The sequence below is a fragment of the Lathamus discolor genome, chromosome 3, assembly GCF_037157495.1.
Source record: "Lathamus discolor isolate bLatDis1 chromosome 3, bLatDis1.hap1, whole genome shotgun sequence".
Taxonomy (NCBI): domain Eukaryota; kingdom Metazoa; phylum Chordata; class Aves; order Psittaciformes; family Psittacidae; genus Lathamus; species Lathamus discolor.
In genome coordinates, this window is record NC_088886.1 from 38,730,214 (window position 1) to 38,989,227 (window position 259,014).

Sequence of the window (259,014 nt, forward strand, 5' to 3'; positions counted from 1 at the left end):
GCTTCGTTATGAATATAGGCATCTCTTGTCACTAATGTATGCTGCAATTTTCAATTCACAGTGTCTTTCCAGGCTAAGTTCAACGACCTAAAACTGAGAAGGGAGTGCTCATTGGCTTCTGTGTAGGCAGTACAGTTCAGTGCTGCTGTTTTCTGTTGTTAGTGTTGTTTACTAGGTGGATCCGCTTTATAGCTACAAGGCATGAGCATCGGTTCTAGGTCCATGGTTGTAGTTTTAGGTCCATTGCTAACTGGTTTTTGATGCCTTGTAGTCTTGGGAAGGCAGTCTTAGGTATGAGTAACCAGTTAGTGGGTTGCTGTATGTTCTCCAGACTTTTAACTGTGTTCAGTAGTCTTAATATTTTTCTCTTGTTGGTATGTTGTCACAGTGCCAATAATGTATCAGCTCATGAAAGAGGAAAGCTTAGGTGTTCCCGTCCCACTAATGATAGTATTACTTATTACAAAAAGAATTTTTGGAAAGTATTAGGAAAGAAAAAAGAAAGGTATGGTTTGGCCTACAGTTTTTGCAGCTTTAATGCCACCACTTCAACAACTAGTGTGTAATTGAGTCTTGGAAGCTGAAGCCATCTTCAATTGCAAAAAGTGAGATTGTTGGCTTTTTTATGGTACTGAGTGCTTGTGTCAGTGGAGTGTAAGCTTACTTGATCTGTGTGCAGATCTGGATAATTGTCTGCTGGATTGTTAGAGCTGGTCTCAGTTGCGAGTGCCTAATACCGCTTTCTTTGTGTGTAAAGCGACGTGTTTTCATGTATGAAGCAAGTTAACATGACATACTGGAAGGAACAAGGAATGGTTAAGGCAAGGAGTTTCCTAAGTTGCTATTGAACCTGTCGTGCAGCAGTATTAGTCTTCGATTGGAGACATCAGCTGTGATGGAAGTAGCTTTCCTTTTCATGGTTGGTTGCTTAAAGCTTAAGGTAATCTGTGGTAGTACAGAGGATGTTGTCTTTAGCTGTATTCTTAAATTCACTTTTATTTTTCTGCTCTGAATCACCAGGTTACAGCAGGAATGTAAACTTTAGTGTTGTGTAGCCATTTCTGAGGAGCAGAAATGTTAGGGAAGCCAGCTTTTTCTTGATGTTTTTTCCTGCTTATGCTTCTGTTGAATCTAAAACTTCTGCCTTGTGCTTGTTTTCCTAGGTAGTTTTAGATTAAAACAAGAATGATTTGGTGTTACGCTTTAGCATTTAGCTTTGTTCTCTCTCTTTTTGTTTAAAGTTGTTATCCCTGATGGCCCTGTGGGAATTGCGTGAAGTTATGCTGAATGTGAATTTGGTGGTATTGTTTGTTACTGAAGTTATTAGAGAGTCTGGTTATTACTGAATTATTGAAGCTGGTTCAGTGGTTCGTAACGTTTTGGCCTTGATCCAGGCAGTTAAGGTTAATTAATCATATGCAGTGCTTTTTTTTGCAGTGAGAATACCAATTAGTTGTTTCTTGGTGGTGTGTGAAGGATCAGTGGAACTGAACTTAACCTGTGAACTTGAATCTTTCCAGCTAGCCTGTTCCAAATCAGAATGTCACTTGTGCATATTACATGGTGTCTAAAATACATCATGTCAAGAGAAATCGTGCACTTCTACCCATTATTTTCTGGAGAAATGGGTATTGCTCTGAGATTCTGAGTGAATCTGCATGAAACTGATCTTAAAAATGTTGAAGTCTGACATTCAGACTTGCTTTTTCTTTTAAACAGGATGTAAACATTTTTCTGTACTTTTTACAAGATTACAGTTATATAATTTGTACACGTTATTAACTTCAACTCTTTTTTCCCTTGCAACCGACTATACAGCGACCAGCTACATTTACCAAAGCCTGGGTGATGTGGAGTGGTACATAAAGATGAAGCTGTCGTCATGGCAACAGTGAGTGAAGTATCGAAAATCCCCAAGGAGAAGCCAGTGCTCTGAGAATAGGTCACTGGAATCGGGGGACTAACAGGTTGGCCGCTGGTGAACCATTTGGAAGAACTCCTGTATCTTGTTATAAGCTTTTTTCTTTGCTGTCCAGGTTTTTAGAATATTAGCTTAATTTTTTTTTTAATCTGAAGCTAACACTTAGGCTATAGCTAGTTTCTCACACACAACCCAGAACTGAAACTATCAGTTAGGCTGCTGTACTTTTCTTTTCACTTGTAGTCTAGCTTCTCTGTTAACTGAAGCTCTTAACCTGCACATGAATTTTGAGTAGTTTGAGTAGGCTTGCTTTTTCTCCTACACAGTTTTGGGTTCTCAGTTCTACTTTCTGGCTCTGTATAATTGCAGTTTGAATTCATGCCTTCACATGGATACGGAAGACTTGAATTTGTAAAGCCATTTTTATATAAATTACGATGTAAGCAGTCCCTTACATGTATGTGTTTGCAGAACTGGGAATGGCATTGGAATTGTCTTTCTGTAAGACCTGTAGTGAACTGAGTTGCTGCTAGGTGGTATTTCTAATGCTGAGAAGTAAGAAAAAGCTTAAAGTGTTTTGGACAAGCATATTTCCTTTTGGATCTTTCACGAGCGTATGTCATGTAGTATTGCATGTAAAAATATTTTTGTGCATGGAGAAAAGCTCGTATTATGAAAATCCTGCTTTTTAAACAATTGTGTCCTGAAACATCTGTGTTCTGAACAAAGTGCAACTGTTGTTTAACATGTAGAATGTAGTTTGAAGTTGATTTCATTTAACTTAAATGTGCCTTAAAGCTGTAGAAAGTCCCTGTGAGACTGGAACCAAATATGACTCCTGTCATTGTGTAATCTCACAAATGTTGGTTTGAGATGCTCAGTCAGCTGTTCTTCTGTTGCAGCAAACAGATTCATGCAGTTGGGTTGGAAGTAGCCTGTGTTAATCATACACACTACTTGATGGTCTTCAAATTGTTCTATAAATCTGCAGTGCCTGTATTTACAATGTTGGAGACAAATACAGAACTTGGTTTCTTCTGTGTTACTGGCTGGCATAAGAGAGGATCTGGTCTTTAAAATGAGATGCTGCTGTTACACTGTACTTGTCAGAAGTACTCTGCATTATGAATGAAACTACATGTAAGGCACATTTCCTCTAAAGCATTAGGCATTCCAAAGACACCAAATCTTAATATTACATCAAATGAAGCTGTAGCTGTGTTGAACTTAGGTCTCCTTTGTCAGGTATATGTAATTGGTTTATTGTTGCAAACACATTATAATGTGTGTTAATCTTTTGAGTTGTTACACAATCTCTAAATCCCGATAAAGTTTGCAACTTCAAGTGTTAGACTGACTGGCTCTGTGAGCTCTCTGTTGGAAAGTCTTGCCTGGAGCTTTAGTGCTGATCTGTAAGAACAGATTCAAAGCAAGAATATATAATACTACTTGGCTACAGAGGGCTTGAAGCTTGTATCTTACATATAAGCTTAAAAATTATTTTTCTCTGCTTTGCTGCTTAGACCTAACATGATCGCTACTTGGACTGAGAACAAAGTGCAGCAAATGTAGTAGCAAAATTCCTCTTTTTTTTTTTTTCAATAGTTAAGTTTTCCAAGGGGAAATCTCTGAAACTTCCAACTTCTAAATAATTACGTGTACCAACACTTCAGGACTTTATGGCAAAAGTACTCAGTTGGTAAATCTTAATACAGTGGGGAGCCTGATTTTGCTGATAATAAGGAGCAAAATAAAGTCTTCCGCAGATTTTTATTTTTGTGTAAGTTGATAAAAAGCTGCATTTGTTTGAAATACTGCCTGTATAAACAAGTGATTTTCATGGCTTCCTTACATCTGTAGGTACTTAGGACTTATGTGTCGTGACCAGCTAACATGGGACAACAGAGTCAGCACACTTCTGAGTGTCAGAATTCTAAGTTTCTTACTGCTTTGTTGTTGAACATGTCTAACCAAAGTTATGAACTGTTTGTGCAGTAAGGCTCAGTCTTTCCTGTTGCTCTTCAAGCTACCTGACTGTGTTTTCATAATACTGACTTTCTTACGTAGATTTCAGAGAATGCAAAGACACATGGAAGATACGCTCTGGCAGGTTATTGGATAATTCTGTGCAGTCATGTTGTCCCAGTGCTGTTGGTTTTTGCGTTTCTGTTTGTTGGTTTGGATTTAAGACTGGAAGCCATAGCTGCCCTAGCTGTTTCATGCAAGATTCATTCTGCCTCTGGTGAAGTGTTATGTTAGCAAGATAAGCTGAGCCTGGACAGATAAACTTGCTCTGGATGATGCCTTGCAGATCCTGTTAATGCCAGTGATCTCTTGGTAAAATTGTGTAAAGCAACATTGGAAGAAATGTTACTATAAAACCGAGTTAGTTGAAATCAATTGGGAGTGAATCAGAAGAACTTCAGCTTGTTTCTTCTAGTCTCCCACTCTAGGGCTTTGTTGTCAGACAGCACTTGTAGTGCTGGAGTGATCAGGTAAAATTAAAACTTGGTTGAGAGGCTACCATAAAGAAGCTTTAAAGGTTACTCTTTGCCAGGTTATGGAAAGGATCCGCAGAAGCAAACAAACAAAAACCCCTGTATTCTGAGTGGGTTATATTTAGAGTAGCTGAAATCACAGACTTTGCAAACTTGGGTTGATGAGCCAGAGTAACGCTTAACCAAAGAAGTTACTTTCATGTAATTTAGCAAAATACCTGGTTGGTTTTGGGTGGGTTTTTTTTTTTTTAGGAGACAGGATCAGCAAGGCTTATACTTGCATGGTAGGTTCTTCCTGGCACCAGGAAAATGCAGCAGTTCACATCAGACCCCTTGGGAAGAGTAGACAGAGCTCACATTTCAGGTGCATGGCTATACAACATGATGCTTTTGTTAGTGAAGTGACTAGCTTGTTATCCTTTGGCCAATGGTAATGAGCGTCCTTCCAGGTGACTGCAGGAGTCAGCATGAATTGTGGATTCTTGAAGCTGGGGAGCCGTCCAGCTAGGCTTTTAATAAAATGGACCCTTTCTTCCTGGGGTGGAAACCTAGAGGGCTTTGAGTGGGCATTTTTATACTATGTGTGACCTAGCACTGGAGAGAAGTGTGATCCATTTGTGGAACTTAACATTGATTCAAAAAAGACAAGTTAGTAGTGAAACATTGTGTCTGATAAAACAGGCAAAATACACTTTGCTTTTTTTTTAATCCACTTTGAATTTTTTTTCCTTCTTTCGAAGGTAATATGAAATAAATTTATCACCAGTGCTTGGGGTGTGCTAGGTTTATCATGTAAACAAACTGTGATTTATTAGTGTGTAACTAGTCACAAAAACATTCTTCTGCATTGGAAAATGTTTGGAATGTGAGGCATATTACAAATAGAGGGAAAAGCCGGTTTTGTCTCTAGGACAAAGTAGATTAAAATGCATAATGTGGAACATTGAAAGGTCAAGTCTAAGCATGGACAAAGGAAAGAATACAGCATGGAGTGCGACACTTGTGTGTAAAGCATACAATGGTTAAAATATGAAAAAAAAAAAAAGGCTTTGGAGAGTTCAGGTGTTGCATCTGGAAGGAACTGGGACTTAATAGTGCTACACTTTGAAATCTTTGCGAAATGAGCTCTCGGTTTGCAAACACAAGTAGCACAAGTGACATATCTACTGGTTAGTGGGTGCAGCATTCAGAGCCACAGGCAGAGCTGCCACCATTTCAGAGGTTAAATTCCTTTCTTTACTAGGCTTCTTGTAGATCGCAGAAGCAGGGCTGTCTTCTCAGGAGATCGGAATAATCATGTCTGTGTGTAGGGAACTGCAATTTCTAAGTCACAAACTTGCTACTTTTAATGTCAGAAAAACAGCCCAACTTGTAGCTTTTGCTTCCGAGTGCTGCCTAGCAAAGGTAGTTGTATCACGCTCCTTTTTCACCTCTGTCATGAAGAGCAAAGGCTCTTTGAGATCTTCACTGTAAAGTTGACTTTGTTGCAACAGCTGGACCAGAATAGTTGGCATACACAATAGTCAAAGACTTTTTTTATTCTTTTTTTTATTTTGGCCATCTAATCTGTAGGTACTCAAAAGCAGGATCTAAACTTGGACAGCACAAGATTAATGCTTAAACTTGCTTGCAGGAGTTGAAAACAGGTTTCTGTTGCCATTAGTTGGTTGGAAGGGAAAACAGAGATGACACTGGTTTTGGATATGCAAAACAGTTTTGATTTTATTTCTTGCAAACTATAGGACTCCAAGCCCCCTGATACTTGATCAGAACTACATAAACACCAAAAATCAAGTAATCAAAGCAGAAAGAAGGGTACTGAAGGAGTTGGGATTTTGTGTTCATGTCAAGCATCCACATAAGGTGAGTTCTCAAAAATAATATAAATATTTTTCTGCTTTGATGGTCTCGTGAGCTGTGGAGCAGGAAATGCAGGTGTAAAAAAAAAAAAAAAACAAAAAAAAATATTACCTGATTTCTTTTTATTTCTTGGTAGTTACGTTGAATGCTTTTGCCAGAGTGCTTGGCAAATAGTCATTGGCTTTCGTTGAAATTGCTTCCCTGGGAAATAATGAAGGTGGCTGGTTTTGAAAATCATAGAAAAGTAGTAAGATTAAAAATTGCGTGAACATGATTGGCTGACATATGAGATTACATGTAATGACATGACATTACAGTGTGTACTTGGAAAAGGAGGAGACACAGTTGTTTTGGAATACTGTTTGATTATACTGTTGCTTTATATACTAAAACTGAGTTTTGGGTTGTTTTTTTCTTCCCCTTATTCCTCAGATCATTGTTATGTATTTACAAGTCTTAGAATGTGAACGTAACCAAACCCTGGTACAGACAGCCTGGTAAGTTACTTTCTGTTCTTTTCCCAGCCAGGAAAATAGTAGCAGAAAAAACAAGCCTGATGATCCATATGCAAAGCAATGATATGTAAGTTATTACACAAATCTATGCTTTTAAAATATTCTAGTGCTTGTTTCTGCTTACTATTTTCATGGCTTGATTCCAGCATAGTAACGGAGAACTCAATTTAACTTTGTTCTTTTTTCTACTCTTTAATTAAAGGGTAGTCCATGATGGTAAGTCATAGAGCTCTGTCCTCTGCACCTCAGCCCATGACCTGGGGATGGCCTGTTTGGCTGCCCTTCTCTCCAGCCAACCCAGTGCAAGCTCTCATCCGAGATTCACTGAAGTGGTCCATATCCATCGGGCAGCATCTTCTAGTTCTGTCTGGGTGTCAAAAGGATTTGTATATTTGTTTTTAGAAGTAACTGTTAAAAATGTTTCTAAATGTATTTATTGCCTAGCTACTGTATGCTGTAGTGTATTTAAAGGGCACACTGGGTAGAATTCTGCCAGCATTTGTTTAGTTGATTTAGCATTTGGCTAAACTTGAGATAAAAAAGAAAATTGCAGTGCATGCAGCATGTTCACTTAGAAGCCGTACTGGGCATGGTTTTCTGTAGATTCAATACTTACTGACTGCTGTTCCTTTCTTTCCTGTAGCACAGTAATTTAGAAACCGATGGAGGTCTTTGCTGTTTAAATGTCTCTCTTGGCATGTATTGCTTGGTAGTGCCACCATGGTGAAAGAACAGTAGCTTAGTGAAGTGGGAAACCCATTACTAACTTGCAGGCTTTTTTTCCAATACTCAGGGAGCAAATTGGATGCTTTTCTCTGGATGAAGTTAATGTGACTTGAGGCACGTGTAGGATTGAAATGCAATGTTTTATGAACTTTATAGGTTGCATCTAGCCTTTGGAAAATGGTAGGTTAAAAATATACCATGTTTTTGTGCTTGTATTTGAATTTTAAACATACTGATTTTTAAATACAAGAACATGGGTGTTCAAAGCACACAGCTGGACAGATGAAAAGTACTGTATTAGATTGTTAATTCGGTGGACACTTCACAGTGTAACCTACCTAGGAAGTAGCCATGACATACTATTACTTGCATCGGGGTTTCAAAACAATGGCAGTGGTGCACAGTTTGTTACAGAAGTAACAAATGTAAACATCAAATACAGTAATTCAAAAGAAACCAAGTGTTAAATATAATAACAGAAAAAATAATAAAGTCAATTGAGTCTCCAGTATTGATATACTTGTTATCCTCTAAATGAAAAGATATAAACTGAACATCCAGCCTTTCATAATTATTTTGTTTTGTTTTGTTGTAGGAATTACATGAATGACAGCCTTCGAACAAATGTGTTTGTTCGCTTTCAGCCAGAGACTATAGCATGTGCCTGTATTTATCTTGCTGCTAGAGCTCTGCAGGTGAGTCTTCACCTGTCTTTACTTGCAATCAAAGGCAATGCTAACTAATCTGGTTTCAAGAAAATTCATGACAATACTGAAAACAAAAGCTTGGTCTGTAATCTCTATTGTTAAGTTTTTGGTTGTGTTATTTTCAGATTCCGCTACCTACCCGTCCTCACTGGTTCTTGCTCTTTGGCACCACGGAAGAGGAGATTCAGGAGATATGCTTAACAACTCTTAAGCTCTATACCAGAAAGAAGGTAACTTCGAGATGTTTGTTTTTCCTATTGAATAATCAGTTCAGCTTGGGCTGTCTCCTGGCTGTCAAAGCATGTTGGAAAGACTGCACCTGTAAGGGGAGTATTAGAACAAATTATGGTAGTCACATTACTGGACATACGATTAAAAGATAATTGAGCTATTTGTCACAAATGAGATGGAAATATGAATTGCATTAGTTCAGCTTCTTACCACATTGTTACTTCAACAGCCCAATTATGAATTTCTGGATAAAGAGGTAGAAAAGAGAAAAGTGGCACTACAGGAAGCTAAACTAAAGGCAAAAGGTTTAAATCCAGATGGAACTCCAGCCCTCTCAGCGCTGGGTGGCTTTTCTCCTGCATCAAAACCATGTAAGTGTATTTTTTTTTAACAGAAACTTGCGTAATACTATTTGATAGGTCTTTTAAATATGCATCACAGGGTGTTGAGGGGAGAGGGGGAGGAAGGCTTGCTTCTTGAGCTATCAAACAGTTCAGGTATTCTCACAGACAAATTATAAAACAGCTTCAGTACCTTGAAACAGCAGATTGGAGGGGAAAGGGATGTTACACTCCATTCTTCCATGGATGGGAGAGGGATATATTAATAAGCACTGGTAAGATAATTATGAAAATGTCCAGACCCAGGAGTATATTGTACATTACTGTGTTGTGAAGAGACCTGGATTTAATCTGTGAGGAGGGATGTCACAATAGTTTTTCTGGTTCCTTTTGCAGCATCTGTCTCTGAAAATTGCTTTCTCTGCCTTTTTTAGTTCACTTGTCAAGTGTTTAAGTGCAGTGAAGGAAGACAGCTTGTGGTCAGGAAATGGAGAAGGGAAAGTCATGGTGCCACCTTGGCATTAGCGGGAGCACATTGGTGTAATGTGTGTCTTGAACCAGCCAATAAATCTGATATCTATTGATAAAGAACAGTTAGTTTTGTCTTGGCGCTTTTACCTTTTAAAATCCTATTGCTCTGTAAACCACCTATGAAATTTGAAGGCCGCTGTGAGCACTGGTCCAGTGATGGTGTGTAAAGTAGAAGGCACAGGCTCTTGTGTTTACATGGCCTTTTCAGGAGCTTACTCTGAATGTGTTCTGAGAAAGTAGTATTTGTAGCAGTTACTTCTCCTTAAGAGCAGTACACCTGAGTTTCCAGAGATCTTTAAGTTGGGAAGTACAGATTTCTCACTAGACAGCGGGAGCTTCTTATTTCTGTGAAACTGGGACCTAGATTAGAAAAGGTAGAATGAAAGCAGGACCTGTGGTGGGATTCTAGAAGGCTTCTTGCTAGCTGACAGAGTGGGGGAAAGCTGGCAGAATTCTGCATTTCTGTAGTTCTGTATTAAACCTCCAGTCCCTACTGAGTGAGTAAGCTGTGGTTTAAGTCCTGATGCTGCACTTCTGTCTGGCTGTCAGCAAGTATCAGTCTTGCATAGTAGCCCTTCCATTACAAGGTCAGTCCATCTCCAGGCTTCATCAGCTGTCTGTAGACAGATTTACTTCTAAACCAGATAAGCTTTCTGTTTATTATATTTAACTACTGTAAGAATGAAATCTGTTTAGTTTTGCTGTTCAGTCTAAATTCTTCCTATAGTATTGGGAATTAAGTGTCAAGATAACAATTTCTGTATTTGGGGGCTGTAAGGACAGCTCTTCTTTTGTACTACTCAGGCCTTGGTGGATGAAATCTCATGCGCCTGGCTGCTTGGCTTGAAGGTCACAGTGTTCTTCCTCTCCCCACTCTCTGGCAGTTGGCTTTAAATGATGGTTCTCCCCACAAGTGCTGCATTCCAGTGCTCTCTTCTATGAGTGTGCTACAAATGGAAAAATGAAGTGAAATAGTATCTGTTGTGTTCATATTTATGTTTTGTGCAAATATTGGTGAAGGTGTATAAAGGATACTATTTGTTACGACAGAGTCTGTGAAAAAAGTACCTAATCTTGAACTTAAATTTCTTAGCTTCCCCGAGAGAGGAAAAAGCTCAAGACAAGAGTCCAGTATCTCTGAATACCAAAACCCTTAAAAAAGATCCAGAAGAGAGGCAGCAAGCTTCAAAGAGCCCTTACAATGGGTAGGTAGAAATCTCTTCCTGATTAAAAAGAATACTTCTGTAAAAACTGTTTCTTCAACTGAAGTACAGTGAACTACTTCTGAGCTATTTAATGGAAGCAATGAGTACCTCAGCAGTGTAACCCTATTTAATTCCCTCCCTCGCAAGCTTGAGAAAAGAAAGCAAGAGAAGTAGAAGCAGCAGAAGCGCCAGTCGGTCTAGGTCAAGAACAAAGTCACGGTCTCGATCTCACACTCCTAGGCGGCAGTGAGTAGTGTAATTTTGTTTGGTTGGTGGGGGTTGCAGAGAAAAGGGGTAGGGGGTTTAGGAGTTGGTGTCCTTTTTTTGTCATGTTTTGTTCTCTGGGACATTTCAGCAGGGCTCTTCACTTCCAAGAGGTAGGGCCACTCCAGGTGGCTTGTAGATGCCTGGCACAAGTTTCTAAGTGCTGGCCCGCAGAAGTTGGGAGACTTGGGCTTTTTAGGCTCTTGATTCTCAACATGGAACAGTTCCATTGGTAGCTGTACTGTTAATAGTTCAAGCTGTAAAAGGTTTGCTGTAAAATGGAAGCTTCAGACTGTGCTAACTGCACATGTGTCTGTGGTGGAGTGAGGGTAAGGTAGTTTTACCCTGTTCTGTGATCTTCACAAGGAATTTGTTATAAACTAAAACAAGTTTTTTGGAACTTGATCCACCTTGAAGTAGTGAGAAGTGCCATAGGAGTCAGTTTCATGTGTCAAAACTTCCTTCCAAATGAACCAGAGAACATGACTTCTGTCAGTGCTGCAAGATCTGCTGTCTGGGCTCTTCAGTGCACTGCCTGTTTTCTGTGGCCAGGGAAAAGGCAGAATTCTGCAGTGTGATGCAGCAATAGCTACTGGCTTTATATAGGTACTTTTAAAGAATCTTGAGGCTGACTTCCAAATTGGAAGCTGCCAGCTTGGATCTTGAACTATTCGCCTAAGTATTGCTGACTGTCAGATCACTGAAGGAAAAAAGGCAATAACCATTTTCCAGTCTGGCATTGAGAGGAAATTCTTGACAAGGAGGAATGATTGCGAAAAGTGACACATTCTAGGTTTGGGTTTGGTTTGGGGGTTTTTGTTTTCAAAGGCATGTTCTGAGGCAGTCACTGTCATTCATCACTTAATGATCATATTTCTCTCTGTGGGAAAAGTAATTGTCTTCTGTGTGGAAGGCACCTTTTAACTTTGAGCACTTTTCTCTAAGCTACAATAATAGGCGGAGCCTGTCTGGGACATACAGCTCAAGATCGAGAAGCAGGTCCCGCAGCCATAGTGGCAGCCCTCGCCGACACCACAATCACAGCTCACCGCACGTGAAGACCAAACACAGCAGGGAGGAGCTGAAGAGTGCAAATAGACATGGTCACAAAAGGAAAAAGTCCCGTTCACGTTCACAGAGCAAATCCAGGGATCATTCTGACACTGCCAAGAAGCACCGGCACGAGCGGGGACACCATAGAGAGCGGCGTGAGAGATCCCGCTCCTTTGAGAGATCCCACAAGGGCAAACACCACAGTGGTGGCCGGTCAGGACACAGCAGGCATAGGCGCTGAGGTTAGCCCCCACACCCGCTCCTAGCTAAGCCTGTATATAATAACATAGCAGTGGACTCTGAGAACAAAGGAACTGATTAGCGTTTGATTAATTTAAACCCAATATCTAATTTTCTAAAACATAGGCTCTTTTTTTCTTTTTGGGAAAGAAACTGTTACCAGCTTTTGCACATAAAACCTTAGCAGTATCAAATTGGTGGAAAACAAGGATCAGGTTAAATTGTAAGTATTAGAGTTGTGTATTGTTTATTGATACGAGAACTGGAGAATGGATCTCTGTAAAAAAACATACCTTATTTTTATACAAGTCAATTGCAGACACTTATATTTAAGTATAGTTATTTGTTTAAATGATGGTGGATACTTTCTTACACTGGTTTTAGTCTGCATGTGTTAAAAGATTTTTACAAGAAATAAAATATAAAGCTTTTTTTGTACTGCCTGTTAGACATCAAATACATTGACACTACATTCTCTTTTAACTGCCATCACTTGGACCACTGCACATGAATTGGGCATTTGGGGAGTTGATGGGTTTCTATTGCAAATGAAAGACTTGGAAAGCTCTAGAAAGTTGTGTTCTTCCCTGGGGAGGCATTGGAAAGCCGAGTCCACTTCTGCAACAGTTGGAATAAGAGAGCAGGGATATCTGGAAAGTTAAACTGCTCCCCATCTGCTGCATCTGACCCTGCTATGGATGGGCTGCTCATGCCCCAGGCAGGGCCATCTTCCACTAGACCAGGTTGCTCAAAGCCTTGTCCAACCTGGCCTTGAACATGGCTAGGGATGTGGCATCCACGGCTTTTCTGGGTGACTTGTGCCAGTGTCTCACTGTCCTCACAGGGAAGAACTTCTTCCTACCTGGTCTAAATCTACCCTATGTCAGTTTAAAGCCATTCCCTGTTGTCCTCTCACTGAATGTCCTTGTGAGAAGCTTTTCTCCATAACTCTTGTAGGCCCCTTTAGGCAATCTTAAGGTCTCCGCAGGCCCTTCTCTTTCTAGGCTAACAGCCTCAGCTCTCTTGGCTTGTCTCCATAAGAGAGGTGCTTGCAGCAGTGGCTTCCTAGCCCCTCTCCAGCAGGTCTGTATCATTCTTGTGTTTCAGGCCCCAGAACTAGATGCATCACTCACTGCAGGTGCAGTCTCATGAAAGCAGAGTAGAGGGGCAGAATCCCTTGTCTCAGCCTGTTGTCCACACTCCTTTTGATACAGCCCAGGACACAGTTGGCTTTCTGGGATGCAAGTGCACAGTGCAGGGTCATGTTGCACTTCCTGTCAAACAGCACCCATAAGCCCTCCTCAGACTGGGAATGTAGCATAAAAGAAGCTTTGCTCCCCCAAAATGCTGCTCACAATTGCACTGCTCGCTCTGAGGGTGGCCTGGCTGGGTACCTCCTCCTACAGCACAGCAGAGGGCCAAGCCTGAGGGCCAACCACGCTGGTGACATGTCTGGTGCCCTGCGCTGCGGAAGTACCAGTCTTCGGCCACATGTTCTGCAGGTCCCAAACGGGAGAGAAAAAAATTGTGGTTAAGCAAAAGCTTTACTGGAACTGGTGTGTTCTTGTAAGCAGCTGCACAGCGTCCTGTCAGGCCCCATATCTGTTCTCTAGAAATACAAAAAGTATCTTTCTGAAAAGAGGGAAGAAGGAAATGTCTTCCTCTGAGTCTTGGTTACCTCTCGGGTTTTAAAGCCTGCAGTTCACTGTTTCATGCGTTTGCTGCTTTCAGGAAAATACTCTTTGTTGCCATGGAACCTAAAGTAGCTTTTTTCCCTAGATATGAGTACTTTAGGTAGTCTAAGGCAGCAGTAAAAACCCAGTTGTGAAGTAGCAGCACAACTGACTCAGGCTCTGTTGAACATCAGGAGTTTGTGCATCACAGTGAGCCATGAAGAGGACTTGCTCAGCCTCTGTGTTTGTGTTTCTGCATGAATGCTAACAACCCCTCTGTGTGTCCAGCACCCCTCACTCCACAGCTGAAGAGCAGAAGTTAACTTCCATGTAAAGCTGGAACATCTGGTGAGGGTGAATGTCTAGACGCCATCTGCTGCATCTTACCTGGTGGGCTTGCTGTCAGCGAGCAAGAAGTTCAGTGTTTGTTCTTCCATGGGGAAAAAGAGATGCTTTCAGCCAACTTTATGGATGCCTTGACCATGCAACATTTCTGCCAATGACAAATGGTTTTGGTTACTGAAACAACAACAGCAGCAGATCGTTCTCAAAGCCCAAGTATGTCGGGTCAGTGCTGTAAAGAAGTGAAGATGTGCTGGTGGTTGGCGTGAGGAGCAGCACCAGGGTGTTCCATCAGCTGGATCCCCTCAGGCAGTGGTGTGCTCTCTTTAGATACCAGGTGGAGCTGTTCAAAAGGGTCCTGAATGGCTGTAGCTCTGTTCAAATCCCATTGCCTGGAGGACTTGTCATGAAGAAGGCTTCTGGGCAAGCCTCAGCTTAAATACTTCAATACACAGCAGTAGGGTTGCAGCTGGTGACCAGAGCTGCGTCCAGGAGCACAGGGCAGGCATGACTTGGAGCACCCAGGGTCTGACTGTCGCAGCTCCAGCTGGGCTACACCTGAGCAAGAGCCCCTCCTCTTTTGCTTTAACCCCAGGCCATGCTGTGAATTTCTCTATCCGTTTGGCTTGATTAGACCAGGAGAAAGCTGCTCCCTCGCGCTCACAGCACCATCGGTTGCAGTGGGTGGCCCAAGGCAGTGTTGAAGTGAAAATGCCGGCTTGTTCACAGCAGTTGCGCATGTGCAATGCAGGTCATGCTCAGAGGCAGTGTGAGCAGCTGAGGAAGTGAGTGATGTGCCAGGAGGGGTTGGCATCAGGGCCTCGCTCCACTGTGTCACGCCCCGGCGCTGTGTCCAGCGCAGTGACCATCAACAATACCGTGAAGCATCAGCCAAAGCCGATTGTAAGGGAGGTGCTGCATTATTTTGACAATTGGATCTCATATGTCTCTCCCAGGAGAGTGTCCTTAAGTGTTCATTAAGCTCCAGGTCACAAACCACACCATTTGAGAGGGCCGTTTGACCTTTATGCATCTCTGTCACTGTCCAGGAGTCACATGAAGCTGACTTGAGGCTACACTGACATATCCCAGTAGTTGAGAAGTATTCTTTAATGCTTGTTATTTTAAAATTCTTCAGCATCCTCCATGTGCTTGAGTCACGAGTGGAAACGCTTTACCAGCTGAAACCTACCTCTGAAGGATGTGGTGGCTTTGGTAGCCCTGCACTGACACCTGAATGCAGCAGTGGCTCTCCGTGGACCCAGCAGCCCTGTGGGGCGGTGGCAATGACAGGCGTACGTGTTTGAGAAGCGAGCTGGATTCTGAGTGCCTTGCATGGAGCTTTTGTTCCTGACTGAGAGCACTGTCATCCACATGGGCTTCATTCTGCACTGCGGTATGTGACACTCTGCTTAAACCTTTACCCTTCAACGTGGAAATGCTTTTATGGTAAAATCAGATTCTGTAACACCCCACTGCAACGCTGTTTCTAACTGAAATCCTGTGTGCTGGTGGGACTGCAACCACAGAACCACAGGATTGTTTGGGTTGGAAGGGGCCTTAAATCTCACCTAGTTCTAACCCTTATCTATGGGCAGGGACACCTTCCACTAGATCAGGTTGCTCAAAGCCCTGTCCAACCTAGCCTGGGACACTGCCAGGGATGGGGCAGCCACAGCTGCTCTGGGCAACCTGTGCCAGTGCCTCAGCACCCTCACAGGAAGGAATTTCATCCTATTTACTCTAACTCTCCCCTCTGTCAGGTTAAAGCCATCCCTTCTTGTCCTGTCCCTGCATGCCCTTGTAAGAATTCTCTCCAGCTTTCTTGTCAGCCCCTTTAGGTGCTGGAAGGCTAATTGGAATGCAATGACTTTCCCGGCTCTTGCTGTACCTCAGTACAGTACCGGTTTCCCTTTGCCCCATCCCTGTGCTTGTTCTCTCACCAGCACTGACAAAATATCAGGATGCCAAAGAAACCAGTGGCAGAGCGTGCAGGTAACGCGCAATGAAAGATATTTTAGTACTTCCTCTGCATCTTCCCAGTATTTTCAGCAATGTGGTCCCTGGGGCACAGGCGTCACGGCAGGCAGGAAGGTTGCTCAGGCTGCACTGTTGAACCCACATGGCCACAGGCAAATGTTTGCTTAACGCCGACAGAGCAGACACCATCCTTGGCAGATGGCAGCTGAGGCGAAGCAGGAACAGGATCTACGGATCGCCCCAAGCCACAGCCCTGCGCCTCGGATGCATCCAGAAAAACATTGCTCTAACAGCAAACGGCTGTGAAAGCCTTGAGCTGCCCAGTCTGATCGGCAACCCTAGGTAAAAGGAGACCCTGGGAGGCCCCTGGGTAAGCAAAGCAGGAGCTTGACAGGCAGGAGCTCAGGGACGGTGGTGACACCTTCCAGTGTCCACGACCAGGCATGGCATCTTAGTGCCTGCCCTCACTGCAGTGTGCTGCATCACCTGGTGCTGCAGCCACTGTTAGAAATACTGCGACAAAAATAGGGCACTGCCACTGAACTTTGAATATCTGAGACCACTAAGGAGGCCCCACAGGAACCAGGGGGAACTGGTCCAGCTGCCCGGTTCTGGGCTGCGGGGAGTTTGCCTGGGTCGGTCAGAATTGCTTTGCCTCAAAAAATGATTTTGTCAAAATGTTTTGACTGATTTTTCAACGAAATCATGCAAGTGAGTAAACTCAGGCTGTTGTGACTGTCCTTCACTTTCACCTGTGGCACAGACCTCGGAAGGATGTGCATGGACCGAAAGCTTTGGATGGTTTGCGAAGAAAAACACAGTGAACAATGAAAGCATATTCTTGATGGAAGTTGGCCCTGTAAGTACTCGTCAGGGCTTCAGCCTCCCCCAAACCTACAGGTTAGTGGCAGCGGGCGCAGCACAGTGTGCCTTGTGCGTTGCTGTTAATGGCAGCAGAAGGGGCCCTTCTGGGGGAAATCCTTCCATGGTCCCCGCTCCCGCTAGGAAATGTTTGTGAAATCGTGATTTCGCATCAGCCCCCGTCAGGAGCCACCGAGCCCACGGCCCTTCTCCCTGTGCTCGTTGTTGCTCCCCCCTCCAAAGCACAAGCTTGCTGATGGCAAGCTCTTTGGGGCAGGAAATGAACCTGCTACAGCCGCTGCCTGCCCTGCTCTGCCCTCCCCTCTCTGCTGCGGGGCTGATGGGCATCCTCTCAGTGCTCAGGTGTTGTTGCAGAGGAGCGCTGGCAGTTACAGCCCCCTTAGGAAAAAACACTTGTGTAAAGGGAACAGCTCCCCACTCCCATCTCCTGCCTGGCCACAGCCCAGCGGGGCACTGAGAAACGTTAAAATTAGCAGCTCCTGGCCTGAACAAGAGCAGGTTTTATATTCCAGTGGAAGGGAAAGAATTGCACAAATTACCATTTTGTCCCAGGGCAGAGGACTCCTCTTCCCAGGTTTGCTGGAGAGGACCAGGGCTCACACACGCAGCCCGCAGCATGCTCCTGCTTGGCGCTGCTCCCTAAAGCCCCCCCGCCAGCTCGGCCCCCCCAGGCCTGTGCTGCACCCTTCGGCTCCCGGGGCCGCTGCCGGCTGCTCCCGCTGCCGTTCTGGGTTTTATTCTGTAGGTGGAAGTATTGCAAAGCGGACACGAGTATCCCCTTGTGTGCACACACTCCGCGAGCACGCACGCACCCAGATGCACGGGCTCTACTGGAGCCTGGCTTGAGCTGCCGTGCTGCTGAGCACACCGAAACCAGCCAGAGGAGGAGCAGGGAACGAGTGCTCTGCCCCGGAGGCTGAGCTCTGCGGGGGCTGCAGGCAGAGCGGCCCCATCAGAAAGGGTCAAACAGGCAGAAGAGGACCTGGCGTCAGGCTGAGCCACTGATGGTGGGCAGCCCTGGCAGAGGGCATCAAACACCAGACGTGTCAGGTACTGCGGTATCAACCAGGCTAAAGTCAGCGTAAAAGCATCTGTCTGGCACCTGCACCCTGCTCCCTGGGGCCATGCAGGTGTCCCTGTGCAGGGATGTGTGTTACCGAGCACAGAAAGAGACTTTAAGAAACATTAGCAGGTAACTAATATGTTTCCCAAATAATATAAATATCCACTCCCAAACAGTGTCTCAAGCAGCTGGTCACAGCAGGACCACAGGCTTCCCAAGGGGACCAGGGGAACTTCACTGGTCAAGTCACAGTGGCATCAGGGTGCTATTACCAGCAAAGGTTTGTGCTGGAAATGTGGACAGCCTCAGTCAGCAGGTAAGGCAGGGAGCGAGGAGCGGGCATTGTGTGCTCCCCCCAGCACCCAGCCAGCATGGAGCGAGCCACGTTGCCCCCTGAATGCTGGACGAGAACAGTCTAAGTTACATTACCCTTATGCAACCCTGACCTGTGTTCTGAAAGTATCTGGCATTCATTTGGTGCACGTTGCAGAGCATAGCTCACCTTGGATGCACATGCAGGCAGCAGATGAAGTCTGATGGAAATCACAGGCGTGCTGGGATTGGAGCCGGCATTCCCCAGGGTGGGGGATTTCACACTGGCTTGACCAAATAACACCTTTAGTTTTAATGCTTCTGGCAAGAAGAAGGCCAAGGCCAAGTGCCTGGTCCTGCTCCTCCGGGCCCTGTGCGGTAGCTTGAAGCCTCCAGAGTCCCTCGGCTGCAGATGGGGCTGCACAGGGGGCTGTGCAGGGCTGTGTGTGTCTGAGCTCGCCATTACTTCTGTTTCACGATAATCAGTTTGTCATCAAGTTTCAATTTGAAATCACACCGCACACATCGCTGCTTTGCTCAGGCAGCCTCCACAATCACATCGCAAACACAGGCACATAAGCAGCGACCCTTGAGGCTGCTGGAGTCACTGCAGTCAGAATTAATTACTGTGCAAACACAGAGCGATACAATGAGAGGCTGCGTGTGAGATCTGATTAATGTATTAGTACCAAATATCAGAGGAGAACATTGGCTGCTTAAGCCAAGACACGTCCTGTCGCTGCGCTCAGCTCACCCGTGCTGTGCGCCAGCCCGGGGCTCCAGCCCTCCCGCAGCTCCAGGATTTGTCCACACAGCTCCTGCTCGTCCCAGCCAAAAGTTCTTCCCCAGACACCCAGGTGAGACTGGGGGCCCCGGGGGGGAAAGGGGATGAGCTGATGGCAACAAGCATGGAGACTTATGCATAGCACAAGGAGCAAGTCCTTTGGCTTTGATGTTAAAAAAAAACCCAATTCACATGTATAGGCTCTTTGCTGATTACTTGTGAAAGCAAAACACATCTGCAGGAGTGAAGGTAACTGGTGAGCAACAGAAATGGTCTGAACTTGTCAGCTAATGGGAAGATACAATTCATACCCGTTTGAACACTGTGCAGCCTGTGAGCCTGCCCCATGGGCTGTGCCACTTCAGCTATGCCTGGCTTTAAGCCTACTGGGTTTTAATTTTCAGGGTAAAAACACATACAACTGCAATTTCAGCCTTTTCCCCTCAGGTCAAAATTGCTCACTCCCTTAGCCAGCCAGGCGGGCTTGGAGGGAGCCAAATAACCTAAGTGCACTTGCACAGAGGGAGATGAGGGTACAGAGACAGCAGCCTGGCGGGGATGCCAACCTGAGCATCCTGCTTCAAACAGCAGCGTGAAATGCTCCAAAGTGCTGCAAGTGAGTATTGATCAAAGAAATTATATTTACCCACCAACTATTGCACAGCCACTGTGTAAATATCAGAAGGGATTGACCAAGGCGGAATTATTAGACCGATACCAGTGTTCCTTCTGACAGCAGCGACATCCAAGTGAAAAACAACCATGTAAAGAATAATTAAATTCTCCTGTCTCCTGTGCTTTTTTGTGGTCTTACAAACCCCGATGCTGAAGGGTTTCTTTGCTACGGCAGCTGTCTGCGTAAACGGAGCAAAGGCTGCGCCCATTCGCCAAACCAGAGAGTTGATTCAGTTGAGGTAGTGCAGGCAGCCAAATGGCACATTGGTTAAGGAACCAAGAGAAGAAATCAATGGTGAAAGGATCTTAAACCAAGTGAATCCACTTAAGGGCTTACACAGATTTCAATACACCCATTCAGTGAAGCGGTGCATCCTTCTAAAATACCTACGCGGCTCTGGAACCTCAGGTCTTTACTGGTTTCACCAGGGTTCAGGTACCCAAATGCATTTCACAGCCAGTCTTATGCCCCATTTTAAAATGATTTAGAGGCTAAGAAGCTGAATTGTCGCTCAGAGCCTATAGGCTTTTATATGCCACAATACCTCTGAAAAAATCCAAACCCTTACACATCTTACACCATTTGGCGATGTTTCAACATTTACTCTCCCCATGCTGAGAAGACACCTGGCCTGACAGCATATGTGAGGCTGTATATAACTGAAGGAGAACAAACTGGAGGGGAGAGGACTAGAGCTATCACAGGTGTCCCTTCCAAGAGAATAAAATACCTGCTCCCCGGGCAAAGAGCATCCTCCTGCCTCCCTCTGATTCCCTATGGGCACCTCTCTGGGAGCTGGGAGCCCAGCCCCAAGCAAGCACTCACAGTATTTCTTATTTTCATCTGCAGTGATTTCCTAAGTGGGTTGGACACTGCAGGATTATAGCACAGTAGTTTGCCATCAAGGAAACCACAAGCAGCAACAAACAGAGATGTTATCTCTAACATATGGTTCTTATTTGAGGAAATATGTCTGGTTACATTAATTGACACAATACGGCTCAGGGCTGTTTTTTGTTTTATAACTACTTGTGGGCTCCCCTAGCAACAGCAAAGCCAGCAACACAGATACCAGCGCTGAGAACACAACAGCAGGACCCAACACCCTTCCCCTCTGCCCCGTGCATGTCTTCAACAGCCAAGGAAAGTGCTGGCAGCAGATGCTGGCAGGCATTGAGAAGCTGTACTGGGCACCAGGACAGACTCAGAGTAAGATCCCGGAGGCCACAGGTCCCCCTTGCTCGTGTGCAGGGAGTACAGGTGACCAGTGTCCTGTTTTCAAGAGAATGGAGGAAGCTGCTGGGATGTTGAAAGCTCTTCAAAACAAGGGTTGGATACTGAATGCAGAGAGGCGGCTGGAGGGACTGCAGCTGCCTGGGAGTGTTCCCAGCTGGACACGAGCGACTTGAGTCCTCCTTAATGCCTGGCACTGGATGCTTTCAGCAGCCTCAAAGTGTGCCAGTCTGCAGCTGTTGGTACTTGGTGAGCGCCTCTGGCATTGTAGTGTTTCAGGACGAGGAGAACACCAAAATACCTTTCAGGATCTGGGCTGAAAGCAATGCATTCCTTTGCATGTAAGTCCTGACGGCTGGTAAGGGTGAGAGTTTGGCTCCTACACGGATGCCCTCCTGCACAGGTGACTTCACAAGCATCATGGCTACCTTTCAGCAGCATGACATTCCCCAGCATCCCATCTTCCCAGGCCAAAAGCCTGCAGATTATGGCAGGGATGCTCAGTGCTGTGCCAGCAGGGTTACTCACAGGATGTGTCTTGAGATCAGCTGTAGCCTTAAAATGTCCCAGAGCAATTAGTAATATTTGGATACAGGCCTGTAGCACTTCAGTATCTGAAGAGAAAGTGGGAGTTCTGCCCACCACGAATTGGGCAGACCTTTGGGCCTGGCTGGCTGCAGTCGGCGCTTCTTACTCCATGTTTACATACCAAAATAAAATGGCTTGATTTCCCCCAAAGCCAAGCAGTTACAGCTTCCATGGATTTCATTGAGCTCTGTAGTGAATACAGTTCTGAAAACCAGTGACTTCCATGTTGGTACCTAAACAAGGATCTGGGAGTGTAACTCAAACAGGTTTAGTTCATGTGTTGCAACGCAGGGTGGGTTACTAATAAATACTCTGACATTAAGGGAATAATTTCTCACCTGAACCCCTACCCTGGCTCTGCTGCAAGCAGAGATGGGCATAAGAGGTTGGAATGCCCTTCTTGATAATGAGGTTGTCCCAGGAGAGGACAGGGTGACACAGCAACTGGGTGAGTAGGGCTGGCGTGGTTGTAAGTAAAATTATCATTACGTAGAAAAACACGAAACAGAAAAGTGTGTTAATCTGATGCAAGCAATGTAAATGATGTGAGCAAGTCCATGGCAACAAAATGAAAGCAAAGAAACAAGAAAGCACCTTGTGGGCATCCTCATCCCAGGGCAATCCAGGCTCAGTGAATACTGAAATGCTTGTCTTGATGGGGGGACAGAAGCACGGCACTGGTGGCTGTTGCACCTCGCCCAGCATGGAGAGAAGGCAGGTTCCTGTGGCTTCCAGGTTCCTACAGCTTCCAGCATTTCAAATGGAAATTTCTAGTTCCTCGCCCTCCAGCCTGAGTTACATGAAATGAAACGGTGTGGAGTGAGCAAATTTGGAGAGTCTTCTGAGGAAACATCATCTCTCCAGGTGCAGTCTCCTTTCCTCAAGCCCCCAGGGGAGCAACTTGAACGATACAGTGTTCCTCAGATCAAATGCTTCCACATTACTTCTTGCCTCATCCTCATCTACATTTCTGGGACAGTAACATGGACATTCAGCCTATATATTGAATGTTTTCATCTTGTAAGGCTAAAACCAAGTTGCAGACTCCAAGCACATCCTCAACTCAAAGATTTATGAGTTCATCAGGGTAATGAAGGGGGATGGAAAAGCACCAGCACTACACCAGCCAGGAATCCATGTGATCCACATGATTGCAAGGGTTAGCACAACAACTTCATGACGTCTTCTCCAGCCTAATCCCATTTTCTCACCACATTGCACCAGGAGGCTGGTAAACGATGCCAATATACTGGATTGCCCTTTAGGCTCTCCTTTCCACATGTAGAGACTTGTCAGACACAAAGTCAGGTGGAAAGAAGAGAACAAACCCCCTTGTTTTAACTGGGCGATGCTGTTTTCCTAGCCCTGACTCATCTGATTAACCTCACATTCATCCAGCCCTGGGACTGAAAAGCTCATATACGATTGATGAACACCACAGCAAATGAGCTCCCTTTGCACGATGTCCTGGAGGCTGCATAGCTGAAGTGATGGCAGATGAATAAACAGCAGGATGTCCTTTCCATGGCAGAGCCCCTCAGCTGGGAAGCCTTCTGTCATTCCTGGCCTCAGCCTCTGAAAGCGACTGGAGACGAACAGTACAACAGCACACACAGAGGGAGATCAAGCAGGTAAGTCAGCCTCAGTTATGTGGCATGAGAGAGTATCCAGGCCATTGAACAAGGACGCGTGTGTGTGTCTGAGGCATGTTTGAACATTCTTCGTATTGCAGGAGAATTGGGTGCAAATACAAAGTATTTAATGCCACGCTAAATCCTAGGGAACCCTATTTGCAAAGTGACCTGATACCAGATTCCTTCGTTGTGTGGGTTAGCAGGCAATCTGCATCTGCTTGTCACACAGCTTGGCTAAGGTGGAGTAGGGAATGTGCAACAAGAAAGGTGGGAGGCCGGTGTTAGCAATGTGACTGAAGTGTTCTCTGTGTCCGAGTTGCCTACAAGGAGAAGTGAGAGGGTGTGGGAAAGCAGATGTTCAGTTGCTAACTGGGTTGGTCTACACCTTGCTTCATTATGCTTTTGCTGATTACCACAAGGCCAGAAATTAGTTTTCAACCCTAGATGTGTTATTTTAACCAAAGTCCCTAAATCAGACACTGAGGTTGTGCACAGCTAAAGACTTGCGTGAGAAGTGCCAGCCCACCACCAGTGTGTCCTGCTCACACTCTCAAGGCTATGGTGATCATGGGTGTTAAGGTCCAGGAGTTGTTTTCCCTGGCTAAGAGGGATGACCTTTGCCTTTTGGGATCTGTGCTGTAATCTGGTTTCTGTACTCTACGCATCGCCTTAGGACAGCCCCTTCTGTTTCAGAAGCCTGCCAAGGCTTTTGCCTTGCCCTGTTATTTACGGTGCTGGCTTTTAAGTATTTTCTGTAGATTTAATGCTTGTTACATGAAACATGAACTGTGCTGTGCCTGTGGGGAGAGGCTGTTCTGCAAACTTTCTGCATGACCCTCCCCATCCATGGATCCCTATACCTCTCATACTGCAGCTATCGCACAGTCAGTGCGCCCTGCGAGTCAGGCAACACATGCACCAGTTCAGCTCCTTATATGAGGTCCTATGGGCAAAGTACTGCTTCCTTGAAAGATGGATGCACAGCAGGTTTAGTGACATCCTTGCCCAAAGATAGCCAGAGGAGAGTGTTTGCATGAATTTCTACGAATGCAAATTCATAGAAAAGCCTGGTCTTCAAAAGAAACTTTTTATCCTTTGGTTTTATAGCACAGGAATTAAACCCCACCATGCTCCCATGCGTACAGTTTTAGCAGATGAATTACTGCCTCCTTCTAGCTGCTCCCATTACCCTCGAAAGAGGTGCTATTGTTATTTTTAGATGGAATCTACAAAAACAAAACCCAAAAAAGACACCGGCAAATATAACGAAGTTGGCAGCTGCTAATCTAGGAAAGCACTGAGGCAATATTGCTACTTGGTTACACCCGCAGCACCCGTAAATCATCCTCCACATATGACCTCTTTCTGGACACTTCTCAGCTGTTGCTGATGATCCTTTTTTGGGTCTTTTTCCCAAAGCACACATGTGGTTCTTTGTTCAGAACTTTACGATGATTAAAATGACCACTCAGTCCCGGTAACTTAAATCCTGCAGCCAGCACAATGCCTCCCATGCACAGGAAACAGCTGCATAAATGGGCGCTGAAGAGGATTTCCATAAAAGCCAGTGATTCATGAACACTTGTATTGAGTGAGCAGGGTCAGCCTCGGGTTTCTGAAGAGCTTCCTCTGCCGGAGTCAGGCTCCATCGCCCCATCCACTGCTCTGCAGATGGTCCCTGTGGCATTACACGCAGTGTTACCAGAGCAGCAGGAATTTACGCACCACAGCTTTGGGGGATCTACATTTTCTGACGCCAATTAAGTGTTGCTCAGCTGACCTGGACATGGAAAAATGTGATCTCATAAGTCAAGAGAGGGCAACCTGCATGTTAGGAATGCTTTCAGTTGGTTTATTTCCCAGGTACCTGTACAATGACAAGGGCATTTGGGCAGGACAGAGAGCACAACCCTCAGACCAACCCCATCAGCAAAGAAAAACCTGCTGCACTTGCAGCGGATCTTAAGGCTCCTCTCCTAGAGCCTCTGTGGCCACCAGATTTCTTCAGGGACTCTTTCCCCAGAGTTCAAAGCAAGTACTTGTCAGCTGGGTATTATTCATTGTAGTAAAGTGGTGGTAGGCCAAAATAAATCACTTGCCATATCACATAAATTGGGAGATGGAAAATACCATTTAGGTCATGCGGTTCATCAGCTCCTGCCAGCACAGGCCTGCTCCTGACAGTACATTTTCCATCACTTTTTTCCTGTCCATGTTGAATGACTCAAGGACCAGGGCTCCACCACTCCCACAGAGATCTTCCACGGCTGACACAGCTCCATGTGAGGACATTTTCCTCTGTATTGCACTGAAACTTTCCTTTGCTAAATGTCATCCCATTACTCCCATTGTGGACCACCCTGAATTATTCCACCACTTTGCTGATGTTTACCACCCTCAGTTTTTATTCTGTGCCTACCACCAAAGCGTGTGAGTACTTCTGATCTTCAGGTACATCCCACATAAAAGAAGGCGGTGTGGTGCCTGGTGCTTACAGAAGTGGCCACAAAGACATCTTGGGCAAATCATCTTCAGCCTGTGCCTCATACAGACAAACCCAGAAAACATCTAAGTATATGAACTAAAGCCACGAGCATAGTATGGCGATTGCAGAAGAGCTGAAACACTTGGCGTTCCTCATCCACTGATGAGGAAACCGTGGGAATGGTCTTCATCACACATAGAGGTCTGGTGACACTCGTGGGACACAAATTCTGGTTGTATGCAAATTAAATGAACATGTCACTCACATAACCTACTTCCAACTTCCTGTCTTAATTAAACTGCAAATATGTGGGCTTCATTTTGAAGTCTTACCTTTGTAAAACAAAGGTGTGGGTCAGGATGCTTTCAAAACCAGGGGACACTCACGTAGCAGCTGAACGCACTGCCCTGAATGAACAATTAATTTTACATTAAAAACATCAGAAACTTGCCTTCAAATTACTCAGGGGTAAAGCTGCAGGCCCGCATCATGGCAGGTGGTGCAGGACTGAGCAAGGGCTGCAGAGCCTGCAGAAGCCAGAAATACCCAACATCCTCACATACTTTATAAAGCCATGTATTTCCCATTATCCCTCATCAAAGAACTCCACAGACCAGAGTGACTCCAGTATTACAGACCTGCCCTGGAGCTGGCAGCAGATGGGCAGGGACAGCGCAGGGCTTGGGGATGCCTGGCCCGGCAGCACCAGTACCCCACCGCCCTGCATGGGGAGGACTACCAGATGCTCTGGCCAAGAGTTGTGTCCTCCTGAGGGCATGCTGAAATGGCAATTAACTTCTGTGTATATGTGCATTGTTCAGTAACACCTGCCCTGTCCCTGGACTGGGCAGGCAGTGGGCTCTGGAGGGGCTCTACACTGCATCCTCCCCTGAGATCCCACAGCTCACCCTATAGAGGGTGCACCCCACATATACCCTATATACAACTGCACCCTATAGAGACCCCTGTGCGTGTGTGTGGTGTCCACGTAGGAGCTGACAAACCTGCTGGGAAGGATGGAACAAAGGAGGCAGAAGATGGTGACTCGTGGCAGAGTGACAAGGAGAGGAGGAGGGTGGAGAGGTGACCTGTTTACATTAATCCTTTATGACTGTGCTGTCTGTGCTGTGCTAGAATTAGAAGGAAAAGAGAAATAATGACAGCAAGACACAGGATTCCCAATTTCACTGCCCAGCCCCAGATAACCTAGGGTCCTTCACCTTGCAGGTATCAGGGTACAACCACCACCAACTGACCTGCTACAGCAACTTAACCACTTAGGAACTGTTTTGTTTAGCCAACACCTGAGATGCCCACATACAAAATATTTATCCGTAGCCATAGCTGCAGTAAGCAACAACTACACCAACCTTTTAGTGTCTGCAGCAGAGCTGGTGGAGCCTCCACCCCACCTCAGGCATTGCCCCTGGGCAATGCTGGCCCGGGATCTGGGACTGGGGAATCACAGATCAAACAGTGCAATGGGAGGGCTCAGATCTTCCCAGCTCACAGCAAAGCCTGGCATGGGCTAACAAAGCCACGTACCAGTGTCAGCAAACAGTGCTCGCTAGCTTCATTTCTTCCTCACCGAGGACACAGATGGATGGTGACGTGTATCCAAAGTCCATGATCTGTTCATGGCACCAACTGAGATGTCGGGCAAAGAGGAGGAGGCAAAGCACATTTCTTTCCGTGATCCAGCAGGGCACTGCCAGCACCTCTGGAGTTAATCAGTGATGGTCACATTTTCCAAAGCTCTTTTGCAGGGTCTCTCCAGCCTGGGGCAGATGTTGCTGCCTTCAGCACCTCAATCAAATGTGTGAGTTTACTTAAAAAAAAAAACCAACAAACTAAAATACACAGGCATCTGTATTGCCTGGGGCTCACTTAGCACGAAACCTGCCTGTGGTTCCACTAGCCAGGGTTCAGCCAGACAGCGAAGATTTCCCTCCTGACTCAGCGACAAGCAGGGGAGAACACTGACCTCCAAAGCTCCAGACCAAGCCTCTGTCCCACACCCATGGGAGGGGGTCAGGATCTGCACTGTCCCTGCCTGCTGTTTCAAACCGAAGTAAGTACTGAACACCTGCCGTGACTGAAGACGGAAACCTGGGATAAAGCAGCTTCCACAGGCATTCCTGCAAAGTCACCCCCCAGCTCTTGGCTGGTTCCCCTCTTCAGACTCTTCAAACTAGTGGGCTGTTTTGACTAAATACCATACCACTATAATGGAGACATAATTTTGTGCCAGGCCCCCTCACCCCTGCAGATGTGGTCTCACAAGCTGTAATTCTGCAAATCGAAGCTTTGTGCTGAGGTGTCACTTGAGGAGCCCTACCTGTGGCTGTGTCAGGACATCCAGTTTCACTTTAAATGCTGTTTAAGACTAGCCCTGTCCAGGCTAGTCAGTAACCTCAAAGTCCCCTTTGAAACCCTCTGCTCCTTGGAGCACACCTCACATCACCTGCGCTTTTCACCACATCTGAATTTAAACTCTCTCAGGATCTTAGCATGGCATCTTGAATAAATTACAGCCTAAGCAAAGAGATGTACAAAACCTGGTACTAATAACCTATTTATTCCCAATTTTGGTTTTGATTTTGGCTTTATAATGTGTATGAAAAAGGGCTGGGCTTCAGGTTGTCTACATGTCTGTGCTTGTGCCTAGAGCAAGCAGCTTCCAAAGCAGCCCATGAAGGGAACTCTTACAAAGGTATCCCTGCCATGCTTCCTGACCCAACTGCTTAATTATCTTCTTTTGTACTTTGTCCAAAAGTTGTTTGCATCATTTAAGACCTTTTACACTCCACTGACTGCCGCTGGTGAGTCCGCAGCAATCAACTTCTTATTTATACCAAATTGTTCTTTAACTCTTACATCAATGAATTCAGGAGCTTTGAAGCATTTCCAGCTGTAGCCAGCGTACGTACCCCACAGCACTGACACGAGGTGTGCACCTGAAGTGTCTGTTGCCTTTTCCACACTGACCACGTTCAATGCTCTCCATCATGTGCGATGGCCAACTTGGGTTTTTATCACTGAGTCTCACAAGGTATTGTCTTCCAGCCCTGGAAAAGTTTAAGGTTTCCACAAATAAGAAAACAAAAGTGAAACTTTCCAAGGACTAATTGGATTTTACTATAATTACATCACTAATTGAATTCCAAGCTGAATAAAACATATCTTTAATGTTCAGTAGTGTTAAACCAGGATATCCTATCAACTTGAAAAACATTAAATGTCTTTTTGGAAATAGGGGGCCCCCAAAACAAACCATTTCCTGTGAATCTGTGGGTTTGAGAAAGCAGCAAAACTGAGGTTTTATAGGCTAAAATGGCTTTGTGTCATCACTTACATGTTCCTGACATTTAGAGATCAATTAGTTTTTAGAAGATACAAAAATGACACAAGCTTTCAGAGCAATCAGCATGACTCCAGCACTTTACAACCTATTAAAAGAACAAGCACAGGTAACAGGAGAGTATGAATTAGGTGGCACCTGCAGTGTGATTTGGGGCTGCTTTTTTATTCTCTAGTATGTTAGGTTATGACTCACACAAAAATATAATAATTTATTTTTTGAAGAGGCTGGTACAGTGCTCAGACCTGACCAGTGACATTTTCCAGTGCAATCAGCTAAGCTGCACACCTGAAACAGCTTCTGCATTAGCACATCCATTTTATTCATAATTTTGTTTAGCATGTGACAGTGAATAGAGGATAAATGAAACCCCAAGTAGACTGTTTATTCATGACCTGTGGACATGGGATTATGCTGACATTTCAAAAGCAGCAAGATGGTTGTGTAGGGAAAACAAAGATGCTCAGAGGCCTGGAGCACCTCTTCTATGAAGACAGGCTGACACAGCTGTGCTTTCTCAGCCTGGGAAGAGAAGACTCCGGGGAGACCTTAGAGCAGCCTTCCAATACCTAAAAGGGCTGACAAGAAAGCTGAAGAGGGGCTTTTTACAGGAGCCTGTAGGGACAGGACAAGGGGGAATGGCTTTAACCTGCCAAAGGGGAGATTTATACTAGGTATTAGGAATTCTTCCCTGTGAGGGTGGTGAGGCACCGGCACAAGTCACCCAGAAGAACACTGCCCCATCCCTGGCAGTGTTCAAGGCCAGGCTGAACAGGTCTTTGAACAACCTGGTCTAGTGGAAGGCATCCCTGTCCATGCGAGGGGGCTGGAACTGGATTGTCTTTAAAGTCCATTCCAGGCCAAACCATTATAAGATTCTATGACAACAAACCACTTTTTTTCCTCTCTCTTTGCTGTATTCCAGAGCTGCCCTGCACACAGACCAGTACTGCACTGCAAAATGTCACTTGCTACAGCCTGCAGTATGACAAGCACGTGAATATACAGCAGCTCCATGGTGTGATGGGCCAGCAGTGTAAGAAAGACCTGCAATTTACAGTCTATGCTGAGGGTGGTCATGTACAACCCCACAGTAAAAAGGCAAAGACACAGGGCAATCCACACCCTGGTAACATCCAAGTCTCATAAATGACATAAGTTTACAAGATGCTCCTTCCAAGCCCTTCTCCACTTCTAATGGACACCTGAGCCTTTATTCCAGCTTAGCCCTGACTCCCTGCCCTAGCTCCCATCTGTCCTTCAATTCTGCTTTGAATCCTCCAGCCCTTGTGCCAAGCCCCAAGAAGTTTGCTGCTCCAGAGCAAACCCTTGTGTCCCTGCAGAATGCTGCCAGGTATCAAAGGCAGTAAAGGCTTCCCTGCCACAGAAATTCATAGCCATGACTCACTTCTTGGACACAGCAATTTACATCAAGAAGCTCTTTGAAGTATTCTTCAGAGAGATGTGAACTGCTGTTGTACCAGACAAAGCACTGAAGCCTCCTTCAGAGCACAAGAGCTGTGGAGCACACAAAAAGGGCTGTCCCCCAGAAGGTGCAGGGATATGATGTAACACACATTGTAAACACTTTTTATCTTCATATTTTTTTAAAGCAAAATTTTTTAAAAGTTCTAAATACGCTTTTCTGGACTTCTCCATGGGAAGCACGCTGTGAAGGACTGTCCATTTAAACTGGTGTAAAGCAAATCGTAACAGGCTGCTGGGAGTGACATTAGCCAGTTAACCTCAGGGTAACACTGGTTTTTGCCAGCGACTGATGCTGGAACTCTACTTGGTTTTGCCACACTGTTACAACGCAACAGGATCCACTAAGGTAGAACAGAAGGTGCTGCTTTGGGAAGCTGCTCAGTGACTGTCCTTGGGTTTACTGGGAAGAAACACAGTCACATCCTGGCACTGACCTTAATTCACCACACATTCATGGCTCCAGATGGAAAACTGCAAGGAGGGAACGTTCGTTGCGCAGTGGTTTGGAGGATGGAGGGTATCTCTGGAGAGACAAGCAAAAATAATCTGCAGGAACTGGCCAAGCTTGCCTGGAAGATTGTTTTCATTATCTGGGAACAGTCACAGCGCAATGCCAGATGCTCGTAGTTTCCATCACACAAATTGTATTTCCGGTGTTAAAATCTCTTCAGCATTAATCTTTTGCAGTACCCTTTTAATTATCCTATCAAAATTAATTTGTACTTTGCTTCAAGGATGACAAACCCCCACATAAGTGCTAAGCAAATTTGGCTATATTGTTTCACACCATTACAGCTGTGTACGGTGTTTACTCTTTCTTCAGTAGAATACACTTAACCACCTATAGCAATTAAACACAAAATTCAAACATCACATTTTCATCATGTAAATAAGTCCCCATTTTAAATAACTAAAAATAAAGATGTGTGGGTTTTGTCTGAGAAAGGAAATTTCGCCAATGCCTTCTGTTCTTTCTTTTGTATTAAAAAAGCACAGTGCTTCTGCAGCATACTGCAAGCTCTAAAGGAAACTAGTTATAAAACACTGGGAGCCAAATCAAGACTTTAGAGCAAATAATATCTTGCAGCATAACTGTTTCTTTGAATGACAAGAAGTTCTCTCTTTTTTCTTTTCCTGATTAATACATTTTAATAGTATGTGGCACTGGGTCTGGCTCCAGTTTCTATTTTCATATACTTTTAATGCTGCTAAGATACTAAGACACATTTTTCCGAAGTCTAATTTCTTCCCTTGTGGAAAAACTCCATATGCAAGCCACAGGCTGGGATCCCAGATCATACACACCAACTCAGTTAAAGATGCGTTTATAATTTTTAATACATGAGGCACATCACTGCTTTAGTTTGTAATATCCTATTAGGAATGTAAGTTTGACACATATGGCAAGCACTTATATCTATGATACAGATGGCAAGCATTTTGATACATATGGCAAGCAATAAGTTAATCTCCTGTCAAAGGAGCAGCAAGACAACTCCATGTCACCAGACAAGGATTTGACCCTTTCTGTACTAATGTCTGTGGAAAACCCAGAAATTGTATGCAGCTTTCAGTGGAAAAGCAGAGACCCATAATGTAGCATAGACCAACTGCTTTAAATTCGATTCCTGCTTCAGTGGGACAGGCAGCATGCCTGGGGAAAGCCCATGCTCTCCCACCCGAGCACCCCACAGGCTGGATACACACCATTTCTTGTCCAGAGCCATTGATTTGCACCTGGGACATGTGCTTGAAATTACATACCTGGCATGTACTGTAGACTCTGATTCTCATTGACTCCAGTTAGGTTCAGCTTTCCCAGGGCAGCCCATGGAGTCTATGGGCCAGGTGCTTCTAGCGCAGTCCAAGATCTCAGCTTCCCACTCTGCTATGGGTCCTCATCTCCTGAGAGTCCAAGCTATGCACAGGTACTTCATCAGTCTTTCCTGTTGGTTTCTGTTCCACTTTCACAGTGAACCAGAAAGTTCTTGTTGAGATGAAGCCAAGGAACAGCTCTGAGAACTGATGGTGCCAAGGACTGTCCCAGGAGAGGTCCTGTCCTACTGTCCTTGTCCCAGTCTCCTTTTCCCATCCACAAACCCACCAGTGTAATGGCAGCCTGCACCATTTCTGCTTCCTCCAAATAATGCTGTGCTCAGCTATGGTGTGTAGACTCTCTCCAGTTAATAGTATGATGCTGAATGTTTGAAACTGCTCTGGAAATGAAGACTGGTGGATAAAAATAAATGGATAAATTTGGTTTGGATGTTTGTTTGGATGCAAACAGGCAGAGCCTGTTAGTGGGATTAATACTTTATGGAAAGGTTTAGGACTGTACAAGCTACTACTCTTGATCAGGCAAAATATCAGCTCTGTCAAGGAAGAAACAGAAACCTTTGCATCAGGCAAGAACAAGACAACCCATTGCCATGAGATGTTTTCTTGTAACCTTGAGAGGCAAGAGGATGGCTTGCTGCCATCCTGCCTCTGCAGGATGTGGGGTGCAGATGCCAGCCACCCTGCACCCCACAGAGGCAGATTTGTTTCCAGCTTGGAGATATTTTTAAGTATTCCCTTGTGCCATGAGTCCTAGAGTGCAAGGTCCAGCATACAAAAAAAAAAAAAAAACATTCATAAATGACACTAACCTGCAAGATGTATTGCCTCCAGGAAGTTTTATTTCCTGAATATGTGGGGATATAATTAGGTGTCTTCGTGGTATTTTTTGCTGTTGTGTTTCATCCCATTACAAGAAATACTCTCTAAACTTTCCTGGACTATGTGAAATTAATTTGGTTTTAAAAGCTGGTAAAGTTTCCTGACATTTATATATTTTGTTTATTGCTTAGCAGCAGGAATTCTGGGTTACTGTGAGGGAGGGGAAGTAAGGCAAATATTTGTTCCTGACTTAGTCTGGTTCCATGATTTATACACTCCTTCATGCTAGAAACATTATTTCGGTGACTGCTCTCATTATTTTATGTGTTGCTCCTCACTTCGTAACTTCTGACCACAGAGTCATCCTTTGCTATTGTGCTGTTACAGGACATAAACACTGAAGCAGTTGCAGGAGCCCAGATTTGAAGTCTGACCTGTTTGCTCAGCCACAGCAGTACAAGCGAAGGAGCAGCTGGGATACCCTGTAGCTTTTCACACCCATGCTATGGCTTTGTTGTAAGCACAGAGACATTACTGCAACCTGGTGAGCTCAGCCAGCAAAACAGTCCACAGGTAAAGGACCCACCTTTTCTTTGACAGAAATATTCCAGTATTAAACGCCACACTACGATATCTGCTACCTCAGGGCTCACTGTGACTCCTGGTCCATAGCTGCAGAAGGGCATAACATTATGTAACAGCAGTTAGTGGATTTATATAACTTCTCTTGTAAGGCTGGAAAATGCAACCAATGTTCATCTAAAAATGTTATGAAAAATCTACATCATAGAGCTCTGGAGCTCATAATTTTAAGAACTACCTCAATGAAAATCTGTTACTTCAGCACAGGAAGGCTGTGTGTGGACAGTGGAATAACAATTTTCAAGCTTGAAGACACCAGCATCTTTTCTAAACAAGAATCAGCATCACCACTGACCAGAGCAGGGCACCATCCAGCCATACTCCAAACAGACCTTTGGGAGTGCTTCCCATCACCTTTTTCTGTGTTTGTGGGATTGCTGAAAAAATGAATTTCCTGAGGCTTGTGTTTCAGTGGTATTGTTTTCACATCTTTTAACATTCCAAATTTTCATCGTCCTTAAGAAAAATACAAGTATCTGAGCAAAGCCAGCAGGTCCTCTAGACAGCTTCCACTGCTGGCCAGGTATCTTGGTTTGGCTTAAGACTCACTGTTGCCACTGGCCAATTGAGTGTAACTCTGTTTTAGTAAATTGGGCAAGCCTCCACTGAGGATACCCATGGAGGATACAGCCCATCGGCACGTGCTCCAGTTAGAAGACACAGACGGCCTGTTCTGCAACAGAGAAGGCAAGCAGGCCTCATTTACAACAGCCACCAGGATCCTGCTGAATGAAGAAAGCCAAATTGTCAGACTCTGACCTCCACCAGTCTGAGTCTACACTCTCCTGGGGACTGTATTTATGTTTGATTCTAACATGCTCCAATCAACTGGTTCTTGCTACCAGTGTCTTCTGAGATCTGTTCAAGTCCATTCAATCTGCCAGGTCCCTGCAGAGTACATACCCCATCCCTGTGCAGCAGCAGCTACCAGAACAACTTTTATAATACTAATTTTTTGTTGCTTTGGAATTTCTGAATAGAGGATGATTTCAGTGGATGCTGCCTCTGAAATCAGGTAAGGCTGACTGATGACTTCAGTGGGAACAGAAGCTGACTAGGATAGAGCATGTTTTTAAATCAAGCTCCAGAGGGTAAACCTGAAATTGTTGTTTCTTCCACTTATTTTACTGAATAAAATGTATTCCCTGTCATGTCATTAGATTTACCAAAGCTTTTCTAATTTTCTCCAGCATTGAAGATGTGGCCTACTGCTGTCATTTTGTCACATATAGGACTATCTCATCACTCAGAAATAACAAGAAGGTCAAGATTCACGATGCGATTCTAAACATATCTGGGTTTACAAGTGCCCTGTGAAGAAGCAACTCCACAACTCCAAGGGAAGAGCAAGCCCAGTCCCCACACCCAAACAGGAGCAGGCAATTTCAGTTCTCCAACTGCTCATATGCACACTCTGAGAGTCTCCAAAAAGTTCCCCTCTAACTTACCTTCCACAAAGTTTCTGTCCAAGTCAGAGCTGATGGTCTCAGAAGATCAATGGTGGTCTTTCAAGAGAGCAGGGGCACCAGCATCTCTGTGCCTAGGGCTCCCACCCCTGCACCGCTGCCATGTGTCAAGGAGCTCAGCCCCAGCTCCTTCCTCCTGCCTGAGCTGGGTCTAATGTGGTAAGTGTACCTCTGCCCAAGAGACTTGCCAGGCTGATCAGGGCCTGCTTCATCACCTCTCCTTGTCCAATCATTGCTGGGCTGTTGCCAAATCTGGTTACTATCACCAAGCTGGCCCTGTTTGGGCTTATCTGACCAAAACACTTGAGTATCTGGTAACACAGTAAGTGAAATCTCAGACTGACTGCATCACCCCTCGCTGCTTCACTCAGTCCACTCTATGCTCCACACTGTCAAACTGCTCCAATAGCAGAGCTGCCTTGTTCAAAAAGCAGCTACTTCTGCAACCTCTGCACACTAACAAAGATGACCAAACCTTGTCTGGGCTCCAGAACAAACCGTGGTTTCATGTATCAAGGAGCAAAAGATACTGATCCTCCTGTCTAACAGTTTTACAGAGAACTCCAGCCTGTCTACTTTGAAGCTAAAAGTTATGCTTAACATAAAGACACTTTTCTGATTAAAGAGGCGAACATCTTTTGGATGAAACTTGTTAAGTCTTCCACTCTTTGTTAACTAGCACAGCTTGAAGACTTGCACATGTCTCTCCCAATGACTAGTCTACTCAGCATGTGGATTTGCCAGATTTTCAGACTGAATGATACATACTCCACAACTAGCAAGTTTCACTGACCTAAGCATAATTATTTGCAAATATAACACTATTCAATTAAATAATTGCAAAAATCTGATTCTAACCAAACAAATCACATTTTTACACCAGAAACAAGCAGTTAAGTTAAACAGGAGAACACACAAAATAGGAAAATTCTAACAAAGTGGTTTGGGAAAACAGGAATTTAAATTGACCATTAATTTAACTATACCTATTGAAGATGTGTTGCTTTTGGAAAAACAGTATTTTTTCTTTCTTATTTTCCTCATCTTGAAGTGTAGGTAGCATTTAATTACTTTGATATGTGATGGACAAAGAAACATTACTGCAAGAAAAATATATAAAAAATTAACTTAATTTTAACTTGTAGAAATGCATGAATTGCATCGGCTAAGAGCTGACCCTGGGGTCCATAAATAAATGGACATTCGATGCACTGGAATGGTTTCCTATGCGCTACGCATGTGTATGTAGCTGTCAGAGCTAGCTCAGTTGTCGTCTTATAACTGCAGAGATCCTGCTCCTGGGCTCGCTGAGCGAAGCTGCCCTTCCTCTTGGACGATGTTGTGGGGTTAGAGCTGGCAAGCACACACTGCCGCTGCTGTTACGCTTACCAGAGGTGGGTGCCTTCGCAGCTCTTGAAAAACCAAACTGTCCAGAGAGATTGATTTCCTTCCCAGTGCTGAGGCTAGAGCGGCTTTTCTGTCCATAATCAGTGAGTAGGGCAGCAGAGGAGGTTAGGCTGCCCTGAGCCAGGGAACACGGCGATAACGGGAAATTTCCACTGAGTTTTTTTAGTTCCAGTACTTGTTCCCTGGCTTGAGTCAAAGCTGCAGTCAGCTCATAGCGTTCCTCACACTCTCTGCGCACCGTTTCCTGGAGAAGAGTGTTCTGCAAACAGAAACAAACACTGGCTTTACAAAATGCCATTAGTCAAAAGCTGGGCCTATTCATCTCCTTGGGCTTAAGACAAGGGTGGCTGGAGGGTAACGATGCACACAAATCCTTCAACGCTTCCCCATATTTCGGTTTCTCTGAAAGTCACTCAAAGGACATACATCAGCATTTACACACCCTTCATTCCCTCAGGAGACAGTGGAAAATATGAGGCAAGTTATCAGAAGTTACTTCTGATATCCTGCCCGTCCTCCAGCAAGGGGGAAACTGGGAATTCTGCTCTTGGAAAGGAAAAAGCAACAGACAGAGGTCAAGCGTTACTGCGCCACTTTGCTATGGTAAGATGTCCGAGAAGTTATCCTCCTCTGTAGTTTAAATACTTGTGCACCCATTTTTGTGATGCCACTCTTTATTGATTATTATTTCTCATATAATTGGGATGAATGATTTTTAGTCCAGTAGTTTTCACAAACTGTAGACTTTGATTGCCAATACCTAAATGGTAAGTGACTGGTACTGGGCCTTAAGCAGACAATTCAAACTGTTGCAGTATTACAGAAGTCCACAAATTTGTATATTGTGTGGATCTTATTTGTGATGTTAATTTTCCTGAAAAATTAATTTTCCAGCTGAAAAAAAGCAAACAAAGCACAAGGGACAACATCACTAAATTGAGTCATAAAACTCAGAACTACTGAAAGTACTAACACAAAGAGAAAATAAACACTTTTCTGTTCTTCTAAGCAAGCAATTGTTGCTGACACCAGGAGGTTCATGAGAATGAAAGGGAAACAACCACCAAGGCAGTCTCCAGCAGAGAGTGATGATCAAGTCATACAGAGAACACCCTCAGTCATGAGAGAACACCCTCATTGCATGGACACAAACTTTTCTATCTAAACCTCTTCAGTGCTAAGAGGATGAAATGGATGCATAATGAAGATAAGCAGAGCCAGGGAATCTCATGATGAAGGATAACAGTGTGTTCCTTACACTGCTGAAATTCCTGACCAACAGCTGAAGAGCACGTGCCTTTCCAAGAGCCTTTTCCATAGGTACAGGACAGAATGTACCTACATTCACTCTGTATCACTGTAATATCACTAACAGTGTTTCTGAAACTTTTTCAAGGAATAAATAAAAATCAACCCAAGCCCTAAATTAATTTTGAAGAGTTTTATTTTCACTGTTTACTTTTTTCTTTTTTTTTTTCTGCCACTTACTTTGGACATTCCAGTCTAATCTTATCTACAGTCCCTGACTTCACTGTTTTCACATTTCTCATAGAGCAGCGCAGCTCTCTGCTTCCTTCCCATTATATTACAGACATTCAGCAAATGATTGTGGTAAGAATAGCCATCAGTCAAACTTCTCTTCACTTTTGATTCTTTTTCATGCATTCCTGTGTAAGAGAAAGTGTCTTTACTGGTGGGAGGTGGAATAAGTCCTTATCAGCATGCAGGATGCACATACATACTCCCACATTAGACAATTCAGTCTCTGCCCCAGATGCCATTCAGAACTGTGTTGATCATATGAAGGTTTTTCTTACAAATGATTTCCAAAATAAGCAGGATTACTGGGAAGAAAGCTGCTGTTTCCTTCCAAGAATGAAAAATGTCCATGTCTTTTACTTTAAAAACATGAAGAACACTTTATTGTTGACTCATGTTTATGTAGCATGATGTGAGGCTAAAGATTAAGAAATAAATGTCTTGCAGGACCTGAGAAATATATATATATATTTTTTTTTAAATAAACCACTACATTTAATTCAGTAGGCACTTAAAATTTCACATATATTGTGATAAATTATATTTATGAAATTATGATGGACTTGTCTTATAAATAGTTTAACTTCAACGATTTTTAAATCAGCACATTAACAGGGTCTGAAATATAGATACTTTGAATGATTTTAGAAATCACATGTCTAAGTAAAAACAGCAAAGCATTTCCTCAGTCATGCTCCTACCTCTTCTTGAACTTGACTCAGATTGTGAATCAGCTGTGTCCTCTCCTGAGTTAATTTTTCCAGTTCACCTGACTTGTGTTTTATTTCTTTTCTCAGACTACCCAGAAATGATTCATTATTGTTCTTTTCCATCGACAGCTGAAATTCAAGTTCAGTAATTAGTCTTTTAAGGCTCTCAATTTCTTTTTCCTTCTCTTCATCTTTCTCTGCAAGTTTGATCTGGGCATCTTGTAGCTTCTTTTCAAGAATTTCTGTCTCCATCCTTAAGCTGTTGGTAGCATTGGATATTAAACCTGGAATCTGCATTAGATTAAACAAAAATTACATTCAGGGGATAACTTTCAATATGTCGAATTAAGTGTCAGACAAATGTTGATCTCAGGGGATAAAAAAACCCCAGAAATGCAAACATACATGTCCTCAGAGACAAAAACAAAAATTGCTTTGAATTTACATAATACCATCAAAGGATATCAAAGAATCAAATGAATCAAAACTCACTCAGATCAGAGAGATTAAGTAGTATGTCCAAAATCAAACAGAGAAATAGAGGTAAAAGCAGGAAAACTTCATTTCTTTACTGCAAGTATTTCTTCAGGGTTTTAAAATCACAGTCAAATATTTGTAAAGTGAACTACGCCAAACCGTTACTTTCAGCTCCACAAAACACTATGTAACACATTTTAAATAACAATATATTTCATCAAATTTCTTTGATTTTATTTTTCCACAGTTTTCAAGAAATTGTTTGAAACTAAGGTTATAGGTAAAATTTTCAATTTCTATATGCAACTTAAACCCCCCCCCCCAAAAAAAAAAAAAAAAAAAAACCCAAAGAAACATATGCCATGTACAAAGGCTTGGAAAAAATCTTGTTTCATCTAGAAAAAGGACTAAAGAAGGTTTTATTACTTCACATCTAATTTTTTCAATTGTTTATATTATCTACTGCCACAGAACTTTTCTCATGAGTGTTACACACCTTCTTCTGGAGCTCTTCATGATCTCTCTGATATTTTGTGATTAGTTCTTGCTGCTTTTGTCTCTCAATGTCTAGTTCCACTCTTGCTTCTTCCTTGACTTTAAGAATTGCTTCTTTGTGCTGTGCTTCACCTTTAGCCAGATCAATTTCCATCTAGGCAAGAAGTGGTTTTTAACAATTTGTAACAGCTCATCTTGTAGCAACTATCCACACTGCTGTAAATAAAGTGATGTGAAATTTGGCAGACTTTAGATTTTGGGCACTGAAGAAACACATTAAACGACTGCAACATTGGAGCCTGGTGAGGGAAAGCTCCTACTTCCCACTGGCTCACAGCTGCATGGATGGCTCCTGCTTTACAGAGCACCAGGGCTGAGTCACAGCCAGCAGCCCCAGAAGATGTCTCACAAGCCCCATGGTGTCTCAAGTGGTACTAGATGCCTAAATTTAGGCAGCTGAACTTCACGTTAAATCACTATGAAAATGCCACATTACAAAATTGTTAGCTGGTTCTTAACATACAAGATTATTTTGCTGGATGCACTCCCTCTGGAGGTAAAACTCAGCTCATTATTTTCAAATGCAGCACAATGATACATTTCACAGTATCTAACATCCACTGTGCTAAAAATTGGTCATGAAATGTCAAGACCCATTCCCAAACAGTCGGTCTTTAAACAAGCTTAATATTGAAGATGATAACTCTTCCTTATAAAATAATTTTTTATTCTTGCTTTACCATTCAGCCTCCCAGGGACCACACTCAGATGATACATACTCCACATGTACCACCTTGCACTTTAGAGGAGCAGTGCACATCTAAAAAGCATTAGCTAGTACCATGTTCCTATTTTATAACATGTCCCACTTCTAAAACCACTGTAAATACCAGAAATCTAAGGGAAGGAGCATGCTGAGGGATCCCATGGATGATATAGCAGGATGCCTGCCTCTCCGAACATCGCCAACGGCACATGCAGCCGCTGTGCTAGCCCAGTCGCCAAGCCAGGGTTCCAGGAGCAGCAAGGCTCCACAGCACAAGGTCAGCAACAAGCAGCTCCACCTAGGGTCCAGACAGCACCATACTGATGGTATGGTATGTGGGATAAGCTCTGGACCAAAAAGTCAAGAAATAAATGTGAAAGAGTTGCAAATTCTGGGCAAAATCACAGAATTAAATATCCCAGTCCTTAAAGTATCTCACACATTTAATATTATAAATGCAAATTTGAAAATTCAGCCATAATTTCCTGAAAATAAAAGCCGAGATTCTGAAGTAAATACTGAAGGTTATATTTTGAAAAATATTTTTCCTAAATCACTATGTTAATATTTAATTTCTGCAGGCTGAATTCTAATGGACTTATTTGTAACACAAAAAAATATATGAAAGGCACATTAATGCACAACACTAGTCTAATTACTTAGATTTTTTAAAAGCAGAAAAGCCCAGAATAAGCTTAATTACAATTATCTAATTTCACACACTGATTATGAGCAAAAGCATAATAAATTCCCCAAACTCTTTTTTGAGAAAAGAGAAATTGGAAATATTTTAATTATTTTTTTATATAAAAATATACCCAAATTCTGGGCATGGAATAGGCACAAATCCCCCACTAAGGTTTAGCTTAAAATTAGTACATTTGTAAGATCCTAAAAGTATACTATTATTGTTATTGCTATTATTATTGTAGATATATTTTCTACATTATTAGATATGGAAGTTAGGATTCTAATTCTAGAAAACCTAATTTATTAACTCTACTTACTATTATAGAAACAGATCATATGTCGGAAGCTGCTTGATTAAAAAGACTAAAAAAATGAAGGCAGTATAAAAAAACCTGAGCTAATTTTGAAGATTATACAAGCATTTTTCACATTTAGCATTTGAACCTAATAAAGTTGGTAACCTTTAGGAGAAAAAATGGCAGTTGATCTTCAAAGAAAACATAATGCCCACTAATTGCTTTAAAATCACTTACATGCCCCTCATTCCTTAATATTAAAAAACATCCATAAAATGAATGTTTACATCAATATGAAAATCTTTTGTAAAAGAGATTTTGGTTGTTGTTGTTCCATTAAAACAGTTTAAGGTTTATGTGTATTTTAAATGGAAAACTGGAACACTTCATACTGATGCAATGGCAGGATGACCCAAGACAAAGATAACTGTCACTTTGTCACATTTCTAACTCTTTCGTCTGATGAGAACACATCTAGAGCACTTGCTGTTCAATGCATTTCAATGGCTGTAATAACAAAGTTGTAATTGCTCGCTCTTACTAGCAGCAGCCTTTACCTTGTTTTAATGTCAGGTTGAAACAATAGGTTGTGGTTATGCAAAGAGTATGACCTCATTCTAAAATTATATCTTGTGACAGAAAGGTTAAGGAGTTTTAAAAGAAGTGTAACTGATCTTAATTGCTAGTAGTCAAAAAAAATTTCCAGAGACTAAAAAAGCTTTCAGATGCTTATCACATACTTAACAAAAAAAGAAAAAGACAGCAATTTTAGTCATCAATTAGGTAAGGCTTAAATCAGAGAAGTGAGTTATTGTTCAACACTGCTTTCAATTTCTCCTTCACAGTTTGGTTTTTTTTTTTTTGGTTTGGTTTGGTTTTTTGTGGGGTTTTTTATTTATTTTTTGTGATTTTTTAAAAAATTTTCTTGTATTCAATTTGGGTTGGCTTTTTTTTTTTTTTTTTTTTTTTGGTGCTAGTGTGAAAAAATTGCAGATTAAAACACAGTTTACATGCTCACAGCTGTTCATGGCAAACCACTTTCCAAAGCCCACTGGAACAGACTGGCAGCTGGATGCTCCAAACCCATTTACAGTCTCCAGCTCAGAGTTTCACAGCATGACCAGACACTCCAAGAAAAAGCAACCTACCCTGGAGAGCAGATCCAGAGGTCCTTATTCCTGAGATCACTGTTTGGCAGCGGAGCTGCTCAAAGCCCAGTGTAAATGAGGAGCTGTAGCATTGCCACATTCTGACCAGCTGTTCAACTAAGAAACCTATCCAACTAGCACGTACAGTGGGCATATACATATAGTTTTTAAATCAGCTGAAAATATTTTTCCACAGAAGACCCCAAACCCAAGTACATAATAAAAGATGACTAACAAATTATGACCTAACATTGTAGAATGTAATAGTATCAGTTAAAGATGCGACTAGTGGTGGGAAACCTGTCTAAGAAGAAAACCTGTTAACAAGAGATCATGCTTGTGGAGCAGCACAGTGCAATGCATACAGCACCGGCATGGCCACAGAGAGGTGCCCTGAAGGCAGGCGTGCAGCTGAGGTGCGGCCTTATGCCTGAACTGCTTTCTCAACATTGCATCCTACATCCATGGATCAGGATCAGACCCAATCTCTATGGCACTTGTTACACCCTAATCAAGCCAGTTTCCCCTGAATCTGGGGAGTCATCCTGGCTGTATTTTAAGCCCACTTTGCATCTGTAGCCTTTACTTGATTTCTTTCTTTTCTTCATTCCATTAAATAAAGGAAAAATGGGCATTTATAAAGGAGCATGCACATATGGAAGGTGTATCATCCTCCCTCCCACCTTCCCCTTTCTCCTCACTGTGAAAGGAGCCGTTGTCCAATTACTGAAAGAGTCTAGGTGGGAAGGTGTATGAAAATGGCTTTGTAGTCTTTTGTGAGAGTCAATGGATAAAAGAGTAATACTGATCATACTGATCTGACTTGAAGGGAAGGCAAGTAAAAAACCTCAGCAGATTAGTCAGGAGTAGCCTATGTAGCAGAGATGTGACTGCCTCAAAGGAGCCAGTGATGCTAGAGGTTATCAGAAAGACTAGAAGCCTTGCATTCTAGCACTGGGACTTTCACTGTGAAATCCTTTAGCTCTTTGTCATGTGGGCCCCCAACTCAGGTGAATGAATGAGCCAAGTGCCATCTTTCTGCTACCACTTCCCCCTGCCCAATTTCCCAGTCTAACCATGCTCCTCCACCTACCCACTGCGCTCTTTAGCTTCCTCCCCATGCCCCCATCACAGCTGATAGCGCTACCTAACTTCTGCTGAGGCTCCCATGCTGTAATCAACCACACACCCACCAATCCAATACCCATCTACCTCAGAGTTGTTTGCTCAGCCTGTGAGCATGCAGAGCCTGCCAGATCAGGTAGAACAAGGTGCCTCTCAACCACTCGGCAGGGAGACTGCTTGGAAGGGCACACGTACCTCAAAACCCAGGTTGCACCTCTGTGCCCCTGGGCTGACAGCAACACTTGCTCCAGGTACTTCAGATTCCAAGCTAGATGAGATTGGGGCTGTCATTTTCCTCTCTGTACATGTGGGGACTTGTCGAGACACCAGTGGGAACTACAGGTTCATAGCAAAACAGCAACAAAGTTTTTGTTCACAGAGAACTTTGAAAGGGCAAAACTGTCATTTTACTGCTTCACTTGCCTATTGCCACGAATGATAGAATCATTTAAGGGATGGCATCAACACATATCCTGCATAGCAGCTGCCCTAAGTACCAGGCAGGGTTACACACACACCTCTTCCCTTCCTCATCAGCTGTATGGTTAACAACTCCATTGCCTTTTGCTATTTGACAGCTCCTGATAGCTCCACAATTACTGTGCTACCACAGCTTATTTGTTAAGCTCTGCTTTGGTTTGCAAATACATGTTTTCTAACGAAAGGACATTTTTGTTCATCTGTTTATTATTTATTTTATAAATTTGTTTTAAAAATAGCAATACTGCATTTCAGTTCACCTAAGATGCAAGAAGGAAGGCCCTGTGTTCTTTCCATCATGTCAACAATGCCAAACCTTGTTTTATTGGGAACCTTACTTCAGTATTAAATACATCCTTTCCTACACTTCTCTTCCAGGTGTGTCAGGAAACAAATCCAGACACCGATGTGATTCCCATGCACAACTGTGGTTCAGAATTTGTAACCCAGACTGCTCCACACACCTCCTCAGAGCTTCTGCAGGACAACAGCCCATGAGGCTGGGCTTTCCCTCTTGCACCCTCTCCTGCAGAGCACACAGGGAAAGGACAGAGCTGGAAGATCAGAGGGACTGCACTCTTAACACAGACACTTCACAAATACCCTGAAACCTGGGAATTTGCAGATCAGACCTCATCAGACCGGAACATCTGCCAAGTCTGTAAACATACATACTAAACATACTAAATACCTTTCACATTCAGTTCCAATCTATGTAGAAAGATCACCCATTAAAACCTCTTGTACAAAGAATACTATTGACATGCTTGCACTTGTGGAGACAGCTATTTGGCTTCCTGTACTCATTTGTGACAGCTGACTACAACTGGAAAAAAGAAAAAAGAAATCAAAACTGCACATCCAGTATTACCTTCTCCCTCCAGTTATCTTCATTCCGCATCTTCTGTCTTAATGCTACCTGCAGCTGCTCCATTCTGTTCTGATGAGAAATCAGCATTAACTCCCTAGAAACCACAAAAACTCATATGTAAATATGTGCTCTGCACAGATTGGTGGTATGCCATTTTCTTGCAATTAAGTCCTTTGTGGCAAAGGCTTGTCTTTTCCTCTTTGTTTAGTATTCTGTGCAATAAGCCCAGGAACCCTGCCTGGAGCCCAGAGGCACAGCAGTAATCACTACTTAGCATCTGCATAATGCCATCACATGCCTTATGAATTTTACACTTTATAGAAAATGCTATAGTTGATCTTTCTTACACACACACATATTTAAACCTCGAGTAGTTTTAGTATTTCTCAAGTCAAATTTTGAAGGACACTGAAAAACTGCTATGATATTCAGAACAGAAGATGTTGTATTTAACAAACCCAAACTATTACTATCATTAATTATAAAAAAGTGATAGGTTTTGAATGAAAACCACAAAGTGTTTTCTATTGTTAAGAGTTACATTTTGTTATGCTAGACTTGTAGAGCAAAAGCCCGTGAGAGTTTAAATTCTTGTAACTTAGACTATTAGCAATGTACTGACTGGAACAACTCATGTATCTGTGGTTTAAGTAGAAGGGAAATACTCTTAAATTAACATGTAATATCTTTTCATGCAGGTACTGAAGTACAGGGAATGTTCAAACTCTTTAAATATGAAAGTACCTTAATGCCTCTTGGTGTACACCCCTCTCAGAAAATGCTTATCTTCTCCAAAAGCCACTTCATTGTACACAAAACACATAATGTACTGCTATGTCTTAAGCAGGGACAGCACTTTCTCTTTTGCCAACAAAAGACAAGCTAATTTACCAGTAACTGAAAATTTAGTAGCAGGATACTTTCAAATGGTAAAAACAAGTCTGTGGTTATCAGACATAAAACTGGGTATAGAGATCACACTCAAAGCAATTAAAAAATATGGATTTAGGCTCCTAAGTGCAGATGTCTAAAACAAAGGCACTCAAACTAGACACTGTGCCAAGACAATCCTCAGAAGCTCACTGCTTTGTTTTCCACTTCTGAAAAGTAATTACAGGGACTAGATGATCTTTTGAGGTCCCTTCCAACCCTTGGGATTCTGTGATTCTGTGAAATGGCAGCTTCATTGATATCTGAGAACCTTCCAAATATTACTATACTGGTGGGAAGTCTGTACACTTACCAAATATTAGCCCATATCCAATAACCTGGGATATACTAATATTTACAGCATTGTTATGGTTTGCAACTTGCTAATAATGTAAGTTACAGTAATTTAAACTACCTGGGACTCTTGCTCTACAAGCCTTACGTAACAAATAGCAACTAGAACGACTGCAATAAAGGGGTGTTTTGATTAAGCTTAAGCTGAAGCCCTGGACCAAAAAGCAAGGCTTTCCCGTCCTTCACCTCCTCTTTTTTTTTTTTTTTTTTAATTTCTTTTTTTTTTTTCATTCAAGTTTTCTCTATACTGTAATAGTTTTAAAAAATCCTCCTAATGAATTCCAAAATTCCGTATTATTATGGATATGAGGTCAGGGCTGCCAAGGCTTTTAAAGATCAGGAGATGAGAGAGAGCAGAGGCAGGGCAGGACTGCCCAGAGCACACAGGCAAGGCACCACAAGACTGGGAGCAGCAGGTCCCTCCCAGCCTCCCTAGTGCCAGAGCCATCCTTCTCATTCTGCCGCTTCTCCTGCAGCCTGACCGGCATGAACCACTTCAGTACTTTACAGAACCTCTGTCCTTTTGGTAACCGTGAGAGAGGTTCAGGATCTGCCAGAGGAGGAATGCTCTATTTTTAACAGATTTCCAAAAAGAGTCCCAGATTACCCATGGTGACTCCAATCTGATTACCTTTCTTGTTTCAACATCGCTACCTCTTCCTCTGTTTGTCTAAGAAGAGCTTTAACGGCTTCCAGCTCACTTTCTAACCGACCAGTTCTTCTTTTCAGATCTTCTTCTTTCCTATCTTTCTCAGCCATTTCTTCCTGTAAATGTTTGCATACTTGTTGGCAAATTAGAAAAGATTCCTCCTTTTCCTTGAGCTCTTTTGTAAGCCTACAGATAAAATAATAAACTATCAGCATTGTAGTTACTATATTCTTATTTACAGACAGAAACTAAATACAGAAGTAATTTGAACCTGGAAAATAAAATATTAGACAAAAACCTATGTATTCTTTATGAAGCTAAATCTAGGGACTTGAACACAAAAATTGGGGAAAAAGTGTGTAAAAACTGCACTAAAATAATAAAAGTTTTGTTCTCACTGCTCAAAAACGTATGTTATGAAATATAATTTCAGCATTTACCTTGACTCAGAAATTCCATTTTCGTATTTAATTTTTTTCAGTTCATTTTGACAGACATCAAGTTCTGTTGATTTCACCCTAAAACATTAAAAAATATGCATTGTCTAAAGAAATGATAGTCTTTAGTCATGCAGCAACCTGAACATCATTTATTGATGTATGATATAACTTGCATTTTCTATTTCAGTTAAAAGGCAAACAAGAAACAAAAAGTTCTTTCAGTTCTAGCTAACATTTTTAAGGAATTGGAAGTTACACTTCCAAGATAATCTCAGCCTAACCTAGGATCACAGCAAGTTTAATGCTTCAAATAAGGAAGTGAGATCTTGCTTGAAACTCTTATCACCGTTGCTAGATATAAATAAAAATGAACAAACAACAAATGAGTAAGAGGGCTGGAAACTCTGAACATTCCTTGTCACTATGTCATCATTTCACCAATTAATAACCATGGTTAAGCTTCATATTTACATTTAAACAGATATATAATATGTTATTTTATTAAATTGTACCCATATTAAATTGAAATTTTAATATTACATTTGGAAACCCTTTACTGTTTATTTAACTGTGTTCATGAAATCTTTTTCTCATACTCAATATTTCTATTATCGTTAAAATACTTTGTTGCTAAGCATTCCAAATATTTGCAACTTCATTACGGTCAGACCCTCTGACCATAGGGACCAAAACCAGAAAGTACACATCATGAAAGAATGAATCCTTGTTTAAATTTCAGGAAGACACACAAAAAGACCGATGATAGCTGGTCTCAAGATTGGCAGTAGTAGCTCATTAGTCTTGAGTTTAATGTTTGAAACAATAATTTTTATTGTCAGTAGTGAATTATGAAGTCCTGCTGTTTCTGAATTATTTTCCATGCTACAAGCAAGCAACAAGGATTTGAAATACAGGAAAGCATGCAGTCCTGGGTCCTGCAACTTTTAGAGGTGACAACATGGTTCCCACTGAGCACTACTGAGTCTGGATAGGACTCTGGAGGTCATGTGGCCCGATTTTGGGTCCCCAGTGCAGTTCCCAGACTGAAAGGAATGCAGCAACTTCATTGCTTGGCCATTGAAACAGTAACCCAGAACAGTGTGCAACATCACAATAACACCACAAGAAGAGGTGTATCTTTTTTCCTATTTCCTCGGGTTTTGACAGAGGATTCATTTTTGCTCTTCCCTTACTCTGTGGGCAGCAGTAGCAGCATCTAAAATCAGTATGGACTGCTGCAGTCACTACTGCGGGCACTGCTCCTTTCAGGTGGGCTGAAAGCAGAGTAAGTTGAGTTTTCCACTCTATGTGAGTTGAGTGCTCTCTCCTCAGTCATCACACTTCAGTTAGCTCTGACAAGTATTCAATTACTCTCTATTTTTGCTCTATTCATTTAGGCTTTACATACTCTACTTGAAAGTATAGGCACACTATAGTAAAATTACAAATGACAATAGCACACTGGTAAATAGAAAAAAGTCACAGCAAGTTTACCCTGAGGGTGTGGGGGGGTATGAATAAAAAAAGGAAATCATAGTCATTGACTAAATACTAAAATGTCTGATTGGTTTCACTGCACACTTCCCTCCATCCCAAAATTCTAGTGTGAAACATTACTTTCCACACATATTTTTAGGCCTGAAGTTATGAGTATTTCACAAAACATATCCTACAATTTTGTGTTAAATGAAGTGTTGGATTGAGCTTGCTTAACCTTCCTCTTTGCTGCATCATTAAACAGAGCTGGAGGAAGAAAGCCCTGCTTCCAAAGACAGATGTGCTCAGTCAGGTGGTTAGAAATACAGACCATTTAATAGGAAGATAAGCTATCTTCTCTGTTGGTCATAACCTTCTTAAATCATCATGACGAGCAGCGATCTCTGAAAAAAAGTGGTCTGTTACAGCTTTACGTGCTGTGGCAAAACAATTAAGCAAATGGAAATCTTACATTAACAGCTTTTTGTAGTGGTCCATCTCGGCTGTTACTTTCTGCAGCTTCAGTCCAATTGTCTCTACTTGATTTGTTAAATCTGAAAGCAAAAATATGGGTTTCATGCCTGTATTCATATTAAAATAATTCACTTTTATACATAGCGTGCTCTGTTTGCATCTCAGATGTGTGGCTCTTCACTCCCACCCGAAAAAAAGCAAGGCAGTACATCACAGAATTGCCTCTCAACAATGCAGAATGGCCATCTGTGAGAAGTATGGCTTTATGATTTGTAACATCTGGATTGATTTCTCACTGCTTACAAACCGTATAAGCTAGTTGTTTATATTTTCTTAACAGTCACAAATCACTTATCACAAAGGCTGGAATGCCATTGTGCCACTTCAGAACAGTCTTCCAATCTCTATACGTTCACTTGCTTGATAGCAAGAAGCTGGTTTTGTTTGTTTGGGGGTTTTTATCCTGCCAGGAAACATAAAATTCAACTAAAAGTAAATATGAAATGCTTTAAATCACAGGGTTTGTATACGTAATGGTGAGAGTAAAAAGCATACAGGAAGGTGAATCTGAAAATAACCTCTTATTAACCTCTTATGCTACTTCATATAAAACACTGACACTGAATTAATGGTTCTATATATTTTGTCTTCAATTCTTTTAGCTGAGTGTTATCTTTCAGAGCACACCGCCCATCAGTTTCAGTCAACCATTGCCTTTTTTTTTCTGGAATATATCCCAGGTTTTTTTCGTCTGTACAATTAGTTTATCACCCCCCCCCGCTTGCAAAAAAACTTCCAAAGAAAATACTGAGCGAAGACAAAAGCACTGTTACATTTATCACTCCTTGTGCACAGTCTCAGGGCTGTAAATGAAGGAGTGACAAACTTACAATGAAACATTGTAAGAAATCTAGAAGTGGAAGAAAAAAAAATATTTTCCCCCAATATGTGACAGCAAATAAATGAGCTGATTTCCCCTCTGAAGGTAAACAGCTAAAGAGTCCAACCTCTCCATCTTTAAAGCTCTCTGATATGTGCTGTAAAAAGCCAAACCTAACTGTGATTCCTGTTCTTAAAATTATCATTTCTGACATCAGAATTCACTGAATTTTTGTAACTTTTCCTATGTGCCTATTTCAGTAATTTCCAGCAACTGCTGTAATGACGGGTAGTCCCAGAGTGGGATTTCCTGACGTATCACACCTTACCTTTCTAAATCCTACTACATGAAAGATCCCTGTATTTTCAATAAAAGGAAAAGGAAAGCTGTTCATTATCTCACCATACAACAGCAAAAAAAAAAAAAACCAGGAGAGAACTGTATAGGGAACTGTACGCACCACCTGTCAGATCCATTCCCAAAATACCAGCATTTATAAAGAGCTTTTCTAAGATAAAGTTAAAATTTCCTTGGGCTTGACTAAGCCCTTGCAAAAGTCGATGGAAATTAATTATAGAAGCACCATCAATACACCACAACTGAAATCTATTTTTGTACAATATGCCATTGCCACTGCCACATTTCAGCCATAATAATATTAATGCAGTCCTGTATGATTTTTGCAATTGTTAACAGACATCGCCATATCACTAATCTTTTAACATGGAAACATCCTCTACTCAGATTCACATCAGAGTCTACATAATTAAATGAGCACAGAAAAGTGTAAGTAGATATTAAAGGAAAAAAGCATTTTAATAAATAAGAATGGATGCACACAGAGCACTCGCTCATTACAAGCCCTGATCAACAGAAGCGAATGGACCTGGGCACTATAAATGCTCCTGAGGTTATCTGTTCAGGTTTCTTTTACCATGCAGCGATGCTGATAGCACTCTTTACTGGTTACACTGTGAGCTGCCTCAGACTGATGTCATCCAAGTTTATTTTTCCTCTCCTTGAAACAGCTCAACCTACTCCACAGAACACGAGCGACAGACAACGTGATTTTTTAACAGTTTGAAAAGAATATTATTGCTGGGAACAAGTAAAAACTGTGTTTAATCACCATGTATAGCTTATATCAGTATCACTCCGAAAAATACTATGCATGTATATATATATACACACACAGATATAAATCAGTGTAAGAAATCAACAGTGTTCCATGAGAACCAACTATTAGAGGGAAGGTCTAAAATTATTCACATCCAGTCATCATTCTTTGTATTTTTCTAATGCTTTTGCAGGGTATTAACTCACAAAATGTTAACACTGCAAAATGAAAAATGGCAAATGCCAAATTAAAAATGGCAAGTGGTAATTCACATGGAATTTTTCTTGCCCTGGATTTGGAAATCCAAGAGTCCACAATGATACACTGCCCTTGACACCATAACAACAACCTCATCCCCAAAGAAAAAAACCAAAACACAATAAATCAACAAAACCACACACACACCCCCCACATCCCCCCAGTATTCTTGAGATTATGCAAGTAATTTATCTAACACAGAAATACAGGTGAAAGACCCAAGAGAAAAACTCAGACTGTGAAATGCTTTCCAATGGGAAAAGCATCCCCTTCAAGAACAGTGAGCTCTCTCCAGCCTGGAAAGCAGACTTTTTTCTCCTCAAAGGTGCTGCTTCATCATATTCATTCTGTACTCTATTTTCCATTCCAGGGATGATTATATTTGAAGTAGTCTATTTTCTCATGTTGCCATCCAGGTCTCCAAAAATACATCTTTTTATCAACCAAATTAACTGTCTCACCCCAAAGTATAGCAGGTGATGATTTATAAATAAGTCAGTACTATGGCAGAAGAACACAGCAGTGAATGGAGCAGCCAAATGTAAATGAAAATTCAATTTGTTTTGAAAGTGCAATATAAATTTGCTCAAATTGCTTTGCCCCTAAGCAGGATGGGATTTTCAGTCTCTGTTTAAGAGCTAGGACTATCACTGTGTGGCTGATACTCAAAAAAGAAAAAAAAAATCAGATTCAGGATAGCCTACTATTTAAATAAAAACATGACCTGAATCACTGGCCAGACAAAAACACAAGCTTACCTTTATTTCTGCCATTTTTTATGGATGCACCAGTACTTCTGCATTAAGCAGCAGAAGAACACAAGCCCCCCATTTCCCCAGAGGTGAAGAGTAGATTCTGCACAGAGAAAGACAAAAGAACAGCAAAGATCTGTGTGGTTTGACTTGTATGGGCACGCAGTTGGCTGGGGGAGAGCCAAGACCTCTCAGGAAAACCATACCGATGCTGTCAAAAACACCGGTCTTGGCAGCAGCAGACAGAGTAAAACACAGTGCAGCAACAGCCAAGCTAGGAGAGGTTTGAGGTGCAGGAGAAACAGTCAGCTCTAAGGAGGTATTCCTCCAAACATCACCTCCCTGACCACCATGCTCTGTGGCAGTAATCTGATTAACAGCACACACAATTCTGCTGCAAGCTATTTAGCTAAAATTTGGTTCAATATTTTTTCATCAGCTCTCCCCATCCCTCCTTTCTCCATTATATGTTTTTTGTGCAATGAGTTAAGCAATCAATAGCTTTGCAGGCATTAGAAAGGAATTTTCCTGAAAACAATCAAATTGTTTCAGATTCTGCAGTTTTCAGCTTGATGGTAGTGTATGACCACAATAAATGGCAAGGGTAGTTTAACTGCTCGTCAAAACTAGTAGGAACCAGTGGTTTATAGTCTTTCAGTGCCCTCACAGTATTTCAGATTTGTGCCTGGAAGGCCAATCACATTTGCACTCAGTTCCATGGGAAAGAGCCACTGAGCTTCCATGTTTGCTGCTGAACAGAACTCATAAAGATAAATCACTGACAACTTCGGACTATTTAAACCCCATGTTTGTGTGACACTGCTGTTGCCAAAATTTCCTCTTGGCTGTTTTAAAGACTTCTCTGACAAACTCCCACTGTAATCAAAGCCCTGCAGTTGCTATGTTATCAAAGTTCTGTTATCTGTATCAAAAACTGCACAATAGATACTTGACCAAGCTGCAATGTTTCTGCTCAGAACTGGCATCTTCACCTTCTCTATAAATGGGAAGTTGCGGCCAAGTACAAAGGCAACAGCTGAGACTACCTGCAGTTATTTTTGTTTAGCTTCTTCAACTGGCCATTCTTCAGTAATGTATTGTTCTGTACGCTTTTCCAAAGCTAAATAATTCAACCTTAATTTCCTGTCATTCATCCTGACATTGCCTTATGAAGTAAATGGCTCTGAATGCCTCCAGGAAAAGGAGAAACTTTGGCTTCACACACCAAGCAGATGTTAAAACATGTGGGAACAATCTAACATTGACAACAGCAAGTTCTACTTCAATGTGACCATTTTGTTAAAACAGATTAAGACCAAATTACTGTAGATCAGCACTGCAAAAAGGACAGCCCTTTGCCTTTCTTAGCACGGGGAAGACTGCTCCAGAGAAGAATTTTACAGACATCTATTTCTGACAATTAAAAAGTTATTATAGAAGATCTCTGACAATTATTAATAACTGTGGTCTTCTTTCTTCTTCCAAGACATGGAATATGGATGCAAGTTCTGGAATAAAGGAAAAGGAGAGGTATAATGCTTATTTTGGTTCTAGTACTTTGGGTGGTCTCTTTCAGCTCTGTTTCTTCTTTTACTCAATTTGTTTTGAGAAGTTTTCATAATGACTGAGCACTGGACAGGAGTTTTTCATGAAGGAGTAGATGGATTCAATTATATGTCTGGTTTCTGAAAGTCTCTAGAGAGAGTTCCCACCAAAGTCAACAGGAGCTGGTTAGCAGAAAGTCTGAGGGATCAGACCCACACCCACAGAGACTAAATAATACAAATTTCAATGAAGTTTGAAAGACACAGTAAAAATGAGGAAACTAATAAGGAGAATGGTAATACAAATAGGAGCTTATGCTGAAAACTTGCTGAATAAAGAAAAATATAATTAAATGCTTACATAAAAATGTTTTCCAGCAATAAAGTTTGTTGTGAAATATGCAAAACCAAGAAAAAGCACTCACACTCTTTAGTACTGATACTCATTTTAAAGCTTTAAGAAGTACCACATTTTGAAGAATAATCAGTCCAAAAACATCTCAATATTATTCATGTTTAATTTAACTTATCTTTGTGATTCACAATGGATCTTACCATAAACATAACAGCCAACAGAAACCTTCCAGGCAGCACACCTCCTGAGCTCTGCCTCCAAAAAGGGCAAAAGACAGGTAAGGGCAGAGACTGCCTCCCCTGCATTTCTGTGTTTTAGCAGTATCACATTCTCAATAATGTAAGACATTCTCAAAAATGTAAGATGGAGACTACAGGGCACAGCATAGAACACGTACAAAGAAAAGATGTGAAGAACTAAAGAACCAAAATTGGTGACTATTTTCCCTTATTTGGGTGAATTCCTATAAATGCAGCCCACAGTGTCTTCAAAACACCAGGCAGAGAGTCTGCTCAGAAAGGGTTTTTGGGAATTTAGCCACCCAGTCTGCATCCTCTCCAGCTGCCTGGCCAACAGCACGGTGCTGAATGAAGACTCCAGCTCCTGCTTTGAAAATAGCAACAACTGGTAAAGATTTCAGTGTGTGTGTGGGGGAGCACTGTGAACTATATTCACATTGGGTAAGCAACCACTCTGGAAACCATCAACTTCGCAGCTAATTCATAACAGATTCACAATGATATCAGTTCAGAAGCATGCGTGATACAAATGTGTAATTTTCTAATTTTCCTGCAAAACATATAAAAAAAAGCAAGATAGTTTCTGAACATTTTGATCTCATCTAAATAAAAGCTAAGTGGTTTATACACACATAAAAAAAGGAAAATTATTTGCCAGTAGTTAAGACTTTCTAGAGTGGTTAACATGCACAGCTCAAATAGATATTGCCATTGAAGACATGCAGACCCCAGTCATTACTTGAGACCCTTTTGCCTTTGCAGCACCAGCACAACGCTATTTAGGTCAATGCCTGTCATGGTATGAATCTGTTCTGTATCGCTAAGTCTCTGGTCTAAAATGACTGTGCCTACCTAAGAATAAACACATGTCTACAAAGTTTATGTGCTTCCAGTCTCAGAAACAGTTCATTTCTTAGTACCCGGCTGGGGACTGCAAACAAGTGGATTTGCTACTTCGAACCACATCACTACACTACAGCACATAGAAAACAGCACAGGGAGAAAGCAGTAGTTTCATTTTCCCTTTATTTAAGCATGGTTTGAGAAACAACTGGAAAATAGTTTGGTTTAAACAAGAAAAGCTCTGACTCATCATACCAGCCACTGATGAGAAGGAGCTGCTGGGGCAGTCCCCTTCATGCTCTCATTGAGAAGCAGAAAGGCTGTGTAGGCTGCATATGCTGCCCTCCAGTCCCACTGACTAGAAATATCCCGTCTCGAAGCACATTTGCCAGCAGTAGAAAATGACTTGCAGAAGAATGACAGATTAAGTTATTTTTTATTTTATCAAGCTTTACGAAATTCTCATCATGATTCAGCTGGGTACAGATCCACAGAGAGGATGGCTGGAAGGGACCGCTGTGGCTGCACAGTTGGACCTTTTGCCCAGAGCAGCAACTGCTGACAAAACCAGACTAGGCTATCTGTGGTTTTATTCATCTGAGTTTTGCAGACCCCAAAGGCTGGAGACTTCCTCAGTACTTCGAGCAGCCTCTTCCCATGCTGCACCACCTTCGAATGAAAAAGCTTTTCTCAGTGTCCAGCTTGAAGCTCCAAAGCTGTGGCCAGTGTCCCCTGCCTTATTACCACCTGCCACTTGACAGGAGAGTTTGGACCCATCACCTTCCCCTCTTGGCACTTCCAAACTGCTGTTGGGTCCCCTCTCAGCCAGCCAGGACCAGCCTGGCTCTCACCGTGATACAGTTTCCTTTGTCCAATTCATCTCTTTTTAGAAACTATGTTCTTAAAGACTTGGTCCATACACACATGAACCCTGTGGGACACTCCCTGTATTACCCCAGATCAAGAGAATATTTGTCGTGCTGTCAGACTGAAGGAAACCTTTCTGAGGCTGGTAGGTGCAAGAAGCGTCCTTCATTGGGGAAACAGTGAGCAGCAGTTAGGCTCTTTCAGGCACAGGACAGACTGGCTGGAACAGAAACTCAGAGGAGTCATGATACTGCCATAAAGGAACTGAGAGAGAGGGAGAGCTGTGCAAATTCAGCCCAATAATGCTACAGGGATGGGCAGAAAGAAACAGAGAATCCAAGGGGTCAGGAAAATACTGGCAGCACAAACCTGGAAAACAGACTGGAGACTGATATGGTCAGAGTGGAACCCAGCTCCTGTTAAATTTCTCTGGAATTCTGAGAAACAGGAGGTTGTAGGTATTCTTTAAAACCTACTCCTTGTAGGGAGCAACCTATAAGGCTCTGAATATTGGTGATGACCTGTGTCAAAAAGGGTAAAAATATTTTCCTTATAACATTGATGTGAGTCCAAATTCAGATGCACACTTAACAAAGACACCTTCAAGTACATTTATTTACAAAACATAGTAGAGAAGCTGTGGGAAATATGTAATACGTACATGAAAAATTGCCATCAGAGTAGGAATAATTTGCCTCACTGTATATTTCTAAGGAGACCACAGAAATGAACTAAATACGCAAAGTCCTTGCACACACAGCACTATTTATTTATAATATTTCATGTACTATGTTCTCTAACATAAATTAGTTTTTGTATACACAAGTACTTCTTTTTATTTGTGACTCACAAGCACAAGCCTGTCTGGAAGAAGCCCAGGGATGGACTCCAGCCATATAGATTTACGTCTTTTCCGGAGGCCTGACCAGTGCCATCAGGAAGTCCCTAAATCACTAAAGCTGCCAGGAACTGGGAGGATGTGCCAGAAAAAGGAGTGCCTGTCTCTTATCTCCCTCAGCATATGTTGCTGACCACTGCCAGGACTGGGCTTTCTGGACCTCTGGTCTGAGCTAGTATGTTCTTTCATGTTCGCATGTAAAACCACCACAGAAAAAGCAAGGGAAGGAACCAGATTCTAAGTAGCTTTGAGCAATACAAACCTAGAACACCCTCAGTGCCCTCAAATGAACAAGCCAGCAACTGCATACACAATGCAAACATGACAGCAATTTTCCCCAAGACCTTCCAAAGTGTTTAATTAGAGAAACAATACTATCTCAGCAAACCCTACTCCCCTCTCTCCCCCTACTCACCCAGTGGCATGCTTCAAGCACTTCTGCCGTCAGAGGGATTGCTTACATGGTATTTGCTTAGCCATGGCCAGGGTTCACACTGACACAAACAATTTGCTCCTTAAGCCTTAATTTTCTGTACATGTTTCTGCCTTTTTTAACCCAAGCTAATTTGGAAATGTCAGAATAGGACCTACAGACCTGCTTCTCCTCCTATGTATTAAAATGGATTTGAAATACTGTCACTTACCTATTGTCTGGGAAAACTGAAGACAGAAGAATGGAACTTCTGACCTTAGTCTGCCTTGCAGACAGATTACATATTGTATACTTCCTTTAACATCGATTCCTGCTTTTCCCCAAGAAGCAAAGGGGGGGTCTTCTGTAAGTAAAAATCCCAACATCTAGTTGAAGAGAACTATGATGCTGGTCTTTCCATCACATTCATCTGTTTCCTCTTCCACTTTAAGAGACTGCTGAAAAGCACTAATGAGCAATTGCTTCGTCTAACCCATATGTCACATTCTGTTCAAACACCAATACTGCATTCCCCAGCTCTCAGCCTTCAAATTCTTAGTACCGCAGCTGGAACTAATAAAAACATATTTCAGCAGTATTTGTAGTATGAATAGTGGATATTTGAACTGCAGCCTACCTAAAACTACAGGAAACTATTCTCTCTTTGGATTTTCAAAGATTTTCAAAGCAGTCTTTAAAGTGTCATTAAAGCCACTTCATGTCAATGAAAATACTTCTTCTTTCCATGAAGAGTGCTAACATTCCCCACTCAAACTACCCAGCTACTCCTACAGCTGCCTGCATTTTTCAATCATCTTTCATTAGTCTTATTATGTCAGCAGACCACTGCTAAATTTATATTTAGTAACTTAAGTAGCCCACGAAGAAGTAGCATCAAAAGATTTAAAAGACAGATTTCATGTGCATAGCTAGCAATTTAAACCCATACAGAGGTAAAACCTGTAACTATAAATGGGATAAAGGAAAACTGCAATCACTTTGTGAAGAAAAATTATTCTAGATCTGTGATTAAGTGAAAGGATTTGGCTAATAATAAAAATGAAAGCACAGATTATCAGTTCCTCTCTTTTAGGACTGTGGGCTACTGCAGCTCTTCTGCCACTCTCAAACCTAAGAACACAAAGACACTAACACAAGGCATTATTGCCTTTTGTTTGTTCATTTTGTGAGTCTATTTGATTAGACAGTTATTGACCAGACCTTACCCTGCACTGAGCTTTTTATCAAGACCTGCCACCTCTAGCTAACTGGATGATGCATTGTGGGTCTGAAGAGTGGGATGAAACCAGCAATCAAATTCACCTGTCTGGCAAAATGTAACCCACAAAGATCATTTTTGGAAAGACATGAGAAGCAACAGAACAAAGAAAAAAATCGTAGAAATGAATCTTAGGTTCAGCTCTTGCAAATGACTGCTATCATATGAAATATTCAGTAATTTACAATTCTGTGATAAATACACAAAACAAAAATCTTCAAAGTATTGACTTCAGAAAGGAAAATTCAAAACATTTAAATCACACATCCTGATAGGTTTTTATTTTCCTAGAGAACTGAGCTATTTCAGTACCAAAAAGAGGTATTATGTTCAAAGTAGTTTGTAAGGGTAAAAAACAAACCAAACCACACCACACCCCACCCCACCCCATGGCTGACATTCTAGATCTTGCTGATTTCCTGCACATTGACTTTACACGGTGTCAATTCACTACATGGAATTGATTTTCACTAAGATCAGGTAAGGCAATGACAAAAGAAGAGCTGTTAGCTCCTACTGATTTATTTTAATACAATGGCAAACTTATATAACATTTAATGCTTGTTTCATTGAAAAAGTCATGTTTTGTATTTCAAAGAAAAAATTTTTATCATCAGTGTGTTAGCCAGCCTTATGACCCCCATGCAGCAACAAGTTCCCCTTAGAAAGTCTTCTTCAAATGCATATGGATTTATGTTTTACTGATCTATTCATGCAAGGTAGAACAAAAATGCCTGAGTTAGATGTCTTTCTGCCTTGAAATCTCCTTGATATATACATCAAACGTTTTACTGCTTCTTAATAACTGATTTATTATGAAGTAACTGTTATATTTTCTTACTCATAAGTTTAAAAATGCCTCACATAAAACATCAATCTGCTTAGCTGATATTTTAGCTGTTCATTATGATTTCACAGTTCTAATACGCTGTTTTATTTGTGTTTTCTCCACAAAATGTTGGCTATTTCCAGGTCTTATTATGAGCTTAAAAAACAAATCCAACACAAGCAAAATAAGTAAACAGTAAATCAAAACCAAACAGCACAGCATGATAAGCAGCCATCATGGTGACTCTTCTGCTCAAGTATTACATCAACAAGATGCCTGAGAATCCACACAGTCACAGTAACCACTTCATAGACTTCTTGAGGGAAGAAGTAACTCCTTAGAGCACTGCAATTTTACAAACCTCTTTATAAAGATAAAGAAGCAGCCTCCAAAATATTCCCTTTCAGTGGATACAGGAAAAAATAAAACAGAAAACAAAACAAAAGTAAAAAGAGAAAGAGAAAAAAAGAAAAAGATGAAGAAGAAAGAGAAAAACGAGAAAAGGAAAAAGAAGGGAAAAGGGAAAAAATGGAAAAGGGAAAAGGAAAAAGAAAAAGGAAAAAGAAAAAAAGAAAAAGGAAAAAAGAAAAAGGAAAAGAAAAAAAAAGAAAGAGGAGAAAAGAAAAAGGAAAAAGGAAAAAAGAAAAAGAAAACAAAAAGAAGAAAAAAGGAAGAAAAAAGAAAAAGAAAAAAAAAAAGAAGAAAGAAGTAAGAGAAAGAAAAAGAAGAAAAGACATAGATGGCAGCTCTTGGCTGGCCTTCCAATGCCAGCAGTGGAAAAAACTAAAAAAGATGTAAGCATGGATAAAACTTTTCCAGAATATTCTAACATTTTAGGCTTCTTTCAAGAGTCATGTCTTCGCTTTCAGTTATGTCACATCAAAGTGAAAAATACTAATTTAGTTCAATAAATCCCAAATTTTTCCTCTCATCAAAACCGGAACTCTATTGTTGCTCATATTAATGCTGAATTCCAAGGGCAGCGTAACTGCTGAGAGCTGAATCACAAACATCCTCCCCAGATTAACTCGGAGGAGTATTCTGGATGAAAGAAGACATTTTGGAAAGTTAACAGGAAGTTTACATTCCAGCCTTGAGACATGATTCTCACCACCTGTGTTGCCAATTAATGTCTTTGCTTTGTCATTTCCTATAGAAGTCAACAAGCTCAGCAGGTGATAAGCAAGTCTTGTTAATACTATTAGGAAGAAAAGTAAGCAAGTGTTCTTCATGCCCACAGGCAGGATGGAAGAAATAAAGGCAGAAGGAGGCATACCCATTAACTCCAGTACGTTACAGCCCCAGACACCTAGCCATCAGAGAGGGATTCAACCCCATCAACTACAAATACAACTTCTTAAACCACAAACATGGAACAGAAAGTCCATTTTCAGAGAACAGAAGATTGTTTTCAAATTTTTTGCAGCTCAAGATTTAAATGTAAAATCCAATGACTTTTCCAGCCACCCCACCTTTGAGAAAGCCATGGACATTTTCCCTGGAATTTACTCCATTCTTCATGGAGTAAAAAGTGGGCAAAACAGAAAAAGAAAGTGTATTTTTACAATGCATGTGAACAAACTCTTTACTCATTGTTTACAGGAACCTCTGAAGTAAATAGCTTTACAAAACCAAAAAGGGAACTCAACGGGTCATACAGCATAAATGTAACAATACAAGTATCTTATGTAATGATACTACATCACATATTTGAAAACTTTAAAAGATGGTTTTCTTAGGCTCAAGGCCCCCTTGGATCTGTCCTTGATAATTAGCCTGTAATTACTCTTCTAGAGTTCCTGCTCCTTCCTTTGAACTTCACTGTGTTTTTCAGCAGTGAGAACAAGATCCTGAATTAAACGGACTTTAGACTTTCTGTAACAGCAGCAAGTGCCAACATTCCAGTTAGCAAGAATGCCTGTGAACTACCAATGAATTCATAGGCAGTTTCACGTGCCCACATACAGCCACCTCACAAAAAAAAATTAACTCAGTAATGTGCAAGATTATCTGAGCTATACTGAATGTGGCATCTTACAAAAATGAAAATCTACACTTCCAGATATTGTACGAAGTTCGGAACAACAACAGTCTGCACACCAGCACTGCCAATTTAACTCGTGCCACCCACAGGTTTTTATTTCATAGGAAATTAAAAGACTTTTCAACACAAAAAAAAAGTCAAAGTATTCTTCAGAAGGAACTATTTTTGCACTGAGATTATTTTATTTTGACTAATTTTCCCATCTAAAAGAAAAAATGCATGTAAAATTTAATTATATTTTCCTCAAGGCAGGCAGGTGGTAGACCCAGTTTGAAAGTTGCAGAAGCTCAAATTTCTAGAGAAAGGTAAATAATAAATGATCTGATTATGACTTATCACTACTTGTGACTATTCCTACAATGACAGAAGCTAAGATATTCCTGAAAAGAAAGTTTAAAGTCTGGTTATATTGAACATATTAAAAAAGCCAAATATTAGGGCAAAATGAGCATTTTATGTCTACTGCTTCTTCACACAGTGACCAAAACATCACACTACACAACCACGTAAGAAGCACGTACCAAAATGTTGCTGCATGGATTCTGAACAGAGTATCTGTGACAGCTACCTGAGTGACACGGAGATCATTGCAATTATCAGCACTTGTAGAATATCCAGACTGCTGTACAAGTGATCTTTCAGTTGCTCTGCATGGCACAAGACCACAGTAATGACCAAATGAACTTTCTTTCCCTAAATGATACTTTACTAGCAGAGAAAAGAAAGCTTAATCAACCAGAATAAATCATTGCTGCAGGTTTTACTGAGGATCTGCAGTGTTAATGCTGTTTTTGAGACAGTCACGTTGGCTATCTTCGAGTGATACTATCCGCTTGAGCAATTTCTAGTGCACTAAGAGCCTCTCAGCTCCATCTCTAAGGTTACTTCAGCATAAGTAAAGACAGAAAGTGAATGTTGAGAAATGAATTGCATAGAATATTCCAAGGGATATAATTTACAAATTTTGGACTGTGGCATTGTAATAGTCAATCTGGCAGTCACATATGTACACAGATTATTGAGCTAAACCATGAATCCCTCAATGAAGGAGAAACGCTTGCCTTCTGAAAAGAAGTGATGCATTTTTAGCATCTTTTCCAAAAAAGTTTAAAGTAAAACATGAGGAGTCATAGGGAAATTTATGCTCCTGGGACAAGCAATGCAATTTAGTTAAAAAGTGTGACTAAATAATTCCTTCAGTTTTGTCTTTTCTAGCAACATAATCTTGAGCTTATTTGGGATTTTGACTTTTTTATTACTATTTTCTACCCAGACACTTGTCTGGGTAATATACATATATATACACATATATAATGCATACTATATATATGTAATGTTAATATAATATTGAAATTATTTACTTTTCTTGCAGAACAATCATCACAGTAGATAACATTTATGTACTACCAACGTTTTATTTCACGTCTCCTAAAAATTCTCCAAGTGATTTTACATACAAGCCAAACAAAAAGGTAAAGAATTTCACAACTGTCCAACAGTGTGGTCAAGATCGTCTTTAAATTTTCTTTTTAAACAGAATTGATGCACTTCTTTCCATTTATTCAGATCTTCAGAAAGAGATAATGCATCTCATGACTGACAGCTTAACACTTTTAAGGCAATCCTCAAATCTTATCTGCCAGAATTTACTCTGAACAGAGGACTAGGTAAGAAGAGGTAGCTACAATCAGACAATTAACCTACTGAAAAATGCCACGGGCAAGTTTTTGAGACACTGGAACATGTAGCAGCTTCCCAAGAAAAAACAAAAAAGGGAGACAAAAGTGGATGCTGTGAATAGTCCATAGAATAATATTTTCAGAGCAAAATGTAACTGACTTTCTTCCATTTAAAGTTTCTTTTTTTAATAAATACCACAAAAAGGAAGACGTATTAAGTCTGTTTCTTATATGGACACTGCCTGGAAAATTATGTTGAATTATGTACTCATTTCTACCATTCAAACTCATCTCTGCTGGAACTTTCTTAACAGTACTGTTATACAGTGACAGAAATAAAGGCTGTTCTCAGCAACACAGGTTGGTAACTCATTGGATGGTATCTGCAGTCTCACATTTGTCATTACCACTGGTATTGAAGGATCAGTCAAATTCCTTCACCATGACTAGCACTGAGACCTACTGCTTTAAATTTGACATTACATACTGTGTATAAGGCAGAACAGTTATTGCTGTGCCAGTGTGATGACTCAAACCTGTGCTCAGAACATCACAACCTCTATATGTTTTCAAGGTCTTAAAATGTCTCTAGGCCAGCACTGTGAATGCAATGCAGCTCTAAAAAGAAGAGATTCAAGAGATACTAATACAAATAATCCTTTTGTAATGAGTCATTGTCTCAAAAGAGCTCTGAAGATATTAAAATTTCAAGTGCTATCACTGCTCTTACAGTTTCCCAAGAGGACTCCCTAGATTCTTGAGACACACTATCAAGGGCAAATCATTACACAGACTCAAGTTTAATAAATCCATGAGAAAAAGATATTGGCTTAGCCTGAGTGACTTTTCAGTTCTGTTGATGATAGCCAAAAATCCTTCCTGGCCTTCCACCCAAAATGAGAACATTTCTTTTCATTTTAATGTCAGAGCCTTCTCCCTGATGTTTTACATAAGACTGACATTTAACAGCATAACTACATTACCAACATCTTCACTGTTTTCCTCCCTTCCTTCATTTTCCCCCTCCCACTCAGCTACTCGTGTTCCCAGCAGGGTAACAGACTCTTCAGAATGACATACTGCCTGTCTGACTGCACAACACCCACATTTTATTAGGGTCTGTGTTGGGCTCTTGAGTGCTCTCACAGTAACAGCCACAACTTCAGTGAGCTTTTAAAAAAATGTTTTTAATTTCATTTTACTTGGAAGTTTGCTTTAAAAATCAAAATTCTCTTACCTAATGTTTCCTTTTGTAGCTCACGGCATCTACTTTGTAGCTCATTCCCTTGCTGAAGTGAAGTTTGAAGCTGTTGACTTTTCAGCTCAACTGTGTCAGCCACCAACGTCAGATGTTTTACCTTTTCTTGGAGGCATTCATTCTCTCTCTGGGACTTTGCTAATCTTTGATTCAATTTGGGTATTTCTGAGGAGATAAAAAAAACATATAGGCTGTTGTCAAATGGACCTTCTTCACTAATAAGTATTACACCTGATTTTCAACTTCAGGACTTCAGCATGGGTAAGGATTAACACTTCTGCTGAGAACGTAGAGCACCAAAAGAAGTGCTTTGTGCAATACAGATAACTCCTACTTAGCCAAACACATATTATTGAGAAATAATAAAAACTTTATTCTATGCAATAATATGCATTTCTTCTAAGATCTCAATCAAATTAAAATACATATATATAATCCACTTGAAGTGATAGGTGACATAAATACCTGGATTAAAGCCTTCTATCTTCAGAAGATACGCAAACCATTGTCAACACACAAAACCAATTGCAGACTCACTGAAATTAATTTGAGAAGATATCAAGGGGGGTTAGCCTCTGCTAAAGCTCAGTTTGAAACTTCTGGTTCAAATTATGTTTTGGGCACATGTAATACATTTTATTTTCTCATTCCTTAGATGACAACTGCTGTTAAAGTAATCACAAAGTGTATCTTTATTATATGAAATACAGGTTTTGTCTCCATCTTTCATCAACTCTTCAACATGGGAGAGCACAAGACCTAAGGAAGTTTCCTGGGAGGTTTTTACTGCAAGGTAAACAACTAAATTGTGGGTGAAGTGTAGTAGGTCTATATTTTCACGTGTTTTCCTGAGTTCAGTTATTCTCAATGACTGCATTTGAACATCTCCAGAAGTAGTTCCAATTCTTTTCTATGCCTTCTCCAACTACAACCCTAAATGCTCCATTGTCCAAAGAACTTACACAACTTTTATTTACATTAATAATGACAATATTCCAGTCAGATTAAGGCTAATTCTATTGTCAAGTCAGCTATTATGTTTTATATGCTGCCCACACGCAGCATATAAAACTGTCTTTGTGTTACGCAAATATTTTTATTATCTACAGTCTTTCCCAACAACTGCACACTTAAACCGATTTACTGTTAGACTAAATGATGTAAATACCCAAAGATTTTCTTATACTTCTTTCCACTTGCCCTTAATTAACCAAAGTTAAACAGTGTACGCATACAAGACTTTTTGTAAGCTGCCTTCAAACTAACCAAACTGGTCTAGGCATAAGGAGCAGCACCTCATGTAACATTTTTCTCCTCAAAATCTGAATGGAAAAGTTCTGAAAATCTTGTTGCAGAAAGAGTAAGCTACAATACACAAAAATTTATTATGCGTTAATATGTTGTCATATGTTAATAACGAGCAACTAATAAAACAACATAAAAACTTGTAAATGGCATTCACAGGCAAAAGAAAAAAAGAAAATCAAACCCACAAAAAAAGTTACTAAATTGGTTTGATTTAGAAAGCTAGATTTAAGGATTATATAATATTCACAGCATGGCACTAGTCTCAGTAGTATATGCTGAATAGCGCTGGCGATACACAACATGCATGGCACATATAACCCTTAAAGAACCTGAAAGACTGCACTTCTGCTTTTATACAGATACTCTATATATTTGCAGCATTACAACAAGTTAAACAAGGAATATTCCACAAAAGCAGCCCTAAAATGTTATGAATCTCTTTGAACCTGAAAATGCCTGCAGAAACACATGTTCACATTCCCTTCATTAGCTAGAAGTAGGCAGAGAATGAGCACAGGAAGAGAGGAATCCTTAGGGACATACAATACTCTTTCTGTGCTCAGCCTAATTAGGAGATGAAGTCACGAATCAAAATATGCAATATTGACACTGACATTTAAATTAATTGTTCTTACAAAAACTGAATGCTAAAAAAGTGATTTTCTGGCCACACTCATCTTCTGCAGGCAAGAGCCCTGCCTTCTGGGCTCTCTGCTGCCTGGGCTCAGGACGCCCCGACCTCTCTGTACGGACTCAGGCACAGTCTCAATAGGATGTGTGCCTACTCACTCCTGTGGCACAGCTGCCCCACTTCTTCCCAGTCTGAAGAAAGCAATCATTGAAAACATTAAAAATTACTTCTAATTTCACAGGAAGCATAGGCTACTGGGGAGCTATTATTTAAAATGAAGTTACATATTTTCTCAGATACTCTGCTCATGCAGATTTCACATAAGCAGTGAATTTTCACGGGAGTTAACACAGTTTCACCAGCGGAGTGATTTGGGAGATGCACATCACCTACCTTGCCCTTATATTCCTTCTCACAAGGATAGAAAACATGATATCAGCTCACCTACTTCTTCACTATCTTATAACCCTGATAAAACTAATCTCCACAGGAAATAGCAGCTCATCAACTCATACACACTGAAAAACTGTAAGGTACAGAATACATACATGAAAAATACGTCTAAAGGCCATTAAAGCTGCAGAAGTCAGCATAGGAACCAGTTTGGATGTGCTGGACGTTAGAGTTGCTAATTACACTACCACACACTTTTTCAGCAAAACTAATCTCTTAACTGAGGCAGAGCAAAAGTGCTATTTAAGGATGAATCTGAGTTTTCAAGCCTGATTGCCAGCCTGAGGGCTGGGCATGACCTTCAGGAACAAAACATCAGTTGTGACTTGCTCTCAGCTTCTCTTTTGCTGAAGGCTGCCCTTGTGTGAGCAGGAAGCAGTGTGTGGGCCAAGTGAATTATTCTCAGCCCACAGGCTGCTCCATGCCCCTTTCAACCCCACAGACCCCCCTAGATAAAGAGAGCTGTATTTGGGTATTACTTGTTCTTATTCAGAAACAGAAGCAGGGAGAAGTTGCTACATGTTGGGTGCAGGTTTGTTCATATACAGTAGCTCACGTATTCAAGGCAACCCAACGTGTACACCAGTAGGCTGGTCAACAGAAGAGGTGTAGCCTGCCCACGCAGCAGGGTGGCAGTATTGCAGGATCCTCAAGCAGCTCCACAAAACGTGCATCATATGTACATGTGAGCATATGCAAAAAACTGGCAATAGTAAACATAGGGCAAATTAAAACATCTCCAAGTCTTTGTGTTGCAATCACATCTATATACTCATAGTAAGTATATTACTTATGTTTCAAATAATGGAAAGTACTAATATTACTTCAGTTTCAGTCTGACTTGGGTCAGTACCTAACAATAGGTTCAGCACACTAAGACAATAGGAACTGGACTGAGTTCAACGCAGTTCACATGGCGCCACAGCAGCTGATGGGATCTTCCATAGCTTTGTGTCTGGACAAGTTAATGTCAGAATTAGGAACCATCTAATTAATTTTACCTTCTAATTCACTCCGCTACACTCAACTACCAAAAAAGAATTTTATCTGACCCAAAATTACTGCAAGATGATTTACCTGTCAAAGCTTCTTTGCTAACTGTTTTTATTTGTATAAAGATTTCTTCTTTCATGGCAGCCCAGTTCTCCAGATTACTGGAGATGACTTCTTTAATACTGTCTAGTTCACTTCTAATAAAAGGAAACAGTGAAACTGCCTTGTTCAGAGTTGAGCAATGGTGTTCCAGTGTATTTCTGCAAGACAGAAAAATAATACCATACATTTTTAAAATGACAAAATACTATTAGTAAACTTGGGAACTAAGGTAAACTTGACAATTACTTCTATGTTATGTGATAATTTATACTATATTGGTTTACAACAATTTGTTGTATATTGAATATATTTATAATAAGTTTCTCCCTTGTAAATATTAATTTAGAATATATATGTATAAATGAAAACAACTGTACAGACAATTGTACAACCATTTTTTATTGAGAAATCAGAGCAATCATGTTTAAATGATTCTATGTCAAGTTTATGTTGACTCTTTATAAACAATGTGTATAGGAAACACAGTATTTCCAATGCATTGCAAGCAACTGGCACACACTTGCTTTTAAGTGTTAATGCTTTTAAATTTGTGAAAAACTTACCCTGTTGCTAGTAAGATCAGCAGTCAGCAGTGGTATTTTCTGGTTACATTTGCTAACATTACAGCATTTTACTATATTCTGGAAAAGTAAAAAATACTAGGAAGGTTATAAACACTCCTCTCATCACGATATTCTCCCTGCCTGTGCCTGCATCTCCCCTGAAACCTCTTGACTGATTATAAGAGTTCACAGGAAGCACATCAGCATTTCTTTTTGGGTTCTTACCTGAGCACTTGCGATTGTTTATAGGCAGCTTCCTTTTCCTCTTGGAAATACCTCAGATCTTCTTTCACATTTTTTAAATCATCTTGCTTGTTTTTAAGTTCCACTGTGAGGGTTCTTATTCTACAGAATTTATGAAAATAATCAGAAAGTAGTATTTGCACTACTAAACAACCTCTAACTTATGTTTCAGCTTTAAATTAAAAATATGCTGAAAGTCCTTTCAAAAGATCATAATCACATATTTCACACTGAGGTATCAGATCTCCAAATAGAGAGAACTTAATCTTCTGGCCACTGTATGAGCCCCCTGAGCAACTCTTTCAAAATAGTATTCATAATATTTGTAAAATAATGTGGAAATGTATATGTCCAATATCAGCTCACATGCAACGTGATATAAATATCTTAAGAATCCAGTGTTCATTCACAGATGCAACACTGAACTCGTTCATCCTCCAAAAAAAACATAGCCCATTATGAAAATCTCAGTTTAAAGTTCAGCTTTGGTACCCAGCTTTGGGGCTGCGATACCTAAAACGTAGGTACCTCATCCCAGCACGGTGATGAAAACAAGGTACCACAATGAGCTGCACAGGTTCTACACACAACTGCAGGGATGTGTAGGGAAGAGTAATGGAGAGCTCATTTAAGCTGAAGAGGAAATTCCCTCAAGTCAACCAACAGCAAATACTAAATATTTGGTTATGGTTACCATAATTGTTTTCCATTCAGATTGTTTATCTATTTCTTAATTTCAGACATTTGCAAAAGATGGATCCCAATTAGTCACTCTTGTTTCCCTTCATCCTCAGTTTCACACTCATTATCATGGAACCCGTACTTCTGCATTGCTGAATTAGTTAATGGTGCTCTGCAAATACTAATAAAAAATACACATGTAAAATACATTCCTGTACCTTATTTTTACACCAATTGGCATTTAGGCCACTGTTGCCTGACAATGGCATTTTAAAGAGCTAAAGAGAAACTTTCCACACAAAATGTTTCCACCAGATGTTACTTCTATGTACTCAGGCAATGACATTAGCATCAAAAAGATAAAAAATGTCAAATTAGTAAGATTATTTTCCTACATTTTTCTTAAGGAAGATTTAGGGAGAGGGCAGGAAGCTCTGGACTAGAGCTAGGTTTCCATGTTCCCACAACATGCCAGAGAAAACAGATTTATTTTCTGTACTTCCCCCCTTCCTTTCAGAAAAAAAAAACAACCCAACCAAAACACAACAAACCAAAAAAAACCAAACAGATTTCAGGCCTAGAACACTGTTGATCACAAGATGGGGTGGGATGGTCATGATAAATCCTGGCTGGGTGTCTGGATCATGCCAGAGCACCAACTCTCCTCTGTTCCCCTCTCTTTCCTAATGCCCCTCAGGACACCTGCAAGCAATTGTCTTACAGAATAGGATGGAAGGAGACAATGTCACAACACCCTATATAAGTACTTGCCTCAAATAGATTGAAAAGCTTTTTCATGCTTCCTCCTCCTTGGTCTTTCAGTGTGCTTTGTCACAATAGCACATAATGGATTTTTCAGTTATAGTGCAGGTGACAAATTTTAGCATTCTACTTCAAATCTGACACCAAAAAAAATCCTATATTTGGGACCAGGAAAGCAAAGTTTACTGTTATCAGGACTCACAAACACATTGTGTACCCCCCTCCTATTAAAAGTGCAAATTAAAGTTTGTCACTTCAATTACACTTATTTCAATGAGATTACAACATTTCCGGAGTATCTGTAATGGGGAAAAAGTGATCAGAAACAGATCAGATATATGCTCATGGTTATGTACAAGAGCAGTCAACTCAAGATGGACAAGAAGTATAAAGTGGAGAAAAACCATTCTTTCATCACAGCTTGTTTCACAGTCAACAGACAGCCCCTGTCCCAGCCATACACCAGCATCTCACAGGGACGGAGAAAGGACACTACCTCTTGCAGGGGTTTCGCTCTGTCTCCACAGCACTTCCCACCCAGAGAAAGGGGGAACGAAAACAGAAGCCTCATCTGATGAGGCTGACCTGGTGGGGCTTTCCCCATTTATGGGATTTCCCACTCTCACAGCCTCACTCTTGCAGTTGGCAGCCAGACTGCCGGCTCCCCACTCGGCTCAGCCCATTCCCACACCAGCTGTAGCAGAGGCTGCAGTCAGTTGGGTATGATTCCTGCAGTCACCTGGAAGCATGCAGAGATGCAGCCAGCTCAAGGTAAGTGTTCGGTGCATTTCTTAACATCTGAACAATCTTCTCGTTTTAATTGCTTCAAGTTTTGTATATGTATTTTGACAAAAATAGCCCCATGATAAGGGACAGGAGAACCAACCAGTATCTCTTACCACCATCGCCTATCCACAGGAGAGGAGGAGGATAGCAGCCCTAGGAAGCATGGGGAGCTTTCCATCCCTGCACAGCTGTGCATTCGCTGGCCTCCTGTCTGCTCAGGATATGACTCACCTTCGTGCTGGACTCTAAGCCATGGCAACCACAGCTGCCCATGTCAAAGGAGCAGAAGGCTGACCTGCAAGTTTTTCTTTGCCTCTAAAATATACCTTTTGAACTTTTTCATTACAGCAGTGGTTCAGACCTGTTTTTTTTTTTTTCAAGCACAGTTACCATAGTGTAAATAAATACATTTTAAACAGTGTTTTTCAACAACTTGGGACTTATTCCCACAGTTGTAATGAAATAAATGGAACCGTATAGGAGTAATACACAGTTGGATCCAATTCCGTTCCTTTGTTACATGAGCAAAATGAATACCACATAGCACATCACTACCACTTTACAGCACAACTTTTATCTATTAGCTATAGACAGCCACTCTAATACAGTCTTCTGTCCCCAAAAGTACTACAATGATATGTAACTGTTAAAAATGAGTCCCTTTATAAGCTTTCAACACTTACTGCTAACCCACAGCAAGCAGAGTAAATGATCTATCTTGTCTACTGGTGACTCACAAGTAAATAAATATTTGAAGCAGCAAATATTTTACAAAACCAAAGGATGGCACAAGCATTACATCGGCCTTTGCTTCAATTTTAAAAAGCAAAAGAAAATAAGAATGATTTATAGAAAAAAAAAAAGCAGGCCATAATGTTAATGTGCATTAGTTGCTGTTCTCAGATAGATAATTTATAACATACCTACACCAAAATGCAAATTTAAAAAATTAGTAGTCCTGACAAAGAAACATGGATCTGTCCAGCTCTGCCAAAACCCAAACAGAACATCTGATAGTTCAAAAACAAGTTGTTTGGGCTCAACTGACATTATGGGGGAAAAAAATGAAAAAGAAATTTCTGGCATGACCTTTTTTGGAAACTTTACCCCTGACCACCTGTATATTTCTTGGAGGTGGGAGGCAAGAGGGGGGAGAATAAAACCTGTTTGATTGCATTTAGGAGGAGAACCAGATTGGTGTCACTGACTACCAAGAAAATGTCCATTCCCTTAACAGTTATACAAATTAAAATATATTTTTGCAGATGCTACATTCTGCTAACTATACCTTGAGGGAAAAAAAGCAGTAATTTATTATTGAACAATAACAAATCAAAACTCTGGGATCCATGAAAAACTGGATGCTCATTTTCTATTCTTGCTCATTCCAGAATGGGCAGTATTTGAAGATCTTTTGGTTTAAAGGACACTTGCAAATAAGTACAACCAGATTTTCTTCCTCTTTCCATTCCAGAGAACTGATATAATGAGGTTAGCTTGGAAGTACAGCCTCAGAGAGCAAATGGACCTTATCAGTATGTTCTGGTGACTTGCACACAAAGGAACAGGAGAAGGTGGAGAAGGTAAGACGGTTGCACTCAGTCTACTATCATCACCGTAAGAAGGCAGAAAAAAACAAACATGTTATTTTGGTGATATTTAGCACAAAGAAAAAAGTACAATGGGTCATTAAATGCTGGCATTGAGAGAATCATCAGAACATAACTAATCTCGTCCCCTGTCCTACAATTCACATGAACTGTGAAGATTAACATCCTATCTTTGCAGCCAGCATACTTTCCCAGTGAATACAGGAAGAAGCCTGCCCAGAGTGGGACTTGAATTATAACATGTTAATTACTAGTGCTGACAACAAAAAGAATAGCATGAGAAAATAAAAAAGTAGTTGCCAGCAAACAAACATACTAATTGTCCTAAAAGTAATGACAAGAGCAATCACCATGTTTGTTTGAATTTAAGACTCATACACTCATGGAAAACATTGCATTTCACAGGAGTTTAGATCAGAAGAAAGAATCTTTGCAGACTACATGGTACACAGCCCTTTGAGTCCCAGCAGGGCCCACTGTAAGCCTGGATGAGGGAATGCATCCTAAGTTGCCTGGAGCTGGCAGGGTCAGTAGGCACAGTGAAGGCTGGAAAATACTGTCAATGATAAAGGTTTCACTATGGTATTTCCAGCTCCACGAAACTCTAGAACTGGCTCATATCAAGGAGTTGCTCATTTTCACTTCAGCATGTTGCATTCTTTCCAATAGGCAAATCAGTGTGCCTGCCTACAAAGAAGCTGAGCATTCATACATTTGGCATGGAATATGCATAAAATGCATAGTCTGAAATTCATTGAACATAATATCATCCACAAACTTCTGAACTGTCTTTTTTGTATTCTCATTCAGCATAGACTGCTCAAGTTAAGACAAGACTATTTAATAGTTTTCATATGCCACAACAGAATCATTCACTTCTTTGATTGCAGGTTAGCATATGGCCCAATCTGACAGCAAATTAAAGTTATCTCTGACAACCAACCAAGAGGTTCTTTGTGAAGGTCTCTATCAGTCGCATGTAAGTTGACAGTCTTTTAAAATCTTGCATTAATTGTTACCTATCTTTACTATCTTGGCAGAAATAAAAGTTGTATTATGAAGACACCCCAGATAAATTTTGCTCAGCAAAGGTAAATCTCTGGAACAGGTCTGAAAAACAATGATAGAAAGATAACTACCTTGTCACAAGCACTTCAGAATTTATCTTTCAAGGAAGCCAAGATTTCATTTCCCAGAGCCACCAATCCAGCTACCAGTTCATTTGCAGTAACTACAGTTTATGTAATCTGTCATAGCAGTAATACTCAGTACTGTCAGAGCAGCAAAACTCAGGAATAACTTCTTAGAAGCCAGTGGAATTGCACTATTCAGTTTAAAAAAAAAATAAAAATATAGTTATGAGTAATTTGGTAATTCCTTGAAAAATAAATGGTGCCAAGGCAAATTTATAGGCGAGTTTTTACAACAGTACTTCAAACTTGCATCTGCAAATCAAATAGAAGTTATCCAAGGTTTATGTTTGAGTATACTTCCTCAGCAGAGATTTTCTTGGTTTCTATACTTTGCAAGTACAGTAAAGACCAAGTAGAGACTAAACAATTACATGAAGACAATACATTGTGTTTCCTTAACATAATAAAAATAAATTTCCTTTTCTGTGTTTGGGGTTTTTTTCAAACTAGACAAGTGTCTTGCAGATGAAGCCAACTGTTATTACATCTCTGAATGCAAATGTAAACCTAATTTTTCCTCTTAATTCTAAACCAGTCACAATCCGATTAAGCCCATCTTTTCATTACTTCTTTCTTGCCAAACATGAAATCTCTTTTTTCGTATCATTCCTCTGATGAGGGACTCCCTGACCTCTACATCCACAGAGCCCAGTGACCTAGAGCAGCAAATGACCTTTGTACCTCCTATACTCACCTCATTCACTTGCTAGAGAATCCTTCAGAATACAGTCATGGCCAAAAAAGCATATCCCAGATTTTATTCTGGATAGCCACCTTCCCGTTTTGCAGTCTTAAAAACAGAGTCAAGTGCAAAAGGCAGTCAAAAACAAAAGAGAAAATTGGTTTCTTGGTATGAAAGAATTAGCCTGAGTTCACCCTCTGGCCCCGTCCAAGTTTCACTGCTATGTGGCCACACAGTGCTCCAGAACATAAAACCTTGTCCTGTATGCATGTGCACAAAATATATTAACCTTCTTCAATAAATAACCACAAAGCTTTCAAAATTCAAGATAATAAAGCAGAACCCGTGTGGATTTCGGTAAGAAATTTTGGCTGAGTCTGAACTGAACAAGATTGTTTAAGTACTTGCAGTTATGCCCAGAATCATTTTACAGATCAAGCTTACAAATCTCACATTAAATTATAAAGTGGAGGCAAGCAGAAGCATGAAAAATTATTTTATTCTTGCTTTTAACCAGTGGTCACAAAATGGATAGTAACTTACTATACCCAAGCAATTTAAAGTTTTAACTTCAGCATATAGTGTGAACAATTAAATAACCACCCATTAAAGGAAAAAAAAACCCAAAACCCAAAACCCCAAAACAAAGAAATGTGCATCACACCATTTTTCTTATCTCTACCATGCAATAGAGGGTACTAAACACAAATGCAGTTCTCTGACAATTTATTAATACCATAACCAGGTTACAATAAAATATCTTATATGCAACTGTGCTGTCCACAAGGAGTTAAGTTATACAACAACCCACTGATCTCTTCCCCTAGCAAACAAGTAAATACGGCCTTTGCCATTGTACGTGATGTTGTGCAGAGATTCCATGTTGGAACCACACAAGGGTGTAACAGAGGAACTACTCCCTGTAATTGCAGATGGTTTTGAGCACTGAAACTGGAAAACCTCAAGAACTGTAACATATAAACTGTTCATACAATAAGCAGAGAAAGAACTGAAAATACATGCCTAATACAGAAGCCTGCACTGAGGGAGATGAACTACTTTTACATTCCTGAGAAAAGTTAGCCATTCACAGAGGCATGCATACACTTAAACTGGAGCTGGCGTGTCAGCAAACACCTCTCAAGGCCCTTACTGAATTATATGGTACTGTTCCCAGGTGCCAAAAACCAAGGTAACTTTTCAGAACGCAACTTCAAATTTTAATTTTACCTATTAAATATTAAAATATTTTAAATTAAATATACATGAAAATTATCATGGAAGCAAAACTGCAGATTTCATGTTGCCTTTTGCATTTTTCACTGACTGCTGTTTCAAGCGCTTCCAGGTAAGGAATTTCACTTCACTGGATGAAAGTTCATTTTATCAGGAGGTTGGGAGAAGGTTGAGCATTAACTGCAGAGTTTTGCACCTTATGATTCACTCTTCTGAACTGTCTCTGTGAACAAATTTCTCCTGCTTATTAATAGTTAATCTTAGCACTCAATCATGTTAATAGAAAAAAACTTGTCAAAACTAGAACCACCACAATTTTAATACATCAAGATGGGGCTTGAGCTATTGCTCGTCAGTAGCAGAAAGCATGCATTCTATTGGGAAGACCCTGGCTGCAAAACACTTTGCATAAGAATCTAACAGCAAGAGATTATTTCCCAAAGGCAGTGTGCTGATTTGCTTTCTGAGGCTGTGACAAGATGTGTCAGTGATTTATTTTTTTTTAGGTACAGAAAGGCACTGCTGTACAGACGGTGAGCACAGGACCTGGGTCCCACAGGCCCTGTTAGGACTTTTGCAGGCTCTAGACACAAGCCTGAGCCATACCCAATTCATCATGATGACACCAGCAGGGCAAAATACACTTATCAGTTTGCAATTATTAAAAAGAATGTATTAAAACACTCCGACGTTATACAAAAGTCTCCTTTTTCCTGGTTAATAAATACACCCTAAAATTTATCATGTAGCTAAATACAGAGGCACTGTTATTTACAAAATATTCAGTAAGGAAGCTGAAGGTGCTATTTCTTCGTAAACTTCATATCCTCTCTTCATACACCCGAGCGGCACTTTCAAGTACAAACCTCCTGTGTGCTTCTAAACATTGTAACTTGAGCTACCTAAAGGTAGAATTCAGTGCATACAGAGCTAGAAAAATTCCAGCACCTTCATGTTCTCTAGTCTCCCCACAATGAGGAACCACTGAATTATTTCTTTTTGCTAGGAAATGATGAGTGTGAAACCCAGGGACTCACTGAACCCCAAGCTGATAACTCTTGTTGTATTTACTGGTCTCTTCCAAGCAGTCATTGGAGGAGCACATCTAAGACTCACACATATCATCTGTAGCATGATGAAGAACACTCGTTTACTACTTTATGAACTGATTTCTTCTTACGTGTTAGATGATGCACCAATATAATTCTGAAAAGACATTATAAGGCTGCGGTGGTTATAACGTTTTGTTCATTAGTCATTTAAGGAACCTGAATGTGCAACAAGTCCATGGGACCTGATGAAATCCATCTATGCGTCCTGAGGGAACCAGCGACTGAATTTGCTAAGCCACTATCCATCATATTGGAAAAATCATGGCAGTCAGGTGAAGCTCCCGACAACTGGAAAAAGGGAAATACAAACCCCATTTTCAAGACGGGGAAAATGGAAGACCCAGGACAGTCAGTCTCTGTGCCTGGCAGGGTCACGGAGCAAATTCTCCTGAAAACCATGCAAGCACACATGAAAAACAACAAGGTGGCTGGTGACAGCTAACATGGCTTCACCAAGGGCAGATCAGGCCTGACCAATCTGGTGGCCTTCTACAATGGGGCTACAAAACTGACAGACAGCAGCAGAGCAGTTATCGTCTTCCTGGACTTGTGTACTTGTACACTGTCTTGTACGACATTGTCTCTAAACCAGAGAGACATAAATTTGATGGATGGGTCACCTGGCAGATAAAGAATTGGCTGGATGGCTGCACAGGAGAACTTATAGCAGCCTTCCAGTATCTGAAGGGGGCCTACAAGGGTACCAGAGAGGGATTCTTCATCAGGGATTGTAGGCGATAGGACAAGGGGTAATGGATTTAAACTTAAACAGGAGAAGTTCAGGTTAGACATAAGAAAGAAGTTCTTCACTGTGAGGGTGCTGAGGCACTGGCACAGGTTGCCCAAAGAAGTGGTAAATGCTCCATCCCTGACAGTGTTCAAGGCCAGGATGGAGAGAGCCTTGGGTGACATGGTTTAGGATGAGGCTTCCCTGCCCATAGCAGGGAGCTTGGAATTAGATGATCTTAAGGTCCTTTCCAAACCTAACCATTCTATGATTCTATGCTCTTTAAAAGTCAAAATATGCACAATCTCCCAAGATACCCACATATGATGGTATATAATACAAATAACTGATTGTATGCTCTAAACCACACTTAGAAAAACAGAGGTCGCTTCTTTACCTCTTTATTTCATCCAGATTTGGCTCACAGAGATTTTTTACTCCATTTTATCACTACATGTTCAACAGAAACAGACATATTAAAAAAAACAAAAACAAAAAACAACTATTAAAAGTGACCTTTTTGCCTCGTGTTCTTTCCCTTCAAAACCTATTTTTAAAATAGTGATGCAGTTCTTAAAGCATGTACCACTCCCCATTTCCAGTATTTTCAGTCTCTTAGGACAAGAAATCGCACGGCATTTCCACCACACTTCTGTGTAGGCTGGTAGCTAAGGGTAGAGCAGTGTGTTGTTAACTCTGCCCAGTCACTTCAGTGCTTTATTACAAGTTCAGCCTTTATCAAGTGAGGCAGTTGCCGATGCTTTCCTATGTGATCATGTTGCAAATAGGAAGATTTATTTTGGGCAAATTCAACAACAAAGCATTTTCCACTATATTAAGTTTTGCCATTGTGATAGGAACTAATGAACTTCAGAAAACACACACAAAAAAAGTACAAGTATGGAAAAATATTGCTTCTGCATGTTAAAATGTTAGGTTTAGATGATCTTTAAGATTTTATTCTTTATGGATAAAATTTTCATAATCTACACACATGACAGAGAACCTTAAGTCTCACAGTAGTAACCAATAAGTAACTCTTCTTCTTAGATTTGTAAAAAAGTTTTTAGAAATCTATTTACAAGGGATCCTTGACACAGGACTTGCTAAGTGACATCTATATACCTTTTCACATGTCTAAACATCATAAAAATTTTTTGCTCCTTGTCACACTTGAGGTATTCAGCACTACTACACCTTTCAAAAGCATCTTTAGTATTTAAATCTATTTTAGATTTTTTATATTGGATGTTGCAAGAATTATTAAAATTCACACCACAAATACAATCTGCTTCTCATGTAGTATGACAAATGTCAAAAGACACTGTCAGAGAAAACCTGTTAATAAATTCAGCTCTAGGGACTCCAAGAACCTGGGGGATCCCCCTGAGACACAGCTAAATCCAATCATACTTGTATCTCCAATGAACTAGAGAAGTAAGCCCCCAATGAAAGCACTGATTACTAATATGTTTAAACAGGTGACAGGCAGAAAATGGTTAGACAAATGACACACCAGCATTTCAGCTTAACTAACCATGAACCATTGATCTGGCAACCAACAGTACAGAGCACAACATGGTTACCAGCTGCACAGCCTTTCTCAAGTTGGCATGTGTATTGATAGCACTGCTATCTCAAGCTAGCCACAGCCCTTCAGGAAAAGGTCTCATGCAAGTATTCTGGAATTAAAGCCATTTTAACATGGAGTAAGATCTGAATAGCCAAATTGAGCCAGTGTAGTTAACAACACAATGGTTTGTTCCCCTTCTCCCAGTGAAATCCCAAAGGGTACCTAACTAATTTCTGCAAGCTTCAGGTTCCTGGGTGGCTTTCAAGGTTAACCACAGTTACAAATAGCAACACTTTAACCTAGAAAGAATATAAAAATGAAGAAGTCTGCAGCTAACACAAAGGATTAAATCCCTCCGTCTACCAGAGATAGAAAGGAAAATAAAATAAATAAAAAAATAAAAAAAAATAAAAAAAAAAGGAGGGGCATATTTGGCTTTTGATAGACGCCTGGGAAGAATGATTTGTCAACCTTACAAGAACCAGAAGATAGTATGCAGAACAGTTTATGCCAACAGCACAAGGTAACCAGACAGACTCGTACAGTGAAGATAAGGAATATTTAGAAAAGCTACTTAACAAGGGACAAGAGTTGATTTATGGCCTGAATGAAAGACTACTGAAAGTATTCTTGATTTCAACAGGTTTTAAATCAAGCTGAGCCTTAAGGGAAAAAATGCAGAGATAAACCTTTTATTAACTGTTACAGCTTTACTAAAAGTGGCTAAATTAAGTTTACCTATGGCAAAAGATCCTCAGCAAGAAGAATGTGCTGTCACTGCATCTGCTAACACGCTGAATACTGCCACCATAACTGCCACCCAGAGCTCTTAAAGGAACAAGGAGCAAATGCACTCTTCAGAAATACAATGTTAAACCCAAAACACTAAATACTAGGGGAGATGGAGGTTATTTAATTCAAATGAGAAAAAAAACCCAACCACAACAAAAAACAAACCAAACAAAAAAAAAAACCAAAAACATGAGCAATCTACAAGATACATGTTTTGTTTAACTTTGTGTGAACTTATCTTTTAAAATGAACCTTTTCTTAGTGTTACCAAACACAAGATTAAATCCATTAACCGTAACATCAAATTCTTAACAGTATTTGAGTGATATGCACAAAAAAAATTAAAAAGAAATGAAAATAAAAAAAAAATAGACAAGCTGTAGTTATTTCTTTTGCAGTTCTTCCAAAGTATTCTAGTCCAATCTCTTGAGAGGACCTTAACACTCCAAATGTCCCATGTTACCAGCTCTAGACCACTTGCTACTCAGCATGAGTCAGTCATGCAAGAAACAACTCTACTCGTGGTCTTCAGAATCAAAATGACTGAACTGGCAATTAAAGTTATAATCTTACTCTTAAAAAACTTCTGACAACAGCTTGATTCAGATAAGCAAGAAAGTACCAGGAAGCTTCCAATGCCCTTGTTTGTACCACATTATGCTATCAGTAGTCAATATTAGCAACTACATTTTTATAAAGTAGCTATCTTTTACTAGCCAACTATAAATATCAGTTTTTATAGTCACACTGTAAACAATCAAGTATGACTTCCTGTTTTAAGTTTAAAGTTATCATGATGTGAATCACTACACTTACGTACTACTTGATTACTACACTTGTGCAGAACACAAGAAAAGCATGTAAGTATGGGCTGAAGGAGAACACACTTAAAAGTTTTAATCATTGCACCCTAAATTTATAAACATGGCTCTAAGGTCTACTGTTAACTACTGGAGCTCTTAAGAGCACAAAACTCCCCTTTAATTGGGACCTTCACATACCTGCCAGTAAGCATTTACAAACTCCTGCTCCTGAGCAGTACCCAAGATTTTCATGATTGCTTTAATGTTCTGCACCATTCCTTCACAAAGTGAACTGTAAGCTTCTCATACTAAGAATGCTGGTGATTCTTTACCATGTTACTATAAGACAATAGGTAAAAATTTCAGAACTGGGAAACTCCCAATGTTGTGTAATTTAATTTAAAATATTACAATTTTATTATGAAATATGAAGATTAAATATTTGATTATTTCCATTTGGGAGTGTGTGCAGGCGAAACACCTCCGAAATGTCTTTTGGCCTTTCTTTCATTTCAAAAATATTGACTGTTTCTAAACATGAAGGAATTCAAAACTTGCTTCCAGAGACTACTACAAAAGATTATTTAAATTAGTATTACAGTATATATGCTACATCTGGTAAAAGAAAGACAAATCTTACTTATATTTTAAACTTCTTCAGAATTAAATTACCTAATACACGTACACAAGAATAACATCAGACTAGGCAATATGTTCTGACCTTTCTGTTTTTGATTCGCCGTCAGCTCGATAGTGTTCAAGGTCTCGGTAAAGAGACTGCAATTCTGCTTGAAGTCCTTTTTCCCGTTCTATACTTCCTTCATAAAATTTAATCTCCTTTTCCATTGCTTTTACTTTTTCTTCCATCACCTTAAATTCATGAAGTATCAAATAGCTGACTCCACAGTATTTACACACTGTCTCATCCCGGGACATCTAGAAAGAGAAAAAATTTTAAGACTGTTAGTAAGAAAAGTTGAACAAAAAAGCCAACCTGAATGACACTAAATAATAATAAATCTGAATAGTTTAAACCATTTACTGCTCTGGAGCATTTATGTTCAGATGATGCTACTGCTCTAACATAAAAAATATATACAAATTTTAAACTGAATTCTAAACTGAAGTACCTCTGAATTATGTCTGATGTATTAAAATAAAATGCTATGCTTTACAAAATTATCTCCTTAATGAATTTGTGATTGCCTGAGCCTGAAAATGTTATTTACTGTGGTTTCTTGACAAGTCATACCCAACTTAAGTAGGCAAGATGAAAAGTCGAAAGTAAATAAAATTATATAATCCAGCAATCTTTACAAAAATAATTCAAATGAGTAAGGGACTAATTATTATGAAGTAGTGCACATGTCCTTGAGTGTTGTGGAAAATGTAACCCATTTACTAGGTATGAAGTAATCAAACACTAAAAAACCCCACAGAGTACATAATATACATCTAATTGAAAGAACTTTCTTAAATTGAGAAACATACTTTTGTAAGTGATCAAATTATTAAGCTTTGCAGTAAGGCTTCATAAATACGAACAGATACACATGCTCTGACTTTGACACACACATTATTCAATGTATCAGTTATTCCTAATCATTTTAATAATTTTCACTTCCAGAAAAAAAATGCTCAACCTACAAGTGATGCAGAATTTCTTGCAATTATCAATCGTTAACAGGATTTTGCACAATGACTTACAAAAATCAGAAAGCTGGAAAACTGCAAGCAGTTTAAGTCAAAGAATGCAACAATTCCTTGTTTTACAGGAAAATTAAAAAAAAAATGACATTTTGAGACATTGGGATAAACTGAACGGAATCAGATGACAGAAAACAGCTTTCAAAAATTATAAACTACAGACTCATGATCTCATGATTCAATAATCTGTAGCACTTTAAATATAGCTGGATAAAAGTGGTATTTCAGGATGCCCTGGAATTACCAGGCCAAGCTTTATTTAATCTCAGTTCTCATTTCTTAGGTTTGCCCCAGTTTAAAGTACCCCTAGTTACGGTTGCTGTGAATGAGCTGAAAATGCAAGTTTATTTTTCCTGGCAGCTGCAAACTGTGCTTGGAAAAATGAAACTGTTATTCAGAATAACTACCACAAAGTTCCAAAGCCTTAAAATTACTATATTGAAAAAGGACAAAATGAGCTGTTATAAGGAGCACAGGAGGGGGGCTCTTATCCCAAAAAGAACATTGTGCTCTCATGCAGCAACGACCACTGCTGTCTTTCAAATAAACAGTTACAGAAATTTCACTGGGTACAGGGATTAAAATCAAAATAAAACAATTGGGGTCCTATACTGAAAATGTTCTATGCAAGTACTAACACTTTTTAGTTTCCAAGTTCAATTTTGTTATTGAACTTCACAATAAATGAAGTCATAGAACAATAAACACTATCTCTCTGGACATAGTAAGAAATGGGTCTCCTTCTTCTTCACGTTCGTCCCTCAGGTGAAATAAAAACTTGAAAGGACTTCAGATCAGGTTGGATTTTTAAAGTATTTGCTACATTGTCAAAAAACCACAGGAAAGCCAGAGGCTTTATACTACAGCAGTAAAGAAACAAGTTCTGTCTTTCAATCAGAACCTTGCTTCTGTACATGCACAATTATCCTGCAACCACTGCAATATACTGTATACAGATTGAACTAGTTTTAAAACATTTATCTGTAGTGTAAATTAGCAGTTCCCTGATACCGGTATACAAATTTGGCATTGGTTGTTTGATACTTAATAGGCAAGCTAGCCCAAACTAAATCCCATGCTGCAGAACATTAACACCAATAAGCAAGCCAACTAATTTAAATCCATGTATGCCCAAAATGCCTAGAAAAATAACAGGATGCAGTTGAAAGTGAATAGCTCCAAAAGAGCAAGGCCTGAACTGGTGAGAGCAAGATGTGTACTAATATGAATTCTTATCCTAAATCCAAGATTCCTCTCTCATGGCCACAGCGGTCAAACCACACCCAGGACTTTCTCCTTTTTCTATTTCTATTTCTCCTCTCTTTAGCATTGTCAACATCACAACCTGAGTTCTCCTCACTGATACTCAAAATACCTCCTGAAATTCCTCAGCTGGTTGGATATTTTTTTCAGAAGCTACTGCAGTTTCACACAGACAGGTACAGAGAAATGCTGTCAAGCTGTAGATGCTGATTCCATTCACCCAAAATGGTGACAAAGCTATCTTAGGGCTACACCAATTTTAAGATCAGAGCCAGAAAGCATTCTATAGCTTTGAAGACTACTTACAAACAAAATGTTTTGAGATTTTGCACAGTTTCCAAGAGAAGTAACATTATCTATTTGTGTATTTCTCTATTGTCACCCTTTTTTTGTGAACCAGAATGTCTGATCATTTATAACCAATTCTGACTGTGAGGGCAGAAATATTAAAGTGTCTGAAAGTTTTCGGAAGTATTTATTGCCTACCTGGTTCTCTAAGTTCCCCACTGAAGAAAACTCTGGAGTGTGAGAGCAGCCCTTTTCAGATATCAGATAATCCATATAGGAGAGAGATTTATAGAGAAGAGTCCATTAGACCTTGTATCTTGTATCCATTATTCTAATGGAATGATTAACCAATACACAACTATTACACAAAAATCTGTAGGAAACAAACCTGCATTAGTTCTTTTGCTTAAAAGGAATAATATTACAAGGAATAATATTACTTTTGAGTAACCATGAAGAATGTGTGTTACAAACACAATGATTTACATCCTCAGATTCTCTATTTTACTATTTACATTTGATCAGAAGACTGTTTTCGCCTTCTCAAACTCCAAGTAGGAAAAAAAAAAAAAAAATCAGGGGCAAAGCACAGTTTGGAAAGAATAGAAACAGAGAGAGCTCTACTTAGAAAATGGAATCTGTATATCCTCAGCAGTGAGAACAAGCAGTGAATAGAAAGGAAAAAAAAAATCAATTAGGAATTCCAAAAACAAACATAAGTTAATTTTTGTAGTGTGCTTTTGGTCAGGCTGGACAGGCAAATTCAGAACAAACAGGACTTCAACAGGGAACAGAGAGATACTAAAAACCCCTGCTATTTGAGTTAGCACAATAGTACTGCATGCACAGTAACAACATAAAAACAAAAACAAACTCCTAAGGACAAAGTACGTGGACTAGGAAGATATTTGATCTGTAAGGTTTTCAACTACAGTTCTGATACACATTACACCAGATGCTATAAAGAAAGGACAAGAGCTATGACCAATACAAGCTGTATCACAAGGTAGCATTTCTAGCTGTTCCACCAGAACATCCCTGGGAGTAGTTTCAACTCAAAAGCTGCATCCGGTTTTGGAAGAACTAATATTATTCCATGGTTACATAGATTTCTTTAGCTACCAAGGGCAAGTGCAGAATTGAGCCAAGACAGATAGTCACTCAAATTACATCTGCCTGATTCAATACTGTAAGTATCTGTAGAGCAAAAGCCATAAGGAATAAAATAAAAAGTTACTTTGATGGTCTGGACCATTGTTAGACTTTTGACTGTAAAGACAGGGATTTTTATCCCTTTAACTTGACCATGTAACTACAGGGTGCGTCAGTCTGTGCATGGCTGTTCTTCTAGTCTGATATCCCAGATTCCGCCCATAAAAATTACCATGATCAAGAGCTAAATTCTTGTTAAAAGGAAAATTATCCACTTTCTCACTTAGAAGTGCCTTGGAATTACATCCCACATATGGATCACTTATGCTAGAAACAGTCCATTACAAGCAGCTAATAAATAGCCATGACTCTTAAAAGCCAGTCCTCAATTAATGAGATTCTTTAAAAGAGCTTTAAATATGTTTCTGTGCACCACTAAAATAAAAACACAGAGCCATGAGCACAGATGTACTCCTTGTACATTAATTTTACAGTGCAGAGAAAGGAGAGTCTAGGGGAACTGCAGCACTCACCATTCTCCTTGCATCACCAAGCACTCCTCAGGCACATAAACCAGTAGTAACAGCTCTTCTCTCTCCCCAGTCTGTCAGGACTGAGACTGCTTTAGCAAGGACTGGCCAAATAACAAAAAACAAACCACACTTGTAGGAGAACAATACATAAGATTCAGGAAAAGAAAAAAAAAAAAAAAGATCATTATGCTGCAGCTGGGTGCTCTCAAAATTATTTCTGAATACTGTTTTATTCTATCTCTACTTGATTCTACCTTATTATCTGAATCTACTTTCCTTTTTATTCTTCTGAAGCTAGTTTTCTGTTTTACTCTTCCTCTCCCATACTACTTTAATTTCTCTCATGCTGTTTGTCCTTCTCCTGACAAATTAGCCAATCCCTATTACACACACACACACACACACACACAGAAGTCATTATTCAAACCACACAATTGATTTTCTAGGAAGAAAGTGAAGTCTTCTGCATATGCAAAACCAAAGAGGTATTTGATTGAGATCAATCTTTTTCTATTCAATGATTTTTGAGAATCTCAATAGGAACTTCACTTCTTTAAAAGTTTACTGTGAGCCGAGTTTTCAGTCAGCATCTACTCAGAAGGTAATACAAATTGGATGCTAAGCCATGCTTCATATATACTTATTTGTTCCACTTCTGTAAAATATTAGTTGCAAAATAAAAGTCACAGTACTTGCTTTGTATACATATGTATAGTGTAGAAATAGGCTTGTAGTAAAAACTGAACATCCTGCTCTCAAATGTTTCATTGAAAACATGCCCTGAAATAATCAGTTTGTAATGAAAGGAAATAATAATTGGATTTCAGGTAGCTTTAATTTTTTCCTGCCTGTGAGTAAAGCAGACTAATGAATCATAAAAACACTGTACTGTACTGTTAGTAACTGCATACATTCACACAAGCCCTGCAAATATCTAACACATGTCCAACAGCACAGACCTTACCGGTGCTCCTAAACTCATTCAGGATGTGTTACAGCACACTCCAGCAATCCACGCAATGCAGGGCATTGCAACAAAACGTAATACTTGTGCAGACAAAAGATAATTTAGCCCACTGTTAATCATTCTTTGCCTTACAAATAGTAACTTTTTGCATCTGTAGTTGCAGCAGTTGTGGAGCCCCTCATAGCTACAACTGAATTGCCTGTGATGCAAGAGTCACTTCAATCCCTCCAATTCCTAGCAACTTGGACACTGATTGCAAAGAGGGTAAAAATGCTTAAATGTAGTGTATACAGCCCTAGCCTTATAAGTATACCAACAGATAAAAATGCTTTGCTGCCCTACGTGACCATGAGGGACTCCAGAGTTCGTACACTAAGATTGTTATCCAAGCTCAGAAGATGCACTTTCACAAATCACCTGATACCTCAATACACAGTGGTAACAAAGCAGGCTACATTTAGTATCTGAGAGCTGGTTTTCCCAAATCAGATATGGGGTCATGGGTATCCAGTTCACTGCTGAGAGCTTTCCACCTCTTTAGGCTGTAGCATGTGGGCTTATACCAAAAATAAGCAGATACTTTCTAACATTTCCAAAGCATATTACAGTCACTCAGAACATTCACATCCCTGGAGCCTGACATCCCAATAAAACCCAAATGTTAAAAATTTTAAAGCCAAATACTGAAAATCTCAGAGGACACAGCTGCAACTCATGAACATCTTCTCCAGAAGCATTCATAAGGTGCATGACAACAGGTCTCTGAAGAGACATCCTGCCATTCTGTAGGCACACTACCATGCTCATCTGCAGGGCACAAATAGAAATGCTGCTGTTTCTAAATCCATACTGATACCAGTATTTAAGTACTATATATGTAATTATTTCATTTGCTTCTACAAAGCCAGTCTTAGTGGCTGGGACAGATTCTTTAGCTAATTAATGCAACTGGAACTATGTAAGAACCTATAAAAAAAAAATAACCCCTGGTTCAAAGACAGCAAGAAAAATTAAAGATAATGTGCTCATAAAGACACTATAATATGCCCAATCTATAGTATACATGGCAAATCTATTAAGTAACTATTTGCTACTAGTAATGCTCATGATGTTTTGCAGATAGCTGGATACCACAGAACGTTCTGTACCAATGTGTAATATGGTTTAAAAATTCCTGCTCTGCTTCCTTTCTTAAGCTCCTAGTGTGAGAACTACTGACCTGTAAGGGTATATTGTGCTCAATTAATTTTATGATTAAACAAAGGTTATTTATCTGCCAAATAAAATATAATACAACTTTTATTGTTAATAGTTGTTTATTTAAAACAACTTTTTGCTTGCTGCTTTGAGGACTCAGGGTCATTTTCCTGTTGCTCTGTTTCCCATTTCAGTAAGATCTTCAGGACAAGACTCTGTATTTCCATCTACTTACACTGAATGGACAACAATGCTGAAACAAACACAGAAGTACAGTAAGTTCACAAGCATAAAACAGATTCATCTACCACTACCAACAAACAACTAACAATGTGATAGTCTTCTTTCCTCTTTAACAACAATAATAAAACAACAACAAACCAAAAATACACACATAAAAATGCCGCACAACAAAATACACACGCAGCCACTGGAATAAAGGAAACACCAACTTCTTTTTTACCTTCTGGTGCTCTATGATACTTCTCAGAATGAAGTTTGATGGCATAAACTTTAAGACATTTAAATACACGAAAAAGTAGCCACGCAAAGCGTTTTCTACAGTCCTGTGACAATATAGTTAAGAGAAAACGCAGGGTTCTACTGAGACAGACCAACAAACTTAGTTGAAACACTTGCTACTTGGCACACCGAATCTGCAAGCACCACCTCCCAGATACAAGTGTCCCTAAAATAAGGCTAAGAGGTAGAGAATATCCTCACCAAAAACTGTCACAGAAGAGAAGCTATGTCTTGGACTTCATTTGGACAGTTTTTTAACTGACTGGGTTCTCTCTTTCCTACGAAGTTACCGATTTTCCCATGTCTGCTGCCAGAACAGCAGTGGCTATTCCCCACATTTGCCATCACCACCACACCATGAGGCATAGCTTCCTCTGGGAAAAATGACTCCTGCTGACTTTGAACACTGACAGACATTGCTCAGTGAGGTAACCACACTGCTAACATGCAAAGCCACAACTCAGGGGGGTTACCTTGTTTTTTAGAAAAAAAATCATGATTGAGATCTTTACTAATAATTAGTTTCTAAGAAGTATGCAACTCTAACTACAAAATAACACTATAAGCTTTATTATTTTAATGGACATATGGATGTTTACCCATTTGTTTTTGTTTTGGGTTTTTTTTCATTAGCAGTCATCTTGCAGTGCATATTGTGTGAAAGAGGTATGAGTGGTAGAAGGAATGAGAGAGAGAAAATCATGACTCTTTAAGGGAAAATTGATCAGAACATTAAGAACCAAGGTCCCTCCACATCTATCATGTCATTAACAAAATACCAAGAAATATCTTCCTTTCTACATTAAGATTTTCTTTAAAATTTAATAAGCATAGTGGCCATCGCCTACTGGACCCAGTCACCAAACGGTCAATTTGTATCAACTTTTGCCATGATATTATGGCTTCACTCCAACAGGCTGTCCTCTCTCACAGACTCTAGCAGTAGAACAGTCTGCAGAAGAGTCTGTTCCAGGTTGGCATAAGATGCTCTTTTCCCCACACTATCCTCTACAAGAGTGCAGTTTTGGAGGTTGCTATGTCACTGTTGCAAATATTGATAAGCAGCTTGGGAAGTTCCATCCACTAGGAGCACAAAGGAGAAGAATGAAGAGAGCTCTGGTCTGCATCCTCCCTTTTGAGAGAGCTGCTTGATCTGTTGTCAGCACTGCACTCCAACCTTCAGCAAACCAACTCAAAACAGTGCCTAGCAAGTCAGTATTCTGCAGCTGAAATCACAATGTTTAACATACTCCCTCCAGACACACATGTTCCTTTGGCCTGCAAACTGCATGTTGGGAGCATGTGCTTGATTTGGCAAAGCAATGCACAACAGCTGGCACAAGTTCTACTTATGTTCGTAGCAATTTAAAGCTAAGATTCCAAGAGAGATGTTATAAAATCCAAGAAGCAGAGAACGTGGAGGGAGTAAGAACATGTGTACATAAAAGGTAGAAAATACAAGGGCAGGAAATAGTGTGAATGACTTGTAATCAAGCTCTGTATCTTGTAACTATACTACAACTACAACGCAAGTCAGCTGAATGAAGAGACAAGCAGCAACAAAAGTTATGTAAAACCCCGACACTTAACTGATCCCAAAATCTTGGGCTGTCATTGCCTTCCAGCTTGCATATCTCACATTGAGGTACAGGGTAGAATGGTCAGAAACAGCTTACTCATGTACGTATCCAGAAATACTGTGTCTTCTGCATTCAGATCTTTTTGTTAAATATGAACTGTAGGACTGGAAGAGATCTGAAGAGATTGCCTGCCCCAGTCTCCAACTCCAAAGCAAAAAGTTTGCCTTACTCATCCCCCACAGCACTGCTGGAAGAATTCCACAACTCCCCTGGGTGATTTGCTCTACAGTTTCATGATATTAAAGCAAAGCAAGCCTGGAAAGGTGAGGATGAGATTAATTTGCAGATGAAGATGAAGGACAACCACCATTTTCCTACACATATGAATATTGTTACTGTGCCCTTAAGTATTTTCCAGAATAAGTACACTCAGTTCTACTACCCTTTCCTAGAAGGACAGGATTTTTAACCTCTGCTGTTGTTGCTATTTTCTAAACTTTGGTCAGCCATGTTATTTTTCTTAAAGCCTGCAGCTCAGAACCAATACCTCAACAGCTCTGAACAGAAGAATAAGTAAGGCCCATGTTTCACATGCAACTCCCATACTAATAAACTTAATGGCTGCTTTCTTTTTGTAACATCATTTTGATAAGGTTATTCTGCTTATGACCTGATTATAGATCTCTGCGTAAGGCTTGACAAGTGACAAGGAAGCTGAATCAGTTTGTATGCATTTTGTATTGATACACTGGACTTACTCTTTCCAAATACACCTTATTCTTACTAAGAATATGAAGTTTAATACTGTTTCCAGATTGCTCACAACCCCTCCCAGACTGGCATAAGTGTATTCCTTATGGTACTCTAAGGTGCTAGCTCAATGAAAAACAGCAGAGACTGACAATCCTACTGAGAGAAATAATGTCACCCCTTTTCTGTTCCCCCCTTGTGCTTGCATTCACATCTGCTTCCTCCTTGTGCTAGCACACGTATAGCACATAGATAAGGAACTCTATCAGGAACTAATCCAACTGAAAGACAAACAGCTGAGGTGCCACGAAACTACAGCCTTAAGTCACTCATGGAAATACTGCGCAGTACTAGATCCAGAATAATTCGCTGATGTACTTCACATGCACTTCATCCAACCATTTGTCACAATGTTTCGGGTTTTCTTTTCTTTTCTTTAGAAGCTTGCACTGATTTTTGCTAACCACCTTATCCTGTTGATGCTTGCAAACTCATTTCTAAATAAACAAACATATCTGGTGTCTTTCCTGCTACCAAAACAGCTGTTAGTGAGTCTGTGAGTTTCCCAGGCTCTTCCCCTCCCCTTTTTTAAGGGCAAGCATTCCTTTCCCCTTCCTTTGGCTATCTTACCCATCCCTGAATTCTCAGAAACCATCACTGATGGCTAAAAATTTTTCTCAAGTTTCCTGGACTATTCCAGGGAGAATTTATCCAGGCTGTGCTAGCCTGAATATGTAAAGCTTTTAAATTACTTGCTAATTATTAGATGCCTACCAAAAATTAAGGGCAATTGGGTGTAAAAACTTCATAGTGTTACAAAAACTGACTCATGTTCCACTTGTGTGCATCATGTGGCATTTAAAGAGCCTCCTCATAAGTAACCCCATATAAATAGCAGCATTGTTAACATTGGTAATAATCTGTCTCCCAAACAAAGCAACACCCTCACACACAAAGAGAAGACACAAGAAAGTATGAAGGGGAATGTCTCCTTCCTATCTGTATTGACACTCCTTTGGAACAATTACACATTATGCTTTTCAGTCATTCCAAACTTAGGGCAACAAAACATGTCACATGGGGTAAAATTTGAAACTCACATAGCAGTGACAACCCCATTACAGAATGAGCACGTTCCTCTACAGTATTCATAGAGCCATAGAACAGTTAGGGTTGGAAAGGACCTTAAGATTATCTAGTTCCAACCCCCTTGCCATGGGGTTGCCATTAGTGTGTAAAATAAATATTCATATAAATTCATTTATATTCATATTAATGTAGTACAGCCTGGAAAAAAGAAGGCTCCAGGGAGAACCTGAAGCAGCCTCTCAGTACTTGAAGGGGCCGACAAGAAAAATGGAGAGGGACTTTTTACAAGGACCTCTAGGGACAGGACAAGGGGGAATTACTTTAAACTGACAGAGATGAGACTGAGATTAGATATTAGGAAGAAGTTCTTCACTCTGAGGGTGGTGGGACACTGGCAGAGGTTGCCTGAAGAAGCTGTGGCTGCCGCATCCCTGGCAGCGTTCAAGGCCAGGCTGGACAGGGCTTGGACCAACCTGGTCTAGTGGAAGGTGTCCCTGCCTGTGGCAAGAACTAGGTGATCTTTAAGGTCCCTTCCAACCAAAACACATAAACGTTTCTCATATATAACGAAACCTAGAACACACCCAATCTAAAACAAGGACCAAGATGTATGAGGTATGGTACTGGAGTTCAAAGGCCGGTAAAATAGTCCTGAATCACTGGCTTACGTGGTCTCCAAACACCATTTTGTTTTTCATACTTCCACTGTTTCATACCTTGCGAATCTCCTCAGGCAGCGCGTAAATGGGGACGTGCCGCTCCATATCCTCCCAAAACTCGGCAGTGGTGTCAGGGAAGCTGCCGGAGGTCACACAGAGCCTGCCCTCAGCAGCGGGGCCGCACGCCTCCTCTGCCCCACACAGCCACGATACACGGGGCTCAGGCCAGCCCCCAGTGGCCTCCCCAAGCCCGCACCGCCTGCTCAGAGCAGACTGGGAAGCAGCCGCGGCGCGCAGGCCACGGCGGGGAAGGGGAAGAGAGGGAGGAGAGAACGACGACCCTCCCTGGGGCACGGTAGTGCGGAGCCCCAAGGCCCGGGACAGCCAAAGGGAAGCGGGGCAGGGAAAAGCGGCCGAGCGGCCATTTTCTTACCGCGGCTTCCTCCGTAACCACGGCAACGGCGCGCCGCGGCGTGTGGAGAGGGTGAGAGTTCCTTCCCGGCGCCCGGACACAACTGACCGGCCCGAGGGGCGGTTAATAACGGGGAACGGGAGCAGCTGCGCTGCCGGAGCTGCAGCTGGCTATTCACGGGGAGGAAAACGGCGTGAACGCCGATCTGGTTGCACTGCAAAGCCTTTGCTTCATGTGAGCTGTCACCCCAAACCCGACCCTCACACCCAGGTCAGTTCTGTGACAAAATGTGCTCAAGCCCTGCGTGAAGTGGGTTTGCACCGTCCGAAAACAAAGAAAAAGGGGGGGAGGTGGCCTGGGGGTCCTGGTGGACACAGGCTCAATAGGAATGAAGAGTGTGGAGCTGTGGCAAAGAAAGCCAGCAGAATGCTGAGTCACATCAGCCAAGGCATCACCAGCAAAGATGCAGATGTATGCTATTGTCCCACTCCACTCAGCGCTTGTCAGGCCACAGCTGGAATACTGTGTTCAGTTTTGGTCCCTGCTATCCAGAAAAGCCGTGGAGAAGCTGGAGAGGGTCTAGAGAAAGGCCACAAAGATGATCCAAGGACTGGACAGCTGTGTGATGAAAGACTCAGAGAGCTGGGATTGTTCAGCCTTGAGAAAAAGCGGTGCAGGGGAGACCTTACTACCATGTTCCACTATTGAAAGGGTGGCTACAAGGAAGACAGAGACTCCCTTTTTACAAGGAGTCACATGGAAAAGATGAGGGGTAATGGGCACAAGTTAATCCTGGGGAGATTCCAGTTGGACACAAGAGGAAAATTTTTTAACAATGAGAACAATCAGCTATTGGAATAATGACCCCAGGGACATGGTAGATTCCCCAGCACTAGACGTGTCTAAGATTTGGCTGGACAGGGTGCTGGGACATCTAGTCTAGGTCATGCGTTGCCTAGAAAGGTTGGACCACATGATCCTTGAGGTCCCTTCCAATATGAATTCTATGATTCTATGACTTACTGAAATCCACTTGGGTTCACAGCAACACAATAAAAATAAATAAGGAAAAGATGTGACAATCGGGAGTTTTCAGTATAACCCTGTCTCAGTGGAATTAATTTCACATTCTAACCTCCCCTCCTTTTCATCGCTGATTATTTTACATACAGCCCCCTCAACGCAGGCCAAAAAAATGAGCTGATGTTGAGACTCAGGCTTTCCTGCATCCCATCAGCAGTGTTTTAGCAGCCATCTGCACCATCCCCACACTCCCCAGCACACTTGGGTTTCTCCATCTGAACCTGACGCAGACTTTTGATGCTGTGGATGAGAGGCCATGAGCACAGTTGGGCTCCTCACCTCCCAGAGCTGATTTCCTATATGCCCAAAGCACTTCCTATGTACCCAAAGCATTTTCTGTAGGCCAAAGCAATATTGACATGCCCAAAGTATTCCCTACAAGCCTTATACAGAAAGCTAGCACCCCCCCCCCAAGAAAATACTTAAGCAACAGCCACTAAAAACTGTAAAGAGGCCACCATGAAAAATGAGGCGACCTTCCGCCAGCCTTGCTAACCTGATTTAATTTATGCACAAGCTGCTCTTTGCTGCAAAGGTTCAGTCTCTGGGGTGGCATCAATAAGGTTTCTCGGAGCAGTGCTGCGCAGCTGAGCAGAGGGGGAGAAGAGCTTGCTATTGGAGAAGACTGAATTTTATTGGAAAAAAAGAAAAATGGGGGTGTTGGTTGACAAGAAGCTCAACATGACCTGGTAGTGTGTGCCTGCAGCCCAGAAAGCCAACTGTCCCCTGGCCTGTATCACCAGCAGCAGGACCGGCAGGTTGACAGAGGGGATTCTCCCCCTCTACTCCTGCCTTGTGAGACCCCACCTGGAGCACTGCATCCAGCTCTGGCACCCCCAACATGGTCATAGACCTGTGGGAGTGAGTCCAGAGAGAGATGATGCTCAAAGGGCTGAAGCACCTCTCCTATGGAGACAGGCTGAGAGAGCTGGGGCTGTTCAGCCAGGGTAAGAGAAGGCTCCAGGGAGACCTTAGAGCAGCCTCCTCGTGCCTGAAGAGGACAAGAAATCTAGAAGGGGACTTATTACAAGGGTATATAGGGTCAGGACAAGGGGCAATGGCTTTAAAACTGACAGAGAGCAGATTTAGGTTAGATATTAGGAAGAAATTCATTACCGTGAGGGTGATGAGGCACTGGCAAAAGTTGCCCAGAGCAGCTGTGGCTGCCCCATCCCTGGCAGTGTCCAAGGCCAGGTTGGACAGGGCTTGAAGCAACTTGGTCTAGTGGAAGGTGTCCCTGCCCATGCCAGGGGGGTGGCACTGGATGAGCTTTAAGGTCCCTTCCAACCCGAATAATTCTGTGATTCTATGAAAACTGCATGAGTAAAAGCCGGGGGGTGCGGGTGCCGGGCACGGGAAGGCACCGGGCACCCCGTGCTCTCCGTCACCCCCCGTCCGTGCAGCACGGTCCCACCAGTGACTGCCTTCCCGCACCCGCCCTCGCGTGTGCTGCCGTCGTGACCTGCTCCACCTTGCGTGCCGGCCTCCGTGCTGCGCTGCATCGTTAATCCCCGGGTTGGCAGCAACCGCAGCCGCATGCCCCAGCCTTCCCCCCTCCTTCATTTAACCTTTTCCTGATCCCACGCGTGTGAAGGGCCGCTCGCCCCCCGCAGAGGCATTTAATTAAGAGCGACATTAACAGCGAGACAGGGAAGGCAACGGCTTTGATCGGCGGGAGAGCTGGGGGCGGGGGGGGAGAGAGGGCGCCCGGCCGCGCCTTGCCGGCATATGTTCCCCCTGCGTGATGGCGGCGGGGGGGTGGCGGGCCGGGCGCCCAGCGCCTCTCACGCGATGGCCGCCTGTCGTGCCGGGGAAGGGTGTCGTGCGGCGCGGCGGTGAGATCAGCGCGGATCTCCGCGCCGGGGGCGGGGAAGGCGGTGGAGCGGTGACTGCTCCCTCCCTGCCCCGGCGGCGCCCGCTGAGGGGATCAGCCCGGGGGTTGGGGGGGCGGGCGGAGGAGACCGTGTCCAGGGGGGTTAACGGGAGCCTGTGCTGGGGGTACTTTGTCCTTCTTATGCAAGCGTGTCAAAAACATGGGGATTGGAACTAGATGAGCTCTAAGGTCCCTTCCAACCCAAACCGTTCTGCGATTTGGTGGCTGAAGAGAGGCTGTGCTAGGGGTGCTGAGGGGTGCTTACGCCCTGGTGGGAGGCATGGCGCAGAAGCTGCTCAGGGCACGCTCTGCTCTGAAGTGGCTATTTCACCCCTGCAGGAACCCCACACAGAATGCACACTCTTTCATGGCCCCTCCGCCCCATCCATGCATCGGGGTGGCTCAGGGCTCCAGGGGGGTCTGCCTGCCCCTGCCCGGTTGCAGGGAGGCCAGCGGCGGTCCAGCCGTGCCTCCCCGTGTGGTGTGGCGGCAGGCCTGCGTGCGTGCCAGCCGCAGTGACCGGGCCCGCTCGAGATCAGGTTCCAGGCGGCGTGAGCGGCTCCAAGGACAAACGAACAGACAAGAAATGAGTGCGTGACACGCAGCAGTCATGAGCCAGCTATTTCCATTGTTTTCTGGCAGGCTTTGTACCTTCTCAAACACACGTGGGAAGCCTCCTGCTGCTTAGAAATCCCAGCCCCCAGGAGAAAAGTCCATGCCCAGCGTGCAGCTATGGAAAAAGGCTAATAAACACGAACACTCTCTTCCCACAAAGCAGGAGCACCCGGGGTGTGTCTGTAAGGGTGAATAGGTGTGCCTGCACCTGCAGCCTTTCCTGGGTAAAAGAAATCTTGGTCTAGGCTGTGTTCCCATTTGTTCAGTACAAAGATCAGCACTGGGAAGCGGTTTTGCAGCGCTGCCTGTAAACAGCTCCTCTGGGAGGCTGCTGGCAGTTCCAGTTTTGCTAGGGAGGCGCAGAGCTCAGACGCGTATCGCTCAGATTTGCAGTGCTGTAGGTACGGGGGGGGTCGTGGAGGAGCAGGAGTGGTCCATGTGCTGGGGGGGCCTGCAGCAGAGGCTGACACGAGGAGGAGAGATGGCAGGAGACGTGCAGAGGGAGGGGTCAGGGGAAGGACAGGGCTTGCACTGCATAGGGTAGCGAAGTTATTTCTGGTGCTGCATGCACATTGTGTTTGTTCCCGTTTTCAGGCTGTTTTGTTTGCAAGATTTGTTTGGTTTGCTCTGCTCCCCGTCTTTGCAAATGTCACAAGGACGAGATCATGGTGGGAGAGCAGACTCCGTGTAAAGGATGTTTGGAGGAGGAATCTGAACATGAGGGTGACTTGGGAGTCAAGGTCAGGCAGGTCATTCTGCACAAAGGGGCAGCGGTAGAAACTCCAAGGCAGTGTGAAAATTGGTAAAATCAGGAAAAGCATCGAGGAGCAGGGTACTGGCAGTACACGCAGAAAGGTAGGGGTGAGGTGATGGTACCAGACTCTGAAGGCACTGTGACACTAGCTGAAACAGAATGAAATAAGAGCGTGCTAATGACAATGGAGCATGCGAGGCAGAGATCAGATCCTGGGGGAGGAGATCCCAGTACTCATTCTAGACAGTGCCAAATTAAAGTCAAGCTTTTGGCTTCAAGAGCACATGAGGTGAATCAGAGGAGGAATCTGTATGATTAAGCAGCAGCTGAGTGCCAGAAGTGAAAAGCTGTCAAGGATAATATCAGGAGTGTATGTGAGGAGGACAGTGTATTTATTTGCCACGGTAGAAAAGGATCTGAAAGGGAATACAAGAAGCTTGTACTGAATCTGAGTTGGCAGCAAGAGAACTTGGGAAGGGTGCCAGGAAAAATGTCACAGATACAAGGCTTCTGAAGTGAGAAAGGAATATGGAGTACAGAGGCAGCTTCAGCAGTCAGGCGGTTAGGAGTGGGAATGGAGGGCAGGAGGGCACGGACAGCCAGCTAGCAGGAAGTGATCTGGGGAGGGAATGATGAAGCAAAAGCCCTGGGAGGTTGGTGCAGAAGGCTCAAAGTTTTGTTCTTTATCTTTAAGGCTTTCAAAGGCCTTGGCTCAGCATATCTGAAAGATCACCAAAATCTCTGTGACAATGATTGTGGTGGCACTTCTGATGGCTCCTTGGGCAAAACAGAACTTTTACTGTAAAGGTGAGGTTCATCCGTGCCAGCCAGGCTCAACAGTTTCCTCGGGGCCTGCTAGGAAACATCCAGAGGAGCTCAAAAACACCATCAATCTTTCCCCTTCCCCTTTCCCCATCCAGGAGCAGAGTGATCTGCTTTTTCCTAGTTTAAATGCACAAATCTGTAGGGAGGAAAACAGTTATACTGTTGGCTTTAAAAAAACCCCAAACCCAACAAACCTGAAAATTGTGCTGAAATAGATCCTGCACACAAAGCATTCCCCACTGAGAGGGTGAGAATGGATGAAATGAGATGGATGTTACTTATGGTCTTAGCTACTAGAAGAAATATCAGGCAGTGATGAAGGAACTATGGAGACATTGTGAAACAGGAAAAGATAAAGAGAAAAAACAAATTAAGGAAGCCTGCGTGTTTAGAAGACAGAGTATACCAAAGGGGATGGTGAGGCTGACTTGAATCGAGGAGGCAAGATCAGTACATATACATCATTCTGAGAGCCAGCACGCAAAAACAATGCATCGGTCTCCCAGCCAGAGTGAATGGGATTATCTATATGCATAAGGAATATTGAGAGTCTGGGTTTGAAAGCCCTGAAGTTGTTAGATCTACTGCTGACACAGTTCTGGAGCTTTACTTGGCTTCCACTCCACCACAACATAAATAAATAGCATGTATAACAGCATATAATACTTTGCAGTAGATTAGGCTACTCCTTCCTCCACGTTACTACCTCATGATGTGCGATTGCAGCACATCCTGATAGGAAAATGCAAATGTTGCATTTCCGCAGCATGGCCTGACAATTTCTGTTTATCTCCCACAAACAGATTACACCATATATATGTTGGTGGAATGTGGTTGCTACAAACTTGTTAAAATAGAGACATATCCTTATACATTGGCATGTGGAACTTGGATGAAAATAAGATTTTTCTTGCGCCACTGCTGTTATGACCAGCTGCACTGCCTTCAGCAAATGCACGGAGCTGGAGAGGGCTCAGCAGTCATGGCCTGTGGCCACTGAAAGTAACCAGAATTGCTGCTGTGATGCTGGCTGAGTGTCAGTTCATGAGAGCTCATGTAGTTAAATGAACTGCAGCAGGCATCACCACCATCATGCAAGAGGGGCCTAGAACAGAAACCAGTGGAAGAAGTTACAAGGTGGTTCCTTCAGGTCTCTTGTCACATAAGAAGAGTGTGATGACCTGCTCAGCACCCCAGTTAATTCCATTGATGTAGCTCTCATGGTTTAAGAAAGGAAATTTTAGGTCTTCAAGTATTTAAGAAAGAAAATACTTGCTTTAAATGTTCTAGGTTTCTTCTTTCATCCTGAAAAAAGCTATTGAAAAATTTGGCCCATTTATCAGCAGAAGGCCCAGAACTGCTGAGATATTTGTGAGTACGAGGGGAGGCTACAGTATGTTACTAGAGGTGCACACATAAAGAAGTGTTCATAGCCCCTGCTAAAAACATACCTAGTGCCAGCCTTTCACCAGCAGTGTGTTCCTCATGAGCCTTCAAGAGAGGTTCAGCACATGGAGTGACCTTAGTTCTGCTGATTTCTGCACTGCTTCACCCTGAGGTAAGGTTCACGACAGGTTAACGTCCAGCTGTTTACCAGAGCTTGGTGCCTGTGGTGTGTTTTAGCTGCCTGGCAGCTTGTCTCTAGGGAGGAGTGGGAGGTCAGCAGTTCAGAGGCAGAGATGTGTCCTGATGTGCAAAGCAAAGTACTGCGAGGACTGAGTCCACCCTGTCTTCACTGGCTGACAGCAGTAGGCCTAGTCAGGAGAGCTGGCGAACTTGACCCATACAGAAGAGAGATGATTGTGAAATTGGAAGGCATTTCCCTGTCACTGTAGAGCCACTAAAGGGAACAACCATATTTTCTTCTTGTTTACATAATATTTCACCAGTAGCCCTGCACCCATCTCTGGTGAAACTGCAGCAACAATTTTCAAGCCATGTTGGCAAGCCAAGGTGATAAAATTTGCCCAAGCTTTTTTATGGTCTGAAATAAAGAGGCTCCCAAGCAGGCACAGGGCTGACTGTGCTGATCCTGGGCTCACCGCAGGATCCTGTGGTGCCAGAGGCTGCATAAGGCTGGACTGAGAGGAGATGTAGCCAAGGCCTCCTCTTTGCTGAAAGCCCACCGCGGCTGCAGCCACAGAGCTACAAGGGAGGGCACACTGGAAGATTACCTAAGTATGTCACGGGGATAAAATTGCTCCCCAGGGAATCTGGAACAGCAAGGTACAACTTTCATCAGTACATGTGCAAGATTGAACCTTGCTGGGAAGTCAGGCTTGAATTGGGGTTTCATTGGAGTGATTAAGAGGGTGCTGCCACACTCTCCGGGTCCATGCTGAAGTGCAGTAGCTCATGGCTTAAACCCAAATGTATTCACATTTCACTCAGGAGTATGCACACCCACATCACACCACACAGGGGATATTTGCAATACATAATTCTCCAATTATTCACAATACTGCAAATAAAATAAAAGTAAATTTATTCCCAGTGGTTGTGGCAAGTGCTTTAGTGATTCTCCATTTCACTGCAGAAGCAATTTCATTGCAAAAGAGTTTTCATTTCAAGTTATGATGGTGAAAAGCGACAGAGTCCCCAGCTGCACCAGTAAGAGCAGCAGGCTCCAAGCATGGGGCTGTCACAGGGGATTAGTCATGTTCTTAGCCACAGGAAAGCCGAGAAGACGAAGAAATCTTGCATCCTACGGTTAGCAGGTTCCTTTCACAGTCAGTGTTTTTCTTCCCTGCAGAATACAAGATTACACAAAAATGTGAGCTTCCTGACCTTTACCTGATGGCCTTTCTTTCCAAACATGGGAGAAGATGCTGAGTTTCTGTTTGGCAAGGTGTGCAGGAGGCCTCTCGCTAAACCAAGGAGCTACTAGCGAGTGCCTGCTTCCCTCATCAGGGTCTGAGGTGCCTGGCAGCCCACTGGGCCGGGCTGGGAGCAGCTCACCAGGATGGAATCTGTCCCCCTGTTCTTGCACTCTTCCTTCTTACCATCCCTCAGCAGGAGGGCACCACACTGAATAGCAGAACCCCCCTTTCCAAGGTCCAAGTCAGATAGGAATCAGACTGCGATTTTGGGGTTCTGCACTGGTTTGCTTGCTGAGCCATACTTTACAAGCTGAGTGCTTGCAGAATAAAAGCACTCCCATGCTGCTGTTAGCTCTTTGTGAAATACCCCTTTGAGTACACGTTACAGTATCTTAGTTGATACTGTAGTAGATACTCAGCATAATAACTTTAAGTACAACAATGACACAGTCACATAAATAGAGGATCAGCACTTCCTGCTGGGGATACAAGTCACATTCCCCACCCCAAGATTAAAGGCACATTAAATATTTATATAGCTGTCACGCCTAGAGGCCCCATCAGGATTAAGGTCCACAGTACTTGTGCTCTAAAAACTTATGATAAGAACCAGTCCCTGCCCTAAAAGAATGCAGCCCCAGCTCAGGCTTACCTGCTGCCTGGGTGGTGGTTTGCCTGAGCTGTTGCCCCAGTTTCATAAACTTTGTGCTTGTGGAAAGTCCGGTTATCAGTGGTACTAAAGGGGTGGAGGTTTTATTTTAATGTTGAATTCTGGCCCCTGTTTATTTTAGAGATGAGCACCCTTCTCTAAAAATGCCTGACTTCTGTGAGATGCACCATTCCTGGAGTGGGCAGGATGGGAGCTGGGGAGAAAAAAAGACAACATGACAACAAAGCACACAGCACAGGGGATGCTTTCTGCACTGAGAAATACCTCTTTTTCATGGAACAACCTTTTTCTGATTCCAGGAAGAGGATTTATGGTAGATAGAAGCAGAGTCCTTGACTATGGGAGGTCTGCATTCAATTTCTGTTTCTCAGACATCCTAGGCAAGTGGCTGCTGCTTTCTTGTGCAACTTCTCAACTATCAAATATTGCTGCTTCTCCCAGGCGTGTTGCAGGCATTAGCAGAGCCAAGCCCGCCTCAGGCGGGCAGTCTGTGTGTGGCAGTGGGATGGGCAGGCTTGCTCACTGCCAGTCACGAAGTTAACCACTGGTTTCACAACTGGAAGAGGCCTCAGCAGCAGCAGGGCAGGAAGCAGAACCGGTGGCTGGAAGTGACTAAGCCCAGGACTGGGGATGGGGTGAGAGAAGCAGTTGCTGGTCAGGGCAGCCTGGCACTGCCTGTACAGGAAATCCTGGAAGCGTGTGACCTTGAAGGGAAATGCAGGGGTGGGATTTGGACCTCTGACAATCTGGGACAGCAGTGGCATCAACAGGACATGTCTCCTAATACAAGCCTGCCTGTGGGAATACAGCCTTGCAAGTAAATACGGTCTAGTATTCAGTAAACCAGGAATGAGTATAACATGTTCCTAACCATAATCTTTATCCACATCTGGAAGGTTATTGAATGTCTTCTTCTAGCAGCTTAAAGTCCTTGCTCCCCATGGTGCCTGTTGAGTCTGAAGTGGTTAGCTTTAGCACAACAAAGCAAGTGAGGCCAAGCTCACCATTACCACCAGCCTGACTTGTGGCTCATAGCACACAAGGGAAAATCCTTACGTGAGGCTCTGGGCATAGCTCAAAGGTACAGAGCTGCAGGTACAGCACATTACTGCAGGCCAAACTGCAGAGGAGTAAACCAAGCACAATACCTGCTGCTATTGCTGCATTTGTGCCTTTCTTTCTGTTGCTGCTTCTCATGACCTGCTTATTTATGTGCACATTCCTCTACATTATCGTGCTGCAGCACAGTGCATTAAGGAGTGCTCGGGCATTTGTGCCAGTGTATTGGCTGGGACTTCATTAGCCTCTGGGGATCTGCGTGTGAGATGAATTTAGGTCTCTAATAATCTGTTCATAGGCTGCTGCCTCACAGTCTGCATGCATTTTCAGTGGTACACAAATTGCCTGGCTTGATTTGCTTTGATTAACAGGTTACCCCAGAGATCCCAGCACGGTGAGCTCTTCCCCTTGAGCACAGAGCAGAGGGCTGCTCTGAACAGCTCTGCTGAACTTTGTCCCCCTGAGAAGGGTGTTCATCCCAGTGAGATAATGGCAGCCCTTTTGGCCTGTTCCAGGAACTGGGTGTCACGGTCCTTGCTGGACCACATCTGCACAGCTGTGTTTTTGAGAGGCAGTCTGAGGGCACTGTGCCAGGGAGCTGGTGTGATGCACTGAGAACCTTTCCCTGGCTGAAAGCAAGCTCTACAGAGTGATGCCATGTCATGCATGCTGCTGCTCTGCATTCCCAGCACTGCCTGTGTTCCCTGCTAACCATGAATGTCAAAGTGCCCGGAGCTGCCATTTTCTTTATTTTAAGGATGGCAATGACTAGCATTTAGGTGTCACCTTTCAGAGCTCTTAAAAATAGAAGTTAAAAAATGGCTTCATGTAATCCTTACTGCCTTCCTGGCTTAGAGGCTGAGAGGAAGAGACCAGCCACATTAGCAATTAGAGTGTTTTGGAACTCTGGTCCAGAGAGAAGCATAATTACAAGTTTTTTGCACAGAACCCTTTCCCCTCACAATCTGCACAAAAAGTGGAACAACAGAACAATTCACATTTCACAGCAAAACAGAGATGGGTTGCTCAGACAGTGGCAGACCTGGAAGAGGATCTGGATCTCTGGATCCTGCAGTTCATTTCAGCCTGTTTTGGTATGGGTTCCTTGCCTTGCAATAAATGTATGATCAATAAAGGATAATTCTGTCAAGGTGTTAAAGGCAATTAGACATACAAGATTGATCATTTATGTTTTCAAAGATTTAAAGATCCCTGCAGAATGACTGCCTTCTGCCGGTTCTTCTTTACAAGGATCAGAAAATATTCCCATCCCTGATTTCTTGAAAACCAGCATTTCCCAGCTGTATGTATCATCAGTGAATCAAATAGAGACAAATCTTGTCTCTCATTTCCAGTTAAGCCTGTCGTGTTATATGGCACTACATAATATCTCAAGAAACCAATGCAGCTGATCTGACATGTCACTGCTGCAAAAGGAAATGAAACAAATGAGGATTTATGAAAGAAGGCCCAGTTTTGGCACCAGTCATGGATTTCCTGGCTGACTGCTAATACCAAAGTGCAGATCGTCTATTTTACGTTAGCAAAGGGAAATCCCAGTAATTCATACCACAGCATTAAAACACAGGATTCTAAAAATAGCATTAAAGAGCTGGACTGGAAACAACAATAAAAAAGAAAACTAAAACCGTGTCTTTTTGCTTGCTTACTTTCTTGGAAATAAGAGTGTTAAATTCAACCCCAAGAGCTAATTTCAAAATGATAAGGCCTAAAAGGCAAGATGAGAATATCAGAATAGCCAGATGGCCCATGTGGGACGGCTGCAGGAGCTTCTTCTCCCTGCTTGGCATGGTTTCTGCTGCAGACCTGTCCTTGGTAGATGGCAAGGTAGATGAGGTAAATAAGGCTGCTCTCCACAGAGAGAGGTGAGGACAAGGAGGGAGAGGACTGATGGGCCACAGACAGTCGGAGGATAAAGATGACACCCCCAGACTCTTTCTCCCTGGGTTTTCTCATGGATCTCCCTGTCCTCCCACTCAATTTCCTCCAGAGGTCTAACTCTCTCCTTCCTCTATACCCAAATGTATTCACTGTCTCCCACCATTTTTTGGCATCCCTGTGCTCAGCCTTTGCTTTGCACCAGCTGACACACTAATTAGAGCTTTTACCAAGCTAAATCAGTGTACTACAGATGAGAATGCAAGTAAGCTCCAGCCAGGGCACAGCACAATTTAAGGTAACTGGGTTTCAAAATTGAGTTAGTGAGATCTGTGCAATTTCTCCAGAGCCAATGTTTAGTTTGTGCATTATTTGGAGGAAGCACAATGAACTGGGTCTTGTCCTGTGGTGAGCCTAGATCAGTGAGACCTGTCTGGTGCACAGCAGAGATGCTGGCGGAGAGAAGTGGACTTGAAGGGTAAAAAGTCAGGATAAAATCATGGCAATTCAGATACATAATCCAGGCTTCATGGCTTTCAGAGTTCATTTTCTTATTTGCTACCTCCTCATTGGAGAACATGTAAATCCTCACACAGAAACACTGCAAAGGACAAATCATCAATATAAGTATGAAAAAATATTCCACAGAATAGCAGCAGAGAACAGAAATACTGTCAAAGATGACTGCAGGAAAGGACAGAGAGTACTGGGATAGTTCTGAGACTTTCCAGGTTTCCAAGAATTCCCCACAAATACAGCTTTCTTTCATTTAAAAAAAGTACTGAGTTGAATTTAGCAGGGTTATATACTGCCTCGTGTTCCCCTTCTGCAGCTGGGTGTTCTTCAAGGGGACAGTGGGAAGGCATCACATAGCAGAAGATAACACATTACAAGCTGGCAAACAGCAATGGGAGGCAGTTTGTGGTGGGATTCCAGCTAGATGAAAAGATTGCTACTGCACAGGGATATTTTTCTATTTAAATCTTATTAAATCTCTATTTATTAAATCTATTTAAATCTCCTTAAATCTCTTGCTTAGTATTTTCAAAACTTGCTTTCTTAAAAAGGAGGGTGGTTTCCCAGCCTCCATGTGCTTTATTGCGATTTCATCATTCCTTTTCAGCTGTGTTCTTTCAACTGTGTGCATTTTTCCCATGATCCCGATAATTAATCCACATTGATACATGCTGAATTCAGATGCTTCACTGTTTGACCTGCAAATTCATAATGTTTGTTCCAATACAACCCAGGTCTCTCACTCCAGGGTGCTGGGGGTGTATGGTAATACAACACAGGGCTGAGGAGCAGCTTCACTGCTGAACCTGCCTCCTCTTACAGTTACATTCCCTCAAATCCACAGGAAGAAAAAGAAACAGGGAAGAATCTTTCCATGCTGAGGGCCCTTCAGATACCGTTGGGAGACCACACATGAAAACACATCTAATGTTATCCCACCATTAACGTGGGAAAAATCAAGCATCCTTTGGCCAGAGAAATAATGTCAGGGGCTTGCAGGTTTCTCATATTAATTATATACCGTCTTAAAAATACCATCTCAGTTTGTTCGAGGGCAGCTGGGACTCACAGCATTGTCCCAGGAGATGAGCAATCCTTGTAGCATTATTGTCCCAAGGAGATCCTCTGGGTGTTCTCCTGCGTGTGACTCCCTTTACAAATGCCTCTTCTTTGACAGGTTGAGAAATAAATGTTTATGAGAATTTCTAGTGTTTTTCCCTTGGAAACAGTTTCTCAGGGAATTATACTGTCTGAGTGGAAAAGGTCAGGCCCATGCAGTGGGGTATTTATACAGCTGGCTGATCACATTGCCTTTGTATAGTTTTTCCAGAGGTCTAGTTATATATGGACCTACAAATTCATTCTCAAACCTGACTCGTTAAAACTCATTAAGTAAGCACTTTGGTATGGCAATATCCAGGAGTACTTTTCCATATTTTTAGCATTCTTGCTGTTCCATAAAATTTAGCAACTCAGAACGAAAGCCGCAGAAAGAAAGAGCTAATAAGGTCCTTCTGTAAGGGTCTGTTCGCTGCTGGGTGTGCATATACGACTCCCATTAGTGTTAATTGGCCTTACAGAGGCACAGTAAAACCAAAACGTATACTGGAAGACAGAAAAATCTACATAATTTGTCCAGACATGTAATGATCCCTTGTTCCACAGTTGGGGTTGGTGACAGCCTTATTTAATACAATAGCTATAGATTTTTTTTTGCTTTATCTGCCTTCGAAAGCCTCCAGATAGGTTATAGATGAAAAGATGGCCAAAGAAATTCAGTCACGATTTAATACAAGAAAAATAGAACCCAAACCCACTACTAGCACTCTGTATCAGGGGGGTGCTTAGTGTCCTCTTAACTTTCAGCACATACCAGAACTGTAAGATTTAAATACATTTTTGACTCGGACCTACATGACTGATTAAATCAGAAACAAATCTCAGCTGCTGATGCAGAATGCTGGAGGGCGTTGGAGTCCTGCGCTCTTTGTACCCACTGGGTTGCATGCAGGCCAAGATGGACAGCTACAGCCAGGCTGCTCCAGGGCGAGAGAGGAGGGAGCACGATGTCAAGAGCTATGAGAAAGGTTCATCGCTGACATGGCACTACCCCGTCACTGCCCCCGTGGCCTTGTGCCGCCAGCATAGCTAATCTGTGCAATCTGTTGCCATGACCCAGCTAATCCTCTCTCTCTGCTCACACATCCATTGAGGCTCTTCCCTCTGCACTGGCTGCCCTCAGCTGGACTCTGAGTCTCTTAGGGAAATTATGATTTCTCACTGCCTTCCGCTGCGGGCTTGCTGTCCTCTGGCTGTCACCGTAATACCACTCTTTTCAGTTGCTATTCCTACCTAAGACAACCTTCGGAGGCTTTCCTGTCCTTCCTCCTCAAGAACTGCTGCTGTGCTGTTACTATAGTCCCTTCACCATAAACATGACAACAGTGACTTCGTGTGCATGGCTGTAGGGCTGAACAGCAGCTGAGACCTTACTGCTGGATGAGCATGGAGCCTTCGCAAAGACCTTGCAGCTTCCCCATCCCTCTACTCAAAAGGGCCAGATCCCAGAAAGTTGTTGATTTTCACCTTTTACTTCGGCACTAGAGGAGGTCTAACTAGAGCCTTCAGACCCAGCCAGGGCATTGTCAGTGCTGCTAGGAGGTGACTGGAGCTGAACCAAGCTGTAGCTTTCATTACCTGGCATTTGTCCATGTGGGAAGTAGCTGGAAGAGACAATGTTCTGCTCCACACTGTCAGAGGGACATGAGAAATCATAGAGTCATGGAATGTTTTGGATTGGAAGGGACCTTAATGATACAGTTCCACCTACCCCTGCCACAGGAAGTGACACCTTCCACTAGGTGAGGTTGCTCAAAGCCCCATCCAACCTGGCCAGGGACAGGATCAACACTTTGATCTGCAAGGGACAAGACAACACAGTGTTTCATTAGTAACCTCATGTGCAAGCAGTGCCATTTAATAGAACAGGATTCAGATGCTACCTATTGAACAGAAAACAGAGGGGCTATAATCCAGCACTCTGTGTGAAGCTGGCTCAGAATGTGCTATAAACTCCCCCAGTTAAAGCACCACAGATGCAGCACTGCAAGGTCTGCCCACATTGCAGCTACCTGCTAAAGCAGTTGATGTTCAAGCAGACCTGTACTCATGATACATGCAAAACTTGAGCCATTACATGAAATCCACGCCAAAAATTCGGTCTTGGATAAGGCACATTTAAAATCAATCAGTTTTTTTTTTTTTAGGGGTGGGGGGTGGTGTTATTATTGAAACTACACAGCAGTGAGAGGCATTTCCCTGCAACTAATGCATTATTTCCTCTGCCCTCTAATCCCACCAGCTCCTGCTGAAGGATGTCAGCAGTGGACATGGTGCTGAATTACCCTGCGTCAGACTCATACAGGAAATCGTTAAAATTCACTGTCGTTAAAAAGGTCAAGGAGTGTGGACATGTCCTGACCAGCTAAGCGAGGCGCTCTGAGCACCGGAGAGGAGCTGGGGCTGTGCAGATGGCCCCGGAGCTGTCATGCTGCCAGCCTCCCGCACACACATCTTGCTGACCCAGTCGATTGCATCACTCAGCCTCCTGAGGCAGAATCTGCATTTTTCCATATGGGTCCATATGGTACATTAAATTGAATAATGAATTTGTATTTCTGGAGGAGAGTTCTCCCAGCTAAATGGTGATTCTGGGAATTCTGGAGGGGGACACCAGCTGGGGCTAGGGAAGAAAGTCTGTGACGAGCAGAGGAAAAGACCAAAGGGTTTCCTTCTCACTCCTGCTAGAAGGGTGGCAGGCTCATATATATACATCTGTGTTCCTGGGTGTTTTCCAGCTGCTTTTTGGAGAATGCTAGACAGGAAATTGATGCCACAGGGCAAATATTCATTCTCCAGACTTCCCTCCCAAAGCAAGCACAGATTTGCCCTGGCTAGACTCACTTCCTGCAGAGCACCATGGCTTCCCCCAGCAGCATCCACAGCAGCCCTTTAGAGCATGGCTGAAATTTCTAAAATGTGCGCAAATGTGGAAAAACAAATAAACAAAAGCCTGCCAGATGTTTGCAACACAAACCTAAGGAACACAGAGCTCACAGGAGAAGCTCTTTCTCATGTTGGACTTCCAAGACAGGCTGGAGAAGCTGCCAAGCTTGTAGCTGAAGCAGGAGTGGGCAATTTTGATGCTCCATCTCGTAGAGTCAGGTAGATGTACTACTGTGCTTTCTGTATTTGTGTCCTGAAGTTGCCCATTGCAGGCAGAGGTTGGAGGTGATGATAATTTAATTGTTGGAGGCATCAGGGTGTCTTGTGGCTGTAGCTGTGCTCCTCTGTGCCTCACCACACTCCCTGCCTCTCAGCCAAGATGACACAGTAAGCTTGCACTGAACTTTGTGCTCGTGGGCTGTGGGGCTGACCAGCTCTGCAGGGGAGCTCAGCTTTGCTGGCCCCTGCTTGTACCTTATTACCATTCTCCCCAGGGTTTTCTTGTAATCCTGTCCAAGTCCGTCGCCCTGTTAGGCTCTGGCCAGCAGGCAACCTCTCCTGTGAAGCGGAGTTAATGGCTAAGAACAACCTATTGTACATTTAGTCATGCTTACTTCAGCTGTTACTGCACTTTTGAAGTGTTATCGGTGGAAAAGCATTTATTGAGAGCTCTTGCAGCTTTTGGTACAGCCCCTCGTGAGAAGCTCTTAGCAAAGCACGCAGGCTGTAGGGGAGAGGTAAAGCCCGGCTGCCAAATAAGTGCTGCGTGCGTGAGAGAGAGGGAAGGAAAACAGCTATGTACCGCCCTGGAAAGAGCAGCCAGCCTGATGGCAGAATTTCCTCACATTCCTGTATGGCTCAACCTAGAAGATGAAGTGAAGCGCAAGGCAACAAATTCTGTCTGTACTGCAAGCAGTTCAGCAAGAGCTTGGCAGGACTGCAGCAGGGTAGCTCACTGAGCAATACGCCAGCGCGTGAAGTGCCGGGAAGACCCAGGCAAGACCCTTTGTATCAGAAGGAACAATCTGAACAACTCACACGCTGAGTGCTCGTGTTGTAACAGCCTCCGCAAGCAGAAATAGGGACGTGTGGGGAGGGCAGATGAACCCCACGTGATGTCAAGTGAGCCTGAAATGAGAGCCGTGGCTCCGGCTATTGCAGCCCCTTGCTGAGGCCAGCGATTAACTTTATTTGCATTCTGGCGCCTGGTGAGGAGGCTTGTGGGCACATTCCTCCTAGAGGTAGCTCCATTCAATGCACACACAAGATGAACTCGCTGGATGTTAAAAGGCAGAATTAGCAGCAAGTCTGTAACAGCACTGGGATTATAGCAAACCCTTGCCTGGATGCAGCCAGCAAGTTTCTGTGCTTCTGTTTTCAGCTAAAACTGTCGCTGGTTCTTCGTTCTCCCTTGGTGTGAGTGTGCGCCCCTCACACTGCTCTCGGCAGCAGCTGCTTCCTGGGGGATGTGGGGGTGTCCAAATCCCTGGGCTCGGGCCGCTACCGCCACGTGCATCCCGCGCTACACTATCACCAGCAGCCTGGGCAGGGGGCACTGGACCACATGGCATCTGACAGTGGTGTGCAGGTAGCTCCAGCCTCTTCTCCCCGGGCAAGCAAAACCAAGAGGTGTTCCAACGAGGGCAGTGACAGCAGTTAGAGGTTTGGGAGGCTGCGTATGCAAGGGGAAAAGTGGGCAATACCCTCCTTTACACACATGTTGAGGTGTGCCGGGCTCACCTAAGACAGCCCCAGCACCTGGGGTGCAGCGGTGCTGCACTGGTACAGGTTTTATTTATGTAAAGCCACTGTGACGGCTGAGGAGAGTTTCCATTGGCTGTATCTCAGGCCTAGATCCATCCCCGTTTTTAAAACAAGAGGCACATAAATCACTAGTGAGCCAACTCTCACAACCCCTCTGCCCTGGAGGGGAGGGGGCTATGTCCCCATGGCTTAAGAAGGAGCAATATCAACCACCTGCCTTTGGATGTCTTTTCATTTCAATCAGCTATTTGGGTGCTGGCAGAGGACCTGACAACCCTGCTGATTAACACCTGCCCCATGCAACACTCCATGTCCCAGCACGCACATCCTGCATGCTCCAGAAATTTTATCAAGTTCCATATATATTGCTTGGCCTTGGCAACAGAACAAGAAATCTCTAATACTTCTAAAGATTTCACAACTGAAGCAGTAAATGAAACCAGCCCCCAGCAGCTCATTCACAAGGAAGTCCTATACAAGAGAAGGTCGATAGGAAAAATCTGCCTTCTTCCTCTGAAGCAGCTCCAGCACAGAGGTCGGGCATGGCGGTGAGTGACCAAGGGAGGTTAAGGGGAGTTCACTCCATGGCTTGCTGCATATTTGGCTGTCTCAGCATTTTAGGGCTTTTGCGAAGATCTGAGGTGATGGAAAGCAAGCAGCAACATTCTGTAGGTGCTGCTGGTCACCATGGGGAATCACATTGCCAACAGTGCTGCTCTTCTGACTGCTGAGAGCATCAAATGCCTTGTCATGGCCAACAACCAGCCAGCAGGCCAGGCTGGGACGCACAGTGTGCTTTAATACAAGACAATATTAATCATATAAGTGGTATGCCCCTTGCAATAATTACTCAGTTTTGTGCCTTATACAGGCTCCAGAACATTGTACAAAAATGTAGACCCCTGTGAACACTTCTGTGGTTTTATAGAACATTTCTGAAATCTGCTTCACATGCATAATGCTTTGGAAAATGTGCAGGAACGAGAGAAAAAGCACCTGAAATGCCTCCATCAGCAGGAGTCTTCTGACTTCAGCAGATCACAGAGATTATCTTGGGAAGGCATCAGTTGATGTGTTGGCCTCATCATTACATCCAAGTGAAAACTAAAGCAGTTTGGTCTGACTATGCAAACACTGAGTTTGTGGGAGATAGACAGGAATTTGATTCCATAGTGGTATTTACTGCAAAATTTCCTTACCCAATCCTTCATGCAACCTGGTATGACAGGTAATCTGTAATGGTATTCTCAATAAAAACCTGTCCTGGTGGGCAACAGTATGAACCCTTGCATACAATCAGTTGTTTAGGACTTTTCTGAAGAAGATTCTGGTTCTTGCACATCTGCACATAGTTTGTCTTGGCATGCAAACCAAAAGTAATCCTGTAAATCTGTACTATTGAAATATAATTGCATTTAAGTATCAGGCTTTATGCTTGCCATAAAGGGAAAAACATAAAATGCCTACAAACCTAGGCCTGATCCACAACATTATCACAGCTCTTTAAATTCCTACCCTGCATCCCAGCTCCTGAAACAAAACAATGGAACGTAATCCAGCCTGTTGCCATACAAAGTAGTTCTAGAACTGAAAATCCCAAATCTGTTGAATGCTTTAGGTTTTGAGGCTAGATCTGGGTTTCTAGAGGTGTGTGGTCCCTTAGAGATACCCTTTCTTAGTGCCGGTAAAATTGCTGCTGCTCCTTCTTTATGGCTGTGAGAGGATCAGTCGTAACTGAAGCTGTAGGTAACAAGCACTGAAGAATGGTATTGTGCAACAGTCTGGCCAAGAGCTCTTGCCCTGTTTATTGCAAAGCCTTCTTTCCAGCGGGCTGCTATTCATATGGGTGAGCACACAAGGTCTATGAAGGGATGCAATTATCTGCGCTAATTTTACAGTGACTTCAGCTTTATGAAATTATTTTTGGCGGGTGTGAATCCATCTTGCTGTCAGTTGTGTCCGTACATCCTATTTTCTGACATGAGACAAATACTACACTCTCCTATTTAGTTACCGCAAGCCCACTCTTCTTCTAGGCTGCTTTCCTGGGAAATTTTACTACCCATACAAGTTCAAGCAAGTGGACAGCAGCTCCAGATTGGCTGTTTATGGAGGTATTGGCACTGCTCCCTCTCTCCGAAGCACTGGAGTTCAGGGAGGTTTTTTTATCATTTGAATGAAGGCAACTAAATATTGCCCAACAGGAAATAAATTCCTGGTGCTCCTTGGACATCTGTGCAGGCAGACAGTAAGACTACTCCTTCCAAAAGGAAAGAGGCAAGAATTTCATGGATGGGCGACGAGCTGGCTTTCAAATGAAATGGGTCATGGGTATCGGTAAGCCTTGTTCCAGGCACATCCAACCTGCCCATTCAGGGCCAAGGCAAATGTAATGAGGAGACTCCCCCTCTGTAGTGCCCTCATGGGCAAAGCCACGCTGGGAGGGATGTGGTGTCTCTGCAAAAGCTGGGCATTGGGAATACGAAGAACAACTTTTGGAGCAAAAAGAGAAGAGCTGATAATAAAAGACATTTGTAGAGCACATCCCAGGTGCCCAGGAGAGCCATGGGAAGCCCACGGTCCTGCCCTGCATGCTGAGCTCACTTTGCTCTCCACTCCTTTTACAGCTCTGTCTTTTCCCTCTCTCCGGCTGTTCCTGGCAGGAACAAGGAGGACCAGCAAAGCCACGTCAAGAGAAGCCCTGTATGCTGGGTAGGGCAGACAAAGCTGCACAGTCCCAGGAACTCAGGCTTCTCGAGACATCAGAGAGGAAAAAATGCACGTCAGCAGCAACACACCCATCACGCAGGGAACAGCCAGCACCCTGCAGAGCCGCACTTCTCAGATAAAACCTCCCAGCCCAGCTTCCACATGGATGTTTCTGCAGAGAGCACAGGCTCTGCTGAAGCAGCCAGACGCTTTGCACAGGTGACAAATGAACTGCTTGTCTTCCCTGGAGACACAGCCATTGCTCTTGTTCTCCTCACCCTTGCCACCACAGGGCATATTGGCTCTGCTGCTCTCTGGCGAAGGGCAGAGCGTGGCATCAGGAGGCAAGCTCCCTGCTCTCTGGCCTGACTTCACATTTCATACCTCTCCAGTCATGAGAACTAGTGCTTAAGATTGTTTCTGAGCTTTGGAGTGGCTGCCGAGCCTAATCACAGCCCTGGTAACAACTCCGGGGGAGCCACAAGGGATCCTGTAAACCTACTAGCATGGTTTTCACGGTTTTGTGCGGCTGCTCAGCTGCAGCATTTGGGACTCTGTAAGCTCCCACCTTGCCCAGCCCAGCCTCAAAATGCACAGAGGCTTTGGAGCAGACCGCACAGCACTGCTGGATTTTAGAGTTTTTATCAAAGCCAGTTTAGCAATAAACACTACAATATGCATTGGTATGCACTATCGATATGCATTGATGTGCAATTAACATTGCATATCAATATCCACCCACCTAATCCAAACCCATCAATCAGTCACACGTATCATAACACTCCAATTTCACTGCAGCTACTCACAGGAACACAGCAAGCAAAGCCTGTCCCCGTCACTCCCAATTCAAAATCTCCCTTTTTTCCTGCAAGTTTTCCTTTGAACGAGGGGAGTTGTGCTTAGGAGGGCACTGCAGATCCCCTACCACTCAACTCAACCCTTTTGATTAAGCTGATCCACAGGTGAGTCACTGGGAAGAGTTTGTGCATGGCTGAATTAGTGGCTGGTAGGGGAGGGGAAGGGACCGTCACAGGTTCTGGGTGTTCAGGATGTGACAAATCCAGAAGCAATTTTTTTCAGTCAAATGAGACTGTCAGCCTTCTATTTCCCATAGCTGAGATACTGCAAAAGTTGGGAAACTGTGGAGGCAGAGGAGAGAGGTGGAAACGCGCAGAGCGCCATACAGCCCAGTGAATCTCACATGAAACAAAGAGGGAAAATCCCTGCAGAGAGGATTTGACAAGGTTATGCAGGAAAAATCGATGGAGCCTGCCTGCTGGCATGCTGCTTCCCATGGCTTTCCATGTGGCAGCTCAGGGAAAGACTGTGTCATTCGAAAACAGAACAGCATACGAGAAGCAAGGTGTCCAGCGTCAAAACCTGCTGTACTTTGGCCACCTACATGGATAGAACATAATAGAAGGCCAGGGGGACCCTGCCCTACCCTGCTGTCACCCGCAAAGGCACACAGCATGCAAGGCTGCTGTTAAGGCCAAGGAGGGTGAGCTGTAAAAGACTGCAGAAGGTAGAGGACACTTCCCTGGACACAGTCTGTTTCAAGAAGGTTTTGTACTCTTCTGCCCTCCTCTGAACATCTCCTGGTGAGGGCAGAGAACAGCATCATCTGGAAAGATGCCATGGTCCAGCTCAGCTGTTTGTACAAGGCATTGGGTGCCAAGGCCAGGGATTGCTTTCATGGAGTACTTTGGACATGCAAACCAAGATGAGAACAAGATGCCTGTACACAGTGCTAGGGCAGGTTTTGCTGCTTTAACACCCGGGTGTAAAGAAATGCCTTAGAATATTTACCAAAAATTGCAGGTGTGGGAGCTGTAATTTAAGGGCACTGGCAGCCGAACTACTTCATATACATTTGTTTCAATTTGAGAACTGTTTTGACAGCTCGGTGATATCCCATTTGGGTTTTGCTCTGTGAGCAGTGTTTGACAGAAGCTGTTTATAGATTAAACAAGGCACTGGGTGCAGTCTGTAGGAGAGCAATTGTGGCGCAGGTTGCCTTGCTGGAGCTCCCATCCTGCTGCACTGGGTTAAGTCAGTGCCAGTCTACGGTACAGCTGATCTGCAGATGGGGTCTGAACGCATACCTGGATTGGGGGTGGCAGGGAAGGGCTGCTGGGTGTCTGTGCCCTGGGTGGGAGGTGTGGACTGTGGGTCCCCTCCTCACTTGCCAAATGACTGTCTGCTCAAGCGGCTGCCCAGCTGTACGAGTAAGGGCCCAGAAGCAGGGCTCTTGCTACTGAGCGCCATTCAGCTTTCACAGAGCCACCCATGGAAGGAGACAAGCCTCAGGGCGCAGTTTGGTGCCATTTGTGCACGCTGCTCCAGATCATGGATGGGGTGGGGACAGAGGGAGAGTGACAGACCAGGGTGTGCACGTGGCTGGCAGCACCCTCAGCACATCATCTCCAGGCTGTGCTCAGATGTTCAGGTTTAACTGGAGGATGATGGATTGGATGCAAGCTGCCCACTGCTCAGGGACACGTACATGAGCAGGGCAAGGGGCTAGGAGAGACATGTTGTGCTTCCACTGCCACGCTCTGCCTGCCCTGGGTGACACCACAGGGGCAAGCAACAAAAAGGCGAAGCCATGAGAGCTTTAGGCCTGTATGGGCCAAAGAAGTGGTTTTCACATGCTCACCAAGCTTAATAAGAAAACAAAAAAAACCCCAAACCTCACAACTCAAGTAGCTCCAGCTTATTTAAATGGGGATGTCACTCCTCCTCATTACTGATCTTCAGTAAGGCCAATTTTAATAATCTGCTGGTATTTCATTGATAAGGATGCCTCTTAAATTTAAATTCAGTATGTATTTCAAGCGCAGCTCTGGATGAGCCCACACACTCCTAAAGCGCGATGCCTGAGTGTGTGAGCCCACCTCGTCCCTGAGCACCAGCAGAGATCAGCACATGGGGTGCTGAGGAGCCCGCTGCTCCCTGGAGGAGCGGTTCCTGTGCAATCGAGTCGATAGTGGCAGCTCTTGCAAAAGAGAAAAACACCACGCCCCAAAAAGGCAAACCGAAAAAAGCAAGTGTCAGCTTTGTTTTGCATAAGCATTGCTGAAGGATGCGTGCAATAACCCTGCTGTGCGCTCAGCCCTGCAGGACCCCGCTCCGGGGCACTGGCTGTGACCAGGCACAAGCTGGTTTGGGGCAAGCTCGAGGAAGGCAGGAGGAGCAATGGGAGGTTGGGGAACACAGCCTGGGGGAGCCCCCAGAGCTCCCGGGTTGTTTAGGCTGTGGCAGATAAGCCGGAGGCGCAGCGTGACAGCACTCTCTGAGTATGTAAGAGGCTGCAAAGGGAGGGGTACAAACTGCCAATGAGCGCTGTGTGAAGGACGTGTAATAACAGGTTTACCTTTCACAGCAGGGGAAGGTTATGCTCATCGTCAGGCATTCGGGAGGCTCCTGCATTTCCCAGCTCTGAAGGATTTCAGAAATATGTAGGACTGACTTTAATCAGGGTAAATCCAGGAGTGAATCCTGCCTCAGGACAGGCAAGAGGTCTTCTTATGATACATGAAGCATACTCTTCTGAGCAGGGAAGAGCTGTGACCCAGACAGCACACTGCCAAGTGATCTGGGTGAAGGCGTGGTACATGCCTGAAGCCATCTTCCAGATAAGGAAGGAGAGAGAATAATCATAATTGAATGAGACTGCTCAAGGCTGTGCTCGACAGGCTCTGGGTATCAGCGGAGCAGCGCGCCCAGTCATCAAACTGGCATCACGACTGGACCCCAGCTCTACTGCAAGCAACTGCCTGTGCAAGTGTTCATGGTTAAACAGCGCCCAGCCCAGCCCTTTCTTCGTTGTACTGCTCTGCTAAGCAAGAGACACCTGCAGGAGCACCAGCAAGATTCTGTGGTTTTGTGCAGTGTTAATAACTGAAACCCTGTCAACTCTTCACTGCCAATGCAAGGAGGAGTAAACATCAGCTCATCCTTAGCAATGCTCTTGTTTTTGTTCCCTAGCAAGGATGCTGATGATTATGATGAGGTGTGTTTGCAAAGCAGAAATACTCCAACAAAGTACCCTATATTTTTCTAAAAAGCAATTTCCAGTTTCACTCAATGGAAAAGTGTTGGCAGGAACCTCTCTGGGCAGCGGCTTCACAGTTTCCATTTCCTCTTGCAGAAGGCCTGGCCTTCCAGAAAAGAGAAAATAAAAAAGGCAGGAACAGAGATATCTGCGTCTCCTGAGCCAGCCAGACAAGAGAGCTCCTTTCTGTCTGCACCACGTCCTCCCCTCCCAGGGCAGTCGAACCCAAGCAAGGGTCTATAGCCTCTGCCAGGTCAGGAGCAACCATCATCATCAGTATGTACAGGCTCCCAGCCTTGCCCAAACACAGTGGGCAAAGTGGCTTCGGACACAGCCAGAGCTACCTCCCCACTGCAGCCTTTGGTGGGAACCAGGGAATTGATCTGTTCCTTCATTCCACTGCTTTTACCAACCTGGTGTTTGTTTTCATGTGGTTTTAGATGCATCTTGGCACATACCTTTTGACACATAAAGGTGGGCTATCTTTTGCACCAAGCAGGTGTTGTACGAGCAGCAGAGGATGTGCACATGAAGCCCACAACCGCAGAGTCCTGCCCAGTCTTTCCAAACACAGTTCTCCCTTCATTAGGGCACTGTGAAAGCCAGCGGTCACATCGGAAACTGTGCACGAACGGTTCCAACAGCTGCATCCGCGCTGGGGGCTGATGGTGCCTTTGCATCCTCTAGTACGACACCAAAATTAAGTGACATCCTTGCAAGAGCATTAAGGGCAGCCAGGCCCCATGAGACCCCTGCATGCCAAACTGCCCCTCCCCACCCCAACCAACATTGACCTGCTGGCAGGCAGCAGAGGGGAGAGGCCCCAAAGCAGAGGAGTACTTGTAAAGCAGCACCTGGTTATGCAGAGGCATCCACTTGGGATAAAGTGCATGTAACCATGGGGGATGATTTCGGCAGGTTTTGCATATTCCTGTTTTTCTGACTGTCAGTGATTTCCTGCCACTGGCACCTCCATTTCCATTTCTTTGTTTCTCACTTTCTATTTGTGTTTTGTATTTTTTTTTTTTTTTGCTGCTGGACATTTCCTCAAGTGCTTTTTGTGATCCCTTCCCCTGTTTCTGTTCCCACTCCTTTCATCCCCCCTTCCTCCTCTTCACAAGAAACCAATTCTTGCTTTTCTTAAATGACTTCCTCCTCTCCTTATTTGTCTGCTCCTTTGCTTTGCTCCCTGTTAGCACTGGCTCTGCTGGGCTCTGTTGGCTGCACCTTTTTATTTTCATTCACTAAGATTTATTCACCCCGATAATGCCAAGAGGGCATTTCTGTGCAAGCAGAGACAGCATCTTCCCCTCTGGTATCCACAGAACCCTGGGTATGTTTTCCATTCAGACCTGCCTTGCTCTCTGGTAAGCCACTCACCTCATCTGAGATCAAGGTGCAGTTACAGTCCCTGTATTTAACAGCATGGTGGAGGGAGCCCAAAGGGCATGTCTGCACCGCAGCCGGGAGCTGAGCCTGCTTTGGTACCCCATATCTGCTTGGGCAGACAAAAATGGCTTTCCCATCCACGTGCCTGGGCAGCAGCAGGGGAACCCCATCAAAGGTCCCTCGAGAAGCCAGCACAGCAGAGATACAGCCAGGCACAGATCCAAGATGCTGCACTGCGGCTAATAGGAGTGAAAATGGTTTGGAAGCTCCACACCATTGACTGGGATGGACAAAAAGAGAAGTTCACTCCCAAAGTTGATCCATGACCTGGTCTCAGAGCCGTTCAACAGGTCCATCCCCTGTCTGTGTGGACACGGCATCATTTCCACTAATATGAACCCTTGTCCTATCATGAGCCCACCCCAGAGTGGCTGGAGGCCCAGGCACCTGTGATATTTGATTGTATGGTTGATTTCTCTTCGAAACACTGCTGGGAAAGGGACTGCAGATTCATTCTGGATGAGGCTGGGTAAACAGTTTGGTCAGTTACAGAGGTATGAAGATTGCACAAAGTCTGACAGAGAAAACAAACCCTGAGTGTGTTTCAATGCATGAGAATGTGCTCCCTGTCGGGGGGAGAAGGGGGAGGGAAAGCGCAGATGATGATTTAAAATAGTCTAATTACACTTGAAACAGCTTGTACCCAGCTCATTGGAGAAAAGGGAGCCCAGAGGAAATTGAGGAAAGAACAACCCTTAGGTCAACCTGACATTTGTTGTCCAGTCTATGGGAAAATATTCTCATGAAAACAGACTTTGTGCCATAAGAGAAGAAATAAAGAAACTGGATTAGGTGCTTTCAGTTGCCATGATGCCAGTGTGGGGATGGTGCCATGTCCTGCCAGCAATGGAGACCCCCAGCAGCGGTCAGGGATGCTCCTGACTTCTGTAACCCAGTTCCCAGCTCTCGCTACTGGGCAAGAAACACAGATTTCCACATGGGAAAAAAATAAATCCTCAACCCCAAGTTGTGTGTACTGCCAAGGGGCTTGGTATCAGGAAACAAGACCCATTGTGAGGCCTCATGACTCAAAGCCTGGTTATCAGTAGCTCATTGCAAGAGGTCCCATCCCTCAAAAATGTTGAATTCCCCTCTAGCAGAAGGAAACCCTGGGCCAGATTGTGACAGAGGGTAAAATACTCTTCTAGCCTTGTCTTGCTTTGCTTTTCTCAGCAAAGTTGAGAGGAAAGAGTTTTTCTCCAGGGATGAAAAAAGCAAGGCTTTAGTAAGCCAGAGAGCTGCAGGAGTCCTGTGGAAATCCCTGGGAGAGCCATCCAGCATGAGTTCCTGCAGCCTGCTGCCAAGAAGTGTCTCACTGCGTTGATTTATGGTCTTTATCATGGAACAGGTTGCCCAGAGCAGCTGCGGCTGCCCCATCCCCAGCATTGTTCAAGGCCAGGTTGGACAGGGCTTGGAGCAACCTGGTCTAGGGGAAGGTGTCCCTGCCCATGGCAGGGGGTTGGAACTGGGTGGGCTTTAAGGTCGCTTCCAACCAACCCAAACTGTTCTGTGATTTTACGATGCAAACCCCCTGCATCAAGATTGCAAGTTATATAAACTGATTACAACACAGAGACACCGGAAGCTGGGGCAGGTAATCATGGGGCAGCAATCCTGGATACGAGAGGACTTTTCTTTACCCCACGATGAGGACACTGTGGGTGGAGGAGCAGGTTGCCCAGGAAGCTGTGCAGCCTCCACCCTGCCAGGTTTTCAGGACCAGCCTCGATGAGGCCCTGACCTGCCTGGTCTGACCTCGGAGCTGACCCAGCTTTGAGCAGGAGGTTGGTCTAGATACCTCCCAAGGTTCCTTCCCACTTGAGGGTACCTCCTGAGGAACCTTTCCGCTACAGTCATCACTGCTACCACATTTCTTCAAGCTACTTCCCCAAACACCTCCCACAGAGCCATCCCAGCAGCTACTACGCTGAGGTGCAGGGTTGGCACAGCAGCCTCAAACACCTGTAAAGAGGGGACGGGGAGCATCTCCCGCTACAGGATGATTCCTCATTGGAGAAATCTAGAAGCTTGACAGCCCCAAACGTCACCTGGACAAGATACAGGCCGAACAGGCACCCAGCTGGGGACCCTGCCAGAGTGTTTTGTGGTGGGGTGAGCCCGACCATGTGCAAGCCTCCACTGGGAGAGTGGTTGCCTTCAGTGAGCAGCATGCCTGCGCACAGGGAGAACAGGTGAATCACAGTGGTCTGACAGCTCCCACACAACCTCGTGAGCAGCTGGCACTTAAACACCTCCATAAGGAGCAGCCTCCTCCTGACCTTCTGCCCAGCTTCCAAGTCAGCACATCCACCAGCTGTTCCTTCCTCCCGGCCGGCCACCAAGGCACCTTTATGCTGCTGTCCAGAACAGTCTGCTTCATGTCAGAGCCCTCTGCCATCGCTCACCATGGCGAGGCACCACCAGTGACTGAAGAAGATGTGACCCATCTCTCACCGTCACCCAAGTCAGAGCTTGAGCTGCTGCCCCCAACACAGGTGCGGGTTAGTGGAGGCCCCCTGGCCGCCCAGGGTGCACACCACATCTTGCAGCCCATGCTGGTCTCCTATGGGTCTGGAAAGGTCGAGCACAGCACAGCCAGCCCAGGAGGCTCCTCTTGGCACATGCAACCATCAGCGCCACTCCCGTACCAGCCACAGGTTGCGCTGATTGGCGTTTCATAATGACACGGCTTTGCCCAAAGCGTGTGTCATCACTACAATTTCAGTAATGACACAGCGAGATCTTTATCACAAATACTCGTTTTTCACCTAGTTTCATCCTCGAATTCTTGACAGGTGACACCACCGAAAACAGGACAAGAAAACACTATTATTTATTCATACTGAGGCAAACCCAGGCTCTATTGGGCAACCACAGCACAGCCCTGCACAGAGTGCTGCGGGTCCATGGACAGGGGCACGTCCTGCCCCAGAAACCTTGGGTGTGGATACAGGCAAAAGCCAAGTTCAATAACAAACAGTAAGGGGGAAGTGGGAGGGGTGGGAAATCTGGCAACAGGCATTTAAACAGAGCAGCTGTGAAGGCTGTGAGGGTTTCACTGCAGTTATATTTATGTATAGTTTTCGTATACATAAACACACACAGAAGGAGAATTGCAGCAGCCCCCTAAGCAAGTAGGAGCACTGCTGCTTGCTTAGGGAGTCAGATCGGCAAGGCTGGGATGAGGCCTGCTCTCTCCTGATGCTCCTCCTCAGAGCTCCAGAGCAGGGTTTAGTGCTAGCCCGTTTCTCAGAGTGCTCTGCTGAAACACCCTGTGAGCAACCGGCGCTGCAGAGGAGCTGCGATGGTGCACGTAGGAGGCAATTAACAGCCAGGTCAGTGATTAGGGCACGCTCTGTTCCTGCTGGGCTCTGCTGTGACACCATCACGGCTCCGTCACTCCTGCCCAGGTCCTGCCCCACGGGGAGGCTGGAAGCCAAGGGTGATCCTCCACTAGCCCTGGATGGGCAGTGGAGAGTTATCGGTGTTCACCTTGCCATGCATTGGCACCGCATGGTGACACAGCGCAACCCTGCCTATCCTGCACTGCTGCAGACCAGCTGTGCTGAGTTTTGGCCAGCACATCCCCATGGCTGGCTAGGCTTCCGGTGGCAGCAGCAACACAAGCCACGGGGCCAGACTTACATGGGCACAAAAGGGAAAACGGGGTCCTCTGCCTTCCACACAGGACCATGCTGCTACACGCCATGTGCTGAGGAGCTAATTTGCTCAGCTTTTGCAGGAACAGGTTGGCATGGAAGCAACATAAATATTTTCAATGCACTGTCAGCAGCGTGTCCTCATCACCAATCCCCACAGCTTTTCGATGTGCTCACAAGAAAAGTCTAAAATGGTGAAGGATCAGGAAAACCATCCCAGGAGCATCGGTGGGTAGAGAGGATGGGGCTGTGGGAGCACCCACCAACTGGAGCAAATGGCTGTCAGCTAACCAGAAGCATGGAAGGGAAGGTCCTAGAAGACCAAAACTACGACAACATCCAAGGAAAAATGTATCCTATTTCCCCAACAATGCCACGAGAATGGAGGGAAGCCTCCAATCGCCAGCCTGGGGCTTTGTAGCCCCCAGTGTGCCCTCCACAACAGATGGTGTGTCCCAGCTCTCAGCAGCTGTCCCCACCTGGCTCATTGATCCCATTCATCTGAGTCTCAGCCTGGCAAGAGACCTTTGATGGGAGAACTACTGAACACAAAAGCCACAGGAACATCAACCCTTATCCAAAGCCTTTCTCTCTTAAAGTAAATCTTAAACCTCAGCTCTGAGGCAACTTCAGATCCCAACGCAGACAGTTCTAAAATACACACATACAGATGTGGCTCCGAGTGTAACATAACCAGTTGTCTCAGACAATCCACTCATGCTGCCAGAGCAGCACCCAGCCTCAGCCACCCCCCAGCGTGCTGCCTGTGCTCCTGGGGATGGCAGGGACAGGCACCAAGTGTCACCTTGGTGCGAGCAGCAGCTGCCCTCACCCCAAGGCACAGCAGCAGGACCTGTTGCCTCAGCCAGTGCAGGAAAGCCTGGTTACCATCAGAAAGCAGAGGAAGCAAGCCAGAAGACTTAGCAGCTTTCAAACCTTGACAACCTTAGGTTAACTTCATCATCAACCACAATCCCTTCCTGCACACACCACCGTACCTTTCCAAAGCCATCTCTTGCGGGAGGCAAGCTACATCCAGGACCAGCTCCTCTGTGTTACACATCTCATTAGCAGCTCCCATCCCACCATACAAGTATCTCCCCTTCCTCCAGGCCAAACCCCCTCAAATTTGAGCCCTCCCCTGCCAAGAGCCTCAGAAGAGACTGAGAGTTAATGGGAACCAGCTGCTTGGGTCTGCCCCTTTTCTCACCCACCAGCTGGTTTGATCTGCTACAGGTAACGAGGAGCAACCCAGTGGGACAGAAGCAAGCAGGAGTGCTGGTGGCAGTAATAATTCTCTCCTGTGGCAAAACACATTTTCACTGGGCCCCAGAGAGAAAGTGGGTACCAAGCAGGTCACCACGGAACCGCAGCTCTGGGCTCAGCTGGAGGTTTGTTGCTGAGCGGCACCAAGTCTAAAGCTCCCTTCTGCTGCCAGAGCCCCACCAGAGGGGCTCCTCAGGCTGGCAGAGCTGCAGTAACCACCCGAGCTTCCTCGGCATCCAGTGGGTGCTCCTAGACCAGACCTGTCCTAACATGCCCCGTGGAGCTTTTGCAATGAGATAGTACCTTTGTGAACACCATAATGAGGACAGGGCTCCTCGGGTACTCCTGTCTCAGGCTGCTCGAGGTGAACAATTAGAAGGCATTGAAGTTATCTCACTGAGCTATAAACAATGTCACTTGGCATATAACTTTAAATTTCATAATGCTGGCCAGCCTGTTATGGCTATGGCCAGGTATCAGGGACCTGAGGGTGCCCGTGATGGGCTTCTAATGACTTTGGTGGAACAAGCTGGGGCGACAGCCAGTAGATGAGCCAGCTCCCGAGAGTGTGGCAGGGAAGTGTGTAGCGTGTGTTCCGTGGTGCAACAGAGGTGGCTCAGAGAAAACTGGCTGAGCTGAGAGCACAGCATATGCTAAGGTTTGGAAAGGACATAATTATTTACGTAGCTTTTCCTGAATTTTAAGTCACAGTTCAGACAATGATTTCTGGTCCCACTTTCAGGCTGTTCCGCAACTAGAGAAGACCCCTTGTGCGGTGATTTCAGCTGTCCCTCTGAACCGTGCAGTGTGGCCAGTGGGCCCCACCGAACCACTGCAAGCGCCAGTGCTGACAAGCTGTGCTGCAAGCCCATGGCATCACTGCTGGGATCATTCCTGCCGGCTGCCAGGTCCTTCCATACAACCTCACCCTGGTACAAGCTCCGGCTCTGAAATGCCACATGACACACTGTCCCCCTTTTGCCCTTTGAGATACCAATACGCTAAAACTTGCCCCACAGCATGTTCACGCATGTGCTGGCCGCAACAGCTTGTCTTCCCAAGTAGCATGGGAGCTGGGAATGAGCAACCCGCCTGTTCCGCCACCCACCACAGCTGGCTTGGGCCAGCTGCAAACATCAGTCACTACTTTCTGTCTTTTCCATCCCACTGAAGACCGCTGAGCTGAGAATAGCTGCCTGGAAAACACGAAAAATACCCTGATTAAATAAGGATTATGTGCTGACAATTATTTTAATGCAGCAGTCATTTTTAAATTCATTTAATATCAGCCTCATTAAGGGACCTTAACGCAAATTTCCATCCTCGATCACGTTTGAAACCTCATCAAAACTGGACTTTGGGGTCTCTTTCCCAAGAAACCCGTTCCCCAGAGGTACCCTCTGTGAACAGGGGATGTCTCACAGCAATGGGGACCAGTGGCACATGACTGGTCATGTGTGGGTTCAACAGCACAGACCTGTTGGCTTTTGGCAGCTGCCCAGGTGCCCTTCCCCTCCCCTGATAAACTGCACATCCCAGCAGCTCCAACCCCTCCTCATGGACAGCATGCCGTTTATCACAGGGCTGATTTTAGAGAATGATGGATTTATTTGTGCTGTCCTGTTTAATAATCCAAAGTATGAGCAGGATATTAGTTTTGTAATCTCTCCCAATCCTTCTGAAATACAGTAATAAAAAATAGCAGTTGGGAGAATCTCTGGTTTAATATATTTGGGATGAAAATTATCTGGTCCTGATACCTAAAAATGGCCATCCTTAAGTTCTGAGATCAGGGCACACGCTATACCATAGCTGCTCTAATATACAACATAACAGAACTGAAATGGTGTACACACACACACACACTTTTAAACATGAATATTTACTAACATAAATAAACAGTGTTTTATAACAAAAGGCACAGATTTTCAACTATAAACAATGGAAAAATATTTACAATTTGCACATACATAATCCAACAGCAAGTGCACAATTGGTCACTTCCTTTTCTGCATTTTGAGATTTAGCTCCTTCCAAGCAAGTCAGTCAGTTCTGCAATGTCCAAATTTTCTTTCCCCACAAAAACTGCTACCAATGCCAGATAAGAGAGGTTATTAAAACGAATACTTCAGCAGCACAAGTTTTCAAATGGAGACAGTGTTGCTAACTTCTTCATATTGGATAATAAAATAAGGGTAGCTCTGATCATCATTAAAAATGACAAAAATCTGAGGCTCAAAGAAATTGTCCACACAAGAGTCATAGAGGTCACTGGTAATGCTGCCGGGGTTCACTGGCGGAGGTCTCCTCATGGTGTGGTTACCCACCGTGTACCTTCCCGTCAGTACTTTCGCCAGGAACATGTAATGAACTCCTCTGGGTGACCTTTTGGAAAAGTTATGGGAATAGCTTGCCTTTCTGGCAAAGTAACTGCCTTGTCCGAACATGGTGGCATGCTTCCCGCAGACACGCGGGTCGAAGTTGTGCTTGCAGATTCCATCCACCACGTCCTGGGAGGTGCCATGGAACAAATGCCTTTCGTTCATTATCCTGTCAAGCCCAGTCATTTTTTTTGACATGTATTCCTTTTTCCTGGAATAGAAAATGGAAAGGGAAGATTAGTATTCACTACAGATGTGCAAGGGAAACATAGTTTCCACTCCAGCTCTTGAAGTATCAGTATTATCCTCTGCAATAGCAGAGCTGCAAGAGGAGATGTGAAAACATTTCCATATGGCTGGCAGAGCAGGTCTTCCACTTTCAAATGAGGCTTTTGTGTGAAATAGGTATGTTTTAAAGGACCTGAACTATACTGCAGGAGCCAGAGTCTTCCACCTGCACAGCAGCAAAGGCAAAACAGCTTGAGAATTGCCTGCTTATCTTTGCCTGTATTTCACCTCAGATGCAGAAGGAAATTTTCCTCCAAGTGAAAACAAGGGCTGTGCAAGAACTAAATCCCACTACAGCTTCAGAAGAGGCCACAGCGAGGAATTACTGAGAGACAGGCTGGGTGAAGATGCTCTAGAGCAGCAGGAACACTGTAAGGAAGTCAGTCTTTGCTCACCCAGCCCAGCCCTCGACTTACTCCCAAGATTCTGCCTTCCTTGAGAAGGGAGAGAGAATCCCCAGATCTAGTTTCTCATCAGTTATGAAGTGGTCAATAGACGGTAATTTTTAGACACAGCATCTTTGGTTTGAATGGAACTGACAGATACAGGATTTCGTCTTTGCAAGGCCACTGCAAGGCCCTGGGTCACCATGATCTGGGAGCCATGCCACTAATGGTTATCTTAAATGTAGAGATGACCTGATGAAAAAAATGCCTCCTAATATGGCTTGAAAATGAACCTAAAGATTTTTCAGCAAGATATCCTAGACTTCTTTTGAAGTTTCTGTGAAGATACATTTTACAGAGGTTATCAGTAGATAGTATAATATTACACCTCTTACGCAAGAAACCTCAGGATATTTTCCAGATACAGTTGTTCAACTGAAGATGCTCCTTTTCTCCAGCGAATTTGGAGTTTATGTATTCCACTTAGCAATCAATGCCTATTTTTCAGCCCAAATTGCGTATTTTAAGGTATTTTTCCACTATGGTAGAAGAATGGTATTTGCATTGTCTTACCTTTTATATTTTTCCCAAAGAAACTGATTCTGCACTCTCAGTATTTTCAAAATTTTATATTTGGTCTCTGGCACAGTCTTGTGAAACAGGTTATAAATGGTTCTATAGCTTTTATCTTCCTTCAGAACAGGCACTTGGATGAAGTCCTGAGATGGATCCATACTAATCCAGGTTTCAGGATAGAGGTTTGGGGAGGTAATAGCAGCTGGAGACAAGACATGTGACAAAGCTGGTTCAGCTGATGGAGAGGGTACTGGAGAGTTGCCACCCAAGGTCCTAGTTGGGGAAGGAGAAAAGGTTTGTGCTTAAAACATCACAGAGGAGCTGCTAATCACATTTATTTCATCGCCAACATATCTTAAGCAATTGTTGCTTGTCGGTTCAGTGACAATTTACTCATCTTTAACCGCAGACTCATAGAACGGTTGGGCTGGAAGGGACCAAGTTTATTTATTTAATGCTTGCTGGTTTAAACATGCAGCTATTTCTGCTATTTTAATAACTCCTCTATCCACACAAACAAACAACAAAATCTTGACTTTCAGGGACGCTCTTCAACGTAGGGAAATCTTACTGCTTGGTGGTGTTTAAAAGCCTGCTATCATCATTATTTACATTCTGGAATGGGGTTACAAACTAGACAGGGGTTACAAAATAGACAGGCAGAGCACTACCAAATACGATTATTCTGTATGTCAGCTATACAGTATTCATTATTTTAACATAGCAAATAGGACATACAGAATAAGAAAAGATTAATAATGTAGCAACATTTAACCTCATTTCCTCAAAATACAAGGAACAGAAATATACACTTTCTTGCACAGTATGAATAATGACTAACCCCAACTAAAAGCATTTCGTAGGCAAAACTTGCTGGCTATGTAGCAGAGGAGATGCTATGTTTTTAGTACTACCCAGTATCATGCTGAGGAAGGCTCTCAGTTTCATTTGTGCAGGCCAGATGTAGATTTGCATTTGCAGTTGCTTATTTTCATGCGACAGAGCAGCCCCTACTCTTGGGAATGCTGCCAGGTAAGAAGTCAGGAAGGGGTGAAGGAGAAAAGCAGCAGCACGGATGCCAGAAAAAGAACAGACATTAGTAAAATCCAGTTAAGGATATCAACTGTGGTGGGGCAGGACTTTGTTCTTAACAAATACGTGCATCTCTGTGGAGCTTTTTCATACTCCAGAGGCTGCTAAATTTAGATAGAGAGTGTGATATTTGTGGCTTATGTTCACCTGATTATAATCTGACCAAACAAGCCTTATTCATCTGAATAATCCTTGCTTATTGGAGTTCTTCCACTTACGTCAATGCAAATACTTTGAACATGTAAAGCTTGCATGTTCAGGCTCTGGTTTTCACAACTCAAGTGCACAGCTCTTCAGCTCCTGCAAGCTGGTGAGGTTCCCTTTCAGTTGCAAAAATACATGGAACAGTCAAAAGTTCACCAGATGAGTATTTTACCAAAGCATTTTAATAGGAAAAGCTTCCATGACTCCAGGCCCAATCCACAATGAATGTAAACGGGCACGGTGCACTTGGAAGAAGGCAGCTTTTGCTAGGACAGCCTACAAAGTCACAGGTACCCACCATCTGGCTGGAAAGACACAAGGTATATCTTGTCTCTAAATCCCACAGATGACCTTAAATTAGAATTCATCAAAGTTTAATGAACAATAAAGTTCATGAAATTTCTAGGTCACTTGTGTTCTGATAATATAACACTGCCAAAACATAAGGTGAAATGTACTCTGACTAGGAGGAAATGGGAAAAGTGAATCCTTTGCATATTTGTCTTGGGCAAGCTGAGGTTTGACAACACCCAAAGACAAATCCTGCCTTCCTGCATATAACGCAAGTGGATTTTGCACACAGGAACAATAGGCAAACTCAATTCCCTGTGCCATCTTTGTAAAAAGAAAGTTTCCTGGAGAACAAACAACTCTCCAAAGCTTTGCTGAAGTCAAAGTCATTTTCTCCAGTGACTCCTCAGGAATCAATCTTCTTTTGTTCAGGCATGATGCTGCCTGAAAAGCCACAGAACCATGACTAGTGCACCCAGCCAACCTGTTCCTGAGGTACGCTGAAACACAATCACAAAGCAGTTTCTGATTGTCCCTGCTCATTAGCCTGCTTTTCTCTGCAGAGCCAATGTAATTATCTAGCTATTCACATCTTACCTACAGAAATGTCAATTAAGATTGCCTTTCAGAATATTTAAAGCTAGCGCTGTATTAGCTTCGAAGAACTATATGTGCCTTTTTTGTAAGGCCCATGAACAATTTAATGCGATTTTCTGACTGCGGGTTGAGCTTTTCAAATCTAGAAAAAATGTTTGGAGGAAAAAAAGGTCTATTTTTAAATTGATCCATTTGGTTTGGATCAGACGGACATTAAACTGTAACAGCACTCACGCTTCTCAGAGCAGACATACTTTTTAAAGAAGGGTTCATGTGGCTTTCACCTGCTGCTCAAAGCTAAAAAGATTTGCATGGATTTGACTCGACTCAGAGTTCTTCTGTTTATTAATAGTTTAACAGAAACTCAAAAGGTGGATTTTTTTTCTATGAATGATTATTGAGATAGAACTCTGCAATACTACAGTGTGCATTCAGTTATTTTATTTTTTCCTCCTAAAGTCAGTGGGTAAAAAACATTGCTGTGGAACTTCATTCACTCACGCATGGACTGGAAGACCAGTCGCAGAAAACAGAAGATTATGGATTAATGAGTAAGATATCAAGTACAACAAAACCACTGCAGTCCTTTGGTGTACTTTGTTACTTTCTTCTGACTAAACTATTTATAAACATCAATCATACAAGGGGAGCCATTAAAAAGTCAACATTTGTCAACCAGTACCACCCAGTTCCCACAGTTTCTAGTCAATAATTCTTTCCCAGTTTTGTAGCAGATTTAAGCAAGTTGGAGGGGAGGGAAATAAAAAAATCTTTGTGATAAGTGGAGGCAAATACTGACTTCTTAAGGACAGCTCTCAAAAATATTTAAAATACTCTTTTGTTCCTTGCTAAGAATTGGTAGATTTTCAATGAAGCATTACAAGGTCTTTAGATAAAGAAAATAAAAATGAGGTTTACTGCAAAACGACAGAAATTTCAGGGCTTATTTTATAGATTGGGTAGGTATGCATTGGCATGAATAGTTATGGTTAAGCCTTCGTGAGTGTGTAACACGCAAGGGTCCACTAAAATTAGTGGGAACTTTATAATTCTAGCATATCCCAAAATTATGAAGTTACACTGTAGTAAAATAGTCACTGCTAGCAAAACATCAGGAGAATACCTGAAATCCTTATTTTTCATTATGCCGATACTCTGAACTGCTGTAACTGGGTAGTCCACACGTAGTCTTTTTTACCTGCATCCTCCCAGTATCTTTTTAATTATTTTGGGTTTCCTTCCTGTAAAACTGTACCTAAAAATGTTTCTAACAGCCACACGTTTTAAGGCTCTGACCAAATTCTCTTCACCTCACAATCAGATGCAGTAACGACTCTGCACGCTAATGAGCACTGTAGCCCTGCTACAGCAGTTAAAGCATCTTTGATTGGCCCAGCATGCTAAGCTGCCAGTCAGACTAATGACTTCCATCCCTTTGCTAACAGGGCAATATGCTGCTAACTACTGAACTCTGACAATAATGTTTCCAACTGTGCTGGTAAGATCACAAAAATGGCATTTTTATGAGTTGTAATAAAAAATGACTAAAGTGCAACACTTTCCTCATTCCGCCTTTCGCGGGTGAGCATGTTAACCCCCAGCTGAGACGACAATAAAAACAAGGCATGTTTTAATTGTGCTTTAGATTTATAACATCTTTTTGAATGCTCACCTATAACTGTTAGCTCACTATAGCCAGTGAGATGCCAAAAGCTGGACAGTCCTTTGGCAAAGTTTAAGTACATCTGTGCTTCTGATGTTCTGAGATCCACAAGGTGCATTATAACCTTTAAATAACAAATAGAGCCTAGCAGTAAGGAGTTCCTCAGATAATATGTATTTTGAGAAGTGGCAAGCGAAAGCTGCCAATATGACTGAGAATTTTTATTATTGCTTCCGATTTTTCTACCCAATGATGCCTATCTCCTCGTCACATCTTAAGGCATACAGTTCTCACGGACAGACCAACATGGAGAACAAATGCAAAGTTTCCATTTTGCTGGGATACGTACTGTAAAAACGGCATCAGCACAATGCATGAGCGAAGAAGGGGTCTCCTCTTGATTTCTCTTCTGAAACACGCATTTTGCTGGAATCCATCTTTGATGTTTAAGATATACTGATTATGCCAAGTAACAAACCGAACTTCTTTCAGACCGCGGCAGCTGGCTTCTTCTATCAATCTTACAACAGGCTGTTTCAAAGAAATTAAGAAAACAAAAACATACACATGATAAATTACATGTTCAAGATGTAATATTTGTGCCAGAGATCTCAACGAATCCCTCTCTCTACTCCCTTCCTCTCTCCTCTCTCTCCCCTTGTGCTCTGAGGCACAAGTACATTCAGACAGCTGAAAAATGTTCCATTACCTGTTTGCAAGACGTGCCAACAAGGCAGGTTTCACAACTTTTCTATGTAATTAGCGCTGGTGCTGTTCAATTTTTACATGTCAAATGTTATTTCCCAATATCTAACCTAAACTCCCTTGCCACAAATTACCTACTTCTTTGTCTTTGCCCGTTGAATGTGAAAAGCAGAAGTCTGCTGCAGAATGATCTTTTATATATTAATATATTCTCTTTTTTCTTTCTTTCCTTTCTGTGCTAGAGAAATCCAGTTCTTTTAACTTCTCCTCACAGGTCAAACATCCTAAACTTCTCGTTATTTTTGGCACTTTGTTGCAGACTCCCTCCAGTTCTTTTTTATATTTGCAAAGCCCTAAACTGCATACAGTGCTCTGCGTTAAGCTTATAAAGTCAGCATGATGAGTGAAATGTGATCTAGTTTACACTGCCAAAATTATGAGCACTAATAAGGTTTTATTCAAAATATTATGCACAACTCTGGCCAGCCAAAGAGGAGCTCTTAACCACAACAAGTATTTAAGAGTCTTACTGGACATCTTACTTGAATAAAGTGAATAGAAGTATTCTGGGTTTGGTTTGGTTAGGTTTTGGCTAGCACAATACCATTTGACAGTGGATGTGATTTCAGTGTCCATAATTGGGGTTAATGAGTTAAAAGAGAGAGGACCTACTTACAACCTGATATGGAAAACTGTGGCTGTTAAAATCCAATGGGCATTGGTGACACTGGAACAAGTGTCCATAAACCATGAGTAAACAGATTTAAACTAGATATTTAGGAAAAGGTCCCTAAGGAGCAGGGGCATTTGTAGCCCATCCAACTGCAGCAGTGTACCTTGCAGGCAATGAGACAGCAGCGGGCTGGATCTAGTGATTTTGGACGCCCATGTTGTGCATTGTAATATCTTTGGGGACAGGTAAATAAATCAAAAAACTGCATAGCTAAACAGCAGTAGAGTTGAAAAGGCTGCATAGAGCCATCCCCCCGTCTTAAAACTAGATTTCTAGGGATTAGAAAGTACATTCTTGGTACTGACACGGCCAGTTTGCTCTCAAATTTGACAATTTAGTCAGCCTCTGTGTCTCCAATGTTTTCAGGGATAACTCAAGCTGCAGTCCAGCAGAGCAGAATTCTCCTTCTACTGCTTTTTCAGTTCAACACCGACATTCTTGATTTTGTTCCTCAACAACAGCTCTTAAGTAACTTTCCTGAATGTTCGAAGAGAAAACAGACTAAAAATGTACATATTTAGTATATAATGTACATAAGAGTTCTGATTACAATCCAAAAGCAGGATTCTCAAATATGTTAAATACCTCAGAGTATTCTCTCCAGCCAAAGTGGTCCCTGCAGAAGTATTTCCAGACTGTGTAGTAGTTGGAGCTGGAGCTGGGGCAGGAAGGTGTGGACAGCCGCCGCATTTGATCAAACTCAACAGTTTCATATAATTTCATAACATTCAAATCCACCCAAAACTCATGTCCCCTGGAAAGAACAAGAAAAACAGAATTCTCACGTTCTGTAATCCATTAAAAGGGTATTCAGAGGTAGTAAAACAGCCAGTTACAACTATAACTGGGACAGCCCCCTTCAGAGATACCCTCGATCTAGGCTGTGCTTGGGTCATACGATCTCCATCAACATGAGGATATCCCACAAGCTTGAAGTGGGCACAACACAGAGACAAGCTAATTGAGGACACTGAAGAGCTGTGAGGGCAAAGTAACTCTTCAAATGTCTCCAGGGACAATGGTGGAAAAAACATGGCCTTCAGCACAGGAAGACATAAAACCAAACCCAGCAGTCTTCGTAGTCCAGTGGTATTTATTCAGTATGCATGAACAGTACAAAAATCAATATACATATCCTTGACATTTTGAGCACAGCTAAGTAAACACATCACACAACCGTATTTGATGAAGCAGCCACATACTATTCAAAAGGTTATTCTTGTGAAAGTTAGTGCTTCAGGGAAGAAAAGAAAATGTAAATGGCTCCAGATGAGGAGCATCTGCTGCCAATCCACCAGAGAGTTTGAGTATCTTTCATCACGTGCCGCAGAGGAGAACTACCATAATCTGAAAAGGAAACATGATTTCACAATTATGGAGCCTACACTGAGGAATACTGGCTTTTTTTTTTTTTTAGTAGCTATACTGCAGCTACAAAAAACGAGTATGCAACTTCATTGACTGGTGCTTCCAAAAGGACCTGACAACAATAGGATGCTACAAATTAAGAACCAGAGTATACCCAAGAAAGGGTAAAGTTTTAGATAAGCTAAAGGCAAAAATAAAAGGGCACTTCCTCTACACTTCATAGGGCCACGTTTAACAGTGACTGTGGAATGCCTCAGCAGTTTCTAAAGCTATTTCATTGGGCAGTGTTAAGAGAAAGACATCAAATAAAAGAACATTCTTAAGTAAAACATGGCGTTCTAAAGCTCTGCTGATCGTTAGGCAATCACTGGTTTATTAGCAATCAAGAACTGAAGAAATTCATAGAAACTGGAAGAAATGACAGGAATATTCATTCCCGCCAGAAATCGGGGGTTTTTTGAACTGGGATTAACATATTTCCAAAATAATGCTGTTTACATAATTAGTTTTCTACTTTCATAATCTCTTTACAAGTTGTCATCTTACTGGTCATTAACAGTTACTAATCTTTGGCAACTGGAAATGAAGCTTTTGAGACTATATAAAGTATTTTCTTTGAATTCTTAACAGTAAACATAAACCAAGCTGATACTTGAAATCTACAGTTTATTTTTAAAACATTGGCACATTAATACCATAGAGATCGAAATACTGTGTATGAAATTTGCCACATCAAGTGACAGCTATTCTCAACATCTGTATGATTTGATGAATGCAGATTTGCTTGAGAATGGCTGCAATTTTGCTAGGTATTTCACACTGACTGGTACAGTTGCTGAGGAGTTTTATTATACTGCTTCCACAGAAAAGTACTGAAGAGTTCCCACTTTAAAAAATGATGATCAGCTGGAAGGATCCTTCAGTCCTCCACAGGAGGTACAGGTGCATAGCTGTTCTTGGTGTTTATCATCATCAATCAATTGCATTTGGGCCTGTGAAGTGCTAAGCACAGTTTGAAGTATTAAGCGCTTTCCTGACATAGACAAAAGGACAACGTGTCTCTTCCTATGGGCTCACAATCAGGGAATCTGATTTACTGCTGTTTGGGTAAATTTAGATTGCTTTGTTTTCAATAAGCATTCATGTAAGACTTAAAGATATAGCATAGTCTCAAAAGTCAGATCAGATGTCTTAACAATGCAAGTCCGTGAGCTACTTTTGAAGTTGTTTAGACATAGAAGTCATCTTTTTGCAGCTCCCCCAGCACCCCAGACCAAGGCTCCCCCCAGCACAGGTTTTGTCTGACTCATTTCAGGGGCGATTCCGCCTGTGGGTAGCTATCCCCGCCACAGCAGACCTGCCTGCAGGAGCTACAGCTCCAGCCAGCCTTCTTCCCCTTTACACTGAGAACTTACTACCTAAAAGGAACATCTTCCCGGGTCCCTGCACGTGATATTCTAAAAACCGTCATAGAACCACACTAATTAAGATGAAAACCTTGTCAAGATGACACTATCACACCGAATCAGTTAAGGATTTAACAGTGTGTTCACTACTTCCATCAATGTCATACAAAATCATTACACTTCGACTATGGGTACAGGAGGAAACCAGCTATTCTGCGTAAGTGTATTCTAATAACTTGTGTCTTCCCATCCAAGCTGCATCCCACTGCAAGACGTTTGATACACTAATTAAAACTGACATTCCACAGCCCACTGCATCAGAGGCTAGTGCACAGGCACCCATGCAACTCAAGAAAACACATACAAACAACAGCATGACAAGACAAACGTCAGATACAAGTGGCAGAGCACAGATGCAGTCAGAAGGAAAAGTAGCACTAAGCAAAATAAATGACCAGTACAAAGAGACTGAAAGTAAATGCAGGGCATAAAAAACACCAAACCACATATTTTCTGGAGTCAAAAACTCTAGTAACAGATCACCCCACCTTCCTCGCACTCAGTCATTTTGTTCCATAACAAGCTACAATCTACTTTATCTGAAAACAGCGTGTGAAATCACGAGGACATCATCTCTCTGAAATACCAAGGAGTGTTATTATTTATAGTATTTGCAGGCAGCACCACAAGCATGATATTTTGAGTGAATTTCATCATGAATATACTTTTAATGCTCCTTTAGGGCCATTTGCTTTTTCTTCTCAAAACGCTGTCTTACAGTTCTGAATCCCAGTGCCTAATAAAGCTGTCATTTTTGAGAAAAGCACATTTAGCAATTGCTATTATTCATATTATCCTTTCAGAGTGAGGAGCTTGACTCACTGTTTTGCGGTTATGTTGCACCCACAAATCCAAGCCCTGAATCAAGACCCCCAGGTATTGTGCTGCACACTGTATGAAACAAATACCCCAAAGCTATTTCTCAGTCCAGAACCTCACAATTCGAGCATTCATTCTCACTTCCATCTCTTTTCAAGTCAAACACCGTAACATATGCAAAGATCTGTGACCTCCAAGAAAGTGCAACGAAATAGAAAATCTTTTCTTTATGGGTAAATTATTTTCTTTTAAAGGTGGTAAACCCCAGCGGATTGTTTAATTTTATTGTAAGTCTGTATGTTGCATATGGTGGTGTGAAAACTGATAATGAAAAAATGTTTGCAGTAGTTCTATGCCAATGCAATGCAAAGCAAAGAGAATATGAAAATCAACCTACTCTATAAATATGATAAAGATCATCCACTAGCAAGCTGAACTCTTTTAAAAGGAATAGCCTACTGGTTAATATCCTAAAAAGTTAAAGGTTAAATTTTGAAGACTAGAAAGCAAATTCCACAGACACTTGAAACATGACTGGCTTCCAATAACATGACTTGGGTATTTCTAATATGGGCTTACCTGCGCTAAATACAGTCTCCAACAGACACACAGCTCCACAGCAAAGTAAGGAGAATCAAAGTAATGCAATGGGAGGGACTCTGTATAAGGAAAAACTCTTTCTGAGATGAACACACTATGAGACTGCTTTTCCTCATGCTTTTAATGTAGAGCAAGCAGATCTTCAGGATGACCTCCTACAATTCTGGGTTCAGAGTGCATATGCAAAAAAGGGCATTTGCATGCAGGCATGTTCTAACTGCAGAACAGGTAGGGAACTGATATGGCTTTCTTCCAATAGTGCTGTAACAACATGAAAACTTCACATACCATTTCAGTACAACAAATTGCAATTTTTTTCCTACAACAAACAAAATCTGTGCACACCTAAGTGTAGCACATTTATGTAGCTTGTAAGATTGTTCAAGATTTATAAGGCTGGCGGCTAATGACAGCTTACTGTGAAAACAGTTTCTCTGAAGGCTAAATATTTTTCTGCAAAACCTGTGCAGAATGTGCCAAATTATTTCTCAGTACTGAAAAATTTAATGATTGTAATGTCTGCTGTTTGGAGTTTCTTACATTTTTGTAGCTCATTGCTTCTGCCTCTTCTTTATCAGATTCCCCTCCCCTGTAAGCAAACTGAGGAAGACAGGATTGTCATCGCTCTGTGACTTATACTGACAATTCACTGAAAGAACAACCCAGGCATCAAGACCTGAAACAGGTGATTACCGCCCCGCAAACATTCTTCCTGAAAGCTTATGTACGATACCACGCATTAAATGTTCTTGTTTTCCCATTCTTAAATAGAACTGCTCAGTCTGCCTGTGAAGGTCACAGCATTTCTCAGCATCCCACCTTTTGGAGCATGCCTGTGACACAGAGAGCAGAGTACAGCTTCCAAAGCTCCCACGCACTTAGTGCTGGCTTTCAGCTTGGTTAATACAGATCCATTCTCTTCGGTTAAAGATGAGGACACTGGCTCTGTGCAGTTGCTATCAGGTTTACTCAAAGTTTCTCTCAGAATAACAGCTGCAGTTCAGAACCCCGAAAAATCAATCGCTATTTCTGGAAGAAAAAAAATGCGGTCAGGGTATTTCTTGGTATGGTATCTTCTATGCATCCCCCTTAGCTGTGAACAGGGAAAGGATGTAACATAGCAGGATCTACCTGAAACTCAAACTTCTGTTGAATTAGGGATGCTTTAAAAAAGGTATTTCTATTTTTCAAGTTGGTGGAGTGTTTAGAACACTACTTCCCGTTAACAGAAAATTTAAGTGGCCAAAATATCTACACAACAGGTTTTTATTTCTTTCCCTGAATAGTATCACAGAATCACAGAATGGTTTGGGTTAGAAGGGACCTTAAAAACCATTAAGTTCCACCCCCCCCGCCATGGGCAGGGGCACCTTCCACTAGACCAGGTTGCTCCAAGCTCCATCCAACCTGGCCTTGAACACTGCCAGGGATGGGGTAGCCACAGCTTCTCTGGGTAAGCTGTACCAGTGCCTCACCACCCTCACAGGGAAGACTTTGTTTCTAATAGTATTTTAACTAAAAACATTCAAACTCCAAATTTTCTACCTAACAGTAAACTGTTTGGAATAACATTGCAATATTTTATACAGCTGAAAATTTTACATGAATGCCTTTATTTAAGTGACTGCATCTGAAAAACACACTATGTGCCCAAAATCCTACCTCATTCTCCCCCTCCCCCCATTATAACATTGTGAATGAGGAAAGATACTCTTTCACAAAACCCCTTGATTCACATAAAATATATATTACTCCAATGCTCATTTACATTCTTTAACAGTGTATTTCTCTATTCAGAAGTATTAACTTTTTCAAATTGTAACATTCACTAGCTTTTAAGCTCTGAAATCCTAAAGCAAAGTTATTTAATAATAGCTCTCCAGTTAAAGCACTTCCTCTGTATATTAAAAAGCCTATTACCAGCTTACATAATGCAAAGTCATAACAAAAAATTGTGATTGCAGCAAGTGGCTGTGTGATTACATTCCTGCCTTCAGCTTTAAGACACCAGTGATGAAAGCAAATGTGACAACTGTACCTCTCAACTGTTTGAGGCCTTTATATAGGTGAAAAACCACAAATTTAGAGCTCAAGAACAGCAAGAATGCAAGATGCTCAAGGTTATGTCTGATACATTCTTTAGCATAATAATTTTATCTCCACACGGTATAATGATTTACTACTTCAGAGATACAGTGTACGCTATCTAAAGTACAGGGTATCCTCTATAATGTATAGACTATTGATAACATATAGATTAGGAGAGAGGAAATCCAACAATAAACCAGGCACACATCACCTTGTTTTATGCCCTGAAGGGAGCACAAAAGAACACGTAGCACATCACACATACGTGATTGCACAGTTATCTGCACCTCCGGGAGATGCTCCCATGCAATGGTGATGAAATACTCAGGTACTGTGATGATGACAGTGGCAAAACAAATATACATGAACCCAACAATTAAAACCCTTTCTTGTGTGTGGGGGTGAAACAGGCCCCTCCCAACACTTCCTTGGCACCATCTCCAAAAGATGAGCTCCATGAAAGGGGTCCAACGCTCTTTATGCTTTCCTTGGGCAGTTTATGTTAACGAAAAGGAGAGTTTTGTAGCTAATGGGATAAAAGAAAAAAAAAATCTAGTGTTTTTTACTGATGGACTTTGAAGTCTTTATCTGAAATATCAGTCTAGAGAAGGTCGGAAGGAGATTAGAAAGGCTAAATGTTTGTCAGACATTTGGGAAAGCAGGAAATGTATTTCAAATACCTTGGTGGGGCAAAGTGTTACTCCCAGTACCTCTCTGCATCATGCAACAGCCTTCTGTTCAGCTTGAAACCAGTAATAAAAACAATGCTGTTTTTTTCTACAGAAATAAGCCCCTCTGCAAACACCACAGCTTTGCCTCATCTTGCTTCTGAAGCAGAAAATCACTATCCTCATTTTTCCCTGGGAAAGACAGATACACAGAAAGACTAAAACATCTTCTCCCAAGTCCCACAGAGAATCTGCAACAGAGGTGGGAACAAAGATTTAAGAACTTCACTGACTAACCAAATAAAGGTCTATAAAATATCGGCACTGAAAGAAGAAACATATCGAAAACTCTTAAGAATGCATCTCACAAACCCAGATCTGGTGGTGTACAACAGCACAGCTCAAAATAAAATTCCACGTGTTTTCAAAGCAGAACCTGGTTCCTCCACATTTTCTCTGTATCTTAACTATAAGGAGTAACACAAAGACATAATCTCTTTAGGACACTGAGCTGAGTAGGTACATTGACTAGAAAGTTACAACATTGACGTCTTTTTTCAGATGAATGTAGCCTGCTAAAATAAGGATATTTGGGCTTGCTCTTCCTTGCATCCTTCTGAGGAACTTCAGCCTAATGTGTGCATCGTCTGTGCTCTTTCCGTTCAATATGACACATGTTCACTAGATGTTATGTACAAATAGATGATGAGGATAATAATTTTGTAAGTGCTATGAAAATGCATGCGGCTTCAAACTCTTCTCCTAAGTTCAGTTACATGTCATGAGTCTTACCGCAAACAGGGTTCAGAAAAAACAGAAACCTAGTGCTCAACAAAGGTCTGTACAGGAAATGAAACTCAGTTCCCATCAGAACAGCTGTGATACGAAGCAAGACTGAGAGTTAAACACCCCTCAGATGATGAAACTGGTGATTTTCTCTCTATGACTAAACCAGTTCCACTCTGCAATAGCAACAAGCTGAAAACCGCTCAGGGGAACAAATTACCTTAAAAGATTTTAACAGGTACAAAACCCTTCTGTGCTTACTGTTGGAAACACAAACTGAACTCAGTGACTGTAGCAAATATGTCTGTCATTTACACTTTCTAGTGACCCCAAATTAGCAGTATTTAACCTCATTTGTAGCAAACAGTTTTTTGATGTTGCAGGCTGTAGTCCAGTTTTGGGTGAGGGAACTTCAAGTATATTGTCCATATGAAGTCTTTCTTTTTAAGCAAAGTACTGAAATAGGAACATCAGATCTTAGACAACAGCAGCCAAAATTTGCTCCCATCAAAACCAATACCAATTCCATAGGAAGAAACAGTAAACAAGAGCTCAGGTAACACTCATGAAGGGACATTTATAAAACAGCTCTTCACAATGTAGGAATAAAAACGCAGCCAAATCCTAGCTAGTGCCATAAGAAGCATGAAAGGAAACTAGGAAGCTTCGCTCACAGAAGCAACACTTTACATGAGGGCAAGAACAAAAACAAGCTAGCAAACATGATCCTGCAGTCTTGATCTTACAAGTATCTAATCATTCTTAAATGGAACAGAGGGGCAGCAGGTGACAGGGCAGGAAATTAGTTTCATATTCTACTTAATACTCCCTCATCATGTCACACTGCCTCTCTCTGCTGTGACCCTAAGCCATGCAGGGGGTGTTCAACAAGGCAGACTCAGAAAAGAGGCTTACCTTTACACTTAAAGAGCTCCATCACCAGAGAAAAGAAAGAAATCTACCAATATAGTAGTAGCTTTACTGCTTTCCCTGTATTTTTTTAGAAGCTGGAAAGGCAGGTTTTCCCTGCCTTACTACTGGTGACCAGAGGTGCCCGAAAAAGCAGTCTTCTGTAGTTTTCACAGTGAGAGGGTCTCACCTGACTTGCATGTTTGTAAAGCTGAAACTACTACTGGTATATTGGTCCAGATGTATATACAGCTTAAATGAAAGCCTGGCTCCAGATCTGTCTCAGGGTGGGGTGGTGAGGTGGAAGGGAAGGGGAGGAATCAAACTCTCTCACACACCAAGATACCATCTCTGGATCAGAAAGACATTGAGGCATGACTACTGGAAGATGACAGACTGTGCTGAGATGTATGTCTGTCCTGTTAAGAAACCCACTATTGGCCACTTTTGAACAAGAGGTACCAGGTTAAAGTGTCCTTTTGTGTGAAGTGCTGCTAAGTTCTAAAAATCCGTAGCAAAGAGGATGACAAACACTTTCAAATCTTCCAAGTATTACTGCATGCACCATATTTCATAATTCAAATCCAAGTTACAACTTCTGTTTGCAGTAGAGGATAAACATGGATGTCCTTGTCTGAGATTGCTGGTTTCAAAGATCTCCTGCCTGCACCTGATAAGGATACATTTTGCACAGAGTTTTGTTAACTTACATTTCTGTATCAGTAAATGTTTTAGAGACAGCACAAGCACCACTCTGAGTGGCAACAGAGCTGACAGAAGAACGGGTTTTCAGGTAAGGGGAAAGGCATTTGCTTTCACAAAGCTGTAATATGAACACCTTCTACAGCACTTAGGTGGAACCTCATGTTCAAAGCCCCACTTTTCACAACTGTTCCGCACAGACAGGCCTGGGTATTCTTTGGTTGTGTTTTGTTTGTTTGTGGATTGTTTTCTTGTTGTTGGGGGACAGTTTATGCAGTTTCTCTTTTTTAGAATTCTATCCAATCTCAGGCCTTAAAATACCTCTGAAATGTACAATAAATAAATAAACTGCATCGGTTTCATTAATGCATTATAAAAATTGATCATACACAAGTCTAACATTGACTAGTGACCAAGTCTGGTTGTTTTGGTATCAGAATGTTCCCTCTAACATTTCATGTCACATCCTCCACATCCAGCTTCCTAAAACTGGACTCCTATCTATATACATTTGACTACAAGTATCAAATTCTGCAATTATTACCCAGCTCAAATCCCTACCGATTTCAGCAAATACATGTACCAACTAGGAAGGAACTTCACGATCACTGCTCCTACTAAGCAAATAGTTTTAACAGACTCATTCTGCTCCTCATCCTTACTGAAATGGACAGGCAGACAATGTGACAACCATGTGCCTGCTCGATTACCTGTGAGCAACTCTTCTGAGCAATCTATTTCACCAAGCATAAATCTTTGTGTTCAGAAAGGACTGTTTTATTACCGTAAGAACACAGGGAACAGACTGACCTCAACCTGAAGCCTGGTGACAGCTGTTTCCAAAACTGTAATCTTGTTTATTGACATGAAACACGAAAAGGGATACAGGAGTGATTGCTGATTCCCACAGCAGCTCAATGTAACACTTCTAACTTCCCTAGATTTGTATAGCTAGAAGCCAATTAGTTTTATTTCATATGTAAATGATATTATAAAGTGAAGCCAAGAGGAATTCATTGAACCATACTATTAAAAGCACAATGCAAACACTTCTAAAATCACTTTACATGCTGTTTTTATTTAGAGTCTTTGTCTTGCATTTAATTCCTTGCTGGAAGCAAAGAAGCTCAAAACCATTCAGATGTGTATGTTCAAGAAACATCACAGAAAATCACCAGACACAGTGAATTTTAGCTGTTTTCTCATCTCCGGCATTATCAGTAACATATGAGTTATCTTGCACATTGTGGCAGCTGTGTGGATCAGAAAGATAACTGCCTAAATTTAACTACTCAACAGGTCAGACAACCTGCAGAAGTCCCTGAACAGCTGAAATGCTTCCACTATGCTTTGTATAATTTTAAAATCATAGAAGCATATTTGAACCACAACAGAGAAGCAAGCTATTCCATGAACACGTGAATGAAGGAATACTACTTCCCTGTACATTTACTTTTGTCCCTACTGTTCCTTTCCAAGTCCGACTGATAACCCTGCTGGGGAGCAGACAATATTTACTCTGACTTCATCCAAGAACCATGCATGTATACTGAGTAATTAGTCAATTGCTCCCAGGCAGAATATGCACCACCTGCTTTTCCCTGACTGTGTCCCTGGCACACAGTGATATCTCTTTGCCAAGAGAAGGGGTGGAATTTTCAACCAAAGCAGGGGAACTGATGGGTCAGGAACTGCAAAGTTATTTTAAACAAATCCTTGTGTAATCAGTAATGATGTTGCTTATTTTGAAGAGCAACACATGCATGCTGAGACAGGTGTGTGTGGGGAAAACCTGCTTAGCTCTGCAGCCAAGTATTTCCCCTTACTAAAGGGTTATCTTAAAATATCCCATCTTGGGTACTCTCATGCTGGAAAGCAGTACTTGGCATTGTTCTCTCCAATACTTAGCTGCAAGCTGGAACTTTTCCAGGGCCTCTCCCCACACGTATGACGAAAACTGAGAGCTTCTAAGTACTTTAACCTGTTTAAATTCATATCCCCCACTTGTTCAGATAGTTTGGTATTTGGCTTTAAGTACCTGATAAGACTTCAGAAAGCAAAAATATAAACAATTTATGATAAAGTTTTACATTCAGTTTAAGGACAAACTGCAACAAAGATCTCAGGCAGTCGTATTACAAAGTAAGTAGACAAGATTTACCACTTCTGCCTTAAGATCGTGTTCCCTTAGGTGAAAGGCAGTAACTTAATGTTGTTTTAATGTTGTTTTCTTACATTACTCACCCCAATAACATGAAGATAAAGAAAGATTTTTATAAATAGCTATTTGAAGAACACCATATTTGAATTTAGAGCTTATTCTCTAACTGAGCCAGTAAGCCCAACACTTTGTTGAATAGCCCAACTTTCTTGGAGGAGCACACAATGGCAATGCTATGCATGCAGTCTGTAAGCATTACTTACTGTGCCATATAAACTGTGTTTAAAGCAAACGAGAATAAACAACTACCACCCACTGGTTGTCAGGCTGGCTTCTGCACAGCCCTTCTTGGACATGCAAACTGCTGAACAGACATTTCCTTGTTGTATGCAATCTGTATAGATAGGCCTGTAAAGCTTGTCTGACCACAAGAGATTAATAGCTTTAGCCAAATAATGCGGTAACCATGTGAACGATGAGCTGTTCTAGCATGTTTGCAGCCTCTCAGCAAGGTTCAACACGCTGCTATCTGCATCTTGTTGCCAGGAAACACAACATCGCCCAGGAACATAAGGGAAGCCAGGTTGCAGTGACCAACCATGAACTCCAGGAAGAGTCACACCGAGTCCAAGCAGTCCACACATAAAGGTTTAGCAGGTTTTTCTGACACAAGATGATGTTGCATAAGAAGAAACTGGCAAGGATACACAGTAAAACATCTGCTGACTACTTCAAAACCTAGCTTAAAAAACCATGTTAAAACTAGGTTTTAAGGCCCATTATATTCGGTGTTTGAAATCAGAAGCTTTAATCTTGGGAGGAAGTTTCACTCCTCAGTTCTCACCAATACTTACCCTCAAACATGAAGCTCTTCCAAAGGATGAAATACATGTAAGAGCTACAGAAACTGTCAGTTTGTCATTCCATGGTAAGTGGACATTGTAAATTTACAACAGTTATCTAGCCTTGCACTGAGGCATGATTTTGCAGCAAAGATCTTCACAACATCTTTTAAGAGAAGGAAGAGTACAGGCTGTAGAATCAACAGCTTAAAACAGAAAATTAAAAAATACTGATGTTTAAAGTAATTGTTAAGTCTCAGTAGACTACTTTCACTTGAAGAAAACAGTCAGACAGATGCTAACGGGGTAGCCAGTTCAACCCAACAAGATGAAGTCTAGTTTGAAGTCCAAGAATCTGCCTCCACTTAGACAGCAGAGTTTCAGACCAACTGCAGCACACCTGGGTTTTCTGAGATCATTCTGTTTCTCTGACTTCATTCACAGTAACAGAATGTCATGTGTCTGGCAACACACCCACTCAGTTTCTTCCCAAACCCGTGGGTCAGACAGAAACCGTACATCAAGAGACCGAAACACCCACCAGACTGGAAGCCTGCAAAGTAAATGTAAAGGCAGAAAACGCTGTCCAGCCAATGCTAGAGGCTGGAGATGATTAAGCAATTATGAAACTTTTTTTTTAATTAATAATTCTTAACTCCATCATTTAGAACATGTAGCTCCTGTGTAGTGATGGATTCCGTGATACAGGCTGCAACAAGAAAACTTTGTGCTTGTTTGCAGAGAACTCAAATTATTTGCATGGGCTTATTTTATTTCTGCATTTGCTGATTTGTTTTCAGAAATTATTTTAAATACTTGGAAAAAATGGAAGTTTCTCTTTTAAAATACAGCGAATGTTACCTGCTATGCAGTTACAAGATTTTTTTAATTTTTTTTTTTTTAAGCATTCCATCAAGAAATCTATTTCCTACTTCACTTTCATTTTCAGTGTAAGTGGAATTGCCTTCAGGAAAAAGGATGAATCCATAGGCTAATGGAGCCTGAGTTTTAGTGCCTAATCTGACATCCAGTTAAGTGAAAGTAATGACTCACATTGATTTTAAGCATTAAATTGCGTCTCTGGTGCCTGATGAGAAATCTCCGCCTACAAAACAAAAATTCAAACGCGTAGGAAGAAGTGCTGCACTTCTTTAGGAAGTGGAAGCAAGCAGAGGCAGTGAGAACAAATCCACAGGGACTCAGATGGCAAATGGAGTTTGAAGTTTTCACTACACAACTACAGAAGCATTGCTTTGAACTGACTACGGCTGGAATGAGTTGCACCAGGTTTATAGGTTAGGCAGGGCAGATAAGATAGGAGCAGTTTGCATTATATGCTTCCTCCAGGCTAAAAAAATAAATAAATAAAAAGCAGTCTTCACCCCACTTTCACACGAACATGGACTACACAGATCTGATAAACTTGAAAGCATCAGCACTCCCGCTACTACTCAATATGGAACATGCATTACAAAGTTGAAGAAGTTTTGGGTTAGATTTCAGGGTGCAGGATTAAACCTAAATTGGTAACAACCATAGAAACTTAAAAGCTGCTTTCTAATTTCAGAAAATGAGTGGATAAACACTACTATGTATAGAGGAAACAAGAATTTCTAATAAATTGCTTAACAATTTTAGATGACAAACAGACGATCAGCATTTCTGAAGGTATTGCTCAGGTTGTTCATAGCAAATTAGCTGAAAGGTCACCACATAACACCAACCCTATGAAATTTCCAGTCAAACGACTTAACAGAGCACCTTTCTGATTTTAGTTGCTTAGAATGTAATAATGAAACCTATGCTTGGAGTGCACACAGCCAATCTGTATTCACAGTGACAGAGAACAACTGCTGCATCATTCCTGTTTCAATCACCTCAAAGGCTCATTCATGCTGCCACTTTTCCTAATACAGAGAAAACTCTCTTTAGGAACGTTAAGAACAAGCATAATATTACACAACAGTCTCCATCAACTCCATTTACACAGAGCTGAAATGTCTTTATTTCATACACTTCCAGTCTTCCAGCTTCAAAAAACACTTTCCAGATGCTAAGCAGTAGTTTTAATAGGCATGCAAGAATTTTCTGTTGTGGCAAACTTGTTAGTTATTATTCAGGTAACATCATCATAAGGATTATAAAACACACACAAAACATCAGGAAGAAAGAACACATATTCTATTATACTTCTGCACCACAGCTCAGTTAAGTGCCCTTGCTAGTAAGGGAGTAAGTTTAGTTACCTACCGATATTTCACTTTGATCCTGTCATTGTCAGGGTTGCAGTAGAGCCTTTCCAGATGCTCCTGGGAATCATTGGTCACACTTTGCCAACTCTGGGTTGCTGTCCTCCTCACCTGCCAGTGGTATGGCAAAACTGTGTGATGTTTGGGACAATCACTGCCATAAACACAAGTGCCCTGGAGAAAATCCACACAAATTTCTATTCCATCTTCCTGATGGGTGTGATATTGCAGCTGGTTCAAAAGCTCAAATACGAGATCAAGAGAAGCTTCTTCACTTTTGTCCTGGAATATTCCACCACTGAATTTATTGCTTAGGCTCAAATTGTATTGCATTGGACAGCTAGTCTCTTGGAAAAAGCCAGATGAGTAGCTTTCTAGAATCTTGTCTGGGAACAAAGGACAAGGCGCACCATCACTAGCAGCAGGGTGCAAAGGATGGTCCTGGAATGATTCATTACTATTATCAGCAGCAGTTCCAGGAGTCGTTTCTGGTGAAAGGTCTTGCTCTCCTGACTGGACATCCTGCTCAGGATGCCCAGAAGGATGAGCTACTGGCAACTGACTCTGCACATTTGGAGCTGTTGGCATCAGCTCAGTTACATTATTTTCTGGTTGGGGACAAGAACTACTGAGGTCCAGAGTCTTTTTCACAGCTGGCTCACACAAATCACTATGACCACCACTCTGGCCTCGGGGCACAAAGACTCTATCCAAGGTCCCAGCTCCCAGCAAACTGGTAAAGATTGGCCGCAAAGCCCGGAGAGTTTCTGTGTCCAATCTCTTCTGCACTTGCTGCTTCTTCTTGAAGCAAGGTTTCACTGGTGGTATTTTTTCAGACAGTCTTATCTGAGGAGGAAAGTCCTCTGAAGGAGGGCACTTCATTCCTGGGCAGTGAGCCTGCTGCACAACACACGCTGGCTTTGGTTCCGTGTCCATCAGACACGGACTTGGCTCTCCCAAATCACTTTCAAATGTCCCAGAGCCTTGCAAGAATCAATCTAGGGCAGAAGGGAAAACAAGACAGTTAATCTCTCTAATTGCTCATGGTTGACACGAACAAGATCACCCCTGGAGAGGATTTTCAAGCCAGCAACAGCAAACTCCTCCCCTCTCTGTGACTGTGGGTAGCCCCTAGGCACGTAAAGCATGAAACCAGCTAAACTCAGGCTAATTAATCCCAAACACACACTCATCGTCTTCTCTCACGTGAAGTCTTAGAGACACTCAGGCACGCACACGCAGTCCCAAGGGGAAGAAGGGGAAGCAGGAAAGGGGAATGGGCTTATGCTCTCCTCGTGATGATGTTTAATAATAAACAGTGCTTTAGTTCATTATATTCTATAGAAGTGAACACTGCATTGTTCATTTTCATGCTTCCCTCACACACAGACCTGAGAATAGAGGCATTAGCAGACATACATCCCTCAATGTTCCCACCACACTTTAGATATTCAAACACCATTTTTTTCTCCCACCAGATAAGCAGGCGGATGTATGCATTCCACTTCCATTCACATATATCTTCCCTCATACAACCTCACACACCCACCCAGCAGCTGCATCAACGAACTGCTGGCTTCACTTAAAGAACAGCAAACTTCATACCAGCGCCAGCAGGGGCCAGGATTTAATCCTTGTTTTTTTAGACACAGGAATTCAAGTGCTTACACCCTGTTCCTCCTGCTATGCATCTGACACTGACAGTCTCATACACTTCCAGACACTCCCACGTCATCTACAGCCACTCTCACATGCCCACACTCTCACACTGACTCAGACACACAGGCTGTACTCCGTCACCCTGCTGTGACACACAGAGCTCATTTGCCTCTTGCTAGGCTGGTCAGCAGGAATTAAAACTAGGCAGTCAAGAAAACAAAAAGGTGCCAGTTTGCTAGTTACTCAGGAACAGAGGAAAAATGATATGTCTAAGATGAAAAACTATTTTTTTTCCTCAAGTAGAAATAAACAGTGCGCCTCATACGTTCACCAGAAAGCAAGCTCTATGGCTTTTGATCAGGAATCTCGTAATATTTGATTACACTTAATTAAACCCTCTTCAGTCTCCTCGCACGTAGCCTCAAAGCTTAGAGTGGAGCACATTAAGGATTACTTCTCGGATAAATGTATTTCAAACAAAGTAATTCACATTTCAAAACAAAATCCCAGAAAGGGATAAAATTTAACAGTAATTTCTTACTACTGACAATTTGCTCTGGAAAATTTCTCATTGAGTCTTCCTTATTTTGAAACACACATTTAGAAGGCTTCTGCATTACTGTGCGAAACAGCATGTCAGGATTGCCAGGAAAAAGGAAAAAAGTTGTACTTTCAGTTTCCCATTTTTAGATTGAATTTAACGCAACCACTAGATTTGCCAGTTAAAGCTCGTATATATTGGCACCTGTTATTCTTCCACAGACAAACCAGGTGTTTCTCCTTCTAAGCCATCAAGGGTACCTTAAACTTTCAGGTAACTTCCAAGGTTTAAAAATCCTCAACTCTGAAAGCAATCAGATGTTTCACTTCACCGAACCCAGGTTTAACAGCCCTGGTGAGGCGACACGCAAGAGGCTCTTCCAGGGTCTGAGGAGTCCTGCTCTGCCAACAAGCTAAGTAAGTGACTTCTCGTCACTTTCGGCAGTAACTCTAACCCTAATTCAGTATTATTATCACTCACTGGATTATCACTTAAGTTTTGCTGTGATTTTTAAAGAACTGCCTTCTTAAGAGTGTAGAGCTGAATCCCCCAGTAACTCTAAAAATAGAAAACGGTGAGAATCAGAGTACCCGATTTTATTCGCATTTCTGATTTTTAACACCCCAAATCACTCGGTATTGTTTAGAAACAACGTTAACAGTCACCAAGAGCAACGCTGATTTGCACAATAGATTTCAACACAGGAAGATCTCTTGGTGCGAGATTTCAAGCCCCAAGTACTCGCCATCTCATGCGAACCACACCTCCTTTCCCTCTGCTGAAGAAAGCAAGCCTAATGGTCCTAACATAAATTTTTTAATATGAAAAAACGTAAGAAACAGCCCAGACACAAAACCTAACAAGAGCAAGAGCAAGCAAACCCTGACGGACAGACCGCCCCGCAACTTTCTGCAGGGCTGCAGCCACTGTGAGCGGCAGGTTCCCCCGTAGCAACCTACCAGCTTTTGCTCCCCCCGAGCGAGAGTCCTGAGGTTCTGACCCAATTTAAGGATAGCTTCGAAACAAGATCAGTCTTCTGGTGGGGGAAAAGAAAGTAACGGATGAACCGACTGCTGCAGCCGGGTGCTCGCAGGCCAGCACTTCCACCTTAAACGCGCAGAAACGCCTGTGTCCGAGCTCGCAAGTCCCAGGCTGTTTCTCGAGTTGCCCTCGGGGTTACCAAGAGACGGCGGCGCGGGGAGGGAGGGAGGTTGGGAGCAGCCGGAGCGGAGCCCCGGCGCTGCGGGGAACGGCAGCCCGAGCTCCCGGCCGCCCTGCCCGCCCAGCAGTAGGTGCCCCACGGCTCACGCCGGCCCGCCCCGCAGCTCCCTCTGCGCCTCACGCATTCTCCTCGCTGTTTTAAATATCGCTTCCCGAGAGCGCTCCGCAGGCGGCCGTGCTGCCCGGGGAGGGGCTCCGAGGCGGCGGCGCGGCTGCTCCCCGCAGCCTGTGCCGGGAAAGCGGCCCGCCCCCTCCGCCGCTCCGCCCCGCCCCAGCCACCTCCCTCGGCGCCGGCCGCCCAGGGGGCTCCGGGCGGAAGGGCCCGAGGCCGGCGGGCTGAGGCACGCACCGTTCTGTACTCGCGGCAGCCCTTCGTGTACTTCCGTGGCTCAAGCCCCGTGTTGAACCCGCACCCAACCAGCGACACCAGAGACAGCGGAAAGCGCGGCGACCGGGTCATTCCCAGCAATAAAGGTGCAGTAAATCCCTCTGCAGTCGATTTATCACGCATTAAGCACATGGTCTCACTTCTGTAAACCCTGCGAACCCCAGTGCCTTACCAAAGAGGATTTCCTCAGGCAAAAAACAACCAGCGATAGACCAACGAGTGCGCCCAGGCATGCGTGCGCGCTTGCACGCGAGCAGGGACCTGCTTCCGAGGACATGCGAGTTTAGCACCATGTCAGCCCTTGCAGCTTGAAAGTCACGCAGCACACCGGGATAAACAGGGCTCACGAAAGCCAAAGTCGGCACACTCATTTTCAAACGTTACTGAACTTCACGGTGTTAAGTTACTCACCGAACACTAATTAATGACTAAGAACCAAAGCAGAAGCCCATCCCGCCTTAAAGTCACCGTGACTCATTTTCTGTACCACGGTGTGAGCTCAGTGGCCTCCTCGCATGGGGCTGCCAGGATTTGGGCCTGCACTTCACTGCGTGTGACACACTCTGAAAAAGCAAGCATGCAGCGCACCAAGTACAATGAGTTACAGTATGTTACTGTTCATTTACACGCAGTATTTTTAAGGTGGAATTTGTTAAAAGCATAGTTAACTTTTCTTTTGTCCAAAAGCCACTAGCATGCTGTCATCTTTTGGCTTCACGCTGTGCGTGTGTGAGAGCATGATGGGCTCGTTCGGCTGCTGGTGCGATGGCCTGGCATGCTTCCCTGGTGAATCACACTCTTGTAGTGCCCTAGGAAACTTCCAACAGGACATGGCCATCAATTCACAAAGGCTCCGCACCCCCCCCCCCCCCCCCCCCAAGAATTAAGCGCATTTTCATCACTAACGCAGCCAGGTAAAATAACTTATAAAGAGGTAAATAACTTCAGAAGGTGAAATTCATGTTGATGGAACACATTATATTATGTGTGGTTTTGTTTTCTTTTTAAATAAAACTGGTCTTCCATTCCTTGAGCTCAGGATTTTATGAAATTACGTATACAGAAAATCCAGGCACCTGGAAAGATACTGTCATTTTAAGGGGGCACAAGCTTTACAGTGTGCTTTGAAAATGCTGCGCAGCTGTGTTTATAATGCATGGAGAATATGCCATTTCCATAAACAAATTGCAAAAATTGAGCTTCATGAGTTGGAGCTGACTTCTTTTAGAATGATACAGGAGAGGCAGAGTAAAGGAGGCATCGCTGTCTATAGGTGCTGAAAACAAATTATCATCTATAAATTAATTGAACTCTTGAGAGTCTGAAACATCAGACAGGCACAGCCCCACACTCTGTCTGGACACAACAAAACAAGAGCTTTACCAAGCACGGTGACTGGCCATGTGTCATACCCTCATTTAGCAAGAAAGAACTGCATACACACTTGCATTTATCTTCCATTACCAGAACAAAAATTATCTGTTTGGAAGAGCTTATTTCATGCATGAGATATAAATAAGTAGCACATATGGCTGAACTACACACTAAGGTACGCACAACTCCCACTGCAGTGGGATCGCAAGGATATAACTGAGGGAAGACGGAGGCCTGGAATAACCATTTTTCTCAAAACAAATGTATAATTAAAGGAAATACATCACGGCACACCAGCATATTGTACACCCATTTCTGAGGCTACCCCACACAAATATATAAAGCAGCTATGACCACCATGAGAGTATGATCTCATTTTTAAATGCACAGTTAGATCTTAAGCAAGAGAAAGAAAGCTTTAATTATTTCTTTCAAATGGTAAACTGCATCAGAGTGAATGCAGCCATTTACAATTCTGACTTGCAAATAATGTAATAATCAGTATGCACAGTTCACTTATTTGCTGATGAAAGAAGGGAAATGTCTTTGACTTAAATGTTCTTTTTTAGCATGAACAACAAACCAAACACAAAACCCAATGTTTTTGGGCTCCAGTGCATTTTTTTCTGGTGACCAAAACATGAGCTCCTTTTCTACCTCAGTACTTGCACAACAAACACTTTTAACTTCTTAAGCTACATCCCATCACAGGAAGGTTAACTGTTCTTTTCTGATGTTTTATACACAGAGAAGTCAGCAAATGCTGGTGGGAACTGGAAGGACACTGGGGAACACAGCAGCACACCTTCTCAGTTTTTCTGAAGCCATTTGGTTCTAGGTCTGTCTCACACACTTGTGTTCTCAGCATTTGCAATAAGAAGGAAAAGGGAGAGGAACAGTCACTGCCACAAGCTCTCATTTCAGCTCAATGTATTTCTGCCAGCCAGTCCAGCAGAAAAGCAGGTGGTCTTCACTGATTTCAAGGCATTACAAAAACTCCTCTTATGAGAAATCTCAGTGCTACTGTTCCCAGTGTGCTTATACTCTGGATGTCTAAAACAGTCTACCTCACTGTATGCAGCAAATCAAGAAGAGAATGAACTTGACTTCAGTAGCACAAGTTTTCTCCAAGAACTTCTCTACTATTTCTCCAATTTAATCAATCACTACATAACATTTTTCTTCTTTTTAATTGCTTTCTAGCACTGAACTTTACACACAAGTAAAGAAATCAGTACTGATTATTACCACATAAAATACTGAAATCTACAGTTTCAGGCTTTTTTTTCTTAATATCATGTAATACAATTATACCAAGATTGTCTTACTCTTAATTGTCTGCTTTAACAATTAAACAAAAATACAAAATGAGACATTGCTAAGGTTAAGTAACAAGTCACTGGCAAATGGAAAAGGACAGAGGTCCCTTGACTTACACAACAGCATTTCACAGGTTGGATCATTTAGCACATCAAAGTCCAAGAGAACATACAAATGTCTATGACTCTTTCTTTGCTATGTAGCAGCAGACATGGATGCCAAAAACTAGAAAAAGGAATGACAGTTGTTATTCTTAAACTAGTGAACCATTACTTGCAGTAGGAAACAAACTACAAAGTTATGCCACCTTTATTTCAGCAAAAATACAAAATTTCTGACTTTGATTTAGCAGTGAAAAAAGAATCAATCTATTGATGTTTTACAGTACTAAACAAAGAATGTGCATTTATTACAGAAATCAATATGAAAGGAATTCATCCATGTAGCTAAATTTATTGTAATGCTTTAAAATTAACCAAAGAGAGAGTTATCTTCCACACCAATGCTTGGTGAGAAATGCTGTTCACTTTCAAATAACATTTCAAGCCCTGCCCTTGTTCTGACATGGACATGTGCCAGCAAGTCAGTTAGGTAAGTACCCAGGGAAAAGCAAGGTCAATGATGCAGACATTTTTGAGAAGTTCACAGACAGGAAAAGAGACTCTCTGATCAGCTCACCCTGTTATTAGGATGTGCTTACTCTTCTATACCTAAGAGACTTTTGCAATAGTCCATTTTTCATAATAGATGTCAATCTTATTTTTTTCTCTCACAAGTTGCGTAATATTTATAATTTTTATTTTCTGTGCATTTCTTTCCTCCCTCTTAATACTACGGCTTACCTTTTTTTTTTTTTTCTTTTAAGTGAAAAAGCATTTTCTGTGTTTATATGAAGGTAAAAAAATGCAAGCTAGTTTTCACTGATGAGGAGAGAGGAGGGCAGCAAAGGTTTATTCAACACCTGTACTCGGGTGGCCTTTGCTGGAGTGACACCTAGCGGGGTACATCTCTCTTGGTCTGTCCTGACGATCAGGAGGGCAAAAATTTCAAGGTCCAAACATGCTGGCATGAAGCTTGCTATTCATTAATGTTTCCCTCCACTGGAAATGCTCAACGTTGACTGAACTTTGGCCAGGCTGGTGCACACAGCTTCAGCTCAGGAAGAAGACCTCTGGGGAGTGATAAACACTTGATGCCGTAGCCTAGAGAAGAAACTGGGACCCTACTTTGGTGGGGGGCACAGAAGGGGCATCTGTCTGCATTGTGTATCTGTGTCTGACTTGCACACACTGTCAGAATGAAGAATTGCTTCTGAAAATGCCATTATATTTAGAAGAGAATGATCTACAGTAACTACAGGAATTACTGTTCCTCCTCGTGCCCTATTGCTATCAAATATAGCCAGGAGTCTTAGATAACTAAGCAGTGTTGCGTATCTGGCTGGTAGATGCATTTGGCTCTTTGGAGGGTAGCAATGATCCAAACCCACAGTGTTTATAAGAAAAAAAATAAACACAGATTATTCTTATGGTACTATCCACAAGCAAGTTAAAGAAAAAAAAACAAAAAAAAAAAAACCCCAAACACCCCAAAACAACTATCATCTGCTTAAACATGATAATCTAGACTGGTGTAAATAGAAGGGGGTTGCAGTCTTTAAAACAGAAATCTTGCTTGATAAATGATATATTCACTGTGTGACAGTGACTTTTTAGTAATACCTTATATTCTTGTTTTACACTGCTCAAAAGTATCAAAACTACAGTAGTTTCAATCCATCAATATTAGGAAATGAAACCTTTTGAATGCAGACCCAACTTTTACATTTGCAGCTAGCAGTAACAAAAATTTAGTAATGTCCTCAGTCTCAAATTCATCTGGTTTGAATATCTTGTACTAGTAATTACAAGCTTTAAAAGTAGACCATTCTGTTTCTCTTATTTAAAATACTTGAAAGTTTGACAATAACAGCATTCCTAAGAAAAAAGCACATATATGACACATCTGAATAGCACTATACTTCTAGTTATTTTGCTGTTATCTCTGTAGGTGATTTATGATTCATGTATTTGGACAGGGAATGCATCATGCAAAAAGCAGACCCTTTTCCTGGAAAATTCGTTAATCATTTCTGCAGAGGTATCTTACTATATTATAGGGCTGCAGTCTTAGGGAAATGGACCTAGAACTTTGGCCTACACATCCAGAAGAACACTTCAATGCTTTTAGCATATTAGCACAGTAACATTATACAACTTAAGAGGAAGTGCTTACTAAGAGTTCCCATCTATCTTATGAAACAGAAAATAATTTTATCACAAAATCAAAACAGAGAAAACTTGTATCAGTCACACTCAACTCAGCAGTCTCACAAAACTTCATCTTTATACATGGAGCTTCCTTCTGCAGTTGTACTATCCAGTGTTGTACCAGTCTGAGGGAAAAGTTAATGATGCTTCAAAACTAACTCAACGAAACCCAAAAACTTCATTCTCAAGATGCATGTAGTACGCATTTGCAGGGCATTAGGCATAAGTTAGGTAACATTTCAGTACACTAAAACCCTTCAAATGTTTAAATACCATTTTGTGACTGGAGTCTGAAGACAGCTTTTCATCCATATGAATGGGACTTCTGGACACAATGCCTCTTGTTCAAAAGTAAACTTAACTGACTCGCTTACCCAGAAATTATCATGTATCTATTCATGTATCTGTTACAGACTGGTGAGATGCTATGGGACATTCAACAGATTAAAGCATCCTTCCCGTTTTGAAGCTGATTTAGAACCATGAGTTAATATGTAAAATGAATGATAGAAAATAATGCCCACAATGGAAACACACTCATTTGACTTATACGGGATTTTGTTGAACGGGTGCACCCTCTTGTGGAAGTCTCTTAAATCTGTACAAGCCATGTATATTTAGATGAGGCCAAGGCAGCACTTCATGCAACCTTCGTAATAGGAGAAATACAAACTAGTTCATATAATATCATGTAACTTTTCAGATTTTTTTGGAAGGTTAATTCTAAACCACTGATGATTCTGACACATGTGAATCCTGCTCCATGGTAGGTACTGATGTATGGATGACAGTGCTATGTTCCTTCTCCTTTAGGTTGACTCCCATTTAAACAAATAGAAAGGCAATGTTCCTCTACAATGCAGTGTTGGGCAACTCAAATTTAAAAATTTCTAAAATTAACAGTTCTATCTAACAGACAGGTAGTATACTATTCTATATGCAAATAATGTCCATTCTTAAACCAAAAATCGCAACAAATTATAAAGGTATGCCTTGAAAGCAGCAGCATTTTACAGCTGAAAAAACAGCTAAGTGCTGCTCACTTCAGCAAAACTTAGAGCTTTAGTTACCCAGTGAAACACCGATTCTACAAAGGCCTGCAACACCCTTGAAAAGTTGAAGGTGTGAATGAAGATCTCTGTAGACATCCCTTGAAAAGGTCAATTACTACAATATAAAAGGGAGCAGTATTATAAATTTGACTGCCCTTTCTCCCAAGCTCTGCATGATTCACACAGTGAGGAGGAAAATTCACATATTAGGTTAAAAATAAAATGAATGGAAGAAATTAACACCAAATTCAACAAAACTTTTTTTTCTTTTTTCCTAAGATTCAGGAGATGAAGAACAAAAATCTGAAGCTCCAGAAATAATGTTCAAATCCTCAAACTTAATTGTGCTTTCTGAAAACATTAATAATAATGGAAAATATTCACAAACATACCATGTGCATCCAGTGAGCTAGGCATAGTTCCAGCTCAGCCATAGCAACACACTTCTAACCCTGAGTAATAATACAAACCCATCTGGAAGAAAATGGGGCTAGTCCTTCATTTTGCTTAACGCATATGTAAGTAACCAATAAGAAGAGAGACACATTGCTTTAGTGATCCTGTATGTCTTCCTTCACTATGGCATGGCATACAGTTTGTCTTAGTGTTGACTCCCAGAGCCTCCCTGCTGTGGATACTGTGAGCAGCTGGATGGATACAGTCTGCAGATCACATAAATAAAACCACAGTGTTAGACAGCATCATGCAGAAAACAGCAAAATGATTGCTATATTAAGCAGATGTTCTTTGTCTGAAACAGCCTTAAGTGACTATGAGCAGGAGAGACGCTTCTGCTCTGTGTTTTACAATAAGAATATGCTTTGGAATGATTATTTCTTTATGGAAGAATTATTGTGTGGGAGTATACTATAAATGCTTTATTTCTAGAGTTCAGGAATCTGTGGGTTGCTGAAGTCAGGATTCCAGAAGGGTACAGCATACTGCCTTGCTATATTATTTCTGTTTGTGAAGATTTTTTTCTTTTACATTTCCTAAGGGTTTTCAAATTTAGAAAAAAAAACAGGACTTGGAAGAATTTCCTCTGACATATAGGTCCAGATTGAGTCTAGCAATGATTGGCTAACTAGAAAATACAAAACTAATTCTGTTTTCTGTGGATAGATTAATCTCCAAGCTATATCAATAGTTTGATATTAATGAACCTGAATAATTCTATCCAGAGCCATATCAAATTGGCACCATACTCCAGCTGACCACAGGCATGTAGCTATACTGCTGGCAAGAGGCAGTTCTGTACAGCTGTGCCACAGAAGTTTTGAACTGCTTTCACATGAGCTTTACATTATGCTCAATAGACCCAACCTGAAGAACTAGACCACTGCAGACACCTGAGTGGCTGGCTGTCATGGTTTAAGCCCTGTCATTAGCCTAACGCCTGTCCTATTCATTATGTCTAGCTCCACACCAGACTTCCAGAATCTACAAGCTGCTGCTGCAGAGCATGCCTACACATACCTGGACCTTGCTTTCTTGCAACAGATTATCCTGTGAGAGCTTTCTGTCCCAGCCAAGAAGTCATGCCGTTCTCAGTCGTAGCACTGCTACACTCACTGCCACCATGACTCCTACAGAATCCTCAGTATTAGTATTAATCAGATTTCCTATCTCCATTTTATTCACTATAGCTGGGCTCAGCCATTACCTGAAGTCTAAAACTGACTGGATATGATTTCTATATACTTCATTCTGTTCACACCATTGGAGTGAAATGGGCATTACCACGATGAGTTCGGATGTTTGCGATGGTTAGTCCGTGTTACATATGATTACAAATAGTCATTCAGAAGATGAAGTAGTCAGAAATACCCCCTTTTATTCACTCATCCAAACATTCTTCACATGATACTTCAGTTTCTAGTTCATCCTTCTTACTTTAGATACTAGCATTTTAGGAAGCATCAGCACAAGGATGGCCAACTCTTCTGACTACACATTACAGGCTAAAATATTCCTATGGCTAAGATCCAGAAGATGTTTGCTAAACTCAAGGGTGCAGGAATGGGAAACCCCAGAGCTAACCCACAGGTGTAAACTGACACCAACCACCATGAGATCCTCCTACATTGCTAAAGGATGGAGCGGTAGTGGGTGGGTGCCTGGATGACACATTTCAGACTCAGAAATCCCATCTGGGTGACTTGCTCCCACTAACAGGGATTCAGACTGCAGAACTGGACCAGCATAATCACACTGCATTTTACCTTATGTTTTCCTGGTGTGGGAACTACATGTGAACTACATGTGAACTGTGTATAGTCTGCATGCTATTAAAGAAACAGGCTGACTATCCCACATTTAAACAACTGTTTGATTGCCTGGCATCCTTTTTTGCAAATACATAATCACAGGCAGCAACTAAATAGATGGTTCCAGACTTGGCTGTGTAACCAGCAATAAACTTTGGCCCTACACAGGTACTCCAACCATCTCAAGTTACACCCTTAGCTCATTTTGCCATCCTACCAATTGTCTTCCACACACACAAAACACATAGGTCTGCTTATAGTAAAGGCTTATTCATTCAACTTCCTCAGCCTCTCCTAGTACAGCAGCATTAATGACACAGCTCCCTTACTTTCACCCTGTATTTCTCCACTATATGATAAAAAGAAAGCATATAGCACTGCCGTGTTAGGTGGCACACCCAGAGCTGCATGTCTAGAACTATAGTTCTCCTGAGCAGGTGACAGACTTCTCCAGTGGCCTCCACACAAGAAATTGCTTGTCTGCCACCCTTGGATCACATCTGGCTGTAGAGCATGTATGTGCAGTGTCAGTCTGCATAAACCACCACAGGACACAAAGCAGGAGATTTTGGGTTTGACCAGAATAAAAAGTTATATGCAAAATGATGAAATAGACTACCATAATTCTTATTTCCTGCTTTTAGAAGCTTTTCTTCATATTACCTGCAATATATTGCCTGAAGATCTCAAAGCATAGAAACAGAAACAGATGCCCCAGATCTTGAATATTAGGTTTACTCTTACTTGTAGAGTTTAACTATTTTCCAAATATTGTATTTAATATTGCTTTTCAAAAGTGTGGTCAGTTCCATGCTAATTCCGAGATAAATGCTCAGCAAGGCAGCCCCCTGAGATTCTACTAATGGACAGTATTTTATTAATTTGGTCTACCTGCAGAAGAACTTATCAACCAAAATGTTACAAATGCCAAAGGAGGAAACTGGGGCAGATGAGACCATTTCAAAACACCAAAAATGGATCACATATGCTACACTGAGCTCCCTTCAGATATAGCAAGTGCCACAGAAACCCAGCAACTTCCAGCTTTTAGAAATTAAAGGTGAGCATAGCAATCCATTTTTTCAGTGCAGCATCCTCAGAAGGTAAAAGACAACAGCTCTGGAAAATGTACTCTACTTTGTCCACCTCAATGATTATTGCAACATCGTCCCATTTCCTAACACAGAGAAGGGCAACTGTCCTGGTTTCAACTGTGACAGTTATTTTTCTCATTCCTAGTAGCTGATGCAATGCAGTGCTGTGTTTCGGCTTTAGTCCAAGAACACTGCTGACAACACACTGGTGTACTGGTTGTTGCTAAATAGCGCTTACTCTAACTCAGACTTTTCAGTCTCGCCAGTGAGGAGAGGCAAAAGAAGCCGGGAGGAAGCAGAGACAGGACACCTGACCCAAACTAGCCACAGGGGTATTCCATACCACAGCGCATCATGGCCAGTATATGAACTGGGGGGAGTTACCCGGAAGGGAAGATGACTGCTCAGGTAGGGCTGGGTAAGCAGGTGGTAAGCAACTGTATTGTGCATCACTTGTGTTTATTGTTTTCTCCTTTTCCCCTTTTAGTTTTATATTCTCTCCCCTTGTTATTTCCCTTATCATTAGTAGTAGTAGTAGTAGTAGTACTAGTGGTTTTATATTATACTTTAATTACTGGACTGTTCTTATCTCAACCCATGGGGTTTACATTCTTCCAGACCTCCCCATCCTGTCCGGAGGGGGAAGGGGAACGGCTGCATGATGTTGAGTTACTGGCTGGGCTTAAACCACAACAGCAACTCAGACATTCTCTTCCCCTTACAGAGTCATAGATTCTTTGCAAACCCACACCCAGATAAGAAAGCTATCCTCTCAAAATAGCATCTGGAAACAAAATTGTATTAAGCCAGTGCCATTCCTTACCAGCCCCAGACTGCCCCCTCCAGCTGTGCTCTTTTGGGGGCTACATACTAAATCACATCGAGGAACTGGTTTGGCTGAAAAAGAATACAGCCAGATTGTGTCTCCACTTTTAAACCTCAGACACCACAGAATGCTTTAAAAAAAAAAAGCACAGTACACAGAAGAATTGGAAAGCTTCTCATCCAACTAGTTCACACAAAGATAGCCAGAGCTGCTCAGTCTGAGTGTCACATGTGTTTATTCAAAGGTTTTTCTTTTGTATTTCAGTAATCCCCAATCTGTTCATCCACAACTCAGCACACTAATCCCTTACCACATGATAAATTTTACTACCTCCAAGCAAACACAGGGATTTCAGAATATCAGAAGAGTTCAATTTTGAACAAAGGGGGGGTTTCAGTCTTAACTGTAGTGAAGCTTTTCCTCTGCTCTAATTTAATTCCTGGACATAGTTTAGTCCACTGACTCTAGAACAAATGCCACTAAGAAAGTTAGTCTGAATTTAGATTTAGATGTGAATGTAAAAACCTAGCAGTTCTCAAAGCTACGGAATTTCCTTCCTAAATAACAAGGTGGGGAAGAGGAAGGGAGAGATGTTAGAGGCTATAGAAAAGAAAATCTGTCCAGATTTCTTATAGTGAGAATAAGAAGAACACACAATTTCCACAGAGAATCCTAACAGACAGCTTCAAGTTAAGTCTTAGTCACAAACTTTTTAGTCTGTATCTACACTACTAGGAAGTGTTCTCAATTTCAGTGAATGACTTAAGTTAAAACAACAAAGTAAACAGATAATCTTATGAGAAATGAAATGGTTCAGCTAGAACACTTAAGTAAGGGCAAAAGGAAGTGATCACCTGCAGGAAACTTGACAGTAAAATGGTTACTGAAAGTAAATTAGATTGTTTTGTGCTTAAAAAAAAAAAACCCTTTCAGAGAAGCAAACAAAACCACAATGGTTGGTAAGTAAGCAGCAAGAATTAATGGCTGCAAGGGTCAGCCAAGTCAATCTTTAGCTTTAGATGTAGGTTTACAATGTAGTTGCATATGGAAAATAAAAAGGTATTTTCATATGAATGGGATCATTCCTCTGGCTGTTGTATGATTTAAACTAAAATGCATACAGTACTATGGCATGTAATGAACTGAAAGAGATGCAAGAGACTGCACAGATGCTTCAACTCTAGAGTAAAACATTGCATTCAGGGTAAACATTAACATGAGGCCAAATCCACAATATCTTTTTCAGACTAACTTAGAAAGAGAACATACACACCCCCAAGTACAACAGAGTATACATCACCGGCACTATTGAAAAAAGCATGTGCAAGCATGGGGAGACAACACCAGAGAAATGAGACTTTTCTGAAAGACAGCTGAACTTACTGCTGCCTTACTTTGTATAACCATCTGAAACAAACAATTTTAAAATATCATGCGTATGTTAAGTGTAACTCTGAAGATTTACTCTGACAAACTAGTGTTATAAAAGCAAAGTACAGAGAGGGTGTGTCTAAGTCCATGTTGAGAACATTGTTTTTGTTACAGAGGTAATTCCACACAGCACACTATGTTCTATGTGACTTTTACAAACATAAACTGTACAACACAGAGATCACCTATCATCACTGCTGCCATTACATGTATTTTAATCACAAATATTATTTTATGTGGACTCAGTATTCCTGCCAGTCAGTATTTCTTCTTAATAACAACTGTTACTGTTGGAACGTGATAGTAGTCACTACCCTGAAAAAGACACATTTCTGTCTGAGAGTTTTTAAGAATTCTTTTGTTAAACACGATGTCAGCTAACTAACAAGTGAACGATTCACTTAGGCATAAGAAATACTGGGACATCCTAATATTAACTTTGGGTGACAGCAAAACTGGTCCTGTTTGGTCTGTTCACACATAATGTATTGATGTCAGGAGAGTTTTTTCTACAGGTTTTGCAAGCTAGAAAACAGTTATCAGGAGTCTTTGAACTAGATTAGAAGGACTGTATAAACCATCACGGTGTAAGAGCCTGTAATCTTCACAGCAGAGCTATGCTAAGAAAGAACTGCAGCTCAGAGTGATACAGAATTTTCAGTGCAGTGGAGAAGTCTTACTCGCAGAAACAATTTCTGTGCATGACTTCCCAAGCTTTAGGCATAGCTAGGCAAGCCTGGAAACAGTCTGAGAGAAAGGTCACTATGCAATGTGAAAAAATGTAGCAAATGCAGCTTGAAAGAACTGCTACATAAGATTCTGTAATATCGTAATTTGATGGAACACATCAATAAAAAGAGGGAGAGAAATAAACAGATGTTTAGAAAGTTGCTAACCAATGACCAAGATGTTCAAGACTATTGGCTAGATGAGTACAGCTACACAACCTCAGGCATCCACTGCCAAAACAGCCAACTCCTCCCACCCCACACACAGTCCAGACACCAGTTTCATCCCAGATATTCCCACACTGACCCACTGGAGACACACATGAGAAAAGGAACCATTATCTGGTCAGAACAACTCTGTATCATGGTATTGCTTTTGCTACTACAGCTATAAAGGCTCATAGCTCATCTGCACTAGGGCACCTATTCCTAGCACTGTTGCGGTAATGAGAAGAGCCACCACAATAGCTTTCTTGTGTTCTTGACCCACCTGAGGCTGCCCCCTGTCTGGGCTGTCTTGCAGGAACTTCCCCTTCTGCACATTAGGGATTCTTTTAGGATTTCAACACCTAGAGGAAGAGATGGCATAAATTAACCAACTGAAAAAAAACCTTAGTAATAAGTTACGGACCCACTGGGGAGGCTGTCTTGTTTTTTTGTAAGATAGCCGTATTTATGAAAACCTTTCTTAGATGTTGGGACATTAAGGCTCATACCAGCATGAAAAATGACAAATAAAATTCTTCTAAAGAGCAGACTTATTTAGGACTTATTAGTCCACCTTCCAATCCAATGCAAACATATTTTGGAGTCTATACTTCACACTGGTGAGTGGCAACAATAAAATAGATGACACAAATCCTGCTGGGAAATGTCACTGCCCTTATTTTTTAAGATTTGGTCCAGCTTAGAGATTTAGAGAAAAAGTGAGAGCAGTAAAGATAACCTGTATGTTTACTGAATATTTAGTACTGGTTTTGTGGTTTAGAAAAAAAAAATAAAATTGTTAAGGAACATACTTTGTAAGTTACAAAGATAATGGCATTACTCTTTCCATTATCAGAACTTTTGCATTTGGGTCACTGAGCCCTTGTTCCTCTGATTTCGATGCCTTATGTTCCCAGCAGTTTCTAAATGAGGATTCAAACAGGACAAAGCAAATTTAGGCACTTAAGCAAAAACTTGTATTATTCTGACAGAAATTGGTTGTCCAATTTACTGTTATGGAAGCTACTGGAGCATAGATAGAGTGAGTGTGAAGCTCCAGTGACAGGTTTGTTGTATGCAGAGTTCTGCTTAAAGATAGAGTTTGCCAGTGCCAGGATTTTTTTAAAAAATAAAGTATCCATTTGTTGGTTTGGTTTTTTTTTTTTTTCAATAAAATCTTTCATCATTCCACTGCCTAAAACAATGTCATACTTCATCTTAACGGAGAGGCAGATGGTCACCAGGCAGATTTTGTTCCAAAACAACAGCATCCTTCCCACGTCAACCCAAACCAAGAACAGAAAGTTAGACTCCATTACATTCCACAACAGAAAACAAATTCACCCAGGTGAGCAGAAGGAATAAACCTGTGCAAGAACAGAGTCAGTGATTACATCTGAATCTCGAAACAATCTTAATCTTTCCCACAGTTTCCAGCTACTTTGTATGACTCTTAACAATGTTCTTTAATAAGAAAACTCATATGACTGGTAACATTGTAAAAGTGGATTTCTGAGATAAAGGTAAACTGGTTTCATAAAACATTGAGCAGTGATGTTACCTACCATGCATTTAGTTTTAACGTGTTTTACAAGGAAACGAACACTGGTTTCCACTCTTCTGGAGCATGATCCTCAGCACTGATTTCAGAATGCCATCTAATGGGCAAACAGCATTCCCCACCAGTGGAAGCCAGGAACTGCTGAAGCCATTTCAGAACAGGTTACTATAATCCAGAGATGCAGGGAGTAAGGAAGAGAGACATGAAGAGGTATCCATGTGTTTCACATAACAGATACTCATAAAAAATGAATCAGTGAAAGTCAGGGCCACTTGCAAACCCAGCAAAGCACACACACGTGTCTGCTGGACACAGGCAGAAGTTTCTGTGATACTCAGAACTTCTGCAGTTCATCTGATCAGCTAATGTGCCACTAACCCAGCTTGGGAATGAAGAAGCATTTCCAAGCCAAGAAGGAAAGTCTTACCAGCAGAAGGGTACCTCCCATAGTTGTCTGTAGATAATACATGAGCAATACCATTCTGCTAGCACACAACATTCAGTTCACTTTGAATCCTGAAAATCCACTCCCAGTTTGGCCTTGGAAATTTGTTAAGCGGTAAAAGGCAGTAGTACTATATGTAAGTGTTTTATGGAACTCCATCAGAATGAATTACGATTTTTCATTATATAAATTTAACTTCATTTCCAGCTAGCATTCCTCATTGTGTGCACTTCATATCTTTTCCTGCAAGCAAAGATTAGCAACTGGGGGGAAATAAGCGGAAGAATTCCTTCCATTAAATTTTACAAAGATACACACTGGTAAATAAAGCCGTCTCAGAGACGTTCCAAATACTAAGGAAAAAGCGCTGTTGCAGGAGATAAGGAGTACTACAGTCACCGCAGACCATCAGAGCCACATCGCAAAAGCTGTATCACACCGGCCGGCCCTTCACACTTTCAAGCAAGACGCTACTGTTAATCCCCGAAATTTCTGTGGGCTCCCACAGGCTTTTATCACTGCCTGTAGACGGACCGTTTAGAAGAGATCCCCTCCTGCGGCTTCCCAAACTGGTGTGTGTGAGGGAGATTAGGGAACACTTCAGGGAGTCAAAATGACACAGGAATGCTTTGCAGAAGTGCGACTAGACTGGAATATGTTGGAAAAAGAACCAGATGAACACACGGCAACAACAGCACCAACTCTGTGGGAGCTGAAGTTGGGTTTTTACGGACAATAAGGACATAGTGGGGACGAGCCGATGCCCGGCGGGGGTTTCGCTCCTTCCCCGAGGCAAACCGCTACAGCTTCAGCGGCAGCCCCGGAGGGAGCGCGTCCCCCCAGTACTCACTTGCCTCAACCTCCAGAGCCCGAGCCCCCACAGCCCGGCGGCCTCCCACTCGCCATGCCGCGGCGCCGGCCGGCATCCCGGGACAGCCCCGCCGCGGGGAGCGGGCGGGCTCCGCGGCGCCTCATCGGGGCTGCCGGCGTTGCGACTTGCCCGCACCCACGGCGGGCAGGCGAGCGACGGCCGTAACGGTCTTAACGGTCTTAACGGCCTCCCGACAGAGGTGGAACTGTCTCAGCCCCGGAAGTGCTGTGGGACAGACCCGCCCCCGCCCCGCTGGCGGCCTGACCCGGACGCGGTTGCCGAGCGCTGACTGTCTCGATCCCGCTCCCCGCCATGGCTCCCAAGGGCGGCCCCGGCGGGCGGCAGCAGTCCGAGGAGGACCTGCTCCTGCAGGACTTCAGCCGTAATCTCTCTGCCAAGTCCTCCGCGCTCTTCTTCGGCAACGCCTTCATCGTGTCCGCCATCCCCATCTGTGAGTGGCGGGATCGCGCTGACGCGGGCTGGGGGGCGAGCGGCAGGACTGGAGGGGGAGTAGGGCCTGCTCGCAGCCTGCCTCGGGTTCCCGGCCCGCTGGCGACTGCTGTCTGGGGTCCCCGGGGTGCCGGCTCGCCGCTTCGAGCCGGCCTCAGCTGGGATTATCTTGGTTGTCTCTGTGCTGTGTTAGATCCAGTTTGGAAGCCGGTGCCATTTGGAACAGTGGGCAGGGTGATGGCTCTGTGGTGGGTAAAGATGGACGAGCTACCGGGCGAACACTGACGTGTCAGTCTGGCTGGGCTGGGCCGCTTCTCAGTTGCGTGTGATATGGTCCCATATGGCCCCTACCAGCCACAAGCAAAGCAGACTTCTTTGTTCCAAAGTATTTCTAATGCAGTTTGAAAGCCCCCCGGCTGATTTTGCAAAGCCAGTGCTGAATTACAGAGCACAGTAACCTGTGCAGGACTTCTGTGGCATTTGTCTTGGAGAGGGAAACCACTCAAAATGTCTTTTTTTTTTTCCTGTTTTTTTGTTTTAAGGGCTTTACTGGAGGATATGGCATATGGATCTTGTTCAGTCCGCAGTCCTGTATAGTGTAATGACCCTCATCAGTACCTATCTAGTAGCTTTTGCATACAAGAATGTCAAGTTTGTTCTCAAACACAAGTAAGTTTGGTGGCTATTTGAAGCAGAACTTAATATTAACTGATTTAACAAAACCAGCATTTGCAACATCTTCTTTTATGAATTAGAATGTCTGAAATGTTACTCCAGAAACTATTTACACAGAAGTCTCTCCTACTTGGGTTTCTGTTATCCTTCTCGTTACTATGAAATAGACTATTCTTGTCAGTTAAGAGCACAATGAAACAGCAAAGCTACTTTGCTTCTGAGGAAAAACTGATCAGTGTCTTGGCTAAGTTTTATTCTTAACTGTAAATACAACTTCCTGTAATCCCAGAGTTGTTTTATTGGGATTTTTGTTGTTTGGGGGTTGGTTTTCTTTTCTTCAACTTTAACATAAATGAAGTTGCTTACAGAGTGGCACAGAAAAGAGAAGATGCTGTTTCCAAAGAAGTTACTCGCAAGCTGTCTGAGGCAGACAATAGGAAGATGTCTCGTAAGGAGAAGGATGAAAGGTAATCCTCTTTGTTCTGAACAAACGAGTAATCCTGTTTGTTCCTCTCCCTTGTTGTAATACTGCCTACCATCTTTAAGGCAATGAGAGATATTGGGCCATGGTTTTTTTTTTTCCTATATTCTGATAAGTAGAAGCTGTACTGTCAGCTCTTTGTTCATCTGTAAAGCCTTTTCAAGGTGAGTAATCAATGTAAGGTCTCACACATTGAAGCCTTTATCATTAAGGTCCTGTAGGGCAACCTCTCAGTCCTTGAGCTGCAAAGCGAAACACCTTATTGTACACACCTTACGATAACTCTCTGAAGAGTAAGCATCACCACTGTCTTCAGAAATAAAAGCTCCTTTCCTTGAGGACAGGCTGAGGAGTGGCATGCAAGTTCCTTCAGACTAGCATTTCCATATACTGCTAGACTGCACCACTAATCACTGGTTGTATTTGTTACTCTCATGGTTATACCTGGCATGTGTTGGTGTGTGGATTTCCAGTTGAATAGCTCATACCAATGGAAATCCACACACATGCCTGATGAGTGCATCAGGAAGCACTTGCTATTAGCGTAGATGCCCATTAGGACTGTACAAGATGCGAGGTAATGAACCATCAGGTCTTTGGAGCAAAAAGCCTTATCTTCCCTACTTACTGCCAGGCATGCTGGTAACATCTTAACAGATTCAGGCTCACAAGAAATGTTGTTTATGAAGGGCTAGTTTTGATGTCCCTGGTAGGAAAACAAGTGTAAGACATTTGAGCATACAAGTGCATGCTATAAGCAGGGTTTTGTCTAATGAGTTGACTGGTAGTTCTTGCTGTGCTCTGTCTTCAAGAAGCTGGCTATGACAAAACCAATGAGTATGTGGTTTTACAATCCTCTGGGTGTTAATTGCTTCATAATGGTGGGTATGCTATGATATGCATTGATTTAAATATGTTTGAAATAATGTCTCTACTTCTTCCTAGAATTCTGTGGAAGAAAAATGAAGTTGCAGACTATGAAGCAACAACTTTTTCTATCTTTTACAACAATACTCTCTTTCTGGTCTTGGTCATCATTGCTTCATTTTTTGTGCTGAAGAACTTCAACCCCACTGTGTATCCTTTATTACCACGCTTGAAACAACTGTAGTCCTACTCCTGTGTGTTGTCATTATCAGCTATATTTGTGATGTGAGTTGTGAGATTGCTCTCTTGATACATGCAGTTCATTTCAATTCCTTGTTTTTCGTAAAGCTTCTAAATCTTCTGTATTAAAGATGTAGTATAGCTACATATATATATATCCTTAACCTTTTCCCTGCAGAAACTATATTCTTTCTATAAGTGCGTCATCTGGACTGATTGCTCTGCTCTCTACAGGATCCAAGTAGTCAAAAAAAAACTACAGCAGTTTATTTCTGTGAGAGGGTTCAACTGCCATACAGAAGTTTAAGGGTGGAATAGAAATACATTTTTCTAATAGTGTGACTGCTTGAGAGCATGGGGGGGAGGGTTTGAATCCAAAATGATTTAACTGTATTTACTCTTGGTATCTTTACATGGTATTATTCAATAACCAAATTAATAATTTCTTCTTACTTAGCAATGAAAGGAAGTGGTGTGCAAACAGTTACCACAATGAACCTTTCTGAAGCGCTGCATAGGTGTGAAGGTACTATAGAGTGGTAAAGTACACTGTAGCAGGCTGCTACACAGCAGCACAAACAGTTGTACTTCAAACCTGTAACACAATTCCCTGTAAGCTTGGTGAGTGGTGTAAGAGCCAAACTCACTGATCATAAAAAGTGACAATCCACCATTTATCATTGTAACTTGAAAAGTTTTAATAAAGGCTTTTTTTTGTCATTTAATTCCTTGTATTTCGTTTTTGGGTTTTTTTTTTTTTTATGTATATTTTCAGGGGCAAGCAGCAGGTGTAGGTTTGTCAGCTCCTTCTGCTTCCAGAAGGGAGGAGTCTTATACAAGTTAGCATATGTACTGCCTTTGTTGGAAATACTTCTCATTTTTGAGTAACTTGGAGTCAGAACAAGCCCCAAACCTCCTAGAAAAATGTTTTTGAAGTGTTGGTTTTTGTTTGTTTTTTTTTTTTTTTTTGGGGGGGGGGGTTGTTGGTTTGGGGTTTTTTTGGGTTTTTTTAGCGTTTAAAGAGTAAATAAATTGAAAAGCCTGCCAGTTTTCCTGGAACAGCTTAATAAAAATGCTTTAGCTGGCTTTTTACAATGGGTTTGTCAGACAATGCTTTGCCTTTTTTTCATGCTATCAGTGAAGCAGCTATAAGTTAAATGCTAAACTCTACTACTATTAATAGTATTCTATTTTAGAAGTTACAGATATTGCCATTAGAGACTTGGAATCCTAAACAGGGATGAAAGCAAGCTTATAATCAGATTTAATGTTAACAATTACTTTGCTAATCTTCAATAAGATTTGTACTTACATGAAATAGAGTAAAATGAAGATTCTGAAGTTCAGGAGACAGTGTATCTGGCTTGCCTTAGTCTATGGTGGGTTTCTAATGTCACTATTTCTGACAAAAGCAACCAGGACAGTCTCACAAAACTGTTGCCAGAAGATCGGGTACCTGCTGACTATTCCAGTACTTCTCAGCATCCTTTAGATGGCAGGGTTGGATGGGGTGTCTTCAATCTTAACTATCCCCTGCTTTTACTTTGCTTCCCAGTAAAGATAGTACTATTCATGTGTTCACATCATGAAAATTCCAGTGGTTTTGTTGTATGTTAGAGATGCTATTTAAATTACTTTTCTGGCTGGTCATTAAACACTTCAAATGGACTGGACTTTTCCCTGAAATTATGTGGATCTTCAGGTATTATAGAAGATAATAAACACTTATCATAAAGGGTATAAATTATATGTATTTTAGTCTTAAATATTCAGCACATATGAAACAAATTTCAGCATTGACAGACTGAAACAAAAGCAGGTGCATGGGTTGGGTGGGTTGTTTTCTACAGCAAGCCTAGTCTTTTCTGTGGACTTCACAGAAAAACTTTTTGGTTTTTTTGGGGGATGATAGTGATGGCTTTTTCTTCTTGCAGTCACCACTACCAGCTGCACCCAGTTTCTTCAGTATAATGCTGAATGTTAGCCTAAAGGCAGGCTGCTGCTTGGCATCCCATTGCCCTCAGAGCACTGGGGAAGCTGACTTAAGCTTTTGCTCTAAGGGACAATGGCATCTCATTTTCAATTGAAAAAAAAAAGTTTGGAATTAGTATTTTAATATGTTGTTGGATTCCCATGTATCTGAGAAGAGAGAATATTAAATGATACCTTGAGAAGTAAGAAAAGGAGCTAGTCTGCTACTGGCAGAATAATTCTGAAATTATAAAAAATTAAGCTGTTAACTATGTAATGGTAAAAGCCTTTATGCTGCCCATGAAGCAAATTTAAAAATACTTAAATAGTTCATTATTACAGCTAATACTGCAACATTAGGGGGGTAGGGCTCAGGGCAGTGAAACCAAGTCATACCCGGGACATGAGAAAAGCTGCGGTGGCAGACTCCACCTCAGCCAGTCATTTTGGAGAGGCTGGTGACTGAACTACTGTGGACTTCAGAGCTGTCAGGAGGGTGCTCACATTATGCTTATTTCAGGTCAAAATGTTATATGCAACTGATACCTGCCTTATGAGACTTAACTTCTGTAAGTACCTTCTCCAAGGTGTGCAGCTAGCCCAGCCCTTAAGTCCCCAGCTGTACCCACTTGTCTGGCCTGAGGTCATTGTTCCTTGCCTGGCCTGAGTACAGCTGAAGATCATCATTTCCCTGTGGAAAGATACGTATCCATTTTCAACATAAAACACTGCTGTTTCAAAATCAGTCTCAGTAAGAGGTCTCAAAGTATAGAATTAGATGCAGAAAATGTTTTTATTGTGTCCAAGCAGAAGCCAAAGTCAGACTGCATTTCTGGATATACAGCAGCCATTTACACATACCATAGCTCATTAGATTAAGTACAGGAGAAGACAACTCAAGTATTAGTATCTGTTCACATGGCCCACCTGAACACTGCACACACTCTGCAGATAACCCTGGAGTTCAGGGGACTAGAGAACAAGAGTTCTACAAATACTGTACATAACTGTAACCCCAAGGAAGTATGCATCCAAAGTACACAGTTCAATACAACTGAGAAATACTTACTGAAATCATCAGTGCATTTTACAAAGCAAACTCATGGTAAAAGATGACATGATTCTTAAGATATGCAAATTAAAATATAAATGCTTGCTTTCAACTCCTGTAGAGGGATGAAATGCTCACAAAAAAAAATACCTGTTTAAAATGTGACTTAAAAATATTATGCATTTACTTATGCCCGATTCCAGAACAAGTTAAAGCAAATATAGCCTTCCACCAGAATATGTACCTGATTATTTTCTGGTATTTTTCAGCAGCTATATATTACATATATTTATAAGTATCTATATCCATAAAAGCTCATAAATATTGACATTTGCAATAGCTCTGTCTACAAGCAGGCAGAAATAGAGGCAGATGTCTATAGATGCAAAACCCAATATTTTATCATGGCTTTCTTAGTTTGAGGTTCATGTAGAATTAAGAGTTTTGCAGACATTGTTTTTATTAACCTGACATGCGTATTTGGGTTTGCAAACTGCTCTTCTGGCTTGTACTCAGAAATACTTCCCAGGAGCACTCCACAGCTGAAATAATTATATCATTAGGAGTTGAGCTATCTAATTTCTAATTCTTACATCCTTTATTCAACTACAAATGAAATCTAAAGCATATATTCAGCATCAAAAAGAAAATTGAAAATTTGAACTTGCCCCTTCAAGTCTGTTAACCTGAATAAACCTTATAGTTGAGATATCCCAAATGTGGTTTTATTAAAACCTTAAGTTGTATCTGGCTTTTCTTCATTGAAAAATAGATCTGTACATCCTTCGTTAATTACCAAGTACCTGAAGGTTATAAATTATTTTTTGCTTTACAAGTGTTTTTCACAGCAAAAGCATGAGGTGCTAAGAGTAAAGTAAAAATTAATGAATTCGGTCAAAGGTAAGAAAATACAGTATTATTCTTGGTTTGAAGAGAGATCAACTGTGCTTTTAAATTTCATTGCAGGTTAGTAGCAACAGCACACATCTCAAAGGATCCAGTGACAGTAGACACTGAGCAGCAAACTGCTGAATGATTCTCATGACCAGGTATTAATTCGGGGCTGTACTTCTGTACAGAGCACTGCTAAAACCATGCAGTCCAGGTAATTCATGCATCGCATTATGATCTGTAGTCCTTCTTGCTGTAGGGCTTATTTCCCAGAATATTATCTATTTCATTTACAATATGGGATGTCATTTTTGGAAGGACCTAGGGGTAGAAGAAAACCCATGTTTAATCAAGCTTCCATTAAAGGTTTTTCCACATTTAAATCTAGATTTTATCAAATAACATTTCCTCTGGGGTTTTGTGTGGCAGATATTTAAACGTTCTTGTAATACTGTTCTCCCTTAAAGGAAAAATGACTGTAGTGTCTTTACCCAGTGAGAGAATCACAGAAGTGCTCCTAAACTTCATATATAGAATATTGCTCAGCTGCAGCAGAAAGCAAGCTGGTAGCTGGAACATCAGAGGAAGCTCTTATTGCTAAAAGCAACAGAGAATAATTAAGGTGGGTGCAAGTGACATGTGCCCTGTGGAAGACTTAGCACAGAATCTATCACAGTGTGTCCTGGATTTTCAGGTATCTTAGACCTGCTGAAGCCACCCTTTTATTGCTGGACAGGGCTATGACTACCACAAGTGGTGGTAAGTCATGGTGATGCACCACAGGTTTGCCTAATTAATGTGCATAACTAGAACTGGAAGATGCCTGAAACAAATTGCAAAGTATTGAAACTATGTGAGAGGAGGGTGCTAATCTAGAGGTACGCTGGTTACCCTATATGGAGCTGAACAGCAGCTAACCCCCCACCTCTGCTGAGGTCCCGCCACCACCTGCACTTGCCTGTATGGCTCCAAGGTTCTCTATCAGCTGCTCTGGGTTGGAAGATCCTAGAAGGACAGAGCTCACACCCTCGTTTCTGAGGCACCATGCTGGGAATAAAGTCACGAGATCATCAGGAACATAGGCTTCATGACATGGCATTACTCCAGATACTAATGTTTCTTAGAGCTTCTATATCTATTTGAAAAATAATGACAGTATTATTTGTCTCAACCTTCATGTTACTCCTCCGGTACTACCAGGAAGGTGCATGGATCATACAGCAAAACCACGTAGCAGATCTTCCAGCATCCACCTGATCTTGGTCTGTGGGCCAGCAGTTGTCTTAATTGTAGGCCTTGTATTTTTTACTGTCACGAATCACAAAGATTCAGCTCTTGGCTATTTGAACCAGGAATCATTTCTCTAACAGATGTGTGGTATATTTCAGCTGAGCAACTGATAGCGTCCATGGGGGGAGGGACTGTTCAGAGAAACAGACAGGTCAGGTTGGACCCCAGAGGATGGCCCAAGCTACACTAACCGTCTTGTCAATCAAAGCCTGGTAATGATGCTGGAAACAAGCTTATTTAAATAATTTTTAACTTTACTGCTCAAAACCTGACGAAGCAAAGATGAAAGTTTTTTTTTTTTTTTTGAGGGGGGTGGTAATGGACCAGGGGTTACTTCAAAGGCAATAAATGGCATTTTAGTAGCCTACAGCTTGTTTTGTTTTCTTCTTTTCCTGTGTTGCTTGAAACATTTTAGCCTTTTCCCAATGAGGTTTTGCATTCGCCATCTGGCATTTATTCTATAACCCCCGACAGCAAATAATCATTCAAGTGTTTTGAGTAATAAACAGATCTATAGATGCAGGCAGACACAAAGCCATCTATTGTCCAGTTTAAAAGATGACACATCTATTTCTTTGTTGCCATTTACCTAACCATCACTGATACTTAAACAAATGATGGGAGCAGTAACATAATACCAGTAGCTTTATGGCTTTATACAAGATTTCACCTCGACTCATCTCAACAACACATAAGGCACAAGCTTTTTGTGCCCTGATGCAGAGTATTTCCCTTTGCACTATGAGGATGTGAGCTAAGTTCTGCATTTGTGACAAATGTGAAGGTGCAAGAATAGTGCCCACCCCCATCACCTACCAACAGCCAGCTGAGGCAGTGTGCACCCGAGGCGCACGGCAATGGGCGACAGGTCTTTCAGCTTCACCTGCTGCTTTCTGCCTTCCTCACTTATGATTTTCTCTTTCAGCCACTGGTAGCACTGCAGATTAATTACATTGCAATTGACTGTTAACTTTAATCGCCCAAAATAGAAAGTTTAAGGCAATTATAAGCGGCTCTTAAAAAGCCATATCCAACCCAGGAGGCTGAATGGCACAATGCTTTGCTGCACAAAGCAATTGTGAAAGGCCAAGAATGTCTCCTGTGGGAGCCTGTGTGTCTGTATCTCTCTGGCTTTACGCAACTGATGGACTCAGCCCAGAACCTGGAACCTCCACAGTTTTATTTTTGCACCACTGGATCTGATTGCAGAATGGGAAAAAAGTGAAGTATTGGTCAACTTGAGAAGATTTTGACACCCCCCCCCCCCCAAATTGTGAGAGAACATCTGATCTTGTTCAAGAATCTATTACCATTCCAGGTTTAAAAATTGATTAAACAAAGCTGAGATTTTAGTTCTCCCAGCTCCAGACCTGAAACTTGATTCTGCTTCACTCACATCAATTTAATTTGGATTCCTCCCTACAATGCCAGCCTCTTAGCTAGCTTTTACCAAATGTTAATGTATTTTATTTTGGAAAAAAATCCCAAATGCAATGAAATGCTACATTTGAAAATGCTTCCTTTTGTGAACAAGTCAGTGAGGACTCTATCTTTTCTTTTAAAAGCACCCAGCTGAGCAAAAACCAGCACAGGGATGTATGTCAGTCTGCTGGCACTTGTCAGGCAGCATTGGCTTTTGCCCATCAGCTGACAGAGAGGCTCAGATATCATTCTGGTTGATTTTTTTCCCCAGATCTGTGACATTTTAGTGCTCTGCCATTTTCCAAACCATTTAAACAACATGTATGCCACAGGTATGTTATGGGAGAACACCCCATAACCCCCAGTAAGAACAAAAGCAGGATAATGATGGGAGAAACCAAGCCCTGTGGTGACACCAAAATGCTAAAACATGTAAGAGAGGGCTGCTGCTCTGCCCAGCAGAGGGCAGGATCACCGAGGACCCATGGGTTTCATGGGGTGCTGGGGTCTGCCCGGCCTGTGGGGCTTCCAGGAAGGATTCTATGGGTATGACCTCCTACCACTGCTCACCCATACTCTCTGCCTGGGCTGCTGCCCAGGGAAAGGTGGTCAGAAAAGTAATGTCCACGTCTGGTTTACCCTTTCCATGGGGTTAAGAGGGTCTGAAGTCACAGCAGCTGTATCAATTAACATCAGCCAGGAGCATTAAAAGCACAACAAAAACCCTGGGCTTGTGTCTTTTCATTGACTCTTTCAGGTCAGTGTTAAGGGTTGTGACAGCATCCTTCTGTAGACACACACCCCACCCCTCCAAATGTGGCTCCAGTCGTGTGCTGCCCCACAACCAGCTTGCAGCCATCAGTTCACTGCCATGGGGAACATGAGCATCTTTGTAACCCAGATTCTCCCACACTTTGGAGTATGGTTGCCAGAGAAACCGAGCTGATCTATCAATACAGCAGCACACAGGCCAGCCTTCTCACAAGGGATCTGTTTTCCCTTTGTTATTTTCCTGCCCTCACAAAAGCAGCACATCTACTTTTCTCAAACATGCAATAAAAAAGTACCTTTAATGCAGCCCTTGAGCTTTCAGGGACCCCATTACCATATTTCCCTGAGATGATCCCACAGGCTAGTGGGGACCATGTCATTGCTCCAACCCCTGCAGAGAAAATGGAGAAGGTGATTTTAGAGGATAGTGAGAAATCAGAGATGTATCAAAAATATGAGTTTCAGTTAAAAAAAAAATAAAAGCAAAACAATTACTGCTTGTTTCTGCAGCCGCTGGCAGTGACATTCAGTTGGCATCTTCCAGGAAGATGCTGCTGATGCTTTTAAGGGACATCAGCAGCATCTTCTTTGAAAACACTGAGTACCTTATTCATACAAAACCCTGCTGTGAGAGCCTCCAGATCCATCCTGGTCCTGCTGCAGCAAAGTATATGAACTCCTGACCAGGTGTCTCCTGTGCCTACCCTGCCTTACACCATTACGTCCCTCCTGCGTTGGCCCTGCTTGGCAGGGGCACCACCTCCCACCCATCTCCTCTTAGACTGGTCCTCAGCACGGCTGCTCCAGACACCATGGCAGGAGGTGTGCAAGAAGGCATCATTGTCTTCTAATGCACGGGAGAGGTGGCACCTACACTGTCCACATGGGTAGCAAAGAATAAGCAACGGCCTTGGCAATTAGCACCTATTTCCATTGGACGCACAATATGTCAGTTTTTCTTTTAGGTCATTAGATAGATAGATACTCGTCTGTCCCCTTCAGATCCAGGGAAGGAGAACACTGTTCCCATCTAGAACCCCAGGCCAGACTACTCTCTGTTTCTTTCTGCAGGTGAAATAGCTGAAAGGCACAGCAGTCTCAGACTCACCGATTTTGTGATATAATTCTGGCAGCTGAACCTCCACTTTCTCTCTTTGGAAAAGATGGTATTCAGCTTGTTCACACACAGGCGGTATCATGTTAAACTGCCGGGCTACAGAATAGGCTTCCTGGAGAAAGAATTCAGTCGATATAAAAAAATTCATTAAGTAAAAGCATCTTGCAGGACACGACATAACCTATGCGCCAGCACTCCTGGAGTGTACAGGAGACTACAAACTCGAGTTTCACTATCCCTTATCAAGGCCACACACACCCCTGTGAGTGCTGCTGTGCTGAGGCAGCACTCATCCGTAGCTGCACTGCTTCCCTGCTGCTTCCCACAGCAGCAGGGCACATGCCCACATTCTGTCTCCTGCAGCCTAAAACTGCTTTCAGCGCCAGCTCAGCAACAAGCCGAACAACTTCCCAGCTGAGGTGGCTAGTGCTGAGCTTGTTTATTGTGTTTTGACCCCACCACAAGAAGCGGGGACCAGCAGGATGCTCTTGGCATCTCTTAGAATCATAGCATGGTCTGGGTTTGAAGGGACTAAACAGTAGTCTAATCCCCTGCAATGAACAGGGACACTTCAACTAGATTAGGTTATTCAGAGCCTGCTCCTGCTTGGCTTTGAATGTTTCCAGGGATCTGCTACTCTGGGCTTATCTCTCAAATGCTTCTGACACAGCACTGAGGATGAGCTGTCAGGATTGCTGGCTCCCCAGTCTAGGCTTTTTTCCGATAAAGCCAATTAAGAAGTCCCTACAGCTGAGCAGGGATACTTCCCTTCTGCACCTGTGGGCATGATACGGTCAGGGCAGAGCTGCCTGTGGAGGCTTCTCCCCTGCATGGGGACCATTCCCACTGCATCATCTCTGATGGTCCTGTGGGTCACGGGGCTGCTGCCCAGAGCCACATCTTGAGCAGGGCATCAGTGGCCACAGGCACGGATGTCAAACAGGAGTTTTACCAAAAGTCTTGAAGTCAGATGAATGAAACCAAAAATGAAACAAACCCCAGTTAAATGAGCCAAGACACCCAAACCAACAGATCAGCCCACAGTCTTTAATTAATATTGGGCTCATTCTAGAACAGGCTTTTTAATTATTTTAGGTGAAGAGATGCTGGACGGGGGAAGACTCAAACGTCCCAAGCCAAGACACACACTTGCGTTCCAGTTCCCAGAGCAGCTTTCCGCAGACTCTGCGGCCTGTGTGGAGAATTACCAAGTGTCAATACTCTCCTAAAAACTGACTTTACCATGATCTCCATAGCGCTCCAGCGCGACGTTCCCCAGTACATTGCCATGCCTTGATTTATTACATGTGTCATTGCGCGGACGATTTCTAAAGGAAAGAAATAAAGGAAGTCGCATGAGAACTGCACAGAGCCTATTTTTCAGCACCAAATCCTCCCAAAGCCACTTGTAAATGCCAAGTATGCCAACAAGCCTGAGCGGCTTTGCATTAAACACAACTTCTTCCGTGCTCTCTTGCTCAAGCATGGATGAAAAAGCATTGACAGTTCAAGCAAATACATTTATCCTGCCGTTGTTTAAAAACCGCTTTTACCAATTATTGCCGACCACCACCTCATGATAATATTTCCTTTAAAATTTAACACAAGAGGGCAGCACAGTTGAAAAATGGATTAAAGGTAAATTCATTTTAAAATTTGTTTACTAAAAGCATTTATCTGGTCCTGCTGCTTTCTACTACGAATATTAGGATGCTGGGAATAAAGTTGCAAAACTGGATATGATTCAACCCTGCTTCACTGGGGGCACCTCTGCAAAACCCAGCACAGATCCTTAGCACAGCAGTCCCATGGTCCTGGGAAGATGGAAACCTCCAAGGCTACACGCACCAGGACAGGATCTTTAGTTTCTGTCCATTGGACCTCTGCTGAGCACCCCTGCCTTCGTGTTGGGGTTTAAAAGCCCATCATAAACTCCAGTTTGCAAGAAAAGGAAAAAAGCTTGTCTATCCCTCGTGGTTACCCAGGAGGTGACAGCCTGTTAAGATGCCTCACTGGGCTATAAGGGAAGTAGCCCATGCTTACTCTTTGCAACTCATTTTTAAGCCAAATTTCTCCCTGGGAGCAGCCTGCTGGGTATGTGGCATTGCAGGGGGGCAGGCAGTGCCCATCATATCTCTGCTGCAGAGGAGCAGGGTCCTCAGGGCAGGAGTGTCTGGTGAGTGGCAGGGTCTGCAGCACCAGGGACATAGTCCTCAGGAGCATGAATAACTGCACTGGCTGCAGTAATAGGCTGGTATTTCTTAACGGAGCTTCGGCACTCCCTGCCCTTCGGAGCTGAGCAGCAGCTGCCAGGACACCCTCAGTACACTGCTAACGTGCTGCACATCACTTAAAGGGACAAAAATGGGGTAAACTCACTGTAAGAAGCAAAAGAAAACAGTACTTCGTCACCACTCCCAGTGCATCACAAGGAACCTTGCAGTCAGCAAACACTGCCACATCTCAGTGCACTCATCCCTCGGGAAAGAAGGAAGGAACCAACAATCTACACCTACACTGTTAATTCTGACCCATCAAACTGTGGTGAAATGACTCTGGTCAGATGCAGAACTGCAGAGAAGCCCTACGTGTTTGTTAAATCCCTTGGCACGTCTGCTGTTAGTTGGACAATGACTCGAGGCGCTGCTGTCTCGAGATCAAGATGAGCTGCCTTTTACATCATGAGGATTCTCGTCCTACTTATGGGGAAAAAAAAAAAAAAGAAGGGAGCTTGGCAGAGGGGAAATTACACTGCCAATCTTGACGTTGTTGTGAGATTTCCTCTGCAGGCAGCGACAGGCAGCAAAAGATGATGAAGTCTCCATTTATAACCTCGGAGGGGCTGTACAAGAGACACCGTGCCTCTTGTGCCAGGCTGCTGCCTTCCCAATGAAAAGGGAGATTTCCTCTCAAATGAAACACTGGCTTGAGGAGTTCCCCCCCAATGAAGAGCAGAGTTTAAATGGCAGGTATTGTTTTCTTCTTTTTTCCCCCCTCTCTTTGTTTTGCCCAAAACCGCGCTTTCCCCTGTTCCTAGGCATTTTGTCCTCAGGCATGTACTAGTCCAACAAAATGCCCCATTACCAAAGCAGCTGCCCTGCTACCCACAGGCTATGTGTGACAGGCAGCTGTATGACAATCCCTCCCTGCTTGCTGGCTTCTCACTGGGTTTAGTTTTCTATTTTTGCTGCACTACCATTTAGAAATTTTGATAAGCATTTCATCATATGCCTCTTACACATCCCAGTCCATGGCTGTTTTCATTTCTCCCACCTCTACTCCTCTCAAGAAAAACTCAAGTCAAACCAGAAAATATATATATATATATATATATATATATATATCTATATATCTTCTTGTTTACCAGAGACTGCTCCCCTGGGTATGGTGACGGGAATGGTTTGTGAAGAGCACATGCCCAGATCATTGGGTTTGCCAGCTGAATGGCACAATGGCACAAAGGGGAGATTGTTTTAAATATAAGTGAATGGTTCAAAACTCAGGAAACATCCTCCAGCAGCATAACAGAATCATGAAGTAGTTTAAAGTTTAAAGCCTTGCGTGCCAGGGCTGGGTATGGAGTAGGCATCCGTTTCCCTGGCACCCTGACAATAGGGGGTCTTACCAGGGGACCCCAGGGACCCTCCTTTCCTGCAGCCAGAGCCACCCTTCTCATCTGCTGGAAAGGCTGCAGGATGTAAAAAAAAGCATCTGCTAGCACATTTTGGGGATCACATCTCATGCCTGCCTAATGAGGCACAAAACTCACAGAAATTCAGGAGAGAAGCACAGGTCCTTCCATCACCCATCTCCCGAGGTCCCCATCTGGTGGGGCATGTGCAATGGCAGAGCCACCCAGACACCAAGGGATAGCCCCACAAACGGCCAGCCCAGTGTGGGCAGCCCCTCATCCTGCCTGCCCCAGCAGAGCCAAGACCAGCTCCAAGGTGAGGAGGGACCCGAGTGCAGGGTTATGCAAAGAGCTTTGTGAGAAGTACTTATCTCCAGCCATTCCTTCAAGCTAACCTTCTACTGCTTTTACAGTGAAAAGCTTTTCTAATTTGCTCCGAGATTTCTAAGAAAGGTAAATACATTTGTGTTTTTTAGATTAAGCAAGCTTTGCCTGCTGCTTTGGGGACTAGAGTCGTCTGCGATAAAGAAATCTGTATTAAATTCTCATCTTCTTGTATTAGCTCTCTGTTACCCATGCCTCCTGCGGCAGCCTGAGCTGGGCCGTGACCAACCTGGGGTGCAGGAAGCAATTCTGCTCTGCATGGGGTGGACCAGATGAGTATTTCCAAATGGCTGGTCCATTGCCTGCTGATACCTATAGACATCACAGCAGAGAGAGGAACCTGAGTGCAAGCAGAGAAACCTCACCTGCTTGCACGCAGCAAGTGAAGAAAACAAAATGAACATGTGAAGTCTGAGCTTTGATTTATTTGGTTGTACCTTACACACAGTTTGCTCAAGCAGGACCCTCACACATTGCCATGAGTAGCATAACCTGTGAACATTTGAAGGTTACCTACAAATCGATCTCCATCAGAAGCTGCTCTTTGGCTCATGGGAAAAGCATAAACATGTAAGGAGATGGAGCGGGGATTGTGTGTCTTGTGAAGGTATCTCAGCACTTATTGTGCATGCCAGATAGTGCAGAACTGACAGATGGTTCAACAGATGCTCTGAGATAGAAGTGGCTTAGTAGGTGAACCATAAAAAAAGCATGAAGTACGTAGAAAGAATCAGCACCACACCATTCATAATAAAAATGCCCCTTTTTTCACCCTGCTCAAAGTCTCACCAAGCACCACAGTTTATACCTATTGCCAAGCTCCAGCACTGCTAGCAGCATCTGTAGCATCTTAAAAGCTGCAAACACCAGAGATCAGCTGCGTAGGCATGGGGGGTATATTCAAGACTGCTTCATTAGATGACAACTGACTGAGCAGAGAGGTCATTTCTCCCTCCAAGATACGACATGTCATCTTCCTTGACCTCATCAGCTACTGGAAAATCTGCAAAGGTCCTAAAATCACAAGCCAGTTTCCTGAACCCATAGCTGCTGGCACTGTTTGGCTGGGCCGTGGTACTGCCATTCATCCAAGGTTCGTGCCACAGCTAAGAAAATAGGTGTCACGACCACTGAAAGCCAAGCCAAGAGCTTCAAAGGGGCCTGTCAAGCTCCAGGTTTGTTGGATTTACATGTACTCATCTATGACAGATTCTGCAGCCTACAAGTCTTTCTTCTTGCTACTTTTTATTTAGCTGCGAAGCTAATCTTCTGCCACAGTGTGAATGGGTGTGCTAACTCCAATGGGAAAAGAGGAGGAATAGGAATTGGTGCCCATTAAATAGGGCACTAACCCCAAAACATATTGATGAAGGTTCCTGGATAACTGAGCTATATGGCCATGTACCAGACACACATACATTGTTATCAGCAGCTATGAAGCATAATTAAAGCACACAGTCACAGATCTTGCAGGTTCCTAAATCCATTCCCTGAGTTTAACAGCCTAAATTTAACAGGAACCATTCCCCAGCAGGACCGAGGAGCGGGTGGCAGTGGCTCAGAGGCTGAGCCCAGCTCTAGGCAGAGCATCGCTGCTCTCCATGCCTAGGGGGACCCTGCCATACCCCCGCCGGCTGCATTCTCACATGCATCTCAGCTGAGTCAACCAGAGACTCAGCTTATGCTACTCAGGTGCTTGGGGCAGTGAACTATAATGCTTACCAACTGATTCTTGCTTCTGCCCATTACACCCTTAGTTTCAGCACTGAAGAAGTATGTGCTACCCAGGCAGCCCAGGGGACAGGGACAAGGATGGGGATGGCAGCACTGGTACTCTCCATCTCTAGAGCTAGCAGCACCAGGGGTAAGGCCATACAGGTTTCATCTGACACAGAGACCTGCCTTAAATACCAACACAAATTCACTTTATCTAAAGGAATCGGGAAAAGGAAATAAAAAACCTCAACGTTAAAGCCACCTCTAGGACGTAAAGGAACCTTTAATTTCCTTTCAAGAGATACCAGTCCATTTCATTGCAGTGTAATTATGTAGGGCTCCAGGATATCATGAATGAGGTATTTCATTTTTTAGCTGTTCTGTCTGAATATTTAATAAGAAATTGTTTTTCTTTTCCTGCCATCATCAGTGTAAGTCTGTAAGCCAAGTTCAGTCACATTAAAACCTTTAAATTCAAGCTTCCACTAACCTTCCATGGGGGTATTACTGTCTGGCCGGTTGGCAAAGACAACATCCACGTATTCCAGCTGCAGTCTCTGGAGAGAAGCCTTTAGCCCTGGAAACAGCAAAGCAGAGACAAGAACCTGCATGGTCAGTGTGAGGCAGGAGTATGGTAGCACAGAGCTGCCAGGTACAAAACAGCACCACATTAGTAGTGAAATAGGACTCATTGTGTTTACATACACGCCTAATACATATACACACACAACATCAAAGAGCATGTAAGAAGGATGCTTCATAATGTTGTTTCATATCTATGCAGGCATATTAAGAAAAAAACACCAGCTTGTCCACATGCAGAATTGCACACTTCCCACAAGAATTTGTCTTTTTTTTCTGAATTACACTGAGTTTTGGACTGGTCACCAAAGGTACCCATGGCCAACACATCAGAAGGCATCTGCCAGGGACCAGCTTCAGTGCTTTGCTTCTGTTCAAAGTTAATTTAATCCAAATCACATCACAGAGCTTTTCGGTGCAAGCTCAGAGTGCATTGCCTCCATCCTGTCCCACTAAACGAAGCCCTGCCCCATGGGACCTTCCAGAAATGCAAGCCCAGATGGGAGGCTGGTGGCACTCAGTTAGATCCATTATGGTGAGCAGATAAAGAACCATGGAAGGTTTTACCCTCTCTGCAGGGTAAGCAAGCTGTGCCCAGCAACGCATTGCATAGGGCAGAAATTGTTTTGCAAGGCAAGACAAGGCACTGTTCTGCAGCTGCAGTCCAGAACTGCTCAGGCTCCAACATCTTCTCTACAATGACTGGATGGGAGATGGCATCAAAAGCCTACATATATATACATGTGTGTGTGTTTAAGACAGAGAGGGAGAGAGAAGAGGATTTCTAACACTTATTTTCTATAAATCTTCCCAGGAACAAAATGTTTTTATGAGTGCTCGTGAAGAATGAGCCAAAATAGAGCAGTCTGAAAATGTTCACTGAATTTTGAGATGAAAAAAGATGGCCTTTTTTGCCGAATGTATTTATAGAAAATAGCTAACATTGACCTTAACATTATATGCTATGTGTTCTGTGAAGTTATTTCAACTACTGCTGGTATTTTTTCTATCATTTCATGAAGTAGCTCCACAAGAAATAGAAAATGGATGGGTTTGGACCACATGGCTGCAACTTCCCTGAGCACCTTTGGGTCTAGGGCCACCAGCAGCAGGGACACCATCTCATGGCAGCGTTCTTTAAATGAAAAGTCAATAAAATGTTGGTAAAAAACTTGAGATTACCTTAGTATGAAAGTCATATCCTAACGTAGCTGTGTTCTGTTCTGCAAACACTAAATAGCAAAAACTTTCCAGGACGACCTCAGGCATACAAGCTGGATACTAGGAGGCAAAGCTGACTGTGCGCTGGTGATGCGCCTCATCACTGAAAAATAGCATCTTTGAGATGGAAGATACCCAAATCTGCACCCCAGGGAGGAAGCTGTTCTGCTCACTGTGTTTGCCAATGACTGCGTTCATCCCACCTCACCTGCTCCCACATACACCTTCAGGGTATGATGCAGGTGACAGCGACATCCCAGGTGTGGGGTGGATAATATAAATATAGTAAGGATTTTTTCTGTAAAATCTGGGTTTTAACACACAGAGAACAAATCCTGGTTGTTGAAAGCTGTGGCAAATGGGCCATTGCAGATTACGATGATAAAACATGCAAACTGCCAAACACAAGTTACAGCTGCCATTTCTGGCAGACAAACTGGATTTTGTGCAGTCAGATGCTACATTCTGATAAGCAAAGACCAAAGCATACCTCCTGCCTATTCTGTGGTGCAAACAGCCTGGTGCCCCCACCGCGCCATCAAACTACAACACCATGGCACACTAGTAATGTAGATGAGCTTGAACTTTCTTTTCTGATTTGTCTTGGCAGCATACACTAGCTTAACCAGCAACCACTGTAAACAATTAGGGCTTAACTCATAAATCAAAGAAGAGACTAATTACACCAGCATACACAGTGCAATAAAGAGAATCGCTTTTCATTGCTGCAGCCATTGTGGCGTGTTGGTTTATGAAGGGTGCTGCTCCCCTGGGGCTTCAGCCCTGAGTTACCCAGTCTGTCATTGCTCAGCCAGGAGAAGCTGCTCCCCTGGGAGCAGCACAGTCTGCTGCCCTGCTCTCCCCAAGGACTTTGGCGTGGGGCATATAATTTCCCAGTAACCCAAAAAACATGTTTTGCACATCCCTCTGTGCCAGCAGACAGAAGTGGGTCAAACTGCAACAAGAGGCAAGCAGTACAAATCCTTCTGCAGAGATCTGAAGCACAGGTACCAAGCCTGATGCTCCCCTTCTGCCCTGAAGGCTGCCCAGCCCCCAAGGAGCCAGACACCCCCAGTAACTCCCTTCCATAGCTGCATAAAGCAGCTTTTCTCCTAACCCAAGCTATTTTTACCCAGAATATATGTAGAAGACAGACCCAGGCCCTTGCACTGCTGGTTGCTTTTCTGCGTCTGGAACCTGCTTACAGTCTGCACAGGGGGAAAGTTATTGGCCTCTGGGTCCTCCCCAGCGGGTTTTGGTGGCCTATTCCAATCCTGCTCAGGAGCCAGCCCAGGCTGGCACTGTGATCCTCAATAGGACAGAAATGTGTCTTTTATGGGTGCATTTGTGTCCTGCATGTGAAATCCTGTGCAAGTTATAGTTGTGCCTATGGTCAGTGTTCCTGAGCACCTGACCCAACACCTAACAGCTCCCAGAAAGAGCTAGATCGAGTGAAACATACTTGTCCGTATAGAAACACATATGTGCTCTCAACGCCCTCTACAACAATAATGTGTCCAAAAAAAATCAAACAAAAAAGCAAATGGAAGGAAGATAAGGAGCATCTGTTAGACCCAGCAGAGACTTGGGTGACTAAATCCTGGTGAACGAGCAAGGTAGCACACAGCATCTCTCACTGGGATGTAGGACTGGATGCAAGGAGCCATGTGAGGGAGTGTACAAGATAAAACAGCACTGAGAGCAAACCACAGCCCTCCCCAGCCGGCTGCTCGGCAGATGGGACCTGGCACCCCCCCCAGAGGCTATTTCTGCAGGCTGACATCATGCCCCGCATCCTCATCCCTCCCTGCTCTGCCAAGGGAGCCCACGGCCACGTCTGCCGACCACGCACTGCTGCCGACTGCCCCATCCCTTCTGGGAAAGGGCTGGGGGGTGTCAGCAGAAGAGCTCCAGACCCACCGAGCCTTCCTGCCTCCTGTCATCTCGCAGCAGCTGGGACTGGGGTTGTTCTTGAGGACAACTGTGCAAAGCTGCCAGGAACCCACACGAGGCAGTTAGGTTTTGCAGCGCAGCAAACCCTGATTACAGCAGATAAGCAATAAATCTACAAGCAACACGCACAACCAGCCAAGGACAATACACTTGCTTATTATAGCAAAAAAAAAAAAAAAACAAACCCAAAAGGTTACCACTTCGTAGAGGTTTGGTAGAGAAGGCTTTTTGTCTGCTCACACCTTCTGAGAAAAGCCAGATAATCCTTTGGTGCATTTTGGGCAGCTCACAGACAAGTTTAGGAACTGTCCAGCGCAGACAGTTAGGTAGACCTGGCTCACAGGAGAGCAAGTGCCCTGGAGTCCAGGCGACCCCTCTGCCTGCGCCAGGGCACCCAGGCACAGCCAAACCCCTATCCCATACAACACGTACCTTCAATAATGTGTTTTCTTGAAAGCCCTCTTTCTGTTTCAGCTCTTCAAAGGAAAAATAGGTACACAGATGTTAGAGATCTGAAGTGCTAACAATTGGGGAGTGCTAATTTTGTATTCTGGTTTAAACCTCCTGAAAATGAAGTTACAGCTCATGCAACAGAAAGACCCTGAACCTTGTTTGGGTTCCCAGTCTCAAAGACAACAGCGTCTTCGATATGTAATACCACTGTTAATTTAACACAGTAACAGCCGTGCTATGGTTATTACCTGACTAAAGCTACTGGCTGATACTTACAAGCAGAAGGATAAGGGTGTTGGCAGGGCAGCAGGGCTGCTGGGGCCAGGCAGCACGGGGGTGGGCCTGTGCCCTAGCCAATCCCAGCACTGAAACCTCATTGACATCCTCCGCAATTCTGAAGCAAGGCTGTCTTCACCCCACCAGCGCAGCTCCCAGAGCTGCAAAGGTACTCGGGGTGGGAGCACAGGCAGCATGGCACCCTGGCCTCTGCTAGGGACTGCAACCTCTGCCAAGCTCCAACTCCCTAAAAGACTTGGCAAAATGAGGAGAAAGAAGACAACAGCAACAAGCCACCCCTCCAAGGTGCCGCTGATCACCACTTGGTTGTACGACTGTGAAAGGGAAAAGCACGAAGCAGCAGCAAACACCATTAAGAGGAAATGCAGCACTTACTTTCCACCCCAGTACAGTTTTGTTGTTATGACCAGACTGGACCTCCTGCAAAAAGAACAGAAATACTATTATTGTTAAAAACAATTACAAGTAACCAAGCTGCCCATCAAGTGGGTGTTCTCACATCACTATAAAACTTTCCACAGCAGGTCACTTCTGTGCACAGGTCTGCTGCAGGCAGGGAGTGACCACAGACTGGTGTACAGAAACCAAAGATAATGTGAGATTACCAAAGAAAGGGTACATTTTTAATTATGGAGAAAGCAACCTCCAGAGCTCTTAACCAAGGGTATCCAAGTCCAGTGCCCCTCATTATCACGCAGTATTCCCACAGCCATTAAAACTCTAAGTGTTAAAATCACTGCATTAATCTATAAATTCCCATGTGATATCAAACCAAAGATTTATCCTTTGCAAACTACCTTACTGTTTAACTGTACAGCACACAATTTCTCCAGCTTTTGCTTTTTTTCCACAGTACCCAGAATATTTCTTACTGAGTAATCATCCCCCTAACACAGGGGATACTGATTTTGGAAAGAGCACCACTAGAACTCATTCTTCATTTGAAGGCTGAACATGATACTCACACAGGAGGTCTTGAAAGATTATGTAAATGCTCTTAAAACTACACAACATATGGTAATGTGAATCATTTAAATTAAGTATCATCTCCTACCAGGCTATCCAAGATGAAGGCCCATCACATCTTTGCATTCTTAATACATAATCTTATGTACGCAGATAAGGATGCCAATACACGACCGTCTGTCTTGATGCACCATGCAAGGCAGTGACAGTGTATATGCTCAGAAGTTGTCTTAACTGCACCACGCACAGAGGCAGTGGTCGAGGCAGCACAGCAGGCTGATCATTGCAGCCTCGCAAAGCCAGTCTCTGCTCCCCAAAAGACAGGAGAGCATTTTTACGTGGCACTTGAAGAGTCTGGCTGCTTGCAGAAGTCCTGGCTGGCTGCACTGCATGTGACCATTGCACAGGCAAGCTCCTGGCACTGCCTGGAAGCAGCAGTACCTGCCCTTGGGCCAGCATCACCTAGTATGCATTATTTTTAAAACCCAGAAGGATTCTCATATGCCCAGAGGTCCTGCCTGCTTGCAGGTGTCTGGCAGTACAGTACCTCCAGCCCTTCTTCTTCAGGATGTTCCCCAGGATGACCTCAGCCCTGTGCAAGAGAGAGAGCCCAGTGTGAGGGGAGACAGGAGAATGCTCAGTGCCAGGTAGACCCATAGCTGTAGTCTACCCCAGCCCCCTGAAATGTCCTCCCCAGACAACAGCCTGCAGCACTGCTGTGGGCTGTGCAGCCCTCCCCTCCCCAGTTTATGGTGCCCCGGCACTGGCTGGGATGGGTCTCCTTGATCACTACCAAGATCTTGTCACCCACTCCTGTAGGGACAGACCTGCAGGCCCATTCTCTACATCTGCTTGAACCTGCTCTGGGAAGGCAAAGCCGTTTTGTCTCCACACCAGGGATGTGATGTCCCAGTCCGCCTTTTATACTAAATACAAAGCCATATAAATCAGGCAAAGTCAGATAAATTATGGATGGATATTTCCCACCCCAGTTCCACACTGACACTAAGAGCATTAGCTCAGCTGCAGCCAGAGTGGTTCCCATGCTGGGATCTGTGCCTGGGAGCTGTCACCGGCACAGGCCGTTTATCACCATTAAAATGCACACTGACTTTTCATTTATTCAGGACATTTTTCTGCTTGTACTAACAGCAAGGGGCACAGGTGATACATTTCAGTCTTCAGCTGGCTACAAGAGAGCTTGGTTTAATTTTTTGTTTGATTTTTTTTAAAATAACACTCTAAATGGAAAGGTTTTTCTGCTCCCCTCAGGGAGAAGGGGGTTTCCCAAGCACCACCAGGGCCAGAGCCTTATCAGTCAAGAGGAGCAGACCCAGGTGGAGGGACCCCAGGGAAGTGGAGCAGGATGCTGGGCACTCACTTGCCGGCCGCGTACACCTCAGCTGTGTCAAACAAGTTGACGCCACTTTCATAAGCGATGGTCATCAGCTGCTCAGCCACCTTAGGGAACAGAGACAGAGAGGTGAGGAGTGGCAAGAGTGGCCACATCTCATCCCCCACGGGGAAAAGCCCCTTAAGGCACAAAGCGGCTTTGGCAGGGCTGGGAGAGGTGTAGCATCCCCTGCCCAGGGGAGCAGGACCCTTTAGCAGTGCACCCAGCAGGGTGTGCACTGGCCTGAGAAGCACCAAAACACGGTGCATGGGTTTACATCACCTTCCCTTTGATTCTTCTTGGGAGGAATTAATCTCTTCTCATAGGAACCTTCTAATAAGAAAGTGAACAAGAATTTCATAGGGTTATAGAAAATAGTCTGCAAATCTGTGGAGTTTAATACAGAAAATATATTTCTATGGTAAGAGTTTAATTTTTTGTGGTTTTTTTGTTTGTTTTTTTTTTTTTTTTTTTTTTGATACCTGACAGGCTATCATGCAACTCTCCACCAGACATTGCAGGGTATGTAAATACCTGAAGGTAATTTCACATGATCCCCATCAAAGCCCCTGGATTCTCACTACTTCCTGGGGGGATTCTGCACCCAGAAGCGGCTGCCAGCTCGGAAAGGGATGGGGGGGAAGGCACCAAGCCAGGGCACCCATGCACAGCCAATGTCCTTAGGGTGGGCATCCCTCAAGGACAGGGCTGTGCTTCAGTCCTCTTTTTCCATGCATGAACACTTTGCACTAACTTATTCTAATCAAGGAGGACAGGAGAGCCGGGGAACAAATTACAATCAAATAAAGTCATCTCTCTTCAGCCTGCAATGCCAAGAAACAGGAATGAACTCAATGATCCACCATCAACAGAAGAAATATCACCAGCGAACAAGCAAATTAAAAAGCTAAAAACCTTTGAGTTCAGACTCCTGGGCTGTTTTCCTTCTGCCAAAGTTATTTTGGGGTTTGTCGTGTACAAGGGGGAAGGCAGCCAGGAGGTTGCTCTCCTTTTGATGACTAGCATCTGCAGCAAACCTGAGATGGAAGGAAACCCACGTGCTGCCCAGCACTCGGAGGATTATTAGCTGAGATTAAGAGCCACCTGGTACAGGCAAGTGTGCGTAGGAAACCCGAGTTCATTTTCATGTTTCATCTTATTATGTAAAGAAGTATTTCACCAGGCAGCTCCTTGTAAGCTGAGCTCCAGCCTGTATTTATGACTGTTGCTGATTACATACATGATGCAAAAATAGTTTCCAATTTCCGCTCCAACAGTGGTGCCACTGCCAATGGTAAGGAGGAAATATCTCTTCAAACAGTGTGGAAAAGATCACTTTCAAGGATAGACGGGCGGTGTTTATTAAAGCTGACCTCTGGAAATATCAGTTTCATTAAGGCTTTTTTGAAGCAGAAGCTCAAGCTTTGTGTTGCCTTGGTTAGTACCTCTCTGTCATTTCCTCATACAGAAACAGGCTCCTCTGATTTCGGTAGCCATGGTTTCATTTAAAAATATCTCATATTGGTTTTTATTTCATGCATTGCATTTAGACCAAGAAATACTTACCTCGTCTGAGATTTGACCTCCAAAAGTGACCCATGTCCCTAGAAACAACAAAATAATCTGTTACTACAAGAGGTTTTTGCAGACAAAAAATATGCTCTATCAAAATTCAGATTCCTTGGGCTTAGAAGGGTTTAAAATGGGGTTAGCTGTTTCAGAGGCTGCTGTGTGCACGAGCAAGAGGTTCTGCAGCTGGGCAGGACTGTGGCAGGCACTGGAACCCCCTCTCTCCTGGGGAGACAGGTGCGTGGACCTGGGGCTGGCCCATGAACCCGTTCAGGGAAGCACTGGTAGGGCTCTGTGCTGTCAAAATACACAGTTTTATTGAACTCTGAAGCTCTTTGCAAAACTGAGTTCATTTTCCAAAGCTTCAATTTGACAAATTGGAAAAAAATTATGATGCTGGTGAAACATGTCATTTGTGGATTGAAATTCTTCCTAAATTTGTGCTTCAGCATTTAGCATCATACAAGTCAAAATTAGGGGGAAAAAAATACTTCTATAGACATGAAGTATTTAAAACCCAAAGTGACTTTTCCCCAGGAACTGTTCCATAAAGCCCACGTCCAGCACCAGCACTGCCGATGAGTAGTGCTTTCATTAGCTGGCTCAAAAAGTAGCTGCAGTTTAGACTCAGTTGCAGAGTGGTCTATTGTTAGAAAAAACTTGGGGCATTGTTTCTTTATAACCACTGCTTAAAAAACAAATGTTGTGTGGCGGAGAGAGCATGTGGATCTAACTGGATATTCCTAAACTACAAGTGTACTATTTCCTATATAAATTTTATGTGTGTATATATATATATGTATTCCTATATATATCTTAGGAATATGTATTTCCTAAGCCACTGAAAGAGATGACAGTGAGATGGGGAAGTGCCAGGTCACATATGGGACACTGCTCAGACAGCCCATACTCACCCTGGCAGACACCACTTCTGCCCTACTTGTTTGACCTTAGACAACACCCCATGGAAAGCAATGCCAAGAGACAAGAATGGTGGCTGTGACATTACCTGTGCCTTTTGCCAGCCAAAGTCACAAGGTCATTTTGATCCACAGCAGTTTTCAAGACATACACGTCAGCTACATATAAAACTACATGTTTTTCCGTTAATGGATAGGTCAATGCTCACACGGCTCACACAAAATTTCTGAGAATTTAAAATTCTGCCTTTTGTGGTCCCTCCATAATGGATGGGGTTCAGGCCCAAAGCAACTTGGGCAAGATGGAGGAGACTGGGGTGCCAGCGAGGGGTTGAGCTCTGATGTTGCTAAGGTGGAAAAAATTGAATGTTCCCTGGGTGCTTGCACTTGCAAAGATGCAATAGGTACGTAAGTGCTCCCACATCTTCATTAAAAATGTATTGGTTAGCTCATTGCTCACAGCGAGCATGGAAGATGAACCTTGAGCAGGAGTCAGAAAGCGGAGAGCGCGGCTGCTGCTAGTGCTCAAGCTGCTTTGATCACTCCCTGGTTAGAACCAAAATAAGAGTTGTCTCTGTTAGGAGAATCTTGCTCTCTTTCCCTCAAAAAAGAGTCAATTTGAATTATTTTATACGTGGTTTCTTTGAGTGCAGATAAAGTTATTATTAACCATGTATGCTTACTGTGTGTTTAAACTGAAACGCTCCATTTCCTGCAGAATAACCCAAGTTCTGGAAAAGCAAAGATTTTGTGGAACAAAAACATGTAACACAGCTAATGCTACCGAAATAAGAAGAATCAGCAAAGAGCACCCGCTTCTAACAAATTTTGCATTTACTTCTGCTCTCTGTAAGGCAATAATCAGGCAGCAGTAGCAACTACAGAGCCCAGACCTGCCCTGCAGTGGGCAGGCACCCTTGCCTGCTATGCTCTGACAGCTATAGACCTCAAGAAAGGCACTTTCATCCTGGCGGTAAGATATGCTCTGGTCCTGCACAATAAAGATAAAAATGAAAATAGGTTTCAGCTTATCATTAAGCTTCTTTATGCGGATGAAGAAAATAAAACCCAAATGAAGCCCGATTTCCATGTTAAAGCTTCCGAAGTGTTATTTTTACTGCATTAAAATGCATTTCTACTGAAAAATGGGTTGAGGCTGTTTATCCCAAAGTGATTTCTTTGCTTAAGTATGCATGCAGGTCCCCAGCACAGGTGAGAAGAAAGGCAACTATTTATACACCTGCTGGATTGCACATCCTCTTTTGAATTTCAGTGGCTACAACCTTACAACACAAACCATGCTGCAACGAGCAACAGAGTGTGCAATGGAGAGGCAAAATGCTCGAGTGTTTGGGCACATGGAGAGTAGCCCAAGAGCTGGCAATGGCTTGTGTAAGAATAGTGAACATTTGATCTGTTTAAATACAATCAGTAAATATATGCAATATGTACCTGGCCTGGATCTGCCCATCTCCCCCTGTACTCCCAGACCGAGCTTGGGGAATGCAAAGGGCCTAGGACCCTAACCCTACCCTAACATCATTGGGACCACATGGGTGAGGAATCCTTGGGGTATTCTTTTTTCCTTGATCACTGCAAAACCAGCCAGGGAGGTAAGTTTTTGTTCAGCAAGGTGATGTCTAAAGCATCAGATGGGCTCAGGAAAGTGAGATGCTCTGGTGCAATCCCAGCCAAAGCCAGGAGCAGGGAAAGCAGCACACAATTCCCACTGGCAGTTGACGTAAGGTACCTATGCCCAAAACAGCCAGGGCAGCTGCTGGGGCTGCAGCTGCTGCTCAGCTCTAATTTAAAGAAAAGTCACTCCAGAAAGTGCAAGGCACACTTGGCATTTCGGACGACAACTGTGGATGATTCACAACCTCTGCCAAAGGGAGAATGTTGGAAGAAAAATACACTAGATGTGTATTTTCTAAATCATCACTTCTTCTCCTTAGTAAGTTGTTGTCTTTCTCTTGTGTACTCCAATTCACTCTCTATAAACACACACCCCCCCCCCCCCATGACACAGCATGGCAGTGGCTACAACCTTACAACACAACCTCCTGTCCCTTGCCCATCACCTTGTTCCCTTGCATTGGAAAACAATTTCTCAACTGGATATCCTCACCTTTGTGGAATTTCTGTATTAAATCCAGATTTAGCTCCGTCTCCAAAGCATCCCAGAGCCTAGCAAGGTGTAATTACCAGTGGGTTATTTGCCGATGCACAATTGACCACTCAACACTGTCACTGACAGCAGATATGTCACCTCTGCGGGGTGGGGGGGAAAGAACAAGGATTCCTGGCTGAAAGCCAAAGCTTCACCTCCTGCCATACGGTTTTATCCCTGGCTTGCTCCTGGCGAGGATGATGCCACATGGACATCTGGCACACGGGTCTGGTCTGCTGCTCAAGTGACCAGCAAATTCTTGGCCCCGCAAGCTTGAAGTACCTGGGTGCAAACCAGATCCCTCCCCACCACCATCCCAGGTCAGTGGGTATCTGGTGTTGGGTTTCCAAAAACTTTTCCCCAAAGCAAACGCCAAGAGGCAATGGCAGCAGCTGACCCCTTCTGCTCACAAAACGTCTGGCTTTGCACCCAGTTGTGAGCACAGGGTATCCTGCCAGTGGCTGCAAGAAGGTTTCTTGTGCGTTCTTGCATATTGAATTGGATTTTAGGGTTTGGGATGGCTTGTTCTGTCCTGCTGCTCATTTCCTTGGGGTTGGGGCTAATCACCTTGTGGGAGGGTGTATCAGCATTTTCTGAACTTCAGCAAGCAGCCTCTGCAGGCAGAATTCACTCTGAACTAACCACAGGAAAGATGTAGAGGAAAAAATAAGGTCACATCACACTCACATTTCAGAACCAGCATCACAGATAAAGCCTCACATCAGCCCGCGCATCTGCCCAAGGTTAGACTGTTAAGACTCTTCAATTAAAGCTTCACCCGGTGTTAACTTGCACAAAGGAGGAGGTGAAAGCCCAGCTGGGCCGAGAACAGGGATCAGCACCAGGATGCTGCAGGAGCTTGGTTCCACGGGAGCTCACCCAGCAGAGCAGTCCTGGTGGGAGGTTCAGTGACCTGGAGTTATGCTCAGTCACCACCACAGCAGCCCTTGTCTTTGCTTGCAAAACTCACTGCTAACACATCTGACCTCGTGCGCTCACTCAACACTTCTTACACTGCAAGCAGCACCCAGCAAACGAATTAATTAGTGTGAGCTAGGAGAAGCAGGACATAATTAAAGGGTATACATTGCCTTAGCACTGCCTGCCTGCGATTTCTGTCCTGCTTCACATTTTTCTCCGCTTTTTCCTGCAGGATGAAGCACACTCCCACCTTGCTGAGATTTTGGAAGGCTTTTAAGAAAGATTGTTGAGCCATCAAAACTTCAGTGAACCTTAAATTAGATTTTCATGCTGCATAGAGTTTAGGGAAACACATTTATCTTTTAGGGAACTGCAAAAGAGAAGCTATTTAGAAAAGTCATATAAGCTGGCACTCGAAGCAGACACCTGATGGATTTGCAGTGGGAGGGAGGACGTGCTGTGCCACAGAAGAAATACCTGTACATTCAAGAGAAGGTGGCAACTGAATTTCAGTCTTTCCAGTTCTCCCCTATTCCTGCACACACGGCAGGGGTTATAGGGCTCATTGCTTCGGGAACAGGCTGAGATGACTGACTCCAAATGGATGCCCAGCAGCTCTCCCCCACCCCTGCCTGTGCCCAGAGCAGCCACTTGCTCCCTCCTCAGCCCCCCTTATCGCACACAGCTGTGCTCACAAAGGCACAATATATTTAGATGCCGCTGCAGTTCCACATGCTTGAAATTAAAGAAAAGCTCTGCACAACATTTTTTCCTGCTGCTACTTCCTTCCCGTAGCTTTTCTCCACCACAACAACATTGGCTCTTGGTGAAACTGTAAGGATGATAAATAAAATCTCTGTGCAGATAAGACAACTCCTTTCAAAGCCTGGATATATTTTAACCAGAAGAGCTCTTCTTGGCGGAATAGGCCTTATTTATATGACTTGTGATACAGGGTGACTTTCACATTTCACTCTATTTTAAAATCAAATCTCAAAGTGTGTTGGAAGAAATGAACTAACCCCTCAAGCACCTGCCCTGTGAGAACAGCCAGCAGCAGCAGAGGATGGAGCAAGGAGCTGGAAGGGGACATCCACAGGCACAGCAGACACCAAATGCAAGCAGTCGGGTCCTTGCCTGTTCCTGCCTTCACCCACTCACCCCTGAGGCAGCAGTGTAGGAGCCCAGCACACACAGCCACTTTCCTAAAGACATATCAGTGCCTCCATCTTCCCGCGCTAGAACTCTGACCACCAGAGGAACAAGGACCCCTGTTTAATGTGAGGCCCAGGCAGAGCAGGGCATCCATCCCTTGAGGGGCTCTGCATATCCCCAGGGGCTTCATGCTCCTGATGCCCCAACCTTGCACCATGGGAAGCCGCTCACAGGGAGAAAAACAGCCTCCTTTCTAGTGTTTGGTTTGATTTTTGTTTGGTTTATACATATATATATATATATATATGCACATGTGTATACACACATACACACGCTTTTAAGCATTCTTCATGTGAGCAGTTCAATTGCCATCAAAGAAATTACTCACATGAGTAAAGCCATCAGGAGCTGTCCAGTTCATCGCACACTCTCTTACCAGGCAGCTGAAGGCCACCAGCAACGTACAAAAGCCTGCAGCAACTGCAGCACCAATACACAACCTGCAGGGCCAGTACGTACCTGCCGCAGTGCTCATAGATGCCCTTTTTGATAAAATATAGATAAGATAAAATATTGATAACGTATTCTTCAGTTTCCAAACCAGTATGGAACAGAAATAACAAGGTACACACATTGGATAAAGTAACAATCTGCCCACAGCCAAGGCAGACCGTCATCCCCCAAGACTGGAGCTCTGATGCATAAAGCCCTTGGGGGCATCCACAGACATCACTGATGCAGTCTCTACAGGCTGTCCCTTGTGGCAATCAGATTGTATTAGAAGGATTTTACATCATAAATGCTCACACAGTCCACTCGAGTGCTATGGGTGGAAAGCACTGCCTCACACCGTGGCTAATGCACAGAGCTGCTAACACACACAAGAACTTCAGCCATGAGCCATCAGCAAGACTGAGCACAGGCTGGCGCTCTGAGAAAGGACACTTCTTACTGAAGCACAAGAGCAGCTACCACTATCCTGCAGGGCAGTGTGTGGCTGCAGTAAGTGCTGTGGCTATGGAGGTTACTCACCCAGCCCAAGGCATGAGACTCTCAGTCCGGATTTTCCAAGGTTTCTGGAAGGAAAAGAAAATAATTAGAAAATATCATTAAGTCCTCAAGGGACACACAACTTAACCCCACAGGAAACCAGCAGCCAGGGAAGATGTTTTCACCCAAATCGCTGTTTTCACTCAAATCATCTGTTTTTCTCCAAAGGGGCAGAATCTCCCTCAGCTGGGATGCTGGCCACCTAGTTTGGAGACATGCGGATGCACTGCCATCATCCTTGGCCTCACTAGGCTATGGGAGAAGCTCTGAGTGCTCATGGGGCTGGGAATAAACCTAAATACATCCAGATGTATCTCACATCTGATGTTGTTTGGGGTCCCCTGAATAATGCACGCATGTTCCTTTTGCTTTCATCATTGTTTGGTATTCATTGTATTAACACTAAAGTGTCCACCTTATTCAGCTTCACTGGTGCTTTTCTATTCACCCTCACACTTCTCAGAACACTCAAATCCATCACAGACCCCTGGTCTGGTTACATTGGAGCTCCGGTGTAACCGGCTCATGGATGCTCCACGAACAAAACAGCCCATGATTTTCCAGCCAGGGTGGGGGGCTGATCCCTAATACCGGCTGCTTTTTAGCATCAGTGAGATAAAGTTATTACCCCTCTCCTCACCTGCCAGAGCCAGGCTGGAGACAAGATAATTAGACCTGAGGCCTTGAAATGTGCCATACATTAAACCCCTACCCTAACTTAAACCTATCGCTGCAGTACAAAATACCCTTTTAATTATACCTTCCTGCTTTAAAGTCTACATTACAGCCGGATCTGTGCAATTTTTTTGCCAGATCAAGGTATAATTTAAGGACCATCTATCTACCTTCCACTGCAGAGCATTAAAAATACCAAAAAAAACAAAAACAAAAAAATCACGACACTTTTTGCTGCTCCTGATTAATTATTTAAAGCCAAATAAAAAATAAATTAAAAAATAGAAAAGGAAAAGCCCTGCTCACCCACAGGCAGGTCACGGTGAAAGGGGTCAGATGAAACACCCGGCATTAGCACAGGTCATGCCCTGCTCTTTCAGCTCTTTCCTGTTTTACATGCTTCATTTCGTGACCTTTTCACATGGCACAATTTCCCTTGTTGAAGAGCAACCAAAGGCATCCTGGGGGGTCAGGAGAGCCAGCCCGACTCCAGCAGGCAGCCTTTGAGGCTGCGGGTGCCCACCCTCCCACCCCCAATGCCACTGCTGCACTGCTGTAGCCAGAACCTGGCGCTGCTGCTGGGAATGTGAAATTTTGGGAGAGACAGGAATTTGTCCTCGAGCAGCTACTTGAAAAGCTGCAGCTGCATTTCCAGCACCGCGAGCCCCCGGGCTCGCAGCACGGATGGCGCAGGCACTGACCTGATTTGTCTTTCTTTTTTTCCTTTTCTTTCTTTTGTTTTTTTATTATTTTTTTCGAGTGAAAGCACAGCTGGACCCCTGCACACCAAAACCCAGCCGTGCATGGAATAGCACAAGTCATGCCCATCCTCCCCTGCTCAAAGCATAACTCTCTGAAAGTTCAAAGGCAGCTGCCTGCATGCCCCAGACAGAGCTGCAACACTTCCAGCAGGAAAGAGGAACCCAGGCTCACAGGACTGGGACTTCCACATTACTTCTGGAGACAACACACCTGCTGCACAGTGCTCTTTGAAGAAGTCAAGCGCTACTGTGCATTTACAAACAGTTCACATTCATTTTGTAGAAGAGCTGTTTTTAAGTCCTCTTTCTCACCAACCTATTCTTTGCCTTTCAAAGTCTGTCTCGGTCCCTGCGCAGTTACACTGCTGCTAGGGCACAGCTTGGCCATGGAGGTGTACTCCTCTCTCTACATAGTTATAAATACATATATACACTCATTACCCTTTATATATATGCATATACATATCCTTTTTATATACCACTTTATGTAAGTGCATGCATACATACACACATCCATGCATGAAACCCTATAGCCTTCACATACATTTTTAGGGTACATCACCCAGCAGCAGGGTCTGTCTCAGTGTCTCAGCCCAGGTACTGGCTGGCTGTCCTGTCCTCCTTCCTCACGGGTCCCTTGTCCCCTCAGGCCACAAAACCACATCAGGGCTCATCTCTCCACAAACTGGGGTTTTGGGGGTAAAGCACACAGTCACACACAAAGCCAATTTTCCTCAAGAGAACGATAATCAGCTTTTTTCAGAGTCTGGTCCACCGACAAATACAGACAGAAATACAGTGTTTGGATTTCCAAAGCTGCCTTTGCCATTTACTTAGCACATATGTGACCTGGGTACTTGGAAATATTTGTATCTATAGTCAAAAGCTGATACTCAAAATGCCAAGTCTTTGCAGTGCAAAATCCCTCTCTCAAAATGAGCTCAGAAGCCACTTGGCAGCTAGGGAGGAGGTTGCCTGAGCCTGTGGTCCAGCTTGGAGAGCATCGCCAGGCCACAGTCCCCCATTACTCCAATCCTTTTCAGCCCTCTGCTTGTTTGCAAGCATTTCACTCAACTGCACACTCTAGTTAATGGGTGGGCAGCATGCAAGCAAAGCAAACGCACCAAAATATGGAGACCCAAAACAGATAAAAAGCCAGCCCTCCCAGCATGGTTCATCTCCCAGTGCACACCTCATGCTGCCTAAAAGCACACAGCTACTGGTTTGATTACTGATCCTATGGCAGAGTAGTAATTTATTTGAAAAAGCAGTAGTTCTTGAGACCTGGTTCTCTTCTATCTCCCTAAAAAAATAATATGAAAACCACCAAGAGAAAAAAACTTCATGCATGTGTTTACATCTGTTTTGCATCTTCCAGGTGTACATATATGTATAAATATATTGCACACATATACATATAGACAGACACACATGCCCAAAACCTGCAAAACTGCAAAATAAAATCAATGGTTGGTTTCTAAGTAACCATACAGTAAAAGCCCTTTATGCTTCTGTTGCACCAGTTCCCTAGTCTAAGACAATTAATGAGCTCACTCCCCAGAGCTGAACCAGCAGCAGCCCAGGCAAAGCACCACGGATGGCTGCGCTGGGAGCAGTGGCTGGGATAGCAGCCGGGATGGCAAGGCCGGCAAACCCTGACTCTGATGAAGCCTGAGGTGCACATTTGTCACTGGCTGCTCCAGCCACGCACAGGCCGAACATCCTCCCTGGGCAAAGCTGCTGGAGTGCCTATGGGTACAAGGGCAGAGCACCACCAAACAGCTTCAGTTCCCTTTCAGAGAGAAGTCCTGTGCATAGGGTGCAGGGGCTCCAGAGGGACAGCATACGATTAGGCATCAGCTGGGAAAGCATGTGGGGATTCTGCCATTGCCCTCCCAGGTTATCATGGACAGTGTGGGTTTTTCTGAGCCAGCAGTAGAAGCTCTCAGCAATATCTTCAAGGCTAGGAATGGTCTTTTTATACTGCTATCTTTTTATACATCTATTGCTGAGCTGACATGTGCTTTCCCTGTGGGATGCTTAAGCACCTGGCCAGTGTTGTATGAAGGCAATTGCCCCTGCAACCCAAAGTCTGCCTCATCCATGTTCCCACACTGAAGCCAGACCCAGCTAGGTGCTCTGCACGCACCATAGGCTTCACTGCACAGGACACAGAGGCTGGGCAAAACCGTGTCCCACCAGCAGCACTTGGCTGCAAGAGGAGAGGGGAAGATCCCCTTTTCTTGCATCTTTCGGTTAGTAATTATCAGTGTATCAGCACCATTGCTCTGGTAATTCTCATCTCTATTTGGCACTTGCTAATATCAGGCAGGGAGGATAAGGTGTTCCCCCACGAGCACCCATGAGCAGTGGTACCCGACATCGCACTTGTGCGGCCACAGTGCTAGCACTGCTATTTGCTGCTGTTAAAGTCCTAAACAGGTCATTCCGTCTCTGAACCCTGACCTTGCCTGCCCAGAGCAGGCAGCCCAGCCTGCGTCCCAGATACCCGGCGCTGCCACCGCTCCTGGGAGTTTATGCTGACACTATTTAATCATGATTTCAGGAGTTTAAAGTAAAGCTCTTTTCAAACTGGAAGTCAGTGCTGCTGCAGGAGGAAGTAGCCATTAAAGAGGACATTGCAGGAGCCCCCAGTCTCTCAGGATCACTTGGCTTTACTTAGAAGCAAATGATTAAAAATCAGCACTTGTATGCCTTCCCCCCACCTCCATTTCTATTAGCACAGCAGCTATCTTGCTTCTCCTCTTACTGATACTCAGCTTCCCTTGCACTCTGCAGAAGTGGAGCAATTACACCCCTCCACACAAATCACTGCCCAACCTTGCCACACATAGAGAAGTACCAAGAGTTCCAAGTCCAGGACTCATCCCTGCCATGGCACCTTCCGCACTGCTTCTAGGCATCAGTCTGAAGCTGCCTTTATTTTCTTTATCTCAAACTTACACCATGAGTGAGACCCAAAAGGTATTCAACATCTCACTTCTGAATTCTTTTAAAAATCAAAGGCTAAAGCAAAATGCTGTCACACCACTGTGCTGCCCAAACACAGGCTACAGCAGAGCAGAGCCAAAGCACTTAAGCCTGGGATTGGGAGAATTCACCAGAGGGAAGTGGATGAGGAAAGAGGCATGGAAGCTGAACAAAGAAGACAGGAGAACAGGGCAGCCCCACTCAGGGCCCACAGCAGGAGCTGTGCAAACCCCACTGGAAGCACCCGTGTCACGAAACCTCTAATTAAGCATATTTATAGCCATGCTCATTACATGGAGGGCAATAGGGCACTAACTTCACGAAGTGAAAGAAAACACCACTCTGTTTGTAGGTCTAAGAAATATACATTTTAACTTTAAATCTTTCCAGTTTGCTTCTCTAGGGAGCAGGCAAGCATACCATGGTAGTGTTGCCCACTCCCAGTACCTGGAACCAAACAGGGCAGGGGACAGCGAAAGACATGGGGACACAAGTCCCCAGGAGCCCAGCCTTGCATGCTGTTTTAATATGGTGCTTCTTTCCTGGCTTAAACCAAAGGTGACATTTTCCCTGTGCAGGTGGGAGTTTGAGCTATCACAACTGTCCCCGCAGCACTAGCAGCTTTGCCAGATTGCACTGGGCTCACAAGCACAGGAGATGAATGCCTGATTCATTGAAAACACAGCTTGCAAGTCAGGGATGTTGTTAAAAATACACCAAGGTACCAAAACAACATGTAGGGAGCGATGACATTTTCCTTGACTAGGCTTTTCCAAACAGAGGGCGCATCCATTTCCCGAGGAAGCACGAGTTCTTGGTGGTGTTTGGTGGGTAAGCACCACTTTGAGACACTGGCATCCATGACAGCATCTGCGTACTGGCAGCCTCCAGGAGCAGCTACCACTGCTAAATGCCAGTTAATACCGTGCAATCAACCAGGCAGCATGTGAGAATGGCCCTGGTGGGGAAAAGTCTGGGAAGGAGGTGTTAGCCCAGCACCCACTGGGACTGGGAGCTCACAGCCAGCAGGGAATGGCACCTTCCTGCTGGAAAGAAGCAACTTCAGCGGCGGGACCAAACAGACAACACAGACACAGGGCTGGTTACTAATCCCTCTGCCACTTGCCAGGTCTTCACCAAGAAAATCAAGTTCTCATTTTCTCTTGCTAGTGGAGAGAGTTGCACATATACCATATCTGTTCCTGCGCCTTCCTCATCCTCCATAAACCTCAGGCTCAGAGCCACAGTCCCCAGTGTTGCAAGGATTTTGCCTGGGGTGAGCTTGGGTTTTTTGCCTGGCAGTCTGGCAGGCAGTACCCCAGCAGAGCAGGCATCAGGCTCCAGGGTGAAGGGGTTATTTCAGCTGCATGGGAACCTGGAAAACCTTTGTTCAATTACTTACACCTCTTCCCAGCCTGCAGCAAAGAGCAAAGCCTCTGCCTGGGCAGCAGGTTAGATCCCTGTGACTCAAGGGCACAAAGCTCTCTCAGATTTGCTTCTGTGACTGTAATTCCCATCTCCCTTGTTTCTAGAAGACGCGCTGCTCCTTATCAGCAGCTCCAACCCCTCCTGTAGACCAAGCACGGTTCCCTGTGTCCTATTACAGCTGCTGATTCATAAAAGCCCCACCACAAAACTTAGTATTTAAACACAAAAGAAATTATACTCAGAAGAGATACTTTGGTTCTGGACCTGCTGTGCTGCTGAATAAGCCAGAGTTAATTACTGTGCTAGAAACAAGTGGCTAAATGAGACAAGTGCCTATGGGCTGACACCAGCCAATGCAGAGACATGGAGACCAGCCACTGCAGGACAGAACCAGCCCTGCAAAAGCCTACACCTCCCCAAAGCTGGGGAAAAAAGGCATTTTGCTTGTTAGCCACTTTGCTGTGGGCAGAGTTATAGACAAATAGAGTGGTGTAGCAGATGTGAACAATGGGCAAGAAGAGCTTGTTACGTGTCGGAGGAGCCAGGGTTCAACATGCACGAGAAAAGCCAAGACAGCAAATTTTGCCTTCAAGAACTTTACGATTCAGCATCAGGAAGTCAAAAAGCAATGCAAAGGGGAAAGAGAGGACAAATACATTCTGCAGGAATATAGAGGGGTGGTGAGAGCAACAGGAGGCACCTGGGATAAAGCCTGATGGTAAAAAGGCAGGGGAAAACATTAGTTTTTCAGGAGTCGCAGGAGCAAAGGAGGATGAAATCCATTCCCAGGGAATTTTTCCTTGTAATGTGACCACATAGGAAGATTAGATTATGTCTTGCACGTTAATTTTCATTCAAAGGGCAAGAACCTGAGGTTTAAAATCAAGATGAATATTTGGCAATGAAAAGTGAGAAGAATTTGACTGTGCATCAACCCTAAACCCATTTAACTCCTTCCCAGGAAGGATATTTGATGGGAATAGCATCCTAGGGCATTGCTGGCTACCGGAAAGTATGAAATTATTCCTGTAATGACAAAGCAAGAAAATTCAAAGTCAGCTGGAAAGTTTTTCCCTCACTGCTTTTAAAAGCCTTGCTCAAGCTACCCTGCAATCTTCCTAACCACCCCAGGGCATGTCTGGGCATCACTTCATCAACACAAATACGCATATAACAGCATAAGTTGTATTTGTAAGTGTTAATTGTATGGAATATCTCTATCAAGAAAACCTTGGAGCTCGTTACAGGTTTGGGTTTCACAGGCTCTCCCTGCACTTGCAGAGACTGGCACACAGTGGCTCAGGCTGGGAATGAAAAGGGGCAAAAAGGACAAAGCCACAACAGCCTAATGGTGGGGTTATTCCCTGCTTTCTGACACATAACAGCTAGGCTCGCCTTGCGAAATCCGACCTACCAAAGATTCGGGTGCAGCCTGGGATGGACAGTGCCTTTCCTTTGCTGCGGAGACAGCCCTTTCTGGCTGTTGGCAGTGGCTGCCCTGCTCAGACCTTTCAGACATGCTCCACTGTATCTTAAATTAGGAAGTTTCTGCAGTGTTGAACCAAAGCTTCTTATTTCTCAAATCCACTACATTATGCTGCTAAGAAAGCCTTTTCACTGGAAGAGCTAGGAAGCCTCTTCCAAATCTCCTCTGCTCAAGCAAGCTTTTTAATAACACTAAACCATTTCTTGCTGAAAAAAGCCCAGCCTTTCTGTGTAATGCTGCTGTCTCAATTAATTCCCAGGGTACGTGGGGGGTGGCCAGCTAGAATCCCATAGTCATTAAAGACTCACCTCACCAAGCAGAGGAAAACCTTTTCAAATGGAACTGCACATAGATGAGAAGGACGTAATCCTTAACCTTAAAGTGGGGGTGCCCAGCCTAGCCCCCACCTAAGCCTCATTTAACATGGTACCACAGCATGGATTGTTAAAGACATGAAAAACTCCAGTCCTCATTTTGCCTCTTGCGCTCACCCAGTGCCTCCTTAATGGCTTTTATGATAATTTTTAGTTTAATTATTTCCTCAGAAGGATAAGTGCTGACACTGCAGTCACCGCTGAACCAGAGCAAAAGGAGTATAGAAGTTAGATAGATAGATATATATCTGGCAGGCAGTGAGAACAGCCGTGCGTCGTGCCTTCCTGCCTCTTCTTTTGAGCTGGGTTACAAGCAGCATCACAAGGCTGAGCTGACAGTTCTTGCAGCAAAGCCTCCCCATCTACGTGGGGAAGAAGCAAGTTTTAGGAGGGATGTGAACATGAGGAAGGCGAGATGAACCTGGAGCAAATTGCTCCCAGAAGGAACAGACACCAAAATCCCTAGGAGTGTGAGAAACAAAAGGAAAGCCAGAGAGCAGTGAGGCTGCTGGAGCCCTGGAGAGGACAAAGCTTTGCTCCGACAGAAAGTATCCAGGGGGTGGATTTGGTAAGAATAAATAAAATACCCTCCATTCTTATGGCTAACCTCTAATAAAGCAACACACAGCAGCACAGCCCTACACCCCTGCAGAAAGGTACCTAGGTCCCAGCAGAGGGGAAGGTCCCCTTTCGTGGCCAGGCACCCGAGCCTCCCCTGGGACAATCAGCAGCTGAACCCTTCCCTGAACCAGGCTCTGTGCAACCAGGCGTCCGCAGGGTGGGCTTTAATGAAGAGCATAACTCAACTCTTGTGTTTGAAGCCCCGCGTTTATACCATTGCCAGGTACCTCCCACATTCACTGGGCTAAAGGAAGCCCCAAAACCACACACAGAAACCAGAGACTCCCATGCCCTCCCACACCCCTGGCAGGGCTCTCACCCCCAGCAGCAAAACATCAACGCAGGCCACAGCTGAGCATGCTGCCAGCACCATGCAGGCAGTGGCACAGTACACTGGGACCCAGTCAGGTCTGGGGGATTTTCAGAGCTGACAGTCTCTTTAATTAAAGAAAAAGGGGGAGAAGGTGGGGGAGAAAACATGTCTACAAAGCAGCCTATGCCATATGGCAGGAATGGTATTTGTCTCCTGTGGCAAAGGTCAGAAAACGATTGTAATGACTCACTTTTAATTAATTTTAGTGTAGAGGAATCAGTAAGAAAGCCCATCAATGGCAGCAAATGTTGCAGCACTGAAGGCAGCCATAATGCCAGGCTGCAGGGAACCTGCCCAGGCAATGCTGAGCACCATTCAGTCACCACCAGCAAGTGCTTTCCCCATCCCCCCAGAGCCACATCCATCAAGGGTGTGTATGTGATAGGTGTAAAAACCCCACAGACCCAGCTCCCCATGTACCCCAACAGGAGAGAGAACCTACCCCAGCACCCAGCCCTGGTGCAAAGGATACCCATTTCCCCTCACACTTCAAGAAGCAGAGAAGAGCAATTCCCCCCTTTAGAAACAATCCTCACCATTAATCTTCCAGCCCCACACAGCACACACAGCATCATTCAGGTTCCAGATGTTTCCCGTAGCACACAGAGCAACAACTTGGGCCCATCACAAGTCTCTGCCTGGGAACACAGCCAGCTGATCTGGCAGCCACCCCCTCCCAGAAGGGTTTTGTGGTCTGAGACACCTGTACTGCTCAATGAGCTCATTAACCTGCAAGTGGGTTCTCCTATAGATAAGGGACAAAGCAATTACAAGAAAACACATCTTAGTTATCCACGTTGGAGATTTGTTTTGCTGCTGCCCCTTGTTTGGAATAGGGAGTGTTTGGGTTCAGTTACTTCCATTAACACACACCCAAATCAGCCTAAATCTTCCTGAATCTAGGCAGGGCTGCTGCACAATCAGGTGTCTGAACCTGCATCAGACTCTGCCACCATAATCCCCCCAGGCCCCTGCTGGTTTGCAGAAGAGGACAATCCAAAACCAACTGTCTCCATGTACGGGTAAACTTCAGTGTCTGACACTAGGCTGAGCTCCCCTGCTGCATTGTGCTTCAGCAAAGCTAAAGCTGATCCCAGCCCAGTCAGTCTCCCCTGTCTGCATCCTGGAAGTACCTCTAAAACTGCCTCGTGTTTGGTGAAGGCTGAAAATGAAAAGTTTAAGGTTTTAAAGCCGTAAGTGACAGATGGGCTGCTCAGAAGATGAAGGTGCTAAGCAGGTTTGCTTCAGTCTGAGGTGCACTGAGTAACCCTGCTTTAAGCTTATCCACTACCATTACACCTAACTGTACAATGGGATCAGGATAAGCATCCTATCTGCCTGTTGATACATCTATTGATGTATGTATGTATGTATGTATGTATGTATCTATCTATCTATCTATCTATCTATCTATCTATCTATCTATCTATCGAGTTGCCTGTCTGTCTGACTTTATCTATCTATCCGGAATGAGAGACAGAAAGAGTGAGAGGTTTTTCTAAGGAAAAACATAAGTTTTAAATAAAATCTCTGCAATAACACATACAATGACTAAAACACTTTCAACTCCACACCCACAGAAGAATCATCAAGCTTAAAAGAGCTTTACAGAAATCAGATAATGCTGGTTTTTGCTTGTTCCAACCCCAGTTTAATTGCCCTGTGTTGGTGGTCTTGCCTACAGAAGCCAACCTCTACCAGAAATGCAGAACCGAGGGGACTGATGCTGCATAGTCAGTCGTACGGAAGCAGCCCCTGCCCCCAGGTGACCCCTGGGTGCTGTTTCACAAGCCCTGAGGCGTGCAAGCGAGGGATGGTGGGTAAGGATCCCAGCTCCATGGGGCCACTGCTTGCCCCCTGTAGGTGCATTGCCAGCTCATGGTGCCCAGTTTGCAGTGCTCGCAGCCACAGTGATGGCTCGGCACAAGGGAGGCTTGCAGGGGAGGCAAAACCCGGTGCTCCCCAAGCATTTCTAAGTATTCCAGTGTGCAAAAAACATGCCGAGAGCAACAGATGGGGAAAAGGAGGTGGGAGAGAAGAGGGGGCTTTGAACAAAGTGGAGGGAATGGGAAAGAGCACACAGCCAGCACCTGGGAGAAGCATCGGCACCTTCAAGTGCAGACACCTGTATGCAGGTGTCTTCATGGACATCCCCCATCTCTACTACAGAAAGGAGGGGTTGGGGCACCCCGAGCACAGTGCAGCCCCCTCACATGCCTCCAAGCACCTTCCTGGGTGCGGAGAGAGCCCCAAGGCAGTGACACATCCCCCTGCCCATTCAATTAAGCAAAACTAGAGAAACCATGACACTGTTTTCCTGCGTAGAAACTGCAGATAGTTTGGCTTATTGCTACAAAAATGTAAAAAAAAAAAAAAAAGTAACTGTTCCTGGTGGTGGGAAAACAACGTTGCTTAGAAACATCCCCATTAATGCTCCAGAACCATTCCTTTCTGCACAGAAAATGAATAAAATATGTAATTTGTTCCCTGAAAGAGAGAGGCTGTTTCAAGTAACAACAAAACCTGATGGAAGTAGAGACCCTTTCCAATTGCCCTCTCCCGCTGCAGCACATTCAACGTCCTTCATCTGTGACTTGCAGAGTGGAGAACAACAAAGTTAATACTGGCCTTCAGAGCTGTGCTTGGCCTTAGTGCTTCTGCTTGCTTCGTATCCTAAAAAAACTTCACCAGTTCAGCTGCTCCCCATGATGATGAATCCTCCTTGTCACACCCTGCCTCTCTCCCTATTCAAATGCCAGAGGGAGCCACCCTGTACTCCCTGAGCAAAGAGAGTTGGTGGCAATTGCAGATCCTGACCTCATCCCTGGCACCTGGATTAAAATGGGCAACAAGGGGCATTGTGGCTCCCTGAATTACCCTGCTTGTACCTAACAAGGCAAGGTAGGACCCCCCCCATGCCTGCACCATGAGGAAGGGGCTGTCCCTCACACCAGGATAACGTCTGCAGGGTGCCCAGGACCCTATGGACCCTGTGCAAATCAGTGCAATGTGGCAGGGAGAGGAAGGGACAGGCAGCAGAGGGCTCATCCTCTCTCACCCGATCGAGCTCTCCTCTCCTCTCTGCTGTCGCTGAGCCTCTTCCAAGCCATCCTGGTGCAAAACTGGCAGAGTTTTGGGTGGTTTCTCTTTGGCACTCCTAGAGCTGTGATGTTGGTGAGATCAGCACCAACCATGTCTCCAGGGCTTTTATCCCCTCTGAACTTCTCCCAAGACACACATGCAGCCAGCTCCTCAGCCTGGCAATGTCAAACCAGAGAGCAGCTGGACAAGTCACAGCTTGGGCTGGGCACACACTGTATTTCTGAGTGCTCCGAAGAACACACCATCTCCTCAGCACCTCTCAAGTTTCTAGGGTGACCTGTCAACATCTGCTTGGGCTCCCAAGCTTCCTGTCTCCCCAGGGGAAGATGCTCAGCTCTTCCTAACATCTCAGAGCCATGTAAATGCTATCTGTCACGATGCATCAGGCTGCAACAGCCCCCAGTGCGGCTTAGCCCTGCTGTGAACTGAGGGTGAGGCAACATGGAGGTGATAATTCTCTTCTTTACTTAACTTGGGTGCTTTCCTGCTTTTAAGGCTGGATTTCATTTTGCTCCATCAGCTCAAAAAGACCTGTAGATTTTAGACAATCGGCAGCTGCCCCTTCAGCAAGCTCCAATGGCAGGAGGTTGTCTCTAAGTGGTGTGGGTGGGAAGAGAGAAAAATAATGGCTTCTGTCTCTCATTTTGCGAACAAAACACTTCACAACACGCACAGCAGTTTCCACTAAATTACCACCCGTATTTGCAGTAATTGCTGTGATGCAGAATCACAGCTTTCCACTGGTTTATATTCTTTAAACCCATTCACATGTGCAGAGATAATGAAGCAAGGAAGGTCTTGGACACCTGCATGACCTGGGCAAGCTTTGGTTACAGCCAGGTACAAATCACCATACTCCACTTCCTTTGAAGTAATGCTGCAAAAATCAGCATAGTGCCTCACCAGCCATGTTTGCTGCTTTCTGTTGATGCTTTCAATGCCTTTCAACAGCTGTGGTGTCAGGCTGTCCCCATGCCCAACAGCCACTTGCCATGGAATGTTTGGATGCTCAGACCAAGGCACCACATTGGAGCAAAGGCTTCATGCATGGGCTGAGGTCAAGGACATCAAATCTCAGGAAAGTTTTAGCTCTATTTTCAAATTATAACAATCATAGATGAACAGGCAAACCTGTAGAAGAAGCTGGACCAGAGCAGATGACCCAGCAGACACTTGAGCAAGCTTTAAACACAGATTTAGTTCCTTGGTTGAGCATGTGCAATCTTATATTTGCTTGAACATTCAATCTTACGCTTGCAGTGTTTGACTCTGCTTATATTTGCTGGTTTGCAAGCTACTTTGTAAACTCTTCTGTCTATGATGTTATAGAAATTTACGTGTGTCCGCAGTAGTGTGGTGAAGGTGCACCCTGAGTAACACTGCTTTTCCATGTTATTCCAGAGTAGAAGTGGATGGATAACGTGGTCCCAAGAGCATCTTCTTTCCTATCCAGCTTTCCGCAGCAAGTGGTTGAAGACCACTGGCTGCCCTGTGGTCCCCAACACAGTCTGGGGGAATTGGTGACTGCCCCCACCCTTGCAGCAGTGATGTAAGTGTTAGGTAAATGATACAAAATAGGAGAAAAAAACACCTGCTACTGGTGGAGTAACTGCAGAGACAAAACAAGACAGTATTGATCGGCTGAAAAACAACAGCAGTGAAGGCAGGAGATGGGTCCTGGGTAACGCAAACCCTGGCTTGGCAGTAGGAGGAGGGGCAGCCAGCCCAGGCAACGACTGTGTGAGGGGACAAACAGGTGCCTAAATGGCATCTGGCCCCTGTTTCTTGGCTCTCTTCACACTTTCCAAATCATCCCTCGTACTCGTAGGGCCACCGGGTGCGTAGGTGGTCGCTTCAGCTGAAATTCCCCAGAATGTTTTTTGGCTGCATCCTCTGAAAAGTTGCAGATGACGCATTAAAATGTAGATAAGGCAAAATAGATGGGCCGCAGCCAAGCGCAGGGGCTGCCGCGCGTGGCTCTGGCAGACGTGATGGTGTGCTCAGCCTCCCCACGTGGGATCCGTGCCATGAATGAGGCTCCCGCATGCAACACTCCTGCCCACTCCAGCCCTCCTGCCCAAGCTCCGGTGAGACCGGCCAAGAGGCAGTCTGCCGGGAGGCTGGGTGCCGGCACCGGCACGGAGCCACTCGCCACCGCAGGCTGCAGCCAGCCCCTGGGCACACACACGCTGCCCAGGCAGCCTCTCGCCCACAGCTGGAACAGGAATGGTTGCTGAGAGTTTGCTGCAGTGGCATCCTGAAGCTGTGTGCAGCCCACGGCTCTGCTGCTCCCTCCGTGCTTTGCCAGCCGTTGGACCCGAGGGTGAAAGAAAGGAAAAGGAAAAATATTTGTCATTCTGCAGTGATGATTTTAAAGTGCAGAGTTTCAAATTCCTGGGGGAATTACGTTATCCTTGCAAAATAAATAAATAAATACGCCTTGCTGTTCCTAAAGGCTTTGTATGAATCAAGTTATGTCCAGAAATGAGAGGACCAGGGAGCTCTCCATCACACCTACGCAAGGGCTAATCCACACATTCCCCACCACCTTTCAGTGTACCCAGCCCCACGGTGCTACGGATCTCAGAGGGCTGGACGAAGACCCTCAGACCTGGAACATGTGCCTAACCCTGTCATACCAACCGTGTCCATTCCACTTTGCACATGTAGGAAATCAGTGTAAGCGAGTCATACCTGTGCGTATGGTGCTGACTATACTGTCACTAGTCAATACGTCCCATAGGGTTGTAAATAGTAGATGCCATTTTCTCTCATTTCAGTGCTACTTCAGACTGAAAGAGACAAAATAAAATACCTCAGAAGGTATTAGTCACCGAGCTGAAGTGATTGAACAAGCTGAAACTGGAAAACACGTATTTTCTTCACAAGCAGGAGAGGCTAATTCTGACAAAATCACAAGACCGATGAACGTGAAGGAATCTGAGCAGCCCTGGACAATGCCAGGTGCTCAGTGCAGCCGGAAGCAGCTCTGCCCTGTCTGCAGCCAGGAGCACCCACAGCGGGATCAGCCCAGAAGGGAGCCTTTTGCTTTGGAGGAGCAATTTATTCGTGCGTATTTAGGTAAAGGCTATTTGCATGAACTGTTCCAAAAATAAGCAGCCTGGTGGAGGGAGACTACTGTGAAAAATAGCTGGGTTTTGTTCTGGACTTTTTAGCCTTTCAGAGAGAAAGGACGTTTTTCACAGATTTTAAGTACTTCTGAAATCAGTTGTAGCAGTTTCACAGCCGGTGCAGCTGGAGCTGTGACCAGGCTTGGCTCTTCTGGCTAATGTAGTGCCAACAGGAAAATATAGGTATGCTATGAAAGTTTTACAGGTTCATACACAGAATATTTCTAAAGCAGCTTGTTTCCATACAAGACATGTTTTCGTGACTTACACAACCCCTTCACAAGCAGCATGCAAGCTGGGTGTATGCCAGGCAATCCTAACAGCCTCAGCCCAGCAATCACCTTGCTCATGCCCCTTCCGTGCAAGGAGGCCATCCTGTTCATTGAATCTGAGGTTTTCCAGATGTGTTGCCTCCAGCTGAATTTAAGCTGCCAGCAAGCCCTGCAGTAGGCTCTCACAGCAGCCTTGCATGCTGTAAGCAATAACTAGACATCAAACACATGCCAGCTTTCCTCCTTGGAACCTGCTAGGGGCAAGGTACCAGAGCCTCATTGGGGTGCCACGTACAAAGGGGCTCCAGGAGCTTCAGAACCTTGTTTTTCCATAAGCTTATGGCTTCTTCTGCTTCTCAAGCCCTGTGTCACGCCATTGATTATTTCTGTTTGTCCTCCAGGCAGAGCTTTGCCAGCAAGTACCTCCCGAAACTCTTTTAGCGCAGTGCCTGCAGAGCCCTGACACCCCAGGCAAGGCATCTCAGAAACCAGGCACTGCTCCCCACTCCCACCTGCCTGCCAGGAGGTTTCATGGTGCTACAAAAATAGTTGGAGAAACATTTCTAATAGATTTGTATAACATGAGGATCAAGTTTCAGTTCGCTGAAGGGATGATGCTGTACCTCCCTTAGGGGACATTGCTGTGGCAGGAGCTATCCGGGAAGCAGTGGGAGGGCATCGCTGCAGGACAGCAGTGCTGTGCATCCCTGAGTGACCCCAGGACACAACAGACCGGGCACAGCCTGCCCCAAAAGACTGTGAGCTCTCGTACACGCCCGGGGCCACCACAGTCTCAGGGGCTGCTCTATTATCCTTCCTGCCTTCTCCAGAGAGGTATAAAGCGGGCACAACAGCAAAAGATGCTGACAGACAGCTGCTTCTGATCAACTTCTAAAATGGGTTTGTTCAGGAGCAAACGCCTTCCAGCCCCTGCAGAGGCTCCTGTAAACATGTCTTTGACTCCTGCAGAGTGCATCACCTGGACCACCCCAAAGAACAGGGCTGGAATAAGGAGTAGGACACATTAGCCAAATCTCTCTGTGCGTTAGCGAGATCCACCCAAACCATCCGCTGTCTTTACATCAGGTTCAGGTATCTATCCACCACTGAGCATCACCAGGCATTGGCTTGTAGGGTATTTTCTGAGTACTGAAACACAGGGAAGTTTTGCTGGAGCAGGAGCTGGAAAAACAGCTCCATGGAACTGTTCCTCTCCCATCACAGTGTTAAGCACACGCTGAGCCCCAGGCAAAGAGGAGATGTCCACTGACTTGCAGCAGGGAAAATGTCACCCCAGCTTTAACCTCTGGCTCACACCGAGTCACACGCAGAGCGTTTTCTTTTCCTTACTGAGAAGTAATTTCTTAACAAACAGTTCTACAGATGGCACTTTACAATGTTAGTCAAAAATAAAAATTAAAACTGAGTTTTGCCAAAGCAGCCATGCTAAAATAATACATTCTAAATATCTTAAACCGTGCGCTTCACAAGTAATTAAATTAGCTGTGTTTCTGCATTACATCTTCTCTTCCACCCATTTAAGCATTAGATTAATGTTGTCATGCAGATTTTAAATGGAAAATATCACACCGAGGAGAACGGTTCAGGACATGTGGAATGAAGCAGGGTAATGTTTAGCAGCCAGTTAGTCAGGAGCTTGCTTCAGCCATCACTATACACCAGGGAGCTTTCCTACAGTGCCTTGAACCAGGGGACAGCCACCACCATGAGCCAGTGCTGTTGAGAGTGGACCCTGCGTCCGGTGGCACGGGGAGCAGCAGCGCTGTGACAGCCACCCACCGGTGACAGGGACAGTGCCCAGGCTGCTCCCATGCCCTGCATGGCTCGCCCACGGGCAAGCTTTAGGAGGCTGTGCAGCTCATCACCAGAATATGATTGCATTATTTAAAAGCTTCCTTAATGTATCATCATTTTTCTTCTGCTTAACAAATCTGACATGCAAAGTGTGCTCTTTAAAACACCATTTGTCCCTGAATTCAATCTTGTTCTCCTCAACCCATCACTCTCTCTTAGGATTAAAATGGAAGGGGGTGGCGGGTGGGAATCAATGGCACAGCAAGCCCTAGCTTGTTGCTGTGCCTCTCTCCCCAAGCCCTTCAGTGCTACCAGCACTGCAGGACAGCCTTCCTGTCCTCAGCACGATGCAGAGGCCAGGCCAGGCAATTTGTCACCCTCAGACCTTGCTCCATGGGGAGCAGAGGACACTGTATACTGGGGGATATGTAGCATTTTGCATGCTATGCTGGCCAGGGAAGTGGGGACTATCATGGCATAGCTGGGCAGAGATGATGTCAAATGCTGACACCCCTCCTCTGTATAATGGTCCCCCCCTCTGGTGCTAACACACGAGCCAGTGCCACTCTGACTGGTCATGTATTTCTCACTGAACTAGACCTCACCTGAAGATATATAATTAAGCTGGTGGACTGATCTTTCCGAAATGCCCAATAAGTTAGGAACGTTTTTATGAAGAATATTTGAATACTTGGAAATAACACTAGAAATCAGTGTTTTAATGAACTAAAGTTGATGTAGCAGGTTCTTGGCTTGGTTGGGTCTCTATAGAGAAAGGGGAGAAGGAGAAACCCTGAGCAGAAGAAAGCCCTTCACTGCCCCTGGGGAGTGAAGAGCAGAGCAGAACCTGCAGATCCGGCAGCACTGGGCATCGCTTCTCCGGCCGCAAAGCCATGCAGCGATAGACAGGAAGCAGCCACTCTCAGCCAGGCAGGCATCACCTGGGCAGTCTGCTTTAAAATAAAAGGAGGCTTTGCTTTATCTCAGCCCTGGAAGCAGACATACATTTTCAGGGCTTACACTCAGCCCAGATAACTGCAGTCTTCCTTTACGGAAGATGTGAAAGCCAGGCAGTGAGTATACCTTTGACAAATTCCATGCACTACCATATTTTTGGAGTTTACACAGTAGGTACATGTGTAGTCAAATCTAAAGCTTACTTTGTCTATCCTGGTTTTAAGATTGCAATGTGAAACAGGGCCTTTGCGTCAATGTAATGAGACAAGAAAAATACAGACCACCACCTCACTTAGCAGCTACGAAGTGCTGAGAGCCATTAGGAATCTGAGAGCAGCAGAAACCAACACAGATTTTGTTTACTCAACTGGTTCCTTTTTCTCTTCCTTTGAGTTATTCCTGCCTTCTCCGTAGCCATTATAAGATAGAGTCCTGGGGGGAAAACCATTGTGAATTCACTGTAAATCCATTCTGTTCACTGAAATAGTCTTAATTTACAATAATAAAATGAAGATCAGACGATGAGCCATAAAAATCAACCTGATGTGGAGAGCTACTGAAATAACATGTAATTTTATATCAAAATAATTGTGCCATTTGTATATGGGTGCTTAAAACTACTCATAATTGAAGCAAGACTTAAATAAACCACAGATTCCTAAATACATTAGTAGCTATTACAGTTAATGCTTGTAGGTTCAAGGGAAAAGAAGACACAAGTCCTGAAACACTGCTAAGAAATTCCTGCTTTCACTTACACCCCTTGAAAAGCATAAGAGCTTTATCTTCTATTTCCAGACTAATTTTGCAGCCCAAAGTCACCTGCGTGCGTTTCCAAACTGGCAGGTTGGAAGTTTGCTTTTGACTCCTCTAAGCCGACACTTTGATCGGCTATACAGCCAGGCATGTTGCACAGGGTCTGCATACAAAGTGTGCTTTCTGGTGCAATTCTAGCATTAATAATACTACATTTCTACGTAAGAAACTTGCACTTTAATAAAAGCATTGCAATTTATGCTTCTAGCCCACGGGTCACCCAGGGTATGCTCAACAGAGTGGAAGAAACCGCCAGAGATCACAGAGGCAAAAGTCATTTTCCTGATGGTAATCACACGGCTCTGACCCTTTGCAGGGCTCCATCCCCTGCAGGCAGCAGTTCCTACTCTGTCTGCAAGCTCTCAGTAGATATGCTGGAGATGTCTCCAGGGAGGGAGAATGGCTGTGGGATGTTTCCCAGGAGCACAATTGCTCTTCTCCCCAGCCCGATAACCCTGGGAGGGAAGGTGCTCCAGAGCATCTCTCCCCTCTGGGCTAGGACCTGGAAAGGTTTGAGTTAACCATAGGATTGAGAGTTTTATACTTGCTACATATCTTATTTGTGTTTGCCAGCAGATATTTATTTAGGCAGAAAAGCAGGATGCTGAATTCTTTGTGCTGTATTTTTATTATGCCTTTTAATATGTGTAATTGGTGTGCAGGGCCAGTGGAGTGCTGCTCTGACCCTGAGTAAGTCAAGCCCACAGCCACTTTTCCAGGAGGGGGAAGAGAGACATCCCACTAGAGCCACCGGAGGAGCACTCCCACCGCTGCGGTGCAATATATTAGCGGCTCTTTGTTAATGCGCTTTGACAATAGCCCATGATTTCAGGCACACGGTGAAGAAAAATGACTGCAAACTCCTGATGAAGTTTTAGCCAGCGGGATGTAATGACCTCCACTGGAATGTGGCCAGGGCACTGCCTCAGCACCATTGGGGACACTGGAAGGTCCCACAGCCTGCACCCTGGCAAGAAGCAGCGCTCCGGCAGCCAGCCAGGAAAAGACTGACCAGGCCACCCTGCACCAAGCTTGCTGCAAGCACAGGCACCCACGATTTTGAGACATACCTGTGGCTCTGACAGGAGGGATTGGACAGGCAGCAGCACCCATGGTCTCCTCCAGACTCTCTGCATCCATTCGGGTTTATGCCGGTGCTTTGCCCTCCAAAACAGCAGCCAGTGCTCAGCGGTAACTGAACAGTGCAGCACCAGCACCAGGGAGAGCTTGGCACCTCCTGGGTGGCTGTGAAAGGTCTTTGGTTGCCAAAGCTGCTCCAGATCTTACAAAATGACATGTAGCCCTTGCACGGCCGGTGCCCAGCGACTACAAGAAGCACTGTTTCCCCTATGGCGCCTGCAGCAGCAGGGCACATGCCCTTGCAGACATTGACAAGAAGGAACGAGGTTTCCAGGCTGGCATCCCCACAGAGGCTGCTTACATCCCTGCTAGCCGTTACTAACACCTGTCCTCAGAGACCTCCACAGCACAGGCAGGAGCCCCAGCGTTGTGGTGGCATGGGCATGGTGACCATAAGTAGCTCGTGAGATGGGGCTGGGCATCCCACACCAAGGGAGAGGGATGGGTTTCCCCAAAAATGACAATGCGTGGCCTCTCTGTGCCTTGCCGCAGGCTCTGTGCCAGCCGCAGGGTGAGCACAGACTATTAACTCCACCAGTTTGCCTTTGCAGTTCAAGATTTTTTGTTTAGGCTCACACTGGAGTTAATGGTCAAAGCTGCTGCCATCAATTGTTTCTGAACACAAATAGTCGAGCTTTGTAAATTGGGTCCCTCGTGCCCATGCGCTGGCAGAGCTCTCATAAAGGGCTATTTTTGAACTGCTGACGGCCCCGAATCAGCAGCGCAGAGGATGGAGCGAGAGCTGAGCCCTGCATGGCTGAGCTCGCCGCCACGTCCTGAGAATGGACCGGGATCATGGGCAGCCGGGATGCTCTGGGACAAGGCTTTGCCGTTCTGCATGCATGATGGCAAGGCTGCCAGTTTGTGCACGGGGAGGCTGGTCATACAAGTCTCAGGCTAAGAAGTTGTTCTCTGTGCTAGCCGTGGCACATCTCAAATAGCCCCACGCACCAGGGTCAGGGCTGGATCCACTTTACTGACAACTTGGATTGCACTGACAATGAATTAGGCAAATTAGGAAGAAGAAGAACCTAAGCTGTGACCTTCTCATGGCCCAAAGCAGGTGAAGACCCAGCCTGCCAGCCCTCCTCCCACCAGAGGGATGCAAAAGTACATCCTTTGTTTTCAGCAGTGGTGCAGCAGATTGCAATTTTCCAAGCCAAGCACTGCAACTACATAATTTCCAAGGAAAGACTTGAAGTGATCCCAACTATTCTCCCTGAGCATCTGGGCAGGCTCCCCAGCGGAACTGAAGTGGAGCATTAAAAAGGATAAAAGGCAATGGCCCCTCTCCCTCTTTGCCTCTTGCACGCAGGAGGCAGCTGAAGCTGTCCCCAGGAGTGTCAGCAGAGGCGATATCTGGGGGGGGGTCCCATCCGGCTGATGCCACAATCTGACAGAGAACATGCAAAATAAGATTTAGCAAACATAAAACCGAGGTTTGCTCATGAGAATGCCGCTGGAATGCACCTGAGTCCTAGTATTTGCAGATGTTCCCTGATAAACACGTTTATTCCGGTAAACTTTGTCTTTTATCTTTCAATTCGGTCTCTGAGCTGGAATGGGTCCAGAAACATGTCGTGTGATGACAAGCCCCCGAGCTGGTTCCTCTCCCGCCCCCACCCCTGTCACAGGCGTAGTAGCTGTCTCTCCCTTTTACATAATCCCACTGGCATGAGGAGTGCCTGGCAGCCGAGGGAGGCTGCACTGGGGTTGGGAAGCATCCCGGGAGTGGTGTAGGAGCTGTGGGATAGCCCTTGCCAGGGGGGCGGCAGCATCCCTTAGGGTCTAAGGGAGAAGAGGCTATTGGTATTTTTAGTGTAAAACAAGGGGCAGTTTAGCTAGCGGGTCATTTTCAGCAGCATATACTGTATAGTTTAGCATCAGGGACATCATTCAAGCAGAAAAGGAATTGGGAAAGACTTCAGCTTCAAATATAAGGGAACTTTACAGGATTATTGTTGCAGCCATTGGGGAAAGCCTTTGGCTTCTCTGTGTGCTGGATTTCCCTCAGACTGAGGAACCAGATCCAGAGATGAATGTGAAATATCAGCCTTATCGTTGTTGGTAGGTGTTTTCCCTAACTAAAGGTTATCTCAATTCAGCAGCATCACAGATGAGCCCGGAGGTTTAGTCAGCTCTTCCTCCAAATTCCCCTGTGCTTCTTGTCTTGGGGAAGAAATCAGCTCTAGATATGGAGAGATCTGGGAGCAGAAACAGGGATTAGTCATAAAGATAAAACATCAGCCTTGTCACCAATGAGCTGCTATTCCTGATGCAATTCCCCAGGTCTCGGACAGCAAAAGCTGGGGGAGCCATCAGGGCCGTGCTAGACACCAGCGGGACAATTCAGCCCTTGCTCTTGAAACCTTATCTGGAAATGAGCCAGAAAGAATCTACAAAGGCCCAACTTTGGAGTCTGCAGGAGCATTTGTGTCATGTGGGCAGCAAAGAATTTCAATTACCCAAAGGGTGGGTACCCTGATAGTGCTGGGAGCCCACAGGAAATCAGCAGAGATAACTGCCAGCCATCAGTACATGGTGTCTGAAAGCCCAGCGAGCAAAAGCCATGACCTGGTAACAGATCATGTCTCTGAAGGACACGATCAAAGACATGTCTCCCACAGATGTGCTTATGGGGGAAACTGAGGCATGGAAGTGCAATAGCATGGATAGGGCTGTGGGAGGGGAGAGGGGGTCACAGGAAGCCCCTGACCGGCTGTGACCACTCCACCAGCCCCTACTCCACCAAGGAGGCTGATTAAAGGACAAGTTATGTTGATTCTGAGAGCTGCCTCTCTTTGGGCAGGACCTGCTACCATCCCCCAGATACCGCCCTTGCCACAGCTGGGCCAGACCACAGCACCCAGGAGCTGGGACTGCCACCCCCCAGGACACCTCCAAAGCACTGAGCCTTCCCCACCACGACACCCACAGCACTCCATCCTCTGGGAGCTGGCTCCAGGATGTATTAATCAGCATTTCTGCTCCCACTGCATGCTCCTCTGCCAGTGCCGCCAGCACCACTGCTGCTGCCAAAACCATGCTGGGGAGCAAGCAACGGGAGCGTGCAATGCTCGTGATGAAAGTTGTCCACAGCTGAACAACAGGATCAAGCAGTCGGAAAGGCCAGGCTCCCACTCGAACAAAGCCTCTGTGTTATTTATCAACCACTCAAGCAACTCACAGCAAATACATCCCATCTATATGGCTCCTGGAGAGTTAATATTGACATTTTTGGAACTACAGGAGTGCCTAAAAACCAAGCCCTGTGATGAGCTGCACTCACACTTGAATTTCATGTAATAGTGCTAAAGCCAGCTTGGCTTTGCATCAGTCCCAAGGACCGTAAAATCAGTGTAAGTGCAAAACTGCGTCCCTGTCCCAGGTACCATGAGGAACATCTGGCTACACAGCCATTATTCGATGGACTGGGAACAAGCACAGCCAAAATTGCCCAGAGCCCTGTGCCCCTCATGACCCTGCCCATGGAGACCTCCTTGTGCCGGATGTCGGGCTGCTCTGCCTTGGGCAAGGGCCGCAGAGCATTGCCAAGCTAGTCCCTTCCCCCAGTCCATGTAACGTCACCCAGGAGTAGCTGAAAGGGACATCCTGAACAGGCAAAGCCAACCACTTAAGTCATACAAATACTTCTCATTTTCAGCTGAAGGTGTGACAGTGAGGCTTATCAGCTGCCCACACTGAGCACTTCAAACTGAAGCAACAGCCATTCATTATTCTTCCTGCTTAGGTTAAGAGAAATAAAAATCTGTAAGATGCATGAGGCATTTCATCAGAATGCCTGTGGGTTGGGTTTATTTTTCCTGCATTTCACCTGAAATTGGCTTTGATCTCATCTTCACTAAGGGAACCAAGTGAAAAGTCACTGAGTGATCACCATGACGAAATGGTTCCCAAGGCAGACGCTTTTTACCTCCACACAACATGCTGCAAATGAACTTTTCCTGTCCAGCCTCAAACATGCTTTGCTAATCATTTTTTCTGCTCATTAGTACCAACATGCATTACATTGAGCATGTAATTGAAACCATCTTAATCCCACTATCATAAATTCGCAATGTTGTATATAATCTACTCAGGCAAGTGCTTTTTGTATAAAACCACAAACACATGTACCTGCAAAAACATTAACACCCAAATGCTATTCAGTTGCGCACAAGTTTAAAAATCTATTAATAACCTCAGTAGAGAGCTCCTCTGCAAAATCGTATGCATCCAGGCAGGCAATTCTTTAGAGGCAAAGTAAAGAGCTATTACACTGCAACATAACAAAGAACGATACTGTGACCATACCTATATTTCATGCCCGTTTGCTTTGCGGTGGATTCTTTTAATGAAATGTGGTGCTGAGGGGTAAATGTCCCCAGACTGCGAGCAATAATAGCCACGGTCCGAAATTTTGCCCGGGCTGCATTTACTACGTTCGGGGTAGTGGTGTTCTGCTTGCTGATGAGTCTGTCTTCACCATTTCGACTCTTCAAGTTGTGCTCTGTGCAGGCGATGGACACTTGCATCGCGCCCTCAGTACGCCTTTAATCACCGTCCAGGTCGCAGCCAGAGCCCCCGGCGCCCTGAAGAGGGCTGCAGGCTGCCCAGCAGTGCAGGGCTCGGTCCCAAACGCTGCCCAGGAAACCTGCCGACCTCAATTTCACGGAAGCAGCCGAGGCAGCTGGGGTCTCCAGGAGAGCCGGGCTGTGTCCCTGCGATGCCCGGAGAGAAGACCCGAACTTGAGAAAGCAATCGCAAAAGCAGGTTTCAGCTCACTCTCAGATCTCCCTTTGCAATATTTGGTGCTTAGACAAAAGCATCCATCCAGTCAGGTGCTTTCAGAGACATAAAGCTGTTACTTCATGATGAACCGTCAGCAGCAGCTGCCGCTCTGTCTTGATGGAGGCTTGCTCCTAGTTGCCGGTTTTAAATCAATGCAGGCATGCTGCAAGCGCTGGCTCCAGCACCCGCTGGACCACAAACTGCTGATCAGGCAGCCTTGCTGGCTGAAGAAGCATCGACTCGCCAGCCAGTCTCTATGGACCAGCAGTATCCATCCGGTTCGCCCTCGCCCAGATGCAGCAGTCCGCTACATCCCACCCATGGCAGCCCCGCTGAGCGCTGGAGCTGGCAACGGTGAGGGAGGCGGAACGGCCCCAGTTCTGCAGCGGCTCCTGGGATCACCCCGTCAGGAGCTTGTGGGAAGCATGGGAACGGGCCTCCTTTGTGCTCAGGGGGAAGACAGGCACTTCAGGCAGATGCCTCCCGAAAAAATAGCTGCCGGCATCGCTAAGCAAGGAGAGGACCTCTTATAGCGGGGAAAAATTCGATGTTAAAATGGGCTAATTATGGAAAAAGGGGAAGGGGAGGGCGGCGGGAGAGAGAAAAATCTCTCTGCTACAGTGTGCCAGTGAGTTAACACGTTAATCCCATGTTTCTGGCACCCGGAGCCGCCGCCTGCAGACCCACGCTCACAGCAGTGCCAGGGTTAATTCTTCCCCCCCCCCCCCCTCGCTCCCCCACTCCCGGCATCGCCGCTGAATAAGCCGCAGCGCAAAGTCTTTGGAGCAAACCATCCCTGTCCCTTGGTGCAGCCGGGGCTGCAGTCGATGCAGGGAGCCCCGCTCCAAGAGCTCGTCAGTGCCCACTGCCGTGTGCCACCTCTCACAGGGCGCTGGCTTTGGGAGGAGAGGACAGGGGCAGGGCGGGGACCCCTGGGCTGGTGAGCTGCGCACTGGAGGGCGAGGCAGGGATGGGGCGGTCTGGAGTCACCCCCAGGATCACTGCCACCCAGCAGAGCAGCCCTGCGGGAGAGGGGAATTGCAGGGGGGTGGGCAGCAGCTTGGGCATACCCCGGGTGCAGACCCATGAGAGACGGTGCTTGGGGTGTGCATGGGTGGCAGCACAGAGCAGGAGGGTGGGTGAGTGCTACAGTCAACCGCTGCCCTTTCCCCAGCCCTGCACCAGCCGGTGGGGAGTGGTCCACAGGGGTTCCCCACATGCCACTACTAAATTTGTCCTCAGGCACCCACGAGGGCTGGGGTGAGGGTGGGGGCACCTTTTGCCCTGACTGCCCAGGACCCTGTCCCTCCGGGGTGTGAGCGGCCCCAAAGCTGGATATCCCCCAAGCCCTTCGGGTGACCTGCCAGGCTCTCTCCTGCTCAAGGCACACAAATGTTTACCAGAAGCAGCAGCAAGAAGAGAGAAGCTGGAGGTGCTGGTGTGGCAGTGATGACCTGGTTTGAAAGATGTCTTGAAAGATTAAAACCTTTGATTTCCTCCCCTGCAGCAGGGGTAAACCATGGTCCCCCCTCCCCATCCTGCTGAGAAGGGGGCGTGCAAGACTGGCTGGGTGGACAGCCAGGTGAGACCACCCAGGGTAGCAGGGTGAATAGCTTCTGATGATCGCTTTGCAGTTTGCTTATCTAATGGCTTATTAATGCTATACTGCATGTTTCTTTGAGGGTGGAAAGCATTATATCAGAATAAGGAAAATTACTTTGTGGTATTTTCCAAAAGACAATTAACAGTTGATCATACAACAGGCCCACAAACTCCCAGCTGTGAGCAACCCTCCTTGGCACGAGGGTTGGAGGAGGAGCAGGGCTATCTGTGGGGTGGAAGTCAAAAAGCTAAATCAAACTGAACTAATGGCTGCAAGGCTCTGTCTCAGACACAAGATTTAGCTTTGAGAGTTTCCAGACATCTAATCAATGAGTTAGTATTACAGATCACAAATTAGTCCTTTAAATATCCCGAAAAGAGTGTGCCACCTGGGGAACGTGCCATGGGGTTGCTGACACCAACGTATCCCACAGTGCGGCCTCATCCAGGACGTCCTCCATGCCTCCGTGGGACTAGAGCTTTAGTGGAGGCACCCACAGGGCTCTGCCTTGACAGCACAGCCAGCCCAGTACAGACTATGCACCCATTTGGCTTTTGGAGCTCGGCTTTGCATTTCAGAGCCCAAAGCAAGATGGACAAAACTGGGATTATTTCTCTCTGACGGACATATAGCATCCTCTTGCTGGGCACAGATATTTCAAGAAGATGTATTTTTACACGTTGTTCTATATGTCCCTGGAGAGCTCCCTGCGCAGCCAGCAGCTGGCTCTGCTGAATGGTATGACTTAGTCTTGGGAATGTGCCGAGGTCACTGTCACCCAGGTCCTGGTCACCATCCCCTCTGCCATGGCTGCCCATGCCCTCTGGTGCCACGGGAAGGAACAGAAAGGGACAGTCATATTCTGTGCTGGCATCCCACAGACCATATTAACTCAAGCCGCTTAGCTTCAGAGAGGTTACAGTGCCTGCCAAAGAAATAGATATTTAAATACAGGATTTATTTAATTTCCCTGAACAAGATAAGCACTTCTAGACTAAGACATTAGAATAACATAATTTTGTACCATGGAAATCCCAAGCTTATAAAACAAGAGGTACGTGACAGCCTCAGTGGAGGACAGCGCTGAGGTGCAGTGGCAGCTCAGGCTCAGCCACGAGCCTTTGGCCAGGCTCTCTGTGCTGATTCAGTGCCATCAAACTGCTACAGATGCAGCTATTTGCCAAGACACACATATACATTTCCCCCCCATGAGGAAGATGACAATCACTTGTTCAATAACTTGCTCAAAATGCTTCATCAAGCAAATCTGTTTTAACACAGATACAACCACACTGACTTTGCTTTTCCTGTGATCCCCATTAGCTCTCATCCCAGGAGCCACTGCATCCATCCCAGGGTTTGAAACAAAGCCAAGCACAAACCTACAGTGAGCAAGATACTCTAGGCAAGTGCAGAAGCCAGGAGATGTTCTATGGCTCCTACACAATTACACATCTCAATGCCCTGAACAGCTTGTTTCTTTGCCCAGGCCCTTGCAGGGGTGGGAGGACGTGCATCGCTACAGCGAGCAGAATGGAAACAGCCAGAAAGAAAAAAACCCTTTATTCAGACCCGGTCTGGTCCCTGCAGAGGCACAAAGGGGCCGTGCAGCTGAGTACAGCAGAAGTGAGTGATGGACAAGCCCTTTCCCGGTGCTCCGCACAGGCGGGAGGCTCTCTGCTCCCAGGGGCCGGGCAGCAGCCCTGTAATGCTGTAATGAGCCAGGAAAAGATGCTTCTGCAGCCTAAAGTATAAACATGAAATGAGGTCCTTTGGTCTGGGTTGTACAAAACCCTTCAAGCTGGTAGGGACCTGGCTCCCCCCTGGCTCAACCTGAACAAACTTTCTTCTTTCTTTCACTTCTTTTTAATTTCACTTCATACTGAAGCAACTTTGAAACATGGTACCTAGTCCAGCTTGAGGCTTTGCTTTTTGATGGCTGCAGTCTTAGGCTATTTGCACTACTTACTCTGCTGTGCCATTCTACCAAAGCAAAGCATCCTACTGAACAAATACCAATTAGCATCTTATTCATTTCACGAAATCTAATTAAAACCTGTATGTTTGGTAATACCAATACACCACATGTAAGTTCTGGCAGGCTCTATCAATTTTTTAAGATGGCAGGACTTCATTTCATGCCTTTCCTGCACACAGACCTCAGCGGCAAGCTGTACTTGCAATAGCCGCATATGTTAATTAAACAATGCACACTGCATGGGCAGTGAGTCTATGGCGGCTGGTGAGAATGGGGTAAGAGTTAGTGCAGATCACCTCTGCCCCCATCCCTGCGCTGTTTGTGCTTTACCATGCAAAATCCTTCAGCACTTTCTATAAAATGAAATAAAATGTCTCCCCACCAGCTGCAAAGTTCACATTTCTACCTAAAACTGTAAACCCAGAAATTTTCATTGATCTATATAAAAAAAATCTAATCTTTCACAAAAATAATCTGAATATTTCTCAGTCATACCCTTAATTTCTTACAAAATTGTGTTTTAAATTTTGAGTGCTAACAAAATCAATCCGAAGAGGTGATAAAACAAATCCACCCCAGTTATCACCCTGGGACAAGGTACTGGGGCTCCATGCCCAAGTGGATGGACATCCAGGAAGGCTGTCCCACAAACAACCTTCTGCACCCCCCCCTCACCACTGCAGGGATCTCAGCAGCTACCTGGCTCCTCTTTGATCCAGGTAACCCATTTCTGCTTTGAAAGGGAGGCAGGATTGGTACATCTGCAAGGACACACGGGGGCTGTGAGACAGGCAAAGACCCTGGGATGTTCTAATGAATCACAACACGATTAGGGTACATTTTCACCTTATTTCAGTCAGGCATTCATGCACTGTGGAAGACACGCCGTGATGTCCGGCTGCAGGTTGTGATACAGAGGAGAGCTGGACACCAACCACATGCAGCCAGTTACATAAACCCACATCCCTGCATGCTAACCAGTAATCCAGGTCACCAATAACAATGCCATCTCAGCTGGTTTAAGGTTTTTAACTGGAATTTTTCAACACTGAGAGGGGACAGCAAGTTAATGCAGCAGTGAACATAGCACCAGCCAGCACCAATGTCAGATAAGCCCCTCGGCAAAGTTTCTTTCCTAGAAGCCTTCCTTTTTAGCAATGCATAAAATTATCTTCAGTTTAGCTATTTTTTGTTTAAGCTGTGTCTGCATATATATGGTATAATGGGGGGGAAAGTTAACAATGCTTTTCAGTGGGGGCTGTGCCAAGAGCACTGGCTGCTCGCACCAGGTTCATGCAGCTGCAAGCCTCTCGCAGAGCTTGTGGAGGGACTTTGCCAAAGCCCACGGGTGGGCCAGTGTCCCTGCCAGGCACTGGGGACCTCCTGTGAGCTGGGGACAGCAGATGCCACTGAGCAAGCTACCTATGATGAGATTCTAGAGAAGCCCTGGGGTCTCGAGCAACCCCACACCTGCCTGCCAGGATCTGTGTGCCCATACCCCACAGCCAAAGCTTGTACTGACCCTATGGCAGCACTCAGACAGCTGCTCCTGGCAGGTAAAGGGCATTTATATACTCCACAGTACAAAGCAGCCATCTGCTCTTCCTGCTGTGGGGTCTGGTTGCCTGAGCCCCATCTTTCCCAGGGCACCCTTTGGGCCAGTGCATTTTGACAATCCCACCAGCCCTGCAGATGCTCCCCGAGGTGCACAGGCAGGCTCAAAGAGCTCCTGGAACAAGACACAGCTCAAACTGCTTTTGTTACCAACATCACTGCAATGCTATGCATAAGCAGAAGTTTACGGTTATCATTGCTCACTATGGCAGCACAAACGATCTGTGTTGCATTGCCACTGCATAATTATGTGCAAAATTAAAAGTCTGAACCATTTTCCCTGTGCTGCACACACAGCCTCTCACCGGCAGCAGCCATCCAGGCTGTGCTAGCAGCAGCTCCCTGCACTGCCCTAGGGAACCTCAACCAGGCATCCGCAGAGGAGACCCCGGCATCACTCCGCACACCAGCAAACCCAGCACCTAACCTGGCTCTTGGATGGAAAATGCAGCACAGACCTTAAGTATCAACTGCTGTACTGTCAGAGCAGCGCCAAGGAACGGTGAGATGCAGCGGGACAGAAAAAGTCACCACTTCCAGGCTGAAGACATATTAAAAACATGATTTCAGCATTCATGATAGAGTTTCAACCATGCTGGCCATTTTTACAGATGCTCAGGACTTTGCACGCAGTGTAATCGGATCAGCCAAACTTCAGAAAGCTGTGTGGAAGCACTAAAACTGCAGCCAGCAGCACCATGGCAGAAGGATCCTGCTCCAGAAGTAGGACCTGGGGAATGAAGGGTTCTGCCCTTGGAGTTTTCCACTCCAAAAATGCCCTTCTTTAGTTTATGTAACAGACCAGACCTCACTACAGCCACTGCAGCCATTCCAGAGCTGCCTTTCCAAAATCCAGCACAGGTGATTTGTGCAACACTGGTCTTCACAAGAATTATCTTAATATACTGTCACAAATCCTTGACTTGCAGACTGCCACACGACAGATCTTCCACAGTGCAGCGCGGCGCACTCAGAGGAATTCTGTGTTATGTCCCAATAAAAGCTTCATTGGGCCATAAAAGCTCTGATTATAAATACAGCCCATGCACATCTCTCAGCCATTTCACTTCACATCAATAGCTGTTTGAGAACACATTTCCTGCTGGGCTAATTACTTATGATTGCAGCAGTTCCGTTATATCTCCATAAATTGGGCTGATATGGACATTGGCGAGATAACAAGTGCTGCCACCCAGGAGAGTGGGAAGAAATGCCCAGGAGCAAGCTGGCATTAGCATGCATCTCCCAAAAGAACTTCCATAGTATTAATTTCAACTAACAGCCCGGGCCCTGCTGCAGTGGGATGCTCACAAGCTCCGCTGAGGAGTGGTCCCGCCTGAAGCAGCAGCACCGAAGCCTGCAGCTATTTGTAGGTCTTTTGGGTGTATCTAAACACACAAGGAACATTTCTTTTTGATAACAATGCTGGAAGCTTGACAAGGAAATGAGCTGCAGAACAAAAACGTTGTGCTTAATATAAGCAAACAGTCGTATCTTCACTGGTTTCACATGGAAAACTTGATTTGCATTTGCAATGGCACTTGAGGAAGACGGATCAAAATCCCTATTAAATGTTTTTTAGTTAAAACACACCATTCTGGCAGGTTTTCAGCCGGGCTGGCTGCTGCACCCAGCCTCGTCTGTCGTTGATAGCACACAAAACCTGTGATCATCTCCTGCCCCATGTCTCCAGGCCCTGAGGTCTCCATCCTACCAGAAGGGATTGAAACCGGGAGTGTAACAGCATGGAGCAGCGTGGGCAAACAGAGCCAGGCTGCTGGCTCTGCTTATGTGTGTAACGTGTTAAGGCAGGGGTACAAATAACGCAGCATCACCCCAGCCCCGGGGGGGGGGCGGTGGGGCACACTGCAAAACAGTATACACTGCCCTGCTCTTCTACAATGATAGCCCTCACGTTCACATTATAGATCCTTCAGGATGTGATGAAATGGTAACCAAATCAAAACCAGCACGAAAACTGCATTAGCTTTCCTTAATTCTAGTTAGAATTGAGCCAGATGCCAGCAGGGTAATAAATGTGTGAGATGGCTTCCCTGTGGGCAGTGCCACTGAGGGTTTCTGCTCTGCCAGAGCAGGAGTTGAACCCCAGAGGCAGAGACCCTCGGCTATGACCTCGCCATGGCTGCACCAGGTTGCTCTGCAGAGGTTTGGGAGGCTTTGCTTTGGTTTGGCTTTTTTTTTTGGTTGTTTGGGGGTTTGGGGTGGGGGGGGTGGGGGGGTGGGGGTTGTTGTTTTGGTTTGGTTTTTTAACCAAACAGCACTGAAAGAGAAAATTGGCCTTTTCCAAATATCTTCCTAAACCCACCCAGGTTCAGACACACACACCCCCCTCTCCCTTTTCTTATTTTTGCAATCCATACATCATATAGAGATCCACTCTAGAGGAATTAATGAATAAACTCCCACCTAGTTTCCAATCCCCCCCCCAGGTATCCAAGGCACCCACTCCCCAGCCCCACACTGGGTGCCAGGAGCACCTGCCAAGAGCCAACAGCACCTCTGGTACAGCTCCTGGACACCCAGGGAGCTACCTGCTACCAGAGAGTTTTGCAATAGCTAACCAGCTCTATGTAATATTAAATAAATTGTCACTTAATATAATGTAAAAGAATCAATACTGAAACTGAAACCCAGAACTTTCAGTGTCTTACAAAGGGGATATAACTTACCGGGTGCCCAATTCAATTTATCGGTCACTTATGCCCGCAGATAGAAAACATCTACCAGCATATTGCCTATCACCCTATTAGCTGCCCTAGCGCCCACTCCCAGCCAGGTAATTCAATTTTTCCATGCTACCTCTTTCATTTCTCAGATGACTTTTCAGTCATCTGAGACTTACAGTGGCTTACAAGAAAGGCTTCAGAAAGGACCATTATATTGATGTATGAAACATGATTAAAACAGAGCTGCATGAAGCTTCACTGCACAGAGGTTTTCTTGTTGTCATTCTACCCCCTCCTTGCAGGCCAGGCTGGAGCCCCTGATATGCTTATCCCAGTTACTGAGCAATCCATCCCTTGCCCAAAGGAGAGGAGCATCCGCAGCAGGGGGACCCAGAGGAGCCTGGCGCTATCCTCAGGCATTCAGGGTTGATGTACCAGGCTCAGGGATGCAGGTATCAGGCAGCACACAGCTGCAGGCTACTCAGCACATTTGTGACTCCTGTGGCATTTGAGGGGTTTTTGAGGGAAGCAAAGCCAGCCCTAACGCCTGCCCCAAGCACAGCCCACAGCTGCTGGCCACAAACCAGCCTCCCTGCAGGAGATGTTAAATAACACCTACATGTTGTCAACTACAACCACATTTTCTACCATAAAAAGTGTAAAGGAAGGTGAAGAGTTAGAAAATGCACGGAGGGTGGCAGCTTGTGGCAAACACGTGGCTTTTCATTTTGCCATACTCATATTCTAGACTGCGTATAGAAAATGCAGATTTTCCCCAGGTGCTTTGCTGACCTGATTGATAAACGTATTCCAAATAAAGCTCAGCCCAAGCTATGTTCTTCCAGCTTGGCTGTGCTTGTTGAATAGTAGATTTTAGGCAATTATGTATATTACTTTGTTATCCATACACGTCAAATATCACCCGAGCATTACTTGTAACAGCTTAAAATGCTAAACTAACTTAGATGAAAAAATATGTTGCTAAGGTCTTGGATGCTGAATAATACACAGCTCCGTTCGCCCTTTTCTGGGATGACTATATATGATATAGCAGATGGATGACTAATTATCATGCAATAACTTCTGATTCTTTGAGATGAGCTGGCAGAGGGTCAGAATACAGATGGGCTGCAGTAGACTATGTTGTTCACAAAACTTTCTTCCAACAGATACTCCTTTGCTAAACGTCCCACTCGCCCAGGAACCTGCAGCTTTCACTTGAGATGCATCCTTCTCCAGCCAGTGTGGGGACCTGCGCTCTTCTGTGAACGAACTAAATGAAAGTTGAATGTCTCCATCAGTGATTCACTTAGATAAAGCAATACTGAAAAATAAGCACTATTAAAATATCACCTTCCAAACTAGATTTTTTTTTTTGAGGATTTTAATTCTTCTCCTGAGATTATCCTCCAGCTGCTATAACATTTCTAGTTATTAAAGTGAGTGTCACAGAGTAAGAATCCCATCAGCTACATTCAGCAAAATTGGCACAAGACCTTACTGCCTGCACTGGAGAGAAAACTCTTCACATTCACCAGCACCCCCAAAATAACGAGAGGCATCTGCTGGAATTGGTCATTGAGGACAATTATCACCCAGAATAATGTCATTTGCTGAACACAGCTGATAACTAAGAAATGACCTTCAGGCCAATTAATTTTATCATTGCCTTTTCACACTGACAGGCTCCTCTTTGAGGAAAGTGATACAGCAAAACCATAGCATCAGCACTTCCTCCACGACTTAGTTAAAAAAAAATCATCACTTCAGGACTTCATATATTTCAGGTATTGGAAAGAAATTTTTCAGATTAATCGAACATTTCAGATATTAGGAAGTAGTTCTTTCCTATGAGGGTGGTGAGGCACAGGTTGCCCAGAGAAGTTGTGGCTGCCCCATCCCTTGAAATGTTCAAGGTCAGGTTAGATGGAGCTTGGAGCAATCTGGTCTAGTGGAAGGGGGGTTAGAACTTGATGGTCTTCGAGGTACTTTCCAACCCAAATCATTCTATGGTTTTATGCCTTCTGGAATCTGCTTTTCACCTGAGCAGGGTGACTTCTCCCACCAGGAAGTCTTGTCAGAGCAGGCTTTGGGAACATTGTCATGGGGTGCAGGCAGAGCATTCTGCTGCCAGGCACTGCGGTAACGCATTGGCTCCCTGATTTTCCCTCCACTCCCTTTGGGCTAAGAGGAAAAATATTGCAATTCTCATTTCCAGATCCTTCTGCAAAGGCTTTTTAACTTGGGTTTTTTTCTGCAGCCAAGGCAGGAGCACAACGTATCTCAGAGCAACGTAACAATTTAAGCAAATTAAATGCAAGGCACCGTCAAGTTTTCAGGTGACCTCCAAGCACTGCCAAGCACTTCCAAGCCAAGGATTCACTGTTCTTCCCAGGGCTAGTGCTGGCCAGACAAGTAGTCCCTGATCTTCCAACACATCCCAAACGGTTTTGAGCAACCACTCTCATGCTGGAATGGCGCCCATTTAATTAACAAAAGGATTTGCAAGAGGATTGTTACTTATTGCCAAATGCATAACCGCTCATTAGGTCCTCAGGGGAAAAGAATAATTATGCTTGCAATCTACAAGGTGTCTTTTTCTGCAGTGAAAAATGTGCATTTCATCACCCCAGCTGGGTGGGCAACCAAGGGCTGGCAGGAGGAGCTACTTACACCCAACCTGCGGCTGGATAGCTGTAAGCAGCTCCCCCAACAGCCTCATTGTGCCTATTTGGACACACTAAGGACCCCCACATACTTACAAACACCCCAGGAAAAAATAGCTGCCATGCTACTGGAATTATGGAAATGCTGTGTTGCCTTCTGGAGTCTCTCTGGCATGGGGATGAAGCCAAGCAACTGTGAAAATGCACATTGAAAACAAGTCAAAATAAAAAAGCTTATCAGGCAGTAGCAGGTCTGCAGCAGGCAGTTGAGCCATGGGAAAAGCTGCCTTTCAAAAGTCAGCCTCCCTGGGCATCAGCAGAGCCGAGCCTGGCTGCCTGCATCCAACCCGCACACCCATGGGGGCCTCTGATGGGGGGGACATAGAAAGATAAAGGTGATCACCTCAGCAAGGGGGGGAAACACAGAGTAGTAGAAACACATTTCAGTTGATCATTTTGGCTGGCTTAAACTGTAAAAAAAAAAAAAAAAAAAAAAAAAAAAAAAGAAGTTCTGATTCAAAGACCAGTACAAAGAATCACCCTGCTGAGCCCCACCACTTGCTGAGCATGCGGGGGTGATGCTGGTACTCCCAGAGCACACATAACACATTCATACTTGCACCAGCATGACAGACTGCCCAGGGAAGGGGAGTCACTGACTGAAGGAGCATCCTGAAGCACTGCGGTTACACCTAGTCTTTCAGAGCAGACAGTGCTAGAAAGTGTATCTGGAAGTACTGAGAGCAGAATCCCCAGGAGCTCACCCACCGCTCCAGCTCTGCCCCGTGTTACATTTGTTAACTCCTGTGTTATTTCCTGCAGTCAGTCCTGGTGTGCCTTAAGGCAGCGCTGCAGTGGCACCCCAGGAACCAGTACCTCGTCCTTCAGGACTGGCATCAAACACAACCTGAATTTCCATCCACTTCCCTGACCTGGTGACTAATTCCTGATGCTGGAGTGACTTTGAGGAAGAGGAGAAGACTGCAATTCAGTGATAAATGCTCACTGGACCCAACAGCTCTCTGTGAAAATTAACCTCGATTGGAATTACATTGCAGCTTCAGTTCCTCTCAGACACCTCTCTGATTCTGCCAAATTCTTTCTGATATCACCCCATCTCAGAAGAGCACTTTTCATCCTAAATGTTTTTGCATCTCTTTCCAGTAAAGTTTCCTCTTTACCCCTAACTTGCAAGCCCTGCAAACTCTGAATGTAATGAAAATTCACTATTAATAATCATTAGTGTACAAATTAGAATTAATAATAAACAAGAGAGCAAAATTGAGTGAATTCTCTAAGCCATAGACCTGCACTGCTGGGGCTGAAAAGGGGCATTTTCTGCTCATCCTGGGAGACCTGCAGTGGAGGAAGGATGTGGATGAGGCAGGAGGAGTAACTGCAGGGAGGAAAAAAGAGCAGCCAGGAGGGAAGAGCAGCTGCCATCACATTTGGTTATTTACTTCAATTAAGCAAAACAAAAGAGTTGCTATTGCATCAATATTGGATTTGTATTGAAGATCGAAATCCTTTTTTATTCCCCCTGAACTGTGGGCCAGTCAGCATTGCTGGAGTACACACCACAGCTGGCAATAGAGAGATGTGCTCTCAGCCTGGCATTGAAGGTAACCTTTTCAAAGCTTTGCTAGAGCCTGGTTTTGTGATTGTTCCCTAAAGGATGGAACATTAAACAAACCAGCAACCTCACAGCTGCTGGGGAATGTTTTGGTATTTTCATAAACTCAACCCCACTCTGATCCACGATTCAGCAGTCTGTGTCAGTGGAATGTACGGCAATGTCACAATGTCAGCAGATCCCAAAGTCAGCCCAAAGACTCCCAGATAAAACCTACTTTAACCAAGACCACACGAACTGAGTTTCATCCTAGGGCATGTGCACAGACTGCAGACTTCAAACGCGTATATAAATATCCCAAACTTTCAAGTCAGCTGCTTGGATAGATGCTGGATACGCTCTGCACCACTGATGCCGCCACGGGGAGCGGAGAGCAGGCTCAGCAGGCAGCCCGCTGCCCGTGGAGCCAGTGATTTATTCAGCATCTGGCAGTGCAGGCTTTCAAGCCAGAGTTTGACAGGAGCAGAAGGTGCGTGAAAAGTAGCAGCAAGCATGCAAATTCCTGCTGAGCACCGGCAGGAGCTGCCGCTCTGCACGTAGCTAAGGGTTAGCTGGGATTTACTGCTGCGGTGGTGAGCCAGGAAGCAAAATTGGCTTTGTCTTCCCCACAAGCCGAGTACCTATGGCATGGGGAGCATCCTGCAGAAAGGCATGAACAACCCTGGAAGTACCAGCAGGCTGAATCTGACCTTTTACACAGCTCTGCAGAGGACTTCATACTGCAAAAGGAAGTGTGTGTGCATGTGTGTACATACACGTGTGTGCAGGTGCGCACACGTGTACGTACATGTGTGTGCAGGTGCGCGCACACACGTGTTTGTCGCTAGCAGAAAGCAGAGGGATCAGGAGCCAGCACTGAACATGCAGCTAAAGAGCTCCTCCTGCTGAAAGCCAGCTGAGGAGATGGGGCTCACACTGCTCGCAAGCTGTAGGTACCATTCTTCTGAAGGAGCAAAATGGGATTTCTTACTTCAAGGAGGAAATATCACACTAGAAATGCCATCCACACACACGGGATACCCTGTTCACATCATAACCCACATACATCCCCTGTTTTCATCTCATCCTCCCCCACTATTGCATGGTATGGGCAGGAGCCCTACAAAAATAACACAGAAACTAAGGAGTGGAAGCTGAAATCGTGGAAAAAAAGGATAAACATGGGTATACCTGCCATCACCACTGCATTAGATGGCAGGACATGTACTTTGAACAGATTAAAATAGGAAAAAAGAAAACCACTCATGAAAAATTAAGCTGGTTATTAAAAAAAGGACACAGCTGGATGTGGCTCAATAGATCAATCTGCACAGGAAATAGGGGAAACATTAATGCTGTAAGCTATATCCCAATAAATATAACACAACTGTGCTCTGAATTGAGCAGATTAGGGTGGGATTACAGTGCAGGATTATAGGACCACATCAAGTGCTTTCATATATTTTGCCATCTAAAGATTAGATATTTTAGAGCTTCAATGCATTAAATGAGCCTGACCAAGGGACCTTGGAAAAGCAGTTATAGCACAGTGATCATTCTTAAACTCTTCTCTTCTGGGGCAGCCCTATACGGGTACATGCATGACCCCAGAAGAAGGAATAAGGGCTGAAGAGTGCGATCTGTCCATTCATCCCCTACATACTGACCCATCTCCTATCACACAGTGCAAGCACGGCCATAATGGCACAGAGCAAAGTATCCCTGCAGCCCAGCCACACAGCCCAGCCAACTCCCAGGAGGAAAGGTTGTGAAGGCATTGAACAAAAATGCAGTGATGCCTTTCTGGGTACATGGTCTCAGCTTTCTGCTACCTGCTATTTAAAAATTCACTGCGCTAGAGGTTTAATACCTTTATACTTAATAGTCTTTGGTGGCCTTCCCTGATTCCTAGCAATATTTTGAACATGCTCGTACTTTCAGCATCCAAAACATCCCATGACAGCAAGTCCCTCAAATTCACTACAAGACACAGGCAAATAGTTTCCTGGGTTTTAAACCTGTTGGTCAAAATGTTTCATTTGCATTGCCCCTGCATTATGGGACACAGCGAGTTACTTGCTACAGGCCGTTCCCGATTTTAAACACATCTGGTGTAACGCCTGTCAATCACCTTTCTCCTAAAATAAAAGCCTGTTTAATCACCCGGGGCAGGGACAATGTCATCACTCAGAGACCTTTTCTTTCTACAGCCCAGCTTGCTGTATCCACCTGAAATGGGATGGCCAGCAAGGGCTGCAGGAATTTAAATGTCCCGGCTCCTAGAAATTAATAAAATCAACAGTATTTTACTGTTATGGATGTTACATTATCTAAAATGGTGTTTGCTTTCTTATCTACATAACTCAGAGATAGGGGAACTTTTCAGCAATAGTTTTTCTGCAGGAGCATTTTATCTTTTTTGCCCATGTTGGTCTGTGCCTTCAGTGGTCACCACAAAACCCTGGTACTCACAAAAAGCCTTAGGCTATATCAGGATTTGATCCTTTTACCCAAGTGGCATAGTCATCTTAGGGAGGTTACCAAACTGGAGAGCCTTTCTAGTACATTTGGCATGTTTGATCTCTAGTAACACTTCAAAAGTAAGCAATGACATAGGAAAACCAACATTCATTCTGGTGCCGCAGACTGCGTATTTCACTCCCCTATTGCTTCTCCTGACACAGACTTGCACCAGCACAAGACGCACACTAAGTTAGACATACAAATCACAGCCCTTTTGCCATCTGTTTGCCCCTAGAGCTCTATGCTGTTCCCTCTTGCTGTATTTAGCCACAGTATTTTAATTTTTCAGAACTGCGAGATATCAGCTATCTGGTCACTGCACTACTTTTATCACCAGCACTCTGCCCACTGTGCACCAGCACGAGCCACCTCTTCCTTCTCACACAAACACGACCACAAGTGATTCAGGGTAAAAGAAAACACCAACAGTTTGCCTCTGATGATTTGCAGGTGGCATCAAGTCCCCACAATCACTGTGCCCAGCTCCTTGCTCAGCACTGCAGCTGAGCACTCCCTCTGTGATGGTGAGGTTTCCCATTGCAACCAGAAAAGAAGAGAGAAACATCCTGCAAAGGGCTGTCTGCTGGCCCGTGTTAATATGAGAGCTTCAGCGTTAAGTTTCTAATTAGCTTATCCAACAAAAGCAACATATACCAGGCAGTGCAGCCCAGGCCTTTCTCGGGATGCAGGAACACAGAACAACCTAGGGAGGTTCACTCCACATGAAGAGTTTGCCAGGGGCTTATGTACTACAGGAAGAATTCACCCTCCCTGACCAAAATCTCAATTAAATATAAAATAGATAAAATATGAATAGAAAACTATATCCCTGCTCCAAAGGCTGCAGCGTGGGTGAATCCAGCAGTGCCTCAGGAATCCATGACCTTCCCAAATATTTTCCACTGGTAACATTTGCCAACAGCATGTTTTGCTAAAGTTGCCTGGGTGCTTTTGCAGACATATATGTATAACATTTCACCTCCGGGCTCTCAAACTGCAGCTGCCTAAATGCAAAGACACTATTTTAACCATGTATGAGCAAAACACTGAGAAAACGTATAGTCACAGCTTCCCAGGTGTGAGGGCAGAACTAGCCCACACAGTTCAGTCCTTAAGAGCTCAGACCTCAGCAAAGCATGTATGAAAGGATTCATAGAATCATAGAATAGTTAGGGTTGGAAAGGACCTCAAGATCATCTAGTTCCAACCCCCTGCCATGGACAGGGACACCTCACACTAAACCATCCCACACAAGGCTTCATCCAACCTGGCCTTGAACACCGCCAGGGATGGAGCACTCACAACTTCCTTGGGCAACCCATTCCAGTGCCTCACCACCCTAACAGGAAAGAACTTCCTCCTTATATCCAATCTAAACTTCCCCTGTTTAAGTTTTAACCCATTACCCCTTGTCCTGTCACTACAGTCCCTAAGGAAAGGAAGCCATGCAATGAACAGTTGGATAAGACTACACCAAATTGGCTTTGCAAATGGCATTTCATCTGAGAGAAATAGTATTGTTGTCAGAAACAAACTAAGCTCATGCGCTGCTGCACTTTCTGTTTTTCAGTAATAGGCTGAACTAAGCTGTATTTGCTAAAGCAATGAAAGGAAAAAGAACTAATCATCATCCTATAAATAAACCAGCTTATGAGTATTTAACAAGTGTTTCTTGTTAACAAATTATTACTTTCCACACATAATTAAATAGCTCTTAATAAAAAAGGGGATTATATTGTGCTGTCTTTACACTAGACCTATAGATATCTGAAGAAATGTCTGAAAGGCAAAACAAACCATGCTGGCAAAGAAAACATTCAAGCTCACAGTAAGACTAGAAAAGCCTCTGTACTTCTAAAGCTAAAAGAGCAAAGATCCTGTAGAAAGCAGCAAGTGATGACTGCTGGAAAATCCCTCCTGTGCTGCAGCAGAGCCCTCTGCAAATCCCTCTCCTGTACACATCTTCCTCTTGCAGATATATGTGAAATGCAACAAGTTATAGCTGTTTGTCAACTATGACAAATGCACGTACTTAAAGTCAAGCACATACTTGAATCCATTGGCTTGGATAGAAATTAAGCATATGCTTTGTTTTACCGTTACTAGAGGCTCTGATGAATGAAGACCACTCCATTTTATGAGCTGAGAAACAGAGAGGTGTATGAAGCTGTTTGCACGGAGCCCCTGCTAGAACTGAGCATGCAACCACAGCCCTTGGCACTGGGTAAAGTCTCAAGGCCAAGGCTAACTACCCCTGGATCACAAAACAGCCCCAGAATCTCTCATGAATTACATTTTTCTGTGACTTACATCCAGCCTCCAGTGGGTTTGGGGACTGGGTTTCCATCCCTACTGAAGTTTTCTCCCCACCCTCTTTGCAGGTTTTCTCCTCAGGTTTTCTCCTGTGCAGCGGCAGCAAGTAGAGATGAATATTGCTGTCAGGTTTTCACTGATGCATTTTTGACTCAGTAGCAGTCCGGCTCAGTATCTGGGAGGTGTCTGTACATCAGGGTGTCTTGCAGGATAATGCCCTGTGGAGGGAACTTTAGACACCAGATCATAACTGCTTTATGGGAATGCTGCATAGCTACAGCCTTACTTGAGCTTCCCAGGGAGGGCACAGTAAGTGTTAAGCTGTATCCGCAGTAGAGCAACACAATAGAAAGTGCAGAATTAGCAGACAGATAAGATATATGGGAATTTTCATGTGTGTGCTAACAACTGCTTCAAACACAACTGCCACGTGGGGTTAGAATCATCGGACGTGGAACAAAAGAATTTCTCATTAGAAGGGAGGCAGACTTCCAGGTAACCCCAGTTACCCAGAGCATCTTACCCAGGGCCAGCATCACTCCTGCTAACCCAGAACGATGCCAGAGATTTCTTCTGTTGTTGCTCAGTTTGGAACATGGCATCCCTGAGATGCCAGTCCATTGCCTTTGGACATTTTCCCTTTTCATCATTCAAACGCTGTGGACTCAGTTCTCTACTTATTTACATTGGCTTTCAAGGCTGTGTAACCTCAACTTGCTCTATGGATTTCCAGACAGCACCAGCAGAACAGAGGTACAAAGCCCTTTGCCGTTTCTTCTTACACTGGCTCCAAAGCACTTCTTTTGCACACTCAGACCCCATTGGAATGTGTCTCCAAACAACAAATTTCCCCTGACAGCAGCTAAAGCTGTGGCACAACTGTGCTGTTTCCATAAAAATAGTAAATGTCTTATTTCACTTTACCATGGGCAAAAGTCAATCTCTTGCAAAAGCAAATGTTTTGAAGAGAAATTCCTTTCATTAGAAGCACAGGGAATGTATCTACTTTCCATATGAGGTGTCATGCTTCATAAATGAATCTTTTTTGAAACAAAACAAAATGACAAATGATAGACTAAACACACTGATGTCTTCTTCACCCATGGTCCCCAGCCTAAACCCTCTTTCCCCAGGCTATTCCAGCTCCCCGTATGGATAAGCCTGCCCACATGGATGAGACCCCCTCTCTTGAATGCTCTTTCTAACACAAAAGCCATGTATTTCACAGCCTGAACCCAGCTAAACTGTGGTTCTCAAGCTTTCAGTCCGTTCACTCTAGTTTCATGGCAGAGAACACATGAAAGCACCCTCCACATTCAGAAGGACTTTGTTCTCTAAGTTTTCTGTTTCACAGTTCAGCTGTTGTCCTTTTAATGCACATAAATGAGTTTTCATTAGAACACCAGGAAGAGTAAATACTTGTACCCAGATTTCAAAGGGACACTTCAGCAGACAGACACAAACAACTAATGTCGGAAGAGAAAGAACAGATGCAAAGTTTTAACAGGTCACATGCACTTAGCTTTGCCCAAAGTCACACTGATTCTTATGGTGCTGAGAAACCTTAGAGAAGAAAAGGTACTAAAGGCAGACAATATCTTCAGATCTTGTAAGCCTGTCTGAAGGTGTGTACAGGTTGCTCAGTCACGTTCCCTGCAGTTCGAGTTGTTTGCTGCCATGCAGACAGCCACCAAATACCCCATCAAGGCACATGCAGAAGTACCTGTACTTCATTCCCGTCTCAGCTCGCACTGTCTCCTGCAGCGACAGCCCATGCAGGTGCAGGAACTTCTCCAGCTGCTTCAGCTCAGTGGCTTGGCTCAGTTTCCCTGGCCAGCCCACGGCAGGAGGGCAGGCTCTGGGACCCCCACTTTGCTTTTTACCCTTCAAGAGTGCTTCACTTGGCTTTTGCAGGCTCAGCTTGTGGGGTGGGATATCTGTGCAGGCAGGCTTGTACAAATGCATGGTCCACACATGGAGCTGCAAAGGGAGACCTTCACTGACCAGCAGATGCTGGGGTCCTCAGGAGCTTCCACCCTACAGAGGAGAGCCCAACGCCATCATGCTACCACCAGTATAAGATGGTATGGCCCAGGTTGTGTTGCTCAAGAGGACCACAGGATTATGGAGCAGTATTTTTCTCCCAGCCATCTTTTATATTACCGCAAGTACCTCATTGTAAATTGATGCCCAGGATGGATTTTGGCCAAGATCAGCAATCTTGTTCGTCTGCTGAAACCCGTAATGGTCAAATACTCCAAGGGATAAGGACTGCCAGTGGGAATAGATCACCAACCCTGTTTCCCAGGTCTTATATTTAGATAATGAGAAATATTTGTTTGGGACTCAATCCAAGGCCAACAAACATAAGGTAAATATTCTTACAGGGTTTATTTCAGGCCTTGGGCTGGACAGATGAATGCTGCAAGCATCTCTTCCGCAAGTCATAAAAATGTTTTGTTTTCTCATAGTCCATTGTGAACTCTCACAGCTCAGGTTACCTGGTCTATAACTTCCCCAGCATCTGCAGCCTCCCGGGGCTCTGACAATTAATGAGAAAATAAAGACTATGGAGCAGTCAAACACTGAGAATTAAAAATAACCTACAGACAGACAAGGGAAATGCTTGAGAAAGGAATGTGCTGTGGATATCAGCAGCAGCTTTCAAGAAACTGCGTGCTCCTGCAGGAGCCTCTGCATGGATGGGGAAAGGCTGTGGGACAGGAGCCATCAAAACCCCCGAGATGCCACCAGCCACTACAAAACCTCCCGCTTCACAGAACCAGCTGCCTCTCAGCACAGGGCAGCAGGTGAGGACACGGGTACATGTCTGAGCACTGTGCCTAAAAACAAACTTCCCAGAGCAGCAAACGTTCATTTTGCCAGTGCTAAGTAGCAAGCAAAAGGTTTCAGGTTCTTGGAGTCTTCAGCTCTGAGGGGTGATGGGAGAAACAGCACAGGTTTCGCTGCATCACCAAAGCCAGTACACAAGGGCATCCAGCTCCCTCTGGTCAAGGGAACACCCAGGAGCACCACAAAAACTTCTGGCCGGCACCAGCCACCGCAAATGAATCAACATGATGTCTGATACACACCATGCAGGCAGATGTCTGAGGCTCTCCTATTGTACAAACTCAACCCATTTATGATTATCATTGCAATCCCAAATTCATTGGAAAAATAAGTTAAATAATCAAGTGATGGATGTATCATGAACTCAACTAATCCTTAAATCGTTCAAAGCAGATAAAGAAAGACTGATCCCAAGCCCAGAATACATTTTAAAAGATTATAATTCAATGTCACAGAGGGGAATTCGCCTTGGACATTTGATTACCCAGTTATTCTTTCCCTGCCACTGTTCTTTCAGGGCCCTGAGGGTACTGATGGACCTTCATGTCCCAGTGTTGCAGGCTGGGGGGGCTGGAGGGCTCCTGCCCTGCAACCCCAGGGCCCACAGCCCTGTGGTACCCCAACACACTGCTGCCCAAAGATGGGGGATCCTGCTCTTCTGGTGTTGACCAAGTTGAACTGTCAGTAGAGGGGTGCAGACAATGCTTTCAAGCTCTACTCTTTGCAACCCAAGTACACACAAGAGGTAAATGTGCCCTGTGACTGCAGCCATGCCTGCCTTGAAGGAACCCGATTTTTTCCCTCTCAGCAGTGTAACCCCAAAAGCTGTAGCTGTGATCTCTGCTGCAGCTGCTTTTTGTTTTACCTCCTGTCAGATCCAGCCCTCTGCTCATCCATAATGCAAGGTGGACCAATGGCAAAGAAGTATTTCCACAAGCTTTTCTGAGAAAAATGCTTTGTCTTAGTCTACAGACTCGCTCATATCACTTCATTGTATGAGTTAGACATTTCTACACTTGCTACTTGCTCTGTCTCGCAGTTTTACCTCATTTTCCCTTCAATTATCCTGTTTCTAAATGACATTTTTATTAATTTCTAATCCTAGCACATCTGCAAAATCTCAGTTTGTGTCAGGCACTTCAGGCATCAACGCTCTCCCCAGGGACCAGCTTCTCAGCCTAAATCCCCACTGTTACTGGTGCATTTGTATAGAGCTGGGCAAAATGCTGAACACCCTTTCGCAGCAGGCCTGTTTCTCGGGGCAAGGAAACCCACGTCCTCCCTCTGCCAGTTCCCAAATCTCCCCTGAGCAAGCACGGCTCTTGTCCCCACGATGCTGCTGTACAGGGACATCAACTCCAGGCAGTTTGTGTTTAGGTTCCTACTTCATTAAGGGTCTTACTTAGTACAGGGATGATTAGAGAGTTGCACATCTAATTTCCACTAATATCAAGATCCCCTTGTGTTTTTTTAAAGGAGCAAGATCAGATTCTGGAGGCTGCAACATTTAGGATTGATGGAATGAGAAATTCAGCAGCTTCAGGTTTCCGCTCCCAAGTGGCTCGTTCCCAGGCTGATCCATCACTGCTGCCAGGTGCAGGTACGGAAGGGGGATACAGGGACCCAGGGCCAGCAGCACCCATCAAAGCTGTCCTGCTGTTCTCTCCTGTCCCTGCACAGTCCCTGAACAACAGCAGCAGCAACTTTTCAACTAAATTTAAATGAAGCTACAGTCACTTGGACAAAGCAGCTCATGACAAATAAGGATGACCAACCACATGGAGTTTGTGCTGAAGAAGTTACACAAACTGAGAAACAAGTCTGTAGGATTTTCAGCTCTGGAACACACCACCCACCGTGGGGTGGGGAAAATACATATATAAATCAGAAAAGACACACTCGTAAAGCGAGAAAGTTTTCAATTGTTATTATCCTCACCACCACCATCATTTCCTGGAGTGCAAATTGCTACTCGGTGAGCAGCCAGCTGGGTACGTACCTGTGGGGCATCCCAGTGGTGTAGGCGATGGTGTACTCGTGGGAGAGCTCACAGACCCGCAGGTACCAGTTCATCTCCAGCTCCCGCAGCAGAGCCAGGCGCCGGGCACGCTGCTGCAGCTGGCCAGCCCGGGCTCGGCTCTCCTTCCCGCTTTCCGAGTTGCTCTTCACGGCTCTTTCCCTGCTCCCCAGGGAAAGCACCGACTGCTTCCTCAGCTTCAGGGTTTCCTCGGCATTTTTATTCCCCACGGTCCCTGTGCGTGCCGCCAGCATTTTGTGTCCTGCCTTGCTGCGAAGGCAGCACGCCCAGCACTAAGTTGCTGCCTTCAAATCATTTAAACTGGTTTTCAGCACACACCTTCCTCCCTCTATAACCTCATGCTGGCCACAAAGCTGTAATTAGATAGGTGCCTGAGGAGCTTAACCAGAAAGAAGAGCTGCAACCTTCTCATGGAAACATCTGTAGCAGTTTCCCCCTTGCCAGTGGGATTCGCTTGCAGCAAATAAGGACAGTTCTTAAAAAACAACATAGAGACACGTGCAAAGCAGCACACAAACTGGATTTGTACGAAATAAGGTATTTAGAGGGATAATAGCGGAAAAAAAGGTCCAGCTCACTAAAGCTGTAAACATCAGAGGGCTCCAGCCAGTATAGGTGAAGTCACATGTGTCACCTTGACTGCAAACCCACAGCCACGTGGACTCACCCGAGCAAACCGCAGCACAGTTCCTGCCGTATGCAGCCTCGGATCACCAGTGTCTTCACCAAGCCAGATGCGCTAGGACTGAGCCGGCCACTCCATCCCTCCGCCCTGCATGCACAGTGCTCCAGCTAGCCAGGTCACCCTGTCCGGCAGGAACTTCAGTTCTCCACGGGTTTTGTACAGATTTGAGGATATGACCACACTTGAGATGAGAACAAAGTTACAACTTTTCCTGATTCATTTGTGTGTGGAGCAGATGGTGTTTCGGGAAAATGTACGAAAGGAGCGGGTACAAGAATTGAATCAATTTCCTTCTCTGGTTTGAAATGTAAAAGCTGATACAGAGATTACAGCACTAATCACAGCAGCCACTTTAGCAGCACAAGCCTATCCTTGTTTGGAGAGAGAGGCAAGCAAAGAGGAAAAGAGTCCTCTAAAGACAAGCAGGATTATAAAGCCATGGCATTCAAAAGAGCAGTGATCACCCACCCATGTCCCACATGGAGGATGCATGTGTCTCACAGGGAAAGGCAAGTCACAGAGGGATTGGGAACTGGAGGAAGAGCTTTACGGGATCAGGGAAAAGGCAGCTCTGGAGGTCTCTGGCCCAGTCTCTCGCAGCACGTCTGTCAGCGGCTCTAGAGAAGTTTTCCCACCCAACCCTCACAGCTGCCCAGTCTCTAGGAGCTGTGGGTTGCCTGAGCCAGACATGGTCCTGAGTAGGGTCTGCTGGCCATGCTCCCCCTGAGGAGCCCAGCAAGAGGACTGTCCCGCTCACAGCATTCTGCCAGCTCACTATGTTTCAACATGTGCTGCAGTTAATATATATATATTTATATCCCTTTTTATGCGCTTTTTAAGAAAGCAATTCCATTCCCTTTTGGAAGAAATCCCATAAAATGTACCTTCCACAGAAACTGATGTTTTTTGACCTATTTAGCAGAGGTAGCACTAAAATGCTCTTTGGAAGTTTTGCAAAACTCTAGAAAAATTACTCAGACTTCGAGCTGTTAAAATGTTCTAGGTCTGCGCCGGCCCCAGCGTGTTTCCTCATTTGTCATTAAACTTTATAACACTTCCCAAAAAGGAAAAGGTTTCCACCAACTCCAGAAGCTTTTAAATCAACCCTGAGCAGCTGAAGTAACACATACATATTTTACAGATCCATAAGTTCGAACCTTATAAGATTCTTCAAGTTCTTCCACTTGGAAGTTGGCGAACAAAAGCAAAACAAAGTTCTTAAACAGTTGTATAAAAGGCATATTGTGCTTACTCAGCCTTCCATGTTTATCATTTTCTTAACCACAGAAACACTCTGCTGTTCGCAAAGACCTCAGAAGGTATCAGTCACCTTCAAAGTAAACTAAATTAAAAGCAGATACCGACAATTTGTTCCTTTCTAAATGGAGCATTGTTGGTTGTACAGCAGGCTATTGTGAGGCTAGATGTTCCCGTAATGTATCATTTAGGCAGGTAACGCTATCGGATATTGTCTCTTGGATGATTATATATTCTGGCAGGTAAGGATAGCTCGGCTCACCTTATGAAAAATGCAGAAAGATTGCTTTCCTGAAAGCAAAGCCGGCCTGCTGGCTTTAAATATTGATACCACATTTCTGCGGCTGTACTGAGACACTGTTTCCTCACCGGCTCCCTGGGGGACAGTGACCAGGCTGTGCCAGAGCAGTGCGGACACCCAGCTTGGCTCTCCCTGGGGGCACCTCCAGGAGGGGGGGAGCCCTCTGCCCACAAGCATCTTCCCCAGCCCTCTGCAGCACCAGAAATCCTCACCTGTTTCGGTACTAACAGACCAACATCCCACTTGCAAATAGTGTTAGACCGAAACTAGTCAGTCTCTGTGTTATTTCCCAGATGAGGGCGGGTGGTGAATCACTAAGCAGTTTTTCATGAGCTCCCCACCCACCAGAGCGGGGAGAGAGGGAAAAAGGGCCTGGGGGGACACCTCATTAGGACCCACTGTGAAGATGGGCTTAGGGCTGCCTGGGGCTGGGGGCACCTCCTTCCTTTTATACTGCCTTTTCTGATTGATTGCAATCAGTGGTTAAAGTAGTAAGCTCTTCTGATTGCAATTATGTATTACTAACATATTTATACACTATAGATACACTGTATAAACATGTTTAGGAGCTTTGTATTTGGCAGCTTATTACAAATTATAACTTATTAATACTCATCCTCCAGGCTTTGAACATTTCTATAGCTCTTCTTTCTTCCCCAAATCTGATTTTTACTTCAGCTGCTGCCCCAGGAGCTGGACACACGATACAGAACCCACCTTATTGCTGCTCTTGCAGTCAGGCCCCCCTGCACCCACCGCGGTGCCCCAGCACACCCCTCTTCACTCCAGCAGCCACCCAGCCCATGCGGGTGGGTTAATCTCTCCACTTCCGAGTGTAATGCCCTGCACTTATCTGTATTAAACACACAATCCCAAGCTGTCTGGAACAAAGGGAGGTTACAGTAATAACAAGGGGTGCAGAGGTACAGAACAGCCGTTTAAAAACCCCCAAATTTTGTGCACGTTGCCAGTTTTAAGGCAAAACGTTCCCATAATACCTGGCCTTGCCACCCCTGGGATCAGAGCACTGGTTTAGCAAATTTTCCTCTGGCTCAGACACTATTTCAGTCAAACCTCCTGTTTTTCAGATGTAAATGAGAGAAGTCTTCCTAGAAACCTCCAGTAGATCTTGTCAGCTCAGTAAAGCGTTAGGTTTCATGATGAATGAGTGCACTTCACACAGTCCGCATTTTTAACATTTTTTTAAAGATTTCTTGAGCGGTTTTCTATCAGGATGTGCCATTTCAGTTAAACCTGAGAGCTGATCGAGTGCTTCACAGCATTACACAAGGGAAATCTGCCCTTTCGTCACAACAAATCTATTTTGCCTCATTTCAAACTAAAGGGATGCAGGATGCAGATTCTGATTCAGCAATTCTACTAAAACATATTTAATATCCACCCTCTTTGAATATGATCTTAAAATCCACCGCAGCTTCTCAGATTCCACACTAGCCTCCTATTGAGAGCTCTGCAAATCTTTCCAGCTCTACATACAGAATTGTAAAATCTATTTGCATACACAGACATAGCTCACCTCAAGCAGGACAAATTAGCACCAGTTAATAACCTAGAAAGTCTTATTTAGAGGTTGTTCAGCAGAAAAATGCAAGCCTTGCGGAGGTACAGACTGAGTTAGAAAATCCCCGTAAGCGATACCTAAGTAAACATATATATTTCGTCTCATGGGATCACAGTAATTTTCAAATGCACGATCCAATTAGCAAGAGTCTAAACGATAGCCTTTAGGCTAACAGCGCTCCTGCTGCATACTGTCCTCTACTTAAGGTAATTGAAACCCCATCAGGGAAAGATTCATTAAGGTACTTAATTGGTTTTAAATGGTTCACCCTGCTCTGACAGCATTTAAACGTAGTGACTTATGATCAGCAAGACCAGGGAAGAGCCTCAGCTCCCTCCGGTGCTGTTCAGCAAGTGGCTTTGTGTCCAGGACAGCTGTTTTATGTCCGGGATCACTACTTCGTGCCTTGCTCTGGGTACAGAAGCTGGCAGGGAGGAGCGGCTCCAGGCAGGAGGCAGCACAGCATAGGCAGAGCTGCCCTCAAACGCGCTGCCCTCAGCACCTGCAAAGGGAGTCCAAGGGAGCCTCCGAGCTCCTCTCCTCATGTACCTTCACGTTTCTTAACTTCTCTAAGTGCATGGGGGTGACCCTGTGCCATGTTCAATACTCGCATCCCTGAACACAACAGGAAGGATCCCAAATCAGCTGTTTCGGCATGCTTCCAAACATAGACAAGCTCTCCAAAAAATTCAGTGTGGCAGGTCAGGCATTCCCTGCTAGTTTTGTTTTCCTGGAATAAGGTGGAAAGGTATCTGGCATTTCATCAGCCCTCGTACAATGGAGGAGCAGCCCTCCCTCCACTCCTTCTATTCACAGCAAGCAGGCGTGTCATGGGCAAACAAATAACAGCTTCAAAATTACATTAAAACCCACTATGTATTAGGTTTTATTTGTTTTTTTAAACTATTCTCTGGCTCCCCCCCGCCCAGTGCTCTGTTTCCCAAGCCAGCTCTGCAGGTCATCTGCCTATGCAGCTCACCCCTAAAGATCCTTAAATAAGCAGCAAAGGAGGTCAAGACCCCCCATCTGCCAGGGAGCAGAGCCCAGCAGTAACATGGGACACCTTTATAAGCCAGCAGTGTTATTTCCCTCGTAGTACATGCTCTTCCTCTAGCCTTCTGCTCACAAGGAGCATTGGATGGGCACCACACTGCCCTGAGGTGGCCCCCAGAAGATGAGGGCGACAGGATGTGGGGGGAAAGAGGGAAAAATAGCTGCATCTTAGGCATTACGGGATGCCCAAGGATTAGATATATCTATACACCTCAGTACTGAAAGAGAAAACCCAGCACCCAATACACCAGAAATAGGTGTTTATGCATATTCACATATCAAGCCCTCTCCTGACAAGGAGCACAAAAGCATTTCATCTCCTGGCTCACAGGAGAGCCCCAAGTTTTGACACCTCCTCCTATCCTAGGAGCAGGGAGCAGACCACTACAGGTGTTTCTCCTGGGGAAGGAGCACCTGTTTTCTCCTCTCATCAGACACCGCACTCAAAACAAGCAGTGTTGCCTAGTTTTGATCTATTTGCTGACCAGCACAGGAGGGAGAGCAGGACTGCCTGCTCTGGCTATCACCATGCCCACTCTCACCTGGGGATTGTACCAGCCCATGGGCAGCTTTGGCCACTTGCAGTATGCTGCTGTATTGACACATTGCTGTTCCATCCAGATTTATTACAACTAATTGAAAGACCACTACAGTTAAAAGTGGCAGAGGGTAAAAACCAGTGTATTTCTTCATGAAATGAAAGTGGAGCAGTTGCATGTTACAGCTATATATCCCAAAGGCAGCCCTTTGGAAAGATCCCAGCTGCCTCCTTGAAAGGCATGAGGGAGATGGGCAGCTTGGAAAGCAGAGGATCTTACTGAGCTTAAAGTGAGTCAGTCTGCTGAAATTAAGAAACTGACACTGAAGTAGCTCTCTTCAGCCTTTTATCTTCTCAAACAATTTTTAGCTATAGTCTCGGAGCCAAATGCCAGTCCTATCACACACGGGCAAAAAGAAAAATTCCTGGGAATGTTAATTACCACCATCTTTTCTCCTTGCTGAGTCCTCACAAGATCACTGACATGCGGCTTTTCTGGGTTTGCACTGAATTGCACCAAGAGCAACTAGTGATCAAGCAATCCATGATTACAAAGAGGAAGATTTTCCAAGGGCAACATTCAGGTGTTCAGACCTTTCTGGAGGCCAGCAGCTACCCAGGGCAGGCAGGCGGGCAAGGGAGGTCCTGCCTGGCTCTGCTCTTGAACACATGCACCAGCCTTTGAAGCCTGACAATCCCCCAGTCATTCAGCGCCTGCTTTCAAACAGTATATGAAAAGGTGCAGAACCACCCACATTGTTCTTTACTTTTCTGCATAAATTTCAGACAAAAAGGCTGATCCACTTCAGCCAACAGGGTTTTGAGTGGTTAATTCCCTGCTGAGCAGATTTAATGCTCCAAGGATACATTTAAAATTCTTTCTGGACGGGCTTGGAGTCTCCTACACTGGAGATATTCAAGGCCCGCCTGGACAAGTTCCTGTGTGATGTACTGTAGGTTACCCTGCTCTTGCAGGGGGGTTGGACTAGATGATCTTTTTAGGTCCCTTCCAACCCTTGGGATTCTGTGATTCTGTGATTCTGTGGGCTTGTGTGTCTGGAGGATTGCCTTTGGTTTCCAGAGGTGGAGAGCCCCGGTCGGGGGCGGCAGCGAACCATAGGTCTGACTGTGAGCCAAATCTATGAGAGAGACCAGACACGAGACATTGAGCTGCCGTTTCCCTCAAAACCAAAGTGCCCAGGAGCGCTGTCCCCATTCCTGCTCCTCCTGGGCTTCTGGCAGCACACCCATCGAAGAACCCGCACAGTGTCATTGTATTGCCATGGCAATCAGCACTACAGAAGCAACTAAAAATAAACGTTGACTCTGCAAAGCACAAAAGATCGTCCTGAATCCAAACCCTGACTCCGCCACCTTCAAACCTGGGTGCAACGTGGTCCCCACTCAGCAGCCACCCCACTTTGCACAGCAAGGACATTCACCCCATTCCTCTGCAACATTCTGGGCAGTGGCAAGCTCCCTGTTGCACAGGTACAGCCCATTTGCCTCAGTCCCCGCTCACCACTGAGCTCTGCTACTGAGGCTGGCTGGAGCTGCACCATCAGAGGAGATGAACATCTCTCCAGAGCCCTCATGTGATTGCAGTCAAGAAAACCCTTTTTCTTTAAAACCCCACTGATTCCCACTGCATTCCCAATGTCCTGAGCAGTATCCCACCTCCCCACCAGGAAACTCAGACAGCTGGGTAAGCCTCAGGCATATCAGACATGGAAAGATAAGCTGGCTCTCACAAGTGACTTGTTGCATGTCACTTCACCCAAGCAATAACAAAACTAACCCACAGAGCAAACTGCAATGGCAGCACTGAGTCACCAGGGTACACCATAAAGCAGACCCAAAGGATAAAAGCTGCACAAGAACCTAACTCCTGGGCACAAAACCCAACATATGAGTGCTGCATGAAGAGCCAAGCACCACCTCAGGTAGAGCTGCAGGACGAGGAGGTCACAGCAGAGAAACGTGCCGAGTTTCTTGCTCCCCTGTAGCATCACAGGTTTCTACTGGGGAAGTAACAGCACAGGGACTCGGGTGTCTGTGGCTGGGTCATGGTCCCCACAAACCCATGGTCGGGTGGCAGCCCACGTCAGAGAGTGCTGAATTATGCATGGCAGCTTTGAATTATTTCTTCTCCACTAAAGAAAGCGTGTGCACAAATACGCCAGCAAACAACCCATTCTGCAGGGAGGGCAAGCCTGGGAGCCTGTGCCCTCCCCACCAGACACGGACCCTCAGCTTGTCACCCACTACCAGCCCCTGTAAGGAGCAGAAACTGTTTTTCTTTAGTTGCCATTTCTCTTCATGAACCCATGATTCAAACTCAGGCTGTCCCTGAAGCTTACACTCACCCCACACCATTTTTACATTGGGTTTTTTCACCCTAGAAAAGAAATTTAAAAGGATGAAATCCTGCAAGCAGCTTGATGTTGGCCTTTGTATCCCAAGCCACTCTGCGGAATGATCAACAAGAAAAATATCCCAGCACAAGGTGGGGTCTTGAACACACAAATCAATCACATCCCTAAAAAAGGAACCTGTGGGAGTAAGGGGGCACAACACACAGCTAACAAGCCTGAAGCAAGGATACCTGCAGAGCCCCATGTAGCCACAACTTGTGATGGTGATATGGAAAGCACTTACACCATGCCCTGCCTCCTCACAGCTAACCCAGCTGCTGGAAATTGAATTGTCTGTATCATTCCTACTCCCTTGTGCTGAAAACCTACAACCCTTCCTCTGAAGCCACCTGCAGCAAGGCTGAAGATGTGGGAAGTGCAGCTGTGGCAGGCGCCTTCCATTCCAGCCCTGGCACTGGGATTTGCTGCTCCAGAGACAGACAGCAACAGGATCATGGCAAGAGAAATATCCCACCCAGCTGCTTTATGTCTGGGCTCTCCCATGCAGCCTCGCCAGCTCTGCTGGTGCCACAGCTCTCTGAAGAACAGGGCAGCATGCCCAGTGCTTGCAGCCCACTCCCCATGCTCCAAGGAGCTGGACAGTCTCTATGAGCTGTGTGGAGAGGGTAGTAGCTGGGGTTTATCCTAACCTCACTAAGAGAGGCATTTAATGTCACTGGAAATATTTCCTAGCAGAATTCCCACTGGACACCTAGTTCCTCTGTGATGCTTTCAGGAACAAAAAATCAACATTTCTGTGTGCAGTTATGCCTTCTGCTTTGGGTTGGGTTTGTCTGGGATTATTGCATCTGCCCAACCTTTTTAAGTCTAGGATGTCATTCATCTTTGAGGACTCCCTGTGCTATCTTTAAAACCAGTGTAAGCAAACCCATTAAGGAACCAACAGTGCAAAATCCAGCCAACTCATTCAAACGCTAAAATTACTCAATTTTATAATGAAGTAATTAAGTTACAGCAGTGGTTTGCTTTTCTGCAGTTCATGTTCAGGCAATTGAAGAAACAGAACTAATCTGCTCCCCTTGATGAGATTCAATTCACCTCTTGGCACTGTGCTTCTGTGGACGTGGTTACCCTTGGGACAGTGAGAGCACTTCATCTCAAGTTCTCGTCTGTGATGAGATGCAATAAATTCAATGGCAAATTAAACTTTAGAAGGAAGAGTCATGAGGGACTCTTGATCTGATCTTTAGGTAGAGGTGTGGAAATGGTCTGGATGGGACACTGTGTTTCACGATCTTACTTCACTCCTTCACATATGGCTTTCTCATGCGTGTTAGCCAAGTGGGTTGACGGCCTGAATCTCATTAAAGTCACTTGCAGACAGCTATTCCATCATTGCACAGGAGTCTCTCTGCAATCTGCATTTAATTCCCCAAGGAAATAAACCAGAAAGGGAGCAGCCTCACAGCAAGCACTATGGAACGGTGGCAGCACACCTGAGCAGCGGGGAGCCCTAGCCCCGCTCCAGGCGATGCCCGACAGTCAAGCTGCAGCCTGTACCACACAGCAACTGGACCAACCTCAAGTTCAAAGTTACAAACCTTACTTTGAAGCAGTGTGCACTGTAAAACACAGTAGAAATGTTCTAAGATAGAACCATGTTGTTCTATTAGAAAGGTCATTACAGGACTCGGGTGAAGCAAGAGACAAAATAAAATAAGGATTCCTTTAAAAAAAGGCAGCAACAGTCAAGAACAGCAGCCCCAGAAATAGGTGCCCTACTGTTTGAAGTAACTTAACTGATACGTCACTGGAAAACTAATTTCAGTGTTCCTTTCATTCTGTGAAATTTCTGAAAAAGCTTTTGTAGAAAATTAGTTGTGTGAGAAACATTCTGGCTTCATTTCTGCAACTGCTCCCTCCCGTCTGCTTTCACACTGCAAGGGGTTGTGCCCACTGAACTGTCTGTTCCTGTAATAGGGACCCCGAGCACCTCCATGTTCCCCTGGGTGCACCCACGGCCGGCAGGATACACGGTAGCACTGCTGGTGGGAGCTGGCAGGAGAGATCCAGGAAGCCTCCATGCTCCTGCCACCCAGAGCCCTGGAATACCCATCGAGTATGACTGCACAGCAGTCACCTTGCTCAAAACCACCCTAGCTGCACCCCCAACTCCCAGAGTGCTTCAGAGCGATGCTCAGGAGCAATGCTTAAGACTTACCTTGGATCTTTCCCTCCCTTCTCTGAGAAATCCCTTAATGCTCTTCTGAAAGGCTGGAAACTGCACACAGAGGGCTTTGCCCTGGAGTCTCCATCACCACTGAGCTGTAGAAGAAAAACATGTAAAAAGAAATATTTGCCTCCAGGAACACAATCCCTCCAAAAAAAGCAAAGCCCTGCAGTCTCTGTGATCCATATGGGTCCAAAGCATGGGGTGACTGCTGCAGCTCCAGCTGCCCAGTCCCAACCAGAGATGGAAGAGAGGGCTGCTGGCAGCACTGCAGCTCCTCAGAAATGCTGCCGGGGGAGCCGGAGGAGAACAGCTTGCTGTTGCACTGTTTAGGGGAATATGCATTTATTTACATCACAGACTAGGGAGCAGGTCATAAACAGTGGCTCAATCAAACCCCACTCCCACAGCACCCCTGAGCCACCAGCACAGCCCATGGAGCCAGAACCACCAAGGAGCTCAAGGCCAAATCGTTTATACCAAAAATCTGTTTACTTTGATTAGAGTGTAGCATGTGCACTGCAAGAAAGGACCTTTAAGTGAGATAAATGACCACTGCCCACTCATGCTCTGTCCTGCAGATGACAGCAACTCCTTATGACTACAGAAGGTTTTGTTCTTAACTGTAATCTCAGTTGCCTTTTACTTTTTAGAGGGAAAATTTCATGTCGTCTTGTGATTGTGACCTACTGCTAAAAAACCAAACACCAGCAAGCAGAGGTTTGCCACAATGCCATGAGGTGCTGGAGGAGCTTCCCACTAGGACATTGCACCCTGAGGAACAGAGCAGCCTGTTAAAATCTGTGGGCATCACCACATCCAGTTAATTACCTGGGCTGCTGAAACAGAGCCCTAGAACAGTTTCTATACTTAGTTTTAGGAAGAGGTTATGTTTTCCATAGTGCATCACGGTACAAAAGCATGCATGAGGAAATTGCCACAGCAGAACCCTGTCACCCTGCAGCAGGATGTGCCACGCTATGACACTGAACGGACAGCCATGCCCTGGCAGGGACACCTCCTTACCGCAGGACAGCGTGTAGCCAGAAAGCAAGACTGCCACAAATCAGCTTTATCGACCAAAAATGGACAGTTCTATTTACAATGCAGTTTCTACATGTAAGCCCTGAAAAAAATAAGTCACACCAATGTTCAAACATAATACTTTTATTTGTGGATAAAAATTAAGGCTCACAGTACTTTATCATTTCACAAGCAGAAAAATGTTAAAAATTGAGAATGATGGGGAATGCCCCCAATACAAATTCCTCTAACTGCTGACATGTTTTACTGAAGGTGAACAATTGTACAGGGCAGCTACAGTTATTAGTTTGTAAACTAGGTGCTAAATGTATCTTTTTAAGAAATGTGAACAGAGTATGATGTTTCTCTCCACTTCTGGCTGTCCAATACACATGGATTCCATAAAAACACTCAAGAACCGCTGGGATGATAACACCAACCTTCCTAAGAACAACCCACCACATCTACAATGCATGGCATAGCTGTCAAGCAGGGAGAAGAGAGCTAAAGATCACAAATTTAATTTTGCTAAGACATTTTGATTATAGTGCAATATGCCTAGAATTTCCAATATTGAACTTTTTTTGGGGGGGGGGGGGAGGGAGTGGGGGTGTGGAAGCAAAACCCAACAAAAACCAGCCCAAACCAAAGTATGTTCCTGAAGAGCACAGGAATTGCTGTTCAGCTCCATTTCATTACAGACATGAAAACAACCTGGATGATTAAAAAATGGTAAACATGTATGTCAAATTTCAGTATACACATAGCATACTGGCATAAATCACACCTATAGTCAAGATGCAACTCCAAGAAGGACTTCCAAGTGTGCAACATGCTGTGAATAAGGTTCCTGCTCAGGTGTGCTGCAAGTTTGTGGTCAACAGGTACAACAGTTACTGCAACCCCCAACCCAATGGGCACCACCAGTTGCCACACAACTTTCCTTGTGAGTTACATCATTGCTATGTGACTACACACCGCAGGTTTATTTACACAGAGACCAACTCTGTCTCAATCAAAACTAAGAAGGGTTTAGAGGTGCTCTGTATCCTTTGCATTACTTCTTAGTAATTCCTTTTGCTTCGTCTATTTGCTGTCAAGGCAACATAAACTGGCAGCAGCACAAGATAAAGCCTACTTACAATAAGCAACAATTGCCATAGCATTAAAAGGCTGAAGGACTTCTGTATCACACCAAGAAGACCCATTTCTTGTCATTGCACCGTTTAGAACTGAGATACCAACACAGTAATGAAAGCAACCACCCTCAGCTTTTTATGATAAAAAGTTAATGTACCTCACGGCCGTAATTTCATTATGGAGCTTTCTTTTGAGATGAGCTACACAGAAAATGTGTCTGCAACAGAACCCATGCTATAACAGATTCTGCCATGGCAAACACAGACATACAGTTTTTGACCAACAGCTCTTACAGCTCACAATCCAGTGATAAAAGAGTATTTGTATTGATAATACTTCACTTACATCACAAAAGCTCATCCAAAGGGCTCAAAGGGGTTATGAGAGATGTGGGTGAGAATTACTACCCCCATTTTATACAGGGGGCAGCTGACATTGATCAAGATCAATTTGCCAAACTACAAAACATGTCAGAACACAGGAGCAGTGTTCTGAGGGGAAGGGGGCGGAGGGGCAGCATCCCCAGCTCCAAATCATCCGGGCCGCTGGTCTGCTGCTCTCCTGCATGCCTGTGGCCCCAAAGGGTTTCAAAGAGCAGAGGGCTGTCACACATCTCCTCCCTCAAGCGAAAAAGCACCACTCTGACACAGACGAAAGAATAAATTTACACAAGTTAGCCAGTTCCTACAAGCAGAAATTAAACCAGATTTCCATAACATGTAGGCAGCAAATGTAAGAACAACAGGAAAATGTTTGCAAAAGAATACAGAACAAACACTTTCAACCATTATTCCAGTTCACAAATTTATGCAAGTGGAAATATAAGTAGCTACAGCCATGAAATACTCCATGTTATTGAACAGTTTAAAACAAGTATTTTACTCTAAAATACTTGGGTAATCTTCAGCCAAATGAAACACAATTGCTTAAATTAAAAAAAAATAAAAATAATAAAATACACATGGCTAGAGGGACGAGCCTGGATACACGGTTACGGCTCCACCAGCAGAGGTACCTGGCAGGCACCCAGCAAGCTGCTCAGGTCAAAATTTAACTGTCACTTTCAGCAATCGTAGACATGCTCAAAAGTCTCAGGTCAAAGGAATAGCTTTGCCTCAATACATCAGAAAAGCAAAGGTGTCCAAAGCAACCATCTCTCAAATTATTGCTTACTTAACTACATAAACGCAGAATACGAATGACAGAAAGGATCTATGCAGACTGGGCAAATCACCCCTGATACCACGACCCCACACTAATAACTACAATGATGTTAAAGGTCAAGCTAAGTACAATACATACATACAAAAAAAAAAAATCCTGTAAAAGCAAATGCATAGAAAATAAACTGTCATCAAGTATATGGAAAGCACATCGGCAGCAGGCTGCAAAGGGACTGTGGCG

At 44.0% G+C, this 259,014-nt stretch overlaps 5 protein-coding genes and 3 long non-coding RNA genes across 12 annotated transcripts in view; 4 read left to right on the forward strand and 4 right to left on the reverse strand.

Annotated features, from left to right (window-relative positions):
• Positions 1 to 12,535, forward strand: part of CCNL1 (cyclin L1) — a 13,521-nt gene extending 986 nt beyond the window's left edge. The window contains exons 4-11 of the mRNA XM_065674706.1: positions 6,162 to 6,282; positions 6,712 to 6,776; positions 8,116 to 8,215; positions 8,353 to 8,457; positions 8,688 to 8,829; positions 10,424 to 10,535; positions 10,683 to 10,781; positions 11,745 to 12,535. Coding sequence (XP_065530778.1) covers positions 6,162 to 6,282; positions 6,712 to 6,776; positions 8,116 to 8,215; positions 8,353 to 8,457; positions 8,688 to 8,829; positions 10,424 to 10,535; positions 10,683 to 10,781; positions 11,745 to 12,093 — 1,093 coding nt within the window. The 3' untranslated portion in view covers positions 12,094 to 12,535. The remainder of the gene's footprint in view (positions 1 to 6,161; positions 6,283 to 6,711; positions 6,777 to 8,115; positions 8,216 to 8,352; positions 8,458 to 8,687; positions 8,830 to 10,423; positions 10,536 to 10,682; positions 10,782 to 11,744) is intronic.
• A 23,831-nt stretch (positions 12,536 to 36,366) lies between these two features.
• Positions 36,367 to 93,522, reverse strand: LEKR1 (leucine, glutamate and lysine rich 1). Its single transcript, XM_065674707.1, has 15 exons — positions 93,331 to 93,522; positions 92,955 to 93,036; positions 84,647 to 84,697; positions 81,912 to 82,126; positions 69,216 to 69,335; positions 68,410 to 68,585; positions 64,920 to 65,105; positions 49,685 to 49,766; positions 47,737 to 47,814; positions 47,279 to 47,482; positions 45,364 to 45,457; positions 44,208 to 44,348; positions 39,989 to 40,141; positions 39,007 to 39,306; positions 36,367 to 37,025 (listed from the first exon to the last, which is right to left on the reverse strand). The coding sequence occupies exons 2-15, from the start codon at positions 93,000 to 93,002 to the stop codon at positions 36,618 to 36,620; spliced, it is 2,256 nt and encodes a 751-aa protein (XP_065530779.1). The 5' UTR covers positions 93,003 to 93,036; positions 93,331 to 93,522; the 3' UTR covers positions 36,367 to 36,617.
• LOC136012012 (uncharacterized) lies at positions 36,763 to 38,192 on the forward strand. Its single transcript, XR_010611547.1, has 2 exons — positions 36,763 to 37,369; positions 37,776 to 38,192. It is a non-coding gene; the product is annotated as an uncharacterized LOC136012012 (long non-coding RNA).
• Positions 71,356 to 74,216, forward strand: LOC136012013 (uncharacterized). Its single transcript, XR_010611548.1, has 3 exons — positions 71,356 to 71,447; positions 72,937 to 73,045; positions 73,963 to 74,216. It is a non-coding gene; the product is annotated as an uncharacterized LOC136012013 (long non-coding RNA).
• An 8,448-nt stretch (positions 93,523 to 101,970) lies between the features above and the next one.
• Positions 101,971 to 124,119, reverse strand: LOC136012016 (uncharacterized). Its single transcript, XR_010611549.1, has 3 exons — positions 124,064 to 124,119; positions 108,253 to 108,339; positions 101,971 to 102,141 (listed from the first exon to the last, which is right to left on the reverse strand). It is a non-coding gene; the product is annotated as an uncharacterized LOC136012016 (long non-coding RNA).
• Positions 124,120 to 126,194: 2,075 nt separating this feature from the next.
• On the reverse strand, positions 126,195 to 167,388 carry TIPARP (TCDD inducible poly(ADP-ribose) polymerase). Of its 3 annotated transcripts, none has more exons than XM_065674711.1 (7): positions 167,179 to 167,388; positions 164,606 to 164,684; positions 147,907 to 148,903; positions 133,833 to 134,001; positions 132,159 to 132,340; positions 127,960 to 128,235; positions 126,195 to 126,923 (listed from the first exon to the last, which is right to left on the reverse strand). In XM_065674711.1, the coding sequence occupies exons 3-7, from the start codon at positions 148,839 to 148,841 to the stop codon at positions 126,476 to 126,478; spliced, it is 2,010 nt and encodes a 669-aa protein (XP_065530783.1). In that variant the 5' UTR covers positions 148,842 to 148,903; positions 164,606 to 164,684; positions 167,179 to 167,388; the 3' UTR covers positions 126,195 to 126,475. The 3 variants fall into 3 exon arrangements, with proteins under 3 accessions (XP_065530783.1, XP_065530782.1, XP_065530781.1); XM_065674710.1 differs by having other exon boundaries at positions 165,888 to 167,388; XM_065674709.1 differs by lacking the exons at positions 164,606 to 164,684; positions 167,179 to 167,388 and adding an exon at positions 151,065 to 151,573.
• Positions 167,389 to 167,439: 51 nt separating this feature from the next.
• On the forward strand, positions 167,440 to 170,637 carry SSR3 (signal sequence receptor subunit 3). The gene is made up of 5 exons (XM_065674712.1): positions 167,440 to 167,650; positions 168,192 to 168,318; positions 168,693 to 168,791; positions 169,751 to 169,882; positions 170,091 to 170,637. The coding sequence occupies exons 1-5, from the start codon at positions 167,512 to 167,514 to the stop codon at positions 170,155 to 170,157; spliced, it is 564 nt and encodes a 187-aa protein (XP_065530784.1). The 5' UTR covers positions 167,440 to 167,511; the 3' UTR covers positions 170,158 to 170,637.
• Positions 170,638 to 172,657: 2,020 nt separating this feature from the next.
• KCNAB1 (potassium voltage-gated channel subfamily A regulatory beta subunit 1) lies at positions 172,658 to 242,639 on the reverse strand. Of its 3 annotated transcripts, none has more exons than XM_065672649.1 (14): positions 242,259 to 242,639; positions 198,789 to 198,832; positions 192,588 to 192,625; positions 191,010 to 191,089; positions 190,176 to 190,220; positions 189,038 to 189,082; positions 188,345 to 188,388; positions 184,647 to 184,733; positions 179,668 to 179,753; positions 178,417 to 178,537; positions 177,605 to 177,699; positions 175,932 to 176,052; positions 174,784 to 174,872; positions 172,658 to 174,146 (listed from the first exon to the last, which is right to left on the reverse strand). In XM_065672649.1, the coding sequence occupies exons 1-14, from the start codon at positions 242,498 to 242,500 to the stop codon at positions 174,057 to 174,059; spliced, it is 1,227 nt and encodes a 408-aa protein (XP_065528721.1). In that variant the 5' UTR covers positions 242,501 to 242,639; the 3' UTR covers positions 172,658 to 174,056. The 3 variants fall into 3 exon arrangements, with proteins under 3 accessions (XP_065528721.1, XP_065528722.1, XP_065528723.1); XM_065672650.1 differs by lacking the exon at positions 242,259 to 242,639 and adding an exon at positions 223,063 to 223,283; XM_065672651.1 differs by lacking the exon at positions 242,259 to 242,639 and adding an exon at positions 210,056 to 210,102.
• Positions 242,640 to 259,014: the final 16,375 nt, after the last annotated feature.

Coding starts and splice junctions, on each gene's coding strand:
- LEKR1 (XM_065674707.1), bottom strand. CDS start 93,002: ATGGAGCGGCACGTCCCCATTTACGCGCTGCCTGAGGAGATTCGCAAG. Junction 49,767..64,919: donor GCTACAAAAGGAAACATTAG/GTAAGAGAATTT, acceptor TTTTGCTTTCAG/ATTTAACAAATCAAGTAGAG. Junction 39,307..39,988: donor ATGAAGAGCTCCAGAAGAAG/GTGTGTAACACT, acceptor AATCTAATGCAG/ATTCCAGGTTTAATATCCAA.
- SSR3 (XM_065674712.1), top strand. CDS start 167,512: ATGGCTCCCAAGGGCGGCCCCGGCGGGCGGCAGCAGTCCGAGGAGGAC. Junction 168,319..168,692: donor AAGTTTGTTCTCAAACACAA/GTAAGTTTGGTG, acceptor AGTTGCTTACAG/AGTGGCACAGAAAAGAGAAG. Junction 168,792..169,750: donor CGTAAGGAGAAGGATGAAAG/GTAATCCTCTTT, acceptor ACTTCTTCCTAG/AATTCTGTGGAAGAAAAATG.
- KCNAB1 (XM_065672649.1), bottom strand. CDS start 242,500: ATGCATTTGTACAAGCCTGCCTGCACAGATATCCCACCCCACAAGCTG. Junction 191,090..192,587: donor GAGGTCAAATCTCAGACGAG/GTAAGTATTTCT, acceptor CTGTTCCCTAAG/GTGGCTGAGCAGCTGATGAC. Junction 174,147..174,783: donor AGAACCTTGGAGCCATACAG/GCAAGTGCAGGT, acceptor TTCTACCCCTAG/GTCCTTCCAAAAATGACATC.
- TIPARP (XM_065674711.1), bottom strand. CDS start 148,841: ATGGACACGGAACCAAAGCCAGCGTGTGTTGTGCAGCAGGCTCACTGC. Junction 132,341..133,832: donor GCTGGAGAGAATACTCTGAG/GTATTTAACATA, acceptor TCTTTGAAACAG/CCTGTTGTAAGATTGATAGA. Junction 126,924..127,959: donor CTTTGGGAAAAATATAAAAG/GTAAGACAATGC, acceptor TTTCTATTCCAG/GAAAAAGGAATACATGTCAA.